The following is a 234099-nucleotide window of genomic DNA, read 5'->3' on the forward strand; positions in this document are numbered from 1 at the left end:
CGGCCGCACTGGTAACAGATGTCAATCTGTTTGCGGTACAGCGAGCACTCGACCAGGAGGTTCCCATAACGGACGTAGTTGGGGACCTTGGGCCCCGCGAAGGCGATGACGACGGACGTGGTCTTGCCTATCCGGCTCGCCTGGAGTGCCGACGGGTTGTGCTCGTGGACCACGAGTTCTTGGATTTCTCGGGCGGTGTCCGTCAGCGGAACGCCCCGTATCACTCCCTTGACCGTACCGTTAGGCGCCGACTCATAAGCGCTCACATCGTGGGACGTCCCGTCGATGACGATGCGTTCCACCAGGGCGTACTTGTCGGCGTTCTCTCTCTTTGGCGTGCTTACGATGACGATGTTCTGTTGGCGATTCGGGCATACCACGTCATCCTTTGCCGCGACCCCGCCGACTTGCGCCGCCGCGGTGATGGCTCGACTGATCTCCACGCGGGACACCTCGCAGACTTGGAGGCCACCCCGGGGTCTCATGACGATCTTTATGTCATCGCGAGGGAGGCCCGGCATGCGGGCGGCCCGCAGCAGCCTCCCCTTGTTCAAACTTCCCACCTTGTGGTGACGTGGGTCTCCGCCGCTAGCGCCTCCTGGAGCGCCGCTATCTTGGGTTCCACGTCGACCGTCGCCGTTGGCGGGTCCGCCGCCATCTTGGCATTCTTGGTGAGGTAGCGTTAGGCTTAGCCTGCCGTTCTTTTTCTGCTTGAGCTTTTCACCGGCGGTTTTCCACCCCAGCGCTTTCGAGACTTGTGCTGGTAAAATCTCTTCGCCTTCAACTTCGACTCTCATGGCGGTCGCCATTTTAGGTCAACGGCCGCTTAGCTGATGAGCGACGGCGTCGTTTAACACAAGCAATTAGCCGCGAGACGTCGCGGCACGGTCCCAGGCCTAGCGACTACCGCGGCCGAGGCCGGGTGTTCATTAGGCTTAACGACGGGTGCCTATGGAGGATCCACAAAAGGGGCTCAAATTGTTGGAGAAATGGTCCCCTACCTCGGATTCCGGTGTTCCGATGGTCCTTGAGACTTCAGAAAGTCGTACGATGCATTTTCGGCGGGGTACGAGTTGATAAGCCGACGCAATTAGCACAAAAAGACGAGCCGATGCGAAGCACGCCCGCACAACTCGGCAGCCGGTGGCGCCCCCCCCCCCGGCGCCGGATAGTATTTCTTTTTTTTATATAGTAGGGAGGGGTGCGGTGCGGACGCCAACGCGGGTGACATCGTGAGTTACTGAAATGCTCTGCATTTAAAATTACACACACACAAAGTGGGGTGGCAGTTGTGTGGCCTGCCTTTGCTTACATCGAGACCACATGCCCTTTAATCTAAATTATGTCAATGCTGTGTGTTTTTGTGATTCCAAACATGAGCTCGTCTGCCAAGTTAGATGCACTTACCAGAATGGGGGCTACAATAAACCACTTAGTCTTTTTAAACATTTTCTTTCCTTGCTCATTTCATACCTGTTACATCTGTTGGCCATAGATTGTGGAGTTGTTGTGCATCCTGTTGGGACATGTGTGAAACAAAGGCCTAATTATGGCTAAAAATGATAATAGCCATATAACTGATTCTATGGCAGAAGTAAGCTTGAGCTTCACATTATAAGTAGCACGGTAAATTGGCAGTCACGAATTCCTTGCTTTTGTTATGTGCATCTTTTTGGCAATTTTCTTGTTTTGCAGTGGTGAATAAAATGTTGAAAACTTGCCCATGATTTTGCTTTGACGTTGGACAGCATTGCTACCAATTGAAGCATTCCCCATTGTGTGTGTAAGTTCCCCTTTCATTATATTATCAAATATTTATTGAAAAGAAGCAGACAAGCGTTTAAAAGCCAAATGAAAATTCCGTAACTGTGTAAAGAAGGTGCTTTGTACAACTAAATTACAAACGTGTTCAGTTTTCTGTCTAGTTCCATTCAAAGAACTGCAAAACATTGCTTGGTGCAAAAATTTATTGCAAGTGCACTTGCACGTGTCCCTTCAAGGCACAGTCGACAGGTGGGTCGGCGCCTGTCTTGGGCAGCAACACGTTACCGGTAACAATTTTTTTCAGGAACTTGACTGTAACTAGTTAGATGGAGGAACTTGTAACTAACATTGTTACTGTCTTTACATGGTAACTGCAACTTAAAATTCTGTTGCAGTACTTTTTTCTGTAAAAAATTATCCTACAGGAACATTAAATTTAGGTTAATATAGCGATTGCGCTTTACACTTTTTCAGACTTTCTTCTTTGCCGTATCCTGCCCACCTTTTACCATTCCACAACGCGGCTCCCCTCGCAGTTTAGGACAGGATGTCACTAATAAGAGGATTGAAGGACTTGAGTGTGTCGCCTTTTTAAGTTCCCTTTGTGTAGAGTTTTACCACATGCAATTTTGACTACCTGCATGCCTTCGTACATGCTTTTTGAACAAATGCTATGATTGAGTTTTTGGTCTAGTACTTAATTTTATACAGTAACGAAAAAGTCATGACATTACTTTTTTACAGTAACTGTAACAAGTTACTTCTGTAAACTATAGCTGCAACAGAGCTGCCTTTTTGGCTTGGGTAAACGTAACACTAGCTTTTTACTGGTAACGTGGTAACTGGTAACATGCCCATGACTGGTCGGCACGTTATCACAGGAGAAAGTGGCGAAAAGAGCGAGGATAGGTGGCATTTGAAGAACAATACCGCCAGCTAGTGCAACTGTTGTCTGCTAGCGATATATCACATGTGCCTTGTTCACGGAAATGAATACAAGCAGCTTATTAGGCTATGTTCAGACTACCGATGTAACAGCCATATTGTGCGCTATGGACCTAACAAAACGGTGTTTCACACAGTTCGGTCGGCTGAGGCATCAAATGCATCATTTGATTACATTTACATGCATCATTTAAAGATAATACGACAGTTGCGACAACAGTCTGAAACCGGCCTTACCAGCAGAAACGGGTTGTGTCCTGCTTGCGAGATGGCGGTTGCCCTAGCTGGCGGGATCGTTCTGGGAATACTACCTACCTGTGCCCATTCCGCCACTTTCTACTGTGATAAGGCACTGACCTGGCCGCTGCTGCCGGCTGTACATTTGTGGTTCTTACAGGTCAGGGTATTTGAACCCACGTACTGCTCCGACGGGAACATATTTCTTATAAGGGGCACCGCACAGGACGGAATTACTTTCCTTTGCGCTGCTGAGCACGAGGTCGCGGGTTCGATTCCCGGCCGCGGCGGCCGCTTTTCTGATGGAGGCGAAAAGCAAAAACGCCCGTGTGTACGAGATTTCGGCGCACGTTAAAGATCCCCAGGTGGTCAAAATTAATCCGTAGCCCTCCACTACGGCGCGCCTCATCGCCTGCGTTGCGTCGGCGCGTTAAACCCTACAATCAAATCAAATCAAAATCAAGAATTACTTTCCTCTCCCCTTCGCTCAGCTGTCCCCACATCCATCTCGTAAATTGCCGGTAGGCAACATACCGGTACCGCCTGCAATAAACGAAAAATTGAGGGTTGTGAATTAGCCACACGGAAATGTAGCGTTAAAAGTCAATCTGCGAAAATGCACTATTATGTCTCAGGATGTCACCCGAAATTTGTCGAAGCATAACTAAAAGAATTTCACATTAGCCAGCAAGCCAATATGCACACAAAAAAATTAAGTGTGCCATAATGTTGTGAAAACGCCCTTCGTTCTTTTATATGCAGGAAAAATGGCTCTCAAGACTGCACATTATTGCAGAGAAAAACAAAATTCGCTCTGAGGAGCCTGTTACATGCTCAGCAACAAGATTTCTTGTTGAGGAGTTTATTTATTAGCTCAGAAAGGTTTCTTTGACCATACGACCTAACGGTAGTAAGACGGCCGGCTAATGCCCGGCTGTTGAAGTACGGACGAGGAAATACTGCTGGCGTGTGTGAACGTTCTGTTGGGTCATTTGCGTTTGCTCCAGCCTTTACAGATTAGCGGCGAAAGCATATTGTTACGAAGACGAAGATGACGCAGTTGTTTTGAAAGAAAAATAAGTTTATTGGAGGGAACTTCTGCTCCCCCTACGGCATAAAAATAAAGAATGGAAGATGGGCTTCGCTTGGGACACAGATAACACAGCCGGGCGCAGCCGGGCAGTAAAAACAAACCCAATGCACGGTATGCGGCAATATTATGCAGAAGGCAGTCAAGATTTACAGAAATCATGCAAGCTACAAATGATATGTTACATGCGCGTGTGCTTCAGTAAATAAACGAGAATGAATGCTGATCAGCGCGCCGTGCATGGATGCCTGAAAACATTTTCTTGATCAGCATGTGATAATGGCCGACTAGATATAAAATTCTCGACAATAACTTACTAGCCTCCCTCATTTCCCAATGTAGTTCTAACTAGGCATGTAAAAATGTGGCCCACTTGTGCATGTCCATTTCCGGCTCTTCGCCCCGCTCTTTGAGTTCACAGTATGCGACACGGAGCATTTCAACATCCAAGCACAGCCAAAAGAAATGCTCGTCCGCTGTTATGCAGCCGTCCGGGCAACGATTTGAGCACTGCGGCATACCGCGGCAACACAGCCGCTCGACCGCCGTCGGCATCGGATGGCACTGGCCACACTGGCACTCGCGCACCGCCGAAACAAGCCAATGACATTATGTTCGCCTCACTAGTCATAAAGCACCGCTTTCATTCTTCGTGAAGAACTCTGACGCTTACCAGCTGGCATCGTCAGGGCTTGGTGGGCTCTCGGGCTGAGCTGACGACCCACGATCGCTGCCGCTGTCCCCGGATTTCTGCGCTGAATCTGGTGGCGGCTCCTTTCTTGGCGTGTCCCAGTAGGGAACAATCTTAAGCGACTCGCTCACGCTCAATATCGACTGCTCCGCGTTTGAAAGGTCAGTCAGGTTCATCTTGACGAAATGGGAGCTAATGAATTGCAACAATTGCGAGTCGCAAAGCGCTTCTTTTCATGTGCGATCCACGTGGTTACTATGGTAACGACAGCGCTGTAAACAAACGCGGGTAGAACCGCCGCCGTCAAAAACCGCGGACATAGATGCGAAATCAGGCGGGCAACAATGAAATGCGTGCTTCGCCTCGGACGAGGTCGGACTTTGTCGTCATCGCAAGCCTCCGAGCCAACAAATAGTTCCGTCTTGTCGGAGTAATAACTTTTGTTAGCGTCAGCAATTATGCTTACTATTTTTGGACTTGCTTCCACAAGAACTGTAGAGTAGATTTCTGACACAAACAAAAAAACTTTGAAAACCATCTCAGGGCCCCTTTAAAGGAGCCATGAAGACAAAATACAAGTTTGGTTTATTAAAAAAACGCCTTAGTCCCGATAACAATGATACCAATATCATCGCAATCTTCGAACAAATAACGGAGATATGAACGAAAACGTGTGAAGCCGTGGCGACCCCCTAGCCAATTTCCCGCAACTTTTCTATGACGTCACGGAACCTTGTTTGTGCAATTGGCGGCCGCCTAACTGACCTGTGGCGACGACACATGACTGGATGTTTGTAATGGGGCCTCTAGTTCCATTTGACCGCGTCAGTTGAATGCTAACGTGCAGTTAACGCACTGAAAATTGTGTTTTATTGTTGGCCCGTATGACGTCATTCTTGCTCATAACACGTCACTGTGGCGCAAAATTTGAAAGTTTTTAAATACTTCTTGCTTTTTTTTCGTTAAAAAAACATCTTTTGTGGCTGTAATGGAGCTGAGTGAGATACTGAATCCTACTTCTTTCAAATTAAACGAAGTTGTATTTTCTCTTCATGGCTCCTTTAAGGGTTGGATGATGAACACGCATGGCTTTGCTCTCAGCGCGTTGCTCATATGGCCTCTTCAACAGTCACTGACTCCGCTGTAGTACGGATGACTAGTGCCACACTGCACAAAAAAACAAAAAGATTAGTGCCGCGGCAGACGGGTTTCTTTCCCATCGATTTTTTTTCTCCAAATCTTAGCTCCCTAAATCGGGCACAGTAGCCCCAATAAAGCTCACGATCCTGGCCAATCCCCCAAGTGGGTATGGAACAAGTCGAGCATTCGTGTGTGAACAAGCTTGCAGTGGGTGCAGCCTCTGCTGATGCTTGCTTGCAACTGCATGCATTAATTTTTATTGGGTTATATGAACAGGCACGGTGCCAAATCGAGCCAATCTTTGCTTTCCACAACCTGAATAGCTAGACAAGGTACAGTAATGCATGCCATTATTTTGTCATCGCGTGCTTTGCTGTCCGGTTTTCATCTTTAATTTTTTTACTGTTTTCGAATGAAGCACTACTACATGAACACATCAAGCCACGTCAAGCCCTGACTGCCCAAGTTTTCACAGTGAAGCTGTATATGGCTACCTCCCTTCCCAGTTTTCATGACGGTGGAGCCACGTAAATGAACATCCGTCCTCCCTTCTCCCAACGTACCTCCTCCTTGCCACCGCCGGTCTGTTTCTCAAGTTTGACACGCCTCACACCGCCAATGCTTCTTTGCAAGTTGCGTGATCGGCTGAAAACGGCATGATAACGGTGCTAGCGCCTCTATCAGCAGTTTCACTTTTAACTTGCTATGAGAAGGATGCGAATGTTGGTCTACCGGCATAGCAGAAATCGAAGGAGCGTCGGCAAGGCCCGGAATGTGAATGAGCGCGGAAACAACGAAAAGCTGTTGCCTTGGAACATGCAGTCACCGCCGTTGCCACCTCAAGTTCGAGCTTGTCGAGTAGCTGCGAATTCCTGCAGGATCAAGAGCAACTTGCATGCTCGGAACTCTGATGTGAACCCATATTTGTAGTTCACCTTGAAGGGCTTTCGAAGCCATATTCTCGATGCTCTTTCACGTCTAAACATGCGCACATCACCGGTTTCAGTTTATGCATACACGGTTAGGTAAAAATGCAGTGCATGTGCACACGCTACTAGGTTACCAAGTTTAGGTTACCCTGTTTGTAGCTAGGTTATCAAGATCGATGTAACCAAAAAAGAAACAAAACAACTTGAAATAAATGGGTCGAGGACGAACGCCGCAGAATTGAATTTGCCCATGTTCCACTATGCCACCTTAATGAAAGTGCTTCTTCGGCATTTGGATTTGCTTCATTATTCCGGAGCTTAAATTCACTCCCATAAAAGTTTATTTGTACATGGACATTGGTTCATTTTTTACTGCGTGAAAATATCATCCATGGATATGAATTTTTCTGCACAGATGTGTATCTTATCTGCACATTTCGCTGATGTGAGAGGGAGGGATTTTGGGCAGTGGAGTGGCAGGGCCTGCAGCCTGGCGCTTCCACCCATCTTGAAAATGCGTTGCTCGTTCTATCGTGGGTTGGCCGATCTTGACATTGCTGGATAGAGTGTTACCAAATGCCGCTTTCAGAGTGGGAACGACTGTGGCGCTGGAATTATGCAGTTGCGGACAGTGCTTGTGAACCCTGTGACCAGCTTCAATAGAGGCAACGTCTACCAGAGCAGAACTGTTAGAATGGCTATATTTCCAAGGCTCGGGTCTGTGTAGACGTGGCTAGCAGATCACCAGAACCAGTTCCAACAGCGGTGTGGCAGCAATGAGGGCTCAATTAGCAGAGGGGCCAGTGAGGTCCTAGGAAGTGTCGTGGCACCTTCAGTAGAGGATATCAGTACGAGAGCATGGCTGAGTTGCATTTAGGGCCGACAGGTAAACAGCGCACGCTGCTTAGGGGTGGACAGTGCAGGGGAGACAGCTCCGAGACCCATGCGAAGACAGATACCGTAAAAATTGGCTTTGCAGCAGTGAGTGCTGGACAGCCGGAACAGTGCAGGAGATGACCTTGCCATGCAAAAAGAGTAATGACATCTTTGTAGCGTCCATCATGCAAACATCGAAATATAGAAGCCAGGAGATTTCAACTTATCTACACGGTCTCAGGAAAGTGTGCCCAGCACGATCACTGACAATGGCATTAAGCAGAAGTCTGTCAGGAAATTGTGCCGCCTTGTAAACGGTGCCTATAATCGTTATTGATCCGACTGGCGAGGCCTTGAATTATCTGTGCAGAAGAAATACGTGAAGTACAGGTGAGGGCCCTTTCGAGGAGCACCTAAATTTTGGCCAGGCTTTTCGTCAATATTTTGGTCGCTTAAGGTGGCAGCAGCTTGAGGCTGACATGAAGTGCACTGCCTTGATAGTGCTCAGATATCCCTTCCTAATGCACAGGATAAGCTTGCTGCCACTGGGCGACTTGGGTTGCTGGCATAATCAAGGCGCAATCTGTGCTGGTGCCAGAACTGATTGGGGCAGACATGGGAAAAGCCCTCCGTGCCAGTGGCAGAAGTCATAAGGCCCGCCTAACCAGCCTTACCGACCATTCGCAATGTATTCAGTGCAATTGCTGGGAAGTGCAGTTGGCCACCAGAGCCTGCCAATCAATCAGCATTATTGCTTGCTAAAGAGGTTTCACTAGGGCTCGCTGCAGAGGCATAGCCAACAGCTCATGTCACTAGCAAGGTCATGAAATTAACTCAACATCGTGCCCAGCTGCACGAGCAAGCAGACCTAACCATCCTTGCTGCCACACAAACTCTCGACTGTAGGCTTTATATTGCTGGCTTCAAATCATAGCATCGGAACACCTTCAAACGGGGTAATTCCCGTATACCTTAACAATATCAGTGAAAAAAAATTCCCCCGCATTTCCCCGAAGGGGAGTATGAGGAAGTGCGAAGCACGGGGTGATGCTATGAGGGGGAGTTTGTTGAAGTTTGGTGGCATTTTGCCCGTTAGTTACATTAACACCCCCTCGTGATCACGTTCGGCTTAACACGCCTCGTTTGTCCCTCTGCGGAAATCTTGGTGAATTAACGTGCATGTTCGAGAGGAGGAGCGCACCGCACCGCAGCTGCGAAGCGCCGACCGGAGTGAAGGGAGAGGAGGCGCAGTCACGTGAGAGAATGCAGAACTAGCGGGTTTGTAGTATCACGTGTACACCACGCAGTTATCAAGCCGCTATAACGCCGCTGAGTCGCCAACGCACGCCGCTGACGACGTAGTTTGAATGCGTTAAAGATATAAGGCGCGTTATTAACACTGATATGAACGTCGCGTCCGTGGCTTAGTCGGTAGAGCGTCGCGCTGCGGCCGCAAAGTCCGCAGATCGAAACCTGGCGCCGGATGCTGTTTTTTTTTATATAGTGTAGTGGCCTGGCTGGCGCGCCGAGAGAGGGTGTTGCGAGCTGGAGAGTAGTAAAGGGGCTTTAGGAGAGTAGGCGAGGGGGAGAGGAGGCGCTATGCGAGCGCGACGATTCAGACACCGTCGCAAAGCGCGGAAGCTTGCTGCCACGCGACCGATACACCAGCCTGCTGTCGGCACCTGCCTATTTCGTCCCACTGACCGCTCTGCCTCCTTCCTTGCGGTATCGAGGGAGGCAGTCGCCCGTGAATTGGCCGCTGTCGCCGGTGTCTCCCAAGTGAGAATGAACACTCGCTTAAACGTTGTTGCCGCCGATGCCGAGACTGCGGAGTGCCTCTCTTCTCTGCTGGCAACGGAGGAAATATGCGGTATACCCGTACGAGCCTATCGACCCGTCGAACGCGGCACAAGTCGTGGCCTGATCTTCGGCGTGGACCCGCAACTCACGTCGGACGAGATAATGGCCAACGTTAAATCCGATGTGCCGATAAGTGAAACGTCCCGGCAGCGCAATGGTGCAGTGGTGATGCACTTTGCGGGACCGGTCCCACCCGCCTTCGTCGCTGTCTACAAGCTGCTGCTCCCCGTGAGAGCCTGCCGTCCCAGACCTGTCCAGTGCGGCCGATGTGGGAGACTTGATCATGTGACGGCCGGCTGCAAGGGTACCGTGAGGTGTGCGCGTTGTGTGGGAGGACACAACTCACAACAGTGCACCGCAGGTGTTGCCCGCTGCTCCAACTGTAGTGGCCGCCACAGTGTGACGGACCCCCGTTGCCCACGCTGGCAGCACGAGCGCCGTGTGGCCACAGCCATGGCCCAGGCGCTAAAGCCAGTGCCCCGTGCTGAGGTCGAGGCGTCGGTTCTATCAGCGCAGCCCAGCTACGCCGAGATGGTCAGGCGGTGCAGCACCCAGCAGCAGACACGGCTTGGCCCACAGACTCCCCAGGGACGACTGCAGCCCCGGTCTCCAGCCCAGCGAAAGGCAGCCAGGCGCGCCACTGCCCAGCAGCCCACCCCGCCCGCAGTCCCAGTCGTTGCGCTTGCAGCCCCCGGCCCAGAGCAGCTGATGCCCGTCCTCCTGGCCCTGACGCACAGCTTGGTGGGCCGACTGCCTGCCGATGACCCGGCAAGGATGGCGGCCACAGACGCCTTGGCCCTACTTAGCCCCCCCGCCCACCTACACCATGGCCAGCAGACCCAGTGGGAAAGGCCAGCGGCCACGCATCCTGCAGTGGAACTGCAACGGCCTAGGCCGTCGCAGCGCGGAGCTGACTGAGCACCTGTTGCGGGAGTCCTTCGACGTGCTGGCACTACAGGAAGTGCACATCTATAGCGACACGCCGCGTCTGCCGGGCTACGTGTGCCATCTCAGCGCCACGAGCTGCCGCCTGAGGTCTTGCAGCAGCACACCGTGCCGCGACGCCAGCCACCCACCGGGAAAGTCGCGGGCAGCGGTCTATGTGCGCGCCACCCTCAACAGTGCTCCTGTTGACCTGGCCCCAGTTGCTGACGGCCCAATGGAGTGTGCCGCCGTGACAGTACGCATGGGGACAACGGACACCACCGTGGCCAGCGTCTACATCCGGCCGCAGAAACCATGGGACGCCGTGGCGCTGTGCCGGCTGCGCGCAAACCTGGGCTCGGACGCTGTACTGTGCGGCGACTTCAATGCACATCACCCTGCCTGGGGGAGTCATCGAGCCACCCGAAGGGGACGAGAGCTGTTAGACGCCATCACCACCTGTGGACTGCACGTGGCCAACACCGGCAGCCCTACTTTCGTCCGCCCATGTCGTCGCAGTGGCACGGTCCAGCAGTCATGCATCGACCTAACCCTGGTGACGCAGCGGTGCGCCTGTTCCTGGGAGACCGCCGCCAGCACGTGGGGTTCTGACCACTACCCCATACTGGTCACCCCCGGGAACCACCGCAAGCGAGCCGACACAAGGGCTTACGCAGTCACTAGCTGGGTCGACTTCCGCAAGGAAATGACCAAATGCACCGAGGATCCTGAAGTCGACCTCCTCGCAGCAGTCGTGCGGAGCGCCGACAAGGCAACGGTACGGGGAGAGGTACCTCTCTGCACGCCACTCCCGGACATGCAGCTGCTACGGCTTCGGGCCCGCCGCAACCAGCTACAGAGGAAGGCTTTGCGAAGCAAGCGCCCAGAGGATTGGACGGAGTACCGGCAGGCGGACGCCCAATGCCGCCGACGGGCACGGCAGCGTCGCAGGCAGGGCTGGGAGTCGCTGTGTTCGTCCATGGACTCTCGTAAGGACCCGGGCAGAGCCTGGCGTATCTTTAAAGCTCTGCTGGGGCCTACCACCACCAGCCGGCGTCCCCTGCATGCGGTCGCCATATCCCTGGGCATCACAGAAGGGGCCCTGGCGGAGCTGTTCGCCGACCAGTTTGCCAAGGCCGCTCAAACCCCGCCTCCAGTTCCTGCGGCCTCACCCGACGCGGAGCCAGCCGCCCCACACGACCAGAAAGTGGTGTCCCTCTGCTCCACGGACATCACGCTCCGTGAGCTGCAGGCCGCCCTGAATCGATGCTCCAAGCGGCGGAGCGCTCCTAGTATGGACGGGGTTACATACCAGATGCTGCGGAACCTGGACGTGACTCAGCTAGAGCCGCTTCTGCGACTGTTCAATCGGGTCTGGCGGACTGGTGTCCTCCCTACACCCTGGCTCGTGGGGCTCATCTCGCCAATTCTCAAGGTCGGCAAACCCCCGACGAAGCCAGAGTCCTACTGTCCCGTGTCCCTGACGTCGGCTGCTGGGAAGGTCATGGAGAGTGCAGCCCTTGCCCGTCTCGAGTGGATTGCCGACCACAGCGGCGTCTTCCGGGAGCAGCAAAGCGGCTTCAGGCGGCACCGCTGCACGGCTGACTCCCTGGGGGACGTCATCTCCATGCTGGAACAGGCCCGCCATGACAAGGAGGTGGCCTTCCTGCTCCTGCTGGACATGCGGTCGGCATTCGACACGGTTGCCCACGGGGCCATCCTGGAGGCCCTGGACGGCATGGGCGTTGTGGGGCGCCTAGGAGGCTACATCCGGGCGTTCCTGCGTGACCGGACCCTGCGGGTGAAGGTAGGCCGGGCGACCAGCAGTCCTCGAGACGTCCGCTCCGGGGTGCCCCAGGGAAGCGTGCTGAGCCCGTTTCTTTTCAACTTGGTGCTGGCTCCTCTCCCCGACTGCACCCCTCCAGGCTTGCGACACCCAGTAGAGGTGGCGGTGTATGCTGACGACGTGGCACTCTGGACCCATGGCCCCACCAAAGACTGCCATATAGTCAAGGCGTGCCTCCAGGAGGCTCTGGGCGCAGTTGCGGTCTTCCTCGAGAGCCGTGGCCTGCAGCTCTCGGAGGCCAAAACGCAGGCCCTTATGCTGCACCCGGGAGGATGGAGGGCTCGACAGGCAACACCGCCCATCACACTCAACGGGCGACCTCTTCCCTGGCGGCTGACCGTGAAGTACCTGGGGCTGCTCATTGACTGCCGGCTCACATGGCTGCCCGCTGTCAAGGCCCTCCGGGCACGCAGCGCACAGGTGCTCCAAGGGGTGCGGCAGCTTCTGTCACGAGGCAATGGTTGCTCACACCAAGTGGCGCAGCGCGTGTTCCACGGCATGGCCTCCGCAGCTGTGCTGTACGCGCTTCCACTCGCCTACCTGGGACCACGACGCTGGCAGGAGCTGGAGATCGACCAACGCCGCGCCATCCGCCTCTGCCTGGGCCTCCCCTCCACGTCGCCGGTTGCGGGAACTTACACCGAGGCGGGCACCTGGCCCATCGAGATGCGGGCCTTGCAGACGGGGCTGCGGCACATCCAGCGTCTGCTGGCCGTACGTGACGGGGCTCCGCTCCTGCAGAGGTTCCGTAGCCGGCCCAACTCGCACATGGGAGCGCTGCTCACTATCTTCGAGGAGGGCATCGAGGTTCCGAACCGACCCTGTCTGGAGCCGCCACAACCAGACACCGGGGAGGCCCTGCAGATCACCACGACCCTCCGCGGGGTCCGCAACAAGCGGACCACACCACCCCAGGCCATCCGCCAAGAGGCGGCCGTCCTGCTGCAGGACAAGCTGAGCAGCTACCTGCATCTCTTCACGGACGGCTCCGTCAAGCACAGCACGTGCGAGGGGGCGGCTGCGTGCGTGGTGCCTGAGCTGGGAGCCAGCCGGAGCTGCCGCCTGCCCTTCCCCACTTCCTCCACACGGGCGGAGCTGGCAGCGCTGCACCTGGCCGCCGACCTCCTCCTCGAAAGGGGGCCCCATAACCACCCCGGGGCGGTCATCCTCACGGACTCCAGGACTGCCCTGCTGCGGCTGCACGCGGCCGATCAACCCACCAACAGCAGCGGCTACCCGGAGCGCTCCCTTGCAATCAAGCTGCGCACTGTGGCCTCCCGAGGCTGCGACCTGCGGCTCCACTGGCTGCCGGGCCACAGTGGCATCCGGGGCAACGAAGACGCCGACGCCCGCGCCAGCGAGGCCCACCAGGAGCGCACCCCAGTCTCCGAAGACGTCACCGCGTTCGACGAGGCCCGCACTGCCCTGGCCCGCATGGTGCAGACGATGCACCCCGACCCTCGGGTCGTGAGCGGCCTGGCGCCCAGACCGTTGCCCGCACGCATCAGCAGGGACGCCCGCTGCCTGCTTCTCCGCATGCGGCTGAACTGCTGCAATGTGGCGGAGCGTCTGCACCGACACGGCCGCAAGGACTCCCCTACATGTGCGGACTGTTCCGAACTGGAGACGCTCGAGCACCTACTCTGCTTCTGCCCCCACCACGCAGGCCCGACAGCAGAGCTCCACCGAGCGCTCCAGCGTCGAGGCCTTCCTAGCGCCGACATGGAGGACCTTCTGTTCCCGAAGGGACCTGCGGCAACCCAACGGGAAGTGTTCACTTATCTGCTTCACTTCCTGAAGACGACCGGCCTCACGCAGCGGCTGTAGCCCGGAGTGCAGTGATTGACTGGTGTGCCCGGACTGACAGCGTTCTAGGACTGACAGCTCTCTTTATACCTTTCTCTCTCTCTCTCTCTCTCTCTTTCTACTTTATCCTATCACTTCCCCTCTACTTCCCTTCCCCTGCACTGGGTTGTATGCAGGTGAGCTCCCTGCCGAGCTCAAAATATCCCCAGTGAATTTCCTTTCATTTTCCCGTCGCGAACCACAACCCCCCCCCTCAGGCTCGCTTAAGAAGTGCATTCGCAGTTATTCCTGGCCAATCTCCCACGTGGGTATGTGCCATGTCAGCGGCCAGGCAGCGCGCGCCCATCTCCCCCCGTTGCTAAGGAAGACGAAAAGCGCGCGCACCCGCAGCTGTTGCTATGCGGACGGCGGAAGGTTCGGGGTCGCTTATAAAGTGCATTCGCACTTAAAACATTAAAACTCCCACCTCCCCTCGCGGGAACCCCTGTGTAGATGCGACGCATAGGCGGAGCGGCGAAGGGACCGCATTTTATAGCGCACATAACGTTGAGGGGACTGCGTAAGCCGGTCCCAGTCGATGACGACGTTGGTGTACCTGTAAAGTGGCGTGGACTCTAGGTGTTTGAGCCAAGCGTGGATGTTGCTTCACCAGAGAACGGCACACCGGTTATATGCGCAGCGCGCGTGAAGGAGAGGAAACCGCGGAAGAGAGAGTAGTGCACATGCGCCTGCCCCAGCACGTCTGCCGCGGCTATGACGCAACATGCCTCGGCTATGACGCAACACAATCCACTTTAATCCAATCCAAGCCAATCAAATCCAATCCAATGCCCCTCGCGAAAGAGTGTTCGCTATCGGAGAGGAGACGGGGTGAGCGGCGGAGAGCGCAGCTGGCGCGGCGAGGAAAATGGGGGAGGGGTGGACGACGCCGCAGGGACAAGGCGAGTGAATCAGATGCTCTGCATCTAAAAAGATCAAAATTAGATCTGCATTTGTGTAACGATAGAGTTACCATCAAGAGTTACAACCATTTTGTCCTTACCTGCACAGGTCAAGAAAGGGTAGTCGATATATTTTCTCGATAGGAAAAATAGGAAAAGACAGAAAATGTGCACTTCCCTGCTGAGTTGGTGATATATGCTACAAATACAGTCACAAGCTTCAACTACAGTCAAACCGGACTATATCAAACCTGTTTACATTGAATTATCCTTTATATCGAACTATTTCTGGACACGGTACATTTACAATGCGAATATATAGCAAATACTACGCTTATATCAAACAAAAATACCAGTGACAACCTATATATCGAACGTGAAATGCCGCAAAAATGCCCCCCCCCCCAAGATGGCTTTACAACGAGGTGGTGGAGGAATTGTGCAGGCACACCCCTCAAGTGGATTCGCCGCGCCCTAGCATTAAAGCCCGGACCCTCATGGGCAGCCCTGTCTCCGCCGTCACTCCATTCTCCCTATTGTGACTGTGCCGAGTAGGGTGAGCTGTCTGCACCCCCCGTTGAAAAAAAAAATGATCCTGGCCCGCCCGCCCTGCTTTTTTTTGTTCGTTGTCTGGATCGTTCACGCTGTGTGGGCTTTTTCAGGAGTGTAGCTGTAGTGGGTAGCGCTAGTCTGGCTCTAGATAGGCTGACGCGGCCAAATTTACCTTTTACCATGAAGCTGGCAATCTTAAATCGAGTAGCAATTGGTGAGGAGTCGGACGTCCCTGATAGGCACGAGGTTCTTCAGAACACCTTGTCGATGTAGGTTCTGGGCAGATGTTATTTAAGAAACCGCCCGATATTGCTTTAAATCTGCTGGCTTGTGCAGATTGAAAATCCTGAGGAGTACACTCAAACCTCATAACGAAGTTGAAGGGGAGCCGCAATTGCTTCGTTACATCCATTATTTCGTTTTATCAATTGTAAACGTTTACAGGAATGTGTGATCAGTTGGGTGAACAACTGTAAGCATGCAAAGAAAACCGCCTCGCGGCCCACTGTACAACTACGAGACTGTATGCAATGGAAAATGAACACAAAATATTTTGCTTGCTCAAGGTGCACACCGCGGTTCTATTGTCCGCTAGACACAGATGGGAAAACATCCGTCATGCTCCTTTGTTTCGGATATCACAAGCGAAAGACGTCCTTTTCAGTGGTGGCCACCACGTTGATGCCGTTTCCACAGCCGCCGTGGGCGCCGAAGAAACGACGTATAACGTCAATTTCACCAAGTTCCTGGGATGACGTTTGCATGTCGAATGTGTGTGCACGGGAGACCATGGCATCTTCGTCGACCGTTGAACGACCGACCGTTGAACTCCACAGAATGCTTCATGCACCCTAGTCAGGTTTTTTGGGGGGGAGGCTAATATAGTTGTTTATATCCATTAACAGGTCAATATTCGTTAGGAGGTTTCAAATGCGTTGTTCTCTATGGGGATTTCAAAGGGAATTTTATTTACTTCGTTATATCGATTATTTCGTTTTATTCCGTTACATTACAACGAGGCTGAACTGTACAACCAAGACACCACCGGTGTTTCCGAATTGTGGAACCACCTGTCAGAATTTCTGGACGCCGTTGCCAGATCAACGGTCGGTGAGTGTGGATGATGGCGTCACAACCATTGGAGAGTTTGGAACGCTACATTGCCTACATCGTACGAGCACAACTGAAAGCACGAGCAATGAGCAATGCAACGACGATCCTCTGCCCACAACCTCCAAAGTGACTGGTGCACTCGCATTAGTCTGGCGCTCCTTTGCACATGAAAGGTTGCGATTTCAGCTGCTCCGACCCTTTGACAATGTGGGGAAGTTTCTATGCACTCGGGCAGCAAGGTTGTCGAATCAGAAGGTAAACGACTATTTCTTTGGAAAGTAGGGCACTTTCATCAATAAAGTGTTTTTATACGTCCTATGTGCTTTTATGACCTCCAATTCCTAGCTTGCTTATATCAAATTATCCCCTACATCGAACTGATAGGTTTTTTTGCGAGTTTGACATAACCGGGTTTGACTGCATACCGTACAACAATTCAAAATGGCTGCAGTCATGAGACGATGACATTGCAAGCAACGTTCGTGATCAAAAATAATACGGTGCTCCTCATAACTCAGCAGATGGAACTGGAATGGCTACAGCAGCTACAGTGATTTTGAGGCGACTGCCATCAGCAAACACCTGAAAACCACTTCCTACAACAACGCACTGCCTCACAAGTTCTGCATATTTGCAACTTTGGATGCCACTGCCTACATGGATTCCATGGTTGAACACGAAGCCTTTATTGTACATTTGGATTAAAAAGCCCCAAAGTTTCCTTGAATTGGAAAAAAAGGGATAATTTGCAATTAGATTTTATACTCCAGTTTTTTTTGCGTAACTTTCGAAATATTATGACCCAAATAGTACTTTTTGTTCACACACCTGGCATCAGAAGGCTGAAAGTATTTATGGATTTCAAATCTTCGTGAAGTGTAGATTCTCATGTGGCTCACCAGTTATAATAGGAGCGTGGGAATATTCATTTTTCATATAAACAATAGAATATTACTTTACTGTTTATTCACGTAGAAGGTTGAGGCATTGAAAAATGTTGCAGTATTACCAATGGTGAGGTTAGGCTGCGTTTTGCTCCGAAAATTACATTTTACGATTATTTTTGTTGCTACGTACTTTGCCCTCACCAGTGCTTCGATGCAATCTACCACCATACAAAATCACTTAGGTAACCAATAAGAATTGAGCGCCTCTACCTTATTTTTCCCAACTGTACCCTGACTGTGCTATTAAAACACCCTTGCAGTTCAAATGTCGGGGTCGGGTCCCCTCTGCCAAACTGAAGAACATTGAGTGTGGTGACAGGTGCAGAATGTTGCATACGGTATCTGGAGGCAATCTGCATGACATGGATACAATAAAATGCATATTCTAGGTGCATCTTTCTTGTTTAAAGTGTGATGTCTTCATTGCACAGGAATGACAAAAACAAAGTTTGACAATCAGTATAAGGCGTCCATTTATTATGCGCTCACGTTTTAGCACACTTGCTTGTGAGCAAATACTGTAGAAGGCAACACTGAGGTTCGTAACCTAGACTAAGAAAGCATGGCTAAAGGACACAGATATAGAGTGAATGGGCAGGAGCTCACAGACCGAAACATATGGAATACCTTATTTCTACAGATCCAGGTGCAATTTTGTGTAACAGCCACTGTATTTGCCTATGATAAAAGGTGCGTACAGTTTCTCGGCAAAGTTCTTCGAGAAGTACCGTACCCGTTGTGCCCCGAGTTTTCCTTGGTTGATGAAGGGTTAAGGGATGATATTTTGTAACCCTGTGCCATGTACGGAAAACACTGACTTTATTCCAGTGTTTAGATTGTAAGAATGCAATGCATGTGCTAGCGTGCAGTCTGTCTGCAATCTTCTCATATGTATGCAATTATCCATCGTCAGATGCTGAAGTTGCTTTTAAGGCAATGTTTTTCTGACACACTCTGAACACGAAAATTTGCCACCATGTGATCTTGTTGAGTAATGACCAGTTCTGTGTGAAGCTTGTTTGACACTGGAAGCAAACGGCCTTCCATCACTGTGCACCCTTTTACTTAGCAAAGGTCCTGTAAAACAATGATTTTTTCACAAATGTTGTATACAACCAAATTTTTTTTGCATGCAACATCTCATTTATATATACCTGCACTTAACAAGAAAATCTTTTTGGTATAGGCCAGAAATATCACATTTTGGTTGCGTAAAAATGCAATAAAAACACGTATTGTTTTACAACAAAATTTCAGACATGGATTCCCGAAACAGTTTTTTAACCCAAAAAAATGTTTCATGACAATCACCTAGCTTTTTTTTAGGAAAGCACATCTGACCTGCAACCCACTAGGGCTCCTTGCTAGAGTGCTATCTTTCATGATTAACCAGGTATTGCTTTTGAGTAATGCTCTTCGGACAGATGGCACACGAGTATGGCCTCTCGCCAGAATGTGATCTTTATACTTAACAAGGTGGGGTTTTTGAGTAAACCCTTGCTGACAGATGCTACACACATAGGGCCTCTGGCCAGAATGCAATCTTTCATGAATGACCAGGTAACTCTTTCCACAAAAACTTTTCTGACAAGTCGTACACACATAGGCTGCTTGCCAGAGTGCAATCTTTCATAAGTAACCAGGTTCCCTCTATCACTAAAGCTCTTTCGAGGTTCTGCACGCATACAGCCTCTCACCAGAGTGCCGTCATTCGTGCCTAACCAGGTTTATTTTATTACTGAAGCTCTTCTGACAGATGCTACACAGCTAGGGCCTCTCACCAAAGTGCAGCCTTTCATGAGAAACCAGGTTCCTTCTATCATTATAGCTTTTTTGACAGATGCTGCACACATACGGCCTTTCACCAGAGTGCGATCGTTCGTGCCTAACCAAGTTTTTTTTTTGAGTAAAGCTCTTCTGACAGATGCTGCACAGATAGGGCCTCTCACCAGAGTGCATTCTTTCATGAGCAACCAAAATGCTTTTTAGAGTGAAGCTCTTTTGACAGGTAGAGCACACATAAGGCCTCTCACCAGAGTGCCGTCGTTCGTGCCTAACCAGGTTCATTTTATGACTGAAGCTCTGCTGACAGATGCTACACACATACGGCTTTTCACCAGAGTGCACTTTTGCGTGGCTAACCAGGTGTTCTTTACGAGTAAAGCGCTGGTGACAAATGCTACACACAAAGTGCTTCTCACCAGAGTGCAATTTTTTATGAACAGTAAGGCTGCCATTAGTTGTAAAGCTCTTCTGACAGATGCTACACAGGTAGGGCTTCTCACCAGCGTGCACTCTTTTATGATAAAGCAGGCCACTTCTATCAGCATAGCTTTTTTGACAGATGCTGCACACATACGGCCTCTCACCAGAGTGCGATCGTTCGTGCCTATCCAAGTTTTTTTTTTCAGTAAAGCTCTTCTGACAGATGCTGCACAGATAGGGCCTCTCACCAGAGTGCAATCTTTCATGAGCAACCAAAAAGCCTTTTCGAGTGAAGCTCTTTTGACAAGTAGTGCACAAATAAGGCCTCTCACCAGAGTGTATCTTTTCATGAGCAACCAGGTTGCTTTTTTGAGTGAAGCTCTTTTGACAAGTAGTACACACATAACGCCTCTCACCAGAGCAGATCCTTTCATGAGCAACGAGGCTGTCTGTTTTAGTGAAGCTCTTCTGACAGATGCTGCAAGTGTAGGGACTCTCGCCGGTCTGCAATCTGATATGGTTATCCTGGCATCGTTTACCACGAAAGGATTTCTTGTAAACAGTGCAAACGCCATGCATTTTACCGGAGCACACCTCCATGTATGTGCTCTGGAGGTTGCTTTCTTGATAGAACAGGCAGGAAGATGGCTCCTCTTCAAACTGGATTGCCAGACTGTCATCAGAAAGTCACAAGTGGGCAAAATTACACACAAGCTTAACCAGAATTGCAACAAAATAATGCAAGAAACATGAAAAGATAGCTGCTGGGCCTAACAAAGCAGTTGATCTGTACAAAAATGCTCGGTGTTAGTGCAAACATACTAACAGTAAACAAAAGAGAAGGTCATAACTTTAGTAAACAGCTTGCAAGCTGCGAGTAGGCTGTTGGGTCTGTAATTCTTAAGGTCCTTGGTATCTCCCTTTTTTTTAATTAGAATAACGTTGGCGTTTTGCCCGGCTATTGGCACTTTTTATGTGTTTAATAAGCATTCAAAAATGGTGCAGCAGGCTTTTCCAGTACTATATCTCCTCCTTCCTTCAAAAGATATTAAGGTTATGCTGTCGTCACCTCCAGCTTTCGCTCTTCTCATGTCCTTGAGAGCCTTTCCTACTTCCTCTTCAGTAAGGAGAGAGACATATCAAATTAAGCTTGTACTCTCAGTGGTTTCCCGTGATCTAACGTTGCTGGCATACAGTCTGGTGTAGAATCGTTTTGCTGCCTTTATTGTTACCCAGCTGTAATGTTATTCAGCTCTCCTCCGAATGGGTACATTCTGTCTTTGTCGATGTGAAGGTCCCTCTTAGTTGGTTTCCTACTTCATCCTATTTGCAGCATCTCCTCTATCACTGATTGATTGTAGGGTTTAACGCGCCGACGCAACGCAGGCGATGAGGCGCGCCGTAGTGGAGGGCTCCGGATTAATTTTGACCGCCTGGGGATCTGTAACGGGCGCCGAAATCTCGTACACACAGGCGTTTTTGCTATTCGCCTCCATCAGAAAAGCGGCCACCGCGGCCGGGAATCGAACCCACGACCTCGTGCTCAGCAGCGCAACGCCTTAGCCACTGAGCCACCGCGGCGGTACCCTCTACCACTGCCATGTTATATGCTTGAATGTCATGTTTTACTTCTGTTAAAAGGACAGACAACCGATTTTTGTCGCATATATGTTCTCTAGCTCATATGAAAGCCAGCGTTTTATATAACCCGGTAACCACAAGCAATTTCTAAACAAATTCGCGGAAATAATTTTAATTTGGCAGCAAACTTCCTGAAATCGGAAGGGTGGCGGTTCGTAGTGTCGAAACTTGACACTACAATATGTGTCCCTGTCATGTGACCTGCAAACCTAGCAGCTACTGTAACTGCTGAAACGTTTATTTACGTATTGAAAACCTTTTAACATAAGTATTTGTACAAGGTTAAATTGTATATGTTTTTCTAAATATTATTTTGAAAATTTTAAAAACACGCCGCCCGGCATCGCTGGGTTGCTCTCAGTGTGGCTAAGTGAGTCTCCATGCCCAGAATCAACAGCAGCGTTCAGTAAACAGACCCAGACAAGGAGCTTTGACGATTCTGCCTGAGTCAGAGGCGTTTGTCCTGCCAAAATACTTGATTTCTGTTTCCAAATATGCCAACAGCAGCTTAAAAAAAAAAAAAAAACGCGCCGGGGAAAAATGGAATTTCCCACCTCCACAACATAAAGCCAGATTCTACCTATCGTCTATCCCAACAGACGCAAAATTCGTGCAAAATAGACCGTTGCATTAAAAAACACATAAAAGATTAGGAAAACCTGCGATTCAAACTTTTTAGCTGGGGACAAGTTTTAAAATATCGTTTTTCATTTCACATAAGACAAAAGTATGTTGCCGAGCTACTCTATGTCATGGTTGCCAGCATAATTTTTGGGAGGGACACATACGGCCCATAGACCTAAAAATTTCGATTTGAAAAGTTCTAGGGCGTTAGCAGCAAAACCGTTTCTCATCAAGGTGCTTTAGTGATGCCCTTTCATATGGGATAGAGAATATATACTCGACAAAAATCGGTTCTGTCCCTTTAATCTATTTATACTGCTCTGCTAACTCAATTCGGTCCACTGCACTTTACATGTTCATGTTCTTAGGTTCCGCAATTAGCTCCTTCATTATCTTAGCCAGTTTCCCCCCTTTCTTTCCTACATGCTGCTTCTCCCACAGCTGCTACTGATTCTGTGGTTGCCTTTGTTAGGTTGTTGTTTAGCCTGTCTACACTATTTTCGTTCTCATTTAGAAGCTAAAATATGTTTTAGAGTTATTTAAACTCCTCCGTTACGGCTCTCACTGACTGCATGTTGGGATGGTTAGCATCCCCGAGTTTCTTTTTTTCTCTCGAGATTCAGGCTTACCTTGCACCTAGCCATCCCATGATCACTGCTTCGAACCTTACTCAGAACCTCTAGGTCCTGCACAATACCCAGACTGTCACTTAAGATGAAGTCAATAAAATGGTAAGCCAGGCTCAGCACTGTGTACATGTACAGGCAACAGCATTACAAGGATTGCGCCTTTACCTACCCTGTGCTGCCGGGATGTGGGCAACAGGAGCAGTCGTCAAGGCTAGCTTTTCCCACAGTGTCTGCACTGGCTTGTGAAACACAGTCTTTGTTAGGTACTAAGGCATTGGCATTGCTCCCCTCCGGCACTGAAAAAATCAAGTGACAGCATCCAAGGAAACCGGTGTTATGTCAATCTTTAGTGTACACATGAATACACCATGCGTGTTTGCCACATCCAATAAAACTTGCTGATACCTGGCGCATCTTGTGAACCCTCAGGTAAACTTCTATAGTGGAGCATTAGGTCCCGGACACTATTACACATACGAAGGCATAAACACTACCTATAAGTAGGGTTGTTCGTTTTCGGGTAAAACCCGATTTTACCCGATTCTTGCACCCCGAACAAGTTTCAGGAGAATCGGGTTAAACCCGATTTCTCCCCGAATAAACCTCCCTGTAGCGATCTGCACAATCGTGAGTTGCTGTAGATTCCCTTAATGTAGATTCCCTTAATGACGAGTTCAACCAGTATTTGCTGGAAGCGAGCCCCACAAACCCAGCTCTCGAACTAATCGAGTATTGGCATGACTCTACTTCTCGCTACCCAAGGCTTGCAAAAGCTGCACTGACATTGTTGTGCCTAGCTAATGGTAGCTGTGATGTGGAGAGAACTTTCTCCCAGCTGAGATATGTTCAACGACCGGACAGATCTCGAATGGAGACTGACATGTTGCGCATGCAGATGATAATGTATGTCAACAAGGACGTGTAAAAAATCGATGACCAGATTTTCGAGAATAAAATGTATAATTTCTAAGAGTCAATGTTTACTGATTCATTCATTTTCAAACACCACTGATTCATTTTCAAACAAACACAAAATTTCGGGTAGTATACTGTATTTGCTATAATACTCTGGTGTCTGTTCCAATTACCAGCTTGAAACACCAAATTTAACGTGTTATACTTAAAAAGCCCGTGATACGTTTTGATAAGCTCAGTGTAAGTTCTGATAAGTACAACCGTATATTTAACCCGAAAAAACCCGAAGTAAGGAATGGTTTCGCAAAAAAACTGATTTTTCCCCGAATATCAGTTTGAAAAATACCGCCCGATTTTTACCCCCCGAATTTGAAAAAATATAAAACCCGAAAACGAACAACCCTACCTATAAGTGCCTGAATGGTCTAGAAAAAGTTAGCAGGCTTGTGCAAGTTGGTGAACTCAATAAATATGATATATGACACGACATCTCATGCTACCTTTGAAATTGGTGAATTATGCTAAAGGAAACCTGCTTGTTTCTATTAGGTGCGCATTTGACCTACCCAGCGCCTTTTCACCTTCACTAGAAACAAATACTTCGTAATAGGCCTTTGTGCAAGAACTATGGTGGCATTTAGACTGTGCTCATGGCTTTACAGGTCACATTTTCATGTTTGTTGTGACTAGAACTTGAGGTTTTGCAAACTTCATTTGTACTACTAGTACCGTATAGGACCACTGCTGTAAATATTTTAATGCCATAAGTATTCACAACCAGTTTGTGAACATTGCTAACTGGTGTTTTGCAATAAGTTTGCACAAATGTCTGCTAGAAACTACATAAATGTCTCGTAGCACTGTTGGTATCTGCTGCTTTGCAGGGCAAGCGACAGGCTTTCAATATTGCTGGATAGATGCCAGACACAACATATGGCCACCATTAGATCAGCATGCAGATGAGGTGTAGCGATGTATAAGGTATAAACTATTTGCAAATGCAGTGGCATCTTGTTGATACGATTCTAAGTGATTCGAATTTCGGGATGATATGAATTGCTGAGAAGCCATGGCGAAACTGCATTGTTTGCAATGGACAAAATTTCAGCTCTTACGGACAGACCTGCGCAGCCCTGCGGATGATAGGAACGAGCCGGCGAGGCACCCGCCTGCCTAGCTAGTGTGCGACGGCAACGTACGGGCTCTCCCTTCCTTCTCGGTTACTCTTTCTCTGGGAACAGACGGGCTGTTGTGCGAGTGCTTGAGGCGTGGCGAGTCTACTGCGGTCGTGCTGCCAGGGGAGAACGCCCTGATGGCCTTGGGTAGGCACTAACGTAGCTCAGTTGCTGGCATCTCATTGGTCCTTGGTGGGGGACTGCCCCTTCAGAACGCGCTGCTCCTCGCCGTTGCTGCCGCCTGCTTACGGTGAATAATTCGTTGCTGAGATGCGTGTGCAAGATTTTTACGGTGAATGGGCTTCTCTTAACCAAAAAAGCCAAGGTACTGTCTGCTATGTCGCACCAGCGAAAAGCCCTTTCTTCGGAGGAGGAGCCGGAGATTCTGAATAAAGCCGACAGCGATTCGTAAAGGAAGTGCAGCAACTTGGCAAAAGAGCTTTCCCTGTCGCCGTCAATGTTGTGCACCATCGTTGCAAAACGTGCAGCGGTTCAGCGTGAATGTCAAGCAGGCCAAAACAGCAGAGCATGTCAAGTTTGAAGATGTCCTCCTTTCGTGGTTCAAGGAAGTAATTGCGACTGGAGTGAACATCGAAGCAAAACTGCTCGGGAAGAAAGCAAATGACGTTCCCCTTTCGCTTAGAATTGAAAGCTTGCAGAATTCCGGTGGGAGGGCTTGCTAGGCAGTGGCATGGTCCTGTATATGAAACCATGTGCGGCGAAAGAAAGAAGGTGGACGACTGCCGGCGCATCTATCCGAGTATGAAGCACAGGACGTATTTAACTCAAACAAGGTGGGAAGTGAAACCATGCATGCCCTGGACTTTGCGGCGTGCAATGAGCTTGGGCACCGCGAGTGAGGAGACAAGTGCGAATTTTACACATTCCTGCAAAGCTGCTTGGCAACATGGAAGTTAAAAAAGCAGAAAAACACCACGAATTACTTTACAAGAAAGTAAGAAGAGACATAAACAAAAACTTTTCTTAGTGCTCAATTTTCGGTCCGTGTTGGAATTTCGGATAGCAATAAATTTCACGGTCTTGCAAGATTCATATCGAGGGTCCACTGTAACGGTTAAAGGAACTGTGCAGAACTCACCACCGACTATTCAGAATGGATTTTGAGACAAACTCTATAACCCCAGCAATTTCCTCCAACAAGAATTATAAAAATCCCTTCAGTGTCACCGTAGCTACATGACATGAAAATTCATGCATAATTGTTCCGCCTCCACACGATTGCAGGCAATGTGGCAAATGCAGCGCGCTCTCTTCCCAAGGGGGAGGGGGGGGGGCGGCCCATGATGTTTTCTTTAGCGGCCATCGATTTTGGCAGCCAGCGACGGTCACAGGCCAGGCAGTTTTTGTTTTTCTCGGCAACATGTATTAGTCAATTTCTTATGTGTTGCGAAAATAAGCAGGCACTTGTGCTTGATTGCTAGCTGCAGGCATGCTAGTAGGGCGTTTTTGAAGGAATAAATTCTTCTTGGCAAGCGGTCTCATTGAAAGTGAATTATTGCTCCAACTGCACGGACATGAACAAAAGTGTACATACATATGTACAGTCAGCCAAATGTTTACCTAGCTTGCGACAGCGGCGATTTTTCTGTCTCGACTTAACAGAGTGTCATCACAGCAGACATCAGCAAGTCAGCAAGCAGAGTCATGCAGAATAAGCAGTGCGCACAAAGCTACTTTTTTGTCACAGTACACATGTAAACTAAATGAAAAAAATTCAGAGCACAGAAGAGTCGTAACTTGGAAATATGCCAAGAAAAACAAAAAAGACCAACATTCCCGCTCTTTGTCAACAAAAACAGCACATGTACTTGTATCTATCTCTTTGTTACGTCTGATTGACAGTTTTCCTCTCACAGTCAGAACATGGCCACGACATTCTAGACTTCAAACTAGTAAGGTGGTTTAACAATTTCCCACTCACATCAGTGTCTCTTTTTAAATTCCCCATGTAGATAAATTCTTATAGTTTAAAACAACGCCATGAGCATACTGGATCAAGATTTTACAAAAAGTTATTGAGAAGGAGTGTGCCAATGAAATTTGTAATTGTGCTGTCACCTACTTGAATGTATGAATAGAGAAAAGATTTTGTAACCTCACCGAGAAATTCCTCTTCCGTTTGGGAGCTTGTGCTGACGTGGAGCACAAGGGCGCACTGTGTACCTGAAAAATATTTATAGTAAATACATACAGAATAGCCTTTACACAGAAAAAATTTGAAGGTTCATTGGTGTATCTACAAATGCATAGGAATCTCATCCTCGTGCAGAAACCTGAGGCTGACCCAATGCGCGCACCTTGCTCTGGCCTGCACAACTCCAGAAGACTTTTTTTGCACATACTTTATACACTGCGCCAACTATGCATAACACTGTCTCAGTGGTCACGTTTGTCTGCACTGAAGTGGCATTGCCCGCCTGTCACTTCTTTTGTTGCAGCAGTGAAACATTAAAATAGCATGCTACGATTCAGACTTTAGAAGAGAACACACAGGACTAGTGCAGGAGTCCAGTGCTCCAGTCAGCAGGTCCACCGCTAGTCCCCATGTGTTCTCTGTCTGTTTGAGGTCTCATCCGTTACACCGCTTTAATTCTTTCATTGCTCCAGCAGCCAACTCGCCCACATTAATGCTAAGGTAAATGCCCTTTTGTTGCCCACCAGTATCAGCCCTTCATCGCTGTCTTTCTCATTTACTCCTCTTTTGCCACCTGCATCGGCTTCAGACTTGACTTAAACGCATAGAAGTGGTTGCGTAACTCAAAAGACCTATCAAAGCAGCGGCAGCTGCATTTCCACGCTTCTACTTGTCTGCGCGGCAACACAACCAGTGTTCCCAGGCCTTCCATGCGCTACATTCCCAGTCGTTATTTGCTCTGTTATCTCTCGCTCTGTTGATCAAGAAAAACGGCTCTATTGCTGAAGTAATGGGAAATCTTGCCGACATGCCCAATCTATTGTTGATGCAATAACGAGAAGGGTACCTGTGGCACTATAGGTGATGGTTGCCTGTGTTTTTTGGCAGCAGGACACATCCCAGTTGCGGTCTGCATCCCTGGACATTGCCATGATGCAGCTCTCGGGCACTGACGATGTCACACGTGGCATGCGGGAACTTTGTGCCTTCTGTAACCAAAAAAGGCAGCCAGTGAACATTTTCACAATCATATTTAGCTCCAAGAGAACCAGGAATAAGCCAGTTAGTAATTTTGTAGTTTTATTTCCCAACAAATAAATGGTTAACAGGTCACTTTCCTGCTATAAAATTCAATAACCATGCATGCATTCTTCAGTCGCTTCTGTGTTCGAAATACGGGCACTATCACGCACAATTGTATATGTCAATGTTGAAAGCTTCCTGCAAGCTTAGGTCCCAAGAGGTTTAGTGGCAAAAGGACGACAAATGAACCTCTGTTTCATGAAAACCAGTGGCGAGACAGCGTAAACAGAATTGGGAGCAGTTTTTGCAGCAGCAAAATTTCAATTTTGGAAATAGAATTACCTTGATTTGGAGCAGTTCACGACATTGAATAACTTGTCTTAGGAGCTTAGAAAACAACTTTGTAGCAACTTTAAGGGATAAACACCTTTTTGAGTCGGTTTAAAATACATATCAGACTGAAATAACTTTCAAAGAGCATTTTGCTTAGTATCACTAAGTACAAACTGTACTACCTTCTTGCAAACTTCATAAGTTTTATTGAGGCTGTGTGCACAGACAATGTATACACTACCATAAAAAATTGAAATTGAAGAGCACTGCAATTGGGAGGTATTTTTTACCATTTCAATGCAGCAATAACTATGTTTGCAATCTGTCCCTGAATTGTATGCAGAAGTGTTGCGCCACGGCACAGTTCCTCGAAGCGTTTACTTAGGTAATTTTAGTATTGTTGCTTTGGTCAGCCACTTCGCTTTTGGTATTGAATTTCACTTGACATACATCAATTATTATTGCTTGCATAACCCGTCCTCCTAAAAGGTGCCAATGTCCGAACATATCGGGGCAATGCAGCACGCACCACTTCTGGCGAGCTATTCTTCAATGGACGTTATTCCAGTACTGGTCCTCGTGGCGGCCGCGGCGGCGAATTTAAGAGTCAGGGCCGGGAAGACCTTGCTGTCAAAACACTTGTGGATGAAGCATCCCCTTCGCCTAATCACTCCCTGCCCCACTCTCGTCACTCGTTTCTTTTACATGAAAGCTATGGAAGCAGGTGCCCATTACCGACACTAACCTGCAGTGGGTGAAGGACCGTTTTCTTTCATTTTTTTTACTTTGTGACTCCCACTTTTTTAGCCATGTGCTCAATGCTTGGGCAGCCTTTTTTCCTGTTGTAAGCTTTGCCCATTTTCCTTTGGAAGGTTTCTTTTCTGTGTGTGTTTATACAAAGCCACCACTAACACTTCAGAATGTGGGTACTTATAAAAGGCTGCAGCAGTAGAAAGTAGTAACTCCTCTTCCAGTCGCACGCAGGGGTGGGCCAGGTATTTAATTCGCCAGGGCTGAACTGACCGAAATGATGTGGGTTCAATTTCCGGCCAAGGTGGCCACTTTTGTTATGAATGCAAAAAGCCAAAACACCCGTGTGTTCGAGATTTCGGTGCACGGTCTTCATCAAAAGCCCCTGGTGGTCAAAATTAATGCGTTAGAAGCTCTCGTGTTCACTTCAATCTTTTCTTGTCATATGTGCACTTACAAGTGAGCGATGAGAAGAGTGGTGACCTGAATGCAAAACGCAGGTGACATAACGATACCAAGATGAACACCGCTCTTGGCAAAAAATAGCGCCACTTGGGCTGCATGGAAAGCCATGGTGTCAGCTCTGCATATTTTTCCAACCAAAAGTAATGCCTGTGTTGAAATCCTTGCATATAAGGCTGTTTTACTGCAGTATGGCGCAATTTCCACAACTGTGATGGCTTTGGAGCAGCCTGGCATAGGAAAACGGCATTGTATCAAAACTACACAATATGCGCAGTTGTGAATCCCCTGAAAAACTGCACTGCTGGATCAATAAACACCTCGCTATTAAAGTTCGACAGAATACCTTGCAACAGTTTTTGCTATCGTAAAATGCACAGTGAACACTATCAAAGATCTAAGAAGATTATTCTAGGCTGGTGACGTTAGTTCGAAACACTCTCCGTATGAAAGGAGATAACACGTGCGGTCTGAAGAGTGAAACATACGTAGCGAGGTGTTTATTGATCCAGTAGTGCAGTTTTCCAGGGGTGAAACAGCTGCGTATATTGTGCAGTTTTGATATAACGCCATTTTCCTACGCCAGGCTGCTCCAAGAAAATTGCGCCATACTGCTGTAAAACAGCTTCACTTGGCCCACGGATAACACAGATAACATAGCCCGGCGCGGCCGGTCGGCAAAAACAAAACATAAAGAAACAAACCGAAAACGTGGTTCGTGGCATTGCCCCCCCTTCCAAAAGGGCATCAACCCGATGCTAAAATAAAAGACAGTCCAAACAAACAACAAAAAAGTATCATCTTGCGTAGTAAGGTTTTAAGCGAACCACATAGACGAATTCGGGCAGCTTGCGTCGTCGTGATGTTCCGGAATCACCATCAAGGATCACCTCGTAGGTAAGTTGGCCAATACGTTTTAGAATCCCATAGGGTCCGAAATAACATTGCAGAAGCTTCTCATTGAGTTCACGCCGTCAGATGGGAGTCCAAACCCACGCACGATCCCCTGGGCGGTACTCGGCGTCTCGGCGTTGGAGGTTGTAGCACCCGGCATCCACCAGCTGCTGGTTTGTTGTGCGAACTCGAGCGAGCTGGCAGGCCTCCTCCACATGCTGAAGGTGTCCTTGGACGTCAGCATTGAGGTCATCGTATTCTACGCGCGGAAGCATGGAGTCAAACATCGCAGTCGGCCATCTTCCGTAGACAAGCTTAAACGGTGTAATCGTGTAGTTTCCTGGATAGCCATGTTGTAAGCAAACGTGACATCAGGAAGGACTGCGTCCCAAGTCTTATGTTCAATGTCGACGTACATAGACAGCATATCTGTGATCGTCTTTTTCAGATGTTCCGTTCGTCCATTTGTTTGGGGGCGGTACGCCATCATTCTTCGGTGATCCGTGTTGCTGTAGTGTAAGATTCCTTGCATAAGCTCCACGGTCCAAGATTAGAATTTCAGGGGCTTCATGCTGCAGCACAACTTGGTTTATGAAGAACTTGGCGACTTCTTGTGCAGTCCCCCTCGGAAGAGCGGTATTTTCTGCATACCACATTATATAGTCTGTTGCTACGACAGTCCACTTGCTTTCAGATCGCGACGTTGGCAACGAGCCCAGAAGGTCCATTCCAATATGTTGGAAGAGCCTCGTTGGGACGCTGATCGGCTGCAGAAGTCTGGCGGGTCTCGTCAGTGGCGTTTTTCGTCGCCGGCAGTCACGGCAGCTCCGAATGTAGTGGGTGACGTGGGATTTAAGGCGGGACCAGTAGTACTTCGTTTTGATTTTTCCAATAGTGCGAGCTGTCCCGAGATGTCTGGAAGACGGATCGTTGTGGCATGCTTCCAAAATTTCGTCATGAAGGTCTGCGGGAATGACAAGATAATTCGTTCTCGTTACAGGGCTGAAATTCTTCACAAGGACAGAGTTTCTCAGGCTGAATGCCGGCAAGTTCCGTTTGAACGCCCTAGGCACGGCGACATTGCGTTCTTCGAGGTGGTTTGTTGTGCTATCATGACATGTAAATTGCGGTCGGCACATTTATGGGCAGCTAGATCACTCTCCATCACGACTCCGAAGCGCTGTTTTCATCAGTCTAGAGGTGATGAGTCAACAGGGGTGTGGAACAGGGAGTCGGCGTCGGGGTGTTTCCAGCCGGATTTATAGATGATTGCAATGTCGAACTCTTGAAGGCGCCAGCTCCACCGCCCAAGACGGCCAGAGGGGTCCTTCAAATTGGCGAGCCAACACAGCGCATGGTGGTCTGCACAACCTTTAATGGTCTACCATACACGTATGGGTGAAATTTTGAAATGGCCCATATAATTGCGAGGCACTCCTTCTCACAGGCTGAGTAGGTTTTCTCCTCCTTCGGCAGACCATGGCTGACAGGCGATTACTTTTTCGCAACCGCTTTGCTTTTGCATGAGGATGGCCCCCAAGCCTATATCACTGGCGTCCATGTGTGCATTTCCGTTTCGGCGTTTTTTTTAAATGAGCGAGCATGGGCGGGCTTTGCAAGCATTGTTGCAGATTGGAGAATGCTTTTTCTTGGCCGGTTTCCGAGCTGAAAGGGGTGCTATCTTTCATCAAGTTCAACAGTGGCTCTGCAATGCGTGCGAAGTTTATGACAAGCCGCCGGTAGTATGCACGCAATCCGAGAAATCTTCGCACGCCATTCTTACCTTTCGGTCTTGGGAAGTTTGCTATGGCTGAAGTTTTCGCTGGGTCAGGCAGGACACTTGCAATGTTGACGACATGCCCCAAAAAGTTGTGTTCCTCATACATGAAGCGGCACTTTTCAGGCTTCAGGGTTAGCCCCAATGAGCAGATAGCCTCAAGTACAGACTCCAACCTTGCAAGGTGTTCGTTGAAAGTTCAGGGGAATAACACAACGTCGTCAAGGTATACGAGACTGGTGTGCCACTTCACGCCACCTATCACGGTGTCCATGACTCTTTGAAACATTGCTGGTGCCGTGCACAGTCCGAATAGCATCACCTTGAGCTCGTAAAGGCCGTCCGGGTTATGAATGCAGTCTTCTCTCAGTCTCTCTTGACTCCTTCTATTTGCCACTAGCGTGTCTTTAGATCCATCGATGAGAAGTACTTCACATGGCAGAAATGGTCGAGGGCATGATCGATTCGTGGCAGGGGGTACAACGTTGTTGTGATGCGGGTTGTTTTGTAGATGAGGAGGTTAAGTTGAACTGACGGACAAGAAGCGAGGCACATGACGTCACACAACGACAGACTCTATTCACAAGACAAAATTAGGAAGATACACAAATTAACCTTAAACTAATGTAATCACACGAGTAGATGTCCTACAAAACAAAGTTATTAACTAAAAGAGTATCGCTCATGCCTGGCAGTACACGGCGTCAAATGCGGCTCGTAACATAGGTTCCCTGAAGTTCTCGGGCTAGTAACAGAGGTTCCTGAACGTTCTCGTCCAGCAGGTCACACCCCAAACCTCGTTCCTCCAGCTCTCGTACCATGACTGTCCGGCTTCCTCGTCTTCCTCCCCCTTTTTTTCCCTCCATGCAATCGTTTTTCACCACCGCACGCCCACCCCTGCCTTGTCACTTCGATCTACCGACCACTGTGTGGTGAGCAGTGCCTCCTCACAAATATGTCCTTTTTCGTGATCTTGTTCTGTCGCCAATAATCAATGCAGAACTTTAATGTGCCATCTTTTTCTTCACGTACGACCGGTGCAGCTCAGGGGTTTTTGACGGCTGTATAATGCCGTTGCTGAGCATGTCTTCCACTTGTGTCTGGATGGCTTCCCGCTCATGTAAAGACACGTGGTTCGGCGATTCTCGGGTAGGTCAAGATCCATTTTCGGCTATAATTCAGTGCTTCGCTAGAGGTGTCTGACGTATTTTGAGTTTGACAAGAAACATTCGCTGTACAACGCAGCAAAGCCAATAATTTGTTCCGTTCTTCTTGCGGTTGCGCTGGATTCTGGTACGGGTAGGGTGAAGGTGAACACTTGAAGCCGGCTGGTCCTTGGTTGTTGTTGGAGAGGTATTCTTTGATATCAGTAGGGTGCTGGCCGGGTTGGGGGTGTGGTGTGTCGATGGAGAATCCTCGCAAACCGAGCCTCTTGTAAGGGCAGCGACGGTAGATGTGGTCAGCCTCTCCACAGTGGTGGCACAGTGGGCGATTATTGGTCGTTCACCACACGTCAGCCATCCTCGGTGTCTGGTATTGGACTACAGGGGGTCGGTCAGGGGAGAGTGAACGGCAATATGGTGTGGTCTCTTGACGGATTGGAGCAGGGCGGGGTCGACGAAGTGCGGCGGAGTAGGTTATCGCTTGTGGCTCGCGGGGTGCTTCGGATGGCGTAGAAGTCCCAAACGCCTGCTGAACCTCTGCTCGGATGACGCCAGTCAGGGAAGCCACTTGAGGTGGTGGCGTCCTTGGAAAAAGCTGCCGAACATCCTCCCTGACTACTGCTCGGATGGTGTGGCGCAATATATCGGAGCTTACAGTTGCAGCACCGATGGTCTCAAAGAACAGCGCGTTGACAGGGCGGTTGTACTGGCTAGTTTGAATTTCGAGCATCCTCTCCATAGCGGCAGCTTCAGATGCGATTTCAGCCACCGTTTTAGGGGGGTTGCAGACAAGGCAAGCAAAAAGTTCATGGTTTACTCCTCGCATAAGACACCTCAGTTTCTTTTCTTCCGTCATTTCCGGGTCCGCGCAGCAAAATAGTCGCTTCATTTCTTCAACGAAAATCATGACTCTTTCGTTGGGGTGTTCAGTTCGAGTTTCAAGCAAAAGCGCAGCTTGTTTTCTCGCCACGGTAGTGAAGGTCTTAAAGAACTCGCTTTTGGACAGATCCAGTTCGTCAAAGAGCTCTCACGGTTCTCGAACGAAGTTCGAGCTGGATCTTCTAAATGAAAAAAACATGCCGGAAAGGTTCTTCATCATCTCACCTATTGAAGATGCAGACGCGTTCCAGCTTCTGCAGCGATTCTTCTGGGTCTTTAGCGGGGGCTCCCCGGAGTGATGGCAGTTCCCGGGGCTGCTGCAGGACGACTGGCGGCGTTGCTTCTCGTACCATGCTGGTGGTAGCACCAGTCGTTCCCTTGGGCCCTTCTGGCAGAAGACCGAACCAGGCGGTAAAACTTCCAGTCAGCGGCTGGCTCCTGTTGGACTGGCTTGGCGGCTTCCAGAGGTCGTAGGGAGCAAAAGGGTGCATACCTAGCACCATCACCAGATGTCACGAAGCCAAAGATGACGCAGTTGTCTTCAAGGAAAACAAGTTGATTGGAGCAAACTTGTGCTCCCCGAGCAACTCAAAGAATACACAGGTGGCAAAGCAGCAGTCAACAAAGTGACAACAAAGTGAACAAAGTCTACAAAGTGATATGCACAGGCGAGCGTCAGAGAGCCGAATGCCGTGGCATCTGCTCTGCGGGCATTTATAACTTGGCGCTAGGGTTTCTAAAATCGTCGAATTACATTCAGAACACTGTACATCAAAGAAGATTATTCTAGGCTGGCGACTGTTTGAAACACTCTCCCCATGAAAGGAGATAACACGTGCGGCATAAAGAATGGAACATGCGCTTCATTAGGCCCACGGTTAACACAGATAACATCGCCCGGCGCAGCCGGTCGGCAAAAACAAAACACAAACAAACCAACCCACAACATGATTCATGGCAATTTAGCACCTTCGATAAATCGCACCAATGCGCACCGGAGAGCACCGTCAACTCCTTGATAAACCGGGGCACACAAAGAGAGTCGACGAAGCACCGGGTTGCAATCCCGAGATGCATCGTGGACTGCACCAGAGAAGTGGTTTCCTCCACTGTCTGTTACAGTGACAGCGTGTTGACACACTCGTGCAAAGGCAGAAATGACTATATTGTTGACAAGGATGAGTTGCGTGCGTATTTATCACACAACAATGCAACAGGCCTAACTGGTATACTAATGGACAGATTTGCATATAGGCATACAAACATTGTGTTATGTGGGAATTTCGCTTACTGCAAAGATTTCTGCATGGCCAGCCGGTAGGAGTCAATATTGGAGCTTTACATTCGTTTTGCTTGAATGAGTTATCACACACACTCACTGGAGGGCCTAGACCGTGAAGGGCCTACACATTTTACCATAGCGGAGAGATGGGCCATGACTGCAGGCATGATCGTGTTGGTATGGCTCTCAGAAGAGAAGAAAAAGCTTGTAGGTGGCGGCTTAGTACCAGTACGTTGTCGCACACGTGTGGGAGATCTAGGTTGGGTGCTGGCTTTCAATAAATATTAGTTTGTAGCAGTACTGTGTTATAATGAGTTGCTTCTTTGGAACTTGTCAACATTTTCCTGAGTTTCTGTCACTGCCCATGAGATGGTGTTAGTGTAGAACCGCTCTCTCTGTCCTTGATCAACACTGCGTGCCGGTGCGCACCGTCATCGTGCACTGTGCATAGCACCGGCTTTGGAGCTAACACCTATGCGTGTTTATCGAGGACGCTAACAGATGGCGTCTGTCTTTCCTGTGTGACCACGATTCAAAACCGTTGAGGCTATTCTGTCTTCGCCGACTTTCAGTGTTTGGTACACAGACATCTTGAATGCATCAACTCTGATCCAAAGCCCTCCATCGGTGTCGAATTAACATTATTGTGTCGCACATCTAAAAACCAAAACGTTGATGTCTCCTTCAACTTTTCGTGATGGTACATGCCAACAGCAATGTTAGCGCTATAACACATATCATACGCGAAAATATTCAAGTGCAGAGATGGCAAAATTGCTTCTAAAAAGTAATTAAATTACATTACTCATCACTGTCCTGGACTTTTCTCAAATGTAATTAATTACACTGGAAATTACACGCGGTCGAAAGTAATGACATTACATTACTTATTAAAAGTAATTAAATTACTTTGTCAAAAATTCATCACTCATACACTACCAACACAGTACACTTTATTTACAAAACTCATCTACATTTACACGGCAATCTGCACGTTTTTTGTTTAACCCGACTGACTGTCGCCACGGCATTCCCGGAACGCATGAAAACGGAAGGAAGAGGCACGAGAATGCAGGCAGAGCTGTTATCGAAGCGTTTCCTTCGCGTTCATATAGTTCCAATGCCCAGAGACTCTCTGGGCATTGGAACTCTACCCGAACTTTTCTTGGTCAACTTTTGATGCAGTAGCGGACAAGCTGAATGGTAGTCAAAAGTAATTGGGAAGGTAATGAGTAATTTCCATGAAATTACTGGCCTGAAGTAATTTATTACATTAATTACCAAACACTCAAAAGTAATCCATTACATAACTCATTAAAGCAAAAAGTAATTTAATTACTGTAATTTCAAAACTGCCAAGTCTTTTCAAGCGTAGCATCTCGCCCTTTGGGTCGCGTAGTCACCCGAAACGGGAATTCGACGGAAGGGAGTTCGAATCGAATCGTGCTCACACCAATGCCGCGGCAGGCCGAAAACAACTGCAACCAAAGCGTGGCCATGTGGGCGAAACGGATGTCCGCTCAGTGAATGACGACAGCGGGACTGGCGGAATAAGCGCACACAAGCCACTTGATAACGCCTGGGGACAGATGGCTGGAAATCAAAAGCTACTGACCTCTTCCGAAGCTCGTGCGCGGAACGCAGAGATGTTTTCGCAGACCCCACAGCCGTCTCCTCAGGCACGCGAAACGTTAGTGCGATCGCCAGCACGAGCTACTTCTGTCCACTGCGCCTTCACACGCTGTGAACCAACGTTACTCTGTGAACAGCAAACACGCCCGATGGCCAGCACTGAAATGGTGCCCGGGAAAACTCTACGCTGCACAGCTAAACACGGGTGCTGATGGCGAGTTGCCGTCTGCCCTCCGTGGCGCTGTGAGCGCATGTTAACAAAGTGTTGTGGTTATTTACCGGGCCTCGTAAACTCCCTGCTTAATAACCACAATGCGTTGTTGGAACATGCGCTTACAGCGCCACGGAGGGCGGGCGACAACTCGCCATCCTGCAAAAATGCGGTCGGAAGGCTTTCCACACTAAGGTGTGTAGGGCACATTTTTGCGAGCACCCGCTTCGCATTGTGTGTTTAGCTGTGCGTAGAGATTTTCCGTGCACTATTTCAGTGCTGGCCATCAGGCGTTCGTGCAATTCACAGCGTGCAAAGGCGCAGTGGACAGAAGTAGCTCGTGGTGGCGATGGGACTGACGTTTCGCGTGTCTGAGAAGACGGCTGTGGGGTCTGCGAAAACATCTCTGCGTTCCGCGCAGGAGCTTCGGAAGAGGTCAGTTGCCTTTGATCTCCAGCCATGTGTACCCAGCCGCTAGTAAGTGGTTTGTGTGCGCTGATTCTGTCAGTCCCGCTGTCGTCATTCACTGGGCGGACATCCGTTTCGCCCACATGGCCACGCTTTGGCTGCAGTTGTTTTCGATCTGCCGCGGCATTGGTGTGAGCACGATTCGATTCGAACTCCCTTCCGTCGAATTCCTGTTCGAATTCCTGTTTCGGGTGACTACGCGACCCAAAGGGCGAGTTGCTACGCTTGAACAGACTTCGCAGTAATGAAATTACAGTAATTATATTACTTTTTGATGAGTAATGTAATGAAATGAGATATATTGTCGCGCTAACGTCTTTCAAAATTCATTCTTTCCGCGGACTATACGCGAGTAGAATTGATTAACCAGCAAGCTTGATAGACTGCCCTACCACTGCATCCTTTATGCGCATGCTTACGCAAACTTCGGCGTGCGCACATGCTTCAATTTTCTTGCGCATGTGTGTTTGCTGGCAGGGTTCATGAACATTTATTGTTACGCGTTTTTTTCTCTGGTTGTGATCGCTCCTTTTCGCGCAGTACAATTACGTGTTTATATATGACCGGTGTAGTTTTTTCCGCCCATTGCATGCGTGTGCCTGCTACTGCTGGCAGCATTGTTCTATACTATTTTTTTTCGTTACCTGTGCACCATCACATAATGTGCTTTCGTGTGCGCAACGCGCATGTCCTACGGTTTGTTTTTCTTGCTATTTTGTCTTGTCCTCTTTGGTGCAGTCACGTTGTAGATAACTTTTGTTAGGGCTCAGTGCGCCCTGTGTTTTCCTGTCGTGCATTCTGTTATCAGCTGGTTTTTTCCGCCCACTCCTCCCCGCAGGGGGCACCTTGTGTACTCAAGGTGTTTTGGTGAGTAGCGCCACCACGGTCCCGAGCTCCGCAGGGGTGCCTACTGCCATAGGCACTTGGTGACCTGCAACACCACGGGCCCGAGCACATGTGGGTTGGACCCACCCACGCCCCGGCTGTGCGTGGCTGAGCCGTGTCCGGGGAAAAGGGAATCCTGGTGGCTGAGCCAAAGCCGGGGTTGTTTTGGACCTTCACGGCCCCCCGGTAGAGGCAACACGCCACTTTTGCCCTGCTTCTCGCAGACGGTGCCCCCGGTCTGACCCGCCCGGGGGGAACCAGCCAGTCGCCTTTTCCTGCCTCCCTCTCAGCTCTTTCACCTTCCTGTCATCTCTTCTTTTCCTCATTTCCACACATTTCCAGGCGGCGAGGGTTAACCCTGGGTAAGGAATCAACCTTGAGGACTTAAACAGGTTTATAGCAGCTATGTATGGCTAACGCGCATCTAGCGCGTTCCCAGGTTGGGCTCGGTGGTGGGCGGCCAGCATAGCTGCTGAATTGATTTCACTTGTTATGGCAACAAGATTTTCTGCATCCCATGATCGTCCTCCAAAACGGGGGCGCAACGAAGCAGTCCAGCAGTTTTTCACTCCTAAAAAGTCAGAAAATTTCCTAAAGTTCCACGTCATGCACTACGAAAAAGAAGGCTTGTCAATGAGACGTCTGTCACCATTCTTGGTTGCCAAAGTTCTAACCTCAATTGGCTTCCCTGACTGTCGTCATCCGAGAAGAGGTTCAGCAGGCACTGGGGACTTCTACGCCAATTGTAGCACCCCGCAAGCCACATGCGATGACCTACTCCGCAGCTCTTTGTCGGCCCCGTCCTACTCCAATTTGTCAGAGGTCTTGTCATACCGCCATCCACTGTCGCCCGACCGACCCCTTGTAGTCCAATACCAGACGCCGAAGAAGACCTACGCGTGGCGAATGCCTGATAATCGCCCGCTGTGCTCCCACTGTGGAGAGGCTGACTACATCTGCCGTTGCTGCACTTACTAGAGGCTTGGTTGGCAAGGATTTTCCATCAAGCACCACATCCCCAACCCGGCTAGCAGACTACTGAGATCAAAGAATACCTATCCAACACTAACCAAGGACCTGCCCGCTTCAACCGTTTGCCATCGCGCTACCCGTACCAGTCACCAGACCTCCATAGCACTGCTGACTTCTCACTTGGAAGGTCCCCCAGCCCACGCGAGGTGAACTAAAAGCAGCAACTGCTGGAGGTGAAGTTGCACAATGGCAGAAAAATGAAAACTCTCCAACGACGCAAGGACGCACCGGACACCGTACCGACAGCCCGATGACCCGATCTAACCCTAACTTGACTCCCAAATACGACGACAGCCTAACATAGCGAAGTATACCCGACATGACCAGGCCTGCTGGTGAGAAGCCGACGGCGCATAGTTCCCGGCCAACAACCCGTACAAGCCGAGATATGATGCCCCGACATGCCCGGAACTTCAGTAAGGCTGCGTCAGACGTCCAGTTGTCCATCGACGTCGTTTATGTAGTCGTCCTCATAGACACGGGAGCCAACTACTCACTAATGAGTGGATCATGTGCGTCTAAGCTGAAGAAAGTTACGACCAGATGGGACGGTTTGCACACACACACAGCAGAAGGCCATCTTGTAACGCCAAGTGGAATATGCACATCATGCGTCACCATAGACGGCACCACGTACCCTGCTGCGTTATTCATTTTGCCTAACTGGTGCCGTGGCGTAATTCTTGGAGTGGACTTTTTGACGGACAATGGTGCAATAATTGATCTACAGAACAAGTTGGTAACTTTTTCCTCTCATCATCTATGACGCCAAAACCGAACCATGAACACCATGATGCTTAAGGATATCCAATGATCACGTCACCCTGTCGTGCTGCGCAAGCTTGATGGTTACCGTTTGTTAAGATGCTGCTTTGGCCATCAACACTATCGTAGAGAGTGGCCAAAGGTGGCTTTTCGACCGCGTTGTCTCTGTTGCAAGAGGCATTGCAAGCTTTAAGCAACACCGATCCCACATTTTGGTGGCTAATTTCACCGAGGAGTACCAGCATTTTAACAAGGGCACTGCGATTGTGTTGCTTGAAACGCAAGGAGCAAGTGACGTGATTTCTGTCACGGACTTTGAAAGCGCACCCGAAGATACCTTCAAGCTTCCGCATCTTTTCATCGTGAATTGGACGCTACCGCAAGAACGGAACAAATTATTGGCTTTGCTGCGTCGCTACAGCGAATGTTTTTGGTCGAATTCAAAATTACGTCACACACCTCTAGCAAAGCACCGAATTATAAGCGAAAAATGGAGCCTGACCTACCCGACGGTCACTGTACCGTGTGTCTTCACATGAGCGGGAAGCCACCCCCGGACACAAGTGGAAGACAGGCTCAGCGACGACATTATACAGCCATTGAAAAGCCCCTGGGCTGCAGTGGTCGTACTCGTGAAAAAAAATGGCAATTAAGGTTTTGCGTTGACTACCGGCGACTGAACAAAATCACCGAAAAGGACGTGTACCCCTGCCACGAATCGATGATACCCTTGACCACCTCTGCCATGCGAAGTACTTCTCATCGATGGTTCTAAAAACAGGCTGCTGGCAAATAGAAGTGGACAAGAGACAACGAGAAGACTGCATTGATATTCCCGGACAGCCTTTACGAGTTCAAGGTGATGCCGTTCGGACTGTGCATGGCACCAGCAACATTTCAAAGAGTCATGGACACTTTGCTAGCCGGCCTGAAGTGGCACACCTGTCTGGTATATCTTGATGACGTGGTATTCGCCTGAACATTCGAGAAACACCTTGCAAGGTTGGAGTCTGTACTCGAGGCTATTCGCTCGTTGGGGCTAACCCTGAAGCCTGGAAAGTGTTGCTTCGTGTACGAGGAACTCAACTTTTTGAGCCTTGTCGTCAACGCTGCGGGAGTCCTGCCTGACCCGGTGGAAATTTGAGCCATAGCGAACTTTGTAAGACCGAAAGATAAGGGCATGCGAGGATTTCTCGGACTGTGTGCATACTACCGGCGCTTCGCAGCAAACTTCGCACACAGTGCAGAGCCACTCACGCACTTGATGAAAGATAGCACCCCTTTCAGCTGGGAAAACTCAGAAGAAAAAGCATTCTGTGATCTGCAACAGTGCCTGTAAAGCCGGCGCATGCTTGCTCATTTCGACGAAAACGCTGAAACGGAAATGCACACGGACACCACTGATATAGGTTTGGGTGCCGTTCTCGTGCAAAAGCAAAGCGGTTGTAAAAAAGTAGTCGCCTATGCCAGCTGGGATATGTCGAAGGAGGAGAAAAACTACTCAAGCTCTGAGAAAGAGTGCCTCGCAATTATATGGGCCATTTCAAAATTTTGCCTATACGTGTATAGTAGACCGTTCAAGTTTTTGGCAGACCACCATGCGCTGTGTTGGCTCGCCAATTTGAAAGACCGCTCTGGCCGTCTTGGGTGGTGGAGCTTGCGCCTGCAAGAGTTCGGCGCTAGAATCGTCTATAAACCCGGCAGGAAACACTCCGACACTGAGTGCTTGTCCCGCGCCCCCGTCGACTCACCACCGCAAGACTGATGGAGATGGCGCTTTCTTCGGAGTCGTGACGGAGAGTGGTCTAGCTGTCCAGCTGCGTGCCGACCCCGACTTACGCGTCATGATTGACTACCTCGAAGGCCGCAATGTCGCTGTGCCTAGGCCGTTCAAACGGAACATGCCAGCATTCAGCCTGAGAAACTCTGTCCTCGTCAACAGGAATTTCAGCCCCGGAACGAGAACGAATTATCTTGTCATCCCCGCAGATCTTCGTAACGAAATTTTGGAAGCATGCCACGACGACCCATCTTCCGGACACTGGGGACAGCTTGCACTATTGGAAAAATCAAGAGAAAGTACTACTGGCCCCGCCTTACATCCGTCGTCACCCACTACGTCCGGAGCTGCTAAAACTGCCAGCGACGAAAAACACCACCAACGAGACCCGCCGGACTTCTGCAGCTGATCGCCGTGCCATCGAGGCCCTTCCAACAGATTGGAATGGACCTTCTGGGCCCGTTCTCTACGTCACAATCTGAGAACAAGCTGATTGTCATAGCCACATAGCCACAGACTACATGACGCGCTATGCAGAGACTGCCGCTCTTCCCAGGGGGACTGCACAAGAAGTCGCCAAGTTCTTCATAAACCAAGTTGTGCTGTGACGCAGAGCCCCTGAAATCCTAATCACGGACTGCAGACCTTATGCAAGGAATCTTACACTACAGCAACGCGGATCTCCCGAGTAATGACGGCGTACCATCCACAAACGAATGGATTAATATGAGGATCGCGGGTATGCTGTCTATGTATGTCGACGTTGAACATAAGACTTTGGACAAAGTCCTTCCTTATGTCACATTTTCGTACAGCACGGCTATCCAAGAAAACTACGCAGATGACACCGTTCGAGGTTGTCTACGGAAGATGGCCGACTATGATGCTTGACAACATGCTTCTGTGCGTAGAAGGCGATGACCTCAACGCCAACGTCCAAGGATACCTTCAGCGTGCGCCAGCTCACTCGAGGTCGCACAACGAACCAGTAGCTGGTGGATGCCGGGCGCTACAACCTCCAATGCCCAGACGCCAAGTACTGCCCACGGGATCGTGTGTGGGTTTGGACTCCCATTCAACAACTTGGACTTGGTGAGAAGCTTCTGCGACGGTATTTCAGACCCTACCGGGTTCTACAACGTGTTGCCCAACTTGCCTTCGAGGTGATCCCCGATGGTGATTCCGGAACATCACAACGACGCATGTGGCCCGAAGTCGTCATGTAGTTCACTTAAAGCATTACTACGCAAGATGACAGACTTTTTTTTGCTGTTTGTTCGGACTGTCTTATATTTTATCTGGTCGATGCCCTCTTAGAGGGGATGATAATGCTACGAACCATGTTTTTGGTTTGTTTGTTTGTTTATGTTTTGTTTTTGCCGACTGGTTGCACCGGGCTATGTTCGTATGGGTTTCCGAATTGAAAATACTAGTCAGAAAGACGGAACATTCTAGAGTAGTTCATATCGCCACTCTGGCTGACGTAGCCAAAATAGTATGAATCATCCCTCTAACCTAAACAGAAACTCGACAAAGCTATGGCGAGCGCTGGCTGCAAAACGTTAAGCCTTCTTCATTGTAATGCTAGAAGCCTTAACAAAAATATTAATGCCTTTATAACCTTAGTACTTATTCTAGACTTACATTTGATTGCAGTATAATAGCAATATTGGAGACTTGGTTGACAGAAAAGGAATTTATTAACATACAAAATTATAATTTTCTCGTGCTACCAAGAAAAACTAACTCAGGAGGTGGTGGTGTTGCACTTTACTTGTCCACTGCAATAACATTTAAACAACTGAAGTACATAACGGAAATGCAAAGTGAATATGAGATGTTGTTTGTAGAGCTTGGTACGGAAATTATGATTGGTGTGATCTACAGGCCACCTGGATCTGGAATGCAGGCTTTTCTAAAACATTTTTAAGACCTATTACAACACTTTGCTACCACGAATAAAAAGTGATCATATGCGGTGATTTTAACATCAACATAGCAAATCCCTCTAGGACTGATTACCTAAACTTGCTTTCCTCATATGGTTTTGAAAACCACATTGCATGTCTTACTTTGGTAACGGAAGCGTCTTCCTCGATCATTGATCACATTCTTTCTAATTTCTGTCGAAGCTCAGTAGAAGCGGGCGTCATTGCTGAAAACGTTGCTGACTACTTACCTATAATATTGCTCAAATACTCACCTTTCGAACGTTAAACATACTTCATATCAAGCTTAATGATGGGACTATGAAAGAACAAGAACAGTAATACAAGAGAAAAATCAACATAAAAATACACCAAAATAAGGCAAAGCTGCATGTTCAGGCCATCTGCCAGGCACTCTAAAATGAGCATTATTGTATGAACTCGCATGTTGGCTATGCCAAATTACCGAGCTCACGAAAGTGAGGAAAAACTTAAATTGAACGGTCACCTTTGATGATGGTATTTTAATATAAAGCATTCTTCCGTTTTAAGTATCGCTGACCCCTACGGCACAGGCATCTGCAGGTAAAGGTTATTAGAGCTTTAAATCCTATAGTGTGCACTGCGCATTTTAGGATAGCAAAAAATGTTGCGAGGTGCTCAATCTCACTTTGGCCCAATAGCGAGGTGTTTATTGATCCAGCAGTGCAGTTTCCCAGGGGTGAGGCAGCTGCGTATATTGTGCAGTTTTGATACAATGCCGTTTTCCTACGCCAGGCTGCTCCGAAACCATGACAGTTGCGAAAATTGCGCCAAACTGCTGTAAAACAGCCTTATATGCAAGGATTTTTACACTCTGACGACCCAAAAGAGTGATGGTCATCTTGGTACCATTATGTCACCTGTCTTTTGCATTCAAGTCACCGCTCTTATCATCACTCACTTGTAAATGCACATATGACAAGAAAAGAAAGACTGTGAAGTGAAGACGAGAGCTTCTAATCCAATATTTTTGACCACCTGGGGCTTTTTATAAAGACCGTGTGCCGAAATCTCGAATATGGGTGTTTTGGCTTTTTTCATTCATCAGAAAAGCGGCCACCATGGCTGGTAATCGAACCAGCGTCCATTTTGTCAGTTCAGCCCTGGCGATATCAACACCTGGCCCACCCCTCCGTGCTGCTTGGAGAGGAGTTGTGTATTTATTCGAATATTAGGCGGTCACGTTTATAAGGCGAGGGGGGAGCTGGAGGACATAAGAAAAAGAAAAAAGTTTGCACGCTAATATAAGGCGAAATAAGGAAAGAAAAAAGGCAACTGTATTCCTTACCTTTCAGCAAAGCACACACCAAGTATTCATGAACTATCTGCACACAACAATATTTATTCGGAGCGAGACGGAAGTCCAACTTAGAAACTGACTTCAGAGGTGGTGGTATCCGAATCTTCCTTGTCACTTGCGCACTCAAAGAGGTCATCGTTCTCGGCGCCGTCAAGAGCATTTGAAATGCAGCACTTGCGGAGCAATGCCGCAACCTTGTCTTCGGGGGTCGCTGCCCAAGCGTCGACTACCCACTGGGCGAGCATAGACGGGGACGCCCGCTTCAGACGTCCCGACGGCGTCAGGGCCACGGTGTCAGATGCCATCCATTCATTGTACAGCCGTCTGACATGTGCCTTAAAGGGCTTGTTAAAGCAAACGTCAAGCGGGTGTAGTTGACTCGTCATGCCCCCGGGAATGACGACCAGCTCCGTCTGGTTGTCCATGAGCTGCTTCTTCACACCTTTCGTGAGGTGCCCGCGGAAGGCGTCGAGCACCAGCATTGACCTCCGGGCGAGCAGTGCCCCTGGTCTCCGGCACCAGACCGACTTTATCCAGTCAAGAAAAAGCTCTTCCGTCATCCACCCTTTCTCCTGGCAACGAATGTGGACGTTCTGTGGGAAAAGCTCTTCCGTCTGCTTCCAAAGCCCTGCTTCCAAATTACCGGCCCATATCCCTGGTAAGCTCTGCTTGTAAGCTCATGGAGCACATAAGTGCTAACTACATAGTTGATTTCCTAGATAAGGGCAACATCCTTTCCCCTTTCCAGCACGGGTTCCGGAGGGGCTTGTCCTGCACCACTCAATTTCCACTATTCATTCCTTCTCTTCTGTGATTGATGCATCGGGCCAAATTGACGTAATATTCCTTGACGTAAATAAAGCTTTCGATAAAATCTCTCACTCTGGACTAATATTTAAACTGAACAAACTCGGTTTTCCTTGCTCGCTTGTGAAATGGATATCATACCTTGAACTTCGCGAACAATTTGTTGATTTAAATGGCTTTCACTCTAATACCCTCCCCGTTATTTCCGGCGTCCCCCAAGGCAGCGTGCTCAGGCCACTGCTCTTTCTCATTTATATTAATGATGTAACACCTTGTATAAACCAGGACGTGAATATTCGTCTATTTGCAGATAACTGCTTGCTTTTCAAAAATATTAAAAATGTTAACGATGAGGTCTCACTAAACGAAAGTCTCGATGGCGTGCTCACATGGTGCAACCTGTGGGGCATGACACTAAACCCAGATAAAACAGTGTTCATGCATATAACTAACAAAAAGAACCCTCTTGAATACCACTACACAATAAACAACACCCCTGTGAGCTTAACAAATCGCTTTAAATACCTCGGTGTAACGATTACTGGAAACCTGTCCTGGTCGGCTCATGTTGACAATATTTGCGCTTCGGCTAGAAGAAAACTGGGACTCTTAAAACATAAACTTAAACACTCCCCGCCCAACATTAAATTGTTGCCCTATAATACGTTAATCTGATCGCGCCTTGAGTACGCTTCAGTGGTCTGGGACCCGCATACAAAAAAAAGACATTGGCAAGCTCGAACAAATTCAACGGCAAGCTGTTCGGTTTATTTATAACCGTTATCCAAGACACGATTCCCCTACCACTCTAATGCAGAACAACGGAATTCTAACGCTAGAATCCCGAAGAAGAATCAACTGATTAAAATTCCTTGCCGATCTTCAGAACCGCAAACTTCGCATTGACCCATCAATACATCTGACGGGTCTTTCTTCCCGGCCCACCAGGCAATACCACCCCTTTAAATTTACCCCATTGTTCGCCCGCACAAACACTCATGAATACTCATTTTTCCCGCGCACAATATCCGATTGGAACAGTCTTCCTGCCTCTGTGTTCACTTCGTCTAATCTGCATGCATCAATTGATCAGCTTTTTCACATGTAGAAATTTTTTTGCCGTTTGCCATTTTTATTGGTGTTTTCTAAGATAGAGATTGTATAATTACATTTTGCCTGATATGCTATGTTTTTATCTTTCCACTCCTGCTTGGGCCTGATTCTGGCCTGCAGTATTGTCTAAATAAATAAATAGACACTTCGTTCTTTGGCATAGTCTTTCTGTTCAGGATGATGAAGGGGAGCAACTTCCGCCCATCCGCAGCGCAGGCTAACATCACGGTTATCCGAGCCTTCTCGTTGCCTGTAGTGCGCAGGCTCACGATCACATTTTTGGTGAATGGTCTGGGCTGACGGCATGCCAAAAAAAATCTGAGTTTCGTTGGCATTGCCAATCTACCCAAGTAGGAAGTCGTGGTCGCGTCGCAGGTCGATAACATATCTTTGGAAGGAAATTTGTTTTTCTTCATAGTCTCCTGGCAACTTCTGCATCACGGAGGTCTGCCTTTGCAACGAAAGCTCGGCCCTCTTCATGTACTTAATAATTGCTGTTTGAAATAATAAAAAAACACCACCCAATTGCAGTGCTTTTCAATTTGAATTTTTTACAGCATTTTACGTTGTCTGTACACAGCCTCAATAAAATTTACGAAGTTTGCAAGAAGGTAGGACAGTTTGTATTTTGTGATACTCAGCAAAACGCTCTTTAAAGGTTATTTCAGTCATATGTATTCTACACTGACTCAAAAGAGTGTTTATTATCCCTCAAAGTTGCTACAAAGTTGTTTTCTAAGCTCCTAAGACAATGTATTCAATGTCGTGAGCTGCTCCAAATCAAAGTAACTCTTTTTCCAATATTGAAATTTTGCTGCTGGAAAAACTTTTCCCAGTTCAGTTTACGCTGTCTCACCGCTGGTTTTCATGAAACAGAGGAACATTTGTTGTTCTTTTACCACTAAACCTACTGGGACTTAAGCTTCCAGGAAGCTTTCAGCATTGACACATACAGTTGTGTGTGATAGCGCCTGCATTTTGAACACAAGCGACTGAAGAATGCATGCATAGTTATTGAATTTTATTGCAGGAAAGTGACCTGTTATCAATTTATCTGTCGGGAAGTAAAACTATAAAATTATTAACTGGCTTAGTCTGTCTCTGGGTGCTAAATATGATTGTGAAAATGTTCACTGGCTGCCTTTTTTGGTTACAGAAAACAGAAAGTGCCCGCATGCCACGTGTGACATCATCACTGCCCAAGGGCTGTGTCATGGCAATGTCCAGAGATGCGGACTGCAACCGGGATGTGTCCTGCGGCCGAGAAACACAGGCAACCATCACCTCTAGTGCAGCAGGTACCCTTCTCGTTTATTGCATTAGCAATAAATGGGGCATGTCGGCAAGATTTTCCTATTACTTCAGCAATAGAACCGTTTTTCTTGATCAACCGAGCGACAGATAAGGGAGCAGATAACGACTGGGAATGTAGCGCATGGAAGGTCTGGGAACACTGTCTGTGATGCCACACAGACAAGTAGAAGCATGTGATACCAGCTGCAGCATCTTTGATAGGTCTTCTGAGTCACGCAACCACTTGTATGCATTTGAAATCGAGTCTGAAGTTGATGCAGGTGGCATAAGAGGAGTAAACGAGAAAGACGGCGATGAAGGGCTGATACTGGTGGGCAACAAAAGGGCCTTTGCCGCAGCATTATTATGGGCGAGTTGGCTGCTGGAGCAATGAAAGAAATTGAAGCGGTGTTGCAGGTGAGACCTCAAAAGGAGAACACATGGGGACTAGCGGTGGATCTGCTGGACTGGAGCACTGGACTCCTGCACTTGTCCTGTGTGTTATTTCTAAAGTCTGAATAGTAGCATGCTATTTTAATGTTTCACTGCTGCAACAAAAGAAGGGACGGGCAGGCAGTACCACTGCAATGCAGACAAATGTGACCACTGAGACGGAGTGTTAGTCATAGTTGGCACAGTGTATAAAGTACGTACAAAAAAAGTCTTGTGGAGTTGTGCAGGCCAGAGCAAGGTGCGCGCTATAACAGAACGTGCTGTTGGGCGAGTTGATACATACTGAATGGGAGGCGTAGCGCAAAAAAAGACGAGGACGGTGGCAAACGTGACAGGCGCCTGTCACGTTTGCCACCGTACTCGTCTTTTTTTGCGCTAAGCCTCCCATTCTGCGCGCAGTGGGTCAGCCTCAGGATTCAGCACGAGGACGAGGTCCTTATGTATTTCTAGATACATCAATGATCCTTCAAATTTTTTCTTTGAAACGGCTATTCTGTATGTATTTACTATTAAATGGTTTTCAGGTACACAGTGCGCCCTTGTGTTCCACGTCAGCACAAGCTCCCAAACAGAAGAGGAATTTCTCGGTGAGGTTACAAAATCTTTTCTCTATTTATACATTGAAGTAGGTGACAGCAGAATTACAAATATCATTGGCACATACCTTCTCAATAACTTTTTGTGCAATCTTGATCCAGTATGCTCATGGCGTTGTTTTAAACTATAAGAATTTATCTACATGGGGAATTTAAAAGAGGCACTGATGTGAGTGGGAAATTGTTAAACCACCTTACTAGTTTGAAGTCTAGAATGTCGTGGCCGTGTTGACTGTGAGAGGAAAACAGTCAATCAGATGTAACATAGAGATAGATACAAGTACATGTGCTGTTTTTGTTGACAAAGAGCGGGAATGTTGGTCTTTTTTGTTTTTCTCGGCATATTTCCAAGATGCGACTAATCTATGCTCTGAATTTTTTTTCGTTTGGTTTACATGTGTACTGTGTCAAAAAAAATCGCTTTCAGTGCACTGCTTATTCTGCATGACAATGCTTGTTGACTTGCTCATGTCTGCTATGATGACACACTGTTAAGTCGACAATGCTAAACAGCAGATTTCTTGAAATTATGACCTCAACACACTGTCTTGAAACAACAGTTTTTTTGGTCATGCAATGGGTGCAAGTCATTGTTCCGAACCATGAATGCCAATTTGGTTGTAGGCATCCTTAAAGCCACTGAACTGTAAAAGCAAATTTGTTTTTGTCAATACGTTAGTCTTGTGAATACAAATACAGTCGAATCCCGCTACAATGAAACTGACGGGACGTGCAAAAAATTTGTTGAAGCGAAAATTCGTTGAAGCGAAATCTGCCCCAACACAGCACGGAAGGGCAAGAAAAATAGCACGATATATTTCCGCATTATTGGCAGCATAATACAATGTTTAGAAAAAAGAGTGACGCGCAGTAACGTCGTGTTTAGTCAGATAACAAACATGCCAATCGTTATGTTTTTTTTTTACCAGCACCCGAAGAGCGTGATACTGAGGAGAAGGGGAGAGGTGAAGAAATGCAGGTGCAAAGCGTATTACTGTACAACAAGGCGTTTCCGTCGAGCTGATTACTTGCAGATAGCTGCTACGTGGTTGGAAGCCCCCCCCCTCTCGCTTGTGGCAGGAACGGCGCCGTTATCTTAATTATCCTCCGACTAGGCACGGCAGCAACTGACCTTGGTAGGCAAGCCGCGCGTGCTTGCATTTATTGCGATCGCCAGCTCGCGACTAAAATAGGATGACGCGGGTTCAAGACTAAACACGAAAACATTATTTTTTCTCTTGACTTTGAAGAATTGTAGCAGGAAAAGTGCAAGGGCAGCTGCTTACAATACATACATGACGACGCTGCGCGAGGAGCCATGCCAGCAGCAGTGCACATTCGCGTGATTTCAACTGGATACGGATTGGCTATAGCTCCAGCTTGGCGAACCTGGCTTGCGCCTCGTGTAAAGATAGCCCGCCGCATCGTTATCACCATCAACAATGGTGTCCACCTATGAGTTTTCTTTTGTTTTGGGTGGCAGTGTGGGCGCACCGCACATGTTTTCGGTGAAACTAAGCGTCCTGAATAGATAAAAAGTTACAGATAGCTGGCGCTATGCTTATTTTATTGTAAAATAATTGTTCACACCCAGCCCAAATCATCAAAAATTTCGTTGAAGCGAAAGCAAGCCAGACAAATCGTTCGTAGTGGCGAGGACTTCATTACATTGACTTCTATGGCTAGCTGAGGGGGACTTGGAAATATTTCGTTGAAGCAGACTTCGTTGTAGCGGAATTAGACTGTATACTACTCGCAGCGGCACGAGTTATTATCGCAGAAATTCCAAAGGCATCAAAACAGGTGTCAACGCCCTATCCACTTTTCCGCACTACACTTTGTGACATCACATACAGCGAATGCATGGTGCAACAGTATTGGTGGAGGCCTCCTAAGCATTTTTCTGAAACGAACATGAAGGCAGCGGAGACGCACAAATAAAAAATAAATGTAGCAGGAACCTTTGATGTTTGCTCACTTTTGATGAGCCCCATACTACATCAAACATACACCATAAAATACAATGCCTCAGCCTGAGTGGTAGGCTGCATTCATTTCAATTTCACTGAAATGTCCTGCTTTGCATGCCAGCACAGCGAAACGATGCATGCACGTGGGTACATGCCAAAGGCTACCACTCCTACTGGCCACTGGTGTGCGTATAATGAAACAGCCAGCGTTAAAAGCAGATATTACTATTACTAGCACGTTTTACAGAAACAAGAAAGACGTAAATTTTTTGGATCAGCTGCAAATTTTTCAACACATGCTCCCGGCGGCACGACCGCGGCAGACCCGGCGCGCCTGGAGCGCTCACACAACAGCCCGGCCATTCCCAAACAAAAACTAACCAAGAAGGGAGGGAGAGCTCATACGTCACTGCCAGTTGCTAGCTATGCAGTCGGGTGCCTCGTTCCTATCATCCACGGGGCTGCGCAGATCTGTCCGTAAGAGCTGAAATTTTGTCCGTTGCAAACAAAGAAGTTTCGCCAGGACTTCTCAGCAATTCATATCATCCCGAAATTCGAATGACTCAGAATCGTATCATTGAGATTCCACTGTATTTGCAATTAGTTTACAGCTTATGCATTGCCACACCTCATCTGCATGCTGATCTAAGGATTAAAAAAAATAGAGCGCGACTTGGACAACAACGGTAAAGAAGGACGACGGGACAAGCCCTCACTTGCAACTTCTTTGCTAGATCATTTGCTTAATGATCTAAGGATGGTGGCCACGTGCTGTGTCTGGCATCTAGCCAGCAATATTAAAAGCTCGTCGCTTGCCCTGCAAAGCAGCAGATACCAACAGTACTACGAGACATTTGTGTAGTTTCAAGCAGACATTTTTGCAAACCTATTGCAAAACACCAGTTAGCAATGTTCACATACTGCTTGTGAATACTTATGGCTTTAAAATATTTACAGCAGTTGTCCTATATGTTACTAGTACCAATGAAGTTTGCACTATCTCCTAAAATTTTTGTCAGGAAAAAGAGGAATATGCAACTCATAAAGCAATGAGCACAGTCTAAATGCCACAATTTTTCTTGCACAAAGGCCTATTATAAAGCATTCTGCTTGTAGTAAAGGTGAAAACAGACTGGGTAGGCGAAATGCACACCTAATAGAAACAAGCATGTTTCTTTTAGTGTAACTAACCAATTTCAAAGGTAGCGTGAGTTGTTGCGTCATGTACATTGAGTTCAACTTGGACAATCCTGCTAACTTCTTCTAGACCAGTCAGGCACTTACGAGTAGCGTTTATGGCTTTGTCAGATTAATGGTGTCCGGGACTTGATGCTGCATCATGGAAGTTTACTTGAGGGCTGAAAAGATGCTCCAGCCATCAGCTAGTTTTTCTTGGATTGGGAAAACAAACATGGTGCATTCACGTGTACACTAAAGATTGGTATAACACCGGTCTCCTTAGATGCTGTCACTTGATTTTTGCAGCGCTGGAGGTGAATGATGCCCAAGCCTTAACACCTAACAAAGACGGTGCATCACAAGCCAGTGCAGGCATTGTGGCAAAAGCTAGCCTTCACGCCTGCTCCGGCTGCCCACATCCTGGCAGCACTGGGTAGGTAAAGGTGCAATGCTTGTAATAATGCTGTTGCTTGTAGATGTACAGCCTCCCTAAGTTTTAATAATATAGCGGGAGCGACGACCAACCGGCATGTCAGCGCCTTATCACGGTGTTCAGCAGCGAAATAGGCTAGAGTATGCGCGCGCTCATAGGGCTATTTGCTGTATGAGTGTTATCTGCTACGCTGTTTCCTTGGGAGTGGTACACCCTCTACCACTGCACCTGAATGACTTGGTGCCCCACGCTGCTTTGCCATCTTTGGCGGCACCTAAACGGCCTTGCAAGATCAGAAAAACGGGGTGTGTTACCCTGAGAAAAACAGCGGAGCAGACGGCGCTCCCACAACAGGTAGTTCTATGCGCGAGCACGTACCCTTGCCTATTTTGCTGGTGAACACCGTGATAAGGCGCTGACATGCTGATCGGTCGTTGCTCCCACAATATTATTATAAATTTGGGAGGCTGTACACTGTGCTGAGCCTGGTTTGTCATTTTATTGACTTCATCTTAAGTGACAGTCCAGGTATTGTTCAGCAATAGACATTCTAAATGTGGTTCGAAGCAGGGATCATAGGATGGTTAGGTGCAAGGTAAGCCTGAATCTTAAAAAAGAAAGAAGGTAACTTGTGAAGACTAACAAACCGAGCATGCAGTCAGTGAGAGCCAAAACAGAGGAGTTTAAAATAATGTCAAAACATGTTTGCGCTCCTAAACGAGTCCGAGAATAGTGTGGACAGGCTAAACAACAAACTAACAACGGCAACCACAGAATCTGCAGCAGCTGTGGGAGGAGCATGTAGGAAAGAGCAAAGCTGACTAAGATAATGAAGGCACTAATTGCAAAACCTAATAACATGAACATGTCAATTGCAGTGGATCAACTTGAGTTAGCGGAGCTGTCTGAATTGATTAACAGGAGTAAAACAAATGACATTCGTGCATATAACATGGCAGTGATAGAGGACACACTGCAAATAGGAGGAAGTAGGAAAGCAACTAAAAGGAAGCTGGCCATTGGCAAAGACGGAATGTACGCACTCAGAGATGAGCTGGGTAACATTAAGCTTAACATGGCCAAAATAAGTGCCCATAGTGTGGCAAAACACAAACAAAATTCTTATTCATAAAAAGGCAGATACCAAAGATCTTAAGAATCACAGACCCAAGAGCCTACTTGCTGTTTGTAAGCTGCTTAATAAAGTTATGACCTCTGTTGTGTACTCTTAGCACTAACACTGACCATTTACTGACAGAAAAACTGCTTTGTAAGGCCAAGCAGCTTACTTTTCATGTTCCTTGCATTATTGGATTGTAATTTTGTTTAACCTTGTGTCTAATTCTGCCCACTTGTTACTTTCTGATGACAGGCTGGCAATCCAGTTTAAAGAGAAGCCATCTTCCTGCCTGTTCTATCAAGAAAGCAACCACCAGAGCACATACATGGAGGTGTGCTCCAGTAAAATGCATGGCGTTTGCACTGTTCGCAAGAAATCCTTTCGTGGTAAACAATGCCAGGATAACCATATGAGAGTGCAGACCAGCCAGAGTCCCTACACTTGTAGCGTCTGTCAGAAGAGCTTCACTAAAAGAGACAGCCTCGTTACTCATGGAAGGATCCACTCTGGTGAGAGGCCTTATGTGTGTACTACCTGTCAAAAGAGCTTCACTCAAAAAGGCATTTTGGTTGCTCATGAAAGATTGCACTCTGGTGAGAGGCCGTATGTGTGTAACATCTGTCAGAAGAGCTTTACTGAAAAAGGCAACTTGGTTAGGCATGAACGATCGCACTCTGGTGAGAGGCCATATGCGTGCAGCATCTGTCAAAAAAGCTATACCCGTAGAGCTGACCTGGTTGCTCATGAAAGACTGCACTCTGGCGAGAGGCCCTACCTGTGTAGCATCTGTCAGAAGAGCTTTACAACTCATGGGGGCCTCACTGCTCATAAAAGATTGCACTCTCGGGAAGGGAACTTTGCGTGTAGCATTTGCCACCAGAGCTTTATTCGTAAAGCCAACCTGGTTAACCATGCAAGATTGCACTCTGGTGAGAGACCGCATGTGTGTAGCATCTGTCAGCGGAGCTTCATTCATAAAATAAACCTGGTTAGGCACGAACAACTGCACTCTGATGAGAGGCCATATGCGTGCAGCATCTGTCAAAAAAGCTATACCACTAGAGCTGGCCTGGTTGCTCATGAAAGATCGCACTCTGGCAAGAAGCCCTATGTGTGCACAATTTGTCAGAAAAGCTTTAGTAGGAAATATTGCCTGGTCAATCACGAAAGATCGCATTCTGGCGAGAGGCCCTATGTATGTAGCATCTGTCAGCAAGGGTTTACTCAAAAAGCCCACCTGGTTGCACATGAAAGATCGCACTCTGGTGAGAGGCCATACTCGTGTGCCATCTGTCAGAAGGGCTTTACTCAAAAGCGATACCTGGTTAACCATGAAAAACTGCACTCTGGCAAGGAGCCCTAGTGAGTGGCAGGTCAGACGTGCTTTGATAAAAAAAAGCTATGTGATTGGTTATGAAACATTTTTTGGGATGAACAACTCTGTTAGGGGAATTTCTGTCTGAACCTTTGTTGTAAAAGAAGGTTTTTTTTTACATTTTTAAGCAACCAAATTGTCATATTTCTGGCTTATACCAATAAGATTTTCTTGTAAAGGGCAGGTATAAATAAATGAGATGTTGCATGCATGAAAAATTTTGTTGTGTACAGTATTTGTGGAAAAATTGTTTTACAGGACGTTTGTTAAAATAGAAGGGTGCACAGTGATGGAAGGCCGTTTGCTTCCAGTGTCAGAGGAAACTTACACAGAAGTGGTCACTACTTAACAACATCACATAGTGGCAAATTGTGTTCGGAGTTTCTCAGAAAAACATTGCCTGGAAAGCAACTTTAGCGGGTGAGAATGGATAATTGCACACATGAAAAGATTGCAGACATGAAAAGATTGCAGACATTAAAAGATTACACACGAGCACATAAATTGCATTCTTACAATCTAAAGTGTGCCATGAATACATCACCCTTGTAACACGAACGATGCACGTAAAATCTACATTTTATTGTATCTATGTCGTGCAGATTGCCTCCAGTTACTGTTTTACAGAAGCCCGCTCACATATGAAATGTTCTGCACCTGTAACCGTACTCAATGTCTCTCAATTTGGCACAGCAGACGCTGACGTTTGAACTTCAAGGGTGTGTTGATAGCACAAGCAAGATACAGTTAGGGAAAATAAGGTAGTGCCTCAGTTATTGTTTTTTGGCTACGTAAGTGATTCTGTACGGGGGTCAATTGCATCCAAACAGTGGTGAAGGCAAGAGTACGTATCAACAAACATAATGGTAAAACAATTTTGGGACCAAAAAGATCCCTAACTTTCACCATTTGTTACTGTGTAGTACTGCAGCGTTTTCGAACGCCTCAACCTTCTACATGAATAAACAGTAATGTAATATTCTATTGGATATGTAAAAATGAATGCACCCAAAACGTCGCGTTGGTTCAACTTTTTGCCACGGGCGCCGTCCAGGGAGATTTTTGTTGTTTTTTGCTTTTGACGTCAGGGGCCTTTAATCTCCGCCTATGAACTGAGGACCGGAAAAAGGACTTCCCTTCTGCGCGCACTTGTTCCTGTTCGTAAACTCCCTGTAAATAACCACAATACGTTGTTGGAACCAACGTTTATAGATACTTTTTCAGTTTTGGAACTGCGCCTTCCAAAGCGGGCGCGAGTTTACCCTAGGTGCTGAGAGGGCGCTCCGGTCGCGAGTTGCGCTGTGTCTGCGGCTACGGCAGCGGCTCCGGTAGCAGCGTTGACGGCGCACGCGGCCGGTCCGCTGGGCTCAAAGTTGCGGTCGCGGTGCAGTTGCGTGTCTGCTGTACAAGTTTCTTCTTTTCGCTTGCGTTTGTCTTCACCCTTGTGCGAGAACCTTGCCTTTTCAATGCATTCAGTTTGGGGTGCTATTGAACAGTGCGGCCGCGGGCGAAAGCATTTCGTGACTGCGTCAACGGGCTGTGTTTTCTTTCATGTGCTGGGGTAAGCGCAATGCCGACCTGGTTAATTCGCAGCCGGCTGTACGAGCTTTTCCAGCCCACTTATGCAGTGGTGCTTTGAGAAGGCTGGGCACATGCATCCTGCATGGGGTACATGCTGCTTATGCCCATTTCAAAATGTACAACTGTATACAGTTGTACTTACATAAGTAGGAGGAGGGAATCTAGCTCCTCATGCTGGAAAAACAATTATAAAAACAAAACATACCAATGAACAAAAACACAAAAATTCTTAATGCTAACATAATATAACCAGAAACCTACAATTCAAATCTCAATACAAAACATCGTAATTTATCCGGGATTTCGGGTTAGCTTTGATTTATTTGAACATAAAGGATAAAGGAAAGTGTGCAGTTGCTGCTCGTGGCTATGAGGAAATATCATTCGTGTTGCAATTATTTTGCGCGCGTGGCATATGACAATCGAATTCGTGTGTACACTTGACAGTCACTGCTACCTCGAAAATTCATTTAAAATGCTGTCGTTCTTAATATTTTAGCCCCCGCTAAAAATAACTGGGCGTACTTACATTACTGCTTGATAATACAGCCCGTTTGAAATAAATTGTGAACTGGAATATCGCGGCAACAATATGTTGAGCAACTTCCAAAAACAGTTATTTCTTTTGGAGTACGCAGGCAGAGCTGGTCACAGCCCGAGATGCCGGGGTGGAACGCTACGAGAGGGCAGGAATTTGCACGAGAGCGAATGAGTTGAAGAGCGAAAAATATCACTTGACCGCTAACCCTACGTAACGTATTATGCTACGTAGTTTTTTTTTTTTTACTGCAGGCTGTGTTATATTTTTCTGACGCTTTTTTTTTTCTCGCGCGCGCTACGTTTGCACGGCGTTGCACGAGCGCTCCGGCAAGTCGACGTTTTCATGAGGTGCCGATTATTATTCTTCTTGCCTGTTCTAGGTGCAAGCGCACCGAGCTTTTTTGCGCGATCACATCCCGGCGCTCACATGCGGTTTTGGTTATGCTTTCCTTCCGAGCGGAGCAGGATGGCAAAACACTTTTTTAGGCGCTCCGCACGTTTGCTGTGCGTGTGTGAGAGGGCGCGCTCATCTGGTAATTGTGTACATTCTTGGAAGCAAACAGCTACAATAAACAGAGGCAACGAAATTTTTTTGCCCCTTTTGTGGTGCTTCCGAGTCCACTCCTCCAGAAGAGCATATACGCGTGCTCCAGTCGGCTGAGTTCAAAGTTGCAGAGTAGTTGCGTGTTTGTACAAGTTTCTTCCTTTCGTCCGACCGGGCTTACTGAGCGCTGAAGGAAGGTGCAGTTCCGTTAATTTTGCCAACCTCCCTAGCAACTTGTTGAGGAAGCAGACTCGGTGGCGATCTCCGGAAAAGAGAAAGGCAACGTCAAAAGGAGAGCACTTGCTCACCGAGCTACAAGAGGAGCTGTCCATGAGGCGCCTGTTCCCCCGCAGTGCACCGATTTTGCTCAGATAGTCGAGAATAGTGCGGCAATACGGCTCCCAGCCAACTGGAGAACGCCAGCACTCGAAAAAGAACCAGGGCAGTGTCGGCAAATTGTTTTTTACGTGGCCGAAATGAAAGCGGGGGCCTACACAATCCTGAAGAGCGTTGTTGTGCGGGACGACATCACCTATGTTTTCCACCGAAACGGGAAGCTGCTGCAACAGTCGTGTGAGGAATATTCGTGATGCAATGAATTTGCACAATTCGCATGGCAAGCAAATTTGTGTGTGCGCTTGACAGCCAGTGTTAACGTGAACGTTCATTTAAAATGCTGTCGCCCTTGATATTTTAGCCACTGCTTCAAATCCATGGGCATATGTACGGTACTCCTTGCATAATACCGTACGTTTCCAATAAATCGCGAACTGCAATGGCCGCAACAAACTGATGAGCAACTTCCGAGAACAGTTATTTCTTCTGCAGTACACAGCCAAGAGTGGTGAGAACCGGAGATGCCGTAAGGAACACTCCCCGCTAGCAGACGACGCTCGCTCCCCTAGCGCAACTCGCAACCGCAGCGCCACGGTGGCGAGAGTCGCGGCAGGCCGCCTTCTCTCCATGGCCATGGCGGGGAGATACGGAACTGAAAACATGCGCTTACAGCGCCACGGAGGGCGGGTGGCAACTCGCTATCCCCGCAAGAATCCACACTAAGCACACAATAAGGCCCATTTCTGTGAATACTCGCTTCGTATTCGGTGTTTTGCGGTGCCTAGACTTTTTCTGTGCACCATTTTAGTGCTAGCCATCAGGCGCGCGTGCAGCGTACAGCATGCAAAGGCGCAGTGGACAAACGTAGCTTGTGCTAGCGACTGGACTAACGTTTCGCGTGCCTGACAAGACGGCTGTGGGGTCTGCGAAAACATCTCTGCATTCCCCGCAGGAGCTTCAGAAGAGGTCAGTAGCCTTTGATCTCCAGCTATTTGTACCCAGCCTGGCTTGTGTGTGCTGATTTTGTCAGTCCGGCTGTCGTCATTCACTGGATGGACATCCGTTTTGCCCACATGGCCACGCTTCGGTTGCAGTTGTTCTCAGCCGCGGCGGCATTGGTGTGAGCACGATTCGATTCGAACTTCCTCTCGTCGAATTCCCGTTTCAGGTGACTACGCGACCCTAAGGAAGAGTTGCTACGCTTGAACAGACTTGCCAGTATTGAAATTACAGTGAATAAATTAATTTTTGCCGTAATGAGTTATGTACGTAATGTAATGAATTTTGAGTGTTGGTAATTTAGTTCAAATTCAAATTCAATTTTATTTTTTTCTCTCGACATAATACAATGTCGATGGTCTCCCTGGCAAGAAAGCTGCTGCTACAGCTTGTCGGGGCCGGGGAGCCAAATTGGCAGCTCAATGACGACTGTACAATGTGATTAAAACGAGGAATACAGCATAACAGTAAGAACAGACGAGACAATTCACGCATATTTACACAACAACATGGAAAATGGAATTCAAAAACAATCATTTCAGACAAACGCATCACGTGTTAGTGTTCCATAATTGTCGCTAAGTCCCTGTAATTTATTTAATATGCTTGGAATGTTGTACGCCAGTGACTGCCAAAGATAATTGGTTCGTGGGCGTGGAACGAGCCATTGTTCCGCGCCACGAGTTGTATAAGTGCTAATTCGTAGATCTAGACCGCATAATTGTGTTAAGAATTGATTATATTTATCATTTGAAAAGTGTAACTGATATATTAGACGGTAAGAATAAAGCTGCCTAACATTGATTATTCTATGCTGCTCAAACAATTGCTTAGTCGGATGAAGATACGGTACGTTATTTATACATCTGATAGCTTTCTTTTCTAACAGCAGTAACGTGTTAATATTTTTCTTGGTTATCGTGGCCCAAACTAACGTACAGTAATTAAGGTGTGACCGGAAAAGCGAATGGTATATTTGAAGTTTAATGTTCAGCGGGAAGAAATCGCGGCATCGGTACAATGCACTCACAGCGCATGACAGCTTTTTTGCCAGTAATTCAACATGGGCGTCCCATGTCATGCGGTGCGAGAGCACCACCCCCAACACTTTGTGCTGCTTAACAATGTTGATTTGCGAGGCCCCCAAAATCAAGTCTTCGGTTACATTTACATTTTTATTTTTAGGCGCGAATAAAATGCATTTGGTTTTCTTTGGATTAATTTTTAAACAGTTTTCGTTCGACCAAGCGTGTAATTGGGTTAAGGTAAAATTGGCGGCGGAAAACAGGCGGGGTTCGTCAGCATTGCAATAAATAAACTAGTATCTGCGTACAACACAAATTCGGCTTGTTTATCAATAGAAATTACATCGTTATCATAAACATCGAATAAAACCGGTCCCAGAACACTTCCTTGCGGTACACCACACAATATCTTTCTGAATGAAGACTGGTAGCCATTGTGCACAACACATTGCTCCCTATTAGACATGTAGGATTGCATAAGCGAGTGCGAGACACCACGGATTCCATACTTTTGAAGCTTTTGCAAAAGAATTTCATGATGCAGAGAATCAAATGCCTTGCTGTAGTCGATAAATATTGCAAGTGTAAGTTTGGAGGCTTCTATGTTTTTTTAATAGTATTTCTTTCTGCAAGAGCAGTGCAGACTCGGTGGAGCAACCTTTCCTGAAACCATGCTGGCGTTCGGACAAAATGTTATGCTTAGAAAAAAAGCTTTCAAGCCGCACCAAAATAATTTTTTCAGAACCCTATGATAGCACTGGTAGGACAGATATGGGTCTATTGTTAGAGGCATTGTTTTTGTCACCACCCTTAAATATAACAGACACTTTAGCGCGTTTCATTTTGTACGGGAAGCAACCCGACTCGATTGCAAGGTTAAATATAAAGACTAGATACGGGCAAACAAGGTCGAGGACGTGTTTTACGGGTTTAATCTGCATGCTTTCAATGTCGAGGGCTTTACTGTTTTTGAGTGACATAAAAGCTTGATTAACTTCCGAGATGTCTGTTGGTTTCAAGAAAGCAGTTTCGGGAACATGGTATGCGAGAGTACATGACATGGGGTTTGGGGACGTAATGTTAGCATTTGCATTGATGAAGTGATCGTTGAAGTGTTCAGAAAGTGCTGTAGCAGTAAGGGTCTCGCCACGAACAGGTTAGTTCTGACGTTTCCGTCGTCCCGGTGCGTTTTCCCAGTGCATCATTTATAATTTTCCATGTTTGATCAGGATGGGATGCGTCAGAAAATAGCTGCTGATAATACTCAGCTTTGGCCTTCCGTAGTTCGGCAGTCAAACGATTGCGGAGTGTTTTAAATGCTTTATGCGCCACCAAGGTGCACGTTTTTAAAAATAAGCGATGAAGCTTGTTCTTTTCTCATATCATTTTTAGTTGATCAGGCCCAATCCACGGTTTTCTGGTACGCTTTCTGGCTGTGAAGGACTTTATCGGAAAACAGGAGTTGTATTTTCTAGCGAAGATTGCTAAAAATTCATTGTAAGCGCCGTCTGCGGTACCATGCTTAAGAACGGGTGTCCAGTCGCTTTCGCGAATTTTGTTTCTGAACTGCTCCAACCTGCACTCAGTTATGTTCTGGTAAGTTACTTTTGGGGGAGAGGGATTACAACGATTATCGCAAGAAGAGTACGCTATAAATATCGGGCAGTGGTCGCTTAAGTCGCAATTGATAGTGCCAGCTGCTGTCACGGGCGTGTCGGTGTTGGTCACAAGAAGGTCAAGGATTGTTGAACTTGTTAACGCATACCTGCCAGGTTTGCCGAGATGGCGTTAGGGAGAGCTGTCCGAAGGGAGGGGGGGGTGCACGGAGGAGGAGAAAGGATACAAAAACTAGTAGCAACACAATGGAATGATTTACATTTACATGCATTTCTAATTTAGTTACAACAGAGTAGGAGCTGAACTGTTTCGTCGAAACTACTAACGAGCTACACGACTGGTCAGCTTCGATGCGGCTGACGCCGCCTTTTTCAAGAACCCCTGGGAATACTACCGAGCATAGCAATGTTGGTTCCTGCTACACTTCGCCAAAAGAACGCGACTGAGCTGGGATTGTGCGAGAACTTGATGCTCGGAACTCAGGGCAATTTTGATTTACCATGCTGAAATGCCTCTCGCATTCAGCGTTTCTGTGGTACTGACCAGTTGAACTTGCGCGCATTGCCAACTATTCTTTACAAGTTATTACGGTGTCCAGTGGTGTAGAATGCGATTTGGTTGACAGGTAGCTCCTGTGCAATGTGGCTACACTGGGAGAAAGGTTTATCCAAGCATGAGTCTGTATTCGGGAGTTTCGACCGTACAATCGTACAAAACCATAAAAATCCGGGAGTCTCCCAGATAATTCAGGAAACCTGGCAGGTATGTTAACGTCACGCGGGTTGGCGTTTTAATGACATTTGTAAAGCCACAGGCAGTCAAAACGTTTATTAATTTTTTTGAATGAGTGGTCTCAGCAAGAAGGTTAATGTTGACATCCCCACCAAGAATTAATCGAAGCCTTTTAAATGAAGCGTATTCAAGCAGCTCGTCCACAAATTCTATGAAAATATTTGTATCGCCGCTGGGTGGTCGATATAGAACAGATACAAGTGTGTTGGTGCCTTCAACACTCAGCACCTCGTAGTCTTTGGATACCACAGTAAATTGCGGTAGCTGGTTGTAGCAACTAGAAATGGATGTAAAGATGGCAAAACCACCCCCACGCTTGTCGGATCGGTTCGCTAAAAATTGCTTGTAGCCCGGTATTGCTTGAGGAATATTGAATGAGCTAAACCACGTTTCTGTAAGCATGATAATGTTGAAACGAAACGCGAATTGGCTAAGAAAAAAATTGAATTGGTCATATTTGTTTGCAAGAGAGCAGGCATTCGGGTGAATAATAGAGGTGGTCCTCTCTGGCGAAGCACATAGTGTTGCAGATTCAGGATCAACAAATTCTTGATACAACATTTGGCGAAAAGACGGAAAAAAACGTGCAGCTATTGAATCAGCTACGCGATCTTGAAAAGATCAGCCACCGTGACGATGTGTTGAAGCGCACTGCGCTCGTGCTTTCGGGCAAAGATCTTTCTGTTTCGCGTCCAGACGAAACGCCAGTTGTGCTCTCGCTTCCTTGCTATGGCCATACCCAGCAGTTGGTTAATACTCTGCAGGGGTGAGACAGCAGCGCATATTGCGCAGATTTGATACAAATTTGTTTTCCTGTGCCAGGCTGCTCCAAAAGCTTGAAAATCGCAAAAATTGCGCCAAACTGCTCCAAAACAGTCTGAGAGCCAAGGATTTTAACGCTCCCGTCAGTTCCAGTGTGGAAAAATGCTTACTGACGGCATAATTTTCCAGCACCCCCAAGGTGATGGTGTTTGTAAAGGTTTAATTGATTGATCATTCCATAAAACCTGCTTAAAATTGTCCCCGAGGTAGTTTTTTTTTCGAAAGTCACAGTGTCGGGTTGCACATGTTATATTCTGTGCGTTTTTAAAATTTTCCCATTGAAAACCATTGCAAAGTCCTGTACAAAAAATGCTTAGGTGTACTGAGGCATCAAACCGCTTGTGCAAGTAGATGAAAAAAACGGCAATTTTTGGAGCGCCGTATCTCCGGAACGACATTACTGGGCACCGCCACCTTGGTGTGATGAAGATATGAAAACATGGCCGCCGGGCAAAGCAGTTCATTGTGGTTCAGGCAGAGCGCTCTTCGCCAATTTCTACCTTGGTTTTAGTTATGGGGGTGGCTGAGTTTACATGTAGTCGTTTGTTCGGTTGCTGGAAGGGGCGCGACTCAAAAGATGGGAGCTCATCAAAAACAACATGACGCCCGCGAATTCGCCGTGTTTCGGCCTTGAGTGTGAGGCCGGTACGTGCTTGAAGTGAAATTTCGGACTCATTGCGGTGTTGTAAAACACTGAGTTATTGATGGCTTTCCCAGCGGACTTGCAACCAACGGGAATGGGACGATCGACGCTGCAGAAGTGGCGGCGCAGGCTACATCGCCGCGAAATGTTCAAGCAGTTTTCGATAGCGGGACGGGCTATTATTGCACGCTAGTAATAATGGTTCATTTATCTGAAGTGAAATTTATTGCCAAAAGAAGGGAGGTGGATAAACATACCAGCGTTACTCAGATTACGATCGTAGTGAACATGCACCTTGGGGATTGAAATGGGAGGGCTGGTGGGGTGTGATGTCTGTGACCTCGCTTTGGCCGTGGCTCTACACTTGTGCGTAAAGACGAGTCTGCATGGGATTACAAAAATAACAATTTTGGCATTCACATGATAATAAAAATGCCTTACGATCGCTTAGTTTTTCAATTTGCTATTATCAATGGAACTCCACACTATCTATGCATAGAGCCTAAGAATTCAAAACTGGCTAGTAAAAAGGTAGTGCAGTTCGTACCTTGTGATACTCTGGTAGAAAAAACTTTATTGAAAGGCTGTTTCAGTGTTATGTATGTTCAAAACCAATTAAAAAGTGTACTTTTCACCCGTGAGTTGCCAAAAATTCCTAAGGTGATATAATAAATGTCGTTCTTCTGCTCCAAATCAAGGTTCTTCTGCTCCAAAATCAATATTTCGCTGCTCCAAAAACTGCTCCCAAATCTGATTCAGCTGTCTCACCCCTGACTTTGGCACAAATGCTCATTAATGTAAATAGGGTCCCCGCCACCTGTACCGCCATCAGCGTTAGTGCTGTCACCCTGCTCACCAGCCAGGTGCAAGGAGCCGTTCGTGATGCGTTTTTTCCGTGCCTTTTCAAGCACACGATCCCGCTGCTGACGGCTCTTGAATTGGACGTGATATTTTTTTCAGTCGCACGTGTGGGCACACGTAACATGCGCCTATGTCTGACGGCAATACTGGCTCTTCCAAAACCGTGCACACCCTCTGCACAAGTTCCAAAACATACTCTGAATCCGTCTCGGCAACACCCTTGATTTCTAGATTACATCTTCAAGAATACTGGTCACACTGTGTAAGCTTTGCGTCGAGATCTTTAATGTGCTGTGCATTTTGAGTGCATTGTTGGCGGAGGCACTCATTTTCGTCCTTTAGTTTCTTATTTTCTGCGACGACTACACTCAGTTCCTTTTTGAAATTTTCAAACTGTGCGTTTATGAATTCCATGCTTTTCACCATCTCTCGGAACTCTGCCCGCAAATCACGTTTTTCACTGCGGCTGCCCCTGTCTGACGAATTTGCATCTTTCATTATTGCAAAAAGAACAGTAGAGTGACTTTTTAAAACAGTACAGAGGTGCAATGCAACACAAGCAAGGTATTTGGCAGCACTGACGACGCTCTCTCAAACAGGGAAGCCCAAAATATAACGTCGGAACCAACCTGTGCAAAGCAATTTCGAAGTGTCAGCGCAGTGCTTCCACGCGTCGTCTGTGCTGCCAAGTGCTGGTCCAAGAGCAGAGGCGGCTTTATAAAGGCTGAAGTCGACGTCAGACCCCCTTGCGGTGATCAGCAGTCGACGAAACAGGCCCGCTTGCTTGATGATGACCACCAGTGGTGACGATGCTGTGCTAGGTCGGATTCACCCACATTGAACGCTCACGTGCAAGGACGCGTTACAACCAAAACCTGCGCAAAGCAATTTCGAAGTGTCAGCGCAGTGCTTCCACGTGTCGTCTGTACTGCCAAGTGATGTAATAAATTACTTCAGACCAATAATTTCATGGAAATTACTCATTACCTTCCCAATTACTTTTGACTACGGTATAGCTTGTCCGCTTCTCTTACTACATGAGAAGTTGACCTAGAAAAGTTCAAGTAGAGTTCCAGTGCCCAGAGAGCCTCCGGGCATTGGAACCCTATGAACGCGAAGGAAACGACGCTTCGATGAGAGCTCTGCCTGCTTTCTCGTGCCTGTTCGTTCCCTTTTCATGTGTTCCAGGAATGCCGTGGTGACAGTCAGTCGGGTTAAACAAAAACATGCAGATTGCAGTGTATATGCATACGAGTTTTGTAAATAAAGTGTAATGAATTGGTAGTGTATGAGTGATGACTTTTTGATAAATTTCAAAACAATTTCATTACTTTTGCAAAGTAATAGTAATGTAATGTCATTACTTTCGGCCACCTGTAATTTCTAATGCAATTTAATTACATTTCAGAAATTTCTAGGAAAGTAATGTAACAATGACTTTTTAGAAGCAATTTTGCCATCTCTGCACTTGGATATTTTCGCCTATGATATGTGTTGTAGCGCTAAAAATGCTGTTGGCATGTACCATCGCGAAAAGTTGCAGGAGACATCAACAGTTAGGTTTTTAGATGCACGATGCAATAACGTTAATTCGACGCTTATGGAGGGCTTTGGATCGGAGTTGATGCATTCAAGACGTCTGCCAACCAAACACTGAAAGTCAGTGAAGGCAGAATAGCCTCAGTGGTTTTGAATCTCGGTCGTACAGGAAAGACAGACGCCATCTATTAGCGTCCTCGATAAACACGCACTGGTGTCGGCCCCAAAACCGGTGCTATGCACAGTGCACGATGACGGTGTGCACCGGCACGGAGCGTTGATCGAGGACAGAGAGCGGTTCCACACTAGTTCCATCTCTTGGACAGTGAGAGAAACTCATGAAAACACTGACAAATGCCAAGGAAGCAACTCAGTATAACACAGCGCTGCTACAAACTGATTTTTATTGAAGCCAACACCCAACTTATGTCCCCCACACATAAGCGACAACGTACTGATACTAAGCAGCAACCTACAAGCTTTTTCTTGTCTTCTCAGAGCCATAACAATGCAATCATGCCCGCAGTCACGGCCTGTCTCTCCGCTATAGCAAAATATGTAGGCCCTTCACGGTCTAGGCACTCCAGCGACTGTGTGTAATACCTCGTTCGAGCAAAACAAATGCAAAGCTCCAATATTGACCCCTACTGGCTGGCCATGCAGAAATCTTTGCAGTAAGGGAAATTCCCACGTAAAACTTAATGTTTGTATGCCCACATGGAAATCTGTTCATTAGTAACGCCAATTATGCCTGTTGCATTACTGTCTGATGAATACGCATGCAACTCATCCTTGTCAACTGTATACAGCCGTTTCTGCCTTCAGACGAGTGCGTCGACGCGCCGTCGCTGTAGCAGACAACGGAGCAAACCACTTCTGCACTGCTGTCCGCGATGCATCTCGGGATTGCAAACTGGGGCTCCTTTGACTCTCAGTGCGCCCTGGTTTATCGAGGACAGATGGTGTGCACCGGTGTCGCTTATCAGGAATGAAAAGGTGCAAAGCTACGCTCCGGTGCGCAGCGGTGCAGTTTATCGAAGATGCTATATTGCCATGAACCATGTTTTGGGTTTGTTTATGTTTTGTTTTTGCCGACCGGCTGCACTGAGCTATGTTATCTGTGTTATCCTTGGGCCAAATGAAGTTCATGTTCTATTCTTTATGATGCATGTCTTATCTCCTTTCATAGGGAGAGTGTTTCAAGCTAACGTCAGTAGCCTAGAATAATCTTGTTTGATATTCAGTGTTTGATATTCACGAGCGGGAATCCATCCAGACACAAGTGGAAGACATGCTCAGCGAAGACATTATAGGCTCCGGACAGCGAAGTTTGCCGGTCGAGCGCAGCGCCAACCGCGGCAGAGCCGCGCTCCGGGTCGGTCCCGCTGCGCCGACCGCCTTCAGCACCCGTGAACGCAACTATGCAAAAAAGTGTGTCATAACGTTATTTGCATGTATGTATACTACATACGGCAACAAAGTCATGCAGAAATGTTATATAGTAGGGGGAAGCCTCCAAATAAAATGGGGCGCTGATAAAATGCTGTCGCCTTGCTGCCGAGCCGTACGTTAACGCAACTGGGAAGCGTGTGTTCAAGGCTTTGCAATCTCCCGCAGATTCTTCTTATCTCTTTTTTTTTCGCAGATACGAAGCGTGGTTACTGTATCTTGAAAAGCCCACACTAAGCGAGCGGATTACAGTTGCCGGGGTGTACGGGCAACTTGTTAGTAGGCTGGTTAGCTGGTGGTGAATACACATAAGTCTGCATTAAATTTAGTAAGAAAGAGGGCCCCCAAACACAGTTATAGCATCGCATAAAATTATCACCCAGCGATTCTACTCTACTTCATCTAATGTTTCACGTGCTTACGTCACCCTGTTTAATACATGTAAGCACATATAAGACGCACACTTATAGACAACGTTACCAAATGTTTCGTGGGATGTTGGATAGTGCAAAGTCACCGCCTCTTCTTGCAAAAGAAACAATGAAATTGTTGTCTAAGCCACTGAAAAGCAAAGAAAAATAGAGCTAAGACATGCCGCATTAAAAGTTGGAAATATATGGACGCAGGACGTAATTTTCGCGTTCAAAAAAGAGGAGGAGGAGGACAAACTTGATTCATGTCATCCGTTGTGATTGCGGTCACTCTGGACCAGTGAGGGGTGTGCTGAGGGAACTAAAGTTTTCGCTGGTGACTTTTGCTGCAAGGGTATTGACTGTAATAAAAGCGATACTATTTGTTTCTGACAGAGGTCTCATGCCGGACCCATTGGCGTGGAGAGAAAAAAATACCCGAATATGAATATTCCGTAGTATCTGCTTACCCCTCCCCCCACCCCATCCCCGCCCAATGAAATTTCTTGTGATAGCCTTCTCGTGAAGTTTATTTTTTGGGGGTGTGTTTGTATGCAGCTGGCGTACTTGGCTACACCTGGAAGCCCAAACGATTCTTGGCGCAGAGGGCACCTATTGAAGTCCTCAGTTTCACTATACACAAACAAATGTGAATATCATACTGTTACATGAATGGAGCATCACATTCGGATCAAAGACCCATATGTAACACCCATGTGGTCCAGTTATGTAGGAGTTCTGCAGTCGCAAGTGCACTCACATGGATGGAATACCCCGCGCGCAAACATCGCCCAACGTCTGATATATTTGCAGGCAAACCCTGCTCTTTTGTGGATTGAAAAATATAAATTATTTTTTCTTTTGAAGCGAAACATGCTGATCTAGAGAAAGTTTTGCCCAGGCGGACTGTATAAGCGTTTATCTGGTGGGCATCACGCCTATGCGGCCTTTATGTGCCTTCTCAAAACCCAATAAATCCTTCTTCACCTACACTATGTGGCAAGATTACTGTTCAATCTCTTACTTCGTTTTAAACCCAAAGGGGCGACTAATATTCTTCATGAGCTCTGCAAACCGAGGAGCGCCCCGCAGCCAGGAACATACTTGCTTGCTGGTTCCGACCCAGTGTTGCGCATATCTGCCGAAGGCCCCGGGGCGCTGGGTGTCGCGGGCTCTGTGTCGCCCTCTGGGCGCTGTCCGGCACCTACACATCCATCGAAAAGCCCCTGGGCTGGACCGGTCATACTCGGGAAGAAAAAAAGATTGCACATTAAGGTTTTGTGTTGACTACCAGCAACTGAACAAAAACCAAAAAGGACGTTTACCCCCTGCTGCGAATCAACGACACACTCGACCACCTCTGCCACGCGAAGTACTTCTCATCGATGGATATTAAGACAGGATACTGGCAAATAGAAGTTGACGAGAGACCGAGAGAAGACTGCATTCATAACCCCGGACGGCCTTTACAATTTAAAGATGATGCCATTTGGACTGTGCACGGCACCAGCAATGTTTCAAAGAGTCATGGACACTGTGCTAGCTGGCCTGAAGTGGCACACCTGTCTCGTATACCTTGATGACATTGTCGTATTCGCCTCAACTTTCGACTAACACTTAGCAAGGTTGGAGTTAGAGCACTGCACGGGCCCGGGCCGGCCCGAAAGCCCGGGCCCGACCCGGCCCGCGGGCCGGGCCGCCCGAAGTCATGCCATGGGCCCGGGCCGGGCTCGGGCTCGACGCCGTGGGCCCGGGCCAGGCTCGGGCTTGAATTCAAAGGCACGGCCGTTAATAGGTCCGACGTGAAGTGTAGAAAAGAGCATCAAAGTGAATATCCTTGGTTCATTTTTGCGCGCTTCTTGCTGTTAGTTGTACGCATTGTTTTAAAAACGTGTTTTGCTAGGTCTGATGATCACTATACTGCAATTTTAATGACATTTCCTGCACAGCATCAAGATTTCCTATTTTGTTGTATAACATACCAAAGATACGATTACAAGGAATGCCCAAGAGGGGAAGGACTTAATTCAGACATTCTGGAGCTGTGCACCTATGTCTATGTATGTACACGTGTATTCTAGATGCCGCACCAATCAAAATGCGGCTGCCGTGGCCGGTAATTAAACTTGCGTTACAGAGAAACACCACCGCTTAACAACTACTGCAGGTGAAGTACTTCAACGCGCGTACATACTCGTTGGTTCAAATACGGATCGAAAAATGTCAGCAATACCGACTTGTGGCCGAAATAACCACGTGAAGTTGCCAAGAGTCTGGTCATCAAATGTGATGATGTATCTCGTGTAAGAATACGAGCTATTATTACGCCGATGTGGCGTGAACTGCAGACGGTGCAAGCTAAACTATGTGCACTTTTAAACTCTTATTTTTTGCGTTTCAGTTCATGACGTGCTTGTACAGACTAGATGCTCCGTCTGATCACCCGGAATATAATAAACAAACTTTCTTTAGCGTCAAAGACCGGGCCTGGTCACACACGCGCGGGCCCTCCCTAGGCCGAAAAAAAAATTACCGGGCCGGGCCGGGCCCGGGCTTGAGATGGCGGGCCCGGGCCGGGCTCGGGCCAGGCTCACTTATGAATGCCCGGGCCCGGACCGGGCTCGGGCTAGGTGTTACGGGCCCGGGTCGGGCTCGGGCTTCGCGAAGCGGGCTCGGGCCATAAAATCAGGCCCGTGCAGTGCTCTAGTTGGAGTCTGTACTTAAGACTCGTCGGGGCTAACTCGTCGCTCGTCGGGGCTAACCCTTAAGCCTGAAAAGTGTTGCTTTGTGTATGAGGAACTCAAGTTTTTGGGCCATGTCGTCAACGCCCCGGGAGTCCTGCCTGACCTGGTGAAAACTTCAGCCATAGCGAACTTCCCAAGGCCGGAAGATAAGGGCATGTGAGGATTTCTCGGACTGTGCACATAGTACCGGCACTTTGTCGGAAGCTTCGCACGCATTGCAAAGCCATTGACCCACTTTATGAAAGATAGCACCCTTTTCAGCTGGGAAAACGCCCAAGAAAAAGCATTCTGTGATCTTCAACAATGCTTGCAAAGCCCTCCCATGCTCGCTCATATTGACAAAAATGCTGAAACGGAAATGCACACCGACGGCAGTAGTATAGGCTTGGGTGCCGTCCTCGTGCAAAAGCAAAGCGGTTGTGAAAAATTAATCGCCTATGCCAGCCGTGGTCTGTCGAAGGAGGAGAAAAACTACTCAGCCTCTGAGAAAGAGGGCCTCACCATTATTTGGGCCATTTCAAAATTTTGCCCATACGTGTATGGTAGACCATTCAAGGTTGTGACAGACCACGATGCACTGTGTTGGCTCGCCAATTTGAAGGACCCCTCTGGCTGTCTTGGACGGTGGAGCTTGCACCTGCAAGAGTTCGACTTTACAATCGTCTATAAATCCGGGAGGAAACACTCCAACGCCGACTGCCTGTCCCGCACCCCTGTCGACCCACCACCGCAAGACTCTGATGAAAACAGCGCTTTCTTCAGAGTTGTGACGCAGAGTGGTCTAGCTGCCCAGCTGCGTGCCGACCCCGACTTGCGCGTCATGATCGACTACCTCGAAGGCCGCAATGTCGCTGTGCCTAGGCCGTTCAAACGGAACTTGCCAGCATTCAGCCTGAGAAACTCTGTCCTCGTGAACAAGAATTTCAGCCCCGGAACGAGAACGAATTATCTTCTTGTCATCCCCGCAGATCTTCATAACAAAATTTGGAAGCATGCCATGACAACCCGTCTTCCGGACATCTCGGGACAGCTCGCACTATTAGAAAAATCAAGACAAAGTACTACTGGCCCCGCCTTACATCTGTTGTCACCCACTACGTCCGGAGCTGCTAAAACTGCCAGCAACGAAAAATACCACCAACGAGACCTGCCGGACTTCTGCAGCCCATCGAGGCCCTTCCAACAGATTGGAATGGACGTTCTCGGCCCGTTCCCAACGTTATGATCCGAGAACAAGCAGATTGTCGTAGTGACAGACTACATGATGCGCTATGCAGAGACTGCCGCTCTTCCCAGGGGGACTGCAGAAAAAGTTGCCAAGTTATTCATAAACCAAGTTGTGCTGCAACCTGGAGCCCCTGAAATCGTAATCACAGACTGCGGAGCTTATGCAAGGAATCTTAACGCTACAGCTACATGGATCACCGAAGAACAACGGCGTACCATCCCCAAACGAACAGACTAATGGAACGTCTGAACAAAAGGATCGCAGATATGCTGTCTATGTATGTCAACGTTGAACATAAGACTTGGGACGAAGTCCTTCCTTATGTCATGTTTGCATACAACACGGCTATCCAAGAAACTACGCAGATCACACCCTTCGAGCTTGTCTATGGAAGACGACTGACTACGATGCTTGACGCCTTGCTTCCGCACGTAGAAGACGACGACCTCAACGCCGACGTCCCAGGATACCTTCAGCGTGGGGAGGAGGCGCTCCAGCTCACGTGTTTTCGCACAATGGACTAGCAGCTGGTGGATGCCGGACGCACAACCTCCGACGCCGAGACGCCACGTACCGCCCAGAGGATTGTGTGCGGGTTTGTATCCCATTTGACGACGCGGACTCAGAAGCTTCTTCGGCGGTATTTCGGACCCTACTGGATTCTACGTTTTGGCCAACTTGCCAACGAGGTGATCCCTGATGGTCATTCCGGAACATCACGACGACGCATGTGGCCTGAAGTCGTCCACATGGTTCACTTAAAGGAGCCATGAAGAGAAAACAAAAGTTTGTTTTATTCGAAAGATTAGGTGTTTCATAGTACCCCGAGCACTTTCCCGGAAGCAAATGATGCTTTATTCACTGAGAAATAAGGCAATTTAAGCCAAAATTTTCAATCTCCCGCTAAAATTGAACATTCCGTGACGTGTACAATGACGTCATAGAGCCGGTCCATGAAACAGATACTTAGTATGTCGACTCCATATAGCACCCACACGCGGGAGTCGATCGAGATGGCGGCCATTTTAAAAATACTAGTAAAACCTAGTGCACCCGCAGCCCTAGTCATGGAATCGCCTGATCCGGAGAACAAAACTCTCGCCGAGGAGCTCGGGCTTGCATTTAATAACCTCACACCACAAAAACGCTCAATGCTTCTAAGTGCACGAGCGGCAAGAGCTGTGGGATACGCGGTGGACGGGAAAGCGACCATTCCGCGATAGCCACAACAGACGAACGCCCAGCCGTCGGCACCGCTGCCTCGTCAGCCCCGTCGCGACGGGCGAATATAGACTGGTACGTATGTGCCGTATTTTGATTACGGTTAATAATAGTTCAATTTCAGTAGCAGTATCACTTATGCCAGTTGGCCGGTGTCGTGTATGGAAAGCCGTTCGCGCGAGCTCTCTGCTTCGACCAGAAAGATACAAGCGTCAATGCGCGGTGTTTACGGCATTTTTTTTCCCCAAGGTCAGAGCGATTTGACGAAGTCGGCGACGAGCGCCAGCATGTCCCAGGAGTGAGCTAACGTAAGGGTCCCTGCCGTAACTGAACAAACTGAAGTTTTCAGTGGTTGTAAACTGGAAACGAGCTCATAACGACAGCAGCAAGCCAACACCATTCGAAACTTACGCGACGACTGGCACTATCTCGTCGCTTCTTGCTGTTCCTTACTCCCGTCGTTTCTATTTTTACCTTTGCTGGTTGGCGATATGACGGCCAACCTCCTGTGAAGGGATTACGATACGAAGCAAGGTCGCGGCTGTGCGTGCTAGAACGGTTCGTTGGCCCCGAAGAGCCTCGAACCCGAAAATTCGTCTGCGCGACGGCGAGATGTCGAGCTCGGCCGGCGCTAGTTTCGTACGCATTGGCGCACACGCTTGCGAGTTCGTTCGGACCTTCAACCGTTTACTCCACCGTTCTTTGTCATAAAAAGAATGTGCAGTATGTTTCACGGGCATTTAGCTCGCTGTGCAAGCTGTAAGCCCTGCCTAACATGCGTTTGCTTTTGCCGGCCTCCGCCAATCGCAGAGCATTCCCAAGTGACATCACAGGTTCTGTTGCGGAAAATGAGCTGGTGGGTCGCATGGTCATTTCCTTTTTTCCTAATTATGTAGCTTATTTGAGCGAAGTTTGCGTTATAAGTGGTGTCGTTATGGTTCTAACGAGGCAATCTTTCGAATGAACCAAACTTGTGTTTTCTCTTCATGGCTCCTTTAAAACCTTACTATGCAAGATGAGACCTTTTTTATTGTTTGTTCCGACTTTTTTTATTTTATGATCTGGTCGATGCCCTCTTAGAGGGGGGGATAATGCCACGAACCATGTTTTGGGTTTGTTTTGTTTTGTCCAACCGGCTGTGCCAGGGTATTGTCTGTGCTATCCGTGGGCCAAGTGAAGCGGATGTTCCATTCTTTATGCCGCATGTGTTGTGTCATTACATGGGGAGAGTGTTTCAAACTAACGTCACCAGCCTAGAATAATCTTTGATCTACAGTGTTCTGAATGTAATTCAACTATTCGAGAAACCCTTGAGCCAAGTGAAAAATGCCCGCAGAGCAGATGCCGCGGCATTCGACTCTCGGACACTTGCCTGCGCACATCACTTTGTTGACTGCTGCTTTGCCGCCTGTGTATTCTTTGAGGTGTTCGGGAGCAGAATTTAGCTCCAATAAACTTGTTTTCCTTGAAGAAAACTGCGTCGCCTTTGGCTTCGTGACCATTGGCTACACTAAATTACTCACCTCACGAAAGTGGGGAAAAAACTTGAATTGAAAGGTCACCTGCAATTATTTTAATTTGAAGCATTTGGTTTGCAGTATTGCTTACTGACCCCTATGGCACAGGCGTCTGCAGGTAAAGGTTATTAGAGCTTTTAATCCTATTGTGTGCACTGCATTTTAGGATAGCAAAATGTGTTGCAAGGTGCTTAATCTCACTTTGGCCAAATAGCGAGTTGTTTATTGATCCCGCAGTGCAGTTTTCTATGATTCAGCTGTGTATATTGTGCAGTTTTGATACAATGCCGTTTTCCTATGCCAGGCTGCTCCAAAACCATGACAGTTGCAAAAATTGCGCCAAACTGCTGTAAAACAGCCTTATATGCAAGGATTTCCACACTCGTATTACTCTCAGTTGGAAAAATAGGCCGAGTTTACAACATGGTTTTCCATGCTGCCCAAGTGGTGCTATTTTTTGCAAAGAGCAGTGGTCATCTTGGTATCGTTATGTCACCTGTCTTTTGCATTCAGGTCACCGCTCTCATCATCGCTCACTTGTAATGACAAGAAAAGATAGACTGTGAAGTGAAGGAGAGGACAGCTTCTAACGCATTAATTTTGACCACGTGGGGCTCTTTAAAAAGAACATGCGCCGAAATCTCCAACACACGGTTGTTTTGGCTTTTTGCATTCATCAGAAAAGTGGCCAGCATAGCTGGGAATCGAACCAGCATACATTTTGTCAGCTCAGCCCTGGCGATATAAACACCTGGCCCACCCCTCCTTGTTGCTTGGAAAGGAGTTACTACTTTGTACTGCGGCAGCCTTTTATACGTACCCACATTTTCAGCTGTTAGCGGTGGCTTTGTACGTACACACACAGAAAAGAACCCTTTCGAAGGAAATGGGCAAAGCTTACAAAGGGAAGAAAGGCTGCCCAAACAGCGAGCATATGGCTACAAGAGTGGGAGTCGAAGTAAAAAAAGAAAGAAAACGGTCCTTCATCCACTGAAGGTTAGCCTCTAGTCTGTATAATGGGCACCTGCTTCCATAGCTTTCATGTGAAAGAAACAAGTGACGAGAATGGGGCAGGGAGTGATAGGTGAAGGGGACTGCTTCATCCACAAGTTTTTTTGACAGCGAGGTTTTCCCTGCCCCGACTGTTTGATTCACCGTGGCGGCCGCCACGAGGTCCAGTACTGGAAAAACGTCCATTGAACAATCAACTCGCCAGAAGTTGTGGTGCGTGCTGCATTGCCCCGATATGTTCTGGCATTAGCACCTTTAGGCGGACTGCAGGGGTGAGACAGCTGAATCATATTTGGGAGCAGTTTCTGGAGCAGCGAAATCTCGATTTTGGAGCAGAACCTTGATTTGGAGCAGAACGACATTTATTATGTCAACCTAGGAGCCTAACGAATCGCATTTTTCGCAACTCGGGGGGGAAAGTGCAATTTTTGACCGGTTTTGAACGTACATAACATTGAAACAGCCTTTCAATAAAGTTTTTTTCAACCAGGCTATCCCAAGGTACGAACTGCACTACCTTTTTAGAAATTATTTTTAAATTCTTAGGCTCTTTGCATAAATAGCGCATAAAGCCGCTGAAAATATCGAATAGAAAACCTAAGCAATGGTAAGGCATTTAATGCTGAAAGTATCATTTTTGTAATTCCAGACTTGGCTTTACACACAACCATGACAAAAGTTGCGCGAAGCGAGGTGACAGTCGACACAACCCACCAGCCCTCCCATTTCAATTCCCAAGGTGCGCGGTCGAATTTGAGCAACGTTGGTATGTTTAGCCACCTCCCTCTTGACATTAAATTTCACTTCAGATAGATGAACAATTATTACTAGCGTGCAATAATAGCTTGTCCCGCGGACACTGCTCCAACATTTTGCGGCGATGTAGCCTGCGCCGCCACTTCTGCAGTGTCGATCGTCCCATTCCCGCCGCTCGCAAGCTCGCTGTCAAAGGCAGCAATAACTCCGCGTTTTATAACACCACAATGGTTCCGAAATTTCACTTCAAGCACGCACCGCGCCTCACACTCAAGGCCGAAACACGGCGAATTCGCGAGCACCGCGTTGTTTTTGATGAACTCCCGTCTTTCGAGTCGCGCAGCTTCCCGTAACAGATCTAACGACTGAATGTAAACCCAGCCACCCCCAATAGCCAGAACCACGGTAGAAATAGGCAAAGACTCTGCCTGATGAACCACAAGCAACTGCTTCGCCCGGCGGCGCCATGTAATATCGTTCCGGAGATAGTTTGTCGCCTCAGTGCAACACATAAGCATTTTTTCTGCGGGACTTTGCAATGTTTGTCGATGGCAAAACTTTAAAAACTCACAGGATATATAACATGTGCAATCCTACATTGTGACTTTCGAAAAAACTATTTTGGGGACAATTTTATGCGTTTTTTTATTAAATGATCAATCACTTAAACCTTCACAAACAGCATCAGCTTGGGGGTGCTGGAAGATTATGCCGTCAGTAAGCATTTTTCCCCACTGAAACTGACGGGAGCGTTAAAATCCTGGGCTCTCAAGACTGTTCTGGAGCAGTTTGGCGCAATTTTTTCAATTTTCGAGCTTTTGGAGCAGCCTGGCGCAGGAAAACAAATTTGTATCAAAACTGCGCAATATGCGCAGCTGTCTCGCCCCTGCGGACTGATTACACGAGTAATAATAATTGATGTATGTCAAGTGAAATTTATTTCGAAAAGCAAAGTGACTAAACAGCACCAATACCAAAATTATCTGGGTGAACGCACACCGTTAAAATTGTAATGGCGCGACGACCGCCACCTCACTTCGAGGAAATGTGCCGTGGCGCAACACTTCGGCATACAACGCAGGGACACATTGCAAACATAGTAATTGCTGCATTGAAATGGTAAAAAACACCTCTTAATTGCGGTGCTTTTCAATTTCAATTTTTTTACGGCATTTTACGTTGTCTGTGCACACAGCCTCAATAAACTTTAAGAAGTTTGCAAGAAGGTAGTACACTTTGTACTTTGTGATTCTCATCAAAGCACTTTAAAGGTTATTTTAGTCTTGTATATATTCTAAGCTGACTCAAAAGGGTGTGTCTTCCTCAGAGTTGCTACAAAGTTGTTTTCTAAGCTCCTAAGACAATGTATTCAATGTCGTGAACTGCTCCAAATCAAGGGAATTCTATTTCAAAATTGAAATTTTGCTGCACCAAAAACTGCTCCCAACTCTGTTGATGCTGTCTCAGAGCTGATTTTCATGAAACAGACGTTTATTTTTCATCCTTTTGGTACTAAGCCTCTTTGGAATTAAGCCTGCAGGAAGCTTTCAACATTGACGTGTACAATTGTGTTTGAAAGCGCCTGCATTTCGAACAGAGAAGAGACTGAAGAATGCATGCATGGTTATTGAATTTTGTGGCAGGAAAGTGACCTATTAACCATTTATTTATCGGGAAGTAAAAGTATTAAATTACTAACTGGCTTATTCCTGATTCTTTGGTGCTAAATATGATTGTGAAAATGTTCACTGGCTGCCTTTTTTGGTTACAGAAGGCACAAAGTGCCTGCATGCCAAGTGTGTCATCGTCAGTGCCCCAGGGCTGCGTCATGGCAATGTCCAGGGATGCAGAGAGCAACTGGGATGTCTCCTGCTGCCGAGAAACACAGGCAGCCATCACCTCTAGTGCCGCAGGTACCCTTCTCGTTATTGCATCAACAGTAGATTGGGCATGTCGGCAAGATTTTCCTATTGCTTCAGCAATAGAGCTTTTTTTCTTGAGTGGATAACGACAGTTAATGTACCGCATGGAAGGCCTGGGAACACTGGCTGCGTTGCCACGCAGACAAGTAGAAGCATGGGATGCCAGCTGCCACTGCTTTGATAGGTCTTTTGAGTTACGCAACCACTTCTATGCATTTCAAGTCGAGTCTGAAGCCGAAGCAGGTGGCATAAGACGAGTAAACGAGAAAGACGGCGATGAAGGCCTGATACCGGCGAGCAACAAAAGGGCATTTGCCACAGGATTAATGTGGGCGAGTTGGCTGCTGGAGCAGTGAAAGAAATTGAAGCGGTGTTACGAATGAGACCTCAAAAAGGGAGCACATGGGGACTAGTATAAACTATAAACTACAGTGTATAAACTATGTGCAAAAAAGTCTTCTGGAGTTGTGCAGGCCAAAGCAAGGTGCGTGCATTGGGTCAGCCTCGGGTTTCTGCACGACGATGAGATTCTTATGCATTTTTAGATACACTAATGAACCTTCAAATTTTTTCTGTGTAACAGCTATTCTGTATGTATTTACTATTAAATATTTTTCAGGTACACAGTGCGCGCTTGTGTTCCACGTCAGTACAAGCTCCCAAACAGAAAAGGAATTTCTCGGTGAGGTTACAAATCTTTTCTCTATTTATACATTGAAGTAGGTGACAGCAGAATTACAAATTTCATTGGCATATACCTTCTCAATAACTTTTTGTGCAATCTTGATCCAGTATGCTCATGGTGTTGTTTTAAACATTTATAATTTACTAAATGGGGAATTTAAAAAGAGACACTGACATGAGTGGGAAATTGTTTAACCACCTTAATTTTCAGTATATTAGAGTCTTGTGAATACAAATATAGTACTCGCAGCAGCACGGGTTACTTATTATCGCAGAAATTCCAAAGGCATAAAAGCAGGTGTCAACGCCTCATCCACTTTTCCGCACTATGGTTTGTGTAGTCTATACTCGGGGACAACTTTCTGTGGCAGTGCAGTCAAGGCTACGCAGCCGGACCACGCCTTTTCACTGCACACCTGGAAGTAGTTCAACAAAAATAATTGGCTGGCGGTAACCTCAGCAATTCAAGAATATTTAGTTCTTATGTTTTAGACTCGCAGTGATAATGCTACTAAATTACTAGCCAGAATATATAAAACAGAGGGCATTTTTTTTACATTTTCGGATATTTGTGGTTGCGGCGGTCGCCGCTAGCGTCGCAATGGTTCCCTCCCCCCAAAAAAACAAAAACATGGCGTTCTTGTTGACGGCTTTCGGCAGCTCGCCACTTCATTCTCTGCGTAGGATTTATAAGAAGCTTCCCTGTTTAAACAAACGAAGCGAGTGGTTTGCAAAGTGTACACCCAAGTGAGACTGATGCAACCGGGATTCTCTGCTGTTTTCGCAATCTGCTCGGTTAGCCAGTTTCCCGGCATAAGCGAGCGTGTGCGTAAGCATGTGTGCATGCTGCTCATTTGGTATACCGCGATAGGTAAGTACGCCGCACATGCCGGTGGTGCTGCCCAGTAGAACAGTTTACAGATCGGTGCATTCCTTCAAAACTGCAGCGCTTACAAACTTCACTTATTTTCTGAACGATGCAGAGTCCGCAGTCGGTCTGAGTTCTCCACTTCACGGCCGCTCGGGCCGTGTCCAGTCAAAGCCTTGGCCTTTGTTTACAAACAAATGAAGCGTGTGGTAGGAAACGCCAATATGCCTGCATGCTCGGTGATCGTGGTTCAGCGCACTCAACTACGGAGCTTATGCGAAGAAATGAACTGTGTCAAACTCGTATCGGTTACGCCGAAACTGAAACCGAAACCAGTTTATTGGGAACTACTTCGCGCAGTAACACAGAGCAGCTAGCTTCCCTCTCCCCCTCCCTCCGTAGCTTTCGCTCCATTACCACAGAAAGTTGTACCCGAGTATAGTTTGTAGTCTAGAATGTCATGGCCGTGTCATGACTGTGAGATTAAAACAGTCAATCAGATGTAACAAAGAGATAGATACAAGTACATGTGCTGTTTTTGTTGACAAAGCGGGAATGTTGGTCTTTTTTGTTTTTCTCGGCATATTTCCAAGTTGCGACTATTCTACCCTCTGAATTTTTTTCGTTTGGTTTACATGTGTACTGTGACAAAAAAGTAGCTTTGTGTGCACTGCTTATTCTGCATGACTGCTTTGACTTGCTGATGTCTGTTATGATGACGCACTCTTAAATCGAGAATGCTAAACAGCTAATTTCTCGAAATTATGACCTCAACAAACTGTCTTGAAACTAAAAAATTTTTTGGTCATGCAATGGGTGCAAGTCATTGTTCCGAACCATGAGTGCCAATTTTGTTGTAGGCATCCTTAAAGCTACACTGAACTGTAGAAGCAAATTTGCCTTTGTCGGCACATTAGAGTCATGCAAATACAAATATACTACTTGCAGCGGGACGGGTTACTTATTATCGCAGAAAATTGCAAAGGCATAAACACAGGTGTCCATGCCCCATCCACTTTTCCACGCTTCACTTTGTGACACCACAAACGGCTAATGCATGGGAAAACAGTAACGGTGCAGGCCTCCTAAGCATTTTTGTGAAACGAACATAGAGGCAGCAGAGACGCGCAAATCGAAAATAAATGTAGCGGGAACTTTTGATGTTTGCACTCTTTTGATGGGCCCCATACTACATCGAACATACGCCATAAAATACAATGCCTCAGCCTCAGTGGTAGGCTGCGTTCATTTCAATTTCATTGAAATGTCCTGCTTTGCATGCCAGCACAGCGAAACGATGCATGCACGAGGGTACACGCCAAAGGCTACCACTCCTACTGGCCACTGGTGTGCGTATAATGAAACAGCCAGCGGCAAAAGAAGATATTACTAGCACGTTTGACAGAAACAAGAAAGACGTAAATTTGTTGGATCAGCTGCAAATTTTTCAACACATGCTCCCGGCGGCACGACCGCGGCAGACTCGGCGCGCCTTGAGCGCTCACACAAGAACAGCCTGGCCATTCCCGAAGAAAAACTAACCAAGAAGGGAGGGAGCCCATACGTCGCTGCCAGTTGCTAGCTATGCAGTCGGGTGCCTCGTTCCTATCATCCATGGGGCTGCGCAGATCTGTCCGTAGGAGCTGAAATTTTGTCCGTTGCAAACAAAGAAATTTCGCCAGGACTTCTCAGCAATTCGTATCATCCCGAAATTCGAATGACTCAGAATCGTATCATTGAGATTCCACTGTATTTGCAATTAGTTTACAGCTTATGCATTGCCACACGTCATCTGCATGCTGGTCTAAGGATTACAAAAAATAGAGCGTGACTTGGACAACAACGGTAAAGAAGGACGACGGGACAAGCGCGCACTTGCAACTTCTTTGCTAGATCATTTGCTTAATGATCTAAGGATAGTGGCCATGTGCTGTGTCTGGCATCTAGCCAGCAATATTAAAAGCTCGTCGCTTGCCCTGCAAAGCAGCAGATACCAACAGTACTACGAGACATTTGTGTAGTTTCAAGCAGACATTTTTGGAAACCTATTGCAAAACACCAGTTAGCAATATCACATACTGGTTGTGAATACTTATGGCTTTAAAATATTTACAGCAGTTGTCCTATATGGTACTAGTACCAATTAAGTTTGCAGTGTCTCCTAAAATATTTGTCACGAAAAAGAGGAATATGCGACTCATAAAGCAATGAGCACAGTCTAAATGCCACTTTTTTCTTGCACAAAGGCCTATTATATAGTATCTGCTTTTAGTAAAGGTGAAAAGAGACTGGGTAGGCGAAATGCACACCTAATAGAAACAAGCATGTTTCTTTTAGTGTAACTAACCAATTTCAAAGGTAGCGTGAGTTGTTGTCTCATGTACATTGAGTTCAACTTGGACAAGCCTACTAACTTCTTCAAGACCAGTCAGGCACTTACGAGTAGCGTTTTGGCTTTGTCAGATTAATGGCGTTTGGGACTTGATGCTGCATCATGGAAGTCTACCCGAGCGCTGAAAAGATGCTCGAGCCATCAGCAAGTTTTTCTTTGCTTGGGAAAACAAACATGGTGCATTCATCCGTACAGTAAAGATTGGTATAACACCGGTTTCTTTAGATGCTGTCACTTTATTTTTGCAGTGCTGGAGCTGAATGATGCCCAAGCCTTAACACATAACAAAGACTATGCATCACAAGCCAGTGCAGACACTGTGGCAAAAGCTAGCCTTCACGCCTGCTCCGGCTGCCCACATCCTGGCAGCACAGGGTAGGTAAAGGTGCAATGCTTGTAATGCTGTTGCTTGTACATGTACAGCCTCCCTAATTTTTAATAATATAGTGGGAGCGACGACCGACCGGCATGTCAGCACCTTATCACGGTGTTCAGCAGCGAAATAGGCGAGAGTATGCACACTTGCATAGGGCTATCTGCTGAATGAGTGTCATCTGCTATGCTGTTCCCTTGAGAGTGGTACACCCTCTGCCACTGCACCTGAATGACTTTGTGCCCCACGCTGCTTAGCTATCTTTGGCATAGCAAAACGGCCTTGCAAGATAAGAAAAACAGGGCTGTGTTACCCTGAGAAGAACAGCGGAGCAGAGGGCACTCCCACAACAGGTAGTTCTAAGCGCGAGCACGTACCCTTGGCTATTTTGCTGATGAACACCGTGATAAGGCGCTGACATGCAGATCGGTCGTCGCTCCCACTATATTATTATAATTTGGGAGGCTGTACACTGTGCTGAGCCGGGTTTGTCATTTTATTGACTTCATCCTAAGTGAAAGTCCAGGTATTGTTCAGCACATAGACATTCTAAGTAAGGTTCGAAGCAGTGATCATAGGATAGTTAGGTGCAAGGTAAGCCTGAATCTTAAATGAGAAAGAAGATAACTGGTGAAGACTAACAAACCGAGCGTGCAGTCAGTGAGAGCCAAAACGGAGGAGTTTAAAATAACCCCAAAACATGTTTGCGCTCCTAAACGAGTCCGAGAATGGTGTGGACAGGCTATACAACAAAATAACAACGGCAACCACAGAATCTGCAGCAGCTGTGGGAGAAGGAGCATGTAGGAAAGGAACAGCGAAACTGACTAAGATAAGGAAGGCACTAATTGCAAAACCTAATAACATGAACATGTCAATTGCACTGGATCAACTTGAGTTAGCGGAGCTGTCTGAAATGATTAACAGGAGTAAAACAAATGGCATTCGTGCATATAAAATGGCAGTGATAGAGGAAACACTGCAAATAGGAGGAAGTAGGAAAGCAAATTAAAGAAAGCTGGCCATTGGCAAAGACGGAATGTACGCACTCAGAGATGAGCTGGGGTAACATTAAAGGGGCACTGACACAAAATTTTGAAGGCGAGATAACGTCGGAGATAGATTGGTGGGAACACATATACATCATCTGCAAAATATCAGCGGCGAATACAGCCTAGAACATATTTAAAATCACTTTTGAAGTGTGCGAAACGCAACCGAGCAGCCAGCAGAAGACCACGCGCAATTGTAAATAAACAACATCCAAACACGTCACGAGTTTGTGTTTGCCGCTTCCGCACTACCGGCGTTTTACGCGGGCTCGCCCGGCTCGCCGCTCCAATCGGAGGGCCGGAGGGCGGAGCTTCTGTTCTCGAGAACTAACGACCCGTCGTTGGCGGCGGAGGCGCCGTGATTTCGTCAGCTAATCGAGCAGCTGGCCGCGACCAAAGTTCTACAGCGATTCCAGGCACTCTGTTTCTATTACTGTTTATTACCATTGGATGCGAAAACGCGCCGGAGGCACGAAAAGCCCACTGAGCTAGCCGCACGGTCGCTGTGCAGGCGGCGGCCACGGCCGCGAAGTGGCCCAGGCTGGCGCAGGTAGCTCGAGTGATAGCTTGTTACCGCTGCACGAAATTGTCCCCAAGTCCCGACCATAGTGGCTTAAATGAGAAAGGAGTTAATGATGCGATGGCGGGTTGCATTAAAAATTGTCATCTGCACCGCTTACGAGAGCGGCACTCGAATATCCGCCGCAGTGCTGAGCCAAACACATCTGTAGGCGGACCTGTAGGCAGACCGGCCGGCTGCTCCCAGCGCGCGTCTTGCCACCCACCGCCTCGAGCGTCGCGCGTCGTTCTTTAGCCGCAGTAGCATTTGCACTCGCAGCGCCTGCGTCACATCCACGGTCGCTTTTTAATTAAGCGCCTCACGAGATCAGTACGTGGGGGCATTCGCAGAAACTGCCGTCGATGCGGATTCGACAGTGCTACGGCGGTTCTGCTCTGTGATATCCCTCTGACGGTCACGTGGTCAGCTTTGTTCACACAAAATCCACAAAATCCATCGTTTCGCGGCACTCGCTGAAACCGAAACCGCGACTGGCCGCATTTAAAATCCCTCTAATTAAACAACCGTCGCACGCTGAAGCAAATGAGGTTTCTACAGGTTATAAGTAGGTCACTAGCTACTTATCGCAACGAAAAAAACAAGATGCTAAATTTTTGTGTCAGTGCCCCTTTAAGCACAACATGGCCAAGATAAGTGCCCATAAGTTGGTGTGGCAAAACACCAACAATATTCTTATTCATAAAAAGGCAGATACCACAGATCTTAAGAATCATAGACCCAAGAGCCTACTCGCAGTTTGTAAGCTGCTTAATAAAGTTATGACCTCTGTTGTGTACTGTTAGTGTGTTTGCACTAACACTGACCGTTTACTGAAAGAAAAACTGCTTTGTAAGGCCAAGCAGCTTACTTTTCATGTTCCTTGCATTATTGGATTGTAATTTTGTTTAACCTTTTGTCTAATTGTGCCCACTTGTGACTTTCTGATGACAGCCTGGGAATCCAGTTTGAAGAGAAGCCATCTTCCTGCCTGTTCTATCAAGAAAACAACCACCAGAGCACATACATGGAGGTGTGCTCCAGTAAAATGCATGGCGTTAGCACTGTTTGCAAGAAATCTTCTCGTGGTAAACAATGCCATGATAACCATATGACAGTGCAGACCGGCGAGAGTCATTACACGTGCAGCTTCTGTCAAAAGAGCTTCGCTAAAAGATATAGCCTCGTTACTCATGGAAGGATCCACTCTGGTGAGAGGCCTTATGTGTGTACTACCTGTCAAAAGAGCTTCACTCGAAAATGCCACCTGGTTGCTCATGAAAGATTGCACTCTGGTGAGAAGCCCTATGTGTGTAGCATCTGTCAGAAGAGCTTTACTCATAAAGGCAACTTGGTAAAACATGCAAGATTGCACTCTGGTGAGAGGCCCTATCTGTGCAGCATCTGTCAGAAGAGCTTTACTGAAAAAGGCGGCTTGAATAGGCACCAACGATCGCACTCTGGTGAGAGGCCATATGTGTGCAGCATCTGTCAAAAAAGCTATGCTGATAGAGCTGGCCTGGTTGCTCATGAAAGGCTGCACTCTGGTGAGAGGCCCTACCTGTGTAGCATCTGTCAGAAGAGCTTTACCACTCAGAGGGGCCTTGCTGGTCATAAAAGATTGCACTCTGGTGAAAGGAACTTTGCGTGTAGCATTTGCCACCAGAGCTTTAATCGTAAAGCCAACCTGGTTATCCATGCAAGATTGCACTCTGGTGAGAGACCGCATGTGTGTAGAATCTGTCAGCGGAGCTTCAGTCATAAAAGAACCCTGGTTACGCACGAACGACTGCACTCTGGTGAGAGGCCGTATGTGTGTAACATCTGTCAGAAGAGCTTTACTCATAAAGGCAACTTGGTTAGGCACGAACGATCGCACTCTGGTTAGAGCGCGTATGTGTGCAGCATCTGTCAAAAAAGCTATACTGATAGAAGGAACCTGGTTGCTCATGAAAGACTGCACTCTGGCGAGAGGCCCCACCTGTGTAGCATATGTCAGAAGAGCTTTACAACTCATGGGGGCCTTACTGATCATAAAAGATTGCACTCTGGTTAAAGGCACTTTGTGTGTAGCATTTGCCACCAGAGTTTTACTCGCAAAGAACACCTGGTTAGCCATGCAAGAGTGCACTCTTGTGAGAGGCCGTATGTGTGTAGCATCTGTCAGCAGAGCTTTACTCAAAGCAAACCAGGTTACGCATGAAGGATCACACTCTGGATAGAGGCTATATGCGTGCAGCATTTGTCCAAGGAGCTTTACTGATAGAGGGAACCTGTTTGCTCGCGAAAGATTGCACTCTGGGGAGAAGCCCTGTGTGTACGATTTCTCAGGGAAGTTTTAGTGGAAAGAGTTACCTGGTCATTCATGGAAGATTGCATTCTGGCCAGAAGCCCTATGTGTGTAGCATCTTCAGCAAGGATTTACTAAAAACCCCACCTTATTAAGCATGAAATACCGCATTCTAGCGAGAGGCCATACTTTTTTATTTATTTACAGAATACTGCAGGCCCATTTAAGGGCCCCAGCAGGAGGGGCAAGAATATAACACTGCACACAACTGTAAATCAGCAAGAACAATAAAAAGATACAAAACGATACATCATGGGTCATGGTTCGATACGATCAAGTGCTTCTACAGAGCCGGTTAATGACTGCCATCTGTCAGAAGAGCTTTACTCAAAAGCGATACCTGGTTAATCATGAAAGATTGCACTCTAGCAAAGAGCCCTAATGGGTTGCTGGTAAGACGCTCTTTGCTAAAAAAGCCAGGTGATTGGTCATGAAACATTTTTTGGGTTGAAAAACTCTGTTTCGGGAATTTGTCTAAAACTTTGTTGCAAAAGTGCTTTTTTTCGCATTGGTAGGCAACCAAAATGTCATATTTCTGGCCTATACTAAAAGTTTTTCTTGTTAAGGGTAGGTATATATAAATGATATGTTATATGCATAAAAATTTGTGTTGTCGTTTGCTAAATAGAAGGGTGCACAGTGATGGAAGGCCGTTTGCTTTCATTGTCAGAGAAGCTTCACACAGAAGCGGTCATTACTCAACAAGATCACATGGTGGCAAATTGTCGTGTTCAGAGTGTGTCAGAAAAACATTTCCTTGAAAGCGACTTCAGCATGTGACAATGGATAATTGCACACATATAAAAAAATTGCAGACAGATTGCACAGTAGCATATGCATGCATTGCATTCTTACAATCTAAACAATGGAATAGTCAGTGTTTTGTATACATGGCACAAGGTTACTAAATATCACCTTGGCCATTCATCAACCAAGACAAACTCTGGGCACTATGGGTAAGGTACCTCTCAAAGAACTTTGCCGAGAAACTGTGCGCGTCTTTTATCATAGGCAAATACAGTGGCTGTCACACAAAATTGCTCCGGCACCTGTAGAAAGAAGGTATTTGATGTTTTGGTGTGTGAGCGCCTCCCCATTCACTCTACGATATCCGTGTCCTGTATGCCATGCTTTCTTAGCCTGGGTTACGAACCTCAGTGTTGGCTTCTACAGTATTTGCTCACGTGGAAGTGTGCTCAAACGTGTGTGCCTAATAAATGGACGCCTTATACTGATTGTCAAAATATTCTTTTTGTCATTCGTGTGCAATGAACACATCACCCTTTAAACAGGAAAGATGCACCTAAAATGTGCATTTTATTGTATCCATGTCGTGCAGATTGCCTCCAGTTAACGGTTTAAAGAAGCCCCCTCACATATGCAACGTTCTGCACCTGTCCCCACACTTTATGTTCTTCACTTTGGCACAGCGGACCCTGACGTTTGAACTGCAAGGGTACAGTTGGGAAAAATGAGGTAGTGCCTGTCAATTATTCTTTTTGGTCACCTAAGTGATTTTGTATGGTGGTCGATTGCATCAGAGCAGTGGTGAGAGCAAAGGTACGTAGCAACAAAAATAATGGTAAAACATAATTTTGGGAGCAAAAAGAAGCCTAACCTCGCCATTGGTTACTGCGTAATACTGCAGCATTTTCTAATGCCTCAACCTCCTAAGTGAATAAACAGTAAAGTAATATTCTATTGTTTACGTAAAAAATGAATATTCCCACATTCCTATTATAACTTCCACGCCACATAAAAATCGACACTTCCCAAAGATTTAAAATCCATAAATACTATCAGCCTTCTGATGCCAGATGTGTGAACAAAAAGTACTATTTGGGTCTTATTATTTCGAAAATTACGCCAAAAAACTTGAGTATCAAAACTAATTGCAAATCGTACCTTTTTTCAGTTCAAGGAAACTTTTTGGGACTTGTTAATCCGAATGTACAATAAAGGCTTCGTGTTCAACCATGGAATCCATGTATGCAGTGGCATCCAGAGTTGCAAATATGCAGAACTTGTGATGCAGTGCATTGTTGTAAGGAGCGGTTTTCAGGTGTTTGCTGAAGGCAGTCGTCTCAAATTCACTGTAGCTGCTGTAGCCATTCCTGTTCCATCTGCTGAGTTATGAGGAGCGCCGTATTATTTTTGATCACAAACATTGCTTGCAATGTCATCGTCTCATGACTGCAGCCATTCCAAATTGTATGGTATACAGTCAAACCCAGTTATGTCGAACTCGCAAAAAAAACTATTAGTTCGATGTAGGGGATAATTTGATATAAGCAATAAGCAATTGACGTCATAGAAGCACATAGCACGTACAAAAACACTTTATTGATGAAACTGCCTTACTTTCGCAAGAAATAGTCGTTTATCTTCTGATTGGACAACCTTGCTGCCCGAGTCAATAGTAACTTCCCCACGTTGCCTAAAGGGTCGGAGCAGCTGAAATTGAAACCTTTCACATTTGCAAAGAAGCGCCGGGCAAGTGTGAGTGCACCAATCACTTTGGAGGTTGTGGCCAGAGGATTGTCATTGCGTTCCTTTTTGCGCCCGCTTTCGCTTGTGCTCGTACGATGTCGGCAATGTAGTCTTCCAAACTCTCCTGTGGTTGTGACACCATCATCCACGCTCACACACTCACCGACCTTTGATCTGGCAACGGCGTCCAGAAATTCTGGCAGGTGGTTCCACACTTAGGCAACACTGGCGGTGCCTTGGTTGTACTTCTTAGGATTTTAATCTGCACAAGGCAGCAGATTTAAAGCAATTTCGGGCGGTTTCTCTAGTAACATCTGCCCAGAGCGTACATTGACAAGGTGTCCTTGGAAACCTCGTGCCTATCGAGGACGTCAACTCCTCACCAATTTCTACTCGATTTACGATTGCCAGCCTCATGGTAAAAGGTAAATTTGGCCACTTCGCGCTAGCTAGAGCCAGACTAGCGCTAGCCACTACAGCTACATTCCTGAAAAAGGCCACAAAGCGTGAACGATCCAGACACAACGAACAAAAAAACAGCATGGTGGGTGGGCCAAGATCATTGTTTTTTCAAGGGGGGTGCAGACAGGTCGCCCTACACGTCACAGTCACGATAGGGAGAGCGGGGTCGAGGAAGGAGAAAGAGCCGCCCGCTGCCCATGAAGGGCCGGGCTTTGGTGCTAGGGCTGGGCGAATCCACATTGAGGGGTATGCCTGCGGAATTCCTCCACCACCTCGCCGGAAGCCATCTTGGGGGGGGGGGGCATTTTTGCTGCATTTCGCAATCGATATATAGGTTTTCGCTGGTATTTTTGTTCCATATCTTGCGTAGTTTTTGCTATATATTCGCATTGTAAATGTACCGTATCCAGAAATAGTTCGATATAAAGGATAATTCGGTGTAAACGGGTTGAATATAGTCGGGTTCGACTGTAGTTTAAGCTTGTGGCTTTGTATTTGTAGCATACATCACCAACTCAGCAGGGAAGTGCACATTCAAATTTGTTTTCCTATCATGAAAATATATCGACTACCCTTTCTTGACCTGTACGGGTAAGGACGAAATGGTTGCAACTCTTGACGGTAACTCTAACATTACCCAAATGCAGATCTAATTTTTGTCTTTTTTATGGATATTATTAACGTGTACAGGGAATTACCCGGTTTGAAGGTGTTTTAATGCTATGATTTCAGGCCAACAATATAAAACCATACTCGAGAGTGTGTGGCAGCAACGATGGAAAAGTCGTGCTTGGTCATGCAGCTGGGCACGATGTCGGGTTAATTTCATGACCTTACCAATGACGAGGGCTGTTGGCTATGCCTCTGCAGCGAGCCCTGGTGAAACCTCTTTAGCAAGCGATAACGCTGAGTGATTGGCAGGCTCTGGTGGCCAACTGCACTTCCGAGCAAATAGCACTGAATATATTGTGAATGGTCAGTCAAGGCTGGTTAGGCGGGCCTTATGACTTCTGCCACAGGCACGGAGGCCTTTTCCCATGTCTGCCCCAATCAATTCTGGCACTAGCACAGATTGCGTCTTGATTATGTCAGCATCCCAAGTCACCCAGTGGCAGCAAGCTTATCCTGTGCACTAGGAAGGGATATCTGAGCACTTTTAAGGCAGTGCACTTCATGTCAGCCTCTCAAGCTACTGCCACCTTAAGCGACCAAAATATTGATGAAAAGCAGGCCAAAATTTAGGTGCCCCTCGAAAGGGCCCTCACCCGTACTTTACACCTTTCATCTGCACAGATAATTCAAGGCCTCACCAGTCAGATCAATAACAATTACAGGCACCGTTTACAAGGTGGCACAATTTCCTCTCACACTCCTGCCTAATCCCATTGTCAGCGTTCATGCCCGCACACTATCCTGAGACCGTGTAAAGTTGAAAACTCTTGGCTCCCATATTTCAATGTTTGCATGATGGATGGCACAAAGATGTCATTACTCTCTTTACGTGGCAAGGTCATCTCCTGCCCTGTTCCAGTTGTCCACCTTTCACTGCTGCAAAGCCAATTTTTACAGTATCTGTCTTCGCATGGGTCTCGGAGCTGTCTCCCCTGCACCGTCCACCCCTCAGCACCGCGCGCTGTTTACCTGTCGGCCCTAAATGCACCTCAGCCTTGCGCTCAAACTGATATCCTCTACTAAAGGTGACACGACACTTCCCAGGATTTTACTGGCCCCTCTGCTAATCGGGGCCTCATTACTGCCACAGCACTGTCAGAACCGGTTATGTTGATCTGCCAGCCACGTTCTACACAGACCCGAGCCTTGGAAATATGGTCATTCTAACAGTTCTGCTCTGGTAGACGTCACCTTATTGAAGCTGGTGACGGGTCACAAGCACTGTCCGCAACTGCAAAACTCCACCCCCACAATCTTTCCCACTCTGAAGGTGGCGTTTGGTAACACTATCGAGCAATGTCAAGATCGGCCGACCCACAATAGAATGAGCAACGCATTTTCGAGATGCGTGGAACTGCCAGGCTGCAGGCCCCCCACTCCACTGCCCAAAATCTCTCCCTCTCACATCAGCCAGATGTGCAGATAAGATACACAGCTGTGCAGAAAAAGTCATATCCATGGATGATATTTTCACGCAGTGAAAAATGAACCAATGTCCATGTAGAAATAAGCATTTATGGGAGTGAATTTAAGCTTCGGAATAATGAAGCAAACCCAAATGCCGAAGAAGCACTTTCATTAAGGTGGCATAGTGGAGCATGGGCAAATCCAATTCTGCGGCGTTCGTCCTAGACCCATTTATTTCAAGTGGACTTGTTTCTTTTTTGGTTACATCGAACTTGGTAACCTAGCTACAAACATGGTAACCTAAATTTGGTAACCTAGTAGCGTTTGCACATGTGCTGCCTTCTCACCTAACCGTGTATGCATAAACTGAAACCGGTGATGTGTGCAAGTTTAGATGTGAAAGAGCGCCGAGACTATGGCTTCAAAAGCCCTTCAAGGTGAATACAAATATTAGTTCACTTCGGAGTTTTGAACATGCTAGTTGCTCTTGATCCTGCAGGAATTCGCAGCTACTCGACAAGCTTGAACTTGAGGTGGCAACGGCGGTGACTGCATGTTGGCAACGGCTTTTAGTTGTTTCCGCGCTCATTCACGTTCCGGACCTTGCCGACGCTCCTTTGATTTCTGCTAGGCCGGTAGACCAACGTTCGCATCGCTCCCATAGCAAGTTAAAAGTGAAACTGCTGAGAGAGGCGCTAGCACCGTTTTCAGCCGATCACGCAACTTGCAAACGAAGCATCGGCGGTGCAAGGCGTGTCAAACTTGAGAAACAGACCGGCGGTGGCAAGCAAGAGCTACGTTGGCAGAAGGGATGTCGATTTACGTTGCTCCACCGACATGAAAACTGGGGAGAGGTAGCCATACATACAGCTTCGCTGTGAAAACTTGGGCAGTGAGGGCTTGACGTGACTATGTGTTCATGTAGTAGTGAAGCTTCATTCAAAAACAGTAAAAAAATTAAAGATGAAAAGAAGACAGCAAAGCACGAAATGGAAAAAATAATGACATGTATTCCTGCACCGCGTCTAGCTAGGGCTTCGGGTTGTGGAAAGTAAAGATCTGCTCGCTTCGACACCATGCCTGTTCGTTTAACCCAATAAAAATTAATGCGTGCAGTTGCAAGCAAGCATCAGTAGAGGCTGCACCCACTGCAAGGTCTGATGAAACACCACATAAGAATGCTCGACGTTGTTACTTGTGGCGCATACCCACTTGGCTAGGATCGGGCTACTGTGCCCGATTTAGGGGACTAAGATTTGTAGAAAAAAAAATTCATTAGAACGTAACCACCCTGCCACGGCACTAGTGTTCTTTTTTCTTTATGCAGTGTGGCACTAGTCATCCATACTACAGCGGAGACAGTGGCAGTCAAAGAGGCCATATGAGCAACGCACTGACAGCAAAGCCGCGCGTGTTAACCATCATAGAACTGCTCGACGGCACACTTGCCAATTCGCAAGGCGCATAGATGGTGGCGCCGCTCGGCGCCCGATGAGAGAAACGGCGCATGGAGGATCGAGGCGGCGGTCGCCCTGTCTGTAGCGTGCGGAGTGTTTATTCCCGCCTCGTTTTTACGCGATGGCGAAGAAGTTTAACAGCAACCGGATGTGCTGCGTGCCACAGTGCACTAATCGAGCTGTGCCCAGCGAAATAAGTCTGCACTCGTTCCCTGACGATCCGCAAATGAAGAAAGAATGGGTGGTGAAACTGCGAATAGGGAAGCCCGTGACGCCGCCAATGCGGGTGTGCAGTGTGCATTTCGTCGCATCGGATTTCTTCTAGAGCAGTACAGGTAAGCAAACAATCGTTCGATGCTGCTGTTTGCCGTGTTAAAAGACTCTAAATTTTCGCGTAAATAGCTGAGGCCGTCTGTGGTCTGGCTCAAGTGCGGTGTATTGTTAAAACATGGCTGAAGTCGGCGTCATCTCGCATGTAGGAAGGATGGTTGTATTGCGAGATTAAACCACTTGCCATGCGTCCCCTTAGAACCGAGCCGTTCCGAAGGTAGCTTTATTTGTTGTTGCCCTCGTATCTCTGAGGCTTTATTTACGCGTCACCGAAAGAATTTCGGAAACGTTCATTACCGTTTAGGCGTAAACGGACGCTACGTTCACATCTTGTATTTCGTTTAAAACGCTTTAAGCGCTGATAAATAGTAAATCGCTGCCTTCAATCGTTTCCTTAAGCATGTTTACGTTGAATAGTTGCTTAAATATTTTTCAGAATTTAAGCTTTGAATGCTTGAACAGTAAAACAGTGTCACAACAAATTAGAACTGGTGATACAAAAACTCATTGTTTTGTTCTCGCACTGCACAGACCCTGAGGTGTGGACGCCTGTACGAAAGCGATTGAAGAAAACGGCAGTGCCGTCCCAGTGCATTCCTGTGCGGAGCCACGAGCATCCAGACCAGTGCAGGCTGCAAGCAGCAACAGCTCGCGCTGAACGAGCAGCTTCGAGGACTACACATGGTATGCCTTCGTAAACGGTGGCGTTTTTTAATCTGTCATAACTCTTCAATGTGTGTTAAATGCCATTGTCATTCGTGGTACTGAAAGTGGTTTACAAAACGGAGGCAGCAGTTACAACTTTTGTGGTTAATTACCGCATATGAGACACAGTTGTGGTCAGCATCAACTGCATTGTTGTCCACTTAGCATACTGATGCATTTTTCTTTGAATGAATAAAAACAACAGCCACCATAGCCACATTTGAACGAGGTGCATATGCCTTCTCAGGAGGTTGTGAACAAGTGAATAATGGCAGTCTATGCACCTATCTATTTTATCTAAAAGGGACTCTCGGTTTTTTTTTAAATTTGATTCTGCAGGGTTGCCACCTGTGACGGCAGGCCCCATCGGTGGAGCTGCTAGAACTGCACCAGTGCAGGATGGTGGCAGCAGAGATGCTCCAGCTCAAGATGGAGATGATCCAGCTGCTGCAAACGCTCCAGTTCAAGATGAAGAAGGAGATGATCCAGCTGCTGCGAAAGTTCCAGCTGAAGAAGATGAAGTGGCACAAGCTCTTCTTGAACTTTCACTGGGCAGCAGAGGTGTAGAGGATGGTCTTGCTGCACGTCTGCTCGAAAAAGGTGTGCAGGTAAACACACACTCACCTGAGCAGAAAACATCTAAACTTGTTGATCTCCTTGACACCGACAGCAATGTGCTTGCCTTCACTGGCTTACAGTCCATCAGTATATTGCAAACAATTGTTAGTGAGGTGGCTGCAGTCGACCAAACAAACTCAACACTTCCTGTTTATGACCGCGTTGTGCTTGTTCTTGTGCGGTTGAAAACGTGCTTGCCATTCACTTGTTTGGCGGCATTGTTTGGGGTGAGCAGGAAGACTGCCACTAGGCACTTTTATGCCACTCTGCAGAAAATGGCAGCCGTTCTTGAAGCTGCCATACCATGGCCTGACAAGAATGAAATTAGCAGGAATGTACCGCAGTGCTTCACTGATTATAGAGAAGTACGAGTGGTACTTGACTGCACCGAAGTGCAACTCGAGAAGTCGCACTGTGCGTCTTGTCGCATACTGACATATTCGCACTATAAAGGGGTGCATACAGCAAAAGTGCTTGTGGGTGTTTCCCCCGCCGGGCTGATCACGTTCATCAGCAACGGTTTTGGAGGAAGGGCATCCGACAAAGCTTGTGTGGAAAAGTCAGCTGTATTACATAAGCTTGACAGCTTTGAAGACGATGTAATGGTTGATAAGGGATTTAATGTGGATGACAAGTGTGGGCAGCTAGGACTTGGTGTTGTGCAGCCACCTTTCTTGCGAAAGAAAGCCCAGTTTACAGCTGAGGAAGCTGCTAAAACACTGAACATAGCAAGGGCACGGGTGCATGTTGAGAGAGCTATTCAGCGAATGAAGGTGTTCAAGGTGTTGAGGGGACCTGTGCCATGGGAAATGGTAGGTGCCCTTGACGAGGTGTTTCTTGTAATTGCAGCCATTGTCAACCTTTCGACACCAATACTGTGCGAAAAGCGATTTGGTGTCAGCTAGAGGCCTGTGGGTGTGTTGTGTTGGGGCCTTGATTGTGCTGTCCGTGTTTGTTTTTCCATTGTGTGATTACAGGTTCCCCCTTCCCCCTTTTTTCCCTAAATTGTACTCGTTCATTCATGTTGTTCTTTTATGCACAGTTTATTAGCTTTTTACTCCTATAGTGTATTTCCTTGTTTCTCATTGTCCCCTGTCGACTTCAAATTGTGTTAGTGTTGCTAGCCTTTTCGTAAACATTCAAAACTGGGGTTATGGGCTGAAAGATGCAGGCAACACAGGCATGTAATAGTAAAGGGCTGTAGATTAATTTTGTCAATTTTAAGCGGTCACAAAGACAAAATGCAAGCTTGGTTCATTAGGGAGTTTGCCTTGTTCTACTATCTTATTAATTTTACAGTACACTTCAAACGAATGTCGGAAGGGGTAAACTGCGCTAAGAAAGACGCAACACAGAGAGAGGTACACAAAGACAGGCGCAGACTTGCAACTAATGCCCCAACTCGCCCAACAACAAGTCCTTCTAAACTTCAAACAAACGGTCTAGATATTAAGGCACCCACCGCGGTTGCTCAGTGGCTAAGGCATTGCGCTGCTGAGCATGAGGTCGCGGGTTCGATTCCCGACCGCGGCAGTCGCTTTTCTGATGCAGGCAAAAAGCAAAAACGCCCGTGTGTACGAGATTTCGGCGCACGTTAAAGATCCACAGGTGGTCGAAATTAGTCCGGAGTCCTCCACTACGGCGCGCCTAATCGCCTGCGTTGCGTCGGCGCATTAAACCCTACAATCCAAAAAGATATTAAGGAAAACGGGTGAAGCAATGGCGGCGACACCAGCAACTTTCTCGCCCACTCCTTAAGTGTTAGAAGGCTTGTTTGTTCAGTCCGAGTAGCAGCCATCAACCAAAGCTACCACCAAGAAATGAGACTTTGCGATCTTTCTGGCGCATAGTTTTGCTTTATTAATTCAGTGTAATGGTAATGTGCAGTCATGCTGATGACTACGTTGTAGTGTTTCCCCTGTTGTCATTTCTGGTGTGCAGCACGAAATTGAGAAGTTTTTTGGAGTTTGCTTTGTCTTTTGTTAAAAAATTCTTTCGTGACTAGCAGGTGATAGCTTAGCAGGTTATCAAAGGCTAGTTATTTCAAAGTATTTTGTCTTCATTGCCCTTTGAAGCTCCACAACATGCAGTATGGCTCTTCATTGAAGGAAGTCGAGATGGGGGGGGGCAAAGTAGCGTACCTTAACATACGGAGGCAACAAAATCACTTTGCTTTATTGTGGCGTCTTCCAAACAAATCTATCGTTTCTTTGTTGTTGCGGCCTCTTGAAGTGGTACTCCAGCTGGCTACATGCTGCTCACAACAAGCGTTCTTGCTAGAGGATGTACTCGTAAAAGTTGTCACACTTTATGCATAAGTTCAGCTTTACCAGCAGCTCTGCCTAGACAAGTTTGTACTAACTTTGTGTTCTGTAGCGCGATTTGACTTGTTGAGTCTGCGTTACCGCATAAAATTTTCTAACGGGACGATCCAGGACGAATAGCTGTCCCTACAGGAACGGTGCAGGACTTGGGACGTTGTATGAACAGTCGGGACAGTCCCGCAAAGTCCAGGACAGTTGGTAGCCCTACACGTGTTTTTGATTGTGCGTATCGCCTGTGAATCATGAGTGCATGCTTCATGGTGTGCATATTTTAAAGCCGGAAACCCTGAGTAGGTGCCACTTCAAAGGGGCCCCTCCCCCAGTGATTGCTTACTTCGTCTGCTCTACACCAAGTTCATTGTTGTGCAACAAATCTGCCCGTAGAGCACAATCCGGAACTTAATACTTGTGTAGACCCTTGTACATTGCTGTAGGTCATTTTGCAGTCAATGCATTCTTTTTGTATGGCATCTGGCATTTTAACAACTACATTTTGTAGATCTACCACAGTGACTTCATTTCACTGTTCCTATTCCTAAGCAGAAAGATCCAACCCTTTCTAGAGAACATTTTGCTTTAAGACTATGTTCTACGGCTCCCAAGAAAATACTGAAACAGCACCACCAGCAGAACTTGTCAGTACCTGTCCTGGGTTTTTCCTCTTTTACTCAGCCTGTTACACAAGATGTAAAGAAGTGAAATGTGTGTTGCCATGTGCAGTTTATGTAGGCAGAGATATTATTTGCGTCTTGCAGTGTTGTTGCCCTTATTTTTATTGCTGCCCTTCTTTTTATTTTATTCATTGTTAAGTAAATCTACCAATCCAATGCAAATGATGTTGAAACAAATGCGCATGTAGCGCAAGACGTTCAGTTTATTGTGTCTTAGGCATCAATTCAGAAGCCCTCTTAAACTGATGCTGCCAGTTTCGGCAAAAAGTGCTTGAAGTAGACGGCCTGCAGCTTCCGCACAAGCATGTCGATGTGGAGTGGATGCTTGGGCGTGTTGGTAATTCATACTGGAAATAGGGGTTCACAGCGCGGGAGACAAGGACAACGAAAAAAAAACACAAGACGAGCGCTGAACTTCAACAAGCTTTATTGACGATAGCGCCCAGAATATATACAGAAGCGGAGACACAAAAAAGAAGACAAAAAAACAAGATAAACAAGGCGGAGGGCATGAAGTCACACTTATGCATGTGTTTAACACAATCGCGACGCATTCAGATAACGGAGTTCGTTATTGGAAAGTGCAACCGACGGCACACTGATGCACAGCTCACCCAGTCGCTGTATCTGTTCAGCTTCTACGATCTCGCGTGTTAGCTGCTCACGGTGTCTGTAGATGATTTCACATTTGTTAAAGACCGGAACGCAACCACAATCTCGACAATGAATACCCAGATGGCCCTGTACTGCGGTATTGACATTGTAATAGTGCTCCTTTAATCTTTCGTTTAGGCATCTGCCCGTTTGGCCGACATACTTCTTTCCGCAAGTGAGCGAAATGACATAAACAACGCCAGCAGTGCAAGGAACAAAGGGCTTTCTGTGCTTGGTGGTGCAAGTGTTTTTTCGTCCGGCACGGGAATTTACGCGCTTGCAAAGCCCTGATAATTTATCAGGGGCAGAGAACACCACTCTGACATTCGCTTTGTTGCCTATTTTCTTCAAACCGTGCGAAATTTTGTGCAAATATGGCAGCACCGCAAGAGGCTTTTTCTCGTCAGCGCAGTCTGTCGTGGCATTCTCTCCCTGCTTAATTTTCTTTAACAATTTTTCGGCCACGGAAACCAATAGAGACTCCGGGAACCCAGCGCTCCTCAGGCGAGACGCCTGTGTGAGAAGGCTAGGCTCCATAGAGTGGCTACAAGACTTGTGCAGGGCATTGGTGAAACATAAATTTGCGATACCGCGTTTGACAAGTTTAGAATGTGCCGACAGAAAAGGCAGGAGGGGTTTGTTTGCCCGGGGCTCATAGACCCAGCACAGGTGAGCAGTAGAAATGCTAAGCTTCAGATCCAAAAATCTCAACTCCCCATCGACCGGAAGTTCGTGGGTGAGGACAAGAGGTGCTAGGCAGTCTTCAAAAATGCAGAGCACATCGGCAACAGCACACGCCAACTTCACATGCTTCTGACCATCAGAAAAAAGAATGAGAAAGTCATCTACGAAGCGAAAAACTTTAGGAACGACTGCTTGATCAAGGCGGCTAGCAAGGATACGGTCATGGTGGGCCAGAAAAATGTCGCTTAAGATGGGAGCGATGCATGAGCCGATGCACACTCCGCTTTTTTGTATGTAAGTGCTATTGTTCCAAGACGCAAAGGTAGATTTCAAGTACAGGCCCAGAAGTGCTAAAAAGTTTGTCACAGAAATGCCGGTCGCATTCTGGAAAGCAATAGAGCCAAAGTCATCGATGCAGCACTCAACGCAACGTAGCAACGTGTCGTGCGGCAAGGAGTAATATAAGTCTTTGATGTCAATGGAGCAGGCGTTGAAACCTTTGTCACTACTTGAGATAAAAGCAATGATATCATTAGAGTCTCTAACGAGAAAAGGGTCATCAATCGTAAGTAGATTTAGTTTGGATTGTAAAAACAAGGCAACAGCTTTCTGCCACGTCCCATTTTCAGAAACAATGACTCGAAGCGGCCAATCAATTTTATGAGTTTTGACTGTAAAAAATATATCCAAGCTAAGCTTCTTGCAATTGCCAATAGAGCTGGCTAGCCGCTTTTTTGTGTCTCCGCTTCTGTATATATTCTGGGCGCTATCGTCAATAAAGCTTGTTGAAGTTCAGCGCTCGTCTTGTGTTTTTTTTCGTTGTCCTTGTCTCCCGCGCTGTGAACCCCTATTTCCAGTATGTCGATGTGGTTGTCACAGCGTGGAATGGTCAGAATCAATGGTTCCACCTTGGAGTACACAACAAAGTGTGTGAGGTTCAGGTTCAATAAAAACATCCCAAGCTGAACTTGAGAGAAGTACTTGTGTTTTTGGTTGAGAACAAGGTTCTCTCCATCTTTCTTGATGTAGCGGAGCTTTTTATCTGCAGCCAGTTCTGCGGCCTTCTTTTCTTGTCCAGAAACGGGGCTTTTAATTTCAAGGAGAATAGCCGGCTTGCCCTCCTTGAAGATGACACCATCTGGGCTGTATCCAAGCCACGGCAGTAAAGGATGTACGCAAAAACCAACTTGCGTGACCTCATTAGCCATCAGGTTCTCGTACGTTGCGGTGGCCTCTGGTTCACTTTCTTTTCCGTACCGGGTTGCATCATTGCCACGGAAGGTGTCGGCCATCATAGCAGAAATCTTCTCTTCCCATGAACGGTTTTCTTTCGGCACGAACGTGAAGTATTCATGGCACTTGCTGCCTGTTATTCTCACTTTGCGTTCTCTGTGCCACTTCGTGTTTTCTTGTGACCGAGTCTCAGCAAGCATCGTTACCGCCTGCGCCTCACTGACAGCTACGTGTTTGCTGTAGAAACTTTGTTCAGCTTCTGAAAGGTCCTGAGCTGAGAATATGTATATCTTCAGCTTCAGAGCGTCTTGAAATGCTGCATCATGAAAAAGCATCTGTGTGTAGGGATCCATATCCTGCTCTAACATGTGCGCTAGCAAGGCATGTTCCTTAGTTGTCGGAACGAGTGCAGGTGGTGGAGGGCCAGTCGCTTGCTGCATCCTGCCGTGAAAGTGCAGTGCAAGTGCACTTTGAGGGAGAGCTTTGATGAGTCTTTCCCGAATGGCTTGCTGCTCTTCTGCAGAAAAGTGAAGTCTTGGCTGAGGCTGCACGTGACACAGTTCTTGGAGCTCCCGTGCTTGATACATGGGCGATGCTTTCAGTTTCCCCCACGCCTGTTTGACGTCGGTACACGTCAGAAGCTCCAGGTTGGGGATGCCAGTCCTGTTAATCATGCAAAAGAAGTAATTATACTTTAGTTATCTTTTTACTATAGCTAACTGTGCAGTACGTGGGGTTACATGTAATGGTGGCCTTCACACACCCAAAGGTCTATAAAAATCTGCGTATGGCAGTTTGTGACGTGAATCATTTAAGAATATGACGTGCAAGTCAGTTTTGTACCAGGTGACCTGTATACTCTGCTGTTTGAATAAAGAGGTTATTGAAAAAAAAATGTCATGCTTGCCTGTGTACAAAGAGCAGCATTGCGATGAGGTGTTTGCAGCGTTGAGAATTTCCAGCTTTGCATGAACAATGACCCTGCAACACATGAAAAACAGCATATCAAACACTTGTGGGCATTATGCAGCACTCTATCCACTGTGCAGACATAGTAAAAATTGCATCTCGTAAGCAGTGGAAAGGAATCAAGCGGGAAGTTAGATTTAATTGCGTGACATTATTTTGATGAAAGGCATGGCACAGGGTGGGAATACACTGGACGGACGCTATTCCTGTTCACGTGTATTCCCATGGCCGGCCTTTCAGCGCTAATATTCTTCAGCAATTTTCACGCATGTGAACTGTATGCATTTATGAATTCTACGTACTCTAAGACGGGCGTCGTGATATGCGTGCCGTGCTCGTGTAGCTCGGCAACAAAATCAGGCGTCGTTAAATTGCCGCACTCACACGCTCGCAGGCGCGCGGCCCGAACTCTTACCGTTTCCTGCCCGTACATATTATTTTCTCCCCCCTCCAATTTCTAAATTATCATATGTACAACTACGCCTCCTGCGTCCTGATCTCTCACCTACTTTTCGTCCAGCACAACTCCGCCAGCACCCGGTCGACGAGTACGCTGTCGGGGCGCGCACGGAGAGCGAGTACGGCAATTTCCCGGCGCCTGAATTCGTTGCCGAGCTTCTCGAGTACGGGCCGCGAGGCGGACGGTCTCAACGGCGACAGCCGGTATCACGAGCACAACAGCTGCGAAGCGCTAATATTTCACAACGCCTACGAGGCGCCAGCCCAGACCACTCCACTATGCGCGCTTTTACGTCGCTGAGTTGACCCACAATAAAACAGACCATTAGGTGAATACATGCATGTTTGACGCGAATTAAACGTTCTCGCCGCGTCACTTCACAACAACAATGGCACGACCTGACCGGGGCCTCACGACGGCGCTACTTCGCTCTAGATCACATGCCGGATTAAGCACGCTGGTACTACGATAAAACGAAAAATATGCACACATACCTTGATGGAGCTGTCGCGTTCGCAGATGAATTCCAGCTCGTGCGGCTTTTTCTTGACATGGGATGTGTGTACACACAGGCCTTGTATCGTCACAGACTGGGAGCTGCACGCCTTTACGCCGCAACAAATATGATGCGCGTTCAAAACTTCTTCGCCTTCGATGATGCAGCGAATTCTTTTTTCTCTGGCTTTTATGTGCCGCATTATGTCACCTAACGACAGCTGCCGATGAAAGGGGAGCGGCATCGTGGGGTCAAGTTCTCACAAGGATATGACGCGGCCGACGCGGCGCAGATCTGCACACGGGGCGTCTGCTGCTATCCTCCATGGGACAGCCATCTTGAATTGCGTTGGGCGCCCCCTATAGGGCGTGCCCCTTGCGAATTGTGTAAGCATTGTAGCCGTCCCCGACAACGTATCATGCCCGTAGCGGCTACGTTTACGGAAGCTCGGACATCAAACAAAGCGACCCTACCGCAGCTGAAGGGCGTACTTGCGCAATAATAATAATAATAAACACCCTATCACAGTGCAAAGCCTCCCGAAGTTATGCGCGGTGCCTTCGTCAGAAAAGTAAGAAAAAAAAGGCTCACGAGCCATGACAACTGTAAAGGAAGTGACGAGAAGAGCTTTGTTACGTGACTTTTAGCTGTGACGTCCGACCCTTGGTTGATGTTGGCCGGATAGGGCGTCCCGGTTCCTGACGGCGCTCCTATAGCCACATCAAGCCCTCAGTGCACAAGTTTTCACAGCGAAGCTGTATCTGGCTACCTCTCCCCAGTTTTCATGTCGGTGGTGCCACCGCCGGTCTGTTTCTCAAGTTTGACACGCCTTGCACCGCCGATGCTTCGTTTGCAAGTTGCGTGATCAGCTGAAAACGGCATGATAACGGTGCTAACACCCAAGGGTTTCCCCAGGGATCGAATCAAGGGGGGGTGTCTCAATGGCTCTGGGGGGAGGGGGGGGGCAGTAAGGCACACCCCCGAAAATATCTGGGTTTTGGAGAACTCGTGCACAAAATGTTCTCGTCCTGCAGTTGCTCCCGCACCCACCCGTCACCCGTACCATTCATATGAATGTCACGGTAGCAGGCGAAAGTTTCCGTGACTAATCTGCGGCCGTTGAAGCTCTCCTTTTCCTTTACTTCTTTTTTTCATTTTCGCTACTCCCTGGCTGGTAGCAATGTGCTCGCAGCGTGGTCAGCCTCAAACCACTTTGCTCCTTTCTTTTGAAAGCCTTTTTTGTGTGCACATACGAACTTGCCACGAGCTGTCGAAAAAAAGGAAATAAATACGTGCAACGCTAACAGCAAGCTCGGGGGGCGCACTTTTGTTTATTGTGCCCGAGGCTACTGCCAAGAATAGCAGACGGGCAGCCCGCGCATGCGCAGATCGATACTGAAAAAGGTCCATACAAGGACTGACAAGAGTGAAATTCGGGGATTTAAGGGGGGGTGTCCAGAAAAACTAGGGGGGGGGGTGTAGGGAAATCACTGCTAACACCTCTATCAGCAGTTTCCCTTTTAACGTGCTATGAGAAGGATGCGAACGTTGGTCTACCGGCATAGCAGAAATCGAAGGAGCGTCGGCAAGGCCCGGAACGTGAATGAGAGCGGAAACTTCGGAGCCCACGAGAGAGACGACCGACCCGTTCAGCAGCAAGAATGGAACTCCCTTTATTCCAGAAGCGTCGGAGCACGCGCCCCACGTCAGGCGCTCTCGCGCGCTCGCTCACGCGTGTCAGATTGGCCAGCGGCCCCTACATCTCCCCTCTTAGACTATAACAAAGGGGTACACTCGAAACGCTATAAGTTGTCTTTGCGGGGGCCGGACCACTCGGCCAGATCTCGTGCGATAGCTGCCTGGAGACCGCGCCGAATCAGGAACAGAAACTGTCCCAGAAGTTGGCGAAGTTGGCGATCTTCCCGTACTCTCTTCCTCTTCGTGTCCCGTCCACTCTTCTCCCTCGTGTGACGTGGAGTCCTGCGTCGCGTTGGGCTGGAATCGTACCAAGTGGCGGCGGTTTCTTTGCACGACGCCCCTTGGTGTTTCGACCACGAATGAGCGAGGCCTTTGAGCTGGGCTGAGGAGTGTCGCTGGGCAATTTAGATCCTTCACCCATACACGGTCCCCTGCTGTTAAAGGTGGCAACGGACTAGCGCGGTGTCGAGAGTTGAACGCCTTGGCTTGTTGGGCTTTATAGGCAGCATCCCTATTCTTGAACTCCCGACGACTTGGGGTATGAGGACTCAGGCGTTCTGGAAGACACAGAAGCCGCGTCTGAAGATTGCGTCCCATCAGAAGCTGGGCTGGGGAAAATCCGGATGGTCCCGGTGTATCACGATAGGATAGGAGTGCCAGGTACGGGTCATCGTTTTTTTTTCAGAAGGTACTTTACCGTCCGTACCATATGCGTTCCGCCTCGCCATTGCTTTGCGGGTACCGCGGGCTGCTGGTTTCATAGCGAAAACCGTACGCTTGAGCAAACTTGGCAAACTCGTTTGATGAAAATTGGGGTCCATTGTCTGTCCGAACGACATCAGGGATCCCGTGCCGCGCGAAGCAACTCTTGACCGCGTTTATCACTGCTACGCTAGTCGTGGAAGTGAGGGACACTACTTCGGGAAACCGCGAGTAGTAATCTACGACGACAAGATGTTCACGGCTTTTGCATTGGAATAGGTCGATCGCAAGATGTTGCCACGGACGATCCGGTGTCGCTGTAGGCATAAGTGGTTCGGGGTTCACCACTCCGTTGGTTGCGCACTGTTCGCAGCTTGTAACCATGTGTTCAATGTGCATGTTGCATCCAGGCCACCAGACACTTTCTCTTGCTCGTTCCTTGCACCGGCGAAGTCCTTGATGTCCATCATGGAGGAGGGCGAGCAAATTGGCTCGCAACGCCCGAGGGATAACTAGGCGGCGGTCTAAAAGTATAATTCCATTGAAAGTGCTCAATCTTGCCCTTTCCTTCCAAAATGGCACGAGGTGAACTGGAACCTTGCTCTTGTCTGGCCAGCCATTTTCTATGAAACCACTGACTGCGAGGCATTCCTCGTCGTGTAGCTGGGCTTGTCGAATCTCTTCAAGGCGGCTTGCTACTGGTGCTGAGAGGCCTTTGTAGACATCCCCAATAAAGAGTTCAACAGCATTTACTAATTTGGGGGGAGCGTACCGCAGGGAGCCCTGGACAGCGTGTCCGCGGTTGCCAGCAACTTCCCCGGCACGTACTTTACTTGAAATTGGTAGCGCATCAACTTTATGCGCATGCGCTGAATCCTTGGTGGTAGCTGATCGAGGTCTTTATGTCCGAGAAGAGCTACAAGGGGTTGATGGTCAGACTCCACCGTGAAGAAGAGACCACGCAGGTACTGGTCGAACCCCGTTATAGCCCATGTTATCGCCAGTGTCTCCTTCTCTGTCTGGCTGTAGCGGGCTTCTGTTGGAGTCAGATCTCGAAGCGAAAGCGACAGCGCGTCGAGCCCCACAGGGTTGACTTTGGAGAAGCACGGTGCCGATACCATACGAACTTGCATCCGCCGAGACCACGGTTGGAAACGATGGGTCATATAGAGCTATGCAACAGTCTGAGCTGAGCATCTCCTTGACCTTCTTAAGTGCGGTATCTTGATCCACACCCCAGGTCCAGTGACTGTTTTTATTAAGTAAAGCTCGGATGGGCGCAGTCACGCTTGCGAGGTGCGGAAGGAAGCGACCAACGTGATTGACCATACCGAGTAGACTGCGTACTCCGCTGGTATCCGTTGGTGGCGGAAGACTTTGGATTGCCTTGACTTTTTCTGGATCTGGTGACACTCCGTTCTCGTTGACGACAACCCCGAGGAAACGGAGAGACTTGACTCCGAACTCACATTTCTTCGTGTTGAGCGTGACCCAGGCCTCGTCTAGGCGTTTCATGGTGGCTTGAAGTCTTTTGTCATGTTCCTGACGGTCTTTCCCGAATACCAAAATGTCGTCGATCATGTTGACAACTCCCGGAAGACCATCCAGGATTTGAGACATCAGGCGCTGGAAGAATTCCGGAGCGGAAGCGATACCGAAAGGAAGGCGACGATAGCAATACCGACCGAAGGGTGTGATGAAGGTAGTCAGCTCTTCACTTTCAGGGCAAAGCTTCACCTCATGGAATCCTGATGTGGCGTCTAACTTGAAGACGTGTGCGTCCTTCAGCTGACCTAACACAGAGTCCACAGTTGGAAGAACGTAGCGTTCCCGTTGGACATACTGGTTTAGCTTGGTGAGGTCTACACAAATCCTGTAGCACCTGTCGACTTTGGTACAACAACGAGACCGGCGCACCACGGCGTTGGTTTGTGTACCTTGCGGATGACGCCTTGACTCTCCATCTCGTCGAGTTGAGTTTTGACGACCGGCAGTAATGGAATTGGAATCCTCCGCGGGGTGCACAAAGCGAAGGGCTGTGCATCCGGTACAAGGCGGATCTTGTACGGTTCTGGAGTACACCTAACCCTTGAAAGATTCGAGGTTGCTGAGGAGGCATTGTAGAAGATGTCGCGTCGACGAACTTCACGACACCCAGGTCTTCTATGGCGGGAAGCCCAAGTAGCGGGGTGTTCTCACCTTGCATGACGTAAAGTCGTTGAGTGGTCGACTTGTCTTTCCAGTTGATGGTCGCGGAAAACGTCCCGAGCACTGGCAAACGCTGGTTGCTTGGACCGGTGAGCTCCGCTTCTGCTCGATCAAGAACTTTGGGAACGGCAGGAAAAGTTGAAGGGACAACTGTAACTTCGGCGCCAGAGTCTATTTTGAATTTGGCGGGTATGCCATTCACGCGCACGTCAGCGTACCTTGCACAGCGCGTGCCGACCGCGTGGAGTTCCACCGAGCCTAGCTTGGCTTTTCCTTTCTTTGCTCGGCAGACATAGGCGAAGTGACCCTGCGTCTTGCAGTAGCTGCACGTGGCCCGCCGCGCCGGGCACTTTTCTCGAGGGTGAGGCTGGCGACCGCAGTATTCGCAGCTCCCAGAAAGCCGGCGTTCCTCGTGCTGAGCGAGTGAGGAGGGTGTCAAGCGGCGACGATTGGGCTATCCGCCTCTGCTTGGGCCTTCCGAGCACAACTCCGGTGGCGGCGACATACACGGAGGCAGGCTTCTGGCCCATCCAGATGCGGGCCCTGCAGGTGGGTCTCCACCACATCCACCGCCTGCAGGGCACACCTGACGGCGTGGCCATCCTTGAGCGCTACCGCAGCCGGCCCAACTCTCGGATGGGCATGCTACTCAGTACGTACGAGAGCCACATCGCGTTGCCGCAGCGGCCACGCCTGGAGCCACCACCCCCAGGCACGGGGCAGGCTCTACGCATTGTCACCACATTGCCGGGGGTCCGTAGTAAGAGGTCGACTCCACCCCAGGCCGTCCACCAAGAGGTGGCTGCCCTGCTGCAGGGCGACGCTGCCGGACATCTGCAAGTGTACACGGATGGATCTGTACAACAGCCGATGGGCAGAGCCGGAGCCGCCTGCACGGCCCCTGCCTCATCCACCCACGCAGAGCTGGCTGGACTCCACTTGGCTGCAGATCTTCTCAAGCAGGGCACCCAGGCCCGGGGGGCCATCATCCTGACTGACTCACGGTCTGCCCTCCTCCGTCTGCGTGCCGCCGACCAGCCAGCCAGCTCTAGCGGCTACGTTGAGCGGTCGCTGGCGGCCAAGCTTCATGCGGTGGAAGCGCAGGGGTGTCCACTGCGACTTCACTGGCTGCCATCGCACGTGAACATCACGGGCAACGAGGTTGCAGACGCCTTGGCCAAAGGTGCTGCTCGGCAGGCAGGGGTTCCAGCCTCCCGGGATGTGGTGTCATTTGACGCTGCAAGGACTATCCTGGCACGAGTGGTGGAGGCCATGCATCCAGATGCCCGAGTAGTCAGTGGCCAGGCCCCACGGGTCTTGCCCGGACGCATTAGCAGAGACGCCCGGTCGCTCCTTCTTCGCCTGCGGCTCAATTGCTGCAACGTGGGAGCGCGCTTGCACCACCAAGGCCGCCGAGCATCCCCCACCTGCGCTGACTGCCCAGAGCCCGAGACGCTAGAGCACTTGCTGTGCTCTTGCCCGCAGCACGACACCGCAAGGGCACAACTTCGGGCCGAACTCCAGCGACTCGGTGCCCCAAGCCACAAGCTAGAAGACTTCCTGTTCCCCACGGGACCGGACGCCATCCGACGGGAGGTCTTCCAGCACCTAGTCAACTTCCTGGTTACAACAGGACTAGCGCTGCGTTTGTAGCCATCGAGTCATGGACTAAACGAACGCGATATAGACTATCTCCCACTCTCCTACCGCTCTTCTCTTCCCCCTTCTCTCTTCCTATCCTTTGAAGCCCCAATCCCCTTCCCTGGACTGGGTCGTATGAGGGTGAACTTCCCGTTGAGTTCAACAATATCCCAGGCCTTTTCTCTTCCCTCCTTTGTTAATAAATCACCACCACCGCCACCGCCCTTCTTAGCTGCGTCGACATTCAGGTTTTCTGGCGTGCTAAGTGACCGCGCAGCGCGTTCTTTTTGGGCGTCCTCGTGCAAGCGAGCCTGATATAGCGCCTCTTCTGCTGTCAGCTTCGTGCTGCGGCAAAGCTGGTCTGAAAGCTGTTCGTTTAACAGGCCAACAACAAATCTGTCTCGAACCAAGCGGCCTTCCACCTCTGAGTTGCTGTAGCTGCACTGCTTGACCAGGTTCTAAAGCTCCGCGTACAAAGCATCTACTGACTCACCAGGCTGCTGCGTTCGGCGGTGGAAGCGTCTACTCTCGTAGATCTCGTTGACGGGATGAACGAAATGACGGGTCAATGTCTGCTTGACTGTGGCAAAGGGTTGCGACTCCGTTGCCGATAGTCCCAGCGAAGTAAGCAAGGTCCGCGTCTGCGGTCCCAAGACGTAGAGTAACGTTCGAACCTTTCGTTCGTCGCCCGCAGAGTCGAGGCCAGACGCGAAGACATAATCTTCGGATGTGGCGATCCACGTAGGCCATTCTCCCGGATTTGTGAACACAAATGGGGCCGGCGCTTGTAGTCCGGAGGCGCCGACACGGACGACGGGAACATCTGGGTCGCTAGGCATGGCTGAACACTTCTGGCACCATGTTCGGAGCCCACGAGAGAGACGACCGACCCGTTCAGCAGCAAGAATGGAACTCCCCTTATTCCAGAAGCGTCGGAGCACGCGCCCCACGTCAGGCGCTCTCGCGCGCTCGTTCACACGTGTCAGAGTGGCCAGCGGCCCCTACAGAAACAGCGAAAAGCCGTTGCCTTGGAACATGCAATCACTGCCGTTGCCACCTCAAGTTCAAGCTTGTCGAGTAGCTGCGAATTCCTGCAGGATCAAGAGCAACTTGCATGTTCGGAACTCCGATGTGAACCAATATTTGTAGTTCACCTTGAAAGGCTTGTTTCAAAGCCATATTCTCGGCGCTCTTTCACGTTTAAACATGCGACATCACCGGTTTGAGTTTATGCATACATGGATAGGTGAGAAGGCAACGCATGTGCACACGCTGCTAGGTTACCAAATTTAGGTTAAAATGTTTGCTGCCAAGTGTTACCAAGTTTGATGTAACCAAAAAAGAAACAAGACCTCTTGAAATAAATGCGTCGAGAACGAACGCTGCAGAATTGAATTTGCCTATGCTCCACTATGCCACCTTAATGAGAGTGCTTCTTTGGCATTTGAGTTTGCTTCATTATTCTGGATCTTAAATTCACTCCATAAACGCTTATTAAAGACGATAGTCGTTCTTGGGCTACTTAAACCCAGAAATTTTGGTCTGTTTTTTTTTTCTTTATTGCCTGGATTCGACAATTCACAACACGTCACAGATCAACAGCGTAAATAATATACGACAAACACGTGGTGAGGCGGCCCGACTTAGGCTTAGTGATGTCCTTTAAAACTCTTTCAATGACGTAAGCTGCTCTATCTTTGGCAGCCACACAGGCGATACGTCTTGAGATTTAATTACCTCCACATAACGACCTACACTTTCTCTGAAGTACTGCTTTGCGGAACGGGCATCTACGTCGTTGTACAGTCTCGCAGTGCGTGAGCGCCATATGCTGTGGAGGCCCAACGCCATGACTAAGTCATAAGGCATTCCACCCTCTTTGTCTACGGAGAGATACCGTATGCCATGAGGGTTTAGCGGGAAGTCTTTGCAAAGTGTCCTCTGTAAAACATCCCAAAAATATACGCCCTCCCAACAATGCAAAAAAACGTGGTCTATCGTCTCCGGCGATTTGCAGCTAAAGCAATCTGTCCCCCATGGCACAAAAAGCCCCCTTTCTTCCATAAAAGTCCGGACTAATAATGTTCCCGTGTGTAGCCGAAAGAAAAAAGACTTTACTCCAGGCTGTACTTGCGTTCTTTTCACCCTTTTGAGCACATCCTGGCCGGGTCCTCCACAGTACATAGCTCTGTACAAGGGCACAGGGAAGACAACATCCACAATATCATTGTACAAGGTTTTCCGCTTCACTGTGCTTAAATAACCTTTAGAGAAACGTGCACTCAAAAAGTTCACACTCCCAACTACTTCTTTCAAAAATCCAAAAATACCCCCCGACAGGTACTCGGTGGTGACAACATAGTCAGGAAGTACCCTGCCCAGCCTCAGTTGACATACTGTTCGAAGAAAGGGGTCTCTTACATCCCTTAAGAAAAGAAATCTGTTGACCAGCTGGCGCACAAATAAATGCGCCAGCCCCAGTCCCCCATCTTTCACTCTCCTAAACAGGTTGGTGCGGCTGCACCTCCCCCAGGTTGAGTCCCACACAAAAACCGCAAACACCCGATGCAGCTTTTGCACATTCGCACGAGAGCAATGCAGTACCTGCATTACATACCACAATTTACAAATGAAAAACAAATTGCACACCGTTGCCCTAGCAAATGTTGACAAAAAAGCCCCCTTCCACTTATCCGCCTTTGCGCGAATCTCCTGGGTTTGTTCACGCCAATACGGCTCACTGTCCCTATAGAACTGCAAAGGGGCACCGAGGTACTTCACTGGGGTCGTTACCCAGCTGACGTTGGCAAAAGTGCCGGGGGTTGACTGCCATTCGCCGTGCCAAAACCCTAGGCACTTTCCCCAATTGACTGAGCTCCCGGTAACTGCACTAAATAGCTTTGTTATGTACACTACTCTCATAATACTGAACTTGTATTCGCAGAGAACAGCAATGTCGTCTGCATACGCCAAAAGCTTGACTTCTGACTCATGAAGGCGGAACCCCCGAATATCAACATCTTTTAAAACTCGCAAACATAACGTCTCAATGTAAATGCAGAACAATAGTGGACTGAGCGGGCAGCCCTGGCGCACACAGCGTTGCACGTTAATGGGCGCTCCCAATGTCTTGTTCACAATCAACCGCGTACTGCAATTCCGGTACGCGAGCGCCACCCCCTCCTTGATAACAGAACCAACATTAATATGATCCAGAATACTGAACAACAATTCATGTGACACGCAATCAAATGCCTTTTCAAGGTCGAGATGAAGCATAGCGACAGGCACTCGCGTGACGTCACTACACTCAAGCACGCACCTAGCCTTATGAATGTTAGTGCATATGGACCGTCCTCGTATGCCGCATGTTTGATGAGGGCCTACTATTTCATGTATCACACCTTGAAGCCTATTGGCGAGAATTTTCATAAATACTTTATAATCGACATTGGTAAGCGAGATAGGTCTATATGCTGTAACTTTCTTAAGTTTTCCTATATCTTCTGTTTTTGGAATTAAAACTGTTTGAGCTAATCCACAGGACATTGGCAGAGAGTTCAAATCATAAGCCTCGTTGAAAACCGCCGCTAACAACGGCGCTATTTCACTTTTAAACGCCTTGTAGAATGCCTCACTTAAACCATCTGGGCCGGGAGACTTCCCTGGGTTTAGATTCTCGATTGCTTCTTCTACTTCTTTTGATGTTATTGACTGCTCCAATCGTTCCTTCGTCTCATTGTCGAGCCTCGGCATGTTGTCTAAAAATTCTTTCTTAAAGGTTTCACTGTTGACAGGCCGAAAAGAAAAGAGCGTTTGATAATACTCGAAGAAAGCACGTTCGATGTGCTTGTTATCTCCAGATGTTATGCCGTTCCATTCTATTTCGGCTATATGATTTCGCCTAGCATGTGTTTTTTCGAGTCCCAAGGCCCTCTTAGTAGGCCGTTCACCGACTTTCGTTTGGTCAACTCTTGCACGTACGAGTGCTCCGTGATAGCGTTCCTCGTCAATAACCTCCAGTTGTTGTTTAATTTGCCTAAAGTCGTCTTTGAACACACCTGGTGCTGAGCTTTCTTGCTCCGTCAGCTTGTTCAATGTTGCTCGCAGCGTCGTTTCATTCATGTTTTGCTCATACTTTATGCAACTGGCCCGCTCAATAGCTTTAATTTTAATTGCTTGCTTGCCGAGCTCCCATATTTCTGAAAACGTATTGTGGCTCCCTTTTTCTAGTTTGCTAAGCTGGTCCTTTATTACTTCGCTGAAATTTTCGTCATAAATAATGGTCGCGTTAAGCTTCCACAACTCCCATGTAAAAGTGTTACGCCGTTTTTGTACCCTATTCTACATGCTACAAGACAATGATCAGTAAAGGACAGTGGCAAAACCATGTAGTTGTGGCATTTTGGCTCCATGTCTAACGATAAGTATATTCTGTCCAGTCGGGCATGGCTTGTGCCTTGAAAGTGAGTGTATTGCGCACTTCTTCCACCTTCCATGCATTCCGCTACATCCTATAACCCGAATTCCGCAATCTGCCTACACAACAACTCAGTGCTCGCATCCTTAAAAGGCCTGCTGCTTACCTTGTCTCGTGCGGCTAATACGCAATTAAAATCTCCTAATAATACTAACTGCCTATCATTGAAAGGTGCTGTCGTACATAGGCGAAAATGTTGACCCGCTCGTCTTTTGAAGTCGGTGCGTAAATGCACACAATTCGCCACTGGTGACCACCAAAGGAAAAGTCGCAAACCACCAGTCTTCCTGACCAACGCCGCCTGTATAAACACTGCCTAACGCGTGAGCGAAAAATGGCCAAACAGCCACTCTCCTGTTGCTCTCTCCTACCCTTCCCCGCTCCGTAGCCTTCCAGCGTGCTTTCGTGTCCGCCAGCCAGCGCCGCTTCTCGGAAACTATGCAAAATAGTGGAAAGTTTGTTTAGCGTTCCCGAGGCGGCGCTCCTACGCCTTCTTGTTTTTCACCATGCCTGTCTGTCTTGGTCTGTCGCTGATAAAACTTCCTTTGTCACGAAGCAAAATCCCTTGCGCTGCCGCCCCAGTCAAAAAAAACAATTGCAACCAATTAGGTTTTTCAACTGGTGTAATTGTGTTCAGTTGTTTCCAATTGTCACGAGGGGAAGTCCAATTGCTAGCAATTAAAATTTTTTATTCCAACAGGCTTAACCAATTGTGATCGAATGAGCACCACTTGCAGGCAACTGAATTCGTGATCACAATTGTGGTGCCCAACTGTGACCAAGTGAGATCCATTAGCTAAAAACAGGAATTTCACATTTCAGTTTGGGCATCTAGTTGTGAACACGAGCACTTTTTCAAATCAAATTGTATGTTTTGTTCTAACTGTGGTGAAGTGTGTGCCTCAATTGGAAGCGATTGGTTTTTTTTGTTCCAACTGGAGTACCCAATTTCGACCACCTGGGGATCTTTAACATGCACCAAAATCTTGACACAGGTTTTCCGGTTTCCACCATTCATCTACCAATTGAAATTGCCACATAGCACAAGCATATTACATATTTTTATACATTTGCAACTGGAAGTGTGTGCAATCACTTTTTAATTATGATAATGGCTTGGCGGCTGCCCCTTGTAATGGGGGGACACTCCTAGATGGATATACTCACCTGGGCATCCTAGCATCAAGAATTTAGTTTGTCATCCCCCCTGCCCACACTAATAAGCGTGTCTTCACCATTCCTCCATGCTATTTAAATGTTGCCAAGTGAATGTTTCGTAAATGCAAATACAAGTCTGACCTAATGCACAGTGTTGAATGCTTCATATTTATTGCATAACAGTATCAACACCAGCAATTTGTTTCCAGAACATGGCTTTAGAGAACAGCAACTGTTGCAGCAATTATATTTATTATTTGACTTGTGTAAAAACCAATATTCCGCATGCAGACTCTTTACAACGGTTGAAGACTATTTACACACTTAATTATTTCCTAGTAAATGCCACATATCAGTTTTTGAAGGGACACATGTAGAGATGCTCCTAGGGAATGAATGAGGGTCCAACAGCGTAGGTTCACAACTGGTAGTAAAAAATGTATTTCAAGAAACTGACACTCATTCACACATACTGAGTTACAAGATATACACGCACAACAAATTATGATTTTGTACACAAGCACAAATGTAGGAAGGTTCTTCACATCGCGTGCAGCATGCAAACACAATTCGTATGCCACTGGCAGAATAAGTTAATGTATATGAAGCATATATATACACAACACATGGACATGACAACTAATTCAACCAAAGTTGAAAAAAAAATGTATATAAAGCATAATATATACAAACATTACAGCCAAGTAGTTCCACAAAAGTTTAAACAATACGACCACAAATGTTTCAACAAAATGTACACAAGGCATAATACAGTTTAACCTCGATATAACGAACCCCGATCTAACGAAATTCGTGACATAACGAATTTTTTCAAATTTTTAAAGGAGCACTGACACGAAAATTTTATGTTACGCTTTTATTGCTTTTATCGATGCTTAATGGTCTGGCGAACCTGCAACAGCACTTCAAATACTTCAGCGCGGGATAGTTAATTACATTGAACGGCCTGAAAATCGTTTGTTTCAAATTCCCGCGCTTTCATCCCGAACGGCGCATATGGCAGCCTCCCGGTTTGACCTCACCGCTTTGTGCGGACGTCACAGGCGCCCGCTTGAGAGGGTGTTGCGCCCGCTCGCCGCTCGTGGGGCCGCGCGCGTGAAGTGACGTCACGAGTTTTTGGCGAGCGCTGCGCGTCATTTTTTTCCTCTCCTGGAGTGATGTCACGCTGATGTCCATTTGCTGAGTGCCGCTCTGCGCGCTGCTCCGTCGGCGCGATAAACGCGATCCAATTCAACTATGTTCTTCGCGTCGCAGGCTGCTCATATTTCAGCCAGGGTATTCTGTTGAGTGAAGGAAGCGAACTGTGCAATAATATTAACGCCGAAAATTGGTGTCAGTGCTCCTTTAACGAACAATTTTCTAAATGCATGTATTTTAATCTCGATTTTACGAAGTAATTTCATGTGCCACTTCCAATTTAACGAAGTCACACCAAGAAACGAATAACGAGATTCCGGTTGAGGCACGTTTTAATTTGCCTCTGCCACCTTGGATTTCAGTCAAGTACTCGCTATAACACTTGAAAGGCTAAAACAAAAAGAAAAACTCTGAAAGCTACGAATGATAACAATTAAAAGTGATAAAATTGGCTGACCGCGAGCAGCCATAGACGGCTGAATACCGCGTCCGCCATTTTGACGTTTCCAACAATTACAACAGTTAAGACAGTCCACACTAGACTAAAGACGTTTTCCTCTGCACAATACCAGTGTGCACATTCATTCAAAAATACATCGTTACATCGTGAAGCAGCTTGGTACAGGGGACACATACCTTTTTTTACCAACCTTCATGCACACGCAAACCGTCAAAATGTCTGAAGGCGGCAGAACTCTCACAGTTTTTGCTTCTCGCACAACCTTCAGCAGGTGTTTCATCCTCACAGAAGCATACTTCACAGGCATGCACTGCAGACGCTTCACTATAATATGCGCTGTTGCATTGTTTGAGCAGACTATATTCTCTATGACTGCATAAGAATGATCATGCAGTTGAACTACTGAACTATTAGTAGTTTTTCCTTCGGCATATTTGCTGCTGGTTAAAACAACCTTTCCGTTTAGCATGCGAGCATACTGCACACAATTGAGAAGCTGTTCATCACAGCTACTTGGCAGTGCGTACGGAACCCCACGGCCGAAGAAACGGATGCCACCTGATACTTGCAGTGTTTTTTGAGTGATGCGAGTGTCTAGCGAAGCACAAAACTGTAGAACTTTTGGCTGGTCAGCTAGCTCTAAAAGCTCCTCAGTCACTCCTTCCATCTGTATAACTCTACAGATTTGGTGAGGGATCCCATTTGCAGCTTTGACGGCATCTTTCAAGCCGCCATTCCCTGCTTCAAAAGGGAAGGCCGAGTGTGCCCAAAGTGGCCCCCACTGACGCACGCTCTTAAGAAGGTGGGTCAGCTGATGCATGTTATATGTCATGCACCTTTTCTTGTACAACAACTGAGCACGTACATGAAAATCTAGCAGTAGTTCTTCTGCCCGGGCAATGCCTGCGACTGTCAAAGTCCGTCCCAACATTATGTGCAGTGCCTCAACAAGGCAAGCCCAATGCTCAATTTTGGACCTGTCTAGGATCCCCTCAAGCACTGGTACACTGTAGTACAGCAGCCAATTTTCCCACTCTTTGGCCTTCCACCATTTCCGTTCTTTGGCGGGCCTAGGCATTCGCTTTACTTCTCGTGGTGGTGAAATTCCCACTAGCCTTCCACTGATCAATGCCTCCCGCTTAGTGAGAGATTTGCAACTGGGGTCACTCAGCCAGATTTCTAGAAACTGCCTTGCCACTCCAAGTAGAACACAATGCATGTAGTCGGGGACGAAGCCCCAGACTATGTGAAATTGCTGCAAGTTTACTAGAGGTGAGGCAGTCGCTACACCATTCACTGGCTCATTCGTTGTCACAGCAGCCTCCATATCTAAAATCATCTGCTCTTCAGTCCTTTCCATGGGCTCCTCCAACTGCACCAAGTATTTCATAGACTTCGCAACCCTCTTTCCTACTTGAAGGCACCAATTGCAGCCTTGGTAGCTGTTAAACTGTTTAGTGCCTTGCATAGGCGCTCTGGCTACTGAATCAACTGCGCAACATATGCAGAACGCTTTGAAGTTTCTTTGTGCCCCTTCGTGCTCAAGCATGAAGCCTTTCTCGGACAAGTCATTCATAGCATTAACAAATGCTCCCTGAAAAAGAGCCATGTCTGGTTTTTTTTTTCCAAACCAGAGCGCAGCTAGGACAAGCTTTTTCCCTCTCTCTGCAGCAGGAACCTCATTTACTTGAAGCTGTATAGGCCAGATTCCTGTGCCACTTGATCGAAAGAGCGGAGTGCCATCAGCATTCAGAGTAAAGCTTATTCTATGCCCGACTTCTGCTGTTGATGCAACAAACTTTCTGTACAGTTCACCGTCACAGATGTCTGGCAGACAGTTGTTTTGGTTGAGGGGCTTCGTAACATCAAGGATGTTACACCCTTTCAATACTTTTTGTAGTTGCGACGGTACATCTAGCAAAACAAAAAATGAAGAGTCCCCTATTGAGGAAGCATTGAGTGCACGATGACACTTTGAACACTCAACAGAGCTGCCTTGTTTCAGCTGAATGACTGTGGTGTGACAAGCTGGACAGTAAAAATGAAAAATCATTTTTGTGCCACCACCTTCAAGTACCTTACCAAGCATATACTTGGAGTGGGGGAGAACTGGACTGCTAAAAAACAAGTTAATCATTTCCATTAGGCTCGTAAGAGCTGTCAAAGACAATTTGTTTTTTAGAGCATGTTTTAGAACCATGAGCAACATGTCACCTTTTGAGACAACTACCTTTTCTGTGATAATGTTATCGAAAAGTTCACCAAGCCTTGACTCCATGCGAGAAGAATCTGGTGTGACAGTGGCATGAGGTTGGGATGGCACATCATCTCTGTCTGTTGCCGCTGTAGTCAAATGGCTTGGTTCAGTGGGGTGGTGAGGCACTTGTTCACATCCAGTCACTGGCTGGTCATTCAAAATGCCCTGTGGATAAAAATTTACATATCAAATTTGGTTTCACTAAGCAACTAGTTCCTACTGCAAGCAACACAAGTAGTGGTGAATGCGCTCACCACTACAGTTACTGGGTGCCACTTACCACTAAACTTGCCTATCCTCCAATAAGAGAAATTCAATTAGATCGAGGCAATCGTTACACAACACTTCAGAGATTATCAGCCATGAAAGGGTTATGAATAGTACTGGAAATCACTTTAACCAATCTATCATTGAAATGCGCCAAGCTAGCAAATGTAGACGCTAGTAGCGATATTTATGGAGATTACAACTGGAACAGTGCGGTCATCGTATGATATAAAACCTCGAATTATTTACGGATACTTTTGAAGTTGTGTAACATGTCCTTACACTGGAAGTCTCCGGCACAGCAACTGCCTCAACATTCTCCCGCACATTCGCGTCTTCAGCACGAGCGTCATTCTCATCACTTCCACTTCCATCCCTGTGGGCCACGGCAGGCGAGTGTTTCTCCCGCACATTCGCGTCTTCAGCACGAGCGTCATTCTCATCACTTCCATCGCTGTGGGCCACGGCAGGCGAGTGTTCCTGCAGAAAATAGCCGCAGTCACCATCAAGAAAGGGCGCCGACACGTGGTGTAGTCAGCGCGCCGTGTCACGTACGAAGCAGTTACACGGGCGAGAGTACGAACCGCACACAAGGCACATTTCTGATTACAGCCAAATCATCATCAACTGACACGCTTGTTTTCTTTGCACCGACTTTACATACTCCCGACCGTGTCCGCATCGCTCCCTGACACGGCGCGCGGATCGGCTCACAAAGCGACGCTTTCGTAATCATTGTGAATTACTGGACACTACAGCATAAAAGCTTTGAGATGAAATAACTTACAGCATTGCAGAGTCTCCGTCGTTCAGATGAGAGTGTTTGCTTCGGCACGCGGAATGAATTACCTGGATTTAGGTACGCTTTGTACTTTCCGCGTTTTCTTCTTTTTTGTTTCCCATCCATGACAGTTTAAGCAAGCGTGGGCCCACAGCAAGAGTGCGCACCTGTAACCAACTGCGCAAACAATTAAGCCACAACTCTGACGGGGAAGTAAGCACGGAAGGAAGCTCGACCGTAATCACATGCCCCGATCCAAACAGACGCCATTTTGTTTATTTTTTTTTTCTGTGACCAGTGGTTCGCCGATGCTGCGTATTTAGTATGTATGCCCGAAACATTATTATCAACTTTCAATATGCTCTATTCACTTCGCAAAACTTAAAACATATAAAGTACAAAAAATTACATTTAATGTAAGTTTTAGTAAGAACGATCACTTGCTCACTTCATTTTCAGCCCGAAACAGCGCACTGGTGCGACTGGGAGGCAACAATGGGAACTGAAATGGTCGCATCAACATGGCTTCCTCCGTGTATATAAACACGCGAAGCATGCCGAGGAATTTTATACTCGGCAGACTGTTCGGAAGCTACGTTTCCGTGAAGGCACCATGATAACGCACGCCTATGTTAGATATGAGGACGACAAGCGTTTCGCGATTGTAGAGGTGGACGACATTAAGGGATTTAATCCGGAAGATGACTTTGAAGGCACCTTCTACAATACAAAATGGACCGACGACTCCGGCGCATCAGACTACTACCGGTCCAGGATTCTTCTGGTAGCGGGTGAGTGGGTGCTGTTAAAGTGTTACTCCTTATTTGCTATCCCTATCGTCTGTACGGCATTCAAAGTTCACTTCTAGATGCTGGCCACGTGCTGCATGCTTTCTGCACTGAGCGGCATGTATGAACTGCGCTGTTTGCTCTTTGTGCATTGTGTGCCCATGCGCAGATGTAAAAGAAGGGTTCGCAGTTTTCTAGGAGATAAAATCACTGAAGTGCAGCCGGTGAACGAGGGTTATTTGAGCAGCGTAACAAAATATCAGTGATCTTTGTTGCGCAGATTTTCGGACTGCATGATTAATCGGCTATCACCGTCCTAGCAAGTCTGTAAACGCATATACATTTCGCTACACACTGTCGTGTGAATTGAATAGCCTTTGCGATTGTGAACTCATGTGAAATCGGAAGCGTAGTCACTTTTACTTTCCTGTAAGCGACTGGGCTTTGCTCCAGGCTTTCTGAACTAGGGAACGTGCATAGAGTCGCTTTTTTTTCTGGCTTTACTTCTACTTCGCTCTAAGGACATATTTGCTTTCAGTGATGTTCTCCAGCATCCGATGACCATTTTATGCGTGTTACTCATGCCTTTCCAGATTCGGAAGCACGCTTAAAAGCAAAAATTGCAGGCAGACGCGTGCGCGTCAGACGCCTCCCCTCAAGCGATAGTGACTCGGATGACGAGATAGTTGAGGTACGTATACTGTGTATAGACTTTCTTCATTGCTGTGAATAATGCAGCCATTATAGAAGGTGCATGTATTTTCGCAGGGACCAAAAAGAAAAAAAGGATCTCCTCGCGAGGACTTACTCGACATCCTGGCCAAAAAAAGAAGGGCTCTTGGCCTGAACAACAGGCCCAAAAACACAGCCTCTCACGACGAATTGGCGAAAGCCAAAGATGAATTGGCGAAAGCCAAAGAGGAGTGCGCCCAGCTCCATCAGCTAGTGGCCAAGCAAGCTCAGGAGTTAGAAGACATGGAAGGTTTAAAAGCTCAAATCCTCCACCTCCGCGGGACATTGGCGACACAAGGCCAAGAATTAGATGAGCTTCGGCGGCTGAACAGACGCATTCAGTGGCGGCTTGTTGGGGGTGATGATACAGGTATGTACTACTCTGTGCACCTACTACACAAGTGAAAAAGGTGCATGTCATTCTCCTCAAGAACTGTATAAACAATTTCTGGCTCGAGTTTTTTCCTCGACACATTTTTTTACCCATTTATGCTGGAAATTCTTCAGATTCGTGTAAAATTCCGTTTTTTCTCAGATGGACCTTCCACAACACGAAGGCCACCACAACAACCCGCAAGCACGCTTCCCCAGCCTGCCGACGCGCTCCTGCAACCTGGCCCGCTGCCTCAGCCTGCCGACGCACTCCCGGAACCTGCTGACCCACTCCCTCAACCTGAAGGCCAGCTGCTACCAATTCTGCCCACTGCCCCAGAAAGAAAGGCAAGTTTGTTAATGCTTTGTACAGAGTACAACTCGATCTACGGGGAAATTTGCCTGACCGTGTTGGGTATTCTGGACATGCATTTTCTTAAGTGTGAAATAGAGCAAGGAATTTGTGCTATGTGCAACTGACAGTGAACTTGCTCTACTTTAAATGTGTTCATACACTCGGTAGTACCGGGAATAGTTTCTGCTTGCGTTATGTCATGAGCACAATTGACACACATGGTGCACAAGTAACTGCCCAGGAATATAAGTGTTTAAGAAATGTATTCTTTACTAGTTGTGTGTCTTTGTACATGTTAGTATTTCATTTCGTTCTGCAATAGTCTGAAGGCACGTGCTGGAATTCCACTTGTTTTCTAGTTGTTTCATCTGGCTTGCTTTTCACCCAGGTGGACATTGGTAAAGGCCTGCTCGTTCCGTGTGGGGCTTGGCAGCGGATTCAAACAAGGGAAAAGGATTCCCTCTTCGTCAAGGACCTCCTGGTGACGGTCTGGGATCCAGCGGTGCTGAAGAGTCGATCTCTGAACGGTATTAACCTATACCCATTTTTGTTTTTATCGCGATTCTCCACTTCCAATTTCTGTTCCACATAAACATTCCTTCCTCCCTTGCAGGCAGACCTTGCCCCCGCTTCCCAGACCGTCCCAAAAAACAGGCCTTGACACCGTGGAAGCTGGCCGTGATTCGAGGTAACTATCATTACAACTTCCTTCAAGCTGCTTTTGGGCGAACTTTCTTGAGTATTTCTGTTGTCCGCACCTTGTGGCGAGCAAGCAAGATTTTGAAGAGACTGGTGGAAATTTGCAGTGCGTTTAAAGCTGCCTTGTTACAGTTGTATAGAACCATTCTTGACTTGTGCATTTTTTTTTGTCTTTCACTTCTATAGACTGCTACAAGCAGCGGCTCCAACAGAGAGGTGTCCCCCCTGAGGTGATGCCTGCAATGCTTAAACAAGTGAACCACTTCCTCGTGGAGAAGATCGCAGATGTTGAGAGGACTGCCAGGAAGTAAGTCTCTGGTTTCTCGTGATGTTTTTCTTAATTTTGGTTAGTTCAAAGCCGTGAGGTGCATACAGCTGTAGCTGACAAAATGTACTAAACCTTGCAATGAAACTAGTGCACAGTTGGGCATTGATGCCTTTTGAAAGGATGCAGGCAGCTGAAACATTTGGGACGGTTGCTTAAAACTTGAATTTATACTTGTACCTCAATATTGCTAGGTACATTGAAAGCTTCTTACCTCCTCGCATCCAGTAGTAAGGGGCCAGCATCCAGTAGCAAGGGGCCAGCAAAGGTGAAGCTGGCAAAATGGAATGCAAAAGTGCCACAAGTCCTACCAGGATTTTTTGAAATTTTTTCCGTGCCCTTGGTCTTCTGGTTCTTAGCGGCTGTTCTCTTTTCTAGCAACACAGGCCTGACCACTTCATACTTCTGCCACTTGCGAGTTTTGGTGGCACAGGGTCTGTCCTGTTCTAGAACACCTCATCTGAAATTTCGTGGCATGTTGACACCATGGCACGTGGTATATTTTTTTAACTACGTCCTTGTAGTAATGTTTGATGGCTGCACCTGCAAGCACCTTCAAGAGGCAAATTGCATACTAGGCATTTTTGTAGCTACTCCTTCAAAAGGGATTGTATCGCACGCAGATCTAGCTGGCTGTTGAAGCACCTGCAGCTCCGTTCTGTACTACATTTTCAACACAAATCACTATTCAATATACTTTTGCTGCATTTCTTCTTGTTGTGCAGGCTCGAGATGAAGTGAGGCCAATCCCCTGTTGGAGCAGAGACCTACCATGTTTCAAGCAACTTGCGTTAAGCTTGCGATGTTGCTTTCCTTTTTTCTTTTCAAGTGAATAAATGTGTGTAAAGGTATGTGCCTTGTGTTGCGTTTTTACAGAAGCAGGTGCAGGCAGCTCTTGCCTTCATGCGTACTGGATTGAACTGCTTTACTGCCAGCATATGCCATTTTAGAATTACTTCAGTCGCCACGGTTTACTAGACTATTGGTTTGAACTGGTGATTCCCATTGAACGCAATCTGAAACAATACCTATTGAACACAATTGAAAGACCAACACAATTGGTTCAACTTGTTGGAAAACACAATTGGTTCAACTTGTTGGAAGCAATTGGTTTGGCCCAATAGGTTTCAATTGGATACTAAAACACAACTGGTGTACAGAATTGGTAATTTTACAATTGGTTGCAATTGTTTTTTTTGACTGGGGCAGGCTGATGCCGGCTTTGCGCGCTTATCTACTCGGATCACAGGCCCTGAAATTTTCTGAGTGGGGCATCTCACCTCTATCCCCTCCGCATTTAGGTATTGTTTTGACCCCGCTGTTCACACTCCGCATCGGTACGCACTTCTAAATTGAGGACTACTGTAGATGCGCCCGGACAGCGTGGCGGGATCCCAGCTGCTTATCCTTTTGTTTCCTATTATTTTCTGAAGTTTAAAAGCACGTGATATTATTGGAAAGTAATCGTAGAAGTGAGCGCCTGACCCAAAAACGTGCACGCAATTTTTTCTTCTCTAAATACTCCAGAAAGAAAAATATCAGTAAAATAATGGCTGCCCCATCCCAAAATATCGTTTTTCTGTTAGCTATATGTCTACCCGACAATCAGTACCTTCTGAAAATATTTCAGCCCGCCTCCGTCTTTATCTTTGGAAAAATGCAGTAAGTATGAAGCGAGCGACACGTTGAACGACATCCCCAGTGGGCCACAGAACTAGCGCCCCGTCGCGGCTAAGATGCAAGCGAAACGGCCCTTGAAGCCCAACAGGCAAGCTGACAGACACACGTCGTAGAAGTGGGTGCAGCGTTCGCGACTCGCGAGCAGTGACGTAAGGCGAGATGTCCGCCGGCACGCGCCACATAGCGGATCAGTGCCTGAACTAAGCGTCCCTACCCTTCCCATTGAAAAGCGCGCGACACGTCAGGCAATGTTAATACAGGCGGCGTTGTCCTGACACACACGACGTTACGGTTTGGACGATCAAACCCGGCACCTTTCGCACAAGAAGCACGCACCCCGCCGAAGTACCGACTGCATGGCTAACACACGCGTGGTACCTCGACTTGAAACGCCGCACCATGCTCTCAGCCTCTTCCTCCCCATGAACTTTAGTTTCCTGAACTGCCAACACATCAACGTCACTCTCCGTTATCAATCGGTGCACTTGGCTTTGTTTCCTTTTCCCCGACAAACCCCTGACGTTGAGTGTAGCTACGTTCAGTGTGGGTTCCTCAGAAATTTTAAATCACATAGAGGACGAGAGCGTGGCGCTTACATTTCGCGTCTATCGCCCGGCTAGGCGCTCCTGCCCGCCACTGCGCTGTCCCCTGCGTTCCGCGTCTGGGAGAGAGAGAGAGAGAGAGCAACTTTTATTTAGCGTATTTATGCGTGGGAGTGGCTTCTCAGTCCAGAAGTCCAAACGCTGTCTTCGCACGTTCAGCCCTCTCCGTCAGCATGACCTGGTCGGCGAGGTGTGCGCTGGACAACGCAGTCTCCCACTGCTCGAGGTTTGGGCTAGAAAAAGGGGGTGGCAAGTCTGGGTTTTGACTGCATTCCCAAATTATGTGATACAGGGAACCTGTTTGTCCGCAGAACTTGCAATGCGGTGAATGCTGGTGAGGGTATTGCTTATGAAGTCGAACCGGATAAGGGAACGTGTTGGTTTGTAGCAGTCGAAGCGTGGATCCTTGGTGTTTACTTAACTGGGGGTGTGGCGGTGAATAGATCCTTCGTTCGAGCCTGTAGTGCTGAGTAATGTCTCGGTAGGAAACAACGGGGGTGGGCTCAGGATCTCCTTCCGTGGCCTGGTTGGCGAGTGCGCAGGCCGTCTCGTGGGCGAAATCGTTGCCCGCGAGAGAGGAGTGTGCCGGGGCCCATACTATCATGACCTTCCGGTTTGGGGGGTTTGCGCTCAGGAGGTGGTGTGCTGTTGGAGTCACCATTCCCGCAATGTATCTTCTGCAAGTCTGCTGTGAGTCAGAGATGATTGTAGTTGCCTTGGTTTGAGTAATAGCCAGCACTATGGCCACTTCTTCCGCCTCTTGACTCGATGCTTTTGGAATGGTTGCGCTGGTGAGGCATTTGTCTCTTGTCGTCACCACCGCCACCATTGCTCTCTTCTGTTTGCAGCTTGCTGCGTCTGTATACACTGTTCCCTCATCACTGCCATAAGTCTTATCTAGGGCTTTGGCCCTGGCCTGTCGTCTTCCTTCGTGATGTTTGGGATGCATGTTCCGAGGGATTGACCTGATTTGTATGCACTGCCTCGTATTTGACACAAGAGCTCTGGGTTGTAGCTGACCCTGGGGGGTCCACTGAAGTTTCCCCATGAGCTTTCTGCCAGCGGGTGTCAGTTCAAGCCTTAATTTGTGGCTTGAGAGGTGACCTTCGATTAGTTCGGATGTGGTGTTGTGGAGGCCTAACTTTAGCAGTAGAGCTGTCGAAGCGCTGATGGGGATTCCTAGTGTCTGTTTGTAGGCTTTGCGTATGATGACGTCGATTTGTTCCTCTTCACTCTTGGTCAGAATTACGTACGGTGCAGTATAAGTAATGCGTGAGAGTATGAAGGCCTGGACCAATCTGGTGGTGTCTTGCTCTTTCAGTCCCCTCTGTCTGTTGGCCACCCTGCGTAGCATCTGAGTGACTTGTTCTGTGGTTGTCTTGAGTTTTTTAATCAGGCCGGTGTTCCTTGTGTCCGCCTGAATGTCTAATCCAAGAATTCGCATCGCTTTTGTAGGCCTGATGGGATGACCTTCCAGCATGATTTGTATATTGTCCTTGTCTGTCTTTCGGCCTCGCCTGCGCACGACCAGAAGTTCCGATTTTTGCGGTGCACATGTTAGTCCGCACTCTTTAGCATACTCATTGACAGTATCGGCTGCTTGCTGGAGCGTGTCTTGGAGGCCGCCAATGGAATCTGTGCCCGTCCAGATAGTAATATCGTCGGCGTAGAGGCCGTGTTTTATGTTGGGAATTTGGTTTAATCGGTTCGGCAGCTCAAGAAGGGCAATGTTGAAGAGAATGGGGGATAGGACAGATCCTTGCGGGGTGCCCGTGTCTCCGAGGGTAATTGGGTCCGAGGAGACATCCCCTATCTTTATGATGGCTTGGCGGTACGACAGGAAGTCGGCAATATAATTGTACATCCTTTCCCCGCAGCCTGTATTTGCCAGTTTATGAAGAATGGCCCTGTGTGACACGTTATCAAACGCCCCTTTAAGGTCGAGGGCCAGTATGGCACGGGGCGAGTGTCTGGTGGCAGGGGCGAGTATGTCCTCCTTGATTTGAACGAGGATGTCCTGGGTTCCCAAGTGCCTTCTGAAACCGAACATGGAGTCAGGCATTTGCTGCGTGTCATCAAGGTGTTGCTGAAGCCGCAGAAGAATAATTCGCTCCATTATTTTTCCCACGCAGGAGGTCAACGATATCGGCCGGAGATTATCTATGTGGGGTGATTTTCCTGGTTTTGGAATAAATCGCACCTCCGCTGTTTTCCACGAGATGGGAAGTTTGCCTGTGCGCCAAAAGACGTTGAAATACTCCGTGAGATCTTCTAGAGCCTTGTCGTCCAGGTTAGCCAATATCTTGTTGGTGATTTGGTCTTGTCCAGGTGAGCTGGAGCGTTTGCTGGCAGTAATGGCTGCACGGACCTCGTACATTTCGATGTCTTTGTCCAACTCAAGGTTAGGTGTGCATTCATAGAGAGGAGGAGGGTCTGCCTTTCCAGGACGTAGGTATTTGTTCCTCAGATCTTGGATGAGGTCATCGGTCGTTCCTGGGTACAAGTGCATGGTGCGCGCCAGGCTTTTACTGGTTTCTCCCTTGTTCTTAAGGGGGTCGATGAGATGTCTCAGCAGTTGCCACGTTTCCTGAAGGCCGTCGCACAACGTGAGCCAATTTTCCTTGCACAGGTGGGCAGCGTACTCAGCCGCCTGTTTACTTAGTTGCGCTATGCGCTTCTTGAGTCGGCGGTTATGCCTCTGCCTTTTCCAACGTCTTGAGAGGCTGTGCCTGGCTTCCCAGATGTGCAAGAGTTTGGTATCAACGTGTGGCACTTGGTATGTCATGGAAATCGTTTTCGTGTGGGCTTTTGCATCTCTCATGACACTTTCCGCCCACTGTTCGTAGGATTGTTCTTGCGAGGGGTCGCGATCTTTCCTTTCTTTTCTGAACTTGTCCCAGTCAGTAAATTTGACCATACCTATGTGTGACCTGTAGTTCACACCTTTGATTAGGATGTTTATAATGTCGTGATCGGATCCCAAATTCTCCATTGTGTTGGTCCACGTGATGTCAAGAGAGCCTCGGAGAAGGGACAAGTCTGGGCATGTGTCCCTATTGACGCTATTTCCTGTGCGCGTTGGGGTCTGCGGGTCATTTAGGAGAGTGAGATTGTGTATTTCTATGACGTTGAGCGGATCTTTACCTCTTCTGTTGTTGTATACGTGTAGCCCCAAAGTTGGTGTGCTGCATTAAGGTCTCCCACTATGAGAAGAGGAGCGTTGCCGGCGAGTTGGAGGGCTTCTCGTACAGTTTCTTCAATGCCTGGTCGCTTTTTGGAGGGTCGGCAGTAAATGTTAAGAATGAAGAAGCTGTTTTTGCAGTGTGATGTGCGTGGAACGAGCTCTACCAATGTGTGCTCACAATCTCTTTGCGGAGTGAGGTGCTGAATGGCTGCTATGTTGCTCTTAACCAAGGTTGCTGTAGATCGTCCAGAGGGATCTGTGTAGGTAATGTATCCTGGAAGCTTACTTGGACTGTTCGTTTCTTGAATTGCAATGATTTCAGGCGTTGGCGTGAGTGTGGCGAGGTACTGTTGTAGCGCTGCTGATTTCTCTTTAATTCCACGGCAATTCCATTGGAGCAGCGCAGTGATGTCTTGCCTATTTGGTTGTGTAGTCATCAGGGAAGGAGACGGAATCCTTGCTTTCACACGTGGGTGGGCGGGAGTAGGGAGCCTGCCTTCTGCGGAGAGTAGTGTTTTCTACCGTCTCCAGTCTCTCTTCTATCCGGTCGATGCGAGTTCCGAGTTGGTCGACCCGAGCTACTACTTGATCAATTCGGACGCCGTTCTCCGCTACCTTAGTGGTTAGCGCCTGTAGAAGCTGGTTAATTTGGTCAGACTGAGTTTTCAGCTGGGCCTTGAGTGCCCGGCCTAACTCATCGAGTTGGCTGTTCTGCTCGTCTGAGAACGCTTTGAGCACGTCTTCGAAGGAGGCTCGGTGTCCTTGCGATTGAACAGATGGCGAGAAGGCTTTAGTGGTGTCCTGTGGTCTTGTCTTGTTCTGCCTCATTGTTTTTTCCTCAGCTAGCGACGGGGGATTTGTGCATGTCACTGGAGTGGGAGAGGTGGTTGTGTTCATGGCCACATCATTTTCTGCGGCATTACGTGATGGTCGTTTGCGTTTGTCTGTGACCGAGTCCTCGCGGGATTTCTCCAGTTCTGCTAGGCGGCTTTCTAATGACGCAATAATCGACTGTTGTTGCGCCAACTGTGATCTAAGGGTTGTGCATTCCTGACACGAATGTGGATCTGCGTGTTTTGGTGCCGTGGGTGTGGGATCTCCTCGAGCAGTGAGAGACAACACGCCAGCCCAGCTCACCTGTTTCTCGTCATTTCCGGTCCCCACTGCCTGGTTTCGGGACCCGGATCTGGATCTGGTGCTTGATCTCACGGACGCTGTTCTGGTTTGGTGTCTGGCCCGGCCTCGCGGTGGCTCCTGGTCCGCTCGCGAGGCTCGCTGATCCGCTTGCAAAGCTGGCTGGTCCGCTCGCGCTGCTCGTTCTTCCGCCTTCTTCCGCACCAACTCCCGTTGACGGAGGACGAAAGGCTCCAGAAAACGTTTCGGGCAGCCCTTGGTAGCCGTGATATGGGCCCCGCCGCATAGCGAGCAAAGGGCCTTGCAGTCGTGTTGGGGTTGCGGTTCCTTGGCGCCACATTGATGGCACACACGTGTATTTGGCTGAGGGCATGCGGTCTCCCTATGTCCGAGTTCATGGCACTTGTCACACACAGGCACTGTCTTTTTGTACAAGGAGCACGGGTACTCTGATCCGAAGAGGTTAACGTAATAAGGGACTTTGTATCCTGCGAACGTGATTACAACAATATTTGAATTTCCCAGTCTTCTACATGCGTAGATCTCGTGTTTTGGTACGTACATATTTTCCAGCAATTCGCGCTCCGAGAAGCGGAGGGGAGCTCCTCTTATAATGCCCTTGACGGAGTCATCAGGCGCGAGTCCGTAGAGTTGCACTGGATAGGTCACGTTGCTAATTTGGATCTGCCTGACCTGGCTCAAGGCTTTTGCAGCGTCCGCCGATGGGGTGCTGACCGTAGCGATGTTCTGCACCGTGTCGTAGCGAACGCGCATGTTGGTTTGGCGCCACGTTGAATGTATTGCGTTCAGCAAGGCGATCGACACCTCGGCTAAGTCCAGTTGCGCTATTTTGAGGCCACCTTGTGGTCGCAGCACGAGTTTGTAATCGTCCCTGGGAAGGGGAGCTGGCCTGGGAGCAGTCTTGGGTCTAGTCGAAGGATTTGAAGTAGTCGACGGCGGCGTTAGGCCTACCGCTGGCGTGGTTTTCCGCTCTCGTCGCCGCTGAGCTCGGGAGACGACATCAATCCATTCTGCGTTGAAGTTTGAGTCCGCAAGTTCATCATAGTTGCCTTCACTTGGGTCTTGTAGCATTGCGTTGTCTTCAGTTTGACTTGCGTCACTGCTCGGGAGCACCGCGGAGCGGTCTCCTGGGTCGACGGTCGAGCCCGGCATTGGCCGTGCTCGTTGCTAGGCCTACCCCGCTGGACGAGGCCTAGCTCGGGCCGTGGTAAACAACTGCCGTAGATTGGCTGAAACAGCACTCACAGAGAAGTGAAAGGTGTCCTCCGGTGCACAGAAAGTAGCTCTCGATGGCGGTGGTACCAGTTTTGAAGCACGACACGAATTTACGGCACTTTTGTGTGAAAACTGTGGAGCCCATGCATGGAACGTCCGCTCGGTGTAGGACCCCTGGTGGCGACCTCCGCGTCTGGGGTGGCGTTTCCGATGGGCGCCGCTCAGGAGGCCGGCTCCTCGGCGCCGACCGCCGCGTCTGCGTTGCTTTCACTGGTGGCTCTCCGATGTTGGCGTCCCCAGCTGCGTTGTCTTTTCCTTCTTCCGAATCGACGTGTGGGCGTTTGGCGGACCCCGTCGCAGCCTCAGTTCGGTTGGTTTCCATTGCTTCTGTTTGTCTTTCCAACGATGCTCCCGCGGCCTCGGCTTCAGAGCGATTTTCGGCGCTTTTTTCGGAGTTCTCTGTCATGGTTACCGCGTCTGCTGGAGCGACCTCGTCATTTTCCCCCTCCTGGCTGAGTCCTACTTCTTTTGGTGTGCTGGGGCTAGCTTCCACGGGATCGCTACCACCAGCTCCTTGAGCAGCTTCCTCGGCTTCCGTTACGTCCATAAGGTGCTCGGGCGCTCCTTCGATGTCCGCGGGCCCCGTCACCGACGCGTATGAAGGCACAAACTGCGCCTCGCCATGCCCGAAACGCCGGCACTTGGCACACCGAGGCACTTTACACTCACGCCGCACATGGCCTTGGCCGTTGCAGCGAAGACACTGTATGGGCCGGCCAGGAGCCACCACAAGAGCGAGCTCCCCAGCTACCCTTACCTGGTGCGGGAGCTCCTCCAACTTGACGCCCTTTTTCAGTTTCAACAGCACTGACCTAGTCGTGGACCCTTTGTCAGCGACGCCTTGGACGCGCCAGCGTTCCCTATTCACCTCAGTCACTTTGCCATACGGCGCGAACGCTGCTCGGATGTCTTCGTCGGCGACGCCGTGCAACAGCCAGTGCAGCTTGAGTCTGACCTGATGGTCTTGCGGGTCGATTACGAGGCACCGCCGGCCCTTGACTTGAAACTCGTTGACAGCCAACATCTTCTTCGTCGCCTCGGCAGTGTTGAAAGTTATCGCCCACACATGGTTGATTTGGTAGGCCCCCAAGGCGACAACCTCGGAGAGTAAACCAGTCCGTGTGAGAGCGTCCCTGAAAACCTCGACCTTGAACGGTCTAGCCTTCACGTCGCCGTGCAAAAACAACGTGTTCAGAACGATGCGTCCGGTGGGCAGTTGTGGCAGTATTACCTGATAATCTTCACTGTCGCTTCCGTTAGGCCTGTTTCCGCGGCTCAACCGAGCCGCCATTACCGCTCCGCTGGAACTCATGATTCTCACGTCCGAACGCTAGCGTGACCGGAAATTTTGGTCTGTCTGTCTGTCTGTCTGTATGTGACTCGATTCAGCCACCCGGCCAAAGTAAAACAATGCCTGCGCAATAGTCTTATATAGTCACAGCTAAATCTACCCGTCTAAGTCCGGTGTAATGTTCGTAGTTGTCAACATTGTTGAAGAACAACATGACATTACACAAATATAAGACAGAAAATTAATACAGAAATTATATTTGCAGTGTTCCTTTATAAAAAATCATACATGCTTGATTTTCGCGAAATTCAATACTTCATCAACCTCAGAAAAGAAATTCACTCCGCCGTCGCTTGCTGTCTCCCGCGTCACTATAGCTTCTGGTGGCATTTTAAGAAATCAACTGGCAACAGTTACGAAAGGTTCCAGTATATAGGTTCCACGTTCTGCTGCAACGCACGTGGAGTAAGGAAACACAGTTCTATAAACGTTGAAGTAGGGCGCCTCGATTAACGCGCGTCTTTGCCTTACGGCAGCGTTGGCATAGGGACACCCGGCCTGAAGCAGTGGAACGCGGTAAATTTAAAATGATTACTTGGGAGGAGCGCGACGCAAGAGGAACAACATGAGGTAAGCGGGAAAGCGAAGGGAGGGATTTACTTGGCAAATGTCGATAAAGACTATCGTCTTTTGTCGACATTTGCAACGGGAGGAGCAGATACGCGGCCAATTTTTTTTCTAGATGGAAATTGGTTCATTTTTCACTGCGTGAAAATATCCATGGATATCACTTTTTCTGCACAGCTGTGTGTCTTATCTGCACATTTGGCTGATGTGAGAGGGAGGAATTTCGGGCAGTGGAGTGGCGGGGCCTGCAACCTGGCGGTTCTCCCCATATTAAAGGAGCCATGAAGAGAAAATACAACATCGTTTAATTTGAAAGAACTAGGATTCAGTATCTCACTCAGCTCCATTACAGCCACAAAAGATGTTTTTTAACAAAAAAAAGCAAGAAGTATTTAAAAACTTTCAAATTTTGCGCCACAGGGACGTGTTATGAGCAAGAATGACGTCATACGGGCCAACAATAAAACATAATTTTCGGTGCGTTAACTGGACGTTAGCATTCAAGTGATGCGGTCAAATGGAACTAGAGGCCCCATTACAGACGTCCAGTCATGTGTCGTCGCGACAGGTCAGTTAGGCGGCCGCCAATTGGACAAACAAGGTTCCGTGACGTCATAGAAAAGTTGCGGGAAATTGGCTAGGGGGTCGCGACTGCTTCACACGTTTTCTTTAATATCTCCGTTATTTGTTCGATGATTGCGATGATATTGCTATCATTGTTATCGGGTCTAAGCAGTCTTTCTAATAAACCCAACTTGTAGTTTGTCTTCATGGCTCCTTTAAAAATGCATAGCTCATTCTATCGCTTATTCTATCGTAGGTTGGCCGATCTTGACACTGCTCGGCCCGCTCGGGGTGTTCGAATGAGCGTCACGTCGGCTCCAGTGAAATCGTTCAATTTTATTGGGAAATCACCCCCGGCGACTGCAGCTGACCACCGAGCGTGCTTCCTAACGTCACCAGGAACACCAGGATACCATCCACATCTTTGTGAGTCCAGAATTCGCAATTTGACAAGCATCTAAAGAGGACAGGCGCGCTAAGCCTAACGCCTCGCCGGCGAGGCAACCACGCCGTCGGTTCCTTTGCCGGCAAGCATGGCGTCAGCGCGCCCCCCCACCAACGACCCAGTTGCAAGTTTGTCACCTCCTACAGACCCACCTGAGGAAATTGTAGAAGCGAATGACACAGACACTACATCCCCGGCTACCACGGAAACCGAGGAAGAAATCTCCAGCCCATGGATTGAAGTAGTACGCCGCTCGCTTCGACGACGTACTCCTCCCCCGTCCAAGCCTGCTCCCGAATCGCCGCTGCCACCACCGCTCCGCCATCGCCCATCAACGCGTCAACCCAGGCAACCACCTCTACCCACGGACGACTTTAAAATACTCATCCGCCCAAGCAACGGCCTACAGCTTTCCCGTACAGACCAGATTTCTCTCACTGCGTCAATCGCTCGGGAGATCGGGCTCCCCACTTCACCAGCACCTTTCCCGCTCCGCATTGGCGCAGAGCAGAACGTCCTAGTGGTCAGCACACCTTCCCCAGCAGCTGCGCGAGCGCTCGAGAGCCTCCAGAAGATTGTGGTCTTCGGCAACAGACACGAGGTATCAGTCTACCCGATCACTCCGGACAACTCCTGCCGTGGCGTCATACACAACATCGCACAAGGACATCCAGAAGAGTACGTCAAGTCGCTCATTACTGCTCCCGGCTACGGGGTGCTCACAGCTTGTCGACTCGGAGACTCCAAAGCCTTCGTCATTACATTTCGAGGCAAGCGAGTACCGTACTACGTCTATGTCAATCAAGCCATCCTCCGATGCTACCCCTATCGCCGCACGGTCGCCTTTTGCACCCTCTGCCATCAAACGGGCCACCGAGCGGACGTTTGCCCCTGGCCTCCCGCCACGCCCAAGTACAAGCAATGCGGCGCCTCCCTCAACGAGCTTCAGCACATCTGCACACCGCGGTGTGGGCTATGTAAAGGCCCACACACAACCGCATCTAAAGACTGCCCCAAACGGTACTTGCCCACCGTGTACAAGGCCAAGAAAACGGCAAACAAGTCCACATCGAACGAGTCCTGCCGGTCGCACTCCCCCTCTCCTGGCTCGCGGCGCAACCGGGGACCTCATCGTTCGAGCTCAAGACCGAGCCGTGACAAGGGTCACGGGCCACAAACACGGGCGTTCAGCAACCAGGGAGCGTTCAACCACCAGGGAACGCCCGCCCAGCCAGTCACGCAATCGAGGTACGACGCCAGTGACGCAGCGCAAGCCACCCAGGACCAACGCTCGACAAGCTGCTCAGTCAACACGGGCACCAGGCACAAAGAACCACGCCAGGAAGACTCTCCCAAGGTGAGCTGGGCAGGGGTAGCGTCCTCCAGAACACAACTGCAAGCTGAAAACGCGGCTTTAAGACAGGAGCTCGCAGAACTGCGGGCCTTGTTAACAAAAACAACAGCCAACTCCCATTCATCTTCTCCGCAACAACTCTCCCCCGCTATCAAGCGCCCTCGCACTTCCCTCCCACCAGGCGGTGGTGAACCCCCCCCCCCCTCTTCCCACAACCTTCCCCCCTATGTCGGGCCAGGTAACGCCAGCAAATCCCACGCCATTTATCACTCGAGACGAGGTGATGGGTATACGTTCTTTCGTGCAGCAGCTGACCTCCTCGCAACAAACGATTACGGAGCAACTCAATCAGACCATGCAAACCCTCAAAGATATGCATGCCAATTTCGAGGAATGACTCGCGAAAATTGAAGCTTCTCCCAGACAGTGCACTCGCGTCACTAACTCCCTTCCTCCTCCACCCAAAGATGCCATGGAAGAAGATGGGTCCTCCCAATAAAAATAGACGGAACCGCGGCAAAACAGTAGTTTGGTAGTGGAACTGCCGCGGTTTCCGCGAAAAACGCGCAGAACTTATCCAGTACATTACAACTCAAGAAAAACCCCCGCACGTTATCGCCTTACAAGAAACCAACCCATACGCTTCGCTACCTGGATATATCACCTTTCATGCTGATGGCACTCGAGTGTTACACACGCTGGTACCCAGGTCAGTCACCCACTGATCTCCACTAGGGTTGCTGGATGGCGCTTCGCCGCTGTCGCGGCCGGGCGCACGCACGGCCACCGGAAGTTCAACGGCTCGTCCCGGAAGTCGGGCGTCTGCTACGCTTTTCAACCGCCGATAAGCGTACCCATTGGCGCGTTTTGGCATTTTGTTCTCACTTTACTGCATTTCGGCGATAAACATCGCGTTCAGATCGCAACTTATGCTATACCGAAACATGCTACGTTAATATGAATCAGAATTTAATTGCGAAGGAGAACGAAAATGTCATTGGGTCTTGGTTTGAGAGGAGACGACGCAGCTCGAACGGGATTTATGCTGGCGAGTGGACTTTATGATTCGTGTTAAGATGCACGTCTTACAATAAATGAACAGTCGTGAAGGGACTTGTATTAGTCGAAAACAATACATTAACAGCCGTGAAAGGACTTGGATTATCCGAAAATCAACTAGCTAAGCGAGTTCGATATCAACGCGGAGGAAGCTGCCTGAAACAGAAGAACCGATTTGAGGTTTGCTACGTGCCGACAAAAAAAAAACCTGAAAATGAATGTGAACTGTTTCATTAGGATTGAGAGGCCTGCAATTGTACGAAAAAATCAAGAATTACTCAGAACGTTTGTGCACATGTCCTTGTTACTGACAACGCAGTGCCCGGAGATGGTTGGCAATAGTGCATGCACGTTATTTTTAATTATTCTTCCCGCCTCGTCACAGGAAAAAAAAAAAACAGGCATACATCCACAAAGATGAATTTCGCGTGTTTATTGTACTGGAAGAATCTAAGAACTGCGATAGATAAGACCGTTTCAATGCATTTTATAGTAGTTGAAAATTCAAAAAGAAATGCAGTTTCTTGCAAATGTTGAGTTCATAGATTTGCATGCAGCACTTAAAGGGAAGGTGAAGCGGTTTTAGAATTAAAAGAAAAGTGGACTAGCAGCAAGTACACATTGAATAGTTCATGTGCACGAAATATTTTCGGAATACATGCAATAGAAGCGGCGCAATGAGCAAACAAAATTGGCCCGATGCCCCGCCCCCATCTCGCCGCGCGATTGCGGAAGACCGAAGAGCGCGGGCGAAAACCGGCTGAAAAACGTCATACCTGGACTTCCGGCCGGATCGGCCGCCTCGGCCATGCTCTTTTCGCCGTGTTTCCTTGTGAATGATACTTGTTGCTGTTGTGGTTGATAGCACTCATTCGTACAATTTTCGTGTTCAAAAAGTATGCACGAGCGCCAAACGAGGCATGCGTTATCATGCCGTATTCCTAAGCAGAATAATGCCACGCCGGGATGCTTGATAACATACGGAAGCGACGGCCGAAGTCGTTGTGCTTGATGACAGAGAATATACTACACTACGTTAAATACTTTGTAAACCGCTCCAATGCGGGTTTTTTTTTTTTTTTGATCCGATGATAATGTGAATGTTCACATTAGATTCTAATTTAGGCAGGATGGGGAATACTGCTGTACTTTGGCCGGGGATGTTTCGTTCCATTCCAGAAACCAAGTCACGTTTGTCCTGGAAATACTTGTTTCGTTAAACGCGTCGGTTTTCTTTCCCTATGGGCTCAGGACAGTGTTAAAAAAACAATTTTTTGGCGAAACTAAAACAAGGGGCCAATCCTGATAGAAGTTCTCTCCCGGCTAAGAGGTAAACAGTATTCCTACAAAGTAAAAGAACCAAGACAACCAGATTACTTATTTTGCAAGTATACATGTCACGATAAGATGATGTTTGTCTGGAATTAAGAAAAAAAACACCACTCCGAACCACCACCGTGCCATAATTTGTGTTGACTGCAGGGGCCTAATTTTTTGCCCAAGATTCCGTGTGGCTGCATATTATAACCTGGCAAGCACTTGTTGTCACTGAACCTCAAGTGTGCTCCAGTGATAGTTGGTGATATATATAATGATGATACTAAAAAAATTAAGAGCGAATAGTAAATATACGGCGTCTGTCCGACTAGCGCGGTAAATGCTTAAATCTAGAAATGCTGAAACAGGCCAACGATTCATTATTACAAATGTTTGGTGATTGTTACCTAAAGTAACGTAACTACAACGTAACTGCCTTGTCCGACTTGTCTGTTAATTATAACGAGGTGGCCGTAATATTGTAGCAGAATGCGCAACAAACAAGCGAAAATCAAGCCCTACTACAGCCGATAATGCAGAGCAGGCACTAGTATGCTGCAGTGTTTTCAGAATAAATGCATGTGAAGCAGTAAGACGCCGCTCATCGAAGTGCAGCTAGCAATCGCGGAGGCGCCTTAGCGCACCAGCCGAAATGGCGCGCGCGTGTGGGTCTGTGTACGGGGATGAGTAACCGGGCTGGGGTGGGCGACAACGAACAAAGGAAATGCGGAAGCAGAGTCTGCTTGTTGGTTTATGCGTGTATTGGCAAGATGTGTCTCGCATATACGTTTACAGCGCATGAACGCTATTTTTTCGCGCAGTGCACGTACGTGCTGTTCGCTGGTAGATTGTTTATAAAACGCCCATTAATCTTCGGCATAAATGGTTTTGTGTATAATAAGAAACAGTTAAGGCAGTACCTAATATTAACATAAGGTATAAAATCCCCCTATGCTGGTTTCCTAATTCAAAAATATTTTGATGGAACCCACTAGTCGACGTCACAGTCACTGCTTTGGGGTTCTCTATCGTGTAAAGCAAATTTAAGCTGCAAGATAATTGAGCCAACAGCACGGGAAATTATAAAACAAACTTCCAGTCATGTGCGAAAATTAATCTGCAAGCTAAATTGCCGCAAAGGCAACCGTGCGATCGTTCGCAATGCTTCCGACAACCCGCGCGGCCGAAGGGTGTCCTCCTTTGACGTCATGACATGCGCAACCAATCAGGGGCGTCAAAAGACGAAAAGCGCGCGTCTTTCAAACGGGGCCGCGGTTTTTGCAAGATAAATGCCACTTGGACTCATTTACGATAAATTTCAATGTGTTATTCGGAATCAGCGCGCAAGAAACTATATAACTGTTAATCTAACTCAAATTTCTTTGATAGCGCTTCAGCTTCCCTTTAAGTCACACAATTATTGTCACATATGAACTGATTGCAATAGCGTGAAGATTAGATCACATGTTCCGGCAGTTCGTGACTGAGGTAGTTCGATTGCCAGCAAGTTCTCATCCCCGTGGGTACCGGAGCATCACTTCCATTGTCATTTCACTTCACTGGTGGCTGAAAATAATCAACTTTGCTAATCGCTTGCGGATGTTAGGTCCAGTGATCTTTGCAGTAGCTTGCTTCGCGGCATGGTGCATCCTGATCTTCACGTAGCAGCCAATGACACATTTAACGAGACGCACAAAGTGGTTAGAGTCAACTGCTGATTCAAACATGTGGTCATGCAGTTCCGGGTAGAGCTTGTTCATGCTCAGCACTCCCGAAAGTTCTGCCATAACCTTGGCTGTCACTGTGTCAGCTGCATTTTTTTTGGAAGGCCTCCGCCGTAAACCTTCTCCTGCAATCGAACAGCTTTTTCGGTCAGCTGACAGATGTATGTTGTCGATGACGACGGCTTGGGAAGACCCCCACGGTTTTTTCTGTTCAGGAGTGCCGAACCACATGTCTCGGCAATGGTGGCCGAGTAGCATACTGCGAAAGGTATTTTACGTTTAACCATTCGGCAAACAAACCCTGCGATGTAACCAACGACGTTTCCAAGGTACAGAGACAGTGCAGGGAGATCCTCAACTATGACATCCAGCTCGCTGTCATCGGGCAGGTCAATGCCTTGCACGAGGTCTTCTGTGCCGCTTCGCTTTGCTGTGGCCATGTCGAGCTCATCGTTGGAGGAAAACTGACTGCTCACGTACAGTATGCTCCTCTTGTCAAGAGATTCACAATTTCCTCGCCCACCCTTCACATGGTTGTGTGTGACTAGTCGCTTGTATGCAGCCACAAATTGAGAGACTGTGGGATTGTTATTCCAGCCCCCTTTAGAACGCACAGCGGCAAAGAAGAGTTCGATGTGATCTTGTGAGAGTTTGTAGGTAAGCAAGTAACAGAGTGGAGAATTGTCCGAGAGGAGGAGTGCGGATGCCAGACCGATGACACTTTCAATGGTCACGAGAAATCCTAGGAACGGAGTTTTTCTGGGCGTCCTGAAAATGGGAACACCTGATCCGTCAGTGAGTCCCTTAATGTACTGCTTGGCTTCTTCGAAGAAGTTCATCCAGGTTCCCTTGTTGCTAGGTCGGAGCGGAGCTTTGAAACCCTTGGCCACTGGATTGCGTGAATTCAGAAAATCAAACAGTTTATCAAACATGCGAATAAATTTCACGGTTTCTTCTGAATTTTTGAACTGTGGGAGTTCTAAGTCTTCACGACAAAAATCTATGGCGTCAGCCACACTAGCGCTTAAAGTCTGTACAGCAAGGTTGACTTTCATCTTTTGTTTCTGCCGCTGAATGTGTGCAGCGCGTAGTTTTGTTGTAGCATGCAGGCCTTCTTTTTCTTGAAGTTCTTGTAGCTGCACAATGTAGTGCCAGCTCACCGATGCACCTGATGCGTCCTTGAGGCATCCAAGAGCAGAAAGACCATTTCTAACTAACTTTACCATGCGGCATGCATCTAAAAAGCAGTACACCTTGTCTTGTGTTACAGGGTGAGGTAATGATGTTGACATCGCTGATGCTTCTTCAACGGAAGTCCCCAGGTCTTTGAACATTGTAAAGTCACAACAGAGGCCATCACATGTCAATGATGTCACGTGCACTCCTGTCTCATGCAACTTCGTCAGACAAAGCTTCACAATGTTCGCACGCTCTTTTCCTGAAAGGCCATTGATCAAAAAGTAGCCACACGGTACCTTCCAGTGGGAGTCCAGAGATACGAGTATAAAAACAAGGGCTTCAGACGCCACTGCATTACTATCATCGTCCATTTCATTGCCAATATCCACGTAGCCTCAAAATTTTTTTGCCATCCCATTCAAGGTGCTTTCTAATGGCCATTTCATCAACAACAAGGTTGCAGAGAAGCTGTTTGTTATTCGTCTTGGCCTCATTGGCTTTTGCTCGGATGGCGTTCATTGCTTCGCCTGTGAATCCAGGTTCTCCGTTAATGGAACTATACCACTTAGTTATAGTTGATGGATGTGGCAAGGCACATTCAAATGTCTCTCTGACATAGTTATATGCCTTTGTCGAGTAAAACTGTAGCGTGAGTGCAAACATACGCAGTGCAGGAGAATATTTGTCTCGGCTTAGCTTAGCAGACGACTTGTCGCCTTCAGTGGATGTTTGCTTGAGCAAACGTTTCGTAACTTCCAAGGGAATCCCCGTGAAGCACCTTTCAAGCATTGCCGAGGCATCTTCTGAAATGAGCTGCTTGTGCTTGAGGTCATCAATTATTTCATTAAATGAGTTGACCTTCCTTCTTAACCGACGTTCTCGTTCAAGGCTGAGTTTCAGCTTTCTTTTCACTGTAGCTGCTGAATCTGTGCAAGCATCCAGTTTCCTCTTCAGCGTTTTTGGCGTGTCAAGGACCGCATAGTTGTGCTCGCCGACCTGAAAACAAAACACTGAAAGTTGAAGCTGTTGAAAGAGACACATTTCACGAAAACCACTCATCATATGACAGTCTTAGTAAAGCAGGCATCTGTTAGTAGCTTACGTGGTTTAACACAGAAACTAAGCAACCAGGTGCACAGTGGAGTTTAGAAATTAACTTTGTCCCCTTCATTTACCGGTGCACTCGAAAATGCCACATCATACAGGAATTTTATTATTTTCCCTTGATTAGAAAAACTGGTGCTGCAGCCATGAAAAAAGCAATGTTCTGATCAGCCGCACGCTTAAGACACTGGGCAAGCATAGCGAGTCTCACTGATTCCTTCCGCCATATTTAATGTCCATATAAATGGGTGAGACGTTCTATACCGCAGTGTATATACTACTATTAGCAAAAAACTAGTTATTATCAGATTAAAAAACCTGGCTGTATTATTTTGCTCATACACACTTCTATATATATATACAAGGCAGTGTTTAAGAGTTGTGGGTAGATGAGTAGCATGACTGCTAACTTGATTCAAATTGGATGCTAGCTTTGGTGTGCATGTTGGTTACCACAAGATTGCAAGAATGTGGCCTGACTAACACTGGACTAATCATATTAACAGAGGACGGACCGAGCAGCTGCACTGGGGCAGCGTAATATAGAAAAGGCAAGTTGCATAGGCTGAGTTCTCTTGCGTCGTTGTTGGAGTGCTGTCGTTAGGCTGTTCAACTGGGGTCGCATCCACAATGGCAGTTCTCTGCTTAGGCGGCTTCCTCTCAGCAGTCCTCTGAAACGACCGTGGTTCATTCACAGTTATGCTTAGTTATTACTGCGAGTGCAAAATGGCGTAAGTAAAAAAATATGCTGGCGTCAAGCATATTATAACAGTCTAGCAGTTTGGGAATTATACCACTAGCATCTTAGACAGCTATTATAGCACCACAGATATACATGCGTTTAAAAAATTGAAAGAAAAAATTGGGTACTTAAAATTCAAGACCTGGCGCTTTGTATCGTAATGGAAATGTTTTTTCGCAGTGTCTAGAGTTACGTCCGACGGAACCCAAAATTGAAAACTACAGTTACGTCCGACGTAACCCAAAATTGAAAACTAAAGTTACGTCCGACGGAACTATAAGCCAGTTTCTAGAGTAACGTCCGACGTAACCCAAAATTGAAAACTAAAGTTACGTCCGACGGAACCAAACATTTAAAACTAGAGCGACGTCCGACGTAACTTTAAGCCAGTTTCTAGAGTTACGTCCGACGGAACTTTAGGCCAATGTTTTGAGTTACGTCCGGCGAACGTAAAGTATTAAAGAAAAATTACAGCTAACGGCACCAAATACCATGACCATAGGTGTAATCTGTCACTTGTACGATACACGACGTACGATGTACAATGCAGCGCTGTGGGTTCGAATCCCAGCTGGGTTGATGGATTTTTCAATTAAATAATTCAAAAATTTTCTGTACTAGTCCTTTTAGACTTCTTTCCATATCAAACACATGCAAGGAAAGGAGAAGGCAGGAATTGACAAAAATAGAATGTCTTTCCCTGGGCGCAGTGCCAGTTTGTAGGGTCTGCAGTTTGTGCCGAGAATGAATTTGCATGGGTCAAGAGTCTTTTAACACATGTAATTAAATAGGCTGGGCGTCGATTAATATTTTACCCGTATTAATCGGCATCGATCAATGCGATTATGCATAGATGTTGTGTTGGTTTGGCAAAAAAAAGACCAAAAATAATTATTGATTAATATGCTCACATGCTTTTCAGACACATTCCAAATGAGGTAAGTACGTCATCATCACGACTCATGATGCGGGCGACACGCTTGTCAGCTCGTTCTTCACTCACACTTTTCTAGAATCAGGAACATCAGCACCCGCCGTGAGTGCCGATGGCGCCGATTAATCGTGCTTTTCTTAATACAGAAATAGTTTATACAATGGGTTTTTTGTACCGTGTATATTTGTAGTTCTTATTTGAAATTTGGCCTGTGGCATGAAAATACACGAGTTTAGAGGTACAGTCTAAGAGTTGTCGATGAAATATTAGAGTTTTAGCAGTCCGTCTGTTCCACCGTGTACGTACTTACCGTGTTGACCGGGACCCGTCTGGGCACTTGTGCATTTGTCGCGGTAGGGGGAATAGTTGGGGGGGCCGGCCTTCGCCATGTCCGCGCATTCGTCACGGCGGGGTGCGCCTCCTCGCCCTTCGATCCGCGCGATGTCATGTTGAAATTATACGCAAGCATGTCGAGTATCATATTGCCGCGAACCATACATTGGGTTTGTTTATTTGTGTTTTGCTTTTACCGCCCGGCTGCGCCGGTCTGTGTTATCTCTGCGCCAAGGGAAGCGCGTGTTCCATTCTTTCTTTCTGTGCCGCATGTGTTATCTGTCGTGATAGGGAGAGCATTCCGATCTAACGTGAACAGCCCAGAATAATCTTCTTGGATCTACTATGTTCTCGATGTGAATCGACGTTTCGAGAACCACGCGCGCCGAAAGATAAAAAGCCTGCAGTGCGGACGCCGGAGCATTCGATTCGACGACACTCGCCCGTGCAAGTCACTTTGTTGACCGCTGCTTCGACGCCTCTGTATTCTTTTGAGTTGTTAGGGGAGCACAAGTTCGCTCCAATAAACGTGTTTCTCATTCAAGACAACTGCATCGTCGTTGTCTTCGCGACATCTGGTGGAGGTGCGGGGTACTAAGCCTTTATGCTCTCTACGACATCTCGAAGCCGCCAAGCCAGTCCAACCAGAGAAAGCCCCCGACTGCAAGGATTGCTACCCGAGTTCGGTCTTCTGCCAGAAGGGCCCAAGAGAAGGAACGCTGCAACCAACACCATGGTGCAAGAAACAACGTCGCCAATCATCCTGCAGCAGCCCCGAGAACCGCCATCGTTCCTGGGAGCCCCCGCTGAAGACCCCGAAGAATGGTTGGAGAAGCTGGAGCGCGTCCGCATCTTCAACAGGTGGGACGACGAAGAAACTTTCCGGCGTGTCTTCTTTTACTTAGAAGATGCTGCTCGAACTTGGTTCGAGAACCATGAGAGCTCTTTGACCGACTGGACTCAATTCAAGAGGGAGTTCCTTAAGACCTTCACTACCGTGGTGAGAAAAGAGCGAGCTGCGCTTTTGCTTGAAACTCGAACGCAGCACCCCAACGAAGGAGTCGTGATTTTCGTTGAGGAGATGAAGCGACTTTTTCGTCGTGCGGACCCTGAAATGACCGAGGAAAAGAAGCTCAGGTTTCTAATGCGAGGAGTGAAGCAATAGCTTTTTGCTTGTCTAGTCCGTAACCCTCCGAAGACAGTGGCGGAATTCGCGTCTGAGGCGGCCGCGATGGAGAAGACGCTAAAAATTCGAACGAGGCAGTACGACCGCCCTGTCAACGCGCTGTTCTCGGAGACCATCGGTGCCGCAAATGGAAGCTCCGATACATTGCGAGAGACCATCCGAGCAGTGGTCAGGGAGGAGCTTCGGAAGCTTTTTCCAACGACGCCGCAACCTCAAGTGGCTTCCCTGACCCGACGTAATCCGAGAAGAAGTCCAAAACGCACTGGGAACTTCTACGCCGTCGGAAGCACCCCGCGAACCACAAGCCATGACCTACTCCTCGGCTGTTCGTCAACCCCGCCCGGCTCCAACCCGTCGTCAAGAGGCCGAGCCATACCGCCGTCCAACGCCGCCCGCCCGACGCCCTGTAGACCAATACCAGACGCCAAGACCGACGTGTGGCGAACGCCCGATAATCGCCCGCTGTGCTACCACTGCGGAGAGGCCGACCACATCTACCGTCGCTGTCCCTACAAGAGGCTCGGTTTGCGAGGGTTCCCCGTCGACGCCCCACGCCCCCGATACGGCCAGCGCCCTGCTGAAATCGAAGAATACCTCTCCAACACCAACCGAGGACCAGCCCGCTTCAACCGTTCACCATCGCCCTACCCGTCTCAGTCACCGAACCGCTGCAGCACTTCTGACTTCTCACGTGGAAGGTCCCCCAGCCCACGCGGGGGAAACTAAAAGCAGCAACTTCGGGAGGTAAAGTTGCACAACGGCGGAAAAATGAAAACCCTCCAACGACGCAGCGACTCGCTGAAGACCATCATTCACGACATGCCCTCATCCCGACGACCCGACCTAGCCCTAACGAGACTCCTGAACACGACGACAGCTACACGGCGCGACGCGTACCCGACCTGACCGAGACGTCCGTTGAGAAGACGACGACAACGACGATGCACACTGCCCGACCGTCAACACGTACAAGCAGAGATACGACGCCCCGACGAACCCGGAACTCGAGGAAGACTGCATCTGACGTCAAGGTGTCCATCGACGGCTTTGACGTAGTCGCCCTCGTAGACACGGGAGTTGACTATTCGGTAATGAGCGGACCATTTGCGTCTAAACTGAAGAAAGTTATGACCAGATGGGACGGTCCGCACATACGCACAGCAGGAGGCCACCTCGTGACGCCAAGTGGAACGTGCACATCGCGCGTCACCATAGACGGCACAACGTACCCTGCGGCGTTCGTCATTCTGCCTAACTGCTCCCGCGACGTAATTCTTGGAATGGACTTTTCGATGGACAACGGTGCAATAATCGATCTGCAGACCAAGTCAATAACTTTTTCCCCCAATCACTCCATGACGCCGGAACCGAACCCCGAACGACGGGCTGCTGTAAGGATTGCCGATGATCATGTCACCCTGCCACCCCGCGCAAGCTTGATGGTCGCAGTCTACTGTGAAGATGCTGCTCCTGACGTCGACGCTATCGTAGACACTGATCAAAGGGTGCTTCTCGACCGTGGTGTGTCGGTCGCAAGAGGCATTGCGCGCTTCAAGGAACACCAATCCCACATTCTGGTTACTAATTTCACCGAGGAGTACCAGCATTTAAACAAGGGCGCGGCAATTGCATTCCTCGAAGAAGCGCAAGAAGCAAGTGACGTGATCGCGGTCGCCGACTTTGAACGCACACCCGTAGAAACCTTCAAGCTCCCGCAGCCCTTCGACGTGAATCCGGCGCTACCGCAAGAACAACGGAACAAATTATTGGCTTTGCTGCGTCGTTATAGCGAATGTTTTTCGTCGAGCGCTAAACTACGTCAGACCCCTCTAGCGAAGCACCGAATAATAACCGAAGATGGAGCCCGACCTACCCGACAGTCACCGTACCGCGTCTCTTCACACGAACGGGAAGCCATCCGGACTCAAGTCGACGACATGCTCAGCGACATTATACAGCCATCGAAAAGCCCCTGGGCTGCGCCCGTCGTACTTGTAAAGAAAAAAGACGGCACATTAAGGTTTTGTGTTGACTACCGGCGACTGAACAAAATCACGAAAAAGGACGTGTACCCCCTCCCCCGAATCGACGACGCCCTCGACCACCTCTGCCACGCGAAGTACTTCTCATCGATGGACCTGAAGACCGGCTACTGGCAAATTGAAGTGGACGAGAGAGACCGAGAGAAGACTGCATTTATAACCCCGGACGGCCTATACGAGTTCAAGGTGATGCCGTTTGGGCTGTGCACAGCACCAGCGACGTTTCAAAGAGTCATGGACACTGTGCTAGCTGGCCTTAAGTGGCACACCTGCCTCGTATACCTCGACGACGTAGTGGTATTCGCCCGGACTTTCGACGAACACCTTGCAAGGTTGGAGTCTGTACTCGAGGCCATTCGTACGTCGGGGTTGACGCTGAAGCCTGAAAAGTGCCGTTTCGCATACGGGGAACTCAAGTTCTTGGGCCACGTCGTCAACGCCGCGGGAGTCCTACCTGACCCGGCAAAAACTTCAGCCATTGCGAACTTCCCAAGGCCGAAAGACAAGAAGGGCGTGCGAAGATTTCTCGGGCTGTGCGCATACTACCGGCGCTTCGTCGCAAACTTCGCACGCATTGCAGAGCCACTCACGCGCTTGACGAAAGATAGCACCCCTTTCAGCTGGGAAAACGACCAAGAAAAAGCATTCTGCGAGCTGCAAAAACGCCTGCAAAGCCCGCCCGTGCTCGCTCATTTCGACGAAAATGCCGAAACGGAAATGCACACGGACGCCAGTGATATAGGCTTGGGTGCCGTCCTTGTCCAAAAGCAAAGCGGCTGCGAAAGGGTAATCGCCTATGCCAGCCGTGGTCTGTCGAAGGAGGAGAAAAACTATTCTGCCTCTGAGAAAGAGTGCCTGGCTATTATATGGGCGACTTCAAAATTTCGCCCATACGTGTATGGAAGGCCATTCAAGGTTGTAACAGACCACCATGCGCTGTGTTGGCTCGCCAATTTGAAGGACCCCTCCGGCCGTCTTGGGCGGTGGAGCTTGCGCCTGCAGGAGTTCGACGTTACAGTCGTTTATAAATCCGGCAGGAAACACTCCGACGCCGACTGCCTGTCCCGCGCCCCCGTCGACCCACCACCACAAGACGCTGATGAAGACAGCGCGTTCTTCGGGATCGTGACGGAGAGCGACCTAGCCGCCCAGCAGCGTGCCGACCCCGACTTACGCGTCATAATCGAGTACCTCGAGGGATGCAACGTTGCCGTTCCTAGGACCTTCAAACGCAGCTTACCAGCATTCAGCCTCAGAAACTCCGTCCTCGTGAAGAAGAATTTCAGCCCCGGAACAAGAGCGAATTACCTTCTCGTCATCCCCGCGGACCTTCATGACGAAATTTTGGAAGCGTGCCACGACGACCCGTCTTCCGGACATCTCGGCACAGCCCGCACTATTGGAAAAATCAAGGCGAGGTACTACTGGCCCGACCTTACCTCTGACGTGACCTACTACGTTCGGAGCTGCCGTGACTGCCAGCGACGAAAAACGCCGCCGACAAGACCCGCCGGACTACTGCAACCGATCGCCGTCCCTTCGAGACCATTTCAACAGATTGGAATGGACCTTTTAGGCCCGTTCCCTACGTCACGATCACAGAACAAGTGGATTGTCGTAGCGACAGACTACATGACGCGCTACGCAGAGACCGCCGCTCTTCCGAGGGGGACTGCACAAGAAGTGGCAAAGTTCTTTATAAGCCAAGTTGTGCTGCGACATGGAGCCCCGGAAGTCCTAATCACCGACTGCGGAACGGCATTTACTGCGGAGCTGATGCAAGGAGTATTACGCTACAGCAACACGGATCACCGAAGAACGACGGCGTACCACCCCCAAACGAACGGACTAACAGAACGTCTGAACAAGACAATCGCAGATATGCTGTCAATGTACGTTGACGTTGAACATAAGACTTGGGAAGAAGTGCTCCCGTATGTCACGTTTGCGTACAACACGGCTATCCAGGAGACGACGCAGCTGACGCCGTTCGAGCTTGTCTACGGTAGAAGGCCGACTACGATGCTCGACGCCATGCTTCCGCATGTAGAAGACGACTACCTCAACGCCGACGTCCACGGATATCTTCAACGTGCGGAGGAGGCCCGCCAGCTCGCTCGAGTTCGTATAACAGACCAGCAGCTGGTGGATGCGGGCCGCTACAACCTCCGACGCCGAGACGCCGAGTACCAACCAGGGGATCGTGTGTGGGTTTGGACTCCCATCCGACGACGCGGACTCAGTGAGAAGCTCCTGCGACGGTATTTCGGACCCTACCAGATTCTACGACGTGTCGGCCAACTTACCTACGAGGTGATCCCCGATGGTGATTCCGGAACATCTCGACGACGCACGCGGCGCGAAGTCGTCCACGTGGTTCGCTTAAAACCTTTCTACGGTCGATAACGAATTTTATTTTTATTTTCGGACTGTCGCTTATGTTAGCATCGGGTCGATGCACTCTTAGAGGGGGGGTAATGCCGCGAACCATACATTGGGTTTGTCTATTTGTGTTTTGCTTTTACCGCCCGGCTGCGCCGGTCTGTGTTATCTCTGCGCCAAGGGAAGCGCGTGTTCCATTCTTTCTTTCTGTGCCGCATGTGTTATCTGTCGTGATAGGGAGCATTCCGATCTAACGTGAACAGCCCAGAATAATCTTCTTGGATCTACTATGTTCTCGATGCGAATCGACGTTTCGAGAACCACGCGCGCCGAAAGATAAAAAGCCTGCAGTGCGGACGCCGGAGCATTCGATTCGACGACACTCGCCCGTGCAAGTCACTTTGTTGACCGCTGCTTCGACGCCTCTGTATTCTTTTGAGTTGTTAGGGGAGCACAAGTTCGCTCCAATAAACGTGTTTCTCATTCAAGACAACTGCATCGTCCTTGTCTTCGCGACAATATTCGTGATCAAATAACCCGCCTTACGTCAAGACAGAAAACGATGCCAGTATGCGAAAAGATGACAGTGATTAAAACCGAAAACAGACCGGAAAATGGCTACTCAATAATATTTCATGGACAACTCTTATCTCAACTCGTGTATCTTCATGCCACAGGGCAAAATTTCAAATAAAAACTACAAATATACACGGTACAAAAAACGACCAGTGGGCAATTATACATACCGTTTTGCCGTTGTATAAACTATTTCTGTAGTAAGAAAAGCGCGATTAATTGGCGCCATCGGCACTCATGGCGGGCGCTGATGTTCCTGTTTCTAGAAAAAATGTGAGTGACGAACGAGCTGATAACCGTCGCGTTCGCATCATGCGCCGTGATGATGACGTACTTACCTCATCCGGAATGTGTCTGAACAAGTGTATGAGCATATTGATCTGATATGTACTACTACATAATTATTTTTGGTCATTTTTTTTCTAAAAAAACCACACAACCGAATAATACATGCATAATCAAATTAATCGATGCCAATTAATCGGGTTGAAATATTAACTGACACCCAACCCTATTAATTACTCTTGAACCATGTAAATTGGTTTCAAGAGTCTTCAAGAGCTGCAGATTTTTTGTGCTTTACGTTATGCCGGACGTAACTCAAAACATTGGTCTAAAGTTCTGCCGGACGTAACTTTAGTTTTCAATTTGGTGTTCCGTCGGAAGTAACTCTAGAAACGGGCCTAAAGTTCCGTCGGACGTAACCCTAGTTTTCAATTTTGGGTTACGTCGGACGTAACTCTAGAAACTGGCTTAAAGTTACGTCGGACGTAACCCTAGTTTTCAATTCTGAGTTCCGTCGGACGTAACTTTAGAAACTGGTCTAAAGTTCCGTCGGACGTAACTCTAGACACTGCGATGTTTTTTTCCAATTACATTTTATTGCTTACAGTACATGGTTTTCTTAGTAAGCTTGCAAAATAATTCTTCCTCAACCACAGCTTTCCACAGTTCCATGTAGATTTTATTGTGCTCCGAGCTAATTTGTTGGGCGTCATTTTTAAAGCGACTCTGGAAATACACTACGAAAGAAGGTAGCGCCCATTCAGGCGATTTCAGTGTCTAAAAAACGTAGCATCAGCTGCAGGGGAAATTATACGAACGCTAAACGAGCGAACGGCGATGGCTGAACAGTATTCTTTTTTTTTCAGGGCTGCTATACCATAATGCCAAGCCATGTAATATACCTTTGTCAGTGAAGTGGTCACTGCACAGCCTGCTACCTGGGGATGGAGTCCATTTGTCCCTTCTTAAGTTTGCCACCCAACGCTGGTATAAATCGGGCTTAGAGCGAGGGAACCTGCGTAACAAGAGCCACAGCTTAAAAACGAAACTTATATGACATTTGCGTTTCGCTGCGTATCACGCACGTCGTAGAGAATATTGCAATACTTACAAGTGGAACGTCTTCCCAGACGACTTTTCTGGTCTGCTTGTGCAGTTGACGGCGCAGCAAGCAGGCATTTTTGGCGGAATGCGCGCGAAACCAGCCCATACGTAGCGTGCGCTATGCTGGAACGGCGGCAATTTGCCCGACTTCCGGGACGAGCGCTCGAACTTCCGGTGGCCGCGCGCCGGAGAGCTCGAAGCGCCATCCAGCAACCCTAGTGGAGATCAGTGCAGTCACCGCTATACAGCACCCCCTCCCCCGCGCAGGAGCCCCAGGCATACTCCTAGAACTACTGCCCGCCAAAGGCTCAAAGAACTCCTTACCCATGTTCCATCTCAACGTATACTGCAGACCCAAATGTTCCCCACAGGCCCTAAATGACACGCTAGAAGTGGCTAGAAAGAAAGCAAGCAGCCATCATATCGTCAGTGGAGACTTCAACGCGGCGTACCCGCTTTGGGGTTACGCTTACGCGAATCCAAGGGGCAACTATCTTCACAAGTATATAGACGATAAAGCTTGGGTGATACTTAACGAGCTCAACATACCCACTCGCACGGGCACAAGCACCTGCCGTGATACAACAGCAGAACTTTCCCTGAGCAACAAGCAGGTGACGTGCATATGGCAAAACAAGCAAGAGGCACTGGGCAGTGATCATTCTATTATTGAGAATGTCATTTCAAGCCCTGAGCTGGTCCGCACAGTGGGACGTGCCTCCTTAACAGACTGGGTTGGTTTTAGGAAAATGAGGTAATCACGGCATACAGAGGACATCCCAGATCCGATGGAGGGAGACCAGTATTCCGCGTGGATAACCCAACTTATTCAGGACCAGGCCACTTGCACTACGAAGTTACATACAAGTACCGACAATCCCTGCTTGGACACACACTTTCTACACATATGGGAAGCTAGACGCAGCCTTCAAAAGCGCTGGAAAAAACAACGACACAATAGAAAACTCCGAAAGCGCATTGCGCAGCTCACTGAAAAGGCGGCAAAATACGCACGTGAACTTTGCCGTGAGAGTTGGCTCTCCCTTTGTGACGCCATGGGTAATCATGTGAGCACGTCAAAAACCTGGAAAATTCTTCGCTACCTCCTGGACCCCACCTCGAAGACAACGTCACTGAACCAACTACGGTCCCTCCTACACAAGCACTCAACAGACACACTTCTGACGAACTTTGAGGCAAAATTCTTCCCACCTGGTCCTCAACAGCGCAACATAGACTACGATGGCGAGCCAAACCCCACACTGGACCAAGACATCCTCATCTCGGAGGTACGAGCGGCACTGGCTCGCTTACGGAAAAACACTGCACCGGGTCCCGATGGAGTTTCCAACAGGCTACTAGCCAACCCCGATGACGACTCCCTCGTGTCCCTCACCGCGTGCCTCAATAGAGTGTGGCGAGAGGGCAACATTCCTGCCGAATGGAAGCTCGCCAACGTTCACCTCATTCCAAAACCGAACAAGCCCCCCTCCATTGACAACCTCCGACCTATCTCGTTAACATCCTGTGTCAGAAAACTCATGGAGCATATCGTCCTCGCTCGCCTCCAGCGTCACATAGACGATCGGGATCTCATGCCGGCCTTTATGTTTGGCTTCAGATCTCACCTCGCCACCCAGGACATCCTCCTCCAGATCAAAGAACAGGTCATGACCCCGGCCACCCGGCACTCCCCCAAAGCGATGCTGGCATTGGACTTCAAGGGGGCATTTGACAATGTGTCTCACTCAGTCATTTTGGCCCACCTGCGAGAGATGCATTGCGGGGAACGCACGTATGCATACGTGCGAAACTTCCTCACAAACAGGCAAGCAGTGATCCATGTCGGTGAAGCAAAGTCCCACCCCATCAACCTGGCGAGCAGAGGCACTCCACAAGGAGCAGTATTCTCACCAATGCTCTTTAATAACGCCCTAATCAAACTGCCACAACGCCTTGCGGCTCTTCCAAAAATTAAGCATGGTATCTGTAATAGACCTCGACGTCCTCCGGCTGCCTAGCCGTCGAGAGAGAGCGGAGAGCGCACGTCAGATGATAATGAGGGCTTTAATCGAACTGGAGCGCGTGCCACCGCTCGGTCCGTGCTGGTGAGATTGATGATGATGAGTGTCATCTGCTACAGCGAAGAGAAAGAAGTTCCAACAGTATCTATGCCGACGATGTGACAGTCTGGACAGGCACAGGCTCATGGGGGGACATGGAAGCTCGCCTTCAAGAAGCAGCCAATGTGGTCACCGAGTACGCCAAATACTGCGGACTCTCTTGCGCCCCGCAAAAGTCGGAACTCCTCGTGGTCCAACCAGGGAGACCCAAACGGGACCCACTCCCACCGGTCGAAATACACCTAGAGGGCCACACTATTCGCCCCACACCTGAAATCAAGATCCTTCGAATGATCTTCCAGCACGACAAACGAAACTCCACTCTCGTAACTCGCCTCAAACACACTACGGACCAGGTGTCTCATATGCTGCGCAGGATCATCACGAAGAGGCGTGGCTTTGGGGAGCATGCGGCGCTACGTCTCGTGCAGGCCTTCATTATTTTCATTATTTCTCGCATCACCTACGCAGTCCCATATGCTTTGCTCAACAAGCACGAAGAAGAATGCGTGAATACAATAATCCGAAGATCATACAAGCGCGCACTGTGCCTTCCCCCGAACACATCCACCTCGCTCCTCCTTCAACTCGGCATCCATAATACGTCGTCGGAGCTAGTTGAAGGACATCTGCTACAGCAATACCAACGGCTCTCTCTCACCAAGGCTGGCCGCCATGTCCTGTCAGAATTAGGAATAAATACACCAGGCTACAACGGCCCACTTCCAGAGCCCCTACCCCGACATATTCAAGAACGCATTCAAGTCCGACCGTTACACCGTAACATGCACCCGGAACACCACAGTGGACGACGCAAGGCTCGTGCGGAGGCCATCTCACGGCAGTACAGTCAAGATGGTGATGCCATCTTCACAGACGCGGCGGCATACCCCTCCTACCCAGCGTTCGCCCTGGCAGTAAGCCCTGCCCAAGGCGGAACAACTATCACTGCCTCTATAAAAACACGCTCACCAGCTGAAGCTGAACAGGCGGCAATCGCGCTTGCCATCTCCTCAACCAAGGCTACTACTGTAGTGACGGACAGCCAACAGGCCTGCCGGCACTTCCAGGCCGGAACGGTGCACGCTGCGGCCTGCGCAATACTACTACGCCACCCCCCGCAGCGACAGATCCAGATTGTATGGACTCCAGCCCATCTGGGAGTGAGAGGGAACGAGACGGCCCACGACCTTGCGCGAGAAATGACACGCCGCACGAGGAGTGAAGACGCCGCCTTGGAGAGATTTACTCCCCTTCTGGCATACAGAGAAATGACCCAACATCTATGCCTGGCCCGGCGCACCCTTCCCCCACCCCACCGACACCTATCGGTGATGAGATGTTTGAGTGGCGCCCCCTGGCTCTGACGTCGGCTTAGGGATTCGCGCCGCTGTCGTCTGCTATACTCCACTTGTGAGGGGCAACAGTGCCTGGGCTAGAAATCGCCCGCTTCGTTGCTGTAGTGCGTTAAAAAGCGTATTTCTAGCGACTCAGTTATTTTGCCAGCTTCTGACACATCTGAATAATTTGAAGCTGTATCCCCCACAAGTTTGCAACACACGAAGAGATAGAGAACAACTTTCTTCAGAGTATCGGTCAGAAGATCGTGTGTAACTCCTCCTTTCTTGCTTATTCGCGAGGATCAGCGATCAGAGCTTCTCGATAAGTATTCAAAATGCGTATGCTTCCCTCCAGTATTTCTGAGATGCTCCTATGAAGACTCAACAGTCTAATGCTATGTACCAAGTAGCGGCCTCTACACGCTCATCGCACAGCAGGAAATAAAACGGCTTTCTTCTGTTTCTTTCGTTGTTGTCTTGTATCGGATTAATGTTTCTTGCTTTTTTTTCCTGCCCAACGCATTAATTTTTCTGCGCCGTCACCAACTTCTTATTAGGAGGTTTCGGGATGTTTGGGAGCCTTACAAACGTTGTGTGGATATTTCCTTCATTTTCTATGCATACATTCCCTTCTTCACAAATTGGCTTTCATTACGGCTGCGTGCAAGAAGGTGCATATCCGCAGCGTGCTTTGTTTATTCACATGCAAATACAATGAGAAGGTTTGTGCTATGCCACCGCGATCGCGCCCTAAACAACGTGGTCCACAGTACTCGAAGGTGGCTTTTGTGCTCCGAATTTCTATCGTAATTATATCGTTATCATAACGAACTGCCTCTCAGCTCTAACAATGATGGCATAATTATGGTGTTGAAGGCATGGTATACTCGCTAACTAACGTAATAAATAGTATACCTGCATATATTACAAGACTCTAAACCGAAGAATTCCAAGTAGCTCTTTATTGCTTTTCAACCCTTCCAGGCGCGAAGAACAAATCCTATTCTACTCGGGATGGCATTTTATGATTTGAAGAAAATTACTTTTACTCTCTTGTCCTCGACTGAGGACCCGGCCCACTAACCATATCGATTTAATTGTTAAACAAAGTTTTCCCCTCCTCCCCTTCCAGCTCCCACTCCTCTTGAGTGCAGTTTTCCTATAACGCATATCCGAATATCGGGAAGATATGGCTGTGCAACATGTTCCGAAATATCCCTCCAGGTCTTAACAAACATATATGTGTTACTATAAATTTAACGAAGACGTGACTCGTTTTGCTCAATAAACCTCCATACTCGTTAGATGCCTGGTATAGAATCAGCACGCGCGTATATACACACTGGGTTATTGGGAACTCAACCTAAAGTTTTTGCAGTCTATAGTGCATGTCGGCAAACTTTCATGCCTTGACAACGTAAAGTGATGTGACAAAACAAGTTCGAGCGTTCGGCAAGGTTGCAAAAACTGTTTTACCTTACATATGATTACCGGGAATCGTGATGCCTTCTGCCAAAGCCGACAGCCCTGAAGGCCTAGAATTTGTTTTGGTCTTCCATTTTCGCTGTTATCGGTTATAGCAGCTGACTGTTCCTTTTGTTCGAATGCTTACATGAGAAGCTGACGCCTAGCTCCGACTCTTCGCACTCCGCACAGGACCGGCTTCGCAAGGAATGGCGTGGCGCCGGCAATGTTTCTCCCGTAGCGGTATCCAAAACTATACTTTAATCGACACCATGAGGTAGTGTATGCGATTTTAAGCCTATAATTATGATAAAAAGTTACCCACACGCCAATTCTGGTGCGGACAAGCATCAGACGTTGACCGAGCGCGAAGAAACAACAGGGAGAGCGATCCTGAGTGAAGCAGACGACAAATGCGAGAATCCCTAAGCTGACGTCACGGAGGCGCGCTTCGCAGCGCCGCCTGTGTTCGCGCTCACCGCCAATAGAGCAGGTACACCACTACCATGCCTTGCAAACAAACACCTTTCCCCACCCAAAAAGAGTCTGCCACTACTCCGAACACATTACGTCCCCTAGGTGTCCCTTCTGTGGAGCAGACTGTACTCTTTTCCACATGGTTGGTGGATGCCCCTCCCACCCTCTTTCCAAACCGAATCCGTACAACTTTCCCAAGCTCTAGGGTGCGCCCTGTCCAGCTCATGCCTGCCCGACCAGCTTCGACTGGTGGAGCGGGCTGTAGCGGCTGGCAAAGCATATTGGGTCCTGGACTGAGGACTCCACCTCCTGAAGACGTCACACAAATTCATTACACAATAAAGATGTTTATCCTCCTCCTCCTCCTTGACATTGCTCAATAGTGTTACCAAATGCCGTGTTCAGAGTGGGAACGATTGTGGCGCTGGAGTTATGCAGTTGCGGACAGTGCTTGTGACCCGTGACCAGCTTCAATAAGGCGACATCTACCAGAGCAGAACTGTTAGAATGACCATATTTCCAAGGCTCGGGTCTGTGTAGACGCGGCTGGCAGATAAACAGAACCGGTTCTAACAGCGGTGTGGCAGCAATGAGGGCTCAATTGACAGAGGGGCCATTGAGGTTCGGGGACGTGTCGTGGCACCTTTAGTAGATCAGTACGGGAAGAAGGCTGAGGTGCATTTAGGGCCGACCGGTAAACAGCGCGCGGTGCTGAGGGGTGGATGGTGCAGGGGAGACAGCTCCGTGACCCATGCGAAGACAGGTGCTGTAAAAATTGGCTTTGCAGCAGAGGAATGGACAGCCGGAACAGTGCAGGAGATGACCTTGCCGTGCAAAAAAAGTAATGACATCTTTGTGCCATCCATCATGCAAACATTGAAATATGGAAGCAAGATTTCAACTTGATCTACACGGTCTCGGGTAAGTGTGCCCAGCATGATCGCTGACAATGGCATTAGGCAGGAGTCTGACAGGAAATTGTGCCACTTTGTAAACGGTGCCTATAAAAGTTATTGATCTGACTGATGAGGCCTTGAATTATCTGTGCGGAGGAACTACGTGAAGTACGGGTGATGTCCCTTCCAAGGGGCACCTAAATTTTGGCCTGCTTTTCGTCAATATTTTGGTCGCTTAAGGTGGCAGCAGCTTGAGGGGCTGACACGAAGTGCACTGCCTTAAAAGTGCTCAAATGTCCCTAGTGCACAGGAGAAGCTTGCTGCCACTGCGTGACTTGGGTTGCTGGCATAATCAAGATGCACTCTGTGCTGGTGCCAGAATTGACTGGGGTAGACATGGGAAAAGCCCTCCGTGCCAGTGGCAGAAGTCATAAGGCCCGCCTAACCAGCCTTGACCGACCATTCGCAATGTATTCAGTGCAATTGCTGGGAAGTGCAGTTGGCCACCAGAGCCTGCCAATCAATCAGCGTTATTGCTTGCTAAAGAGGTTTCACTAGGGCTCGCTGCAGAGGCATAGCCAACAGCTCATGTCACTAATAAGGTCATGAAATTAACTCAACATCGTGCCCAGCTGCACGACCAAGCAGACCTAACCATCCTTGCTGCCACACAAACTCTCGACTGTAGGCTTTATATTGCTGGCTTCAAATCATAGCATCGAAACACCCTCAAACGGGGTAATTCCCATATACCTTAACAATATCAGTAAAAAAGACCAAAATTAGATCTGCATTTGTGTAACGGTAAAGTTATCGCCAAGAGTTAAAAACGTTTCGCCCTTACATGTAATGGTCAAGAAAGGGTAGTCGATATATTTTCTCGATGGGAAAAAAAATTTGAATGTGCACTTCCCTGCTGAGTTGGTGATGTATGCTACAAATACAAAGTCACAAGCTTTAAGTACAGTCGAACCCGACTATATGGAACCCGTTTACATCGAATTATCCTGTACATCGAACTATTTCTAGTCACGGTACATTTACAATGCGAATATATAGCAAAAACTACGCTTATATCGAACAAAAATACCGGCGACAACCTATATATCGAATGCGAAATGCTGCAAACATGCTTCCCCAAGATGGTTTTCCCACGAAGTGGTGGAGGAATTCCGCAGGCACATCCCTCAATGTGGATTCGCCCAGCCCCAGCATCAAAGCCCGGACCCTCATGGGCAGCGGGCAGACCTTTTTCCTCCCTCACCCCGCTCTCCCTATTGTGACTGTGCAGTGTAGGGCGAGCTGTCTGCACCCCGCCCCCACCCCGTTGAAAAAAAATGATCCTGACCCGCCCGCCATGTTTTTTTTGTTCATTGCGTCTGGATCATTCACGCTTTGTGGGCTTTTTTAGGAGTGTAGCTGTAGTGGCTAGCGCTAGTGTGGCTCTACCTCGCATGAAGCGGCCAAATTTACCTTTTACCATGAAGCTGGCAATCGTAAATTGAGTTGCAATTGGTCAGGAGTCGCACGTCCCCGATAGGCACGAGGTTCCCAAGAACACCTTGTCGATGTAGGTTCTGGGCAGATGTTACTAAAGAAACCGCCCGAAATTGCTTTATATCTGCTGGCTTGTGCAGATTGAAAATCCTGAGGAGCACACTCAAACCTCATTGTAACGAAGTTGAAGTGGAGCCGCAATTGCTTCGTTATATCCATTATTTCGTTTTATCAATTGCAACCGTTTACGGCAATGTATGATCAGTTGGGTGAACAACTGTAAGCATGGAAAGAAGGGAACCGCCTCGTGGCCCACTGTACAACTATAAGACTTTGTATGCAATGGAAAATGAATAAAACAAATATTTTGCTTGCTCAACGTGAACACTGCCTTTGTATTGTCCGCTAGACATAGATAGCAAAATGTTGGTCATGCTCCTTTGTTTTGGATATCACAAACGAAAGACGTGCTTTTCAGTGGTGGCCACAACGTTGATGCCATTTGCACCGTTGCCATGGGCGCCTAAGAAACGACGTATAACGTCAATTGCATCAAGTTCCTGCGACGACCTCTGCATGTCAAAGGTGCATGCACGGGAGACCATGGCATCTTCGTTGTCGCTTGGGGTGGTTTGTCCAATCACATCTGCGACAATAGCATCGTCGGTCGGTTCCTCCATCGTTTACCGTGTCTGCACAAGCTTTGACGGAAACCCCTTTGCACCGCTACTCACTGCGTCACATCGCCCGCGCGGCCGCTCGCTCCACCCCCTGGAAGGCCGAGTAAGGAGACTCGCTTGGCCGCACGTGGCATGGCTGTTTATGGCCGCGAGGTCGACGTGAGAATATTGAAGCAGCCGCACGAAACGACCGTTGAACTCCACAGAATACTTCATGCACCCTGGTCGGGGTTTTTTTTGCGGGGGGAGGCTAATATAGTTGTTCATATCCATTACCAGGTCAATATTACTTTGTACGAGGTTTCAAATGTATTGTTCTCTATGGAGATTTCAAGGGCAATTTTATTTAGTTTGCTATATCGATTATTTCGTTTTACCCCGTTACATTACCACGAGGTTGAAGTGTACAACCAAGACACCACCGGTGTTGCCGAAGTGTGGAACCACCTGGAGAATTTCTGGACGCCGTTGCCAGATCAACGGTCGGTGAGTGTGTGAGTGTGGCTGATGGCGTCACTACCATAGGAGACTTTGCAAGACTAGATTGCCGACATCGTACGAGCACAAGTGAAAGCGGGAGCAATGAGGAACACAACGACGATCCTCTGCCCACAACCTCCAAAGTGATTGGTGCACTTGCACTAGTCAGGCGCTTCTTTGCAAATGTGAAAGGTTGCGATTTCAGCTGCTTTGACCTTTAGGCAATGTGGGGAAGTTTCTATACACTCAGGCAGCAAGGTTGTCCAATCGGAAGATAAATGACTATGCACTCGGGCAGCAAGGTTGTCCAATCAGAAGATAAACGACTATTTCTTGCGACAGTAAGGCAGTTTCATCAATAGTGTTTTTATACGTGCTATGTCTTATGACATCCAATTCCTTAGCTTGCTTATATCAAATTATCCCCTACATCGAACTAATAGGTTTTTTTTGCGAGTTCGACATAACCGGGATTGACTGTGTACTGTACAACAATTTCGAATGGCTGCAGTCATGAGACGGACATTGCAAGCAACGTTCGTGATCAAAAGTAATACGGCGCTCCTCATAACTCAGCAGATAGAACAGGAATGGCTACAGCAGAAACAGTGAATTAGAGGTGACTGCCTTCAGCAAACACCTGAAAACCGCTACCTACAACAATGTACTGCATTACAAGTTCTGCATATTTGCAACTCTGGATGCCACTGCCTACATGCATTCCACGGCTGAACATGAAGCCTTTATTGTACATTTGGATTAAAAAGCCCCAAAGTTTCTTTAAGCTAAAAAAAGCTGTAATTTAGAAAATTAGATTTGATACTCCAGTTTTTTTTGCGTAACTTCTAAAATAATATGACCCAAATAGTACTTTTTGTTCACACACCTGGCATCAGAAGGCTGATAGTATTTATGGATTTCGAATCTTTGGGAAGTGTAGATTTTTATGTGGCCTGGCAGTTGTAATAGGAATGGGGAATATTCATTTTTCCCATAAAATATAGAATATTACTTTACTGTTTATCCACGTAGAAGTTTGAGGCATGGAAAACGTTGCAGTATTACGCAGTAACCAATGGTGAGGTTAGGCTGCTTTTTGGTCCGAAAATTACATTTCACCATTATTTTTGTAGCTACGTACTTTGCCCTCACCACTGCTTCGATGCAATCGACCGCCATACAAAATCACTTAGGTGACCAATAATAATTGAGAGGCTCTACCTTATTTTTCCCAACTGTACCCTGGCTGTGCTATTAACACACCCTTGCAGTTCAAACGTCGGGGTCGGGTCTGCTGTGCCAAACTGAAGAACATTGAGTGTGGTGACAGGTACAGAACGTTGCATACGTTAACTGGAGGCAATCTGCATGAGATGGATACAATAAAGTGCACATTTTAGGTGCATCTTGTTAACAGGGTGATGTCTTCATTGCACACGAATGAAAAAAACAATGTTTGACAATCAGTATAAGGCGTCCATTTATTATGCACACACGTTTCAGCACACTAGCACATGAGCAAATACTGTAGACACTAACACTGAGGTTCGTAACACAGACTAAGAAAGCATGGCGTACAGGAGACAGATATAGTAGTGAATGGGCAGGAGCTCACAGACCAAAACATATGGAACACCTTATTTCTACAGGTCCAGGAGCAATTTTGTGTGACAGCCACTCTATTTGCCTATGATAAAAGATGCGTACAGTTTCTCAGCAAAGTTCTTCGAGAGGTACCGTACCCATAGTGCCCCGAGTTTTCCTTGGTTGATGAAGGGCGAAGGTATATGTAGTAACCTTTTGCCATGTACGTAAAACAATGACTTTATTCCAGTGTTTAGATTGTAAGAATGCAATGCATGTGCTGGTGTGCAATCTGTCTGCAATCTTTTCATATGTGTGCAATTATCCATCGCAGATCCTGAAGTTGCTTTCAAGGCAATGTTTTTCTGACACACTCTGAACACGAAAATTTGCCACCATGTGATCTTGTTGAGTAATGACCGTTTCTGTGTGAAGCTTCTTTGACACTGGAGGCAAACAGCCTTCCATCACTGTGCACCCTTCTATTTAGCAAACGTCCTGGAAAACAATGAGTTTTTTACAAATGTTCTATACAACAAAAAGTTTTATGCATGCAACATCTCATTTACATATACCAACCCTTAACAAGAAAATCTTTTAGTATAGGCCAGAAATATGACATTTTGGTTGCATAACAATGCAAAAAAACACAACAAAGTTTCAGACATAAATTTCCGAAACAGAGTTTTTCAACCCAACAAAAATGTTTCATGACCAATCACCTGGGTTAAAATTTTTAGCAAGGCACGTCTGACCTGCAACCCATTAGGGCTCCTTGCTAGAGGGCAATCTTTCATGATTAACCAGGTATTGCTTTTGAGTAAAGCTCTTCTGATAGATGGCACACGAGTTTGGCCTCTCGCCAGAATGCGATCTTCCATGCTTAACAAGGTGGGGTTTTTGAGTAAACCATTGCTGACAGATGCTACACACATAGGGCTTCTGGCCAGAATGCAAGCTTTCATGAATGACCAGGTAACTCTTTCCACTAAAACTTCTCTGACAAATCGTAAACACATACAGCTTCTCTCCAGAGTGCAATCTTTCGTGCGCAACCAGGTTCCCTCTATCAGTAAAAGCTCTTTGGACAGATGCTGCACGCATATGGCCTCTCTCCAGAGTGCGATCGTTCATGCCTAACCAGGTTTGCTTTATGAGTAAAGTTCTGCTGACAGATGCTGCACACATATGGCCTCTCACCAGAGTGCAATCTTGCGTGGATAACCAGGTTGGCTTTTCGAATAAACCTCTGGTGGTAAATCCTACACACAAAGTGCCTTTAACCAGAGTGCAATCTTTTATGAGCAGTAAGGCCCCCATGAGTTGTAAAGCTCTTCTGACAGATGCTACACAGGTAGGGCCTCTCGCCAGAGTGCAGTCTTTCATGAGCAACCAGGGCAGCTCTACCGGTATAGCTTTTTTGACAGATGCTGCACACATATGGCCTCTCACCAGAGTGCGATCGTTCGTGCCTAACCAAGTTGGCTTTTTCAGTAAAGCTCTGCTGACAAACGCCACACACATACGGCCTCTCACCAGAGTGCAATCTTGCATGTTTTACCAAGTTGCCTTTATGAGTAAAGCTCTTCTGACAGATGCTACACACATACGGCCTCTCACCAGAGTGAAGTCGTTCGTGCCTAACCAGGGTTATTTTATGACTGAAGCTCTGTTGACAAATGCTACACATATACGGCCTCTCACAAGAGTGCACTCTTGCGTGGCTAACCAGGTGTTCTTTACGAATAAAGCGCTGGTGACAAATGTTACACACAAAGTGCTTCTCACCAGAGTGCAATCTTTTATGAACAGTAAGGCTGCCATTACATGTAAAGCTCTTCTGACAGATGCTACACAGGTAGGGCCTCTCACCAGAGTGCAGTCTTTTATGATAAACCAGGCCACTTCTATTAGTATAGGTTTTTTGACAGATGCTGCACACATACGGCCTCTCACTAGAGTGCGATCGTTTGTGCGTAACAAAGTTAGATTTGTCAGTAAAGCTCTTCTGACAGATGCTGCACAGATAGGGCCTCTCACCAGAGTGCAATCTTTCATGAGCAACCAAAATGCCTTTTTGAGTGAAGGTCTTTTGACAGGTAGTGCACAAATAAGGCCTCTCACCAGAGTGTATCCTTTCATGAGCAACCAGGTTGCTTTTTTGAGTGAAGCTCTTTTGACAGGTAGTGCACACATAAGGCCTCTCACCAGAGTGGATCCTTCCATGAGTAACGAGGCTATTTCTTTTAGTGAAGCTCTTCTGACAGATGCTGCAAGTGTAGGGACTCTCGCCGGTCTGCACTCTCATATGGTTATCCTGGCATTGTTTACCATGACAAGATTTCTTGCAAACAGTGCAAACGCCATGCATTTTACTGGAGCACACCTCCATGTATGTGCTCTGGTGCTTGCTTTCTTGATAGAACAGGCAGGATGATGTCTTCTCTTCAAACTGGATTGCCAGACTGTCATCAGAAAGTCACAAGTGGGCAAAATTGCACACAAGCCTAAGTAGAATTGCAATAAAATACAGTTGAACCCTTTTATAAGAGACGAGTACTGGGGAGCAGTTTCTGTCTCTTATACGAGATGGCTCTTATGAGCAGGGAACCATGTTCTCACTTACTAATCAGACCCTAGTTCAATGTGGGCACCGTATGACTAGAATAAGCTCAAAAGAATGGTACAGCATGTAGCGAAAGATTTATTCTAATTTATGTTTTGCTCCCAGAAATTATAAAACAGTTCTGAATCTTTGTTTGCTTCATGACTGTATTTACACTGTTTTTTACAACCGATTCTACAAGCTTTTTTCCCTTTCACTGTTTGTGGAAGATAAATCGTAGATGTTGAGTTCACAAGCCTGATGAGTAGCCAGAGCGCACCACTTCTTCCACTGTGTGCTCAGGCTATTCATTATGCTTGCAGGACACAACATCTGCGATGCTTCTTGATGGGAGCTACGCGAGTGGGAGAGCCCGCATGTGCGGTCGCGCTCCAAGGGATGGCAGTAAACTTCGACCACTTCTGTAAGTTGAATTTCCATTGGCAGGGCATCTCACCGTCATTTCATAGCTGTGTGTTTGCTGAAGTTATAATGAATAGCGACTGCAGGCGTCTGTCGTCCACCTGCGTTTCCACAATGGAAGCAACTGCACTTAGTGACTGGTGGCACTGCACCTGAAGTTAGTGTCTGTTACAAGCGAGATTACTGGTTAAAGTTCAAGGATGACTTGTCCCTTATAACCAACTGTCTCTACATCCGATGTTATAAAAGAGGTCAATTTAATGGGAAAGATAGGGCAGCCAGCCATGTGGGCGAATAGCATCTCTTATACCCATTTTTCTCTTACATCCATGTCTCTTATAACGAGGTTCAACTGTAATGCAAGAAACGTGAACAGTAAGCTGCTGGGCCTAACAAAGCAGTTGATCCACCTACAAATGCTCGGTGTTAGTGCAAACATACAGTACACAAAAGTGAAGGTCATAACTTTAGTGAACAGCTAGCAAACTGCGGGTAGGCTGTTGGGTTTGTAATTCTTAAGGTCCTTGGTGTCTCCCTTTTTTTTAATCGAATAATGTTGGCGTTTTTTCAGGCTATTGGCACTTTTTGTGTGTTTAATAGGCATTTAAAAATCGTGCAGCAGGCTTTTCCACTAGTATATCTCCTCCTCCCTTCAAAAGATCTACAGGTTATGCTGTCGTCACCTCCAGCTTTCGCTCTTCTCATGTCCTTGAGAGCCTTTCCTACTTCCTCTTTAGTAAAGAGAGAGACATTGCAAATTAGGCTTGTACTCTCAGTGGTTTCTCCAGATCTAATGTTGCTGGCATACAGTCTGGTGTAGAATCATTCTGCTACCTTTATTGTTACACAGCTGTAATGTTATTCAGCTCTTCTCTGAGTAAGTACATTCTGTCTGTCGATGTGAAGGCTCCTCTAAGTTGGTTTCCTACTTCCCCCTATTTGCAGCATTTCCTCTAGCACTGCCATTTTATACGCACGAATGTCATTTGTTTTACTTCTGTTAAAGGAGCCATGAAGAGAAAACACAAGTTTGGCTCATTCAAAAGATTGTGTCGTTAGAATCATACTGACACTACTTTTAATGTAAACTTCGCTCGAATAAGCTACATAATTAGGAAAAACGGGAATGGTCATGCGACCCACCAGCTCATTTCCCGCAACAGAACCTGTGATGTCACATGGGCTAAGCTCTGCGATTGGCGGAGGCTGGCAGAAGCAGACGCAAATTAGGTAGAGCTTACAAACTAGACGAACGAGCGATTTGCGCTTAAATTTAGGTCACATTCTTTACAAAGCAATAAGAATGATGGGACAAAAAATGGAAGTTACAAAAGCACACGTAAACATAGAAGTACTGATGCGTTCTGCTGTTCGTACTGCGCACAGCATGCTTTGGTTTAGCTGCACAGCACTACGGGGCTTGGGGTTGTCTCAGACGACACTGGCCGATTGACGCAAGCAACGGTGTCTTACGTGACCCCATTTGTCGAGCGAGCACTGTTTCAGGGAACGAATATTTTCTCCCAGAACAAAAACAAGCCAGGTTTAAATGCGGGCAAAAACAAACCAAACGCTTGCCACGGTATGGTGGCGCCATCTAGGTTACGGAACGTAAAGAAACGCGGGAACAAACCAACACCGCTGTACAGGGTGGAGACAACCTTTCAACGGTCCCGTGCCGCCGCAATTGGGCCAACGGGCTCAACGCGTTATTCTTTTCGTTTCCCACGAGACCTAGCAACGCGAAACAGACAATATGATTCAAACTTCTTCAGTAAACCGCGTTGCGGCGATAATTTTAGCGCGGTTTTGACACAATGACTTGCTTCGGCGGCGAGCGAGCAACCGAACATGGCGGCGCCAGCGTTACGTGTCTCTACCCTGTACGGCGGATGCGTGAATGAAGGTACTCTAGGCTGCAGAGCGGTCGGTTCCCGTGATGTCACTTGGGACCACGAAAACGCACGATTGAGCGGGAAAATCGAAATTTTAACCTAAATTGTTTAATTTCTCAGTGAATAAAGCACCGTTTGTATCCGGACAAGCGCTGGGGGCACTATAAACCACAAAATCTTCCGAATAAAACCAACTTGCATTTTCTCTTCATGGCTCCTTTAAAGAACCAGACAACCGATTTATGTCGCGTATATGTTCTCTAGCTCATATGAAAGCCAGCGTTTTATACAGCCCGGTAACCACAAGCAATTTCTAAACAAAGTTCGCGGAAATAATTTTAATTTGGCAGCAAACTTCCTGAAATCGAAAGTGTGGCGGTTCGTAGTGTCGAAACTTGATACTACAATATGTGTCCCTGTCACGTGACCTGCAAACCTACCAGCTACTGTAAATGCTGAAATGTTTATTTATGTATTGACAACCTTTTAACACAAGTATTTGTACAAGGTTAGATTGTATAGGTATTTCTAAACATTATTTTCAAAATTTTAAAGACATGCCCCCCACCTTCACTGGGTTGCTCTCAGTGTGGCTAACTGAGTCTCCATGCCCAAAATCAACGGCAGCATTCAGTAAACAGACTCAGTGAAGGAGCTTTGACAATTCTGCCTGAGTCAGGGGCGTTTGTTCTGCCAAAATATTTGATTTCGGTTTCCAAATATGCCAACGGCAGCTTAAAAAAAAAAACGTCGCGCCCGGGGAGAATCGATCTTCCCACCTCCACAACGTGAAGCGAGATTCTACCTATCGTCTATCCCAACAGATGGCGCATTCGTGCAAAATAGACCGTTGCATTAAAAAGACACACAAAGGAACAGGAAAGCCTGCGATTCAAACTTTTTTAGCTGGGGACAAGTTTTTTAATATTGTTCTTCATTTCACTTACAGACAAAAGTATGTTGCCAAGCTACTCTGTCATGGTTGCCAGCATTATTTTTGGGACACATACGGCTCTTAGATCGAAATATTTCGATTTAAAAAGTTCTAGGGCGTTATCAGCAAAACCGTTTCTCATCAAGGTGCTTTAAGTGATGCCCTATAATTTGGGATAGAGAATATATACTCGACAAAAATCGGTTGTCTATCCCTGTAATATATTTAGACAGCTCTGCTAACTCAATTTGGTCCACTGCACTTTTCATGTTCCTGTTCTTAGGTTCCGCAATTAGCTCCTTCATTATCTTGGTCAGTTTCCCCCTTTCTTTCCTACATGCTACTTCTCCCACAGCTGCTGATTCTGTGGTTGCTGTTATGTTGTTGTTTAGCTTGTCTACTCTATTTTCGTTCTCATTTAGAAGCGAAAATATGTTTTGGAGTTATTTAAACTCCTCCGTTTTGTCTCTCACTGCGTGTTGGGTTGGTTAGCTTTCACAAGTTTCTTTTTTTCTCTCGAGATTCAGGCTTACCTTGCACATAACCATCCCATGATTACTGCTTCGAACCTTACTCAGAACCTCTGTGTCCTGCACAATACCTGGACTGTCACTTAAGATGAAGTCAATAAAATGATAAGTCAGGCTCTGTACTGTGTGCATGTACAAGCAACAGCATTACAAGGATTGCGCCTTTCCTTACCTTGTGTTGCCAGGATGTGGGCGGCAGGAGCAGGCGTCAAGGCTAGCTTTTCCCACAGTGTCTGCGCTGGCTTGTGAAGCACGGTCTTTGTTAGGTACTAAGGCATGGGCATCGTTCCCCTGTGGCACTGAAAAAATAGAGTGACAGCATCTAAGAAAACCGGTGTTATGCCAACCCTTAGTGTACATCTGAGTACACCGTGCGTGTTTGCCAAGTCCAAGTGAAATTTGCGGATGCCTGGCGCATCTTGTGAGCCCTCAGGTAAGCTTCCATGGTGCAGCATTAGGTCCCGCACTTTATTACACTGACAAAGGCATAAACGCTACCCATAAGTGCCTGAACGGTCTAGAAAAATTTAGCAGGCTTGGTAAACTCAATAAATATGACATATGACACAACTCCTCATGCTACCTTTGAAATTGGTGAATTACACTAAAGAAACATGCTTGTTTCTATTGGGTGTGCATTTGACCTACCCAGCCTCTTTTGACCTTTACTACAAATACTTTTTAATAGGCCTTTGTGCAAGAACTATCCCAAGCAGCAGAAATTGCCAAGCCCAAGCATGACAAATTATCAGTGGCCAATGTGCCCGAGCTTGGCAATACCTCGGCCGCCTTTATTGGTTGGCGCTTCGGAAAGGTGACAATCCAACAATTGGCCAAGCTCTGGAAGGCCAATATTGGACAACGGTTGGCAAAGTACGTTGCCATGATAATGCCTATGGGTGGACCGCACGCCATTTTCATGCACATTTTTGGTCTTTTGGCCAGTCCTTATGACCATTGCCTATTTTACGAGTTGCCTCACGGCCTGATTTTCGCTTTATACATGCCATTATACGTGAAATAATTTGATGAGTGCGCACTGATTATTTAATGCGCACTCGTTAGATAACTTCCTGTACAATGGCATGTATAAAACAGAAATCGGACTGCGAGGCACAATAAACAAACTGCATCAACTTTCGAAGCAATTGTGCGACTTGCCAAAAACAATTGAGCAACACAACACACCGGGTCTCTCTGTGTAGTTTTTATTATGCACATCAAATTTACGAGGAACCTGGCTTAACAGTGGCAAGAATACGAACACCAACACGAAAGCAAACACAATAGTCAAGAAAAAAATTTAAAAAAAAGTGCTCCTCATGAAGCGCGAACCGATTATGCTTCGTTTAACTGCCACAGATTCCTACAAAACAGAAGCATTCAGGTAAATGAAAACAAGATCCTCCTTCTCGGTAATTCGCCAACCTGCCAAGATCACAATATGTTGTTCAGCAGCACTATTGTAGAATAGCCCAGCTTGGAAGGCTTGTCTCAGCTGCATCCGCCACTTGTCCATGGGAAACACCTTTACGTCGTAGCGCCTGTAATAAGTAAAAAAATAGCTCACTATAATGCTAAATGCACGCTGCTTACTAAATACAACACCTAGCACCAGCCTTAACACATGTACGTGTGAAAATATTCAGCCTAAACTTCTAGCTTGTTAACACTCGCTGTGGAACATGAAACATACTGCACTATTCATTTTTGAATACTGCGTTTTATGGTAGCAGTTACTTGGCTCGTTCTTGAGAAAACAGTCCGGAATTTCACCGAAAATGGGCTTCACTCTTATTGCCGTCGCGTTAGGTAATATTAAAAAAGTCCAATAGACAAAGCAATACGCCAGCGGTCCTGTGAAATTTTGTTGTGGCTAATGTAGCCGCATAAACAACTAATCACGACTGCAATGTCGTACTGTCAACGTTTTATTAGCGTAATTTCGTTTTCTAACCATGCAGGATCAGAGACAAGGCAATGCACTACACAATGGGTTCGGAATGCACGAACATTCAGGTTTTTTTTTTGCAAGACATCTATGCCAACTTGGGGGTAGAAGAGAAACATTGTGACCTTTGAATGCCTTATATTTTAAGGGGTAACCAAATAAAGCGACAATTAAAGCTACGCTACAAACCTAACAGATTGGGTATTAAACTGGTTATGGTGTTACTGTCGTAGTTGCTCACTTCTTCCTCATCAGGCGCGCCAGATGCGGACGGAATCGACGGAGAAGTCCAGCGGCAGTGTAATTACTTTGTCGCTCAACAATATCTTTACGTTGCTCAAGAAAATAATGAAATGAAAGCTTCACTTCTTGAGTTTAATGAAGCCAGCTTGTACATCCGCAACTTTTATACTGCACACGTCTTGCTTCAACGCATGCTGAACGTCGTGAACCTGCAGTGGGAGCACAGCCGCTTGTTCGGAAGCACAAAGCCAGAAAAAGGATAGATGGAACTGGCGCCACACAAATGGAAGCACATGTATGGGACCACTTAATTCTTCACAAGAACCAACAACGCTGAGCAGCACTCATGAGCGCCAGTTGTTATAATTGACAGCTGAAGTTTAGGTGGGAACGAGCGCGAGCTTTCCCGTATCGCACAAGGAAAAATGAAATGGTGACTTACACTTTCAGCGGCGGCCGCAGCAGGCAAACGATGTTATTCCACCAGTCAGGTATATTTCAAACACAGCCACCGACACCAAAACGCACCTCACTGGCAAGCACAGGCGTACTACGGCGGTTTCAATTCCACAAAACTGGTGACAAAAGAGACGTAGACGTCGGAGTGACGCGTCCGTCCCCCAGTACCGCCGCGGAGAAAAACAACACGCAAAGGCACAACGCTCAAATAGTCCGCCAGACACCATTGCGTTATCACACACAAATGACTCATTCCTACTGAACATGTAACACTATCGCTCACCCTCCTTTGAACGCGCTGCACTTTAGTTTAAGTACGCTTGGTTTCGTGCACGGTGCTGTGGATCTTTAGGTAACTACTTTTTGTTGCGTTGTGGCCTGTTCTTCATCGCGCTATAACCGTTATCATCCATCATGTTGGGACACGCAACACGCACGGCAAGCGCGAGGAAAAAATGCGCTTTTATCCGTCAGCTGAAGCTCGGCCTCTGATGGGCTTTCTGTTTGACGTTACTTCAGGTCGCCATGTGCTTGGCGCTCAATCAACCTTTCAGCCGAGTTACCGATGAACTGCTGGGGGAGAATGCCGAATGCCGATGCCGAGTTACCGATGCTGCTGGGGGAGAATGATTTGATGGCCTTGGGTAAGCAGTAACGTAGCTCAGTTGGTGGCATATCATTGGTCTTGGGTGAGAGACCGCCCCTTCAGAATGTGCAGCTCCTCACCATTGCTGCTGCCTGCTCACGGTAAATTTTTGGTTGCTGAGACGTGTGTGCAAGGTTTTAACTGTGAATGGGCTTCTCCCAACCAAATCAACCATGTCGCATAAGAGGAAAGCCCTTTCCTTCAAGGAGGAGCTGGAGATTCCGAATAAAGCCGACAGTGAATCGAAAAGGAAGCGCAGCAACGTGGCAAAAGAGCTTTCGCTGCCGCTGTCACGTTGTGCACCATTGTTGTAAAACGTGCAGCACTCCCGCGTGAATGTCAAGCAGGCCAAGACAGCCCAGCATGTCAAGTTTGAAGATGTCCTTTTGTGGTTTAAGGAAGTAATTGCGACTGGAGCGAACATTGACGCAAAAGTGCTCGTGAAGAAAGCAAATGACGTTGCCCTTTCGCTTAGAATTGAACGCTTTCAGACCTCTGGCAGGCGGGCTCACTGTGTCAAGCAGTGGCATGGTCCTGTATGCAAAACCATGTGCAATTTTTGGTCTATGTTGGAATTTCGGATGATACCAATATTTCTCACGGTCCCGCGAGATTCGTATCGAGGGTCCACTGTAACAGTTCAAGGAACCCTGCAGCACTCACCACCGACTATTCAGAATGGATTTTGAGACAGTCTGTAGTGCCAGAAATTTCCTCCAACAAGCATTATAAAAATCTGTTCAGTGTCACTGTAGCTACATGAGATGAAAATTGATGCATAACTGTTCCCTCTCAACACGATTGCAGACTATGCGGCGAATGCTGCGTGCTCCCTTCCCACAGGGGGGGGTCATGATATTTTCTTTAGCGGCCATCGATGTTGGCGGCCATCGACGATCACAGGCTGGACAGTTTTTTTTCTTTTTCTCGGCAACATGTAGTAGTCAATTTCTTGTGTGGTGCGAAAATAAGAAGGCACTTTTGCTTGATTGCTAGCAGGCAAGCATGCTAGTAGGGCGTTTTTGAAGGAATAAATGCTTCTTGGCAAGTGGTCTCATTGAAAGTAAATTATTAAGTTTGTCGCTCATACTCTGCACATACTTGAAAAAAAAAATGCCAAAGGTGTACATACACCTTGGGGCATAGAAGAGGTCATTGCACAGCACTGATGGCGACGAATTGTCACCGGAAACATGAGAAATAAACCGTGACATTGACCAGCAAGAGCCAAAAGGACAGCTGCTGCTGTAATTATGTAATTAAAACAGTGCATAATGATGGAAATGCTGAAACACAAGTTGCTGTTCTGGAATCTTTTGCAAAGATTTGCGAGCACACTGTTCACATGCACATTTAATATTTGGCTCAGGTATTCTTGACAGTTTAATTTAAATGTTGTGCAGGTTTATTGTCACTGCTCAAAGTATGCTGCAGGGTCCTTTTAAAGTGTCCCACGTTGCCAAGGCAACACCTGTGTGCACACTAAAACCTTGAGTTTATTTTCTATCCCAAATTGGAAAATCGGAATCTCCTTATGTTGGCAGATGCCGCAGATGAACAGCCGGACATGTTACTTTAGTTGAAAGGCATACACCGAAAAAAATACTGAATACCCAAAGTTCGTTACTTCTACCCTTTTTCAACCCAGGATCACGAGTCAGACCTATACTCGAGTCCAAGTGGCTTGAGCTAACTGCCTTTCTAAAAAAATGTTTTTAAATATTCGCTTTCCACTCAGCGGACACCCATAATGTTTAGGAAGGTTCTTATGTCAGCCAATGTGAAAGCACAGTATTTGTTTTTTGTTTTTTTGAAAACGAAACAAATTATTTATAGGTCATGGTGTCGTGTGGGAAAAGGCAGCATCTGCAGAGTATCAGGGAATCGACAAGCTATCCTGGTATGGAATTAGACACGCAAGTGTCTAACTCATGCGAATCGTGTGCAAAATGTAACCTGTGAACTGACCTTTGTGTAGAAATCATAAAAGCATCTGCAGACACGAGCTGACAATTCAGCTGCTTGGGAGGTGGAAAAAAAAAGTGGTTGTTTCCTCTTCCATATGAACCGGTAAAACAAGAAAGTGAAATGTGCATTCACAGGACCAGCTGAATGTTTACTGTGCATCGATATGAACTTGCAAGCCGCTATTTGTATTTCATCGGTATGACACCGTTAGACGCATCAACGTTAGACACTGGATTGCACGCGCCGGAGCATTGCGCAAATCCGACTGAAACCACAGCTGCTTGCAAACCGTCCTTGCGAACGAAAAGAAATGGGTTGTCAGCAAATCGTTTGGTGAACACACGGTTCGCTGCAGCAAAGGAGCAATAGAGCAGCGGACCGGCACGCCGCCGGCAACAGATCTTGGAGGCCATGCAGCACCATCTGAAAGGAAGACTATAAGGCGCGTTTGTCATCTCATTCGCGCGTTGTTTCGTAGCGCAGGGGAAGAGTGCCACGCACCTCTTGTTGCGGCCAGAGTCGTGGTATTGAAACCGGACGCCGCCGTGTCCATGGCACTTTTTCTGGCGACGTCACTTCCGTGACGGATATCACGTCACCAAAATCTTTGTGTAGCCGGGCATAAAACACTTTTGTGTTAAAAAGCAAATGAACGCGGGCTCGATTGCCGGACGCGCGGCCGCTTTTTAGATGGAGGCGGAAAGCAAAAATGCCCGTGTACGAGATTTCGGCGCACCTGATTGATCCCCAGGTGTTCAAAATTAATTCGGAGCCCTCCACTATGGTGCGCCTCATCGCCTGCATTGCGACGGCACGTTAGACCCTACAATCAATCAAATAAATAAAAAAAGCAATAAGTGGACGTGATAGTGGCTTTTGCCTACTTAGTTTTTAGGTCTTCCAAGAGTAAAATGAGTCACTGACCAAGTCAAAAATAAGGATTGACATTTCGTAACCCATGAACAAGACTGCTGTGTACAAGGGCCCTGTTTGGGTTATAAGAAGTCACACAGGTTGTTTTTTTACTTGGTCAGCTACTGTGATTTTACACGTCAAATATCAAACATTCTCTAGAGTCCTGAGTCTGATCAGAAGTGTCTACAGGATAACTGAAAGGACAGGACAGAAAAAGCAACAATGGGACGGAAGTAACCGAGTATAGTGCAAGTTATTCACTCAAGACACTTCTGTACAGTCTTTTTCAAGCTGTTAGTGCTTGCAAAAATGTTTGAGGGCCACAGAGAATTTGGAGAACAAGGTCAAATAAAGTGCAGCTGAAATATTTTATGCCAGTAAGAAAAAAGTGATTTCCTCACTTTCTGGCACAAGTCCCTTGCTGGCATAAGCTCCCTTGCTGAAATTTCAGTGTATCAATTTTTGGCATTGCCAAGAAAATTTTCACAGACTGCCTTTTACACAACCTTAAGGTGCACTTCCTAAGGTATGCTTTCTAGGCATATTGCATGCTTTAGTATATGATTCCAAAAGACATCCAGAACAAACCGTTTTTTTTATATCTTGATAACTCACTGCTACCTTTCACCCAGACTGCTCATTCTCGTATAAGGCCTCAGCAAATCTGAACTGATCGTCAGTGCAAGTAAAGGGACACTAAAGACAGAGTAACTTTTTGATTCAACTGAAAGATCACACATTCCTCAGCCCTCTCAGCTTCTGTTCGACAGCGAACGATACCTTGTTTGCTGAGAAAGAAATACTTAGAGGTGGCATTTCGTTCTACTGTTTCCTTTTCATTTTCTCATGATGTTTCAAAGCAAGTCACAAAACAGCCAGAGCAAGTCGACCCCAGTATTACTCTATCATCACCTTTTTTCAGAAAAACTGTCCTCATTGGCTTTAAATTTCCTTGCAATCAACTCAAACGAGTGTATTCGATGCCATCTTGGTGTGGCAGTGTACAGATAAATCGGTCACCAAGCGCCCGCTCTTTATTGGTAAGGAAGGATGACGTCGACCAAGTTTTGCAAGTATCGTGCAGCTTTCCCGCTCATGGCAGTCCTTTCAACAGTGATTACTTTGTATTCATAAAGCGAAATGTAGTTTTTTCGCGCACCTAATATTGGGGCTGGAAACATGCTTTGTGCACAGTTTCAAGTCTTGCACGTTGCGCAATTAAGTTCCGGGGCCATGGAAATCATCCCTTAGAAACGCATGGGCAGTAAGATTTGACAGCGAATTACAAAAAAAATAATCTGAATCCTGGAAAGTTCTTGTAGTGCTTTCATCTTCACGTTGACTTTTTGCTTTATGCCAAATATCACTTTCCTGAAGTGGTTTTACTAGGTTCTTGAGACGTCGGAATTTTGAGCGAGAAAGCTGGATATGTGCCAAGGACATCGTGGCCCCTGGGAGGAGGTGTTGAAAATACATTTGCAGCTGATCCAACAAATTTACGACTGTCTCATTTCTGCCGAACGTGCTAGTAATACCTGCTTCTGCCGCTGGCTGTTTCATTATACATACGCCAGTGGCCAGTAGGAGTAGTACGCTCTTGCGTTTACCCGCGTGCATGCATCGTTTCACTGTGCTGGCATGCAAAGCAGGACATTTCAGATAAATTGAAATGAACATAGCCTACCGCGGGGGCTGGGGCATTGTATTTTATGGTGTATGTTTGATGTGGTATGGGGCCCTTCAAAAGTGTGCAAACATCAAAAGTTCCCGCATACATTTATTTTCCATTTGCACGTCTGCTGCCTACACGTTTGTTTCAGAAAAATGCTTAGGAGGCCTCTACCAATACTGTTTCCCCGTGCATTAGCCGTTTGTGATGTCACAAAGTGTAGCACGGATAAGTGGATGGGGCGTTGACAGCTGTGTTTATGCCTTTGCAATTTTCTGCGATAAATAAATTGTGCCGCCGCGAGTAGCATATTCATATTCGCAAGGCTCTAATGTTCGGACGAAGGCAAATTTGCTTTTACAGTTCAGGGTGGCTTTAAAGGGACCCATAGAAGCCTTTTGTAAAAGTTATAAAAGGCCTGTATTGTCACGTAGCCCCAATATAGCGATGCAATGCCGTTGGAATTATTCATCTACATTCAGTATTAGCTGCGCAAGAAGCAATTAAATGCACCTCTCCCTCCTAGCCGATCCATTCCTCCTCCCTCTCTGCTTCTTTCAAAGCAGCTGGAAACACTGGTAATAGCCACGTGACATCGCGACGCTCGACTTGCGTTCTGCGCTAGCTACATTCCTGCGCCGAGGCCGCGCCAATCGCTGCGGACCCGCCTTTGCACAGTCTGCAATCGTCTGTATCATTCAATTGATGGATCCAGACCTCAAACAGCGTCTCCTCGCAATGAGCGCGGATATGCGCTGTGACACCCCGCCTCTGAAAATTGACCAGGAGCCTAACGGCAGCAGCAACTCGTCACCTTACCCAGGATGCCCGCAAGCATCCCCCGACGCAGAGGGTGCGTCATTAGAGTTATAGCGGAACGAAAAACGGTTTGGTACGGTACGCGGCACCCGTTACCGGATTGTACCCGAAAGGCTTGTTTTAAGAGTTATAGCAGACCGTAACTACCGGACATTCTACCGTGACTGGGAGCGACTTGGGTTTTAGGCCATTTGGCAATTCTTCGTGAGTCTGTGGCGTTTCCTGTGCTGAAATATTAGTTTTCATTTCTCAAAAGTGCTAAAGGCAGTATTAAAACTGAACAAACAGATTCAGATTCAAACTGAAGCGGGCATTTTACTTCTATGCCATCTCAACAGGTGGTGCCAGCTGGTCAAGCTGGGGTCTCAGTACGTACGGCTGGCTGCTTCTAGAGTCCCACACACTGATACCGCCTGTTCGTCACTCGCCGATTAGTAGACGGGCCCCATGTTGCTGTTAATACTACTTATGTAGCCGGATCGCCTTTATTTAACTAAAAGAAGCTATCGTACATGCATCACTCGACGACACAAGCCACAGCAGTTGGGTCGGGACCATGTTTCGCTTGCTGCTTGAGCTGTCAGAATCGCGCGGATTTCACTTGTTGCAACCTCATTTTTCTTAAATGATCTCATATTTTCAATCCGTTCGACTAGGCGTGAGCCAAGCATACTTCTACCTCTTCCAAAGCGGCAGTCTGATTTGGAACGACGGACAGGCTACGTCTCGGTACCGTCCGCCCAAGTCGATCCAGTTTACGGTAGGGTTGTGCGAATGCGCGATGGTATCCAGACGGCAGATGTTACCGTACCGGAAACGTTTTTCCGATCTGCTATAACTCTGTATTTTGACATCACTCCAGTCGCTCGCTTTGCAGCCAACGACGTGGCATGGATAACTCATCTTTATCCAGATCCAGGGGACGCGGAGCGTTCGTATCGGAACTTCGCTGCAGAAATCCGGCACTCTACGCCACGGCCGGGCTAGAGCGGTGCTGTGCATGCGCGCTGCCGCTCCAGCCTGGCCGTGTCTACGCCTACACGGGATCGCGCAGGAAGCAGGAAGAGCAGCTGGAGGCCAATGGCAGTGACGTTGCCGGCGGCCGACCTCGTTGGCGATTGGGCGAATAAGGGGGCGCCTCGCCGTTGCGTCAGCCGCGATCTCCGTTGCGTCAGCAGCGATCGGCTGAGAAGGGCTATCTCAAAAATTGTTTACAAATTATCCGTACAACGTATGGGGCTCATACTTGGCTCAAAAAATTGGCCACGTATCTGCTCGTTTCATAGCAAATGTCATCAAAAGACGATAGTCTGTAGACATTTGCCAAGGAAATGCCCCCTTTTGCTTTCCCCCTCACCTCTCATGCTGTTCCTGTACCGTCGCACTCATCCCAAGGTAAACACACCAAGGGTTTGCTCAAGGCAATTTGAATTTACCGCGTTCCACTGCTACAGGCTGGGTTCCTCGATGCCAGCACTGCAGTACTGCAGTGACGTGCGTGAATCGAGGCAGCTGATTTCAACGTTTATAGAACAGTGTGGCCGTGCTCCACGTGCATTCTAAGCAGAATGTGGAGTGGAACAACCGATTTAGCCCTGGCCAATCCCCCATTGTGGGCGCCTGCCAAGATCTTTGAGTACATCATCATCATCATCTTTCGTTGCTGTTGTCGCGTGATTTTTCATATTCTGCAGTAGATGTAGAACATCATTTGCTATCGAAAAACCAAGCATCCATGAATTTTTTAATAAAGGAACGAACACTGTAATTATCCCTTGCGTACTGATTTCCTGTCTTATATTAGTGTAATGTTTTGTTCTTGTTCAACAAAGTTTACAAGTATGAACGTATAAACTGGGCTTAGACGTTTACCTTGGGCTGTGAGCATATAAGACTATTGCGCAATATCTACTTTGCTTTGGCTGGGAGGCTGAATCGAGTCACAGACAGACAGACCAAAATTTCTGGACTTAAGTAGCCAAAGAAAGACTATCATCTTTAAAATCCCCCGTTATGTGTTCTACCACCTGAATGCATTTGATTGCCACCTTCACAAAGCTTTTCTGGGTACCTTAGGATGCGTATAACCATACTGGCACTCGTTGCTCGAAACAATGACTTGCATACATTGCATGACCGAAGCATTTTTTAGTTTCAAGACAGTTTGTTGAGGTCATAATTTCAAGAAATCTGCTGTTTAGCCTGGTCGACTTAACAGTGTGTCATCATAGCAGACATCACCAAGTCAACAAGCAGAGTAGTGCAGAATAAGCAGTGCATTGAAAGCTACTTTTTTTATCACAGTACACATGTAAACTAAACGAAAAAAAAATTCAGGGCGCAGAAGAGTCATAACTTGGAAATATGCCACGAAAAACAAAAAAGGCCAAAATTTCTGCTCTTTGTCAACAAAAACAGCACATGTACTTGTATCTATCTCTTTGTTCCGTCTGACTGACCGTTTTCATCTCATAGTCAGAACACGGCCTCGACATCCTAGACTACGAACTAGAAAGGTGGTTAAATGATTTCCCACTCACATCAATGTCTCTTTTTAAATTCCCCACGTAGATGAATTCTTATGGTTTAAAACAACACCATGAGCATACTGGAATAAGATTGCACAAAATGTTATTGACAAGGTATGTGCCAATGAAATTTGTAATTATGCTGTCACCTACTTGAATGTATAAATGGAGAAAGGATTTCGTAATCTCACCGAGAAATTCCTCTTCCGTTTGGGAGCTTGTGCTGACGTGGAACACAAGGGCGCACTGTGTACCTGAAAAATATTTAATAGTAAATACATACAGAATAGCCGTTTCACAGAAAAAATTTGAAGGTTCATTGGTGTAACGACAAATGCCTAAGAATCTCATCCCCGTGCAGAAACCTGAGGCTGACCCAATGCGCGCACCTTGCTCTGGCCTGCACAACTCAAGAAGACTTTTGCACATACTTTATACACTGTGCGAACTATGCCTAATACTCTGTTTCAGTGGTCACGTTTGTCTGCACTGAAGTGGCATTGCCCACCTGTCGCTTCTTTTGTTGCAGCAGTAAAACATTAAAATCGCATGCTACGATTGAGTCTTATAGAAGAGAGCACACAGGACTAGTGCTGGAGTCCAGTGCTCAGTCCAGGAGGTCCACCGCTAGACCCCATGTGCTCTATTTTTGAGGTCTCCTCCATAACACCGCTTCGATTTCTTTCACTGCTCCAGCAGCCAACTCGCCCACATTAATCCTGTGGCAAAGGCCCTTTTGTTGCCCAACGGTATTAGGCCTTCATCGCCGTCTTTCTCGTTTACTCCTCTTATGAAACCTGCATCGGCTTCAGATTCAATTTCAAATGCCTAGAAGTGGTTGCGTAACTCAAAAGACCTATCAAAGTAGTGGCAGCTGGCATCCCATGCTTCCACTTGTCTGCGTGGCAACACAGCCAGTGTTCCCAGGCGTTCCATGCGCTACATTCACTGTCGTTATCTGCCCCCCTATCTCTCGCTCTGTTGATAAAGAAAAAAGGCTCTATTGCTGAAGCAATGGGAAAATCTTGCCGACATGCCCAATCTATTGTTGATGCAATAACGAGAAGGGTACCTGTGGCACTAGAAGTGATGGTTGCCTGTGTTTTTCGGCAGCAGGACACATCCCAGTTGCGGTCTGCATCCCTGGACATTGCCATGACGCAGCTCTCGGGCACTGATGCTGACACACGTGGCATGAGGGCACTTTGTGCCTTCTGTAACCAAAAAATGCAGCCAGTGAAAATTTTCACAATCATATTTAGCACCAAGAGAACCAGGAATAAGCCAGTTAGTAATTTAATACTTTTACTTCCCGAGAAGTAAATGGTTAACAGGCCACTTTCCTGCTACAAAATTCAATAACCATGCATGCATTCTTCAGTCCCTTCTGTGTTCGAAATGCAGGCGCTGTCACACACCATTGTACGCGTCAATGTTGAAAGCTTCCTGCAGGCTCAATTCCCAAGAGGTTTAGTACCAGAAGGATGACAAATGAACCTGTTTCGTCAAAATCAGCGATGAGACAGCGTAAACAAGAGTTCAGAGCAGATTTGGGAACAGCAAAATTTCAATTTTGGAATAGAATTACCTTAAATTGGAGCAGTTCACGACACTGAATACATTGTCTTAGGAGCTTAGAAAAAACTTTGTAGCAACTATGAGGAAGAAACACCCTTTTGAGTCAGTTTAGAATACATATAAGACTGAAATAACCTTTAAAGACTGTTTTGCTGAGTATCACAAAGTACAAAGTATACTACCTTCTTGCAAATTTCTTAAAGTTTATTGAGGCTGTGTGCACAGACAACGTAAAATGCCGTAAAAAAATTAAAATTGAAAAGCACTGCAATTAGGATGTGTTTTGTACCATTTCAATGCAGCAATTACTATGTTTGCAATCTGTCCATGCATTGTATGCAGAAGTGTTGCGCCACGGCACATTTCCTGGAAGCGAGGTGGCGATTGTCGCACCACTACAATTCTCACAGCGCACGTTCACCCAGATAATTTTGGTATCGGTAGTGTTTAGCCACTTTGTTTTTCGAAATAAATTTCACTTGACATACATCAATTATTATTACTTGTGTAACCAGTCTGCCTAAAGGTGCTAATGCCCAAACATATCGGGGCAATGCAGCACGCACCACAACTTCTGGCGCGTTGATTGTTGAATGGACGTTTTTCCAGTGCTGGACCTCATGGCGGCCACCACGGTGAATCAAGCAGTCGGGGCAGGGAAAACCTCGCTGTCAAAAAAATCTTGTGGATGAAGCAATCCCCTTCACCTAATCACTCTCTGCCCCATTCTCGCCACTTGTTTCTTTCACATGAAAGCTACGGAAGCAGGTGCCCATTATACAGACTAGAGAATAACCTGCAGTGGATGAAGGACCGTTTTCGTTCTTTTTTTACTTTGTGGCTCACTCTTGTAACCATGTGCTCATTGTTCGGGCAGCCTTTCTTCCCTTTGTAAGCTTTGCCCATTTCCTTGAAAAGGGTTCTTTTCTGTGTGTGTATGTACAAAGCCACCGCTAACAGCTGAAAATGTGGGTACGTATAAAAGGCTGCCGCAGTACAAAGTAGTAACTCCTTTCCAAGCAACAAGGAGGGGTGGGCCAGGTGTTTATAATGCCAGGGCTGAGCTGACAAAATGGACGCTGGTTCGGTTCCCAGCTATGCTGGCCACTTTTCTGATGAATGCAAAAAGCCAAAACACCCGTGTATTCGAGATTTCGGCGCATGTTCTTTATAAAGAGCCCCATGTGGTCAAAATTAACGCGTTAGAAGCTGTCGTCTCCTTCACTTCAAGTCTACCTTTTCTTGTCATATGTGCATTTACACGTGAGCGATGATGAGAGTGGTAACCTGAATGCAAAAGACAGGTGACATAACAATACCAAGATGACCACTGCTCTTTGCAAAAAATAGCAATACTTGGGCTGCAAGGAAAACTATGTTGTCAACTCGGCCTATTTTTCCAGCTGAGAGTAATACGAGTGTGGAAATCTTTGCAAATAAGGCTGTTTTACAGCAGTATGGCGCAATTTTCGCAACTTTCATGGTTTTGGAGAAGCCTGGCATAGGAAAACGGCATTGTATCAAAACTGCACAATATACGGAGCTGTCTCAGCCCTGGAAAACTGCACTGCTGGATCAATAAACACCTCGCTATTCGGCCAAAGTGAGATCGAGCACTTTGCAACACTTTTTGCTATCCTAAAATGCACAGTGCACACAATAGGATTAAAAGCTCTAATAACCTTTACCTGCAGGTGCCTGTGCCGTAGGGGTCAGTAAGCAATACTGCGAACCAAAGAATGCTTCAAATTAAAATAAAATAATTGGAGGTGACCTTGGAATACAAGTTTTTTCCTCACTTTCATGAGGTGGGTAATTTAGCATAGTCAACGTGCAAGTTCATACAATAATGCTCATTTCAAAGTGCCAGACAGACAGCCTGAACTTGCAGCTTTTGCCTTATTTTGGTGTTTTTTCTAGTTGGTGACGTCAGCGGAACTTCCTGGCTTACGCAAGACGCAATCACGCCAGCCGCAACCTTTTCTACCCATACTCAGAGCCAAACAAGCATATTGTCACAAAGCCAAAGGCGATGCAGTTTTCTTCAAGAAAACAAGTTTACTGGAGCGAACTTCTGCTCCCCAAACTCAAAGAATACACAGGCGGCGAAGCAGCAGTCAACAAAGTGACGTGCGCAGGCGAGCGTCCGACGCTCGCGAATCGAATGCCGCGGCATCTGCTCTGCGGGCATTTATCACTTGGCTCAAAGGTTTTTCGAATTGCGAAATACATTCAGAATACTGTAGATCAAAGATTATTCTAGGCTGGTGACGTTAGTTTGAAACACTGTCCCCATAAAACGAGATAACATGTGCGGCATAACGAATGGAACATCCGCTTCATTTGGCCCACGGATAACACAGATAACAGCCCGGTGCAGCCGGTTGGCAAAAACAAAACATAAACAAACAAACCCAAAACATGGTTCGTGGCATTATCCCCCCTAACAGGGCATCGACCAGATCATAAAATAAAATAAAAGTCCGAACAAACAATAAACAAAGTATGTCATCTTGCGTAGTAAGGTTTTAAGTGAAGCACGTGGACGACTTCGGGCCACATGCATCGTCGTGATGTTCCGGAATGACCATCGGGGATCACCTCGTTGGCAAGTTGGCCAACACGCTGTAGAATTCGGTAGGGTCCGAAATACTGTTGAGGAAGCTTCTCATTGAGTCCACATTGTCAGATGGGATACAAACCCACACACGATCCCCTGGGCGGTACTTGGCGTCTCGGCGTTGGAGGTTGCGTGCTAGGCATCCACCAGCCGCTGGTCCATTGTGCGAACTCGAGTGAGCTGGCGCGCCTCCTCCGCACGCTGAAGGTATCCTGGGATGTCCGCGTTGAGGTCGTTGTCTTCTACGAGTGGAAGCATGGCATCAAGCATCGTAGTCAGCCGTGTTCCGTAGACTAGCTCGAAGGGCGTAATCTGCGTAGTTTATTGAGATAGCCGTGTTGTATGCAAACGTGACATAAGGAAGGACTTCGTCCCAAGTCTGATGTTCAACGTCGAAAATACATAGCATATCTGCGATCCTCTTGTTCAGACGTTCCGTTAGTCTGTTCGTTTGGGGATAGTACGCCGTTGTTCTTCGGTGATCCATATAGCTGTAGTGTAAGATTCCTTGCATAAGCTCCGCGGTCCGTGATTACGATTTCAGGGGCTCCAGGTCGCAGCACAACTTGGTTTATGAAGAACTTGGCGACTTCTTGTGCAGTCCCCCTGGGAAGAGCGGCAGTCTCTGCATGGCGCTTCATGTAGTCTGTCACTACGACAATCCGTTTGTTCTCGGATCATATCGTCGGGAACAGGCCGAGAACATCCATTCCTATCTGTTGGAAGGGCCTCGATAGGACGGCGATCGGTTGCAGAAGTCCGGCGGGTCCCACTGCTGGTGTTTTTCATCGCTGGCAGTTTTAGCAGCTCCGGACGTAGTGGGCGACGACGGATGTAAGGCGGGGCCAGTAGTACTTTGTCTTGATTTTTCCAATAGTGCAAGCTGTCCCGAGATGTCCGGAAGATGGGTCGTCGTGGCATGCTTCCAAAATTTTGTTACGAAGATCTGCGGGGATGACAAGAAGATAATTCGTTCTCGTTCCGGGGCTGAAATTCCTGTTGACGAGGACAGAGTTTCTCAGGCTGAATGCTGGCATGTTCCGTTTGAACAGCCTAGGCACAGCGACATTGCGGCCTTCGAGGTAGTCGATCATGACGCGTAAGTCAGGTCGGCACGCAGATGGACGGCGAGACCACTCTGCGTCACAACTCCGAAGAAAGCGCTGTTTTCGTCAGAGTCTTGCGGTGGTGGGCCGACGGGGGCGCGGTACAGGCAGTTGGCGTTGGAGTGCTTCCTCCCGGATTTATAGACGATTGTAACGTCGAACTCTTGAGGTGCAAGCTCCACCACCCAAGACGGCCAGAGGGGTCCTTCAAATTGGTGAGCCAACACAGTGCATGGTGGTCTGTCACAACCTAAATTTTGAAATGGCCCATATAATGGTGAGGCCCTCTTTCTCAGAGGCTGAGTAGTTTTTCTCCTCCTTCGACAGACCACGGCTGGCATAGGCGATTACTTTTTCACAACCGCTTATCCTTTGCATGAGGATGGCCCCCAAGCCTATACTACTGCCGTCGGTGTGCATTTCCGTTTCAGCATTTTTGTCAATATGAGCGAGCATGGGAGGGCTTTGCAAGCATTGTTGCAGATTGCAGAATGTTTTTTCTTGGGCGTTTTCCCAGCTGAAAGGGCTGCTATCTTTCGTAAAGTAAAGGCTTTGCTATACGTGCGAAGCTTGCGACGAAGTGCCGGTAGTATGTGCACAATCCGAGAAATACTCACATGCCCTTCTTATCTTCCAGCCTTGCGAAGTTCGCTATGGCTGAAGTTTTCACCAGGTCAGGCAGGACTCCCGGGGCGTTGACGACATGGCCCAAAAACTTGAGTTCCTCATACACAAAGCAACACTTTTCAGGCTTAAGGGTTAGCCCCGACGAGCGACGAGTTAGCCCCGACGAGCCTTAAGTACAGACTCCAACCTTGCAAAGTGTTTGTCGAAAGTTGAGGCGAATACGACAATGTCATCAAGGTATACGAGACAAGTGTGCCACTTCAGGCCAGCTAGCACAGTGTCCATGACTCTTTGAAACATTGCTGGTGCCGTGCACAGTCCAAATGGCATCATCTTTAAATCGTAAAGGCCGTCCGGGATTATGAATGCAGTCTTCTCTCGGTCTCTTGTCCACTTCTATTTGCCAGTACCCTGTCTTAATATCCATCGATGAGAAGTACTTCGCGTGGCAGAGGTGGTCGAGTGTGTCGTCGATTCGTGGCAGGGGGTACACGTCCTTTTTGGTTTTTGTTCAATTGCCGGTAGTCAACACAAAACCTAATGGGCAATCTTTTTTCTTCCCGAGTACGACCGGCGCAGCCCAGGGGCTTTTTGATGGCTGTACAGGCACCGAACAGCGCCCAGAGGGCGACACGAAGCCCGCAACACCGAGCGCCCCCTTCGGCAGGTATGCGCAACACTTGGTCGGTCCCCACAAGCCGGTACGTTCCTGGCTGGGGGGCGCTCCTCTGTTTGCAGAGCTGATGAAGAATATTAGTCGTCCCTTTTGGGTTTAAAACGAAGTAAGAGATTGAACAGTAATCCTGCCACATAGTGCAGGTGAATGAAGGAGGATTTATTCGGTTTAACTCGTGTATGAGAAGGCATATAAAGGCCGCATAGGCGTGATGCCCAGCAGATAAACGCTTATACAGTCTTCCCGGTCAAAACTTCCTCTAGATCAGCATGTTTCGCTTCAAAAGAAAACGCAATTTATATTGTTCTATCCATAAAAAAGGAGTCTTTGCCTGCAAATATACCAGACGTTGCGCGATGTTTCCGCGTGGGGAATTCCATCCATGTGAGTGCACTTGGGACTGCAGAACTACTACATAACTGGACCACATGGTTGTTACATATGGGCCTGTGATCCGAATGTGATGCTCCATTTATGTAACACTATGAAATTCACATTTGTTTGTGTATAGTAATATCTAGGACATTATTAAGTGCCCTCTGTGCCAAGAAACTTTTGGGCTTCCAGGTGTAGCCCAGTACGCCAGCTGCATACAAATACGCCCCCAAAAAATAAACTTCACGATAAGGCTATCACAAGAAATTTCATTGGGTGGGGATGATGTGGGGGAAGGGGTAAGCAGATATTACGGAATATTCATATTCGGGTATTTTTTTCTCTCCACGCCAATGGGTCCGGCATGAGACCTGTCAGAAAGAAATAGTAGCGCTTTTATTACCGTCAATACCCTTGCAGCAAAAGTCACCGGAGAAAACTTTAGTTCCCTCAGGACACCCCTCACTGCTCCGGAGTGACCGCAATCACAACGGACGGGATGAATAAAGTTTGTCCTCCTCCTCCTCTTCCCCGAACGCGAAAATTACGCCCTGCTTCCATATATTTCCAACTTTTAATGCAGCACGTCTTAGCTCTATTTTTCTTTGCTTTTCAGTGGCTTAGACAACAATTTCATTGTTTCTTTTACAAGAGGCGGTGACTTTGCGCTATCCAATAGCTCACGAAACATTTGGGAACGTTAACGCCTATAAGAGCGCGTGTTATATGTGGTTACATGTATTAAACATGGCGACGTAAGCACGTGAAACATTAGATGAAGTAGAGTAGAATCACTGGGTGATAATACTATGTGATGCTATAACTGTGTTTGAGGGCCCTCTTTCTTGCCAAATTTAATGCACACTTATGTGTACTTACCGCCAGCTAACTAGCCTACTAACAAGCTGCCCGTACACCCCGGCAACTGTAATCCGCTCGCTTAGAGTGGGCTTTTAAAGATACAGTAACCACGCTTCGTATCTGCGAAAAAAAAAAGAGAAAAATAATCCGCGGGAGATTGCAAAGGTTTAACACACGCTTCCCAGTTGTGTTAACCTACGGCTCAGCAGCAAGGCGACAGCATTTTATCAGCGCCCCGTTGTATTTGGAGGCTTCCCCCAACTATATAACATTTCCGCATGACTTTGTTGCAGTATGTAGTATACATACACGCAAATAACGTTATGACACACGTTTTTGCATAGTTGGGTTCACGGGCGTGAAGGCGGTCGGCGCGGCAGGACCGACCCAGAGTTGCACGGGTATGCCGCGCTTGGCACTGCGCTCGCCTGGCAAACTTCGCTGTCCAGAGCCTATAATGTCTTCGCTGAGCATGACTTGTACTTGTGTCCGGATGGCTTCCCGCTCGTGATTATCAAACACTGAATATCAAAAAAGATTATTCTAGGCTACTGACGTTAGCTCGAAACACTCTCCCTATGAAAGGAGATAAGACATGTATCATAAAGAATAGAACATGAACTTCATTTGGCCCACGGATAACACAGATAACATAGCTCAGTGCAGCCGGTCGGCAAAAACAAAACATAAACAAACCCAAAACATGGTTCATGGCAATATAGCATCTTCGATAAACTGCACCACTGCGCACCGGAGCGTACCTTTGCGCCTTTTCATTCTTGATAAGCCACACCGGTGCTCACCATCTGTCCTCAATAAACCAGGGCACACTGAGAGAGTCGACAGAGCCCCGGGTTGCAATCCCGAGACGCATCGCAGCCAGCACTGGAGAAGTGGTTTCCTCCGTTGTCTGCTACAGCGACGGCGCGTCGACGCACTCGTCTGAAGGCAGAAATGACTGTATACAGTTGACAAGGATGAGTTGCATGTGTATTCATCAGACAGTAATGCAACAGGCTTAACTAGCGTACTAACGGCCAGATTTCCATGTGGGCATACAAACGTTATGTTTTATGTGGGAATTTCCCTTACTGCAAAGATTTCTGCATGGCCAGCCAGTAGGAGTCAATATTGGAGCTTTGCATTCGTTTTGCTCAAACTAGGTATCACGCACATTTGCTGGAGTGCCTAGACTGGAAGGGCCTACATATTTTGCTATAGCGGAGAGATGGGCCGTGACTGCAGGCATGATCGCATTGTTATGGCTCTGAGAAGACAAGAAAAAGCTTGTAGATTGCTGCTTAGTATCAGTACGTTGTCGCACACGTGTGGAGACATAGGTTGGGTGTTGGCTTTCAATAAATATCAGTTTGTAGCAGCGCTGTGTTATAATGAGTAGCTTCCTTGGCATTTGTCAACATTTTCATGAGTTTCTCTCACTGCCCATGAGATGGCGCTAGTGTCGAACCGCTCTCTGTCCTTGATTAACGCTCCGTGCTGGTGCACACCGTCATTGTGCACTTTGCATTGCACCGGTTTTGGGGCCGACACCGGTGTTTATTGAGTACGCTAATTGATGGCGTCTGTCTTTCCTGTGCGACCGCGATTCAAAACTGCTGAGGCTATTCTGCCTTCGTCGACTTTCAGTGTTTCGTAGGAAGACGTCTTGAATGCATCAACTCCGATCCAAAGCCTCCCATGAGCGTCGAATTAACGTTATTGCATCACGCATCTAAAAACCTAACCGTTGATGTCTCCTGCAACTTTTCGCGATGGTACATGCCAATGGCATTGTTAGCGCTACAACACATATCATAGGCAAAAATATTCAAGTGCAGAGATGGCCAAATTGCTTCTAAAAGTAATTGTTACATTACTTTTCTAGAATTTTCTAAAATGTAATTAAATTACATTAAAAATTACAGGTGGCCGAAAGTAATGACATTATATTACTATAGACCCTTTTCAGAAAAGTTGGCAACATAGTACATACGCGAGCTTTCACAATGACAACACTGAGGTCATTCGAAAATGTCGGCCATGATAAAGGAAACGTGGCTCCATCATAGCGCAGCTGCGCAATGCTCTCATAAAGCTGCTCGTAGTCTATTTTTTTTTCTTTTTTGCGAGAGTTTGCCTTACAGCATAACAGTTATATATACAACATCACATTTGTGTCACGCAGAAACGTAAGCAGAGACCGGTACTGAGGGCCCCAGGTCTACCGCTGTAGATCAGGGGGTCTCCCAGGATGAAGCCCTGTGCCTCGGAGGTGTTGCAGGCGAGAGGTTTGCAGGGCAGGGCAGGTCCATAGAAGGTGGCTCGTGTCGGCTTCGGACGCAGGGACCGTACAAAAGGGACAGGTGTCCGCAAACGGTGAATGATAGCAGGCAGGCCAAGCGTGGGTCACTGCTGGGGATAAGGCCACCCCAACTCGAAGCCTCCGCAGCAGCACCTCCTCCCAGCGAGCGAGCCCACCGGGGAGGTCAGTTCCACGCGGTGGAAGTAAAGCACGCGTGGCGCGGCGGAGGCTCTCCTTTTCCACCAGCAGTTCATCTAGGGTGGACACTGGAAGTGGTAGCGGCCGTGAAAGGTCTATACGGCGACAAGCGCGATCCGCCGCTATGTGGGCAGGAAGCATGTCCCAGCAAACCCATAAAACACGCACAGGGCATGGGTATGTGTCCAGGATCGCGTGAATACGTGCCGACATGCTGGTGCTACACGCGTGACGTAGATCACGTATCGCTTTCGTTGAGTCCGTGTAAATTTCCAGTTTCACGCCGGTAGTTACTGTCAATGCAAGTGCTTGAAGACCATCCCGAATAGCAGTAAGTTCTGCCAACAGGTTGGTAGAGGTAGGAGGGTCTCGTAGGCGCAGCTCTGGTTTAAGATTGGGTGAGAGGGACAAGCCAAGGCTGTGGTTACGAGGGAGTCGTGTGCCCCGGCGTCCACAAAAGTCTGCATGACTCGTGGCCGCGTCGCAGGCGCCCAGTGACCGACATGAAGTAGGGCTGCATCCGGAGGTTGATGAAGGCCAGAGGTTCGGACATGTAGCCTTGCCAGAGGCTTGTTGTCCGTCACCTGATGGTAGAGCCAGGGCGGCCTTGCGGCGGAAAAGGCTGGCATCGTATTCGGCGGCTGGGCCATGTACACGGCGAGAGCTGCCGCCTCTGGAACCAGCCCACGTTTCAGCAGGCGTGCGGAACGACGCTGATGAATGAGTTCATCAAGCGTGTTTAGCTGGGATTCGACTTGTAGCAGTGGAATTGGTGTTATGCGAGGGAGGCCAGTAATGGTGCGCATGGCAGCCCTGTTGATGGCCTCAAGCCGAGCCCAGTCCGCTTGCGTCATGTGCTGGAACTGTGCCTGATACAGAAGCCGTGGCTGTAGTACGGCGCGCACTAGGAGACGGGAAATCGTCCAGCAGGCACCGCCAGACTTCTGCGAGATGCGGCGAACGAGGTGGAGCATCTGTCCGGCTTTCTGTCGAGCAGATCGTAGCCACTGAGCTGCTGACCCTGATGACGATATTTCTAGTCCTAGGACCCGAAGACGGTCAACCGTGGGGATGTCGTTCTCATTCAGTTGCAGTGAAATGGGAGACACAGCAAGGAGGCGGTGGCCCCAAGCGTTGGCCACGGGAAGTAAAGCAGTCTTCTCTTGCGAGAGAGTGAGGCCCGCATACTCGCACCACCTCTGGCAGTCTGTTAGTGCTTGCTGGAGGCACTCGGCTGGTCGTGACAGGTCTGGATGCACTGACCACACCGTAATGTCATCCACGTACATGAGGAAATATAGATCTCGGATTGAAGCAAGGTGCCAAGCTAGCGGCAACATGACGATGTTGAAAAGAAGCGGAGACAGAACAGACCCTTGTGGTACGCCTCGGACTGGTGTAAAGTGACCGAAACTTGCTCCATTGATGCGGATGGAAAATGAACAATGTTGAACGAAGTACCGGACGAAATCGCAGACTTTGTCTGGAAGGTGGAGGCCATTGAGAACTTGTAGGATGGCAGCGTGACTAACGTTGTCATACGCCTTGCATATGTCCATGGCGAGCACAGATCTCACACGGCGGCATCGGCCTCCAACTAAAACCATAGATGAGATGTATTCCAACCCATCCTCAGTACCGAGATAGGGCCTGAATCCAATTTGCGCCGGGTGATACCATTGGAAGGTATCAAGCCACCACTGAAGCCGTGTTGCAAGCATTCACTCTAACAACTTGCACAGCGTCGATGTCAGGGCGATGGGGCGCAAGTTCTGAAGTACATGTGGTGGTTTCCCGGGCTTTGGAATGGGAACAAAATCCGCCCGAAGCCAAGAGTCAGGTAGTTGACCGGAGAGCCACACCTGATTAACCAAGTCCAAAAGCGGTACGAGGGCTGGGTCGTCGATGTTCTTGTACACCTCGTAAGTTATGCCGTCGGGACCCGGAGGAGTCCGCTCCTTAGCGTGATCGATTGCTGCCAGGAATTCAGCCACTGTGAACGGTGCCTGAATTCCCAAAACGGCTTCATGAGTAGGCCGTAATCCAACATCGTTCGGCAGGGGGAACGGAGACGGCATGGCCACTGGAACAACATCAAATGCAGGAAACAAGGCCCGAGCAATGTGGGGGGCAAATTGTGCCAGATCCTTGTTTGACGCAATACAAGTGCTGGCAGCTGCATCCGGAGGGCGACTGCCCGATTCCATGGCGCCAAACAGTGCGCCAGACAGACGCCGTTGAGGAAGATGGGCCTAGAGAGGCGCACCAGTCAAGCCAGCGCTGCCTCGACAGTCTTTTTTCGTGCCGTCTGGCAGCAGCGGTAAGGCGCTGATACTGAAGCCTGGCCGGTATGTACGAAGGATCTCATGCGGAAATTACTTCAGCTTGCTTGCACTGAGCCCAAACCTGCAGGAGCCGAAGATCGGGCTTTGGGCGGGCTCCTCCACCCACGTATGTTGAGAGGCGTCCATGAGGACACGCCGAAAAAGATCAGTGGGGTCTGGGATGGGCGCCGAGAAGGATGCATTCAGTGTGGAACGGAAGGTGTCCCAGTTCACCACTGTGCAACGGCAACGAAGGCGACCCGTCGACTCTGGCATGAGGCCCAGGCGAATAGGGTGATGGTCGCTGCCCCAGCAGTCAGCTTCACGTTGCCAGGATACGGGTTGTGCACCCAGCCACCACGACAAGTCAGGTGAGTATACGGTGGCATCCGTGCGTGCGTACACTGGTGTGTCGGGCAAGAGATGTCGTTCAGAAGCGGGCATCACTGAAGTGCTCCAGTACCACATGACCACGCTCACTCGAGGACAGATATCCCCAATCACAGTGCGGAGCATTGAAGTCTCCCGCCACAAGTATGGGGCACCCAGGGTTGTTTCGCCGAAGTGCGGTAAGCCAACCCAATCGTAGGCGGGGCGTACGACCACTGTAAGGGCGCACATAACAAGAAACCAGGATTACCGCACAACGAGGAAGTTGCACCTTTACCGCTACCACCTCCTGCTAGTCTGTACACCATGTGTCCAGAGGGATGGGGTTCTGAGGAAACCGAGATTGGACATAAATGGCCGCCTTGCCCAGAGTAGTAGAACTCGAGCTGCACCGGCGATCAGGAATTGATGGCTCCGCGTACGCCGTAAATTGCGGCAGGCGTGAGAGAGAGTTCGTCTCCTGAAGTAAGGCCCAAGCATGGAGCTTGCCCAGACGGAGCCTTTCACCGAGCTCTCCAATTTTCGTAGAGAGGCCCCGACAGTTCCACTGTACAATGTACTGTTGCGAGTCGGGCATATTGACAGAGTGTTTAGCGAAGTTGTGCAGCAAGTACAGATACCAATAACTGTAGCTGGTGCACCACAAACTGGAGAAGTTCTTGGTGGGTTAATGCAGAGGAGGCTGGTGCTGAGGGAATGGAGTTCGTGGCCGGGGCACTTTGATGATGCTTGGAGAAAAGACGAGGCGGACTTGTAGAGTATTGGTACGATTCAGGTAAGCGTTGCTGGCGGCGAGCTAATTGAGACTTGCGCTTGGTGAGTTTGGTAATTTCACCATGCAGCATAGCCAGCTTTTGGACCAGGGCAACAAGCTCATCTTCCATAGGGGACGAAGGAACCTCAGAAACAGGTTGCCGACGATGGAGTGAACGGCGAACAAGGTCTCGATATGTTGGCTGCGAGGGAGGCTCTGCGGCTTCCTCCTCCATTGCATCCTCATCCTCCCCCACCAAGCAATCGAATCGGTTGAATGTCGAGGTTGGGTCTGGCTGAGAATGAGCACGCCATGCACGACGCTTAGCATGTGTTGCCTTAATCTTGGTGGGACAGCCTTTATCGGTGATCTCATGATTATCAGAGCGGCAGAGACCGCACTTGAATTTTGGCTCTTGAGGCGATGCCGTTGCGTCCTCACGGGCATCCGGGACTGGGAACGGGCAAGACTTGCTCATGTGACCTTGTCTAAAACAATGGTAGCAGTGCACTACCCCTGCTTTATATGGACGAGGTCGAAGTACACAGCCATTGTATGAAAGGCGGTTGGGGGGGTCAAGTGAGCCCCGTAGCATAACGAGGCAAGTGCATTCGGATCCCAAGTGTTCAGTCTGATCGGATAGGTTTCTGAGCTTTCGCTTGCTGTTTTGATTTTATCGCCACATGCGGTTATGAGCTCTGCAGGGGTCATGCCAACTCACTGCTGCGTCCCCCTATGCAAACGGCACGGATGCGCTCGTTGCTCAAACACGGTATACCAGAGAGGTTGGTGTCCCACCCGGTGATAGGAGACCAATCCCCGCGACGCAGACGCCATATCATCCAGTACCCCAGTACTGCGAGTCCGTGAAGCCCGAACTTAGGCGATGCGTGAGAGCACTGAGCCGAGCAGGCGGCACAATTGCTGTGTTTCCTTTATCATGGAAGCGCGCAAAGTTGCTGGACTGGCCTTCCGCTTGTCCGCTATGCCTGATAGTATTTTGCAAAGGGTCTATTACTTTTCAAAAGTAATGAAATTACTTTGAAATTACGTTATCAAAAAGTCATCCCTCATACACTACCAACTCATTACACTTTATTTACAAAACTCTTATACATATACACTGCAATCTGCACGTTTTTGTTGAACCCGTCTGACTGTCGCCACGGCTTTCATGGAACGCATGAAAAGGGAACGAAGAGGCACGAGAAAGCAGGCAGAGCTGTCATCGAAGCATTTCCTTCGCGTTCATAGGGTTCCAGTGCCTAGAGACCCTCTGGGCATTGGAACTCTACTTAAACTTTTCTAGGCCAACTTTTTATGTAGTAATCGTAGTCAAAAGTAATTGAAAAGGTAATGAGTAATTTCCATTTAAATTACTGGCCTGAAGTAATTTATTACATTACTAAATTGCAAACACTCAAAAGTAATTCATTACATTACTCATCAAAAAGTAATTTATTCACTGTAATTTCAATATTGCCAAGTCTGTACAAGCGTAGCAACTCGTCCTTAGGGTCGCGTAGTCACCTGAAACTCCCGGGAATTCGACGGAAGGGAGTTCGAATCGAATCGTGCTCACACCTATGCCGCGGCAGACCGAAAACAACTGCAGCCAAAGCGTGGCCATGTGGGCGAAACGGATGTTCGTCCAGTGAATGACGACAGCCGGACTGACAAAATCAGCGCACACAAGCCATTTGATAACGGCTGGGTACACATGGCTGGAGTGGAGATGAAAGGCTACTGACCTCTTCCGAAGCTCCTGCGCGGAACGCAGAGGTGTTTTCGCAGACCCCTCAGCCGTCTTGTCAGGCACGCGAAACGTTAGTCCGATCGCCAGCACGAGCTACGTTTGTCCACTGCGACTTTGCACGCTGTGAATTGCACGCATGCCCGAGGGCCAGCACTGAAATGGTGCACGGGAAAACTCTACGCACAGCTGAACACACAAGGCGAAGCCTTCGGCTGCTGGCAGAAATGTGCCCTACACATCTTAGTGTGGAGAGCCTTACGACCGGATTCTTGCGGGAAGGCGAGTTTCCGTCCGCCGTCCGTGGCACCGTAAGCGTATGTTCCAACAACGCATTGTAGTTATTTAGCGGGGCATTTACGACATTGAGGAAGAAAAAAGTTACAAACAGGTACGCTGAAGGACGGGAGCCCTTTTTCTAGGTCCTCAGTTCTTGGGCGGAGCTGAAAGGCCCGTGACGTCATAATCAAAAAACAACAAAAGAAAAATCTGTCTGGGCTATTGAACAAGCGAGACGAGGTTGATTTATTACTTGGGACACTCTCGGTGTTTTATGTGTTGTCATAACTTGTACCTGTTCATAAACACCCCGCTAAATAACCGTAATGCATTGTTAAACATGCGCTCACAGCGCCACGGAGGGCAGACGGCAACTCGCAATCCCGCAAGAATGCCGTCGTAAGGCTCTCCACACTAAGGTGTGTGGGGCACATTTCTGCGAGCACCCGCTTCGCATTGTGTGTTTAGCTCTGCGTAGAGTTTTCCCGCGCACTATTTCAGTGCTGGCCCTCAGGCGTTCGTGCAATTAATAGCGTGCAAAGGCGCAGTGGACAAACGTAGCTCGTGCTAACGATCGGAATAACGTTGCGCTTGCCTGAGGAGACGGCTGTGGGGTCTGCGAAAACATCTTTGCGTTCCGCGCAGGAGCTTCGGAAGAGGTCAGTTGTCTTTGATCTGCAGCCATCTGTCCCCAGTCGTTATCTAGCGGCTTTCCTGCGATATAGCTTGTCTGCTTCTCTTAAGGCATAAAAAGTTGACCGAGTGAAGTTCCAATGCCCAGAGAGTCTCCGGGCATTGGAACCCTATGAACACGAAGGAAACAACGCTTCGATGAGAGCTCTGCCTACTTTCTCGTGCCTCTTCTTCCCCTTTTCATGCGTTCCGGGAATGCCGTGGCGACAGTCAGCCGGGTTAAACAAAAACGTGCAGATTACAGTGTATATGCATATGAGTGTAAATAAAGTGTAATGAGTTGGTAGTGTATAAGTGATGAATTTTTGATAAGGTAATCGCTGTGTCTAAAGGTACGTCGGACGTATCCCGACCCCAGCGTCTAAAGATACGTCGGACGTACGCCGGCCCCGAAAATATTACGGTACGTCCGTGCTCCGATGAAGGGACTTTACGGCGGACGTGGCCGATACCCAGAGGCTAAAGAAAGGTACGCCGGACTTCGCCGGTGGATGACAGTACAGGCTATTCGGGCGCGCCGCGCACCCGCAGTCTGCAGATGTATTCTGAGGTTGTGCTATGAGGTTCCCTCTTGAAATGCAAATGCGGTGCCACGGAGGAAGAGCATCTCGTGTGGTCTCATGCGATTCACACTGGACGAGATTGCCATAGTGCAAGGGGTGCCTAATGTAGGAAATTTACCACTGGGATATTGGTCGCACGATTGTTCATCTTGTTGGCCGTCTGTTACGCCTTGAGGTACCGGAGCGGCTAAAAGGAGGAAAGAAATCCTTGGGTCACGTGATCAAAACGTGACGTCACTGGGCTTGTTTCTGAGCGCCTAGGGACAACGCCGAAGTAGGCGCAGCATTTCCCTGGGTCCCCCGAGTGAACGATTTGAGTACCCAGCGTGTGTTTGTGTTGATTGCTGCCAAGTGAAGCTGCAGATGCGTGAATATACCGTGAATGCTAGTATTGGTGCGATCTCCGTATCCGACATACCTACTACGACATTTCAAGAGAGACTTGCAGCCTGAGCCATCGCCTCCTGTATGTACCTGAGCTCAGCGTAGATCAGCCATGCCGGTCTCCGGCGTTTGCAGTCACAGACATGGAAGAGCGGAAAAGAGGGCATCGATGCGCTCATTTTCCCAGCAAGGTCAGTAACATCGCTATTTTATGTTTGTTGTAGTTTTTGTGTTTATACCACTGTACTGTGTACCCTAAAGCTGCGTGAATTCTTGCTTACGTGGCCGCCTAGCTCGGCCTCCTAGCTGTATTGTGATGTTAACGATTTTTGTATAATCTTGAATCAAATTTAGCGTGCGCTGCATACTTGGGCGAGGAACAGACACAATGGAAAACGACAAACCAGACGTTGGCGCGCAAACCAACACCTGCTTCGTGTATCCAACGTAGTACGTGTGGTTTCTTTTCCCACTCCCTGTTTCTCGCCCGAGTATGCAGCACACGCTCAATTCAAATTACGATGCTGTGTCCTTTCACATTCCGGCCGCAGTTTCAAGCGTTTCGTTGTTCCTTTTGTGTAGGAGCCCATAACATTGCTCAAGTTTGATCGAACCGGTGGCGTGTACTCCCCGAAGCGCTGTCCTGGATGTGTGAGGTGCAGTGCCTCGATCGTAAGTATGCGTGTGTTTGATAGCGTTAATCTCGCGAGTATGCCGTGTGCACGCATCAACGTTCTAGCTCTTCGGGCAGTTAAGTTGCGTTGCGGGAGATGAATGGAAAACGTCACTTCTGTGCAGAGAACGTAAGGATATCGCGGCCAAAGGGAAAAACAAAAGCGTGAAATCGTGAGCCAAAAAAGACGGAAGAGGGAGAGAGAAAGGATAGACCAAATGACAGCGGCAGAATCAGATCGTCCAAGGGGCTGTGAAGGTTAAGCGGCATTTTGGGCCCTTTATGAGGAGGCACCAGGAGCAACTGTCAGTAATGTGTACATTGAAGGTGAATGGAAGAAGCTGCATATGGGACAAATAGGATGTGGCAGGGCATAAAGCCACTGAAAATTTGAAAGCACACAAATAACGCGTACAGGCAGGAGGGACACACCACAGCCTCGTCAAACAAAGGGTGGCACCCACACTTTTTATCATGTGCAGGAAGATTTGCACCCGTTGATTTCGTTACCGTAAACAAGTGCTCTCCGAGATGGACGCTTAGACGGCGTCCTGTCTGGCCCACATACACGGACTTACATGACAACGGAATTCTGTAAACCATGCCAATCGTACAATGAACTAAAGGCTGCGCAAGGTTAACACTGCACTCGTTCCTCCCTTTACTTCAATAATCCTTGTTATTAACAATGCGGCAGAGATTGCCCACTTCTGCTTTTGCAGAAAACACAAAACAATGTGCTGTATGTGTGTTCTTTTTCTTGTAGTCGGTTGTCCTGTGTGGTCTTATTCCACGTCGCCATCTTTTACGCATTTTGTTTTTCAAAGCTGTATTATTAGCCTACCCAACTTTCAGTTGTGCTGACACAGCATTTAATCCTGTTCCTGCAGCATCTGCATAGGAGGGCTTCCAGTGGAAAAAAAGAAGTGCTTGGACTTGGCCCCTACGATGTTGGTGCAGGGCCTGGAGAGCAAGGCTTGGTCTACATCCTTTCTGGGTACCCATGGAAAGCAGGTGAATGCCTCCACAAGTGGGTCGTTTTGTGGTACACTCGAAATTAGCCGCAGACAGACTGTGTCTGCTCGCAGACCACCCTGGTAGTATGACAACCAAATATGTAGCTGTGTCCTAGTTACTGACGGGAAGACTTAACAAAAAATCAACTGCCCATCTGTTGAAACGACAAAAATGGGGGATGTGAAGCTTTCCGAAACCAAGTCCAACACCAAATTAACCAGCCCAGTACTGAACACCTGTTTCTTATTGGGACGGTCTGATGCGCTGCAGTTGTGCTCTCTAGAGCTTTACTGATGCAGGCAATCCATGACCTTCTGTAGTGTACAACCATTGTTGTTAGATGGAGGTGTACATTTCCTGTGTAATTTTCCACTTCTATGCAAATCCAGATTGCTTCGACTGTGCTGGAATGACGCAATGGGATAGATGTCAGCTTCATAACATGAGGGACCCAGGTTCAATTCAGATCACGGGAAGCGTTCACTTCACCCACGATCGTCATCATTAGAAAAAGTTGGCTTTCTGCAGTGCATTTTGGGTGGACTACAGACACATCAGCGAGAGGCTGGAGGCTTCACTTTAGTAAATGAAACTGTACCAAGTACAGTATGTGCGTGAAGCTTAAGCATTGTACATGAGCCAAGCCAGGGAGGAGTGGTTATAGGTTAAATCCTTGTAAAGAAAGGACACAAAAAGTTCAATGTGAATCACTGAGCTTGCAAACTTGTCAGATCTAAACTTGACACTTTATTGTACCAGTCTTTCATGCTCAGCTGAGGAATGGTGGACAGATGGGGGCAACAACTGGCAGAAAGGGCCGCTAGCATGCAGTTCATTTGTCTATGTAAATATTCTAAAAAAGTACTGGTATGAAATTCTCGTGTTACATTTTTCCCATTTCTATGGGTGCCTACCAGCCCAGGAATCATAGATTGGAACATTAGATAGTCAACCTCAGTATATATAATTATTTTGAGCCTTGTTTATTCGTGTCAGTTTTGGCTTGGACAGAACGAACACCAAGGCGGCCGCCATGAGAGAATGGCACTCTTGATGTCGCTGTTCTCATTGCATCATGGTCAGACTAGATGCGTGCCCTAGAGTGGCCCAAGCTGGCCATGGCCGCACACGTCTGGGCCACACGATATCAGTCCCAAAACTGTGACATGATTCACAAGGCAGTGCAGCGTGCACCATCAGCAGCCAGTGTGTTGGCTAAGTCACTGGAGCCCTAATGTCGGCAGTTTGGGGCGAACTGCATGGCGAGGCACTCCACGTATCTTGCTTATGCCAGTGTCGAAAGGGTATTCATTCGGAGCTTTCTTGTGCATGCAAATATTAAAATTGATTTAAAATATGTTATACTGAATGGTTGCTACTAAAATCTGCAGCTACAAAGGAAACTTTTTGCATAGTTATCTCAGCTTTGATATTTCAAGTACTCCTAATCATGCTATGAACGTTTAATAGTGGTGCTACTCCTTTAAGGTATTTTTTACTTGTTTTAAGCTGACTTGTTTTTAGTTTGGAGTTAAGAGAGACCGTAACATTCTGGCCGCCCAGCCGCCCATTTCTGGCCATTAGTATTTCTGAGTTGTTCTTCAAAACAGTTTTTGCTCGGCACTTCTCTGAAATGTCGAGGACACCTAACTGAACTTAGTCGTGATTAATGCATTATCGTGCAAAGGTGAAGCAATCTCCACCCTTGCGCTCACCTGGTAGAGCATCATCCTTACATCACAAAAAAAGCTTTGTTTTGCCAAATCTTTGCCACTTCATACCACTATAGAATTTGCTGCCAACATAGGGGTGCTCACCAGCTGAATCAGCCTTAGGTGTCACAGGAGTGAGAGTAAGAACTTTAAAATAATGTTAGAAATAAGCACAATACAATAGCTTTCTATTTTGTAACTGTTAACAGGTCGACCAACCTCATTGCGACTGTAGGATGTGACTTGTTCGTAGAAGGGCAAAATCAGAAAAACAGAGACGAGCAAGTAAGTCATTGTTGTACAACAGCTTCTGCGACACCTAAGTTAAAGGAGCCATGAAGAGAAAATGCAAGTTGGTTTTATTCGAAAGATTTCGTGTTTTATAGTGCCCCCAGCGCTTGTCCGGATACAAACGGTGCTTTATTCAGTGAGAAATTAAACAATTTAGGTTGAAATTTTGATTTTCCCGCTCAATCGTGCGTTTTCGTGGTCCCAAGTGACATCACAGGAACCGACCGCTCTGCAGCCTAGAGTACCTTGATTCACGCATCCGCCGTACAGGGTAGAGACACGTATACGCTGGCGCCACCATTTTCGGTTGCTCGCTCGCCGCCGAAGCAAGTCATTGTGTCAAAACCGCGCTAAAATTATCGCCGCAACGCGGTTTACTGAAGAAGTTTGAATCATATTGTCTGTTTCGCGTTGCTAGGTCTCGTGGGAAACGAAAAGAATAACGCGTTGAGCCCGTTGGCCCAATTGCGGCGGGACGGGACCGTTCAAAGGTTGTCTCCACCCTGTACAGCGGTGTTGGTTTGTTCCCGCGTTTTTTTACGTTCCGTAACCTAGATGGCGCCACCATACCGTGGCAAGTGTTTGGTTTGTGTTTGCCCGCATTTAAACCTGGCTTGTTTTTGTTCTGGGAGAAAATATTCGTTCCCTGAAACAGTGCTCGCTTGACAAATGGGGTCACGTAAAACACCGTTGCTTGCGTCAATCGGCCAGTATCGTCTGAGACAGCCCCAAGCCCCGTAGTGCTGTGCTGCTAAACCAAGCATGCTGTGCGCAGTACGAACAGCAGAATGCATCAGTACTTCTATGTTTACATGTGCTTTCATAATTTCCACTGTTTGTCCCATCATTCTTATTGCTTTGTAAAGAATGTGCCCTAAATTTAAGCGCAAATCGCTCGTTCGTCTAGTTTGTAATTACAGCTCTATCTAATTTGTGTCTGCTTCTGCCAGCCTCCGCCAATCGCAGAGCTTAGCTCATGTGACATCATAGGTTCTGTTGCGGGGAATGAGCTGGTTGGTCGCATGACCATTCCCGTTTTTTGTAATTATGTAGCTTATTTGAGCGAAGTTTACGTTAAAAGTGGTGTCAGTATGATTCTAACGAGACAATCTTTTAAATGAACCAAACTTGTGTTTTCGCTTCATGGCTCCTTTAAAGGGGCCATGAAGACAAAATACAAGTTTGGTTTATTAAAAAGGCTGCTTTGTTCTGATAAAACCGACACTGATTTCATCTCAAACTTCCAAAAATAACGAAGATATTAAAGAAAACGCGTGGAGCTGTGGCGACTCGCTAGCCAGTCTCCAGCAACTTTTCTATGACGTCACAGAAACTTGTTTGGGCGATTGACGGCAGCCGAACTAATCAATCGCCAGGACACACGACTGGACGATTGTAGTGGGGCCGCTAGTTCCGTTTGATCGAATCACTCGAATGCTAACTTGCACCCAACCCACTGAAAATTATGTTTTTAGTGCTGGCCCGTATGACGTCACTCGCGCCGATAACATGTCACTGTGGCGCGAAATTTGAAAGTTCTTAAGTATTTCTTGCGTTTTTATCGGTTAAAAAACGTCTTTCATGGCCGGAATGGAGCTGACTGAGGTACTGAAGCCTAACTCTTTAAAGTTAAACAAAGTTGTATTTTCTCTTCATGGACCCTTTAAGCTGTCTGCAATTTACGTGCAAATAAAATTGTTTTCAAGATGCTTACAGTTTTTTTGCCTGGTTCAAAGAGACTGGTATAGTACAAAATTTTGAAGAAAGCTGGAGTTGGCCGTGTTTTTATTTGTATTAGGAAATGTGTGGAAATGTGCCATTTTATTATTTATTTTATAAATTTTTAACTGCTACAGGAACGTTAATTTGTAGATGTAGCACCATGTATTTGGTGTTCTATGTTTATTTATTCAAGATACCCTTATGGCCCCACTGTCATTAATGAGGGGTGTGGTACCTGAGCAGATTAAACGAAGAATAATAACATAAGAGAATTCTGCCACGTGCGTACAAGAAAAAAAATAAAGGAAAAAAGATACAGCAGAAACGTCAGTGTCCACACGCATACTAAAAAACATACACGCAAGCAACACAATAATAGTGTACTGTGTTTAATAAGCTGTTTGTTCATTTGAATTGTGAATGGGAGGCTCCTAAGGAAATATATGTAGTGCTTGACCAGTTTTCAAAATGCTATTTCTTTTTTACTTTTCAGTGACAGGGGTCTCAACAAGCATCTGGATGCACCTACAATGTTTGTGCTGAGCACCTCTGATATGTCGTCTTCTATGGCCGTGAAACTGGGAATAAATAAAACTAAAAACTGTCTCCTTCATTTGGTATATTCCTTTTACATTGTTCAGGAACGTGGAAATAACATGGAGGACAATACCCAAGCACTTGCACATCATCGTCCCCTGGTCACTTATTGGTATTCATGCTGCAGTTTAAACGAACTGCCAGGTAGCCAACATTCACAACCAATTCAAGTAGTAGGAGTGCCCATGCTACATCGGAGGACATTATTTTTTCTAGGGACCACTGGATTGTGCGAAGAGATGTGTCTCATCTCCTACTCGGATTCTTGCAGTCCACAGGACTAAGTGAGGTGTGGTGACATTGCGTGTCTGTTATTTTAGGACTAAGTGAGGTGTTATGACTTTGAGAGATTTGATATGGTATTGGGGACGATTAGGCGGAGCAATTGCCGGCAGCTATGCAAGGCTAAGTCCGCCTTATTCAACAATACATACTACTACTACTACCTCTCAAGCTGAAAAGTTATAAGACATTTGTCCGAGGAACATGTTAAAGGTCTTCACAAGAAGACATTAAGATTGAGATGCTACACTGCAGGTTCTCTTACAACAGCAGGTTCTCAAGATTTTGCATATTTTAATACTGGCCTTCACATCTGCTCTTGAAGCCTGTAAGTTGGAAGCAATCTAATGCTTGCTTTACATCGGTTACTACAAAGGGCTAGTGTCAGCAATCAAGCATCCTGCAATAACACAAATTTGTTTAGACTTAGATCCACTAAATAAGCTACCTACCATCTATTGCCAATAAATATGCATTTTGGAATGACCACATCTGGAAACTGACTAGAGAAGGCAGTATCTTATCCTACGTTTCTTTTTAGTTTAAATGTGGCACACTGCACAAGTAAAACTGCTATTGCGATAACTGTTCTCCCGGGTGCACGCGCGGTTGTAGTAAATCTCGCAGCCGTGAACGGATGATTTTCTCATCGTTCTTGAAAGAAGCAGAAACTTAAACGCAGAGGTAATTAAGTGTCGGAGAAATTATGAAGAAGACGTCCTCCAAATCTGATTATTGGTTGGCGCGGGCCAGCAGTAATATATCAGGGCCACACAGAGGAGAAAAATTTTGAAGTTTTTTTAAGAATAAAGGAACCAGCGCAGGACAAACTCGGGGCGACACCATGGACACGGTCAGGCAGGCACGCTCCGCATTAAAAAAATCGTTCAGCAAGACACCCGTAAAAATTGAAGCAATTACAAAAGGAAGCGTCAGTTCCAGCCGTTTCTTGCGTCGTCTGCTGCTAGACACTGGCCATCGCCTCCTCTCAGCTACTTACAGGGAATTCCTTAGGAGGCGACGCGCGAAGCCACATCAAGCCTGCTCACTGCAACAACAAATTCCCTAAATGTCCCTAACTTTTGTCCCCAACTGACAGTGGTTTCACGAGCCAATCAAAACGTGGAATAATTTCCTCCTTTTAGCCGCATGCTTGAGGTACTGCCAGGCTTCGTGGCGACGAGACACCGTCTCGAACTTTAGATGTGAAGTCCTAAGTTCGAATCCTCCTGTCCCAGCTTTTTTTTTTTTTTTTAAACGAAGACAACCGACATTGCTACGCATTTTTGCGTCATTTTTAGAGGATGGACCTTCCGAGCTGCCAGGTGCCACTCTCGCAAGTTTCCCCCCGCTCACGGTGCGAAAAAGAGGGCCATGTGCAGCTTGTGAGCTATGTCTGTGTTGCTTTCAACAAGCCTGTGCTTCGTTGACCAGCCAAAGCAGTGTTTTGCAGCAGCACAACCCACAACTGTGAAAAATTCACTCTGTGCGCACTGCAATTAATTTAACTTTTTGTTGCTCTTTCGTAATGAGCTTATGATGAGCCTGTCCTACGATTATTGCTTCGGAGTGACTGGCTGGCTGAATTCCAGCTATTTAAACCGCATTTTGTTCACGCTGTGGTTGTTTGGTGGTTGGTGCACTGTTTATTTTGTGTAATGAAAGCAGCGTAATACCACTGCAGTCCATCATCTAAAAATGACGCTAAAATGCGTAGCAATGTCAGTTGTCTTCGTTAAAAAAAAAAAAAAGCTGGGAGAGGAGGATTCGATCGGAGGACTTCACATCTAAAGTTCGAGGCGGTGTCTCGTCGCCACGAAGCCTGGCAGTATCTCATGGCGTAACAGACGGCGAACAGGATGAACAATCGTGCGACCAATATCCCAGTGGTAAATTTCCTACATTAGGCACCCCTTGCACTATGACAATTTCGTCCAGTGTGAATCGCATGAGACCACTCGAGAGGCTCTTCCTCCGTGGCACCGCATATGCATTTCAAGAGGGAACCTCATAGCACAACCTCAGAATACATCTGTAGCCTGCGGGTGCGTCCGACTAGCCTGTACTGTCATCCACCGACTAAGTCCGGCGTACCTTTTCTTTAGCCTCTGGGTATCGGCCAAAGTCTCTTCATCGGAGCACGGACTTTAGTCCGGCGTACCGTAATATTTTCGGGGTCGGCGTACGTCCGACGTATATTTAGCCGCTGAGGTCGGGATACGTCCGACGTACCTTTAGATTTATAGATCGGCATACATCCGACGTATCTTTAGCCGCTGAGGTCGGGATACGTCCGACATACCTTTAGACACAGCGTAAAGTAATTTCAAAGTAGTCTCATTGCTTTTAAAAAGTAATAGTAATGTAATGTCATTACTTTCAGCCACCTGCAATAGCGGTAATTCGATGCCGACGGAGTGCTTTGGATCAAAGTTGATGCATTCAAGATGTCTGCCTACCTGAAAGTCGGCGCAGACAGGATAGCCCCAACGGTTTTTAATCGCGGTTGCACATTAAAGACACACGCCATCTGTTAGCGTCCTTGATAAACACACACAGGTGTTGTCCCCAAATCCGGTACTATGCACAGTGCATGTCGACGGTGCGCACCGGCACAAAGTGCTGATCGAGAACAGAGGGAGCGGTTCTACTCTAAAGTCCCGTTCACACTTGCGACAAAGCGAAGGGACGAAGGTGAAAGCAATCGTTACCCTTGCTGTTCACACTAGCACGTGACATCGAGCGATGGCGAAGACGATTTTTTGTTTTTCTTGTTATTGTCTCGCGCTCGGAGTGAGACTTCACAGGAGTTTCGCCGCTTGTGGAGACACAGCATCCGGGTGCTTTGGTAGGATATGACGTCAGGAAGTCTCTCCTCCTGTTTCCACTTCAAAAGTGATGGCGCGACGCAGGCGAAAAAAATTAGTTGAGACCGATCACTCTCGTCGCGCGACGAAAGCGGTGCCAGGCAACGAAAGCGACAAATTTCCGTCGCTTTCGTCGCAAGTGTGAATGGGCCTTAACACCATCTCATGGGCAGTGAGAGCAACTCATGAAAGTGTTGACAAGTGCTAAGGAAGCAACTCATTATAACACAGCGCTGCTACAAACTGATATTTATTGAAAGCCAGTACCCAACCTATATCCCCCACACATGTGCGACAACGTACTGATACTAAGCAGCACCCTACAAGCTTTGTCTTGTCTTCTGAGAGCCATAACAACACGATCATGCCTGCAGTCATGGCCCGTCTCTCCACTATGGCAAAATATGTAAGCCCTTCACGGTCTAGGCACTCTAGCGACTGTGCGATATCTCGTTCGACCAAAACGAGTGCAAAGCTCCAATATTGACTCCTATTGGCTGGCCATGCAGAAATTTTTGCAGTAAGTGAAATTCCCGCATAAAACATAATGTTTGTATGCCCATATGCAAATCTGCCCGTTAGTAGCGCCAGTTACCCCTGTTGCGTTACTGTTGTTGTGAAAGAAGTAGTTCCCCGATTCCTGCGCATGCTGACATTATCATCATCATTATGCCAATAGAATTCATGGTATACCCTCTGCACGTCCTGGCCCTTTGTCTTCTGGTTTTCAACAACATTGGGGCCGAAACATGGAAAGGAACCCCCTCGACGACTCGGAAGTATCCGACCTTGGGTTCAAGGACGATGGAAACCAGAGACCCCACCAAAGCCGACGGACGTGCCTGCACTCTGAAGGGCCCATGAAAATGTTGACCACAGCGTAAGAAATCCTGGTGAGTGAATTGCGACCCGCATTCCACTTGAAGAATATGATGGCTGACATGAAAAAACAGGACAGTTTATTGAAGCTCCGTGCTATGAGAGTCTCTTAACATAAAACGAGAGGCACTCCGAGCATTAATACGGAAAATTCGAGCTGAAGCCATTTCCGCCGTGAAGTGTCTGCAGCTCAGTGACCTAGGACTCAAAAGCCTTCTTTACCGCCTCCAAGAACACAAAGCCAAGCTGAAACAGCTAGACAAAGAGCTTGAGCCATACGTAGCCTCCAAATATCTCGGAGAGGAATTTACTACATGCTTTGAATGTGAGGATATCATAATCGACACGAGAACCAGATTACGGTGCACCTTAAAAGAAGGGGTCACAACAGAATCTCAGCGTACTACTGATGTGTTATCCGGCATCTCTGACTCTTCCCTCGTAAAGAAGTCTACAAAGGAACTGGCAGATATCGAGTTCCGCATAATTCAATTTCGACACCGCCTTGTACGATCGCCAGAAGATTTCCGAACTGCAAAGCCTGAATTCATTCGTTTGAAGCACTCAGAGAAAACACCTAGCTACAGTGACCAATGCGAACGTGAGCCACCTTCAACAGTACTCGCCAGGAGCAACTACCACGGGACACGGATTATGACATGCTTCAGGGATACACAGTGGACGCAAGGCAGCAGCAAGGATAAGCCTCGAAAGCCGAGCTAAAGATGTGCGTCTTTGCCAAAAACCATCTGCATCAATCACGCCTTTTCCCAGGAGCTTGACCCGTCTGATAGTCCAACGAAGGAAGCGCATCGACCATCTTAAAATGTACGAAGAGGAAAACCTTGGCCAACCACTGAAGTCCTGGGTTAGGTGCACCAAAAAGACACACTCTCAGAAGCGACAAGAAACTCATCTGTTCAGAAAACACACCAGACCACAAAAAGACAGCGAACCAGACAGGTACGATCCACACAAGCGTCATAAATGGTTTCAAGTGATTTGCAAGAAAATCCCTGACCCTCATATGAAACGTACTTCCATCAAAAAAAGCTATGGTTGCTGTCAACGACTGTTACCGTCCGCAGGTCTATTTGCCGGAAACGCCATCGACGCTACAAACACCGCTGGAAGATCAAGCCGCCGTTCCAAAACAGAACTGGATGAAATGTTGAAATAAAACACATCACATTCTTAAGTGAGCGATCAGGCACCGCGGTTCGATCGAAGCCTGCAATCTAATCTGCTGCCCTCGTCTTTACACAGTGACCGGCCCTTGTCCTGTGCATGGTCAAGGATTTGAATTGGCTGCCCCATCAGCACCCCCCCCCCTGCTCTGAGCCCCTGCGGAATCGTCCACGGTTGACGGCCATCGCTGCCTTCGCCTTCAACGAGGATAAAAGCACATCTGCAGCCGTGTGGCCCACATTCTTAAGCGAGCGATCAGCCACCGCGGTTCGATCAAAGCTTGCAATGTAATCTGCTGCCCTCATCTTTACACAGGAAAAAAATTAGCTTTTCTTATTATTACTGTACCTAGCATCGAACCGTGGTGTGCTGATCGCTCCTATGGTAATGGTTCCCACTGTTGCTGCCTTGGCTAAAGACTTCGCGGAATTTAAAACTACTTTCGAGGCAAAGCTTTCCACATTGACAAGTTCGCTGAAAACTGCGAAATGTAAACCAGAGGAAGTCAAGCAACTTCAAAATGACATGGAAGAGCTTAAGAAGTCTCTTGACTTCATAAACAAATAGTTTGAGGCTGTCAAACTCCAAAACACTGCCCTTGTTGCTACCAACAAATAGCTAGTTGAAAGCAATGATGTTCTTGCATGCAAGGTCGCCACACTTGTGCAGTACTCCAGAGCAAACAATCTCGGAATAAGAAGTGTTCCCATGACGCAAGGCAAAGATTGCTTAGAGATTGTCAAGCAACTTGGTGATGCCATTGGGTGCACGGTACAGACAGAGGCATCGATATGGTGCACCGGGTCCCAACACACAACACTAACCACAAGAACATAATTGTGAGGTTCTGCTCACGTGACAAACACACAGAATTCCTCTCAAACGCTCGCAAGTCTCATCCCACAACTGCTTGCCTTGGTGTTCTCGGTGAATCGTCCCAGCAGGCTCCGCTATTATGGAAGGTCAAGATGACTCAAACACAGACGGTGACAAAGAGCAAAAGTCCAAAGTGCAACCCATCTATGTGAATGAGCATTTGACCCCCGAAAACAAAATCCTGTTTGGAAAAGCGCTCGAACTGAAGAAACGGAGCAAATGGATGTTCCCCTGGACCGATCATTGTGTGATCAAACCCAGGAAGACTCTCGACAGCCGTGTGCATCGTATCACCTGTGATCAGGATCTTCGGGTTGGTTTTCAGGTAAAAATAACATGAGCTTTCCTTTCGTCCATTCCCATGGCTTGCGTTTCAATGAGTGACTCAACACCACTTTGAACAATACGTCTTGCTTTTCCGGAATTCACTTCAATGCCCGAAGCCTGCGCAGGAACTACGACAACATTTCAACTTTGGTCCACTCGTTTGATCAGCGATTTTCCGTTATCTGCTTCTCACAGACTTGGCTTTCTGTCCATGATAGAAATATTTTTAATATTCCAGGGTACAAAAGTGAATACGGTCATCGTGACGGTAGTGCGTACGGAGGCTCAGCTACAGTGAAACCCCAATACAACGAAGTCGTACTTGCGGGCGGAAATTTCGTTAAATCGAGAATTTAGTTAAATCGAGGTTTCGATTTTACAGTTCATTTAGCCAGTTATTAAGGTTTCAAAGCCTTGCCCATCGCCCAGAAACAACTGCTATGTAGTTACCTCTCCACTTAACGCGAAATTTGTACTAAAACTGGCCGCGAAAGTTGTGTGAATTGAGAGTTTCAACACTTAGGCTATGTAATTTGGATAGCCCACGGTAGTTCATGTGTCGTCGTAAAACCAGTGATTTTTCCGCAACACCTCATTAACTGTGATAGGTTTCCACTTTTTATTTTTTTTTTCATTTCAGTCAATACTAAACGCCGCTGTTAGTGAATTGAACCCGCGTCTATGCACCGTGAACTTCAGCCCGGTGAGGTGCTGGTTCGAAGTTATGCCTCTTTTCGTCCGTTCAGTGGTAGGCTTCGGCGCGGCGTTCAGGGGTGTGGCAGGCCAACAGCGGAAGGGTGCTATGAAACTTTCTAAAGACTTTTGTCATGTACAAAAACTGCAGTATAGGCACGGGATGCAACCACGACACAAGAGATAGCCGTGATTGTAAGTCGAGCGGAGTACTGTGTGTAGCAGCGCTTATGTGCTCCCGCTAAAGCGGAAAGCTTACATTAAGTATCTTCCGGCAAAATTTCATTTATGAATTTTATGCCCGCTTAGCCCTAAAGAAACAGATTTCTCCGCACCGCAGCTGTCTAATGAACACGGGTGAAACGAAAACGACCACGTTCAAAGAGTGCAATTTATTGCCACCAGTACTTGATATTTAAGCCTTAGTAAAGGAGATCGTAAGCAGTGCTTAGCGTTTCTTGACCTGGTATGCTGACAGCGCTAAGAAGGCTTGCTCTGACACATTCGCGTGCGCCTGCGTGCCTTCTCACAACGTCGATGGCATCCATCACTTCGGTGGCCGTCGGTCTACCGTCGGTTTCACCGACACTTCCTCAGGCTCTTGTTCGGAACACTTTTCTTTCCCTTGGAGTGCTCACACTGCTTACAAGACTCACCTATTGATGCACGAACAAAATATTGTCGTTATCAGCGAGCACAACCTAAAGCAGCAGCACCGTGAGGAAGGACGCATAGAAAAAAAGCTTGAAGTAGGCTTCGGCAGCCTAAGCATAGAGGGCGCTGGCGTAGGCAACGACGGAGACGTCAAAATGATGGCCGCACTATTCAACCGTCTATGACCACTAGCGGTTTGAGCAGGTTCTTCTATCGCTTGGAATTGTTGTCAACCGCAGATTTCACCGCTTTTCTTTCATTTTAGCCGTTTAAGAGTTAATGCGAGTACTGAATGTTTTCAATGCAGGCTCTGAGAGGCAAAATAAAATGTGCCTCGACCGGAATTTCGTTCTTCCTTTCTTGCCGTGACTTCGTTAAATTGGAAGCGCCACATGAAATTGCTTCGTAAAATCGAGATAAAAATACATGCAATCAGCAAAATTTTGATAGAAAACTTGAAAAAATTCGTTATATCGCGAATTTCGTTAAATCGAGGTCCGTTATAGCGAGGTTCAACTGTATTTACGTTTTGAATGGCGTGTCATATAAATGGCATTTTGATATAAATTTCAATGTTCCTTGTGAATATGTGGGTCGAATTTGAAGCATCATCTTTAAAGGATAATCATTCTAATGTCGTCTGTGACGCTATATATCGATCTCCCTCCTCTGATCCTGCAATTTTTTTAAGCATGCTCTCGGACATACTTCACCAACTTGTGAAAAAAAAAACTTCTTTATTTTCGGTGACATTAACATTAACCTTCTCGATGATTCAAACCATGATACCCTGGAATGCATCACCTGCATGTACAGCTATGGGTTTCAGTGTCTTATTAACGTTCCTACCAGATGTCCTGATCATGGCACTCAATCCTTGATTGACCACATCCTGACAAATTTCAGTTGCATCTCTGAAGCAGGCGTAACTGAAACTGAAATTACTGATCATTACCCTGTCTTTATGACCGCTAGCCTGTCGGTTCCTGCTATCGTCAAGCCATGCTTTAGAACTATTTTTGATGCGGATGAATACACACGGATTATATCAGGTACTGACTGGTCTGTGATACGCGATACACCAGGGGCGGTATTCTTGAGTTTTGTCGCTTTTGCGTCCCTTTCAAAAGTGTCCCTTTTGGCGAGCTCTGATTCGCTAAAAGCAAACAACTGGAAGTGACGTAACGCAAGCATGGCAAACCTACTGCCAACGCCCACTGCTTAAACGGAAGTACATCACGATGAAAGAGACGCAAAAGGGACGTTTTCAAAAGGGACAGTTACGAGAATGCCGCCCCTGATCCTGAAATTGCCGTTCAAATGCTTTGTGAAACAATTACATCAGCCATTGACTCGTCCACTACTGTTCAGGTGTCCAATCGACAGTACCACGCCCCTCGTTGTCCTTGGCTGTCGAACGGCTTGTTATGTTCTTTACGAAAAAAAGACAACCTGTATAAAAAAACTAAGCGCCAACCATTTATGCGCCTCAAAGCCAGGTAGACGCGATATTGCAATATGTTATCCGTATTGCTAAAAAAAGGCCAAGCGAAGCTATTATGAAAACCAAATTCAGGACAGCGGAAGCAATACAAAAAGAAAATGGCAGTTGACACGCGAATTCCTTAAAACACCTCTTCAACGTGACTCGTTCACATCCATTAAAACGAATGACTTGCTCGTCACAGCACTGTGTGATATCGCAAACTGTTTTAAGCAACATTTTTCTACAGAATCTTCTTTGGTGTATACGCCCATATTTATCCGCCAACCACAATCATTCTTTTTTATTCCTACCGACCCTGCAGAAATTGAAGCCGTCATTCGAACTGAAAGCGACTGGTCCTGGCTTAGATAGAATTCAGGGGAAACACATCAAATTGATTTGTCCGTTCATTCTCCCAATCTTAAGTTCTGTTTTCAATCTTGTCTTTAAAACCAGTGTGTTCCCAAGCGTATTTAAATTGGCTAAAGTTACAAGGATTTCTACAATTGGCCAATTCTAAATTCTAAATTGGCTAATATGCAAGGATTTCTACATTCGCATTGCTTTCAGTTGGAAAAATAGGCCAAGTTGACTACATGGTTTTCCATACAGCCCAAGTGGCACTATTTATTGCGAAGAGTGATGGTCATCTTGGTATCATTTGTCACCTGTCTTTTGCATTGAAGTCACCGCTCTTATCATCGCTCACTTGTAAATGCACATATGACAAGAAAAGAAAGACTGAAGTGAAAACGAGAGCTTCTAATGCATTAAATTTGACCACCTGGGGCTTTTTTATAAAGACCGTGCGCCGAAATCTCGAACACACGGTTGTTTTGACTTTTTGCATTCATCATAAAAGCGGCCACCGTGGCTGGAAATCCGGCCACCATGGCTGGAAGTTGAACCAGCGTCCATTTTGTCAGTTCAGCCCTGGGAATATCAAAACCCGGCCCACCCCTTTGGGCTGCTTGGAGAGGAGTTACTACTTTCTACTGCTGCAGCCTTTTATAAGTACCCACATTCTCAAGTGTTAACAGTGGCTTCGTATGTACACACACAGAAAAGAAGTCTTTCCAAGGAAATGGGCAAAGCTTACAAAGGGAAAAAGGCTGCCTAAGCAGCGAGCACATGGCTACAAGAGTGGGAGTCACAACGTAACAAAAAATGAAAGAACAGAACTTCATCCACTGCAGGTTACTCTCGGTAATGGGCATCTGCTTCCATAGCTTTCATGTGAAAGAAATGAGTGACGTCAGTGGGGCCGGGAAGTTATTAGGTGTAGGGGTGCTTCATCGACAAGTTGTTTAACAGTGAGTTTTTCCCTGCCCTGACTGCTTAATTAATTCGCCGTGGCTGCCGCCACGAGGTCCAGTACTGGAAAAATGTCCATTGAACAATCAACTTGCGAGTTGTGGTGCGTGCTGCATTGCATGAAGATGTTCGGGCATTGGCACGTTTTATGTTGACTGGTTACGCGAGTAATTATAATTGATCTATGTCAAGTATAATTTAATGCCAAAAGCAAAGTGGCTAAACAAAACATAGCAACAATACTAAAATTAAGATCTGGGTGAACGCACGCCTCGAGGATGTTAATGGTGCGGCGACTGCCACCTCGCTTCGTGCAACTGTGCCGCGGGGCTACACTTCTGCATAAAATGCAGGCACAGATTGCAAACACAATAATTGCTGCATTCAAATAATAAAAAACACCTCCCAATTGCAGTGCTTTTCAATTTGAATTTTTTACAGCATTTTACGTTGTCTGTACACACGGCCTCAATAAAATTTAAGAAGTTTGCAAGAAGGTAGGACAGTTTGTATTTTGTGATACTGAGCAAAATGCTCTTTAAAGGTTATTTCAGTCATATGTATTCTTCACTGACTCAAAAGGGTATTTATCCCTCAAAGTTGCTACAAAGTTGTTTTCTAAGTTCCTAAGACAATGTATTCAATGTTGTGAACTGCTCCAAATCAAGGTAATTCTATTTCAATATTGGAATTTTGCTGCTGCACAAACTGCTCCCAGTTCTGTTTACACTGTCTCACCGCTGGTTTTCATGAAACAGAGGTTCATTTGTTGTTCTTTTACCACTAAACCTTTTGGGACTTAAGCTTGCAGGAAGCTTTCAGCATTGACATACAATTGCGTGTGATAGCGCCTGCATTTCGAACACAGAAGCGACTGAAGAATGCATGCATGGTTATTGAATTTTATTGCAGGAAAGTGACCTGTTAACAATTTATCTGTCGGGAAGTAAAACTATAAAATTACTAACTGGGTTAGTCTGTCTCTTGATGCTAGATATGATTGTGAAAATTTTCACTGGCTGCCTTTTTTGGTTACAGAAAACACAAAGTGCCTGCACACCACGTGTGACATCATCAGTGCCCGAGGGCTGCGTCGTGGCAATGTCCAGAGATGCAGACCGCAAGCGGGATGTGTCCTGCGGCCGAGAAACACAGGCAACCATCACCTCTAGTGCCGCAGGTACCCTTCTCGTTATTCCATTAGCAATAGATTGGGCTTGTCGGCAAGATTTTCCCATTACTTGAGCAATAGAGCCGTTATTCTTGATCAACCGAGCGAGAGATAAGGGAGCAGATAACGACAGTGAATGTAGCACATGGAAGGCCTGGGCACACTGGCTGTGTTGCCACGCAGACAATTAGAAGCGTGTGATGCCAGCTGCAGCATCTTTGATAGGTCTTCTGAGTCACGCAACCACTTGTATGCATTTGAAATCGAGTCTGAAGCCGATGCAGGTGGCATAAGAGGAGTAAATGAGAAAGACGGCGATTTATTGCTGATACTGGTGGGCAATAAAAGGGCCTTTGCCACGGCATTAATGTGGGCGAGTTGGCTGCTGGAGCAATGATATAAATTAAAGCGGTGTTACGGATGAGACCTAAAAAAAAAAACACATGGGGACTAGTGCTGGACCTGCTGGACTGGAGCACTGGACTCCTGCACTAGTCCTGTGTGTTCTCTTCTAAAGTCTGAATCGTAGCATGCTATTTTAATGTTTCACTGCTGCAACAAAAGAAGGGACAGGCGGGCAATGCCACTTCAATGCAGACAAATGTGACCACTGAGATGGAGTGTTAGGCATAGTGGGAACAGTGTATAAACTGTGCAAAAAAATTCTTCTGGAATTGTGCAGGCCAGATCGAGGTGCGCGCATTGGGTCAGCCTCAGGTTTCTGCACGAGGATGAGATTCTTATGCATTTGTAGATACACCAATGAACCTTCAAATTTTTTCTGTGTAGCGGCTATTCTGTATGTATTTACCAATAAATATTTTTCAGGCACACAGTGCCCCCTTGTGTTCTACGTCAGTACAAGCTCCCAAACAGAAGAGGAATTTCTCGGTGAGGTTACAAAATCTTTTCTCTATTTATACATTCAAGTAGGTGACAGCACAATTACAAATTTCATTGGCACATACCTTGTCAATAACTTTTTGAGCAATCTTATTCCAGTATGTTCATGGTGTTGTTTCAAACCATAAGAATTTATCTACATGTTGAATTTAGAAAGAGACACTGATGTGAGTGGAAAATTGTTTAACCACCTTACTAGTTTGTAGTCTAGAATGTCGTGGCCGTGTTCTGACTGTGAGATGAAAACACTCAATCAGATGTAACAAAGAGATAGATACAAGTACATGTGCTGTTTTTGTTGACAAAGACCGGGAATGTTGATCTTTTTTGTTTTTCTTGGCATATTTCCAAGTTACAACTCTTCTGCGCTCTGAATTTTTTTCATTTAGTTTACATGTTTACTGTCACAAAAAAGTAGCTTTGTGTGCACTGCTTATTCTGCATGACTGCTTTGACTTTCTGATGTCTGTTATGATGACGCACTCTTAAATCGAGAATGCTAAACAGCTAATTTCTCGAAATTATGACCTCTCAACAAACTGTCTTGAAGCTAAAAAATTTTTTGGTCATGCAATGGGTGCAAGTCATTGTTCCGAACCATGAGTCCCAATTTTGTTGTAGGCATCCTTAAAGCTACACTGAACTGTAGAAGGAAATTTGCCTTTGTCGGCACATTAGAGTCATGCAAATACGAATATACTACTCGCAGCGGAACGGGTTACTTATTATCGCAGAAAATTGCAAAGGCATAAACACAGGTGTCGATCAGGGTTCGCACAGGTCCTTGAAAACCTTGAAAACCCTTGAATTTAGAAGTGTCAATTTCAAGGCCTGGAAAGTCCTGGAATTTTTAAAGGGTCCTTGAAAACCCTTGATTTTTCTGGAGAGAACCAATGGCCCTATCTTTTCACAAGAGTTTATAGTGTTTGTCGTGGATTTTAGGTGTTAAAAATGTAAAGAAACATTGTAACAATCAAGTTTCAGTGTATTGCATGAAATTACGAGTTTGGTGGATTGTCATTATTACGAGTCAACATTGTGAACAGCATTCCTCAATAGAATCCATGTCATGATACAATCCAGTGAAGGCCGGCTTCTCTTCTCTATCTTGCATGTTCTATTTAGTCTGTGGACGGCCGCTCATTGCATGTTTGCTGTGCCTCATACGCTCCATCTGCGTTTGCTTTTACGTGCAAATGGTGGACGTGTACATAGTTATTCCTGCCTTGCAGCAACACTTGCTGATTTAATTTCAGCTCATATCCTTGCTGACAAAGCAGAAGATGCAGGCAACATTATGAAGTTTTGAAATCAAACAGCCTCAGCAAAACACCAAGAAAAAAGAAAGACCTCTAAATGCCAGCTGTCAAATAAAAAATAAAACTGGGGGAGCATTCACGAACCCGTTAGCGCCTATCTAAATGTGCACTAATGTGCTTGGGTATTGGGCAATAACGAAATTTCGCACTGTGTTGAAAAAGTTGTAAATAATCGCAGATAAAACATTAGACGGCGGCCTTGAAAATGTGTTTTCTGGTCCTTGAAAACCCTTGAATTTTTGCTTTTGAAGCTCGTACGAACCCTGTCGATTGCCCCATCCACTTTTCCACGCTTCACTTTGTGACACCACAAACGGCTAATGCATGGGGAAACAGTAATGGTGCAGGCCTCCTAAGCATTTTTGTGAAACGAACATAGAGGCAGCAGAGACGCGCAAATAGAAAATAAATGTAGCGGGAACTTTTGATGTTTGCATACTTTTGAAGGGCCCCATACTACATCGAACATACACCATAGAATACAATGCCTCAGCCTCAGTGGTAGGCTGCGTTCATTTCAATTTCACTGAAATGTCCTGCTTTGCATGCCAGCACAGCGAAACGATGCATGCACGTGGGTACACGCAAAAGGCTACCACTCCTACTGGCCACTGGTGTGCGTATAATGAAACAGCCAGTGGCAAAAGCAGATATTACTAGCAGGTTCGACAGAAACAAGACAGACGTAAATTTGTTGGATCAGCTGCAAATTTTTCAACACATGCTCCCGGCGGCATGACCGCGGCAGACTTGGCGCGCCTTGAGCGCTCACACAACAGCAGCCCGGCCATTCCCGAAGAAAAACTAACCAAGAAGGGAGGGAGAGCCCATATGTTGCTGCCAGATGCTAGCTATGCAGTCGGGTGCCTCGTTCCTATCATCCACAGGGCTGCGCAGATCTGTACATAAGAGGTGACATATTGTCCATTGCAAACAAAGCAGTTTCGCCAGGACTTCTCAGCAATTCGTATCATCCCGAAATTCGAATGACTCAGAATCGTATCATCGAGATTCCACTGTATTTGCAATTAGTTTACAGCTTATGCATTGCCACACCTCATCTGCATGCTGATCTAAGGATTAAAAAAATAGAGCGCGACTTGGACAACGACGGTAAATAATGACGACGGGACAAGCGCTCACTTGCAACTTATTTGCTAGATCATCTGCTTAATGATCTAAGGATGGTTGCCATGTGTTGTGTCTGAAATCTGGCAAGCAATATTAAAAGCTCGTCGCTTGCCCTGCAAAGCAGCAGATACCAACAGTACTACGAGACATTTGTGTAGTTTCTAGCAGACATTTTTGCAAACCTATTGCAAAACACCAGTTAGCAATGTTCACATACTGGTTGTGAATACTTATGGCTTTAAAATATTTACAGCAGTGGTCCCATATGGTACTAGTACCAGTGAAGTTTGCAGTATCTCCTAAAATTTTTGTCAGGAAAAAAAGGAATATGCGACTCATAAAACAATGAGCACAGTCCAAATGCCACTTTTTTCTTGCAAAAAGGCCTATTATAAAGTATCTGCTTGTAGTAAAGGTGTGAAAAGAGACTGCGTAGGCGAAATGCACACCTAATAGAAACAAGCATGTTTCTTTTAGTGTAACTAACCAATTTCAAAGGTAGCGTGAGTTGTATCATGTACATTGAGTTCCACTTGGACAAGCCTACTAACTTCTTCAAGACCAGTCAGGCACGTACGAGTAGCGTTTTGGCTTTGTCAGATTAATGGTGTTTGGGACTTGATGCTGCATCATGGAAGTCTACCCGAGCGCTGAAAAGATGCTCGAGCCATCAGCAAGTTTTTCTTTGCTTGGGAAATCAAACATGGTGCATTCATCCGTACAGTAAAGATTGGTATAACACCGGTTTCTTTAGATGCTGTCACTTGATTTTTGCAGTGCTGGAGGTGAATGATGCCCAAGCTTTAACACCTAACAAAGACTATGCATCACAAGCCAGTGCAGACACTGTGGCAAAAGCTAGCCTTCACGCTTGCTCCGGCTGCCCACATCCTGGCAGTACTGGGTAGGTAAAGGTGCAATGCTTGTAATGCTGTTGCTTGTACGTGTACAGCCTCCCTAATTTTTAATAATATAGCGGGAGCAACGACCAAAAGTCATGTCAGCACCTTATCACGGTGTTCAGCAGCGAAATAGGCGAGAGTATGCACACTTGCATAGGGCTATCTGCTGAATGAGTGTCATCTGCTATGCTGTTTCCTTGAGAGTGGTACTCCCTCTGCCACTGCACCTGAATGACTTTGTGCCCCACGCTGCTTAGCTATCTTTGGCGGTAGCGAAACGGCCTTGCAAGATAAGAAAAACAGGGGTATGTTACCCTGAGAAGAACAGCGGAGGAGATGGCACTCCCACAACAGGTAGTTCTAAGCGCGAGCACGTACCCTTGCCTATTTTGCTGATGAACACCGTGATAAGGCGCTGACATGCATATCGGCCGTCGCTACCACTATATTATTATAAATTTGGGAGGCTGTACACTGTGCTGAGCCTGGTTTGTCATTTTATTGACTTCATCTTAAGTGACAGTCTAGGTATTGTTCAGCACATAGACATTCTAAGTAAGGTTCGAAGCAGGGATCATAGGATAGTTAGGTGCAAGGTAAGCCTGAATCTTAAAAGAGAAAGAAGGTAACTGGTGAAGACTAACAAATCGAGCGTGCAGTCAGTGAGAGCCAAAACGGAGGAATTTAAAATAACTCCAAAACATGTTTGCGCTTCTAAACGAGTGTGAGAATGGTGTGGACAGGCTAAACAACAAACTAACAACGGCAACCAGAGAATCTGCAGCAGCTGTGGGAGAAGGAGCATGTAGGAAAGAAAGAGCGAAACTGACTAAGATAAGGAAGGCACTAATTGCAAAACCTAATAACATGAACATGTCAATTGCAGTGGATCAACTTGAGTTAGCGGAGCTGTCTGAATGGATTAACAGGAGTAAAAAAAATGACATTCATGCATATAACGTGGCAGTGATAGAGGAAACACTGCAAATAGGAGGAAGTAGGAAAGCAAATAAAAGGAAGCTGGCCATTGGCAAAGACGGAATGTACGCACTCAGAGATGAGCTGGGTATTATTAAGCACAACATGGCCAAGATAAGTGCCCATTGTGTGGCAAAACACCAACAATATTCTTATTCATAAAAAGGCAGATACCAAAGATTTTAAGAATCACAGACCCAAAAGCCTACTCGCAGTTTGTAAGCTGCTTAATAAAGTTATGACCTCTGTTGTGTACTGTTAGTATGTTTGCACTAACACTGACCATTTACTGACAGAAAAACTGCTTTGTAAAGCCAAGCAGCTTACTTTTCATGTTCTTTGCATTATTGGATTGTAATTTTGTTTAACCTTGTGTCTAATTGTGCCCACTTGTGACTTTCTGATGACAGTCTGGCAATCCAGTTTGAAGAGAAGCCATCTTCCTGCCCGTTCTATCAAGAAAGCAACCACCAGAACACAGACATGGAGGTGTACTCCAGTAAAATGCATGGCGTTTGCACTGTTTGCACGAAATCTTCTCGTGGTAAACAATGCCAGGATAACCATATGAGAGTGCAGACCGGCGAGAGTCCCTACACTTGCAGCTTCTGTCAGAAGAGCTTCGCTAAAAGAGATAGCCTCGTTACTCATGGAAGGATCCACTCTGGTGAGAGGCCTTATGTGTGTACTACCTGTCAAAAGAGCTTCACTCAAAAAGTCCACCTGGTTGCTCATGAAAGATTGCACTCTGGTGAGAAGCCCTATGTGTGTAGCATCTGTCAGAAGAGCTTTACTCATAAAGGTAACTTGGTAAAACATGCAAGATTGCACTCTGGTGAGAGGCCCTATCTGTGCAGCATCTGTCAGAAGAGCTTTACTGAAAAAGGCAGCTTGAATAGGCACGAACGATCGCACTCTGGTGAGAGGCCATATGTGTGCAGCATCTGTCAGAAAAGCTATACTGATAGAGCTGGCCTGGTTGCTCATGAAAGGCTGCACTCTGGTGAGAGGCCCTACCTGTGTAGCATCTGTCAGAAGAGCTTTACCACTCAGGCGGGCCTTGCTGCTCATAAAAGATTGCACTCTGGTGAAAGGAACTTTGCGTGTAGCATTTGCCACCAGAGCTTTATTCGTAAAGCCAACCTGGTTATCCATGCAAGATTGCACTCTGGTGAGAGACCGTATGTGTGTAGCATCTGTCAGCAGAGCTTTACTGATAAAGCAAACCTTGTTAAGCATCAACGATCGCACTCTGGTGAGAGGCCATATGCGTGCAGCATGTGTCAAAAGAGCTTTACTGTAAGAGGGAACCTGGTTGCTCATGAAAGATTGCACTCTGGCAAGAAGCCCTATGTGTGTACAATTTGTCAGAAAAGCTTTAGTAGGAAAGATTGCCTGGTCAATCACGAAAGATTGCATTCTGGCGAGAGGCCCTATGTATGTAGCATCTGTCAACAGGGGTTTACTCAAAAAGCCAACCTGGTTGCACATGAAAGATCGCACTCTGGCGAGAGGCCATACTCGTGTGCCATCTGTCAGAAGGGCTTTACTCAAAAGCGATACCTGGTTAAGCATGAAAAACTGCACTCTGGCAAGGAGCCCTAGTGGGTGGCAGGTCAGACGTGCTTTGATAAAAAAAAGCTATGTGATTGGTTATGAAACATTTTTTGGGATGAAAAACTGTTTCGGGAATTTCTGTCTGAACCTTTGTTGTAAAAGATGTTTTTTTTTTACACTTTTATGCAACCAAATTGTCATGTTTCTGGCTTATACCAAAAAGATTTTCTTGTTAAGGGCAGGTATAAATAAATGAGATGTTGCATGCATGAAAAATTTTGTTGTGTACAGTATTTGTGAAAAAATCATTGTTTTACAGGACGTTTGCTAAAATAGAAGGGTGCACAGTGATTGAAGGCTGTTTGCTTCCAGTGTCAGAGGAAACTTACACAGAAGTGGTCACTACTTAACAAGATCACATAGTGGCAGATTGTCGTGTTCAGAGTTTCTCAGAAAAACATTGCGTGGAAAGCGACTTTAGCGAGTGAGAATGGACAATTGCACACGTGAAAAGATTGCAGACAGATTACACACTAGCACATGAATTGCATTCTTACAATCTAAAGTGTGCAATGAATGCATCACCCTTGAAACACGAAAGTTGCACCTAAAATCTATGCAGATTGGCTCCAGTTACTGTTTTAAAAGAAGCCCGCTCACATATGAAACGTTCTGCGCCTGTCACCGTACTCAATGTCCCTCAATTTGGCACAGCAGACCCTGATGTTTGAGTTGCAAGGGTGTGTTGATAGCACAAGCAAGATACAGTTGGGGAAAATAAGGTAGTGCCTATGTTATTGTTTTTTGGCTACGTAAGTGATTCTGTACAGGGGTCAATTGCATCCAAGCAGTGGTGAAGGCAAGAGTACGTATCAACAAACATAATGGTAAAACAATTTTGGGAGCAAAAAGCTGCCTAACTTTCACCATGTGTTACTGCGTAATACTGCAGCGTTTTCGAACGCCTCAACCTTCTACACAAATAAACAGTAATGTAATATTCTAGTGGATATGTAAAAATGAATATTCGCACATTCCTATTCATAACTGCTGGGCCACAATTAAGTCTATTCTTCCCAAAGTTTTGAAATCCATAAATACTATCGGCCTTCTGATACCAGGTGTGGGAACAAAAAGTACTATTTGGGTCATATTATTTCGAAACTTAAGCAAGAAAACTTCAGTATCAAATCTAATTGCAAATTGTACCTTTTTCAATTCGAAGAAACTTTGCGACACTAAAATGAAGAACTTGTCTTGCCCTTTTCGGGCTTTTTAATTCGAATGTAAAATAAAGACTTCATGTCAACTATAGAATCCATGTCGGCAGCAGCATGCAGAGTTGCAAATATTCAGAACTTGTGATGCAAAGCATTATAGGAAGCAGTTTTCAGGTGTTTGGTGGAGGCCGTTGCCTCACATTCACTGTAACTGCCGTTTCCATTCCTCTTCGATCTGCTGCATTATGAAGAGTGCCGTATTTTTTTTTATCACGACCGTTGCTTTCAATGCCAGCGTTTCACGACTACAGCCATTCCAAATTGTATGGTATAGTCAAACTTGGGTATATTGAACTCGCAAAAAAAACCTATCGGTTCAATTAGGGGATAATTCGATATAAGCAAGCTAAGGAATTCTACGTCATAAAACGCGATAGCATTTATATAAACACTTTATTGATGAAACTGCCTTTTGCACAAAGTAGTTGTTTATCTTCTGCTGGAACAACCGCGGTGCCCGAGATCGTAGAAACTTCCCTAGTCTAAAGGGCCAACGGAGCTGAGGTCGCAACCTTTCACATTTGCATATAAGCACCGGGCTAGTGCGAGTGCACCACTCACTTCGGCGGTTGTGGGCAGAGGGTCGTCGTTGCTTTCCTCGTTGCGCCCGCTTTCACTTGCACTCATACGATGTCGGCAATGTAGTCTTCCACGCTCTCCCATGGTCGTGACGCCATCATCCACACTCACCGACAGTTGATCCGGCAACAGCGTCCAAAAATTTCGACAGGTCGGTCCACACTTCTACAATACTGGTGGTGTCTTGGTTGCCCTCAGGATTGCCAATCATCACTGGCACGCACAAGCCAGCAGATTTGCATCAATTTCAGGCGGTTTCTTTAGTAGCATCTGTCCAGAACCTACTTCGACAAGGTGTTCTCAGAAACCTCGTGCCTGACGGGGACGTCTGACTTCTCACGAATTTCAACTCGATTTACTATTGCCGGCTTTACGGTAAAAGGTATATTTGGCCGCTTTGCGCTAGCTAGAGCCAGTATAGCGCTAGCCACTACAGCTACACTCCCGGAAAAGCGCACAAAGTGTGAATGATACAAACACAATGAACAAAAAAAAAGCATGGTGGGCAGGCCGGGATAATCTTTTTTTTGAAGGGGGGGTGCCAGCAGCTCAACCTATACGACACGACGCAGTCACGATAGGGAGAACGGGGGTGAAGGTGGGGAAAGAGTCACCCGCTGCCTCTGAGGGGCCGGGCTTTGACGCTAGGGCCAGGCTAATCCACATTGAGGGGTGTCCTGGCAGAATTCCACCAGCGCCTTGTGGGAAAGCCAACCTAAGGGGGGGGGAGGGGGGGTCATTTTTGCGGCATTTCGCGTTCGATATACCGGTTGTCGCTGGTGACATAGTTTTTGCTATATATTCACATTGTAAATGTACCGTGTCCAGAAATAGTTCAATATAAAGAGTAATTCGATGTAAATGGGTTCGATATAGTCAGGGTCGACTGTGCTTGAAGCTTGTGACCTTGTATTTGTAGCATGCATCACCAACTCAGCAGGAAAGTGCACATTCATGTATTTTTTTTCCTATCGAGAAAATATATGAACTACGTTTTCTTGACCTGTACAGGTAAAGAGGAAATGGTTGTAACTCTTGACGGTAACTCTAATATTACACAAATGCAGATCTAATTTTGGTCTTTTTATTGATATTGGTAGGTATACGGGAATTACCCCATTTGAAGGTGTTTTAATGGTATGATTTGAAGCCAGCAATATAAAGCCTACAGTCGAGAGTGTGTGGCAGCAAGGATGGCAAAGGCGTGCTTGGTGATGCAGCTGGGCACGATGTTAGGTTAATTTCATGGCCATACTAGTGACAAGGGCTGTTGGCTGTGCCTCTGCAGGGAGCCCTGGCAAAACCTCTCTAGCAAGCGATAACACTGAGTGGTTGGCAGGTTCTGGTGGCCAACTGCACTTCCCAGCAAATAGCACTGAATAAATGGTCAATCAAGGCTGGTTAGGTGCGCCCTATGACTGCTGCCACAGGCACGCAGGCCTTGCCCATGTCTGCCCCAATCACAATTCGTTCGCCGACACATTTCTTCGTTATTACGCCAGCAATGCACGTCACCCTGTGGTAAGGAAAGGGGAAAGTGTGTGCGGGCAACCCGTTGTTTGTTCAGATGGCTGCATCAGGCTGGCAGAGGATGAGGAAGAGGATGGCTAAAAGGGGACGGTCTAAATGAAGCTGCACAATCAGTGGTTCGCATTTGCTTCTTGGGCGTCCGGGCCGGCGAGTGGGCCTGACGTGCCTTTCGTTCCCGTTCCTGAGGAGCGCTCATACAGCCCTGGTGCCCGCATGCCTCGCGGCGTAGGCCCGAAGAGCACCGCCTCATCAGCAGTCTCGGCCAGTCACCGACACAGACGTCTGCGCCAGGACTGGGGTGTGGTGTGACGCTGTCGGGACATTCTTAGGAGACGTGTTCTACATAACTGCCCGCATGTGTCCGTGAAGTCACGGGAACTATTCGCAAGTCTTTTGTTTTGTGGTTTTGTTTTCGTGGTTGGAAATACAAGTGATGGCAACGTACGATGAAACAAAATGTTAGGTCTGGTGCGAGGTGCTAGTTGGACCTCTGATCCTTACAAAAGTGGCAAGCCTTCCAGGATCCACCGAGCATACTGACCAATATGACTTCTGTATCGTGCAGAAAGGCCTTACTATGGACCTCGAAAAGCTTACAGCACTAGGCTCCAGTACGGATTATCTGGGCCTGAGCTCCGCGAGTGGGTTGAGAAAGAACACTCCGACCAGCGCGCAGAACGAGTCGCTCATTGGGAAGCATGTCACGAGGAGGACTGAAGGCAGGAGGCCAAGGACGAAAGGCAGAAGGCCGTGGACGAAAGGCAGAAGGCCGTGGACGAAAGGCAGAGAGCTGCGGATGAAAGGCGCAAAGAGCTTCTATTGCAGGAGCTCAGACTTTGGGAAATGTGTGCAAATGCAGGGTACCTGGGCAGCGCCAGCCCCGAGAACGGCGTTGAACCGATTGGCACGCCGCTCCCTGGGGTCTTGGTCAACCTCCAGAAGCTTCTTCACATCTTTGATGAGCGTCGAGTTGACTTACATGCTTATCTACAGCGCTTTCAGCGGGTCGCTGCTGCACAAGAATGGCCACCAGAGCACTTCTCTGGTGGCCATTCTTGTGCAGCAGCTACCACAGCAATCGGCATGTGCCTCTGTGGGGAAGCTTTGACCGTGATAGGCCGTATGACAGCTGAGGAATCTCTGAATTACTCAATGTTCAAAAAGTCTCTGTTGCAGCGCTTCCACTTCACTGCGCAGGGCTACCAAGAGAAATTCAGGAATGCGCGAGCCATGGATGCTGAGGGTGGATGACAGCCGGCTGTCCGGCTCTGAGGATACTTTGAGCATTGGATTGAGATGGCGGGCATGCCAAAAACATTTGAAGGACTCAGGGACCTTGTGGTCTCTGAGCAGTTCTTTCGGTGTTGCCACGCCAAGCTCGTATTCCTGAAGGAGCGGGATTGCAAGATGCTAAGTTCTTTGTCTGACCACACAGGCCGCTTCCTAGAGGCCCAAAGCATCATCAACCTTGAAAACAACAGTGAAGAAGAGACACCCAGAGATGGAAGTGATGCCCAAAAGAAGCTGTTAAAATGCTACTTATGCAACCGCATCGGCCGCACTGCCCCTGACTGTCGCGTCTCTCCAAGAAGCCCATGGAAATGTAAGAATTGCGGCAAGTCAGGGCACGGTGCTGAAGAGGGCAAAAACAAACCAACCGACCCGGAACATTTTGTCTCGTGTGCCTTCGTGCAACTTTCTCAGGGTCATTCAAACTGGGTATCTACTGTAGTTTCATCTAAACTGTGGCTATATGCTGATGATTGCATATTGTATAGAGACAAGGGTCCATGAAAAAAAATACAACTTTGTTTAACTTTAATGAGTTAAGCCTCATTACCTCACTCAGCTTCATTCCGGCCACGAAAGACTTTTTTTAACCGATAAAAATGCAAGAAATACTTAAGAACTTTTGAATTTCGCGCCACAGTGACGTGTTATCAGCGCGAGTGACGTCATATGGGCCAGCACTGAAAAAAATTTTCAGTGGGTTAGGTGCATGTTAGCATTGGAGTGATTCGATCAAACGGAACTAGCCACCCCACTACAATCGTCCAGTCGTGTCCTGGCGATTGATTAGTTTGGCTGCCATCAATCGCCCAAACAAGATTCTGTGACGTCATAGAAAAGTTGCTGGAAACTGGCTAGCGAGTCGCCACAGCTCCACACGTTTTCTTTTATATATCCGTTATTTTTTGGAAGTTTGCGACGAAATCGGTGTCATTTTTTATCAGAACAAAGCAGCCTTTCTAATAAACCTAACTTGTATTTTGTCTTCATGGCTCCTTTAACAATCTGAATGATGCTGCTCAATTACAGAGACCTAAATAGTATTGTTAACTGGTGGGATAAATGTAATATGAAACAACGTCTCAAGATGCAACTGCATGAGTTTCAGCCAAAAACAATCAAATACAGTAACTAATTGCTTTTTAAAAATGGGAAGCATTGCATTTTGAGATCGTGTTAGGTACCCGGGCCTCACATTCTCATCAAACCTGAGCTGGACCAAACACACTGAAACCGTAACAGTGAAGCCTGGCAGGTGATAGGTGGGCTTTCTGCCCAAGTCACAGCAAGGAGAGGCACAGACCTCGCTTGGACACCTGAGAGCGGCAAGAGCTCTGCCCAAGGTGCGTGGCGCTGAGTTGCCAGGTAGAGAACAGGGGGATCCATCTGGTCGTGGGATTCGTTGCCCGAAACGGTGGCGGTTGTCGATTGAAAATTACGCCTGCAAGTCGTCACAACAGCGGGGGTGACGGCTGCCTGTCCCAGATGCCAGCCCCCTCTCCCAACGGACGCCCTCCCCGAACTGCAGCGGCTCAGTGGCTGCATGGCGTCCGGAGCTGCTGGGCCCGAAATCGCGGACTAGCCACCCGGGTGCACCCGGCGAAGGTTCATTTCACCCATCACCAGGTGAATGCATGCACGCTCGTGTACTCGCCGTTTGCAGTGCACGCTAAAGACCCCACCATATGTGTCGGTGGTTAAATTGCTCCTTACCGGAGGTACCAGCCGCTAAGTGCGGCAATTGTAACCAATTGTTGTGTGGCAATTGTAACTAATGTAGGAAGCAGCGTGCTGCAGGGATAACGCCTTCATATAAGGCACAAAGGACAGCCCTGAAGAGTCAACGAGTAGGGTGAAGAATGTAGGAAGCTGTGTGCTGCAGGGATAATGCATTCATATAAGGCACAAAGGAGAGCCCTGAAGAGTCATTAACGAGTAGGGTGAAGAAAGAAACTATGCACAGAAATTTACATGGCATTTGATTGAGTGAAGAGGGTTCTGTGCCCCTGCGCGTGCAAGATTAAATAATCAGATTGGGTCCGCCCCCTTTCTCCCGCTGCTTTCAGGAACACACCAATTACGAAAATCTGTTGCACTGAAATTGACGTACACACACTCACAAAGAGAAGGCACTTTCCCTCTTTCACAGGTCAGTGTCAGGTTGACTTCTGTGGTGCAATCTTCCTGAGGTCAAAGCGATTGGGACCATCCGAGGTTGAAGTGACTTGAGGACACCTGGGGCCTGTCGGTGATCCGGTCTGACGCTCGTTGAGAAGTGGCATCTCGGACCCGCCACAAAGGGGCCCCACAATGTGCGGCTCACACTCTGAGAAGACGGAGCCACTTCGTTTACCGCCGAAAGAGCAATGTCGCACGATGTCCTAGTCAATACCTCCGTGCAACATTCTCGGTCATTGTGACTTGCCTTGGTTGCGGTTGCTGAAACTGGCTTGTGTCCAACAGCAGCGGCTTTCGCCACCGCGTCATTGTATACAAAGCCGGGTGGCTCGGCTTCAATGAGGGGGGGGGGGGAAACTGGCGAAAACCAAATGACGGAAGGATTGAGTGATTGAACCCGATAATATTGCAGATGATCTTCGCAACACTGTACCCTGATCGTAACACAACCAAAAATAAAACAGGAAGCAGGGATGTGCCCTCTGCCTTTGTATTGATTCCCCGAATTTCTTTTCTGTGCCTCCTTCGGTCCGGCATGGCTTGCTTTTGCTATGCTTCTGCCTCTTTCTCCATGACTATTCTCAAAGTGGATCCGCGGGAGAAGCAATGTGGTTCGCAGCTGTCACCACATTTCTGGCCGTGTCGGCACGCACCGTGTGCCGCGAAAATTATTTCGAATCTGCTTGGACGCTAGGAGGGCACTTTTCAGAGAAGCCCGCTTATTTTACCTGATCCCAGCAGCGAAGGGCCACAGAGGAATTCTCCGAACTTATACATCCTTCGCTCAACGTTCATTTGCAACTTTGCCGGCGCGCAGTATCCAAAGTTGCAACCTGAATTTGAGTGTTAATCAGAAGCTGCCTTTAACTTTACTTTTCCCATACTGTTGGTATAGTGAGTAACTAACATTTTGAACAAATACTTTGTCCTAACTGGTTAATCAACCTCATTATCGCTATCCAATGTGTTGTAGATGTAGCTAGGTGAATCTTGAGTATAAGAATTTCTCGTAAGTCTTATTGAAACCAGGGGAATAGGATTTAATGGTTGCTCGAATTGTAGCTTTATGGGCTAACACTTTTCTGTTAGTGGCTAGAGGCTTGGAGCCTTGTCTATTATGTAGTTCGCTAATGATGCCTTTATGGATACAGGCCTGTAGATTCTGCGCCAAATACTTTCCTACAGCCGGCTAAATGTTGCCACGTCACACGTCTCAAGGTTTACAGGTATATATTGCTCTATAGTCAGCTGCAGAAGCTTTTATGGCTGTCTACCTTTAGCTTTAGGACAAACTCATTTTGATGGCTGGCAAAAGACAGCTCAATGATTTCAAGTGTAGACTTAGAGCTAGACAAGGGACTATAGCCAGCCAAAGGAGCTTTTATGGCTGTCTATCCTTAGCTTTAGGACAAATTAATCAAGCCTTGCGAAGGAAGTGTGCAATGGACGCAAAGCTGCGCCAAAACAGGCCCAAAAGAACCGTCACTAAAGCAGACCACAAAGCCGATGGAATGGTCCCGCCGACACGACCCCCGAGGTCGGCAGCTCCGGCGTGCGGGGAACGCTGGGCAAACTCGCTGCGTCATCTGCAGATTGCTCCAAGAGTGAAACCCTCCGCCCTTCTCCCTCCTTCCCCGTTGCCTCCGCCACGTTGGGAGTTTGTTGCCAACACGCCACGACAGAAGCGCTGGCTGGTGAAGGTAGAAAGCCTTGCTTTAAAAACTTTAATGAACCATTTATGGAGTAATACAAGTAAACACTGGCCTCGCATTATAGCTTCTCTATTTAACTATCTGTACAGAATGGTTTGTGTTCATTCACACGTCTTTTCATACCCATGGCTAAAAGTAATGTTTGCTGGAGTGATCTCCCCACTGAAGGCATGAGGTGAAAAAGAGCCCTCAGTGTGAAATATGCTAGCGAAGTAATTGCTGCTAAAGAAATGCTATGAGCCCATTCTAACCTGAAGGTGCACGACAAACGCGGCTGAAGTCCGCTGTCTGCGAGGCATCCCCATTACGACAAAAGAGCGGAAGTGAAATCGGAAATGGAGAACAGCAACTTGCCTTAACGACGGTTACCCCCGCCCTTCGAAGACGGAGGAAACTAATACACGCGAGCTCCTGGTACGCCAAGATAGGGAAAGCGATGCTATTGTAAGCAATTCTAACCCCTGTCACAGAGTGGCAAAACTTTGAGAAATCTACCTGAACGTCCACTCGTAATTTTAAATGATGCCTATCTATAATTAACTTACGCAAAGTTCTCCTTCAAATGATGACACGTATAAACCTCAGGTCCAGATCATGTTTTAAACGGTGTATTGCTTCAATGGTAACCCTATTCTAATTGCACACACATGGGACGTTCTTTTCCAAATACCCCGCACTATAGAATTTTCTATGGTTCATAGATCAATTTGCGTTCCGAGAGATAAAAATACATGTAACTTAGCCAAGTAAAGTTAGGGTTAAATCACTGGCATGCAATTTTATTTCGGCATCGCCTGCCTCTGGGGTAGGGTTTCCAGAAGTGAAGTGTGCATGAGCTGTCCCACTCCTGTTGATATGAAACCGGTCCTGTAGTGCTTGTCATGCACGTTCTTTTCAATGACCCTAGTTCCAAGCCATTGCAAGCAGTTGCGCCGAAGTTGCGTCTTGCATATCACCAAAATCTGAGAAGCTGCCTCGACAGGTAGAGATAACATCGGTTAGCATTGATGGTAACCTCGGAAGAGTTGAAGCTTGAGCCGGTTGGTACATAACTTTAACAGTAGGGGGCACCGCAACGAACGAGACGAAGGGAAGATGGGACAAACACGAACGGGACAATGCGAAGACAAGACAAACACACGCGCTTGTACCTGTCTCGTCTTCGCTTGGTCCCATTAATTGTGCCGCCCTCTACTCTCTAAGTGATGGTAAACAACACAGGTGCAAAAACACTAAAAGGGCTTTCAGGGACAAAACCAACACGTGCTCAACAGAAGGTACTAAGGCCACCGTACTGATGTATGCTGAAATTTACCATATCTGGAAACACCTTTCTGATTTGTAGACATGATAGCCCGATGAGTGAGTGAAGACTGATCCCCACACGGAGATTAGCTGGCGTGTTCCTCGGCTAAACCAAAATGAACTTCGCGTCTGCCATCAATATATAAGGACAGCACGTCCATCCCTATGCACATTCGAGAGCGATACAGTCAATCAAAAGTATTGCCATGACGCTCAATCTTCCTTATTCCAGGTACATGGGTAAAATTGTTATTGGATTCCACAGAAAGTTTCTTATGACTTTGTTGATCGCTCAGCATGTGACAGTGTGGGGAACAGCTGCCCGTGCTCCCAGTATTAACTGAGTGCACATCCAGCAGTGCCACGAGAAAGCGACACTTTCCTAAAGTCCACACATAAAATTCCACTACACCCTTCACTTTCCTAAGACATGAACCAATGTTCACTTACAAAAGTGTTCCAACTTATATTGCAGAAATCAACTTCTCGAAACTCATATCACACAGGGTGCAACTTGAGACCTTCTCATCCTTGAGGGAGGTCGTGATTATTTTGTGTGCACAGGGAGCCCCGCTCGCGCATCAGCCTCGGGGCTCCAGGCGATGTCACATCTGAATCAACCCTCTTTTATCCATCATTATGAGCATCTTCATATTTTAGTATGCACATCTATACATTTTTTAGACAATACCATACTCACCTTTTACGTATTTTTTCCCAGACCTGACATGAAAGACCACCTAATCGAGTCTTGGCGCTCTTTGGTCGCAGATACACTTACGCCCATAAACATACTACTACTACTACTACAGCAAAGTGGCACCAGGATGTCTGTTTTCATTCCAAGTGTTCTTGATTAGATTTTGTCCACAGTCTGACTTGTCATGGCCAGTAATGCAAATCCACCTGCAGGGCTCGGGCACCCGTTAGCACAAAAGCCACGTGGGTTTGTAAATGAAGTGGCTTAAATCGTGGATTTGGCGTCTCGCCTCGAACAGGTCACTGTTAATGGCAGATATCCCGTCTGCTGCCGCGGTCTATAAGACTTCCCACACAGAAATGCACGATTTGATGAAATCCATTAGGACATAAGCATCAGGTTTGAGCAACGTACGTAATACTGACGTCCAAAATGTGTGTCGCAACGCTTCGGCAGTTAAGCAGAAACAGCTAGAAGACTGTATTAATGCAAACCAGCTTAGAGTAGTTAGCAACAAGAAATTTATTTATTCAGATACCCTAAATGCCCACATACGGGGATAACAATGTGTTGAATTGATTTTAATACAAGAACAAGGCGGAAAAACCAAAAATTGAAGGAAGAGAACTAAATAATACAAAGCCAGCGCACATAGATCATGGTTCTTGGCTCTGATAATTTCAGCTATCTTTACATAAAAGCTCTTCAAATGGCATACAAATCGGGAGTATGATGTGTTTATCTTAACTGGACAGGACCATGAAAGGACGATAAAAAGAGTCCTAAGCTGTGCACGTTGTTTGAGCGTGAGCAGAATTACCTACACCAACTGTTTTCTACACGCGTGGCTGCATTACCGTAGCCGTGAGTACCAATTTTACAGTGACGAAGGCAAATAACTGATATTCGCACGAATATGAAGCCAATTTCATTAGCCTGTTCAAAATACGCTGTATTTTCTTGGCTGTGGCTGGAAGCCCGCAGAGAGGCCTTGATTAATTTTCAAGTGGAAATTGGGCCGTTTCTGCATGAATAAATTGCAGCTGCCAATTGTTTCATGTCATTGTTCCTGCGTTGTGCGTAGTTCTTGAAACAGCTTCGAAGTCTAGTTGTTTGTGTGGACGAGACAATTTGTTACCTCAGTATGGTAATGCTGCAAGCACATTAAAGGGACACTGAAGTGAATTTGTCAAGCTCCTGTTTTTGCTTGCACTGCGTAGACTGGCTCAAATTAGCACACTTTTCATCATTTATCCGGTTGACAAATTGGTAATTATATTACAAAGCGCGAAAGAAGAAAAACTACCATGCGCGGTTTGCGGCGGCCGCACCAACTAAGGCTGTGACGTTGGGAGGAGGGGGCACCGTGATTGGACGATACCCAAGGTTAGCAGTCAAACAAGTTTCGGTTTCGGTTCTGTAAAACACAACCGATGGCGTTGTTGGATGGGCATTCTCAATATCTCAGTAATCATCGTACCGCGCTTCTGCCATGTTGTCGGCTGTAAAATACATAAGATTAGCCTCCCAGGACGGCTTGGAATCGTAGCATTCACTAGCCGAGGCCTACGCAGTGCATGAACGCCCTCCGCGTCCCCGCAGACGCTCAAATGCCATGCGCTTTTCCCCCATATTTGGAGCTTGCCTCACTCATGCCTGTATCGTAAAACGCGTGTTCGCACCAGGCCAAGGGTCTGTTGATTCTGGCCTGTGCCCACTGCCCACAAGCAGTCGGTGC

At 47.4% G+C, this 234099-nt stretch overlaps 8 protein-coding genes and 1 pseudogene across 18 annotated transcripts; 4 read left to right on the forward strand and 5 right to left on the reverse strand.

Moving 5' to 3' along the window:
* Positions 1-19031: 19031 nt before the first annotated feature.
* LOC144172798 (uncharacterized) lies at positions 19032-37415 on the reverse strand. Its single transcript, XM_077701407.1, has 5 exons — positions 37184-37415; positions 27853-27994; positions 26972-27034; positions 22930-23056; positions 19032-20539 (listed from the first exon to the last, which is right to left on the reverse strand). The coding sequence occupies exons 2-5, from the start codon at positions 27974-27976 to the stop codon at positions 19429-19431; spliced, it is 1425 nt and encodes a 474-aa protein (XP_077557533.1). The 5' UTR covers positions 27977-27994; positions 37184-37415; the 3' UTR covers positions 19032-19428.
* Positions 37416-37587: 172 nt separating this feature from the next.
* On the forward strand, positions 37588-57242 carry LOC144172802 (uncharacterized). The gene is made up of 5 exons (XM_077701419.1): positions 37588-37846; positions 48688-48829; positions 49802-49864; positions 53329-53455; positions 54828-57242. Exons 2-5 carry the CDS (start codon positions 48706-48708, stop codon positions 55936-55938), a joined length of 1425 nt encoding a protein of 474 aa, XP_077557545.1. The 5' UTR covers positions 37588-37846; positions 48688-48705; the 3' UTR covers positions 55939-57242.
* Positions 54949-223329, forward strand: LOC144172799 (uncharacterized). 6 transcript variants are annotated; one of them, XM_077701411.1, is made up of 6 exons: positions 196000-196267; positions 207089-207302; positions 214865-215006; positions 215826-215888; positions 219128-219254; positions 220641-223318. In XM_077701411.1, exons 3-6 carry the CDS (start codon positions 214928-214930, stop codon positions 221833-221835), a joined length of 1464 nt encoding a protein of 487 aa, XP_077557537.1. In that variant the 5' UTR covers positions 196000-196267; positions 207089-207302; positions 214865-214927; the 3' UTR covers positions 221836-223318. The 6 variants fall into 6 exon arrangements, with proteins under 6 accessions (XP_077557534.1, XP_077557538.1, XP_077557537.1 ...); XM_077701410.1 differs by having other exon boundaries at positions 207167-207302; XM_077701408.1 differs by lacking the exons at positions 196000-196267; positions 207089-207302; positions 214865-215006; positions 215826-215888; positions 219128-219254 and adding exons at positions 54949-55084; positions 79357-79498; positions 80127-80189; positions 83700-83826 and having other exon boundaries at positions 220641-222061.
* LOC144172768 (uncharacterized) lies at positions 99325-101548 on the reverse strand. Its single transcript, XM_077701372.1, has 2 exons — positions 101444-101548; positions 99325-101015 (listed from the first exon to the last, which is right to left on the reverse strand). Exons 1-2 carry the CDS (start codon positions 101546-101548, stop codon positions 99453-99455), a joined length of 1668 nt encoding a protein of 555 aa, XP_077557498.1. The 3' UTR covers positions 99325-99452.
* Positions 114894-120369, reverse strand: LOC144172792 (uncharacterized). The gene is made up of 3 exons (XM_077701398.1): positions 120231-120369; positions 119726-119923; positions 114894-119341 (listed from the first exon to the last, which is right to left on the reverse strand). The coding sequence occupies exons 1-3, from the start codon at positions 120348-120350 to the stop codon at positions 117059-117061; spliced, it is 2601 nt and encodes an 866-aa protein (XP_077557524.1). The 5' UTR covers positions 120351-120369; the 3' UTR covers positions 114894-117058.
* LOC144172793 (uncharacterized) lies at positions 120549-124321 on the forward strand. Its single transcript, XM_077701399.1, has 8 exons — positions 120549-121015; positions 121606-121703; positions 121781-122114; positions 122280-122464; positions 122860-122998; positions 123085-123159; positions 123357-123477; positions 124221-124321. The coding sequence occupies exons 1-8, from the start codon at positions 120838-120840 to the stop codon at positions 124234-124236; spliced, it is 1146 nt and encodes a 381-aa protein (XP_077557525.1). The 5' UTR covers positions 120549-120837; the 3' UTR covers positions 124237-124321.
* LOC144172819 (uncharacterized) lies at positions 139847-151714 on the reverse strand (annotated as a pseudogene).
* LOC144172800 (uncharacterized) lies at positions 161804-195743 on the reverse strand. 5 transcript variants are annotated; one of them, XM_077701417.1, is made up of 6 exons: positions 195328-195732; positions 188412-188566; positions 180838-180979; positions 179957-180019; positions 168740-168866; positions 161804-161960 (listed from the first exon to the last, which is right to left on the reverse strand). In XM_077701417.1, exons 2-6 carry the CDS (start codon positions 188412-188414, stop codon positions 161819-161821), a joined length of 477 nt encoding a protein of 158 aa, XP_077557543.1. In that variant the 5' UTR covers positions 188415-188566; positions 195328-195732; the 3' UTR covers positions 161804-161818. The 5 variants fall into 5 exon arrangements, with proteins under 5 accessions (XP_077557543.1, XP_077557541.1, XP_077557540.1 ...); XM_077701415.1 differs by lacking the exon at positions 161804-161960 and adding an exon at positions 163239-164645 and having other exon boundaries at positions 188412-188550; positions 195328-195669; XM_077701414.1 differs by lacking the exon at positions 161804-161960 and adding an exon at positions 163239-164645 and having other exon boundaries at positions 195328-195669.
* LOC144172794 (uncharacterized) lies at positions 197036-203276 on the forward strand. Of its 2 annotated transcripts, none has more exons than XM_077701401.1 (4): positions 197036-197439; positions 197831-197920; positions 198812-198935; positions 200860-201856. In XM_077701401.1, the coding sequence occupies exons 1-4, from the start codon at positions 197392-197394 to the stop codon at positions 200883-200885; spliced, it is 288 nt and encodes a 95-aa protein (XP_077557527.1). In that variant the 5' UTR covers positions 197036-197391; the 3' UTR covers positions 200886-201856. The 2 variants fall into 2 exon arrangements, with proteins under 2 accessions (XP_077557527.1, XP_077557526.1); XM_077701400.1 differs by lacking the exon at positions 200860-201856 and adding an exon at positions 203157-203276 and having other exon boundaries at positions 197038-197439.
* Positions 223330-234099: the final 10770 nt, after the last annotated feature.

This window comes from Haemaphysalis longicornis, unplaced genomic scaffold (genome assembly GCF_048455015.1).
Source record: "Haemaphysalis longicornis isolate Haplotype H1 unplaced genomic scaffold, Haemaphysalis longicornis Haplotype H1 scaffold_26, whole genome shotgun sequence".
Taxonomy (NCBI): Eukaryota; Metazoa; Arthropoda; class Arachnida; order Ixodida; family Ixodidae; genus Haemaphysalis; species Haemaphysalis longicornis.

Excerpts from the sequence above, each read along its gene's own strand:
- LOC144172768 (XM_077701372.1), bottom strand. The coding sequence starts at position 101,548 with ATGGCCGACACCTTCCGTGGCAATGATGCAACCCGGTACGGAAAAGAA. Across the intron at positions 101,016-101,443 it reads TGGCTAATGAGGTCACGCAA|AATATATACAGAAGCGGAGA; the intron begins GTTGGTTTTTGC and ends GATAGCGCCCAG.
- LOC144172802 (XM_077701419.1), top strand. The coding sequence starts at position 48,706 with ATGCCACGTGTGACATCATCACTGCCCAAGGGCTGTGTCATGGCAATG. Across the intron at positions 48,830-49,801 it reads CATCACCTCTAGTGCAGCAG|GTACACAGTGCGCCCTTGTG; the intron begins GTACCCTTCTCG and ends AATGGTTTTCAG. Across the intron at positions 53,456-54,827 it reads CCACATCCTGGCAGCACTGG|GCTGGCAATCCAGTTTAAAG; the intron begins GTAGGTAAAGGT and ends TTCTGATGACAG.
- LOC144172798 (XM_077701407.1), bottom strand. The coding sequence starts at position 27,976 with ATGCCACGTGTGACATCGTCAGTGCCCGAGAGCTGCATCATGGCAATG. Across the intron at positions 23,057-26,971 it reads AACGGAAGAGGAATTTCTCG|TGCCGGAGGGGAGCAATGCC; the intron begins GTGAGGTTACAA and ends TGATTTTTTCAG. Across the intron at positions 20,540-22,929 it reads CCACATCCCGGCAGCACAGG|TCTGGCAATCCAGTTTGAAG; the intron begins GTAGGTAAAGGC and ends TTCTGATGACAG.
- LOC144172800 (XM_077701415.1), bottom strand. Across the intron at positions 168,867-179,956 it reads AACGGAAGAGGAATTTCTCG|TGCCACAGGGGAACGATGCC; the intron begins GTGAGATTACGA and ends CTATTTTTTCAG. Across the intron at positions 164,646-168,739 it reads CCACATCCTGGCAACACAAG|TCTGGCAATCCAGTTTGAAG; the intron begins GTAAGGAAAGGC and ends TTCTGATGACAG.
- LOC144172793 (XM_077701399.1), top strand. The coding sequence starts at position 120,838 with ATGATAACGCACGCCTATGTTAGATATGAGGACGACAAGCGTTTCGCG. Across the intron at positions 121,704-121,780 it reads CGGATGACGAGATAGTTGAG|GGACCAAAAAGAAAAAAAGG; the intron begins GTACGTATACTG and ends GTATTTTCGCAG. Across the intron at positions 123,160-123,356 it reads GAAGCTGGCCGTGATTCGAG|ACTGCTACAAGCAGCGGCTC; the intron begins GTAACTATCATT and ends TCACTTCTATAG.
- LOC144172794 (XM_077701400.1), top strand. The coding sequence starts at position 197,392 with ATGGAAGAGCGGAAAAGAGGGCATCGATGCGCTCATTTTCCCAGCAAG. Across the intron at positions 197,921-198,811 it reads TGAGGTGCAGTGCCTCGATC|CATCTGCATAGGAGGGCTTC; the intron begins GTAAGTATGCGT and ends CTGTTCCTGCAG. Across the intron at positions 198,936-203,156 it reads TGGGTACCCATGGAAAGCAG|TGACAGGGGTCTCAACAAGC; the intron begins GTGAATGCCTCC and ends TTTACTTTTCAG.
- LOC144172799 (XM_077701408.1), top strand. Across the intron at positions 79,499-80,126 it reads CATCACCTCTAGTGCCGCAG|GTACACAGTGCGCGCTTGTG; the intron begins GTACCCTTCTCG and ends AATATTTTTCAG. Across the intron at positions 80,190-83,699 it reads AACAGAAAAGGAATTTCTCG|TGCTGGAGCTGAATGATGCC; the intron begins GTGAGGTTACAA and ends TTATTTTTGCAG.
- LOC144172792 (XM_077701398.1), bottom strand. The coding sequence starts at position 120,350 with ATGGATGGGAAACAAAAAAGAAGAAAACGCGGAAAGTACAAAGCGTAC. Across the intron at positions 119,924-120,230 it reads GACGGAGACTCTGCAATGCT|GAACACTCGCCTGCCGTGGC; the intron begins GTAAGTTATTTC and ends TATTTTCTGCAG. Across the intron at positions 119,342-119,725 it reads CTGTGCCGGAGACTTCCAGT|GGCATTTTGAATGACCAGCC; the intron begins GTAAGGACATGT and ends TTTTATCCACAG.